Source organism: Drosophila sechellia, chromosome 3R (genome assembly GCF_004382195.2).
Source record: "Drosophila sechellia strain sech25 chromosome 3R, ASM438219v1, whole genome shotgun sequence".
In the NCBI taxonomy this organism is placed as follows: domain Eukaryota; kingdom Metazoa; phylum Arthropoda; class Insecta; order Diptera; family Drosophilidae; genus Drosophila; species Drosophila sechellia.
Genome location: NC_045952.1, coordinates 1,373,046 through 1,603,290, shown reverse-complemented (window position 1 = coordinate 1,603,290; position 230,245 = coordinate 1,373,046). Strand labels below are relative to the sequence as shown.

General features: G+C 40.8%; 1 protein-coding gene and 3 long non-coding RNA genes across 13 annotated transcripts; 2 read left to right on the top strand and 2 right to left on the bottom strand.

Annotated features, from left to right (window-relative positions):
- Positions 1-14,749: 14,749 nt before the first annotated feature.
- Positions 14,750-217,813, bottom strand: LOC116801761 (dipeptidyl peptidase 4). 6 transcript variants are annotated; one of them, XR_004362203.1, is made up of 16 exons: positions 217,294-217,806; positions 180,787-181,054; positions 150,716-150,989; positions 150,395-150,662; positions 123,165-123,459; positions 122,972-123,104; positions 122,727-122,915; positions 95,447-95,497; positions 37,067-37,191; positions 36,623-37,009; positions 19,579-19,764; positions 19,365-19,522; positions 19,073-19,278; positions 18,853-19,017; positions 15,266-15,471; positions 14,750-15,210 (listed from the first exon to the last, which is right to left on the bottom strand). XR_004362203.1 is itself a non-coding variant. In XM_032723106.1 (14 exons), the coding sequence occupies exons 2-14, from the start codon at positions 180,993-180,995 to the stop codon at positions 18,874-18,876; spliced, it is 2,625 nt and encodes an 874-aa protein (XP_032578997.1). In that variant the 5' UTR covers positions 180,996-181,054; positions 217,294-217,806; the 3' UTR covers positions 18,557-18,873. The 6 variants fall into 6 exon arrangements, 3 of the variants coding, with proteins under 3 accessions (XP_032578997.1, XP_032578999.1, XP_032578998.1); XR_004362204.1 differs by having other exon boundaries at positions 217,420-217,806; XR_004362205.1 differs by lacking the exon at positions 95,447-95,497 and having other exon boundaries at positions 217,294-217,805.
- On the top strand, positions 47,471-51,304 carry LOC116801762. 5 transcript variants are annotated; one of them, XR_004362210.1, is made up of 4 exons: positions 47,473-47,999; positions 48,067-48,154; positions 50,440-50,675; positions 50,763-51,304. It is a non-coding gene; the product is annotated as an uncharacterized LOC116801762 (long non-coding RNA). The 5 variants fall into 5 exon arrangements; XR_004362208.1 differs by having other exon boundaries at positions 47,471-48,154; positions 50,440-50,701; XR_004362207.1 differs by having other exon boundaries at positions 47,479-48,154.
- Positions 99,084-103,640, bottom strand: LOC116801764. The gene is made up of 2 exons (XR_004362213.1): positions 100,399-103,640; positions 99,084-100,331 (listed from the first exon to the last, which is right to left on the bottom strand). It is a non-coding gene; the product is annotated as an uncharacterized LOC116801764 (long non-coding RNA).
- On the top strand, positions 106,667-107,871 carry LOC116801763. The gene is made up of 3 exons (XR_004362212.1): positions 106,667-106,865; positions 106,923-107,733; positions 107,786-107,871. It is a non-coding gene; the product is annotated as an uncharacterized LOC116801763 (long non-coding RNA).
- Positions 217,814-230,245: the final 12,432 nt, after the last annotated feature.

Below are 230,245 nucleotides of genomic sequence, written 5' to 3'. Positions count from 1 at the left end.
TGGGATATCGCGTAAAACAGCTTCAATTATTTTGTGTCTGCTTAAGTTTATTAATGTAAACTTTTATCTTAATAAAGATCTGACAGGTGAATTAGAGCTATGTCGTCTATCTCCTTCAGTTAGAGTTTTACATTGTTTTTATTGCCATATTATTGCCAATGTAAAGTTAAGGTGGACAAAGTTGGTTCTTTCATTTATAGGTATCGATTCTAAGATATTCATTTCATTACACATATTGCCAAGACTTAGCATTCGCTGGGGCATTAAACAGATGTTCAACCATTGCTGAGATTCAGCTGAGTTTTCCTAAGTTCCATGGATCCGTTTCGTTGCTTCAATTTGTTATATTGCTTTCGGAGAACGCATTACAAACATTACCAAGAGGAGTAGTATTGCAAACTCACTGTATGACGATGTAGTATAGTTGTGAAGTTTTGGCAAGTTTTGATTGGTAATTGTACTGAAAATGTTATTCACGCATGTGGCTAAGTTTAGTCAAGTATTGTTGCCAATCTGAGAGTACTAGACACTTAACTGTCTTCTTTATGGTGGAATTCCTTTTGTAACCGATGTTCATCAAGGGAGCTGAAAGGACGCTTTGCCGTCAGATATGTAATACAATAAAAGCAGCTAAGACGGGATACTGGTCGCTTATATATTTCTGATGAACTTTTTGTGTCTATAACACATACGTGGTCGTGTTTGCCAGGATTCGTCTTCACTCTTTTTAGCATCGGCCAATTCATTCTGGCAAGATGTCGTCCTTTGATTGTATTATTAGTCCTTTAGCTTTCATTTGTTTGGCATCTGCTCCTGAAGGTATGGACCGCTGCATCCAGAAGTAGTGCTTTAGTCTAGATACCATTTTCAATATATATTGAGTTTATATTGTGTAATTGGTGAGCTAATAAATTTGTATTTTGTGATTTTGTAATTACGTGTAATGTGTTTTCTTTTCTCTCTTATTTATCTTTTGGCCCGCGAATGCTTTATCTTAAGCGAAGGCTTAATATAAATTGTTGCATACGCGGCTTTTATTTGTTGTGAAAACTGCTTGCAACATGCCTTTTTAGCTTACCAAAGAAGGCTAACCACAATGTAAATGCTCTTTAAGATGTTTTTACTAATATTAACCCAGTCTCTGTTAATACTTCATAGTTCTTTCTTTTGATAATACATATATCGAATTCGCATAAGTTAAGTATTGTGTTTAGCTATTGAGCTTTTTCAATAGCTGTTGCGAATAATAAAAAGCCGAAGAAAGTTTGTTTATTTAACGACACTGTTTATTTTGCGAATTATTTACGGCAGCTAGGGCCGACGAATGTCGAATGCACAAGTTTAGTCTTTTCCGAAACACGAAGAAGTGGCAATTGGCGGGACAGACAGCCGAAAAGAACAAGGAATGAGCGCCGTTCAGATAAATGCGTGCGAGAACAGCGGTTTGCACTATGGGCATCGCAACTGCTACCACTGACTAATTCGGCTTATAATATTAAAGAGTATGAGATTAGTCTACTGCACAGTTTTGGCGGCTGCATGACCCAACATACTGTATGTAGTAGTAGTATTAGTAATTGTATATAAGTATAGTAGTATAAGCCCCATTGCAATATTAGAATGTAAGAACTTATTATGAGAGTGGCGAATGTAAATTGTATAAGTTACCACAAGCAGTTCTCACGGAGTGAAACTGCTGAATTGCGTACTCCATGTGCAATTGCCCGGAGCCCGCACGGAGCACTCGCGGAGCGAGTGATCGGCCTGACGCAGAAGTGCTGACCTGGCCTTCTGCCAGCAGTTCTGCTGCGGACCAGAGGCCTGAAGTTGAACCGGGACCGAATTCTTAAGTTAGTTTTAAATCATACTCCGAGGCTTACGCCTTGTAATTATAAATACCCAAATATTGTGACCCTCGCCCTAACGGGAGAGTGGTAAATAAATATAACTAAAATAAACCAACGACTTATAATTGGCGCCCGAACGTAGAAATCGGACTCACGCGAGACGGAAATGCAGATCGTTTGAATTGTGGAAATATTTTTCTTACATTAAACCAATCGACTTGTTGGAAAAAATTAAACCTTTCCGTTCTTTTCTATACGTTTTTTTATCGTGAGATAATGATGGCGGCATTTAATTATCGCACATCTTGGAGATCAGTGGTCTATTTTTAAGCCCCAAAACATTGTTATTTTTGAACAGGAAAAACTGTCAACGCAACCTTTTGCATTTTACCTTTAATTGAATGTAATTTTTCAGTTTTCATGCGGCAGTTTGGCGGTAAGCCTTCCCTTTTTGCCTCCTCCTGTGTGTCCTCTTGGCCCTCTCGTAATTTGCCATGACTTATGCGACAAATCTGCTTTGGCGTCAAGCGTCAGCGATTTATGCTCCCCACTTTCCACGACCCCATCCCCCAACCAGCGAACTCCCTGCACTGTTCTACATAATCAAGCAAATCACATCATTTTTTATCAAGGTGCCTTCGCTGTCTAGAAACTTCGTTAATGCACCTGTCAGATATATCTTTCGATCTCTTCCTTACATACTCTGCATCGCATCGCTTTCCATGTGTTGGCTTCAACTATATATGTATATATATAGTTAGAGAAAATTGCATAATACCCTAGAATAGCATCAGCGTTTTTTTTTCTGCTTGGAATCTCTAAAAGCTTGTGAATGCGCCTGGGCGCCAAAGTTCTTTGGGTGAGTTGAGCTTCTGTATTTTTGATGAGTTTTCCACGGCATTAATATGCAAAATGCGCATTGTTGTTGTTGCCTCCTTTAATATACATAGTGATGAAGGTAATAAAGAGGGGGGTGTTGCACCCCCAGCAAATCTAAAGCCAGAAGCCGAAATCCATTCAATTTGACAATGACTTGGTAAAGTTTTCTCGTTTATTTGCTGGTCAACGGAGCATCAAATCTAGGCTATTGGTAAATCTAGTAATATGTTAATGAATTCCCTAGATATTTATTTATTTTTTTTTATTTAATTTATTTATTAAGGCATACGGGGAAATCTTGGAGCCCCTTTGTGTCCTTCTTATCTATTAATTCAGACCATTTGGGCTCGCCGGCTAACTATAGTTAGCTTTTTAAAATTTACAGTAATTTTACTACAATTACTAACAATCACATATAACAAATAGGATTTAAGATAAGCGTCAGCTTCTGCTGACCCTTGTCAAAGGAGATCGGGAAATGAGATCCCTCGGTTGCCTTCTGTTGAGCCTCCTTGGCGGGCGAGATCTGTTTAGAACGCTGGCCAGCCGATTTCTGTGGCGTTCCAGCCTGTCATGGTATCTGCTCGAGTGCTGGTTTATTTCGTCAAATACCGTTGAGTTTCAGGTTTCTGTGCAGGGTGGTGTTTCGAACAAACCACTCGCAGCCGGTGATAAGTCTTGCTACCTTATTTTGAATAGCCTGGATCCTTTTGATTTGTGCCCTAGATTTGGCACCCACACTTCCAGTTTGGTGCTAGGATCTGTTTGTAAATTGTCAGCTTGTTGGATAGCTTCGCCACCTTGGCTACCTTATTTTGAATAGCCTGGATCCTTTTGATTTGTGCCCTAGATTTGGCACCCACACTTCCAGTTTGGTGCTAGGATCTGTTTGTAAATTGTCAGCTTGTTGGATAGCTTCGCCACCTTGGCAAGCAAGTCGATTTCTGATGTCGGTCACATGCTTGGCAAATGTGAGTCTGCGATCCAGAAGCACTCCAAGGTACTTTGCTGTGTTCTGCTGTGGTACGGAGGCTTCCTCGATGTAGACGGGCGGTGGCGTTCTCCGCTTTAAAGTATAGCAGACGTTGTTGGATTTACTGCTATTGATGCCAATGTTCCAACGTCTTACCCATTCCGAGAACCGGTATGCAAAGTCCTGGATACCATCGGCTGCGTCGTGCTCGCATCGGGACCTGTAGGTGACGCACACGTCATCGGCAAATATGGCCAACATTGACTTCCCGTAAAGGCTTACATCCGGCTGCGGCATGTCGTGCACAACTTAAAATAGTTCTTTAGCTCATATCATATCAGCAGTTTTGCGATGCATTTCGACGCCTAAGGCGTTCCTCGGACGCCATCCGGTGGTATAGACTCTTCTGCGATTCCGATAGATTCCTCCAGGGAGAAGCTGCCTTGGAAATGACAACTCTTATCCAAGAGAACGGCAACAAAGACCAGAAAAATACTTTTATCGGGAAACCCCTAATTTATATATCTGGCCAATTATCGTAAGAGATATCATGGCTTAAGGATTTAAGCCACGATTTTTCTTTCTTGAGATAATATGCAAAAAATATAAAGTAGGGGTTCCCGATACAGGCATTTTGCCGTTTTTTGTTGCCTGTCTCTGGGATACGAGTAATCGTTTCCAGAGCAGCTACTGCCTGCAGGAATCTATCGAAATCTCAAAAGAGTCGATACCGCAAGAGGGCGAGCGAGGAACGCCATAGGCGTCGGAGTGCATTGCAAAATTGCTGATATGATATGAATTAAAGAACTATTTTAAGTTGTACTAAAGACAGAGTAAGATAAGCCAACTGTGAATCAAATGTATATTCAGAATGTGCTAGGAAATTAATTTAAATTTTGTTCCAGTGTGACTGTGACCTTGAAATTGTTCCTATGTTATATATTTTTATATCTTAAAGTTTTCATATTGGGACTTAACTTTGCCAAATTGGTCACAAAAAATCCGTTTCAAAATAGGAAAATAAAAATTGTTTTCCCATTTAAGAAAATTATTTGTTGGCAATTTTTTAGTAGTCTGTTTAAGTTGTATATTATTTTACCTATTTTTACCTTTTTTATAAGTAATAAATATTTTTTGAATTTATTAAATGGCAGTGGGTTTAACACATAAAACAAATGTTTTCATTTCGCAAAAGCTGACTATAAAGGATATTATTTATACTATTTAAATGCTCTAATTTGCTTTTATGAATTTATAATTACATGACTAATTCAAGGCCATGGAGCTCAAAGTTAATTGCTTCAACTGCCAAATTTAGCACATATAACAGCATATACATATATATAGGTATATGTTAAATATACAGACGTATTCCGCAACACAAAATCCATTAAAAAGTTTGCTTATTACTTCAACTTTACCACAGCCTGTGACTTGGAAATAAACTTTTTCAGCTGCATTCAAAAACCTTGAGCTGCTTTTAATGACATTTTTTTTGTTCTCGCTGACGTTTTGCGGCCTTTTTTGGGTTCCATTGTTGCTATTGTAATGAGCCTAAGGCGTCAATGGCTTTTTCCGTCGATGACGATGTCATGCACCATATGCATTACAGTCGCGGAAAACGATGATGATGATGATGGGTAGAAGCAAGCCACATGACATTAAATCCATTTTTTCACTTCGTGGCTTCCGATACGAGCTCAACGATTTTAGCCAGTTCCTCGAACTTTTTCGGCTCTGCGGCTTAGGATACTTTTTATGTGTTTATAATGACATAAAAAACGATGTCCTGTCCATCCACATATAACCCATATTTTTTACAACTGCTTGAAAGCAGTTAAAACATCTTAACTTCCACTTATTAAATAGTACAAAAAACAATCACCCGAAGTGAAACGAAAAAAAATGAAAAAATTAAAATCACCAAAATTAAAATTCCATAAATTGGACAGATCGAATCAAAAAAACCACCCGAAAGGAAAAAACACAAGTCCCAACTTTCACCAAGCGGAAAATTCTCAACCAAATAGAGAGGCAGAAGCGACATCGGCAGAGACGACAGCAGCAGTACTGGTGGCGAAAGAAAGCCGTCGGCAAAACACCTCGACAATAAAATTAATTTATTAACATGTGAGTAGGCTTTTTGTCCAAAAGTTCGCCAACAAATGAAAAATATTCAGCTTAAAACTTAATAAATAAAAAAAAAAAAATCCAAATATCCAAAAAAAATCCAAATAAAAAATAATAAATAAAAAATACACCAATTAAATGATATCCAGCAAGTTGTGAAGTTGAAATTTTAGCGACCAAAAAATTAATTTGATATTTAACTCTTGCTAAGAAATACAACAAATACTTATAATTAATATTCTACAAACTCTTGATTTAGTTCTATAACACCTGCAAAATTTTTTACATAAAGAACTGTCTCATGTATATGGATACTGGGAACATTTCCTCAGAAGAAGAAGTCCTAGAACTTTTACACAAATATGTTCCAGAAATAAATAGAATTGAAATATCGTCACCCTACTGCAACAGAAATGCAGGCGGAACAAATTGCGAATATGGAGGCTGCCATAGCCTGCGCACTTCAAAGGCAGGAAGAACTATTCGAAGCAAAACTAATCACAATTATGGGGGAGTTAAGTTTACTTAAAGATAAAAAACCGAAAATCCAGACATTCCAAGAAATCGAATTGAATCCAAACATTGAGTGTAGTGAGCCCCTTGATATGGTCAGATCGGTTCCAGAATTTGACGGTAAGCAGGAAAATTATGTTTCCTGGAGACAGGCCGCCACTGCAGCCTACAAAATATTTGCGCCTTACGAAGGTAGCAGCCGACATTATCAGGCCGTCGGAATCCTAAAAAATAAAGTAAGAGGCCCAGCGTCTGCTGTATTAGCCTCATTTAACACGGTATTTAATTTTCACGCCATAATAGCGCGCTTAGACTTCACGTATGCGGACAAAACTCCGGCACACGTAATAAAACAAGAATTAAGTTTGTCAAGGCAGGGAGAGTTACCCCTACTCAAATACTATGATGAGATAGAACGGAAGCTAACGCTTCTTACAAACAAAACAATAATGACACACGACGCAGCCGCAGCGGCCGTCCTTAATGAGCAGCACAGGGATGACGCTTTACACGCGTTCATATCTGGCTTAAAGAAATCATTAAAAATTGCCGTTTTTCCGGCACAACCGCGGGACTTGCCATCAGCATTGGCGTCAGCTCAAGAAGCTGAGTCAAGTAACGACAGAAGTATTTTCGCGGCCACGTTCGCCCGACATAACGAAGAAAGAGCCTATAGGCCAAACAACCAGAAACAAGCAGGTTGGAAAAGTTCGCAGTCATATGGAGAACCCAACAAAAATTCGGGGGCGATTAAAAAGAACCCTCATTTTGTTAGAACTCTAAAGGGAACAAACCATCAAAGCGGTTCCTTTAAGCAAGGGCCACACAACAGTGCAGGTAATGGCCAAAGCCAACCGGCGCTAGAGCCAATGGAAGTTTACCCTTCCTCCCGGTCCAAACAAACCACAACATGGCAAAGAGGGCGGTCGGCACGGTCTCAGCAAAAAATCAACTTCATGCCGGAGGAAAACACCGACGAAGAAGATTATGACTCCGTTGCCCAGGCAAGCGCCATAGAAATACAGGACGAGCTGGATGCAGAGGACTCCTGCAATTTTTTAGGTTAAAGTCCCTGCTCCCCTACATTACACGTACGGTGGCAGGAGGAGAAATAAAACTATTACTAGATACAGGCACCTCAAAAAATTATATTACTCAACTCCCGGGGCTGAAAGGCGTCGTGGCAGCGGAAAAACCCTTTACTGTAAAGTCAATTCATGGCTTTACAAAAATCGATAAAAAATGTATAGTTTCGGTGTTTAACGTAAAGACACCCTTTTTTATTCTGAACAATCTTAAGGACTTTGACGGTATTATTGGTCTCGACTTACTTAAACAAGTAAATGCGAAACTTGATTTTATTGGAAATGTTTTAAATACCAGTAACGGAACTGAAAAGATTCATTAAAATCGATGATGGAGAACGTCCTCGTGCTATTAAAAACTCGTTCGATAAAATGATAGTTAAAAATCACAAAGCCTTCGCTGACCCAGACGAGGCATTACCATTCAATATAAATACTATCGCCACAATTAAAACAGATGGGGAGCCGGTATACTCAAAATCATACCCGCATCCCATGGGTGTGACCGAATTCGTCACTGCAGAGGTTAAACAACTTCTAGCGGACGGCGTAATAAGGCCATCCGAATCTCCCTACAACAACCCGACCTGGGTTGTAGATAAAAAGGGAACAGATCAAAACGGGGTAAAAAAGAAACGACTAGTTATCGATTTTAGGAAACTAAACCAGAGAACAGTTGACGATAAATACCCTATCCCAACAATTTCGACAATACTGTCAAATATGGGAGAGTCAAAATTTTTTACGACACTTGATCTTAAGTCAGGCTTTCACCAGATAGAGCTGGCAGAAAAAGACAGAGAAAAGACGGCATTTTCAATAAACAACGGCAAGTACGAATTTTGTAGATTACCATTTGGGCTTAAAAATGCCCCAAGCATTTTCCAAAGGGCCATTGACGACGTCCTAAGAGATGGAATTTCAAAAATATGCTACGTGTACGTCGATGACGTCATAATATTCTCCAAAACAAAGGAAGACCACGTTAAGGACGTGGATTGGGTTTTAAGAAAACTCTTGGAGGCAGGCATGAGAGTATCCAAGGAGAAATCAAAGTTCTTCAAAAAGAGCGTTGAATACTTGGGGTTCATAGTGTCGCAAGGGGGTCTACGAACCTCACCTGAAAAGGTCAAAGCCATAAAAGAATTCCCTTTACCTAAAACGCTTTCCGAACTCAGATCATTTCTGGGACTAGCAAGTTACTATAGGTGCTTTATAAAAGACTTTGCGACAATCGCAAGGTCTTTAACGAATATCCTAAAGGGAGAAAATGGAAAAGCAAGCAAATATCAGTCAAGGAAAATCGTCATCGATATGACCAAAGATCAGAAAGAAACGTTCAACAGGTTGAGAGAAATCTTGGCATCGGAAGACGTTCTGCTTTCATACCCAGACTTTAAGAGACCATTTGATTTGACAACGGATGCGTCAGGTTTCGGTCTAGGAGCGGTACTATCTCAAGACGGCCGCCCGATCACAATGATATCACGCGCCATTAGAGATAGTGAAAAAAATTATGCGACCAACGAGCGAGAGCTCCTCGCCATAGTTTGGGCACTGAAAAACCTCCGAAACTACTTATACGGTGTAAAAGGGTTGCGGATCTTCACCGATCACCAACCACTTACCTTTGCCGTCTCGGATAAAAACCATAACGCGAAACTAAAACGCTGGAAGGGAATTATCGATGATCACGGCGCCAAATTGGTCTACAAACCAGGCAAAGAAACTCTTGTTGCAGACGCGCTGTCTCGCCAAAAGATAAACGTTCTAAATGACGAACAGTCAGATGTAGCCACAATACACAGTGAACAGTCGCTAACTTACACTATTGACACAACGGACAACCCGGTAAACTGTTTCAGAAATCAAATAATAATCGAAGAAGGAAACTCTTTTTCGGTAGACACATTCATCTTGTTTAAAAGCAAGGTGAGACACATAATAAGGATTTCTAAACGAGAAAATCTTCTTAATGCATTACAAGACGTGGTAAATGCTGAAGTAGTTAACGCAATGCATTGCTCCCTACCGATCTTGTCATTTATCCAGCACCGATTAGTTGAATTGTTCCCAAGCACCACTTTCAAGCATGCGAAAAGCTTTGTGCAGGACATAACGGATGCAACTGAGCAGAGAGAAATTTTTATAACAGAGCACAACAGACAACAGACAACAGCAGCACAAGAAAACGTAAAGCAAATCTTGAGGGACTATTTTTTTCCTAAGATGCTACGGTTAGCAACAGAAACCACTTTGAACTGCAAGACCTGGTCAATGGCTAAATACAATCGTCATCCATCCAAACAAGCGGTAGCAGAAACACCTATACCTATTGTGGGGGAAATCCTCCACATCGACATCTTTACAACAGATGGAACCCTTTTTCTTACGTGCATTGATAAATTTGCGAAATTTGCCACAGTGCAAACCATCGCATCGAGGGCTATTGTGGACGTAAAATCTCCCCTATTACACATAATAAATTTCTTTCCAAAAATAAGAACCATTTACTGCGATAGAAAGATCCTTAAATTCCGAGACCATTAAGACAATGTTGCTAAATCATTTTAATATCACCATTTCCAACGCCCCGCCTCTGCACAGCACCTCAAACGGTCAGGTAGAAAGGTTTCACAGTACCCTGGCAGAAATAGCCAGATGCTTAAAGCTGGAAACTGGCCTAAATGACACAACCGAATTGATTCTGTTGGCAACCAGCAAGTACAACAATTCAATTCACTCAGTAACTAATGAAAAACAGATAGAAATTATCCACTCGAAGTCTGCGGGATTCGAAGGAAAAATCAGCAGAAAAATTAAACAAGCACAGGAAAAGACCCTTGATCAAGTAAATAAAGATAGAACCTACAAGGACTATCAAGTTGGCGAGAAGGTGTTCTTAAAAACCAACAATGTATTGGAGTAAAGGCTAGAAAGAAAAAAAATTAATTTAGAGAAAATAAGAAAAAATGCAGAAGTTTCGCAGGAAAAAGTACAGAACTATAACAAGAAATATGTGGACGCTAAACGACTAGAATCAAATAAATACACATTAGGAGACTAATGGTCAAGAATTTTTATTCAACAGTTGGAGCGCCTAGGAAATTAATAACCAAATATAAAGGCCCCTATGAAATCGCCAAAGTACTAGATAATGATAGGTATTGTATCAAAGATGTGGAAGGTTTTCAGTTGACGCAAAAACCATACGATGGAATATGGTCCAGAAGACGCTATAAAATTAATCATGTAAAATCAACTCTGGCAGTGTGAGAGCTGTGCAGTGAACAATGATTCGCACACCAGGACTGATGAGTTGATGGATGAAATTCAACAACTAGTGTGTCTTTATCTAATGTTAAAATCGAAATATGAAATCGCCTTCCCTGAGCTGTCTCTATCATCGAATAACGTCAACATGACCCATGATAAATAGATACAGGAAAGTACTAGCCCAATACCAACTACAAGTCATCGAGCCAGCCACTTATTGGATCATGAGCCCGAAGTGCGTCACAAACGGCTTATCGGGTTCATAAACGGTTCAACACCAAGAAAAGGCAGATTAAGGCATTGGCGTCTTTTTCTGACCAATTTGTTGTTCTCCGTAGTAAGCGGTTTCTGCATATTGGCAAGTTTAAGATAAAAAAAGGCGGAGGCAGTGATTAATTTTGCCTCGGATAAAGTGTAAATTAGGGTGGACTTAATTACTTGCAATCCCTTGACTAAAAAAACCTGGATTTTAAAACTTTAAAGTTAATCATCTTTTAACGGTTACAGTGAGTGACTTATCTATAAGAAGAAGCGGCCTTCTGACTTGACGGTTGTTCATTTTCCTGAAGAAGATCCATTACGGACCTCTACTCCCAGCAAGGCGACACTGGCTTTGACATCACCTTTTGGATGAAAGTTGTCTTCTATTCGGATTACTTCTCCGTTTCCAACAAATAATTTTAACGATCAGCAGTTTGTACTTATGTAAGCAGACGATGTAAAATTATATCTCCAAGGTGAGGCCATTTCTTGCCATTTTGACTTATGACCTTTTGTCGTGTCAACCAAATACACACGACTTACACTCTAAGGGGATGCTATTTGGTCAGAATAAGACGGGCTGATGATTTTTGTGTTCTTCTGGACCCTAAACTAAAACCATATATTTTGACTTTGGTCAATAAGGGGAGGGGTGTGCTTGGTTTATTAAAAGGTGGTAAAAAAAATTCGATGATCCTTACACGACCAAAACCTTATTCATTTCGCTAGTCCGTCCGATTCTTAGGTATCGATCACCTGTATGGAGTCCACAATATGTAGTTATCTCGGACCGCATTGAATCGGTCTAAAAAAACGTCATACTGTTTGCCTTGCGGCGCTTAAATTGGGACGCAAACCTTATATTACCTCCTTATTCCACTAAACTACTTCTAATTAATTTACCTTTTCTAACCATAGAACGATGCTTGGAACAGTCTTTATTTTTATTGATATTTCCGCCTTGTTTAGCCGGCAAAACTTCTCTGTTCAAAGTAGATTCACTAGAAACTACATACCACTAATCTTAAATTATTGTAGATCCAACTATGAGGTTTATGACCCTTACCTAGTATATATATTATACTATACTTATAATATAATTTTTCCTATTATCTGTAATCTTGGCTCTCTGACGTTCTTTAAGCAAGCCATTATAACTAATAGTAACACATAATTAGATCTTATTAATTTTTATATTTATCATACTTTTTATAGCCGTCATTCGTAGAGTAAGAGGGTGTACTGTAACAGATCTCTCTGTACTTATTTAACGTGGCGTGTTCCAATCGAAGGATTACAACCACGGCGTTCATATATGCGCTTAAATGCGCATATTACGCTGTATGTTCAAATTAAGCGACTCCAGTTCGATTTGGTTACGCCCCTTAACGAATAGCAACAAGTCGTCTGCAAACGCGCTGAAGCCACAGAGTCTCTTCAGACGCTGGAGAAGAATCATATGGTTTCAAATAAATGAACCAAACTACGTTCCTTGCGGTCTTGGGTCGTCTGCGTCCCTGCACTTGGTCGCACACAGAATACACGAGCGAGCGCATTGCAGAGACCTGGTCATCCAACGGCGTGTCGGCGAATTCGTCCGGGAGTTCCAAAGCCAGTCTTCTCACCTCATCCACAAATGGGCGCCAGCGTGCAGCGGAGATGTTCCAGGATGGCACAGGAGCAAAGCTCTCAACTGTGTTTGCTGGGTCTCGCGTAACCACAACATTGATAGTCTTGTGATCATTAAGATCCCATTCATCCACTCTCCAGTCGTACGTAGACCACGTAGACGCTGCATCGTTGGCGAGCGCCACATCGATATCACTACCTGCGTAGAGAGTCTAGAATGTGATCGCGTCACACGGTATATTAAGCACTCCGGTTCAACATCCTTAAATACAGTCAGAATGCAGATCACCCCGTAAGTAGATAGCTGATCCCTCATCACGCTCAGGGAGTTTAATAAGCCACATGAAGGATACTGCGTTCGCGTCGGGACCAAGGACGCGTTCGCGTCGGGACAAGCGTGCGGCTGGCTAGTAGCAGCACCGCATCCAAGTACTGTTCGAGTCCGGTATTGAATTGGCAGTACATGGAGCAAAGGAAAATTGAGCCAAAACTTCCAGTAACGCTCACGCATACTCCAAACTCGGCGGCAAGCGGCTGTATCGGCATGCAGATGGATTCCGAAAAAACACACATCCCCGATGGGATGATGACCCTGCACTGGGAAACTTTATGGTTAAATCCAAGGCCACTTGGAATAGACCCGTCCGGTTTGCTCAAGGACACCTTTTCGTCAACCTCAAGCGTCAGGTTAGCTCTTGCGCCATCGATGTCTGACCACGGTTTCGTCTCCAGGTGCATTGCCTTCTTGAAATTGTTGGCGTACAATTCCTCTATTCCTTCGCGACGATCTTCTTTATCTCGCTCACCGATGGTGTGCGGTTGACGGCTTCACCGCTCTTCAACCCACGCACCTCGTGCGCACGGACACCGAGGGAAGGGGCGACCTTCTTCCGGACCTGCTCAGCAATCTGCTTCATAGATGTGTTCGGTAGTCGTACATCAATACCGCCGACCATATCTCAACGGGCTTCCTAACCCGGTGGGCGGCGGAAGTAGCGAAAGCGGGAGCGGGAGCCTCGAGATCCATACCTCCACGCACCACAGCGGTTTTGACTCCGAGCTGGATGCTCGAAATCCCGGCCAGAAGGAGGCGTGCCGCCAGCAACAAGGTCCCATGATGCGCATCTACTCGTGGCGGGGGCGGCGGCAGGGGCGGGATCAGCAGGCCTGTCTTCCAGGACCTCTGCCTCGTCTGGACTTCTTCGAGGCACTGCTGGGGCTCAAGGTACCCGCGCTGCTGTCGCTCTCCATCGGACTTACTCCGCTGGTGGCTCCTCCTTCCTGCGATCCAATCCACAAGCCACCGGTCTGGCAGCAATGAACCTTCCCAAAACACAGACCGTAGAACCTATAAGCTGTTTGCTGGTAACGCAGCTTTTCAAAAGCTGACCCAAAAGCTCTCCTTTCAACACGTGCTTTTCGGAATGTAAAATTTGCAATAATTAATTGCAATTAACTTTCAAACTACAGGCTTTTTACTTGCGAAAACACTAACACCACTGAAGCAGAGTACCTATCCCTAGTTTCCTTAGTTCCCTTTCCAAGCAAGGAAAATTTAGTTCTTCGCAGTCTGAACACGAGCGGATCGAAAACACGTAAAAGGGTATACTAGATTCGTGGAAAAGTATGTAACAGTCAGAAGGAAGCGCTTAAACTATATATATTCTTGATCAGAATCAATAGCCGAGTCGATCTGGCCCCGTTCGTCCGTATGAACGTCAATATCTCAGGAACTACAAAAGCTTAAAGGTTGAGATTCATCATACATATTGTATAAAATAGACGTAGCGCAATTTGACCCATGTTGCCACGGCCACTCCAACGGCCATAAACCGCCCAAAAATACAACGCGCACACGAATTCTGTAAACTCGAATAGAGGCAATCAATCCTGAGATCTCGATATTTATACGGACGGACAGACGGACAGCGTCCAACTATAAAAGCTAGAAGGTTAAGATTTAAGCATACAGATTCTAGAGACATAAACGCAACATATGTTGCCATACCCACTTTTACGCCTACAAACCACCCTAAGCTGCCACGACCAAATTTTTGAAAAATTGTTGAATACACATCCACTAGTTGAGTAACGGGTATCTGAAAGTCGGGGTTCTCGATTTAACTGACCTGGGTTTCCATTAGTTTCCAATACCATTATCGGAAGTATATTTTTATTATAGAAGAAATTCAAAAAACAAACTTAATATTTTTATCCAATTAAGTTAGTGATTGGACTTAAGAGTTGTGTGAAAATTTAGCATAATTTTTATACTTAAAATTAAAGTCATACATTAAAATTTAAGAAAGTAGCACACACGGCAAACCCATGTTCATTTATGGTATTCTGATTTTTGTAACCATTTCATGGACTTTATATATACATTAACAATAAATCTTTGAACAAAATAAACAAAGCAAAATATTTAATGCGAAAAGTTTTTAATATTTACACGTTATTCAAATAACATTTTTTATTCAGCTGGGACTATGCTGTTATCAACTTCTGGTTTTGTATCATCCGGATCCAAGCTTAAGCATTCTGCAAAATATTGCTCCATTGAAGAATACACATGTTCGAGTACACCACTTAAGTCATGGCCTTCATCTGCATAAGTCTAAAAAAACATATTGTCACTATATAATGTATGTCTTGCCAGTATTTTTTTTTACCTGATATCGAAATAGAATATTGGCGCTTGTCAAAGATTTCGCTAATTGCACTCCATGGACGAAGGGAGCTGTGGTATCTGCTAGGCCATGAATCAAAAAGTATGAATTGGACTTTATTAGACGGGCCCTTTGGGTAGCATCAGCCTCAACATAGCCTTTGAAATTTTCAGCAGGCAGGCCCAATATACGCTCAGTAAATGCTGAATCTATTAAGAGAGTTATTGATAATTTAGAAAAGTATTTTTAGAATTACAGATAAAATGTCCCTTAGATTATCATTGTAAGTACTAACTTGAATAGAGCCAGTCTGCAGTAGGAGACACTGCGATTCCACAAACCTTATATTACCTCCTTATTCCACTAAACTACTTCTAATTAATTTACCTTTTCTAACCATAGAACGATGCTTGGAACAGTCTTTATTTTTATTGATATTTCCGCCTTGTTTAGCCGGCAAAACTTCTCTGTTCAAAGTAGATTCACTAGAAACTACATACCACTAATCTTAAATTATTGTAGATCCAACTATGAGGTTTATGACCCTTACCTAGTATATATATTATACTATACTTATAATATAATTTTTCCTATTATCTGTAATCTTGGCTCTCTGACGTTCTTTAAGCAAGCCATTATAACTAATAGTAACACATAATTAGATCTTATTAATTTTTATATTTATCATACTTTTTATAGCCGTCATTCGTAGAGTAAGAGGGTGTACTGTAACAGATCTCTCTGTACTTATTTAACGTGGCGTGTTCCAATCGAAGGATTACAACCACGGCGTTCATATATGCGCTTAAATGCGCATATTACGCTGTATGTTCAAATTAAGCGACTCCAGTTCGATTTGGTTACGCCCCTTAACGAATAGCAACAAGTCGTCTGCAAACGCGCTGAAGCCACAGAGTCTCTTCAGACGCTGGAGAAGAATCATATGGTTTCAAATAAATGAACCAAACTACGTTCCTTGCGGTCTTGGGTCGTCTGCGTCCCTGCACTTGGTCGCACACAGAATACACGAGCGAGCGCATTGCAGAGACCTGGTCATCCAACGGCGTGTCGGCGAATTCGTCCGGGAGTTCCAAAGCCAGTCTTCTCACCTCATCCACAAATGGGCGCCAGCGTGCAGCGGAGATGTTCCAGGATGGCACAGGAGCAAAGCTCTCAACTGTGTTTGCTGGGTCTCGCGTAACCACAACATTGATAGTCTTGTGATCATTAAGATCCCATTCATCCACTCTCCAGTCGTACGTAGACCACGTAGACGCTGCATCGTTGGCGAGCGCCACATCGATATCACTACCTGCGTAGAGAGTCTAGAATGTGATCGCGTCACACGGTATATTAAGCACTCCGGTTCAACATCCTTAAATACAGTCAGAATGCAGATCACCCCGTAAGTAGATAGCTGATCCCTCATCACGCTCAGGGAGTTTAATAAGCCACATGAAGGATACTGCGTTCGCGTCGGGACCAAGGACGCGTTCGCGTCGGGACAAGCGTGCGGCTGGCTAGTAGCAGCACCGCATCCAAGTACTGTTCGAGTCCGGTATTGAATTGGCAGTACATGGAGCAAAGGAAAATTGAGCCAAAACTTCCAGTAACGCTCACGCATACTCCAAACTCGGCGGCAAGCGGCTGTATCGGCATGCAGATGGATTCCGTGCTGTCCACGAAGACGCCTGTCCGAAAAAACACACATCCCCGATGGGATGATGACCCTGCACTGGGAAACTTTATGGTTAAATCCAAGGCCACTTGGAATAGACCCGTCCGGTTTGCTCAAGGACACCTTTTCGTCAACCTCAAGCGTCAGGTTAGCTCTTGCGCCATCGATGTCTGACCACGGTTTCGTCTCCAGGTGCATTGCCTTCTTGAAATTGTTGGCGTACAATTCCTCTATTCCTTCGCGACGATCTTCTTTATCTCGCTCACCGATGGTGTGCGGTTGACGGCTTCACCGCTCTTCAACCCACGCACCTCGTGCGCACGGACACCGAGGGAAGGGGCGACCTTCTTCCGGACCTGCTCAGCAATCTGCTTCATAGATGTGTTCGGTAGTCGTACATCAATACCGCCGACCATATCTCAACGGGCTTCCTAACCCGGTGGGCGGCGGAAGTAGCGAAAGCGGGAGCGGGAGCCTCGAGATCCATACCTCCACGCACCACAGCGGTTTTGACTCCGAGCTGGATGCTCGAAATCCCGGCCAGAAGGAGGCGTGCCGCCAGCAACAAGGTCCCATGATGCGCATCTACTCGTGGCGGGGGCGGCGGCAGGGGCGGGATCAGCAGGCCTGTCTTCCAGGACCTCTGCCTCGTCTGGACTTCTTCGAGGCACTGCTGGGGCTCAAGGTACCCGCGCTGCTGTCGCTCTCCATCGGACTTACTCCGCTGGTGGCTCCTCCTTCCTGCGATCCAATCCACAAGCCACCGGTCTGGCAGCAATGAACCTTCCCAAAACACAGACCGTAGAACCTATAAGCTGTTTGCTGGTAACGCAGCTTTTCAAAAGCTGACCCAAAAGCTCTCCTTTCAACACGTGCTTTTCGGAATGTAAAATTTGCAATAATTAATTGCAATTAACTTTCAAACTACAGGCTTTTTACTTGCGAAAACACTAACACCACTGAAGCAGAGTACCTATCCCTAGTTTCCTTAGTTCCCTTTCCAAGCAAGGAAAATTTAGTTCTTCGCAGTCTGAACACGAGCGGATCGAAAACACGTAAAAGGGTATACTAGATTCGTGGAAAAGTATGTAACAGTCAGAAGGAAGCGCTTAAACTATATATATTCTTGATCAGAATCAATAGCCGAGTCGATCTGGCCCCGTTCGTCCGTATGAACGTCAATATCTCAGGAACTACAAAAGCTTAAAGGTTGAGATTCATCATACATATTGTATAAAATAGACGTAGCGCAATTTGACCCATGTTGCCACGGCCACTCCAACGGCCATAAACCGCCCAAAAATACAACGCGCACACGAATTCTGTAAACTCGAATAGAGGCAATCAATCCTGAGATCTCGATATTTATACGGACGGACAGACGGACAGCGTCCAACTATAAAAGCTAGAAGGTTAAGATTTAAGCATACAGATTCTAGAGACATAAACGCAACATATGTTGCCATACCCACTTTTACGCCTACAAACCACCCTAAGCTGCCACGACCAAATTTTTGAAAAATTGTTGAATACACATCCACTAGTTGAGTAACGGGTATCTGAAAGTCGGGGTTCTCGATTTAACTGACCTGGGTTTCCATTAGTTTCCAATACCATTATCGGAAGTATATTTTTATTATAGAAGAAATTCAAAAAACAAACTTAATATTTTTATCCAATTAAGTTAGTGATTGGACTTAAGAGTTGTGTGAAAATTTAGCATAATTTTTATACTTAAAATTAAAGTCATACATTAAAATTTAAGAAAGTAGCACACACGGCAAACCCATGTTCATTTATGGTATTCTGATTTTTGTAACCATTTCATGGACTTTATATATACATTAACAATAAATCTTTGAACAAAATAAACAAAGCAAAATATTTAATGCGAAAAGTTTTTAATATTTACACGTTATTCAAATAACATTTTTTATTCAGCTGGGACTATGCTGTTATCAACTTCTGGTTTTGTATCATCCGGATCCAAGCTTAAGCATTCTGCAAAATATTGCTCCATTGAAGAATACACATGTTCGAGTACACCACTTAAGTCATGGCCTTCATCTGCATAAGTCTAAAAAAACATATTGTCACTATATAATGTATGTCTTGCCAGTATTTTTTTTTACCTGATATCGAAATAGAATATTGGCGCTTGTCAAAGATTTCGCTAATTGCACTCCATGGACGAAGGGAGCTGTGGTATCTGCTAGGCCATGAATCAAAAAGTATGAATTGGACTTTATTAGACGGGCCCTTTGGGTAGCATCAGCCTCAACATAGCCTTTGAAATTTTCAGCAGGCAGGCCCAATATACGCTCAGTAAATGCTGAATCTATTAAGAGAGTTATTGATAATTTAGAAAAGTATTTTTAGAATTACAGATAAAATGTCCCTTAGATTATCATTGTAAGTACTAACTTGAATAGAGCCAGTCTGCAGTAGGAGACACTGCGATTCCACATTTAAATACGTCCTGTTGCGTACCGAGAGCCATTGAGGTTACATAACCTCCATAACCCCACCCCCACATACCTACTCTAGTTTCATCTAAAAAGCCTATTGTGTCCAGCAAATACCTAAAATAGTATAATTTATAAACAAATTGTAAGAGTAAAATTACAAAAGAACTCACCCTATAACAGAAATTTGATCTAAAACTTCTACTCCTCCTAAATGACGATATAGTGTTTTTTTACTTTGACCCTTGGACCCTCGTACATCTAGGCGGATATACACAACATCATTTCTTGATGACATGTATGTACCCCAGTCGATTTTAAACTTTTCAGAAACTGATTCTGAACCGGGGCGTCCATTGCTGAAATAAAATCAATCAAGCTTAGTTAATAGTTATTTAAATTTAACACAGTCTTATTCGAATACTTGTTACAATGTTATTTTTTTTTGAGCGCGCGTGACCCACAGCCACTCTTCGCGCCCAACCAACTAAAGGGCGCCGCCGTGTATCTTACGGCTTACTAAAAATGAGATAATATATATAAAAAGAGAGAATACTAAGTCGAGTTCAAAACATTTTTCAAATGTGTGGCCGTGACAGTTATGGGCGGTTTGTGGGCGTGACAGCATTGGTCAACAAACTTGCGCTGCGTATATGTCTCCAGAATATGCATGTGTAATCTCAACATTGTAGCTTTTAAAGTTCCTAAGATCTCGACTTTCATACGAACAGACGGACATGTCCATATCGACTCGTCTATTGCTCCTCATCAAGAGTATATAGTCGGAAACGGGTTCTTTTACCATTTACAAACTTTTCAAGGAATCTATTATATCCTCACTCTACGTTAACGGGTATAGTTATGAAATTATGAAATAAACAAGTCCCCACAATCGAACAATTAGATGAAAAACATTATAACGAAAACATTGGAGCCGAAAATGTAACAAATAGTAAAAGTAAATTTAAAAAGAAAATCATTATCCATAATAGCAAATACTAGAGCAGACCGATATAACCCAATAATCCGAATCATAATATTTACAATGAGTTTAATGATGACCCAAACTACAGCAGGATCAATCAAAATAAACCGTACCATAAACAATAAAGGATTCATTTTGTTTCACAATTCAACTCCCTTTTATTTTTATGCACTACTGTCTCACAATTAACGTAACACAAATTGAAGAAACATATATCACTCTTATTAAAGAAACTCTAAAGTGTACAAGAATAATAAACGGTATACGTATAACAAATCGCTAAAAACGAGGGCTGCTTAACCTTGTAGGCTAAACTAGCATATACATAACTTTTTGGCAGACTCAATGAAGACGACAGAAAAAATATTGAACAGATTTGATCCCTATCACAAAACACTGTTGTACCAAAGACACTAGATTAGCAAGATGCGTAACGGCCATACATTGGTTTGGCACTATGCAGCCACTTTTTTTTGTGAAGGCCAAATTTGCTCTCTTTCCGCTCGCTCGAGAGCGTAAGAAATCTAAAAATATAATTTGCTTGCTTGTGTGAGTAAAAACAAGAGACGAGAACGCGTATATGTGTGCGTGTTGTGCTAGAAGACGATTTTCGGGCCGAAATCTATTCTGATTATTCTGAATTATTTAAGTATCGCTCATTTTTTTTATTTATGAGACAGAATGCTGAGCTTAGCTTGCTTTTTTTGTCTATCAGTTATAATCACAGTCCACTTGCAATGCTTAAAAAGCAAAACGAGTATAAGTTTGCTTAACAGATCTGTTCTATGTGCATAACATTCATTATTTTTATAAAATCATAACACTACTTTCATTTGTGCACTTAATGCATTGCTCAACAATAAATTTTTTTATACCCATTTGTTTTTTATTATTTTTAAAAATATTTTCGAAAACTTTAATGTGTATTTTGCAAATATTAAAAAATAAATAGATGGTGCCTTTAATTTCCCGAAGTCCGAGGCACGAAGTGCGGACACAAGCACTCAACAATTACTGCCTTATTAATTTTTCTCGCGTCGCAAGCTGAATCCCCTAATGACAAGTATTCTTATATAAAGTCATTTTCGAAATTTATTTTGTGATCTACATAGATTCGGCTATTACTATTTCTAAGCTTTATTTAAATAATAATAACGTTAGGGCAATTCAAAACATCAATTTTTCGCATGGTGCCAGTTTATAAAAAATAATATAGATTTAAAGTCAACGAACTTCTAAGGTGAAGGGCATATTTTGTCAAATTTACAATGCATGAGCATACGTGTGCACACATTATAAATACCCACTCAAAGCCTATAGAAAAAGAACGTATAATTGGTCTTTTAACATTAACCATTGAGCATTTTACTGAATATACAGAAGACGTTAAAATGAGTCCACAAATTACACATTGCACTGTGGTCCAGAATTCGATTTTTTTGACATAAAGTCTAGAAATTGAGCTACAGACTTGAAACTTCGTACATTTTGTTGTTAAATCACAAATAGTTTGCGCACAAAATTTCCCAATGCATTGGGAGTATTTAATCCGAAACATCTAAAGCACGACAACCTTGGTAACGTTAACAACAATAATGTAATGAACCTAAAAACTTCTGCCTGATATAACACCGCAACTTACGAAATATTCCTACTGTCTCAAATTCCCACAAACACAATTTTGACTTAAGATATAGAAGGCAAATTTTATCTACACATTAAATTTGTTTTAAATACATAAACAATGAAAATTATCTAAGACCATTGCATAGCTACTGTAATCAAAAAATAAACAGCAAGTTGTACTTTCCAGAAACATCGTAAACCAATTCAATATATTAAACCTAATATATTTATAACGTGGAATATGACTCGAGAAAAACTTAATCGAATTTGTTATATGAGAGAATGCTATAGTTGCGTTACCCGACTATCAGATACCCTTTTCTCAGCTAGTTGAAATGCGATTTTTCTGGGATATCGATTGATTTCGGGAATAAGATGATAAGGATAAAAGGGTCCTGGCCAAAGTGTTTGTAGTATATCGATAAAAATCGGCAATTCTGGGCGGCTTGTGGGCATTAGAGTGGGAGTGGCAAAAAGTTTTTGGGCAAATCGATAGAAATTTAATAGACTAATGAAAATATATAAAAATATCAAAACGTTTTTCAAAAGCGCGGGAGTGACAGTTTTTGTCGGTTTGTGACTTTAAAAATATTCTTCTTTTACAAATCACAGTAAAGATTCAACGTTAAAATACGTTTTGATCGAGGTATTAAAGAAGTCTTTAGTTTACGTCCACAAAAATCATCAAGAGAGTTCATCGACTATTCGACACCCGTTATATCATATCCATAGAAATATTATACATATTATATATTATATAATATTATATTATGTATTATATTATTATATTATTATATTATATATATTATATATATTATACGAAATTATAGCATTGCACACTGAGCCATTTTCCCTTTTTTTTTTGCATAAAGTCAAACAATTTTGTAAATTATATTTTGAATTTAACTATGTATTATGAAAGAGCATACATTAGAGACACCAAAACGATATTTAAAAACATTTAAGTTGCAACACTGCATTTTTTGTGCGATATCAAATTTGTATGTTTGACCAGCTGTTTGTTCAAGAAAAATTGGCGCGAAGCTTTGGCTCAACTTTGTGATTCTGTTTAAAATACACCTCGTGTCCACATATTTTCAAATAAAATGGAATATAAATGGAATATAAAGTATGCTTAATATAGATATAACTTACTGATATAGAATTATGTGTTCCATGTTGTTGTCTTTGTTTACGTCATAGTTTAGGCAAAATCTAATCAAAGTGTTCGTCTATTGTGGAGAAATAAGAAATGATTTGTGCCAACTTGAGCCAAAAAATAATAACTGATGTGTTTACTCAAAACTGTTATTAAATTGATGTAAGTATCGCCTTTTAAGACAAGTTTGAGATTAGCCGATCGGTTCTGCTGGATGAATGGATCAAAGGAGATCGAAATGACAAAGCCTTAGTTGAATGGGTTGTTGGCGAATTTAAATTAAATGATATTACTATTGAGGAGAAAGCTAAAATCGCTAAGCAAATCAGAAGCTTTCACGTATATATAATGAAAAATATGGCTAAATGTAACCGTACAATTGAAGCATTTAAAAAAAAAAACATTCCAGTTGGTTTTCATCCACGATGATGGTTGTCGTGGACCAAAACAACACCCAAGTCGCTTCAATTTCTTACAGTGATGCAGTGATGCGGCTCAAAAGAAAAATAACAACGGATCTGGCAAATATTGAAGAAAATAATAAAAGTCTTCTTGTCCATGCAGCATCAATTTCAGCCAAAATTATCGCGTTAATAATTAAACGGACGTATTTTACCGATCCATGGATTCATAGGATCCTTTACTTTCAAGTCTAAATATAAACAAAAAATCGTCTCAAAATAAAAAAAATCGATTTGCCGAAAGAAGTCATCAATCTTTTAGATGCACCAACTGTAGAACATATTAATAATGAACATTTTTTGGGAAGCGATGATAGCGACTCTGATTCGGATCACGATGATCCATTTTCTATGCATTTGGATGTACACAATTTTGATTAATATAATAGTATAATTATATTAAGAAAAAGAAATAATCATGCCAAATCTACTCCTTAACTTTATATCCTAATATGGGCGGCGTGGGTGGTCGTGTTCCGATTTACTTGAAATTTCATGTACGTATTTTAAGTGTCAAATGCACAAATTCTAGAAAAATGCAGCTCTCTAGCTTTATTATTTGACTTTATGCCAATAAAAAGGAATCTGGCCCAGTGTGCATTGATGGGGTTTAGGCGTCTTAGTAGGCGTGGTTAAAATATTTTTGGCATATCGATATAAATATTTGCAAGTATAAAAAATATAATCCGATCCGAGTGAACTCCATATTGCGGAAACCAAATACAACTTTTACTGTAAGTAAAATAACCAGTATAAAAATCAAAAAATGAACTCGTTAAAAATACAAAAAGCAGTTTTATACATTTTAAATATATTGCCGAGACAGAGCATCCGAAATATTTTACCAGCCTTGAAGATGACTTTAGTAGTTTCAAGCTCGCATTTTTGAATTTGGTGACGAAACCTCAATGTAAACTTTGCAAAGGTCTCGCCATTCGTATGATAAAGGCTTTTAAATCGATGCCTCTCAAAAGTTGAATTTTGTTTCGGCGAGAAAAAAATATAAAAACTTCATATACTTTATCAGATGAATTTTCTGGTATTAGTGCCCCAGGCAATGAAAATGCTATAGTCTGCAGTTGTGGCCTCGCACAATGTAGTAACTTGCTTCTTTTCCGAGAGGACGAACCGATCTCTTCGGCTTTCAAATATATTTCAAATGCTCGTAGCCATTTCTCCCATTCAACGCGCAGAAGTCTACTGTGCCTCGCACCAGTCCCTGAGCATTGTCAGATAGTATTTATTAATTTTTTTTTAAACAAAAACGCCTCTTACTCGAAGTAATGGCAGTGACTTTAAGTCCGTTCATTTTTGTGTTTCAACACTGTCAACTTTTTTTTTCGCAAAAGTTATGTGTGCCAACACTGTCTGTGTTTAGAACTTTTTTTTTATAATACTCTCTCTACCACTCACCAATCGCTCTCATTAACTAACACCTTGCTGCCTTGTCGCTCGTCTACCTCCTCCCCATCCCTTTTACTCAAAATGAAGGAAGAAAAGAGAATAGAAAAAAAAAACGGCACAAGCACAGGGAACGAACGAGAGTGGGAAGAAGAAGAACACGCAAAACTTTCACTTATTTGCACAAAATTACTATACACACATTTATGTATGTACACTCACTTTTTCCTTTCATCAAATTACATACATATACACGTACATGTGATGCATATACTTTATTTTTTTTTTGAATGTGTACATGCATGTACATATTTTAACATGCCTTTTAGTTTTGTAATTAATTTTTTTTTTGTTTAAATTTACCCCGTCGCCACTGTAATAACTCTACAGTTTTGTATAATATGAGATATCTTTTATTGAATACTCAAACACGTGGTTTCTAATACAACTTTTGTTCATATGCTTCCTTTGCCAACTCTCAAAAGACTACTGCTCTCAGGCTACTGTTCGCTCTCAGATTCTATCTCAGAAAGTGAGCGTTCAAATATAGCTACACATTAAATCGTCGTCTCAATCGTAAAAATAGATTATAAACATTTTTTTCAGCTGAATTTTTGGTGACACCAAAAACGAGGTCGTCGAGTAATTAGAAAGCTTAATGTGGGGCGTTCGACACGCCCGGCTTACGTTCTGTAGCAAGACAGTCAGGGTACGGGGACAAAGCCGGGCGAGTGACCGGAGCGTCAGTGCAAGCAAGAGACAGGAGGTTGCGGTTAGCTCTGCGGTTCTGAGCTAGCCGTACGTACTTCGTAACGAGTAGACCAAAAAATCAGCTCGTTATAATATACTTTATTTGGTCCTAAACGCATCCGTCTACTCCTTTTAGTCTAGGAGAAATGGATAAGTGCGGATCTCCTTCGCATCAATAGGAAGTAAAACATAATATGTTATGATCATTAGACCCATTTTCTTTAAGTAATTATTTATTAAATGTACACCTTTAATTTCCTCGTTAACTGTTTCTTTAAGTAAAAGTGCGGGTCCCACGGCCGCACTTCCCTCCCAACCGACTGACCGAGGCGCCCGGACGACGAAGGCTCGATTCGCGTGAGATAGCACGATATAGGAAACAGTAAAGAACCAAGAAAGTATAGAGTCACAAATATGATCTATGTTTAGGCAATGAGCTTTTTCATTGACTTTGAGAAATGGTGTGGTAATTTAAAAACACGGTAAAGTTAATATTTCAGTTAATATTTCAGTTTTATTTCAATATATTTTGCCACACAGGGCTGTATAAACGAACGGCGGCAGTGCCCGTAGTGAACCGATTAAGAGTTAAAGTGCATCACAGTACCGGTGTGATCGACACTCAATTTGTAACTGAACTTTTGTTTCACAAAAAAAGATTAAAACAGCTGTGCTCGCTCTCTATTGAGAGAGAAAAACACAGAGCAATGTATAAGAGTGATAAATAAGAGTGATAAATAAAATAACTCAAATTTATGATGAGCTGCTGCTGGCAGCGGGCTGCATAACCAAACAATCTAATTACATATGTGTACAATATTTGTTTTGATAGATTTAAAAGTGGTTGAGAATCACATCTGGGAATTCAGACGACGACGAAATAACAGAGGTAGTGAAAAATGGCAGTTTTAAGCATATGAATTCTATGTCATGGAACACATCACAAAAGTCCTACCCTGGCGTACGGGTAGACCTAACCGCAATTAATACTCCACCTCACCGCCTGAAGGGACGATCATGCCTGTTTATTGTGTACATATATGGCAAAAGTTCAAAGTAAAAAGTAAAGTTGGCTATCAATTAGTTATCTTGAATTTTAAAAGACTACATGTTAATTTGATGAGGAAGAATTCCGGCGAACCAGAAGGAAAATAAAAGATAGCTTATTTAAACCGGTTTGAATATCGGAAACATGATTTAAGTATTCTGGGAATTCAGACGACATCTTAATAGAAACAGCGGTAATGAAAAATTGCAGCTTTAGGCATATAAATGCATGGATTATATGTTATTTTATTGACTGCGACTGCGGACTGCGCCAGTGATCAAATGGAAATTTCTGCCAGTGAGGTTTTGGGTTTTCTCGATTGGTGTTTTTCCAATTAGTCCAGGTTGAATAAAAGATATTTATTTGATTTTAATGGTTGGCTTTTATATTTAAATGGTCAATTTTCATTGTACGTAGACGGCTGTACTAGAACTGAATCTTATATTTCTAACTTATACTCGACGAGGTCCGTAGCTGTTGCCCAAAAATGCTGAGCTGGATCTTTGGCACATCCGCAACATGCCGTTTCTGTCGCAATCGTCGGGGCGTCGAACTAATGGTCAGGCAATCTGAGAATGTGCTGACCAGACTGGAGTGGTCGGGGGTGGCTACGATGTGTTTACAAAGTAGGGTCTTTGGGGATGGGGGTAGTAGCTATGGTAACTCGCGCGGCGATGTGCTTGCATCCGCTTTCCTTGTACTCATACGAATAAATTTAACAGTTCTTTGTGTCTCTTAGTTCGCTCAATATATGATACGATTACAATCTGTTACAATCTAGTAATATAGTGGCCAATTTCCACACCTCTCCTAAATGTTAAAATTTTTACTTAATTTCTCAATATAACAATTTACATAATTTCATAGGCTAAATCAGCTTAATTCTAATGGTTCAGTTTCGACAAATTTTTTGTTAACATATCATAACGTTAGTTGGTACATATTTTCAGCATCACCTTTTTGGATAGCTTCCCTAATGAAATGACCAATGGCAAACCTTCAGCTCGATAGCTTAATCTCTAATGTCTTATGTCACCGGAGTCCACGGGTGCCGCTGTTGGCCTCCAAGCCGTTTCGCAGCAGCATATTCTCGAAGTTATTTTAGACTTGACCTGCATAAGATCGACTCTGCTCTGGCACGCTATAAGAAGATCGTCTAAATAAATTAGTACAAGACACAAGTGCTTTATCTAAGGTGGCGTTCCACTCTCGTCCTGCCTGTTTTAGTCTGTATATCGCCTTATTCAGCTTCAGAACCTTTTCCTTGTACTCGATGAGTTTACTTTGAGTGACCACGCACGAAAAACGAAAAATATTTGAAGTTCTTCAAGTTACAAAATTGGTTTTATATTCGCGCATAAACTAGTCCACAATTGTGGCATGTTCTGTGAATTGTGACCCTCTATTCAATTTTAGTGTTAACCAGGCAAACAATTTTTCACTCAACAGCCGGTGGAGGTCCTTAAAAAGAGCGACTCGCTGCATAACGGGCATTCAAGTTCCACGCTGTGAAGCCATCGAACAAATCGTACCTTGGTGAGGCGCTAGGAAAAACTGTTAATGGGCAACTACCATAAAGAAGTTATCAGTGTAAGATGTGATCAGCAGCAGGCCATTGTGGACTGCCTACGTGAAGTCTATCCAGAAAAGTGCGTCAATTGTGATGGTAATCATACAGCTAGCTACAAGAGTTGTCTTGTCTACCAGCAGATAGTTTGTTCACGTAGATGTGCTACATCCCATTGTAGCCCTCCTCTGCGATCAAATAGTACGTCAGCTGCTCCAAGAGGCATTGGGCTTTCTTACGGGAGCGTTGCTGGTGGTTCTATCCAAACTCAGTAAGCAGGTTAGCACCAATGGACAAGTCGCCTGCAGCTGCAAGAATATACTCCACTAGGTAGAAGGAACCGAAAGCAGAACCAGCAAAGCCAACAAAGGAATCGCAACCAGTAGACGCACCAAACAATGCAGCATACAAACGCAAGGCCACAGCAACATCAAGGTGCCCAACTTCAGCAGCCAATTTTATCCCATCAACATCTAAATTTTTATGACGATCATTTTTATCGACTATGGGGCTCTCGAAACTCTACAACCAGTGGTAGAGTGCTGGCTGTCTGTATCTAGGCACTTGCCTTTGGAGGACCCACGCATTATCGGTTCATCCATCGTACGCCATCAGCAATCGACTTTCCCATCTTTTGAGGGATTCGATCCAAGCTTATCTCTATCGCGGAAAGATTGCAACTAAGTTCTGACCACATACCCTTGGTAATTGAATTAAGTACTGCAGCTTAAAAGATCTCCAGAAGGACGCATATTCTACCACTGAGCTCTTTGATCGAATTATGCACATCGCTGTCGAGTCCTCAACCTGTGGATAAGGTTCAATATACCCACCAGACCAACCTCATGCTCTTTTAAGAACTGAGGTCCTTTATCTCGGGAGGTTGAAAAGAGCCTTGCGTCGTAGGTTTTTGCAGATATATCCATGACTTTTGCTTACCAGCTGGAAGGCCGATTTCAGCCATTTAATCTTTCCAAGCGTGAGGACGTCGAAGCAACGCTGGTATTCCTAAATACTCCATGCCCTGATGTAGATTCCTCCTCTAGTAAAAATTTATTCGTGAATTAATGTAAAACATTATAATATATAATATACAAAAACAATTATTCAGAAAATTTTTCTCAGCGTAGACTCCCAGCTCGGTAATTTTTCCGCCGATGTAGGGTAAGGTCAGACAGAATTTATCAAGCATTTTTTATATATTTTTGATTTTCCATATGTTTACTTCTCCCAGTGTATTCTTGTCTCCTAACCTTGCTATTTTTGTGCGGGCGTGCTTAGCCTTACTTTGGGATCCTTTTTTATTAATACATAATTCTAGTAATTAAATTAAATTCAAATCCCAGGGTCTCAATTTATTTGCGTCTGCGGTCCCGATGCGCTTGCTTCTCTAGGCTTCGGTCACTCGATGGGAAGGTGTGCTCCACTAGACGGCCTGACTCGGTTCCTTTCTCTCTTTCTGCCCGCCTTCCCGTCAAGTAAGTCATCACCTTGCCCCGATATTCACTAACCTGTGACTGCCCCAGTCGAACTTTATGGTCGTGGTGGTGGCGCTGCTGTGCGATGGATTTTTGCAGATTAAATTTCTGCCTCAAAAACACACGCAAAACTTAGACCGCGTACCGTATTGTGGAGAGGAAAACTCACTCTAATAATATATTTCCGCACTAAAAAAATGTACACGACCGCAGGTTATAATTTTACAACAAAACAAACTTTTCTCGACTTGACTCCACGACGATTTGATTAGAAAAGAAATAGAACGGAAACTCAGGTCGGGGGCCATCAGCGGAAATCACAATTAGCTGAAAGTCACTTTATTTAAGATAACCAATTATCCCAAAATTTCCGGGTGCAGCTGATAAAGAGTTGCATGTTTAGTATATTCCCGATGCAAAATACTAAATTTAATATGACCCGCAAGCTTCCTAAAGTTTGCCTATTAGGATTTTCAGAGTAATCTAACATAACAGCTTCAGTCGCCACTACAGACTGCTGACAAGCAGAGCCGACAAATGGTTCCAACCAGCGAAGCGGAGTAACGCCAATCAGTATTCCCCTACCCGCCTGCACCCAACTCATTTGTCCGAAGCCGGGGTCAGTCTGCGTTCTCCTTTGGGAACAGCCAGGGAGAAGCCCCACGCACACCATCAGAACAGAGTGATGGCGTCTGATCGCCGAATTATCGTACATAACGCATGCTGGAAATGTGGAAAGCCTCGAGACCTTAGCCACGACTGCGACCACAACCAGGAAACGACCACAACCCCGCTATCGTTGAAATCTGTCGGAGGTCACACCATTATGAATAAAGAAAGGAACGATCGCCGCCAAATTCGACATTGGTGGACACATGCGTCGAACCACCATCGACACCGGGGCCGCCAGGAGACCACCTCCTCTGGCTCTTCTGGTCATGCCAGCCATGCTGGAGCCTCGGCGGGGACCGGTAGATAGTAACCGGCTGGACCCACGGACGCGGAATCAAACGAGCGGAATCACAGCCACGTCCCCGACTACGAAGGACACCCCGCCAGATAGATAGCACAAGGGCATCACACACACCGAACTCGGAATAACGACTAGGAATCCCCGAACACGACGCAGGACCGCAAGACTTGATCACCATCTTTTATTATTTTGTAGACAAGAACGTAGCCAATAAGGTGTCTCGGCGTACAGGCGGGGGACAACTGTTAAACCTGCCGGCATAAATGGGCTCACACCAGTACCGTAACGGGGCTCGTACCATAATAGTCAGACCTTAGTATCCAAATCGAAATTGACATAGAACTACTAGATAAGGTGTAAACCGCTACATCTGAGCCTCTTTTTCCATATTATGAAGAAGAGGTTCTAGCGCCAGAATCTTATGATGAACTGCTTAATTTAATATCGGTTCTTCTGGTACTTAAACTTCAAATACGTTTGTGGGGGTGTACTTGTATGATCGACTCCTCCTCAGGGGGTGGTGCTCTTTTGGTGATTGGTTAATTGGATCTGTGGGCGCATTGTGCTTCAGGGCTAATATTCCCTGTAGTTAAGCGCTACAGAAGGCGCTCATGGTCGGTAGGGATAGTCTTCAGATTTTGGTATTAGTATTTAGGGAAAAGTTAGCTTACGAACTGGCGCGTACCTTCTTTTTTTTTTCAATGTTTTGCTTATTTATTGAATGTTCCCTTTTACTTAAGAGACTAACAATAAGTTTTCTAATCTTATTCTAAACTAAAGCTAATCAAGCTAGTCAAGGGGAAACGGTCAGAATATTTCCAAAAGACAGTGACCCTTACAGAAAAATATTTAGCCATATGGATGACATTGGTATCCAGTTTCATTTTATAAAATGATTCGTGCTGTGTCGCCTAACAAATTTAACGCTGGGCTGGTTGGTCGTTCCGGTGCAGTCGGCTTTGGCTGCATACTCGAATAAGTTTTCTTGCAAGAGGATTTGGATGTGAGGCTAGTTTTTCATTGCATTTTACTTTCTTCTCTGCTCTTGTCTCAATGACAAGTTTTATTTATAAGTCTATGTGTATATTCTCGTTCCAGATACCACGGAGCTCCAGTAATGATTCTCAGAATCCTTCTCGATGCGTTGCCCCATAGCTCGGAGCCATAGGTCCATATGGGTTTTAAAACGGAGTTATATAAGAGGACTTTGTACTCCAAGCTTAGGGGAGAGTGAACGTTTTTAAGCCAGTGTAGATCCGTTGATTTTAGTCTGAGGTGCGTCGTCTTGGCCTCTATGTGTTTCCGCCGGGTGAGCAGTTTGTCCAGATGAATAACTAAGTATGTTACGTTATCGGCTTGTGGGATGCGCGTGTGGTTCATTATCAAAGGCGGGCAGCTTTGTTTGTATAGGGTAAATGTTACCTGTTTGCACTTTTCTTCATTTACTCGTATGCTCCAATCTGCAAGCCAATGTTCTACACAAGTTAGATGGCGTGCTAGTTGTATCGTAGTTTTTACTGGGCTTCTGGATCGACTTAGTATTGCAGTGTCATCAGCGAATTTGGATATCGTTAGCTGGTAGTTTGTTGGGATGTCCGCCTTGTATAGGGTGTATAGAATTGGGCCCAGAACACTTCCTTGAGGCACTCCGGCTTCTATAGTACAATCGCTTGAAGTGCTTGAACTGCATCTGACCGCGAAAACTCTTTTATATAGGTAAGACTTTAGAAGCTTATGTATGTTTTGAGGCAGCAGTTTGATTATTTTAATATAAGTCCATGCAGCTATACTCTATCGAATGCTTGTGCAACGTTTGAGAATTGAGCTGTGCAATATTCACGATGTTCAAACGCAGTGGAAATTTCTGTTGTGATTCGGTTAACCTGTTCAATGCCTCCATGTTTTGCCCGAAAAACCAAATTGGTGCGATGGGAGTGTGTTGTGTGTTTTGAGGTGGGGGCTGACGCGTAGCATCAGTGGTGCTAGGTCAGATGCAGTTAAAGGCGGGAGAGTAAATGAGTTAGTAGCTGGATTTGGTTGAAATACTTTTTTAAGATGATCAGCGAAGACTCTTGCTCTTTCCGTGTCACTGCGAGACCAGTTTCCGGTAGAGTTACGGAGAGGTACAACCGTTTCTGTTGGTGCCTGTAGGTTCCTGTGGTCCTTCCACAACGAGTTCTTTGTACCTGTGTGAGATTCCCGATATACCTTAGTTGTGCGCCCGCTTCTCCTTTCTTAAGCGCTTTGGTAAGTCTGCGAGAAGCTGCTTTTAATTTACTCTTTACGCCAGGTGATCTGTGCTCCTGCCGCTCCCTTCGATGTCGTCGTTTTTCAAGCACAAGCAGTTCAATATCTCTACTTATCTTGTTAAACTTTATACTGGATACTTGGTTGTTTTGTCGAGTTGACGCTTTTGCTGCTGCGACAAGTATTGATTCTATATCACCAGCAAACTGATCAATGTCTTGCTCGGTGTCCAGGGGGCTAGAAATGCCGGTATGGGAAAAACATATTTTTTGTACCTCGCCCAGTTGGTCCTATTGCTCGGAAGCCTACACGCTCGCTCGATGTGTTGTAGCAGGTACAAAAGATGAAGGAGCACCGGACAGTGATCAGATGAGACTTCTGGAAGTGCCTCAGCTGTGATCATTGATTGGGATATGCTTTTTGTGATGGCAAAGTCAATCAAATCTGGAAGCTTCATGAGATCTACTGGCCCGTATGTAGGCGCTCCCCGGGACACAGAGTTAAGATTGTCTTGCGGTTTGATGATTGCGTTGTACAGCTGTTTTCCTTTAGGGTTCGCTATCTGAGATCCCCAGTACATGTGCTTGGCATTCCAATCGCCAGCTGCAACAAGCCTTTCACCAAACGAGTCAAAAAGTGTTGTGAATTTTTCCTCAGAGATTGTGAAGCGAGGTGGGCAATAGACGGCATTGGAGGTTTATAGAGGTACTTTGTAAGCAGTCTTCTTGAAAATTACCAAGAAAGTGGTGCTTAATTTGCAATCGTCTTAGTATCCCAGTGCCTCCATAGGCCTTGCAATCCGGGTGATTCGTTAAGTTAAATGTATATCCTGGTATTTGGAAGTTGTACTTTTCGGTAAGGTGAGTCTCTGAAAGCAGCATAACGTCAATGTTTCTGTCGGATTAGAACTGAGCAAGTTCTAGCTTTTGCCGCGAAACGCCATTAGCGTTCCAGGTAGCTATTATTAAGGGAGTCATAATCCTGTTTTAGAAGAAACGAGCATTTGAATAAGGATGTTTTGGTAAGCTCTTGCATAGTTTCTTGCATGAAGGTCAAAAAGTCTTTCATGGTTTGCTGCATCGAAAGCATAATCGCTTCAACGCCAATAGGCTGCTGTTGCATGTTCTGTGTGTTTATTTGTTTATTTGTGTTTATTTGGTGAATTTTATGCTGGACGCTGGAGATGACTGCTGTCGGTACTTGGATCCCTGATTTTAGTACACTTGTAAAGGAATAATTTGGCATTGTTCGGTGGCTGGCAGACGAAGGGATGTTAGTTGTAGTCGGTTCCATTACTTTGTGAGCTGTTGGTGTTGTTGCATTGCACAGTTGTTGCATTGCACAGGTTGCCTGTGCTTGTTTGGCTCTTCTACGGTTATTCTTCGGTGCAGTAAATACTGTAGCTTTTATATAGGATGTACTTCATTTTTGTTGTTTTACTGACTCGATGGCTTCAATTCGACTTTAAAGAGTGGCTGCTGCACTTTGTTGAGAATGTTGATCACCGTTTTGGCATTAAAGTTCTTCTCCTTTAGTGCCGCGATAATTTCGGATGAGGTCACTGATGACTCTATTCCTTTCATGACAACCTGCAATCCCTTGGCACATTTTAGCTGCTAGGTATAGTAACTCTTCCCCGCTTCGTCCAGGTACTTGGTCCTTCATCATTGGCCAGACTCATCCTGAGTCTGCACTTTCGTTTCTTGTATATTGCCCTTAGTAAGAGGTATAACATGGAACTTGTTTTCTCCGATAATTGCAGCTAGTTTGTTAACCAGCGCACTTAAGGTTTTCTCACGAATATATTTTTGGTGGCGGTTTATCTTCTTCTGCCCCTGCTCCTGCACTTCGCCGTCATTCAATAGTGCAAACCTATTTAATCTTGAGTCATTGGAGGTGTTGGCGCGATTTATTTTCGGCTGATTACCATCCTGCTTGTGTTGTAGGCTTAGCTCTTGCTTTATTTGGATGTATCGATCCAGCCCTGTTTGACAAAGTTTTTTGATTTGTTTTGGCTCTTGTCCGCTTCCGCTTTCAAGAGTCGGTGTGAGTGCTCTTGCTTCCGTTGTTGTTAGTACAGCGTAATTGTACACCGCTGTCGGTATTGAGCATAGAGTTAATGTTGGTGCTATTGCAGTTGTTGTTGCAGTTGTAGTTGTTAAAGGTGCAGTTGCAGTAGATATCGTGATTGCTGTACTGGTAGCTAAAGAACTTGACACCGTTTGGAATGGGGAGAGCTTGAGAGATACGCTCTCAGTGCGTTCGGGTTTATTTCGTGCAGTCATAAGCATTGGTGAGCAAGACACGATCGTTTTCATTCTGCAGGTGCTGGGTCATTGACCGGGTGGATGATTTGGCACTCGCGGGCGTTAGACACGATGGTGAAGTATGCTTTGTTCCGGTGCAAGGAGAGGCGTCGCTAATCTTGCTCTTTTTGCCGCTGAGCGCGCAATTCGCGTTGGCTCATTTTTGAACGATCGATTTGTTCGTTGTCTATTTGTTTTGTAGTTTTACTTTATTATTCCACACAAGGAAAATTTTATAGTATAGCAGTTTAACATTGCCATTAGCGTCTCTTTCGCTTTCAATTTATTTATTTATTTATATTATGTTAAACCTATTTGCTTCACAAAATCAAGTGATTTTGTACGGAGCTTGATGAAAACACGTCTCAAGTTGACGAGAGCCAACTACCTGCGTACCTTGTTGTCCTCGCAAATTTGTCGGAACGCGGTTGCTGGTTGTTGATTTAAGCTAGGACGGAGCGCTGGTAATATGGCGGAGACATAGTACTCCGGTCACGCTAAAGGATTGTGGACGATAACGCGTTATAGAGACCGTAGAGTTACTTTGATCAGCTAGAGTGACTATCTATGGGTTATCCCCAGCTAATACTAATAAGTTGCTGTATTTAGTGTGGCCAGCAGTTAAGCGTTCAATTCCATATTATCCGATTGCGGGCATGAACTATATTTAAACTATGTTTGTCATTGAGTCTTTCTGATTGTTCTCAGTTGAATGTCGTAATTCTAGAGTCCTACAGTCCAGTATGGCCTGAATGGCGGAATAATAATGTGTTGTTTAACCGAAAAGCGTCGGACAACACAAACACAACAGAACCAAAATCGGTAATGTGATGTGATCCTGCTGCCTCTCAAAGTTTTATGAATATACAAGCGATCCGTAAAAAGATCGTGCTCATCAATATCTGTTCATCTAACGAAAATAATTTTTGCGAAATTTGGAATTCAACGCTTTTTCTGCATCGTATATATTTTAAAAGTTTCTAAGAAAACCAAGTTTACTTTTGGAAGGTTAGAACACTAAGTTTTTAGGACCAAAAAGTTAGGTAAAAAGTCTATATAACAAAAACCCTAGTACTTCTGTGGCACTTTGTTGACCGAATCATTTTTAAAAATCCATCAATTTCACCGATGGCACACCATATAATATCCAATAGCTGTGAATTTTAATGACTTCTAAGAGCTTTTAAAGCTATAGCTAAATGCATAGTTTACGTACACTTCAACAATAACTGGAAAAGCAGCATCCCGTAACTCCTCTCTCCAGCTGGGTGGAAGTAGTAATTGAACTTGAGCTCGACCTCCATGCGGTAATGGCACTTCGAAAGATCGCTGGGTTGGTAAAGCTAGCTTCTGTAGCCTTTCTGTATAAAATGGCCTTGTATCATACAAAATTTTAACTAAACTATGAGTGGTCTGCATATGTACTCCAGATACAGGTAGTCCTGGACCTTGGCATTCCAAAATGTAAAACTCAATTCCATAGTTAGTGGCAACACCTAATGATGGTGTTATAAAGGCTTCAAAATGTGTGCAGTTTGTATAATAGTATCGACTACTCCAAAGATCATCACCCAAATCACATGTTATGCACTGTGGTTCAACTCTGTTAATAAAAATAAATAAATATATATTTGAGCACATGATCCACAATTTTTTTTACTTTCTTATATCATCATGTATTGGATCTTGAACTGAATACAAGTGCCGCTGTCCAGGCTTTTTATCTTGCGTAGCCATAAAATATACCTTGTGGTTTATTGTATCCCAACACAAAATTTTGGTCACCTGAAACAGACGTTAAATAATTTTATTATTATCATAGCGGAATAGTCAAAGAGATTTCCGTTAAACTGACCAAAATTTAAAAATAATAAAATATATTTATTAAACAAGAGAGAACTCTAGAGGCGAGTTCCTCGGTTCTTAGATACCCGTTACACAGCTGACAACATTCTTTTTGGCATATCATTGGAAAATTGGCAGAAAATGATTAATACCTAAAATTATGAAGAATAAAACATTCAAAGTTCATGGAACTCTAAAAACGCTTTATTTATGGTTTTTCCGTGAAAATTGTATCAAAGGTTTTCATTAGTGTGCCTGTCGTTTGGCGTTTTAAAACCAGATATATACGTGCTGGGCAGCACAACAGAATTACTAAAATTCGTATATAATAAAGTTTAATAGGCGAAATTCATTCATCAACATCTCGCCCCCATCCTTCGTACATGGATTGTAAATGCTGCCAATATTCCAAGCGATTAATTGGCATTTGCCAAATGTCTATTTCTATGTCATAGATCTCCTTCTAGAACGATAGTTAATGGTCGACGGCTGGAGACAGGTATGTTGTCAGTGCCTGGGGTACAACATAACGGTCAAAAATTAACCTCTGTTCGCATGTGCTCACAGCTTAAAGTCGTCTTTCCTACGACACGACGAAGATGCAGTTTGTCTGAGCATACTCTGATTCTCATTTTCCTCCCCCATGTGGTGAATGTGGTGGTATTAAACTCCTTTTAAGTCCGTCGTTAGGCAAGGACTGTGCAACGGTGTGTTTATGGTGCTGCGACTGGAAAAGGTCAAGCATTTCATCTAAAACGCGTTTCGCACCCACAAAATTTGGAAGCATTTCCCTCGATGTGCCATAAAATCACGAAGACATCCTAGGAAAGTGTCTGTGCTGAAATCACATGTATACCTGATGTGACAAGGCAGACATACAGGCATTTGTTTCCCTTTGATTTACGGTGGTTGCACCTTCTTCTTTCCTTTCATGTAATAGGAGAAAATTTAAGAAGTTGGAAACGCCTTCGAGGCGACTTGTTGGCCAGTAATAAGTTGCGCTCCTCATTAAAGTAACCCTGTGCCTGTCGAAGACAAATAATTCGAGCGCTGTGAATTTCATAAAAGTTCAAAGCGTAAGACGTACTCTTGAATATGATTTTCAGAAAGGGAAGAACAGAACCTTGAGAATTTCAACTTAACATAAAACCTTTCCGGCCCGTCCACCAAAGGTCAAAATTGAGCATGCCAGATGCGAGCATGCCCCGTGACACGCAGTTGGCAGGATTTTCCTTGGTGTTGACATAATGCTTTGGTGAATCTTAAAATTCACCACTTTTGGCGACAGCTTGGAAAGCGGGTCAAAGAAGCGTGCCACGTCAGACAGCACCTGTTGCTTTGTGCTATTGTCATTTGATGTAGGGAAAATTCATTAGGATAAAGTGTCAACTTCTGGATACCAATGAATGCAAAGAATCTTTGATGACGAAGCATTACCCTTGCCTTGGCCGTCCTCATAGGCTTTGTCAATTTCCGTGAGTACGCCACCTACATAAAACTCCTCCTTGAATAAATTTGCAGCTGTAGGAAACTCGTGTTTATGGTCGTGAGCTAGCTGATCAAGTACCCTTACTGCTAAGAAAGGTGCGCCAGATGTTTATGCATGTGTATATCTTCCCTCCATATGATACGCTGATAGTCGCAATGATAGTCAGCCACTCGGATTTGTAAATACATTTTTAAGAATATCTACAGAAAACACAAACTTGTACATTCTGAAACGTATACAAATAGTAAACACAGAGCTTTAATTTGTGCCCTTAAATGAACCGTCAAAGACTACCCTAAGTTTTTGAGTTGGGCTTCCGGTCAATTTTTTCGGGCGATAGCTTTCGCATGTGGCCAAGATTCAAATATTCAAGATTCAAATATAACATACTGTGCATGTAGATCTACGCCCACTCTAACCCCGAACGGCCCAAACTGCCGCGCCCCCACTTTTGAAAAATGTTTTGATATTTGATATCGATTTGAAAAAAACTTTTTGCCACGCCAACTTTTAAGGCCATAAACCGCCCAAAACTGCCGATAAAGGACGAGTTGGCTCAAATGCTCTGCCCTGTGGGACTCCAGCTTCGATAGAGTTGGACAGGTACGATTAAAGAAATCTATCAGTGAACTCAGGCAAGTGTGTTTTAATTTTGGACATGAGGCACGGTTGAGCTAGACGCGGTCAAGTGCTTTAGATATATCGACGAATATCGAGCTGAAATATTCTCTATGATCGAAGGCTGTGCGAATTTATCATATTAATCTGTTAGCTAGCTTGAAAGTTTAATGTTTTTCTTTGGAGCCGAATTGATGGGCTGAGAGAACGCTGTGAGCTTCCACGCTTTATACCATGAGCGAAATAGAAATCAGTTTTCAAATAATTTAGACAGGCATGATAATAAACTTATTGGTCCCATTCCTGGGCTTCGGTATTATAATAGATTTTTTCCATTGGGAGTTGGGTGGTAGCTGGGACTTACGATTTCATGGGAAAGTTGGCAGATGACTTCAACAGCGCAGTACAGAATTTCCATTATCAATTTTGTAGCTATTAAGTCACTACCTGGTTGTGTTTTAGCTACCTGACTTTTGTGATATCGTACAGCCTTTGTTTGAGTTTCGTAGTAAATTTGCTGAAGAGCATAGACATTTGTAGCAGGGTTTGGCTGGAAGACGATGAGATGCAAGGCAAATGTTTCGGTTCTGTCTTTGTCGCTGCAGGACCAGCATCTTTTTTTTTTTTTTTTTTTGTACTTTGCTTTTTATTTATTGAATCTTCTTGTATAAGAACTAACAATAAGTTTAAAAATCTTAACTATAACAAGTATTTTTTGAACAGTTGTATTATTTTTCCATCTGTTCCATGATTAAGCGGCCCTAATAATTTATTCGCTGGGTTGGTAGGTCCTTTCGCCGGAGACGGGAACGGCTGCTGAGCTGGATTAGACCTCGCGCTAGGTGGTTGGGGTGCGTGTAAAGCTTGCTATGGTATTTTTCCTTAAGTTCCGTGATTGCGTTGGTAACTGATGGGATATTTTAGTCTCTTTGGATGTTTTCACTCCGAACGTACCACGGTGCCCCAGTGATGGTTCTCAGGATCTTTGATTGTGCTCGCTGTATGATGTCAATATTGCTGTTGCTGGCATTGCCCCATAACTGTGAGCCATAGGTCCAGATAGGTTTCAATATAGAATTGTAGAGCAAGACCTTGTGATCTAGGCTGAGCGGAGAACCAGAGTTGATGAGCCAGTGTAAGTTGTTGGCTTTGAGTTTAAGTTGGGTTTTTTTGGCTTCAATGTGCCTGCGCCATGTGAGTCTTCTGTCAAGGTGTACTCCTAGGTACGCTACCTCATCTGCTTTCGGGAGTGGTATGTTGTTCAACAAGAGCGGAGGACAGTCTTGTCTGTTTAGCGTAAACGTCACGTGCTTGCATTTTTGCTCGTTTACTTTTATTCGCCAGTCAGAGAGCCACTTCTCAATGTCGATGAGGTACAGTGCCAACTGTGCTGTAGCTTGGATAGGGGACCTTGATCGGCTAAGGATAGCTGTATCGTCGGCAAATGTGGATACTGTTAAGCGACTATTTGTAGGGATGTCGGCTGAATAGATGAGGTATAAGGTTGGCCCAAGAACGCTGCCTTGGGGGACTCCAGCCTCAATTGTATGATCAGTGGAAGTGGCAGTGTTGCACCGCACTGTAAACTTTCTGTCATAGAGGTAAGACTTTAGAAGTTTGTGTGTGCTTTCGGGTAGGGATGTTTTAATTTTAAACATTAGGCCGTCGAGCCAGACTCTGTCGAATGCTTGGGATACGTCTAAAAATACTGCTGTGCAGTATTCGCGATATTCAAATGTTCCATAGCTTTCGCGAAATCCAAATTGGTGGGCTGGGATTATATTGTGGTATATCAGATGTTGATTAAGTCGGATCAGCAGGCATTTTTCGAATAGTTTCGAAATACATGAGAGTAGACTTATTGGTCTGTAAGATGAAGCGACTGTGTGGTTCTTACCAGGTTTTGGAATCATTATGATAATCGACCTCTTCCATCGTTGTGGGAAGTAACCAAGTTTGGTGATGGCATTAAAGAGCTTGGTTATGTAGCGAACTGCAGAATGTGGCAGCTGGATGATCATTTCCGGTGTTATAAGGTCGCAGCCGGGGGATTTTTTCGGGCTGAGATTGTCTTTGATTATTTTAATTACTTCTTTAGGACGAAACACAATTGGGGTGTGTTCCTGGTGGCGGTTTACGGGATAGGTAGCGCGAATGTGCTAGTAGCCTGGTTTGGCGTGAACACATTTTGTAGGTGAGCGGCAAATGTGGTGGCTCTGTCTTCATCACTACGGGCCCAACCACCTGAGGAATTCCTTATCGGCAAAACGGTTTCAGTCGGTGGGCGAAGAGTTGAGTGGGCTCGCCACAGTGACTTTTGTTTTGTGCCTGTTGGTGTGAGTTGCTCTATGTATCGGCGCTGATCGTCGTCCTCTTCTTGTTTCAGAGCGTTGGCCAGTTTCCGTGTGGCTACTTTTAGCTTTTGTTTTGCAGTTGGGGATCTGGAAGATTGCCATTCTCTACGTAAGCGTCGTTTTACGTGGACGAGTTGCTCGATTTGTACGTTGGTCTTTTTTGAATTAATTGTATTATTTGTTATTTTGGGTGTTGCAGTAAGAGCTGCTGCAGTAAGGATGGATTGCAATGCACACGTGGAGCTCTCTATATCAGATTCAGTATTAAGTTTTGGGCTTAGCTCAATATGTGAACTTATATATTTTTTATACCTGAGCCAGTTTGTTTTGTGAGAAGTCAATCTGAATGGTGGTTTCACGTTTTCTGCGTACCGGCGGAGGTGAATTAGTACAGGCGAGTGATCAGATGACAGATCCGGCAGACATTCAGCTTTAACCAAACTGCGGGAAATATTTTTCGTAACTGCGAAGTCGATCAGGTCAGGCAGCTTATTGAGGTCTGATGGCCAGTATGTAGGACTCCCGGGGGAAACATGGTCAAGTTTATTAGTGGCTTTTATTATAGTCTTATAAAGCTGTTTTCCTTTTGGGTTCACAAGTCGCGATCCCCAGTGAGTATGTTTAGCGTTGTAGTCGCCTGCTGCAATGAAGTGTGGCCCTAGGGCTTGGAAGAAATCCAGGAATTGAGCTTCTAATACTGTGAAACGGGGGGCAGTATACGGCCGCTAGTGTAAGGAGAGTGTTGTCATCCAGCTGAATGTTGATAGATGTGGCCTGAAGATTATTTTCCGCAAATTCTTTGTAAAAGTGGTGCTTCATACGGTTCCTTATGAGTATGGCGGTGCCACCGTGTGCTTTTCCGTCGGGATGATTTGTACCGTAGAATTGATAGTCTCTTATTTGAAAATTGTATTTGCTTGTGAGATGAGTTTCCGAAAGAAGCATTACGTCGATATGCTTCTCATGTAGGAATTGAGCTAGCTCAAGTTTGCGCTGTGAAACGCCATTGGCGTTCCACGTAGCTATGCGTAAGGTAGCCATTATTTATTTGATTGTTGGGCTACAAGCATTTGTATCAAAAGGTTTTGATTACCCATCATGTCTTGAATGGTGGTCTTCATAAATGTCATAAATTCCATCATGCTCTGTTGTAAGGCTTGCATCATAGCTTCAGTTTTTGTTTCCTGCTGCGCAGCTGGGTTATAGTTTTGTTGTGTGTCTAATTTTGTGTGCACTTCATGTGGAGTTCGGGAATTTTGGGTTGGAGGCGTCATACCTGATTTTAAAACGTTTGCAAATGTTGTCTTGTTAGTGATGGATGTAGGTCAGGGAGCGAAACTTGCTGCTTTCGAGAAAATTACTTCAGGATTTGTCTCTGATGGTATCAGCGTAGCTGTTCCTTGGTGTGCCCGCGCCGTGTTCATTCTTTTGTGAAGACGGATTTTCATTTTTTTGTAGATTGGACAGCCTCTGTAGTTTGCTGTGTGATTGCCCCCACAGTTATTTCATTTTTTCTCGCATGCATTTTTTTTTGTTAGTTTGACACTGTTTGGAGTCGTGGAGATCTCCACAGACTACGCAACCGGGCGAAGTGTACAATACGACCTCGTGTGGCCAAACTCTTGGCAGTTTGTACATTGTACAGGAGCATTACGTTTGTGCGTCTCTTCTACCGTGATCCTACGGTGCAGAAGGAACTGGAGTTTGTAAATTGGGTGAACCTCGTTTTTTCTAGGAGGCTTGTTTTCTGGTTCAAGCTCAATCTTGAAGAGTGGTTGGGGCTGCCTGTTTCTGTTTTTGATATTGAACACGCTTTTGGCGTAAAATCCCTTTTCCTTTAGCGCCTCAGTTATCTCTTCGGGCGTAACATCAGACTCAATGCCCTTCAGGACTACTTGCAGGCCCTTGCTGCTTTTGAGCTGGTAAGTGTAGAAGCCTATTTTTTGTGCGGTAAAATAGTTTGTGACTTTTCTGTAGTTGTCCTCCGTTTTCGTCTGAAGTTTGATTTCATTGATAGTACCTCTTACGAGGGGAATTATATGAAAGCTATCTTTTCCAATAAGGCCAAGCAAAGTATTTACAAAACCGCTTGTGCTCTTCTCGCTGATGTATATTGGCGGAGGTTTTGTTTTCTTCGGTTCGATATCAACGGATCCCAGCGGCACGTCCTCAGCGGTATCTACCAGCAAGGCAAATCTGTTGGTATTTGCAGGGGCTACATTTTTGATCAAGGTAGAGTTGTCGCGTGTATTTTTCGGCTTGTTTTCCAAATCTGAATTTTTACGTTTACGTTTTCGTTTTGTTTTACTGGTAGTGCAGCAGTACCGTTTATTGCTTGCGGTTTTGCTTTCGCTGACTCAGTCAGAGCGTGAGAGGGTGCAGCCGATGACGAGGTAGAGCGGGCTGTCGGTCTATCTCCAGCTGTTGTTGTTGGAGGTAGCGGGGCTTCTGTCGGAGCTAAGAGAGCGGGAGAGCAGGAGCGCGCTCTTTCTTGATTTGTTGGTAGAAGAAAGTTTCTTTGGCTATGGGTTATTGACCGCTCGATGTCTTCGTTTGGGGTTATCGGTGAGACGTAGGAGAAGTACGCGTTGTTGCGTTGAATTGAGAGCCGGCGTTCGTCTTGCTCGCGCTGTCGCTGAGCGCGAGTGTCGTTCTGACTCATAGTTTTATAATTTAAGATAACAAATCACTATATATTTAAGCATCTTGAAGAATTTCGTGTCGGGGTGATGGTTTCAATCGGAGAGCTTAGATTTGGGTGAGGGATGATTTGTACTAGATGACGAGAGTTTTTCCATATATTTCAGTTGTCCATATTTGGCATCTTGTTTCAGAGCGGTTGGCTTCAGTAAGGCGTTCCTTTGATAATGGCGATATGCTGGTTTGCCTCTTTTTTAGAACCAGCAGTTGAATTTGCAGGTTGGTTTCCGCTCCTTAATTTCGATATCCTTCCGTTTTATTGTTGAAATCCTGGCTGCTGTTACGAGCAACTCTTCTATAGCGGAGGTAGAGCAGTCAAGGTCCGCTTCGATATTAAGCAGGGGACTAAGCTCAATGTGGGTGTGAGTTTCATTTCTGTATTTTATCCAGTTGGGGTTATGTGATTTCAATATGATCTGTAATTTGTGGACTTTGAAGATTGATTATTAACAGTGGCGTGGGGGTTGATGAGAGATCCGGTAGGGACTCGGCTGTAAACAGATCGAGTGGGATGTTTATTGTCACCGCGAAATCAATAGGATCTGGGATCGAGTCACGAGGCGTGTGTTTGGCGTGTGTTATAGAAATCCATGAATTGACCTTCAGAGATAGTGGAGCGAGGTGTGCAGTTACCGTTTCCTTACTGCAATATAGTGGAATTAGCTTGAAAGTAACTTATTGCAAACCTTTGGCGAAAGTTCTGTTTGACTAATTAATATGCCGGTTCTGCCATGGGCTTTGCCGTCCGGGTGATTTGTGCGGTAGAAGGCATAAACCCTTATGTGGTAGTTATATCCCGCTGTGTATCTCCATTTAGAAATATTTTAAGCTTATGCCGTGAAATGCCGCTGGCATTCCACGTGGATATACGTGGGTTAGACATTTATTATTTGGACTGTTGTTCTACAAGCAACCATAATATGTATGTATATGTATGGTGTATGTATGTGGTCAGGTTCGATTCCTTTTAGTACAACTTGCAGTCCCTTGCTGGTTCTTAGTTGATAGGTTCGAAAGTGTTCTTCGGATTTCGTTTGGACTTTGGTTTCGTGGATGTTTCCTTTAATAATCTTATTAAATGGGAAATGGAAATAAATATTTCAAATGGGTTTTTATTAATGAGTACTCAACGAAATAACTATCAATGATTAACTTCCGATTTCATAAAAAAAAACCAAAATTGTACAACATTAGATCTGGAATTAGAACTATTGAAGTAACTGCATTCTCCGCTAGAAAGGGTCATTATGACTATCCTAGATACCCCGTTGGTATAAAAAACGCACCCGTTACATTTAAGCAATGGTATATTTTCAACATCTTTACAAGAGTACTACTCTTAAGCTTGTATTCTAACGTCTTCGTAAATGAAGTCATAAATTGATGTTCTGCAATGTGAATTTATGAAACGGGAAACAAAATATACTAAGCAAATCAAAATAATATTCAAGATTTCAAAATTCTAAGCTCTTGAAAACAAATTAATCATAATTCGGGCTTTGTGGATTTAATTGTAAATATAATCAGTAAACCACAGTATGATCCAGATCGTTACAAAAATGTAGATAGATAATTTAATGAATATTGAAAAAGCCATATTGATAAAGCTGAACCATGACATTTTAAACACAACTAGTCAATCTCTGCAAACCTGATCTACTTAATAAAAAAATAAATGTAAAGTCCAGACTTTATACAAAATTTAGAATACCGGTTCTCCTTTCTAATATTTAATGCTCAGTGTTACAAAAGAAATTTAAACCGTTGAATGTTCCAGTTCGCACAGGATCGGAATCAGTTTTATAATTTCGTTCACACTAAACGCAAAATATTTTCTTACACTTCCTCGCCGATTTTGGCATTAGCCGATCTATTAGTCAAGTTCTTTTAAATAACGTATTATACGTTGCCTCATTTGGAAAAACCAAACTCTTAGGCTGACATTTCTGACTCTTATTCTAGAGTTGATTACGATGCATCGTCACCATCGCGATGCACAAAACAACCATTGACAGAAGCTCACCAAATTTTCGATAGGTATTTCACAGGGACTAAAAAATACCTAAGTATTTGAAATTTTATGAAACATGAAAACCCATTCAATAACATTCCCGATATTGCATTAAGATATGGCCCTTAGTAAAGTGAATAAATTCGTCACAAAAACAGTGATAAATGAACATGATATGAAGAGCTAGCATAAGCAGATGAAAAAGAAGAGTTAGAAGATGAATTACACAATTATGAAATAATAAAATATTAAATACAAAATACGATGATATAATAAGACTCGTAAAAGATAAAAGAAAGGAATTTGCTTAAATCATTTTTAGGTAATCATTATTCATTCTTGAATATATAAAATGTTAAGAAACCAGCTCATCTTTCACAAGAGTAGGAATATTTTATCCCAGAATATCAAAACATGAAGAGAAGGAGAACAAAAACGATAATCTATTTTCTTAAATGAAACGACTATTAATATATGCTGCGATTTTTAATGAATTAATTTTTATACCCCCGTTACTCGTAGAGTAAAAGGGTATATTAGATTCTTTGAAAAGGCAGAAGGAAGCGTTTCCGACCATATAAATCATATATAATCTTGATCAGGGTCAATAGCCGAGTCGTCTGTCTGTCTCGACCTCAAGTGCAAGTTTTTTGACCCATGTTGCCACGCCTACTTTAACGTCCACTAACCGCACAAAACTGCCACGCCCACACTCTTAAAAAATTTTTTAATATTTTTTTATATTTTTATAAGTCTTGTAAATTTTTATCGATTTGCGAATACGCTTTTAGCCACTCCCACTCTATGGCCATAAAACCGCCAAAACTGATACACCTACTCGACTATAGAACTCTCTTTTGTTTTTTAATTAATTAATGGATTACGTTAGAAGATGGCTTGTATCAGATTTATTTTAAATTAACAGACGTTTTAGTTTAAGCTTAATAAACGTTGGCGCGAATGACCGTTGAACAGAACGGGTCCCGTCGCCACCGATCGAAATCTTATTCTCCAGTGAACATATTAAATAATACCAACAACATTATTCGGAACATATCGATACGAAACATACATACATCGCTTGGGACTTATCGACATGTTTTAACAGAAGTAGTATTTGTCGTCTTTCACTTCGTGGTATACGAACAATTACCACATAACTCAGATATTCCTTGTAATTAACCACTAGACTTGGTAACAAGATGATAATGTGGCAGCAGTTTTTGCCTACAAATATTACAAGCCATATTTGGGTAGTACAAGAACATACCAGGCTGTAGGAATCATCATCATCAGCTAGAATAAACTGCGCATATGCGAAAAAAACTCCAATCGAGGTAACCTAGCAGCAAATGGTCACTATGCGTCATGGAGAACTCGCCTAATGACCTTTTATAATGAGATCGAGAAAAAGCTAACCCTCCCTTATTAGTAAGACATTGTTCGCTAACATATACTGCCTGCTTCAAACTGTTTTGTGTCCGGTTTAAAAATATCGGTCCGACATGTAGTCCTCTCAGCCGCGCCCAGTGACTTGCTATCCGCATTGGCTGTGACTCAACGGGCAACAAAAAATGTAAAAAATTAATGACTGCTGTCCCCAAAGTAAGCCAAGATTTAAACGTTGGATTTGATTTTATTAGAGATTTGACAGCTTGGGCAGTGTTTCGCGCAGCTGAGAACACAACATTTAAAGCAGTGTTTCTGGTTAATTATTTGCCGATATTTAAGGTATATTATTATTAATAAAAATTTTTTTAAATAATATTCTTGGTTTATTGTAATTTATTTAACAGGGAAATGGTTAAACTAGAGCGAGATCTCTGAGATCTCAAACTCTCCGAAAACTCTGTACAAATTCGTGGTGAAGTTAATAGTCCTCTATTGGTTACTCGGCTAAACTTCTCTTCAGATTCACCAGAAATTAGGAACACCTAATTTGAAATCAATTGTGATGACCCCCATGACCCATTAAGCTCGTTTTATTTTGACTGTTGAGCCAATAAGATTTTGTGTTAGCTATTTTCGAGAAATGAAGTGATTTCAAGGAATGTAGCAATTTCGAATGGGAGTGATAATGAGCGAGCCGCAGAAAGCTAAGCCAAAGGTGAGAGAGAGCGCGTGAGGGGAGAGCTTATATGTCTTCAAATTTGGCATGTTTACAAATTTTAGAATGGCTGTCGGGTGAGCGACCTATTGGTAGCGTGGCCTCCATAGAATCCTTAAGAGGTAGCAGACCCCGATTATTCTCTGCTCCCTTCGCGGTTTCTGCTACGATCCTTCGACACGATGATTGAGTTACGATCATTAAAATTCAACGAAATACCTAGCAGAATATTTTCTCAAGGAGGTGTGTTCACACTATACACTTGTCCGTACACTTATTGAGTTCAATTCGGGTGTTTGAATCTAACTGACTCGCTGCTGCGAGGTATTCGCCTTTTATTCATTCTTACATAGGTTCTTATCAACTAATTATATAATGCAGCGCTTGTAAGACGCCGCAGTCTGCGTTGGTAAATGCAGCTGAGTTTTATTCTTAAATCTATTTTTTAGGCCTATGACCGCGCTAATCACCTCCCGCGTGGTCATATCTCTTGACACTCCGACAATAGGCCGCTGCAATCGTACTTATCTGTAGTTGCCACTTATGCTGTCCCGTGACATGTTTATTGCAGCCCATAAATAGAACATTTTTATAGTTTGGCTACTTATGTCTAAACACATATTTAGACAAGGTGCATCTTGCTTAACGAATGCTCAAGGCGAGCGAGCGAGATGGCTAATCCAATCCACTTTTTTGTTAATGTCGTATGTGAATGTGAATTTTTAATTATTATTTTATTTCATCATATTGCTACGAAATTGGCCAAAACTACAAATATGTAAACTCGTTTCTTGGATCAGAATTGATTTCGGCCCGAAAATCGTCTTCTAGCGCAACACGTTTTTTTGTTTTTACTCACACAAGCAAGCAAATTCTGTTTTTAGATTTAAAACGCTCATCTTGTTATTCTAGTGTCTTTGGGGCAACCCTGGCACAAGCTTGACTTGAACGACGAACAGCAGCTCGTATATGAGACTGGCGCTAATCAGTAAATTTACGCGTTGAAAATAGTCTTCGAAAGCACGGCTGAAATTCAATAATATTTAAGGCAATAACAGCAGTGATGTCGGTCAAGTAGTTAGACGTTCGAGATCGCATTCAAATATTACTGGCGAGCCATCTGTCTCAAAACTCGAATTGCCTATTCCGGTAATACAAGCTGCCGATTTTGTCCTCTTATATTGAAGCTGATTTGCGAATCGGGATTTTATAAGGTGCAGTGGAGATCTAAAGTCGAGCAGAACAGGGCAAGGAACAAAGATTTCTGGACGGTTCTTCAGTAATACGGTGGCAGTGTCTAGGAGCACAAGATTTTTACCAAGACAAGACAAGACAAGATTTTTCAAATTAGATTAAGTTGAATTATTTTGTTATATTCCAATTTGATGTGTTTGAAAAGCGCGCAATTTTGGGCGGAAAGAAAAACGCACCAACTTTTTTTTTGTTTTTCCATTTAATTTCTCTTACTGCGTTTGCGTAAAGCTGACTATACGCAGAGTTCCTCGATTTTTTGAAAGTTTCGCTATGTATATATTCAGTTTATATTTAATTAAAGTCGTTTTGTTGCAATAGTAAAGTAGTAAAAAAAAATCAAAGGTCACATAAATATGTGACCTCATTACAATTGTAATGCCCTCCCCGTGGTTTTCCCTGGGTACCGATTATTACACATACATAGTATTACATACATAATTAAATATTAACATAAATATAAATATGTAGCTAATTCGATTTTTAATTATTATTTTATTTCATCCCATTGCTATGGAAAAACTCAAAATATGTAAATTCGTTTCTTGGATCAGAATTGATTTCGTCCCGAAAATAGTGTTCTTGCACAAGTACGCACACATAATCACGTTCTCGTCTATTGTTTTTACTCACACAAGCAAACAAATTCTATTTTTAGATTTAAAACGCTCTCAGCTTAAGCGAGCGGACAAAGGGCAATTTTGGACGTCACCGAAAAAGTGGCTGCAAAGTGCAAAACCAATGTATGGCTGTTACGCATCTTGTTATTCTAGTGTCATTGGTTCTACGGCATGATGTGAGCCAGAGGCAAAAGTTTCTCCAAGCTGTGATATTTCTTGTGGTGAAGGAGAGGTCCAGTTTCTCATGCGAAGGAAGGAGAGTGTTGTGATTAAGGTGCACAGACTGAGTGTTTTTGCTTCGTTAAGCCGATTAGCTGGGATAAGGTTATCTAGGATCTGACTATTATATCTTGAATTGCAGAGGGCACATATCGAAGGGCTGGGACTATTGGCAAGAAAAGCGGACCTACACAAATCAGTTCCAACATCACACGAGGAACGGACTCGTCAAACGATAAGGAATCTTCTAAACATTCATTTGAAAATGTAAACCTGTTTGCATCACCGATAACGTGTCTAGAATTTTGAGCAGCTATGGTAACAGCACCAAAAACATCAGCGATTTAAAATTCGGATTTATCGGGAATATGAGCGCAAAAAATTATTATTATTATATAGTAATATATATTAGTAATTCAGTCGTTATAAGACCCTGGAGTCTCTTTCAGTTCCAGTGCTTCTTTTATATTTTTTCTTATTTTTATTTGTGTTCTTAAAAATTATGAAAGTAACAATTTTTGTACATCTTAATTATATACAATATTTGATAGTCTTTTGAACTGTTCTGAAAAAAAAACTGAAAAAATACTGACCGAATGGCCGCGTTAGACATTTCTGGAATTCAAACATAGATTTAATTATTGTCAGACCTTCATGAAATAAAGAGCACATTGTTATTTTAAATTCTGTATCTCTTTATTGTACGAACTGCACATGCTCGCTTTTATCAATCATAGGTACACATACAAAGCCACGTACCACAAAGCTACAAAGACAGTGAAAATAAGCTGCAATGAGCATTTCATCTTCTCCCTATCCTACTCTCTGCTATGCAAGCAACGTGTCTTTTGCACACATATGTTTTTGAATGACATAACACTTGTGACAGATCTTATGTTCTGTTTTCTTTGGATATTTTCGTTTCCGATATACCAGAGTTCTCCTGATATTGTTCTCAGTTTGAGCAAATTGCTTGATATCAGTATTAGTACATATTAGTATATATTAGTACTCCTGGCCCGAATGGCTGTTGAAGAGAACGTGGTGCGTCGTCGCCGATTGAAATCTTATTCTCTTCTTATTAAATAATACCAACCGTATTGAAAATTGAGAACTTATCGATACGGCCTAATATTAGTAAAATATTTCGTATGGGACTTATCGACATGGTTTAACACAAGTAGTATTTGTTATCTTTCATTTGGTGGTATACGAACAAATACCATATACCAAATACCAATACCTTGTAATGTACCACTAGACTTGGAAGGTCCTTACCAGTTTTTGACGGCAAAGAAGATGATAATGGGGCTTGGGGCTTACGAAATCTACAAGTAATATATGGGCAGCTCAAGAACATACCAGGATGTGGGAATCATACGTAACAAAGTAATAGTAACAGTTATCGATTTTGATTTTGTCACTATGCGCCAGGGAGAACTTGCCCTAATGACCTTCTATAATGAGATGAGAAAAAGCTAACTATAATTTTTGTTAAGACTTTGTTGGCTTACATATACTACCGCTATTTTAGATAATAGATCCCGGGAGGATGCTTCGAACTACTTTGTGACCGGTTTAAAAATATCAATCCGACATGTTGTCGCATTGGCAGAGTTTTGCAAGGAACGAGTGTGGTTCATTGCAAGCTTTATTAAAAACTTGAAACTTAAATCTTACAATTCAGAAAACACACCACAAGTTTATAATCACAACAACTCGCAGGGTGCTTTCCAAAAAAACCAACACAATAATGTACAGGGCACTAGTAATCAAGTTGGGGTTCTCAATTTTCTAAATAATAAGCAAACAAGACAAACGAATCAATCAATCCTGCTTAAAACCTAGTCCTTGAACCAATAGACGTCGATGCTACATCACCCTCTAAATTCAGGAGCGAACAGACAACTCGTAGGCGTAAACGTTTGAGCCATACGACCCAGGGGAAGTCAAATGACCAAGAGTTTAGATAAAGGGAATACTCTGAAGCAGCGACAATCAAGGCAGATAAGACGTCCGATTCGGAATGTTATCGTTCATAACTCGTCAAATAGCGGAGCGGGAAAATTGTCTAATGTTAGAAATTAAAAATTATATAATACCTCTAAAAGAATGACCAAGAGTTTAGATAAAGGGAATACTCTGAAGCAGCGACAATCAAGGCAGATAAGACGTCCGATTCGGAATGTTATCGTTCATAACTCGTCAAATAGCGGAGCGGGAAAATTGTCTAATGTTAGAAATTAAAAATTATATAATACCTCTAAAAGAATTCAAACACCTCAAACCAGTGGAACCACCATTAGAAGTCACAATAATCCATGGTCCTACAAAAATAGAACTTCAGTATCTGATCCATTTATTCTATGTTAATTCATAACTGTGTTGTTGAGCTATAAGTGCTGAAAAAGTCAGTGCAAAAATCTGACAAATCTAAAAATCTAACACAGCTTAACCCTCTTAATAAAAAAGATCGGTCCGCATAAAAGAGAGCCCGTTTATATAAAAATTTACCCATATATTATGGGTTTTGCCGATTTTGTCAATACTGAGGTTAAACAATTTCTAAGAGGCTTAATAATAAGGCCTTCCAGTCGCCCTACAATAGCCAACTCGGGTCGCAGTTTGGTTTAGCTGATTTTCTTAGAGAACACACGACGTAATCATTTTCTCTGAGAGTCACGTTATTGATATAAACACGGTTCTAAAAACTCTGTGCGATGCATGAGAGCGCCTGTAAAAAAAGTAGAGTATTTGAAATTCATAGTGTCTCGAGTGGAAATAAAAACATGACCTGAAAAGGTGAAGGCTATAAAAGAATTTGAACCTTCATCCTTTTGGTCATTTCTGGGATTGGATAGCTTTTATGGATGTCTTATAAAGGGGCTTGCTAGCATCGCAAGACCTCTAACGAATATTATAAAAGGGGTGAACGGGTTGATGGTGCAATCAACTCCACGAATGTCAAGCTAAAACTGACCAATGAACAAGAAAAATTAAGAAATATCCTAAAGTTTAAGGATTTCGTGTTTCCATATCCAGATTTTGCTCAACTATTTCAGCACTGAGGTTTCTGGAAGCGGCCTATCACGTTAGGCGGCACCGAGCTGGCAACAAACAGTATGGGCACTTCAAAATCTCCGAAATTACGTATATGTCGGTTAAGCTTAAGTTAAGCATTGGATAAAAATCTGAATCCCAAGCTTTAAACATCTAAAGCGTTTATTGATTAACATAACGCACAAGTATTATACAAGCCTGGAACAAAAAACCAAGTAGCCAACGCCTTGTCGCAGCAAAACGTTAATGCGCTAAATAATGACGCACACTCTACTATTAACAGGTAGGAGTCGCTGACCTGCACTGTGGAATCAGCAGAAAAATTGGTTCAGAAATATAAAAAGTTATTGAGCAATTATCCTGTTTAAATCAAAATCAAGGTAATCAAGTCATTAAAAAAATTATTAAAAATAGATGTAAATGCAATCCACTGCCAGCTACCTATACTCGCCTTCATTCAGCTTGATCTAGGCGATGATTTCCCACAACTAACCATTAGCATAACAAATATTACCGAACAAAGGTTAGTCATAGCCACGAAACACAATAAAGCCCTTAAAGTAGGACAGGAAAATATAAAGCATGTCCCTCGTGACTACTTTTACCCCACAATGTGGTGTAAAATAGCGTCAAAAATATCTTTATGGGACGATTACCGTTACATGAAACATACAACGAACGTTATGTCGTACGAGACTTATGTATTCGAGACGAAACACACCATAGACGATCTGTTGGACACACTAAAGGTTTAGACAGGGGCAACTAATTTATTCAGTAAATGCACCAATTGAAATAAACAACAAAATGCAATTACAATTAAACGAACTGACCTCATCCAATAACTCTATTTTAAAATCTGACCAATTGTCCACAAACATTTATATAAAATAATTTGGAAAAAAAACCGTATTCTACTTCAGGAACTTGGAATCTTAATACTCGAATTCACTCTGTCCAAATGATAAGTCCATATGATTGAAAGAAAACATCTGTGAGGAGTCTTAAAACTCCCCACAAATCCGTGTGCAGGAGAGCTGGAAGACGGCAGGAATGCGAGACGGACTAGGGCTACCGTGCGTATATGTGAATAATGAATAATAGAACTAAGAAAGAAAATAATGAAGCACAAAAATAAAATAAAAAAGTCGTAAACGGAAACAATTCCAATTTAAATATTTGGGCGCGCGCGTCAACAACTACGGTCACACTGGACAAAGCAAGCTGTCCACGCTAATCCAGGAGGTGCCACGCAGGAGACGGGCAAACTAAGCCCAGTCGGGGCCTCAATAAAGCGGGCGACTGCCGGGTATGAGGCATTCCGCACCGACAGCGATCGGATGAGGTCACCTGCTCAGTTGCACACATATACTAGTCAGAAGGAAAGTCATCTTTTTGATCAGTGGATAAGGTTCTGGTAATATATCGACTCGGACCCCCGAGTCGTTTCTTTCTTCCTTTTGGTGTACCTTAAACGGGTTCCCAAGTGATCTCTCTTTTGCGTGTGACGGACCTTTAACGGTTTCTCACGTGAGCTCTCTCTCTTTTCGACTAATGTGTATCTGAAAAAAAAACAAGCCAACAGAATACGCGAACGAGTTCGGATTGAACACTTCAGGAATAAGTGAGAAACTAAGACGATTGTTAGCTGCGTTTGCGAATAGATCACACAGAGGCAGTGAAGCGGCGGATCGCAGAATTTGCAATAAGACTAAGTACATGTGCCCTGCAGCAAAAACAGCATAACAGGTACAGAACGACAGATCACCGAGATGGAAGGAGAAAAAGAAAGGAATGCCGACAAAAGAATGTGCATAGATTATCGGTTATTGCACGTCAAAACAGATACAGGTAGATCGTAAGTAGAAGTAGCAAGTAATGCCCGAAGTTAACATGTCCGAGGTTGCAAAATAATCCGAGCTGCATTAGTGGGTATAGGTGCCGGATAGCATCCATCCTAGCACAGTGCCTTGTGCTACCAGTCGTGTTTTTTTTTGCGCTCCGATTTTTAGTATGCAGACTGTGCACTGTGCACCTATTCTATCGCTCTCACTCTTTCGCTCTCCCACACAAAATCTAAAATTTCTGTGCGTGCAGACTGCTCTCTAGCGGTTCTTTTAACAGTTCACTTGAAAGTTTTGATCTTGTGTTTTTTGCAAAGTGGTCTGATTTAAGACAAACATGGAAACAATAAATGTTGTCTGCTTTTATAAAAATTGCTTCCAGTTTATAAAACCTGAGCAGACAAAAATGACTTGTTGGCTATGTGATAGAATGGTGCATACTAAGTGCGCTGGTTTTAAGTCTTAATTGCGGTTAGATCTATCCTCGCGTCAGAGGAGTTACTTTTTGAAGAGCCCCGTAACTCTGAATTCTTATGCGTAAAGCTGTCATTTTCCGACAGATTAGTTTACATTACTTGCTCGTATATTCCACCGTCGTCTGAATTCTCAGAATATCAGAATCATCTGTCCGCTATCCAATCCATCTTAAATAAACTGTTCTAGGTGATTTTAATATACGTGGCACAACGTGGTCCCCAGAAGAAAATTCGAATATTCTTCTACCTTTAGCACAACAAGAATTTATTGACGGCTTGCTCGACTTATCTTTGTCGCAAGTTATTTCTATTCGAAACTCTCTTGGTCGATTGTTGGATCTATGTCTTGTAACAAGTCCTGAAAGTGTGTTTCTGTCCAGGATAGCACCTCTTACTGAACTTGAAGATCCATATCATCCTACTTTCGAGGTGGCAATCGATTCAGAGAAATCAATAAAGCGAATTCACTGTTTTCCCATGCAAACTTTCGGAGGTTAAACAATTTTATTGCTGGCTTTAATTGGTACGATCTTTACTCCTGCAACATAATGGCGTATGCGATTTATATGTTTTATACCACAATTAAATAATTTTTTGACTCTTGTGTTCCGATGTACTATCCGTCAATCTCTAAACCTCCTTGGTTTAATAAAGAGTTGACACACCTAAGAAATGTAAAGTCCAGACTTTATAAATAATTTAAAAATACCGGTTCTCAGTCCATCCTTTCTAAATATGTAAGCGCTCGGTTAAACTTTACCGTGCTTAATGCTCAGTCCCACAGGAATTATTTAAACCGTTGTAAGTTTCAGTTCGCACAGGATCCGAAAAAGTTTTATAATTTCGTTAACACAAGCGAAAAACAACTTAGATACCGCATAAGAGTATGGCTGTTCGGAAAGAGGTAAAGTTGAATATGTTGTTTGAAAAAACTTGGCGAATAGATCGGCTATTGCCTGATCCGATGTAACCGTAGTGTTTTCAAAAAATAGCGAGGAAGGGTAAGCCTCATTTGCAGCACCTTTGTAGATTGTGGCGACCGGCATTGCCAACAACCAAGCATCGGGAGAGCAGCGACGGGACAGGCGCTAACGATCGCCCAGCGTCGGAGTGAGAGAAGGGATTATTCTGGTGCGAACTGCGAAACGGCGTGGGTGTGCGAATATCAATTATCCAAATAAACGAACTCAATACAAGCTATAAATCCCAACGTGTATTACTGTGATTAAGCGGGTCATTACATTGGCGACGAGTGGAAAAATCGGTAAATGATAATAATAATAACTAAAACCTTGGTAAATTTGATGAATTAGGGAAAAGGGCGCGAAATTACGGTAAACGACTGATATAGGCTGTGCGTGAGTGTGTGTGTGTGATTGAATGGGCCTACCGGCATATACATACATGAAAATCTTAAGAAAGAGGAGAGAAGGAATAAGCTGCGTGAGTGCAGATTTTAAGCACAAAGCAGAATCAGTGATTCTGTATGCACAATTGTTCGCTCACTCTCATCCAACACACATGCACTCCGACAGATAGGCTGAGTGAAGAGATTACTCTTCGCAAGCTTAAGAGAAGGTGAGTTAGGGAGACACTCTCTAGCAACCAGGAGATTAAGAAAAATAACTAATAAGGCCGAGTAAAGAGTAATACTCTTTACAAGATTGAAAGGTGAGAGAGAGAGAAATTTCTCTAGCAACCAAAGAGTTGCAAGGGCCGAGTACGCATTATAAGCTCAAAATAGAGGAGCTGAGTAGTGGTACAAGCCAAAGCATATTTAGAAAAAAAAAATAAAAGAAACAGAACACGAAAATATATAAATAAAAAAAAAAATTTTGTATAAAAAAATTTAATAAAAAAAAAGAGAAAAAAAAATAAAATATTACAAGCTTTTAAGAAAAGAGCTGGTTAATCGGTTTGAGTTGTAAACAGAAGGTTAAAGGTCGGGTGGAGCAGTATTCTCTCCACAAGCCAAAAGAATTAATAAAATTAAGAAGGAAAAACGTAAACAACTAAACCTCAAATGTAAATTGGCGGTATTATTGAACTGAGACTGGGTAATAATTACAAGCTCCTAAGAGGGCCGGGTATTAATTACAAGTGAATTCATAAACCTAATAATTTATTTTGTTTTAAAGCCCAAGTCTAGGTCCCGTATTTAAAATGACCGACAGTGTCATTAAACCGTTTCTGTGCGAGGTGATCGACAAGGCAATCCTCCGAAATGAATGGGAGAAGTGGTTGAGGGCGTTTACAATATACCTCGAGGCCGAGGGCATTGTTACCGAGAAGCAGAAGAGGAGTAAGCTACTGCTTTTGGGAGGAGTCCAGCTACAGTCAGTAGTATACTCCCTACCTGGTGCGCTGGTTGAGCCCAGCGACGCAAATAAAGAAGGCATTTACAAAATCCTCATCGACCATCTAAATAAACACTTCTCACCGAAGCAGAACTCAACGTTTGAGAGACATCTATTCAGAGGCCTGACACCGTTGGACACAGAAAGCTTTGGGGATTTCTTGCTGCGACTCCGTCAACAAATGCAACGATGTGCATTCGGATCCTCAAAAGCGGAGATTGAGGATATATGTCTTAAGGATAAAATTATAGATGTGTGGGCACCTCTAGACCTCAAGAAAAGATTCTTGGGGAAGGAAAATTCACTAGAGGAAGTGATCGAAGTATGTCAGGTTGAGGAGCAGATCAACAAGGAATCAAAAGAAATGACATCAAGACCAATTGCGGAACCCATCTGTAAAATTGCACATCGTGGTTTCAAGCAGAGTGGGGAATGCCCCAGATGTGGAAAATTCGGACACACACACAATGACCCATCATGTCCGGCAAAAAATGTGACTTGCAATAAATGCTCGAAGCCTGGACACTATGCCAGGAAGTGCCGAACTAACTTGAACAGCCGATTCCCTAAGTCCCAAAGGAATAACCTGAAAAGGCCTCGCACGTATATACGATCTGTCGAAGAGGAGGCCACCAGCTCCAAACTGAAAAAGGGCGAGGCACATTGCTTTCGAGTGTCAAGCGAGGATGAAGAGGAGTTCATACGATGCCGAGTGGGAGGCCGTGAAATTCCTTTAATCATTGACTCGGGGTGCAAGTTTAATCTTATCAGCCACGCGGACTGGTCTCTGCTAGTGTAGAGAAAAGCCACAGTCTTTAACGTAAGAACCCATACAGAAAAGCAATTCCGAGCCTATGCCTCTAATAAATTACTTCGAGTAATGTGTATTTTCGAGGCCCCAATTTCCGTCGAGCCGGGTGCCGAAGGGATTGCTTCATTTTACGTGATTGAAAATGGAGAACAATCTCTGTTGGGCCGAGACACAGCTATCGAGTTAAAAGTCCTCCGACTGGGAAGAAACATTAACCGGATTGAAGGAATAGAGCCTTTTCCGAAATGGAAAAAAATTGAAGTAAGGCTCTCTATCGATTATGACGTAAAACCCGTTCAACAACCTGTGAGACGAATCCCGGCAGTGCTCGAGGACAAAGTCATGGAAAAACTGGGGGAAGCCCTGAGTCGAGATATAATTGAACCAGTCAAGGGCCCGAGTGCTTGGATATCTCCCATCGTGCTTGCGTTTAAGGAGAATGGGGACATCCGCTTATGTGTCGACATGCGACTGGCAAACAAAGCTATCCTACGGAAAAACTATCCATTACCAACTTTCGATTGCTTTATGACCAGACTCAAAGAGGCGAAATTCTTCGCACGCCTAGACCTCAAGGACGCCTATCACCAAGTGGCCCTTGATGAATCGAGCTGGGAGATAACAACGTTCATAACCCCAAGGGGACTTTTCCGCTATAAGCGTTTGATGTTTGGAGTTAATTCTGCTCCCGAAATTTTTCAACGCCTTCTGGAGCAGATGTTATCTGCGGTACCTAACGCCATGAACTTCATCGATGACGTAATCATTTTTGGCGCAACTGACCTCGAAATCGACAGCGCCGTAAAAGAAGTATGCGAGATATTCCAGGAAAATAATGTCCTACTGAATAAAGAGAAATGCATCTGGAAGACAAGGAAACTAAAATTCCTCGGACATATTTTATCCGACAAGGGAATAGAAGTCGACCCAGAGAAAATTGACGTCATCCGATCTTTCAGAGACCCGAAGAACAAAGAGGAAACACGGAGTAACCTCGGTTTGGTAACCTACGTCGGGAAGTTCATTCCGGACCTTGCAAGTCACACAGATCCTCTAAGAAAACTGCTGAAAACTGAAAACAAATTCACCTGGGGCGAAGCCGAGAAAAATGCTTTCAACAACCTTAAGAATCTCCTATCCAAGGTACCCAAACTATCATATTTCGATCCAAGGCATCGGACTCGGGTGATTGCGGACGCTAGCCCGGTTGCCCTTGGGGCTGTGTTATTGCAATTCAAAGTCGACAACGAACCATTAATAATTACCTTTGCTAGCAAGGCCCTGTCGGAGGTGGAGAAACGCTACTTCCAAACAGAAAAGGAGAGCCTAGCACTGGTTTGGGCAGTGGAGAAATTTTATTACTTTCTGGCAGGCCTGCACTTCGAACTAGTAACCGATCACAAACCCTTGGAAGCCATTTTCAAACCAACATCCAAGCCCCCGGCCCGCATTGAAAGGTGGCTGCTGCGACTCCAGGCATATACGTTCACCGTTATCTATAAATCCGGAAGAGACAACATATCAGATGCGTTGTCTCGTCTCTGCCAACTACCTACGGTAGAACCAATCGATCTCAGGACGGAATACAGCATCCTACGCGTCGTACAGAGCTCCATCCCAAAATCTATGACAATCTCGGAAATAGCAGAATCTTCCAAGAGGTATGAAGAGATTATGGACGCAATCAGTTGCCTGGAGAACGACTCCTGGAAGCCTGATAGTTCAGTGAGCTTTTATCCATTTCGTAACGAGCTGTCAACGGTTGGCTCGCTCCTTTTGAGGGGAAACCGCGTAGTCGTGCCAAGATCTCTAAGAATGAAAATACTGGAGTTAGCCCACGAAGGTCATCCCGGCGAGACCACAATGAAACGCCGCCTGCGGTCCAAAGTATGGTGGCCACAAATAGACCGAGAGGCAGAAAAGTTTGTCAAAGCTTGCAGAGATTGTTGTCTGGTATCTCAAGACATCCGGCCACCCCCTGTGGATAGAAATCCTTTTCCCACTGGCCCGTTGATTTGGGTAGCGTCGGATTTGCTAGGTCCGTTACCTAACAATGAATATGTTCTAGTCTTTATTGACTATTTCTCACGACCCTGATAGAGGCAATGAAAGAAATCTTTTGTAGACTGGGATATCCTGAGTACCTACGAACTGATAATGGACGCCAGTATGTTACCGAGGAGTTTTCTAACTACTGCAAAGCGTGCGGCATTGAACAGGTTAGGACCCCACCGTATTGGCCGCAAGCAAACGGGGAAGTTGAGAACATGAACAGAGCCCTTGTGAAACGTCTAAAAATAGCATACGCAAATGGGAAAAACTACAAAGAGGAAATCCAAAAGTTTATTTTGATGTACAATGTAACCCCACATGGAACAACAGGGTCAGCGCCCACAAAGCTAATGTTCAGCAGAGTCATCCGTGACAAAATACCAGGCATTGGGGATACCTACGAGAAAACCTTAGACTCTGGGGAAGGAGATAAAGACATTATTAAAAAATATAAGAAAAAGCAGGCAGCCGACAAAAGAAGAGGGGCAAAGGAAGTCAATATAGAAGTGGGCGACAAGGTACTTTTGAAAAACGTAGTGTTCCCAAACAAACTTACATCAAACTTCGATAAGACGGAATTTACGGTGTTAGAACGACACAATAACATTGTGGTGATCGAAGGGGGTGGTAGAAAACTAACAAGAAATGCCTCACATCTTAAGAAAGTCCCGGCTAGCCAGACGTATCCAGCCTCCTGCCCAACGCCGCAATCAGATGCCAGCCTACCGGAATCAACACCAACTTCGGAGGTCGCAGTACTTCAGCCCACAGAAGGAGGCCTCGGGATCCAGCCACCCCTGCCGCCATTAAAGCTAAAACTCGTCAATAAAGGAGGGATGTGGCGACCGGCATTGCCAACAACCAAGCATCGGGAGAGCAGCGACGGGACAGGCGCTAACGATCGCCCAGCGTCGGAGGGAGAGAAGGGATTATTCTGGTGCGAACTGCGAAGCGGCGTGGGTGTGCGAATATCAATTATCCAAATAAACGAACTCAATACAAGCTATAAGTCCCAACGTGTATTACTGTGATTAAGCGGGTCATTACATAGATCAATCACATCACCGTATCAGCACCACTTACCTCTTGGAGCTAACTTCTTTCGTAATACAGGGTCACAAAAATAATATTCAAACAGATGTCATCTACACTGACTTTAGTAAAGCATTTGACTCTGTTAATCATTACCTTCTAGTAAGGAAACTTGATCTATTAGGTTTCCCTATCGATCATCTAAATTGGATTTCAAGCTATTTGAATGGCAGGACGCAAAATTCTTTCCTATTTTGTATTCTCCGAGTCACATCCGGTCTTCCACAAGGGAGCCATCTTGGTCCGCTTCTTTTTACCTTATTCATTAAGGACCTCCCCTTAGTAATAAAACATTCGCGTGTACTTATGTACGCAGACGATGTTAAATTATGCCTCCAGCACAAGGACACTTCTTGCCATTTGGACTTACAATCCGATCTAGACAGCTTGTGCCGTGGTGCCGTGATAACGTATTACACTGAAATGGCTCCAAGTGTAAAGTTATGACCTTTTGTCGTGTCAACCCAATAAGCACGACTTACACTCTAAGTGGGTGTCGTTTGTCAATAATGCCAGAGCTGTGATTGGTTTTATAAAAAGGTGGTATAAGGAATTTGATGATCCTTACATGACTAAAACCTTATTTATTTCCCTAGTTCGTCCGATTCTTGAGTATGGATCACCTGTTTGGAGTCCACAGTACGTAATCCACTCTGACCGCATTGAATCGGTCCCAAAATACTTACGTTTTGCCTTGCGGCGCCTAAATTGGGATGCAAACCGTATTACCTCCTTATTCCAACAGACTACTGTTCATTAATTTACCTTCCCTTGCTAACCGTAGAATGATGCTCGGAACAGTCTTTATTTGTAAGCTTATTCGTGGTGAAGGTGAGCGTTCCGACTTGGTTAATCGGCTTAAATTCTCTGTTCCAAGTAGATTCACAAGAAACTATATACACCTTATCTTAAATCATTGTAGATCTAACTATGAATTGCATAATGGAATTGTATAATGGACTCTTTCCTATTATCTGTAATCTTGACTCTCTGCCGCTCTTAAAGCATAATAATTAGATCCTACTAACACTAATATTTATTATTTATTCTATTCTCTTTTCTATATCGCGTCTATCTTCTCGCGAATCGATCCGTACGTTACACGGCAGCGGCCCTCGGTCGGTTCGGCGGGAGGTGTGACCGTGGAAGCCGTGCGAAAACAAAGAAATAAATCGGTTGCTTGAGGACACCGCGGCCCTTAAGGACATCCAGGATAGAACCTTTGGATGCATCATAGCCTCTACCCATACTTGTCTTCTCTGACAATGACCATATCGCCTTCGGAAAGGTTCCGGGTTGGAATTTGCCACTTGCTTCTCTTCTGAAACTCAATCAGGCACTCAGCTTTCCATCTTGATGCAAAAAGGTGGCTAAGGGCTTTGAGCCGCTTCCACCAGTTCAGGATAGAACTGGCTTTGCCGGTAATGTGAGGTTCGGCGGGGACGAGTAGACAGCGAGATAGCGCCTATCAGAAAGTGCACCGGAGTGAACGCGAGGATATCAGATGGATTCTCAGATATCGCTGAAATTGGCTCAAGAGTTGAGACATGCCTCTATGCAACACAGTAGAGTGGATAAATCTTTAGGGGTATATTTAAAATTACCCGTCGTCTTGTAGAAAGAAGTCTTGACCTCTACAGGTCTTCCATGGGGGGCCTGAAGGCTTGAAATGCCAGGATAGGCTTTGATGGCTAAAATACGAGGTAGCATGTGCTTTAATTGTAGCGAAAAAGGCTCCGATGAGGGCTTTTTCCGCTCCTAAAAAGGTATATCCGTTGTCGGAATAGAGATGGAGAGGACACCCTTCTCTGAATGCGAGCCTTGAGAAGGCTCCGAGAAATTTCTTCGTGATCAGGCCAGAGGTGGTCCCTAGATGCATAGCCTTCGTACGGACGCCCAAATAGGCACTCATAGCCTTTGGCAATTCGACCAAGTCGAGTCCTGTGTGCGTAAAAGGTTGCGAAAAGGTAGCTCTGGGCATAGGTAATCAACTTATAAGCTGAGCATGCACTTTGTTACAGTGAATGATACACACATTTCAGGTCGTGGTCACCCGTTCGATCATGTCTCGCAGCTTCGGAATCCATTATTTCGTCGGGATGAGACGAACAATAAGCTAATTTCCGCCATGAATGGAAATACGATGAGTAAACGTGACCAGAAGTACGGATAGTTTGGAGTGGTACGCCAAAAGGATAGTATGACGTTCATCATAAGATGATGCATTCACCTTATGCATTCAAACGAGCGCATGACCTCATTTCGCTATCAGAATCGAGAGACGGATTAGGGTTAAGTATAAAACCTCTTTTAGGCTCTCTCTGTAAGTCGGACACGCAAAGCTACCCTTCGGGTGGTGCAACACACCCCTTTGCCTTTTGCCCACGCTGCAGTCTGCTGCAGGATAGTGCTATTCTTTGCGCACCCGTGCGCACAGAGGCAAATTCTTTAAGCGTCGCTTCTAGATCGCTCTACAACTTGGGAACGCTTTCCGAGGCTTTTCCCTCTACTTTCAACAACAGCTCACCTTGTCCGCGATATTCTGCAGCTCCATACCGAGGAAAGGGACAAGGACGGGTGTACGCAAAAGAGGATATCAGACGGTGGCTGGAGGGCAAACTACACGGGAAGCAAAAGTATATTCTGATGACGGACGGCGCAACAGTGTGGCGCTTTAGCTCCAACCGAGGAAACTGCATCTCAATGAAGTTCCCGTCCAGTTTCGTAAAGAGAGGTGGTGTGACGCGTACCGCGCACATTAAATATAAATATAAATAAGAGATATGATGAAGTAAGAATAAAACAAGAGAGAATGCTATACTCGAGTTCCCCGACTATCAGATACCCGCTACTCAGCTAGTGTAAATGCGAACGCGAAATTTTATCAGTTTTCTGGTATATCGATAGATACTGGGTTGTGGGCGTGACGGGTTGTTGGCGTCGGTGTGGCAAAAAGTTGTTTTGCAAATCTATAGAAATTTACAAGACTAATAAAAATGTGAAATCATATTCACATTTTTCAAAATTTGACAAAAAGTTTTTTGGCAAATCGATAGAAATTTCAGCGACTAAAAAAATTATGAAAAAGTATCTAACAATTTTTCCAAAATTGTGCGCGGCAGTTTTAGGCGGTTTTTGGAAAATCGATAGAAATTTACAAGACTCATAAAAATGTAAAAAAATATCAACACATTTTTCAAAAGTGTGGGCGTGGCCGTTTTGTGGGCATTAGAGTGGGCGAGGGAACATGGGTCAAGAAACTGTACCTTCCCACAACATTCTTTTTTTATAGTCCCTGAGATCTCGATGTTTATACGAACAGACGGCTATTTATCCTGATCAATAATATCGAAAACGCTTTCTTCTGCCTCATACATACTTTTCAACTAATCTAGTATACATACAATTCACTAGGCCACGGTTAACCGCACCAAGCAGTCCCAGGAGGACTCGGAACCAGTTACGGCCGTAGTGTCGGACCAGACTGCGAAGGCCCTCCATTCGAACACGCGGAAAGCTTTACCAATGATTGAACAAGAGATCCGCGAGTGAGAACGCACAGTCAAAAAGCGAGCGGAAAGCAAAAAGCAGCCCGTCGGTGATAACCGCGCACCCGTTGATAAGTTATCGGTCAGTGAGAACGCGCAGGACGCAGTCAGGAATCGGTCAGTGAATGTCGATAAGGACATACAAGACCGATCTCTGAAAGTGATGATCAACGGGATAGAACAAAACAAGGACCTGGCGTTTTCAGAAGGGATTGTGGTGTCAGTGGTCAGTGGTGTCCTGTGACAGAAGCAGTCCTAAAAGACATGCGCAAATGTGGTTCTTGAAAGATCTCTGATTTCACCCAACGGACAACACACCTTGCGGACCGCCACAATAACATCCTAGATGTCGTTTGAGCCGGCACGGAGTCCGCTGTTTAGGAACAAGGAAGGCCGACAAGGAGCAACGCCGCGCAGCATACGGCGAGAACTACAATAGTCCGTTATCGAGAGGTCTAGCAATAAAACTTTCTAATCTGAAACCGTTTCTTCTCTTTGGGGCCATCCCACAAACCCTCTGAGCTAGCCGTTGCCGTTTGTATCGAGCAGAGCAAGATAACAGTTCGTTATAGAAGTAGATAATTTAAAAACCAATTGTACTTTTTAATTAAATTCCCGAAACTAATGGTAACTTGTAGAAAATAAGGATCTTTATAGTACAACATAAAAATAAATTGTAATATTTCGAGGGCTGTAGCCGTTAATTACGGAACGGAGAATCAAGAATTGCAATGAGACCACCTTCTGCAGGAGATCAAAGGCGCACAACAACTGCGCACAACATCAATTTTTGCCAGTGTATCAATTATGTTTTGCAAGTCGATTGTTAACAATCGTAAACGATGTTTTTTACGGGAATTCTTGATCAATAAAAATATTTTTAAAGTGATCGGAAAGCGATTTTATCTAATTTAACAATTTGGAATTGATAATAAATGGTTGCTTATTGTTTTCAATTACATCGTTTATTTTATTCTGTATTGTAATAAAATCATCGTGATCCGGAGTTCCAGCTAACCATTTCCAAACAGTGCCTAACTCAATTATTCCCCTTATTGATCTAGAAGATATCAGACAAAATTGTATTCTTGTTTTTATATACCGATTCTAGATCGAATATTTCTTTGAACAAAATTATTATTATGCTGTCTGTTATTATTATACCCACTTTTATAATTATTACTCTGACGATAGTAATTATTATTCGGACGATTTTGGTACCTTATAACACTATCTACCCACATTGGTTCTGGTGGGGGTTTTACCTTAGAATTGTTATTTGAATTCCAATTATTATTTGGTCCAAAGTTCCCGTTTGGCGGCCAATTATTATTCTGATTATTATTCAAATTATTATTCATTCTATGCGATGTATTATTATTCTGTCTGGAATCTACTGGATTAGCTTGTTTCCCTGATTTTTATTTTAATTCCTAAGTCCATAATACCTGTATGCTCGAAATTGCTAGACTCTAGTTCCTGACACTTTGCCAGAGAATTTGGCAAGTCTGCTGCTCCCATGAATTTATTACGTAGAATTGTTAAAACGATAAAATATTGTTCGCTTTGAATTTTATATAGACTCATGGCAGTTTCTGCCGCTTCTCTCCAGTCTACTTATTGGGTTATTTAATCTGTGAACTGTGGTAAGTTTACTTCTACTTCTAGGGTAGTTTCGCATTTTATAGTGGGGTCAATTGTTTGAATTTTATATTCCTCCAGTTCATTTCTGCGAGTGTTTAACTGCCCGCAAAACAGTTTGGTGCAGAACCTCCGGTTGCCATTCTTAAATTTAAATGTTCAAAACCATTTATAAAATTTTTAAGATTGTTTTCTTTAATTGATATTGTAACATTTAATTGTAATAGTTATAGTATTTTCTATATGTGATCTTGTATTATTAAACAATTTTTTTTTAAAGACTTAAGAAATTTTTCTGCTCACGATACTTTTCGTTGCACTCTTCCTTCCGTTTAGTGGTCCTGATTACTTTCTGTTGGGGTCTTCCTTCAGTTTAATTGTCCTGATTATTACCTGTTTGGGTCTCCCTTCAATTTTGGGATTGCCCACATTGCATTAATTAATTTCCAATTAAGTTTTTCCCCGATCACTGTCACAGTTGTTAGATGTCGTTGGATCAATGTGGATGTTTTAATTTTTCCTCTAAATGTGAGTTGTTGGCGGCGCGAGTTCCGTTTTATATTTAACTTATTATTGTTAATATTTTTTAAAACTTTTAAAGTGCACAGCCCCACGTTGGGCGCCAATTAAAATTGTTACTATTTAATTATTTAAAAAAATAATTTTTATTTTTTTATATTTAATTTTTATTTCGGAAATAGATTTTTTTACTTATACTATTACAAGACTTACAAGCTTTTAATTCGAAACTTTTTGAACTTTCAATTATGTATAGGATAAAAGCTTTATCATGAAATTATTACTCTGTACTGTGTATTTGAAATTTGCTGACTGACTAAGTGGGTGTCGTTTGTCAATAATGCCAGAGCTGTGATTGGTTTTATAAAAAGGTGGTCTAAGGAATTTGATGATCCTTACATGACTAAAACCTTATTTATTTCGCTAGTTCGTCCGATTCTTGAGTATGGATCACCTGTTTGGAGTCCACAGTACGTAATCCACTCTGACCGCATTGAATCGGTCCCAAAATACTTACGTTTTGCCTTGCGGCGCCTAAATTGGGATGCAAACCGTATTACCTCCTTATTCCAACAGACTACTGTTCATTAATTTACCTTCCCTTGCTAACCGTAGAATGATGCTCGGAACAGTCTTTATTTGTAAGCTTATTCGTGGTGAAGGTGAGCGTTCCGACTTGGTTAATCGGCTTAAATTCTCTGTTCCAAGTAGATTCACAAGAAACTATATACACCTTATCTTAAATCATTGTAGATCTAACTATAAATTGCATAATGGAATTGTATAATGGACTCTTTCCTATTATCTGTAATCTTGACTCTCTGCCGCTCTTAAAGCATAATAATTAGATCCTACTAACACTAATATTTATTATTTATTCTATTCTCTTTTCTATATCGCGTCTATCTTCTCGCGAATCGATCCGTACGTTACACGGCAGCGGCCCTCGGTCGGTTCGGCGGGAGGTGTGACCGTGGAAGCCGTGCGAAAACAAAGAAATAAATCGGTTGCTTGAGGACACCGCGGCCCTTAAGGACATCCAGGATAGAACCTTTGGATGCATCATAGCCTCTACCCATACTTGTCTTCTCTGACAATGACCATATCGCCTTCGGAAAGGTTCCGGGTTGGAATTTGCCACTTGCTTCTCTTCTGAAACTCAATCAGGCACTCAGCTTTCCATCTTGATGCAAAAAGGTGGCTAAGGGCTTTGAGCCGCTGCCACCAGTTCAGGATAGAACTGGCTTTGCCGGTAATGTGAGGTTCGGCGGGGACGAGTAGACAGCGAGATAGCGCCTATCAGAAAGTGCACCGGAGTGAACGCGAGGATATCAGATGGATTCTCAGATATCGCTGAAATTGGCTCAAGAGTTGAGACATGCCTCTATGCAACACAGTAGAGTGGATAAATCTTTAGGGGTATATTTAAAATTACCCGTCGTCTTGTAGAAAGAAGTCTTGACCTCTACAGGTCTTCCATGGGGGGCCTGAAGGCTTGAAATGCCAGGATAGGCTTTGATGGCTAAAATACGAGGTAGCATGTGCTTTAATTGTAGCGAAAAAGGCTCCGATGAGGGCTTTTTCCGCTCCTAAAAAGGTATATCCGTTGTCGGAATAGAGATGGAGAGGACACCCTTCTCTGAATGCGAGCCTTGAGAAGGCTCCGAGAAATTTCTTCGTGATCAGGCCAGAGGTGGTCCCTAGATGCATAGCCTTCGTACGGACGCCCAAATAGGCACTCATAGCCTTTGGCAATTCGACCAAGTCGAGTCCTGTGTGCGTAAAAGGTTGCGAAAAGGTAGCTCTGGGCATAGGTAATCAACTTATAAGCTGAGCCTGCACTTTGTTACAGTGAATGATACTCTAGTTCCTGACACTTTGCCAGAGAATTTGGCAAGTCTGCTGCTCCCATGAATTTATTACGTAGAATTGTTAAAACGATAAAATATTGTTCGCTTTGAATTTTATATAGACTCATGGCAGTTTCTGCCGCTTCTCTCCAGTCTACTTATTGGGTTATTTAATCTGTGAACTGTGGTAAGTTTACTTCTACTTCTAGGGTAGTTTCGCATTTTATAGTGGGGTCAATTGTTTGAATTTTATATTCCTCCAGTTCATTTCTGCGAGTGTTTAACTGCCCGCAAAACAGTTTGGTGCAGAACCTCCGGTTGCCATTCTTAAATTTAAATGTTCAAAACCATTTATAAAATTTTTAAGATTGTTTTCTTTAATTGATATTGTAACATTTAATTGTAATAGTTATAGTATTTTCTATATGTGATCTTGTATTATTAAACAATTTTTTTTTAAAGACTTAAGAAATTTTTCTGCTCACGATACTTTTCGTTGCACTCTTCCTTCCGTTTAGTGGTCCTGATTACTTTCTGTTGGGGTCTTCCTTCAGTTTAATTGTCCTGATTATTACCTGTTTGGGTCTCCCTTCAATTTTGGGATTGCCCACATTGCATTAATTAATTTCCAATTAAGTTTTTCCCCGATCACTGTCACAGTTGTTAGATGTCGTTGGATCAATGTGGATGTTTTAATTTTTCCTCTAAATGTGAGTTGTTGGCGGCGCGAGTTCCGTTTTATATTTAACTTATTATTGTTAATATTTTTTAAAACTTTTAAAGTGCACAGCCCCACGTTGGGCGCCAATTAAAATTGTTACTATTTAATTATTTAAAAAAATAATTTTTATTTTTTTATATTTAATTTTTATTTCGGAAATAGATTTTTTTACTTATACTATTACAAGACTTACAAGCTTTTAATTCGAAACTTTTTGAACTTTCAATTATGTATAGGATAAAAGCTTTATCATGAAATTATTACTCTGTACTGTGTATTTGAAATTTGCTGACTGACTAAGTGGGTGTCGTTTGTCAATAATGCCAGAGCTGTGATTGGTTTTATAAAAAGGTGGTCTAAGGAATTTGATGATCCTTACATGACTAAAACCTTATTTATTTCGCTAGTTCGTCCGATTCTTGAGTATGGATCACCTGTTTGGAGTCCACAGTACGTAATCCACTCTGACCGCATTGAATCGGTCCCAAAATACTTACGTTTTGCCTTGCGGCGCCTAAATTGGGATGCAAACCGTATTACCTCCTTATTCCAACAGACTACTGTTCATTAATTTACCTTCCCTTGCTAACCGTAGAATGATGCTCGGAACAGTCTTTATTTGTAAGCTTATTCGTGGTGAAGGTGAGCGTTCCGACTTGGTTAACCGGCTTAAATTCTCTGTTCCAAGTAGATTCACAAGAAACTATATACACCTTATCTTAAATCATTGTAGATCTAACTATGAATTGCATAATGGAATTGTATAATGGACTCTTTCCTATTATCTGTAATCTTGACTCTCTGCCGCTCTTAAAGCATAATAATTAGATCCTACTAACACTAATATTTATTATTTATTCTATTCTCTTTTCTATATCGCGTCTATCTTCTCGCGAATCGATCCGTACGTTACACGGCAGCGGCCCTCGGTCGGTTCGGCGGGAGGTGTGACCGTGGAAGCCGTGCGAAAACAAAGAAATAAATCGGTTGCTTGAGGACACCGCGGCCCTTAAGGACATCCAGGATAGAACCTTTGGATGCATCATAGCCTTTACCCATACTTGTCTTCTCTGACAATGACCATATCGCCTTCGGAAAGGTTCCGGGTTGGAATTTGCCACTTGCTTCTCTTCTGAAACTCAATCAGGCACTCAGCTTTCCATCTTGATGCAAAAAGGTGGCTAAGGGCTTTGAGCCGCTGCCACCAGTTCAGGATAGAACTGGCTTTGCCGGTAATGTGAGGTTCGGCGGGGACGAGTAGACAGCGAGATAGCGCCTATCAGAAAGTGCACCGGAGTGAACGCGAGGATATCAGATGGATTCTCAGATATCGCTGAAATTGGCTCAAGAGTTGAGACATGCCTCTATGCAACACAGTAGAGTGGATAAATCTTTAGGGGTATATTTAAAATTACCCGTCGTCTTGTAGAAAGAAGTCTTGACCTCTACAGGTCTTCCATGGGGGGCCTGAAGGCTTGAAATGCCAGGATAGGCTTTGATGGCTAAAATACGAGGTAGCATGTGCTTTAATTGTAGCGAAAAAGGGTCCGATGAGGGCTTTTTCCGCTCCTAAAAAGGTATATCCGTTGTCGGAATAGAGATGGAGAGGACACCCTTCTCTGAATGCGAGCCTTGAGAAGGCTCCGAGAAATTTCTTCGTGATCAGGCCAGAGGTGGTCCCTAGATGCATAGCCTTCGTACGGACGCCCAAATAGGCACTCATAGCCTTTGGCAATTCGACCAAGTCGAGTCCTGTGTGCGTAAAAGGTTGCGAAAAGGTAGCTCTGGGCATAGGTAATCAACTTATAAGCTGAGCCTGCACTTTGTTACAGTGAATGATACACACATTTCAGGTCGTGGTCACCCGTTCGATCATGTCTCGCAGCTTCGGAATCCATTATTTCGTCGGGATGAGACGAACAATAAGCTAATTTCCGCCATGAATGGAAATACGGTGAGTAAACGTGACCAGAAGTACGGATAGTTTGAAGTGGTACGCCAAAAGGATAGTATGACGTTCATCATAAGATGATGCATTCACCTTATGCATTCAAACGAGCGCATGACCTCATTTCGCTATCAGAATCGAGAGACGGATTAGGGTTAAGTATAAAACCTCTTTTAGGCTCGCTCTGTAAGTCGGACACGCAAAGCTACCCTTCGGGTGGTGCAACACACCCCTTTGCCTTTTGCCCACGCTGCAGTCTGCTGCAGGATAGTTCTATTCTTTGCGCACCCGTGCGCACAGAGGCAAATTCTTTAAGCGTCGCTTCTAGATCGCTCTACAACTTGGGAACGCTTTCCGAGGCTTTTCCCTCTACTTTCAACAACAGCTCACCTTGTCCGCGATATTCTGCAGCTCCATACCGAGGAAAGGGACAAGGACGGGTGTACGCAAAAGAGGATATCAGACGGTGGCTGGAGGGCAAACTACACGGGAAGCAAAAGTATATTCTGATGACGGACGGCGCAACAGTGTGGCGCTTTAGCTCCAACCGAGGAAACTGCATCTCAATGAAGTTCCCGTCCAGTTTCGTAAAGAGAGGTGGTGTGACGCGTACCGCGCACATTAAATATAAATATAAATAAGAGATATGATGAAGTAAGAATAAAACAAGAGAGAATGCTATACTCGAGTTCCCCGACTATCAGATACCCGCTACTCAGCTAGTGTAAATGCGAACGCGAAATTTTATCAGTTTTCTGGTATATCGATAGATACTGGGTTGTGGGCGTGACGGGTTGTTGGCGTCGGTGTGGCAAAAAGTTGTTTTGCAAATCTATAGAAATTTACAAGACTAATAAAAATGTGAAATCATATTCACATTTTTCAAAATTTGACAAAAAGTTTTTTGGCAAATCGATAGAAATTTCAGCGACTAAAAAAATTATGAAAAAGTATCTAACAATTTTTCCAAAATTGTGCGCGGCAGTTTTAGGCGGTTTTTGGAAAATCGATAGAAATTTACAAGACTCATAAAAATGTAAAAAAATATCAACACATTTTTCAAAAGTGTGGGCGTGGCCGTTTTGTGGGCATTAGAGTGGGCGAGGGAACATGGGTCAAGAAACTGTACCTTCCCACAACATTCTTTTTTTATAGTCCCTGAGATCTCGATGTTTATACGAACAGACGGCTATTTATCCTGATCAATAATATCGAAAACGCTTTCTTCTGCCTCATACATACTTTTCAACTAATCTAGTATACATACAATTCACTAGGCCACGGTTAACCGCACCAAGCAGTCCCAGGAGGACTCGGAACCAGTTACGGCCGTAGTGTCGGACCAGACTGCGAAGGCCCTCCATTCGAACACGCGGAAAGCTTTACCAATGATTGAACAAGAGATCCGCGAGTGAGAACGCACAGTCAAAAAGCGAGCGGAAAGCAAAAAGCAGCCCGTCGGTGATAACCGCGCACCCGTTGATAGGTTATCGGTCAGTGAGAACGCGCAGGACGCAGTCAGGAATCGGTCAGTGAATGTCGATAAGGACATACAAGAGCGATCTCTGAAAGTGATGATCAACGGGATAGAACAAAACAAGGACCTGGCGTTTTCAGAAGGGATTGTGGTGTCAGTGGTGTCCTGTGACAGAAGCAGTCCTAAAAGACATGCGCAAATGTGGTTCTTGAAAGATCTCTGATTTCACCCAACGGACAACACACCTTGCGGACCGCCACAATAACATCCTAGATGTCGTTTGAGCCGGCACGGAGTCCGCTGTTTAGGAACAAGGAAGGCCGACAAGGAGCAACGCCGCGCAGCATACGGCGAGAACTACAATAGTCCGTTATCGAGAGGTCTAGCAATAAAACTTTCTAATCTGAAACCGTTTCTTCTCTTTGGGGCCATCCCACAAACCCTCTGAGCTAGCCGTTGCCGTTTGTATCGAGCAGAGCAAGATAACAGTTCGTTATAGAAGTAGATAATTTAAAAACCAATTGTACCTTTTAATTAAATTCCCGAAACTAATGGTAACTTGTAGAAAATAAGGATCTTTATAGTACAACATAAAAATAAATTGTAATATTTCGAGGGCTGTAGCCGTTAATTACGGAACGGAGAATCAAGAATTGCAATGAGACCACCTTCTGCAGGAGATCAAAGGCGCACAACAACTGCGCACAACATCAATTTTTGCCAGTGTATCAATTATGTTTTGCAAGTCGATTGTTAACAATCGTAAACGATGTTTTTTACGGGAATTCTTGATCAATAAAAATATTTTTAAAGTGATCGGAAAGCGATTTTATCTAATTTAACAATTTGGAATTGATAATAAATGGTTGCTTATTGTTTTCAATTACATCGTTTATTTTATTCTGTATTGTAATAAAATCATCGTGATCCGGAGTTCCAGCTAACCATTTCCAAACAGTGCCTAACTCAATTATTCCCCTTATTGATCTAGAAGATATCAGACAAAATTGTATTCTTGTTTTTATATACCGATTCTAGATCGAATATTTCTTTGAACAAAATTATTATTATGCTGTCTGTTATTATTATACCCACTTTTATAATTATTACTCTGACGATAGTAATTATTATTCGGACGATTTTGGTACCTTATAACACTATCTACCCACATTGGTTCTGGTGGGGGTTTTACCTTAGAATTGTTATTTGAATTCCAATTATTATTTGGTCCAAAGTTCCCGTTTGGCGGCCAATTATTATTCTGATTATTATTCAAATTATTATTCATTCTATGCGATGTATTATTATTCTGTCTGGAATCTACTGGATTAGCTTGTTTCCCTGATTTTTATTTTAATTCCTAAGTCCATAATACCTGTATGCTCGAAATTTCTAGACTCTAGTTCCTGACACTTTGCCAGAGAATTTGGCAAGTCTGCTGCTCCCATGAATTTATTACGTAGAATTGTTAAAACGATAAAATATTGTTCGCTTTGAATTTTATACAGACTCATGGCAGTTTCTGCCGCTTCTCTCCAGTCTACTTATTGGGTTATTTAATCTGTGAACTGTGGAAAGTTTACTTCTACTTCTAGGGTAGTTTCGCATTTTATAGTGGGGTCAATTGTTTGAATTTTATATTCCTCCAGTTCATTTCTGCGAGTGTTTAACTGCCCGCAAAACAGTTTGGTGCAGAACCTCCGGTTGCCATTCTTAAATTTAAATGTTCAAAACCATTTATAAAATTTTTAAGATTGTTTTCTTTAATTGATATTGTAACATTTAATTGTAATAGTTATAGTATTTTCTATATGTGATCTTGTATTATTAAACAATTTTTTTTTAAAGACTTAAGAAATTTTTCTGCTCACGATACTTTTCGTTGCACTCTTCCTTCCGTTTAGTGGTCCTGATTACTTTCTGTTGGGGTCTTCCTTCAGTTTAATTGTCCTGATTATTACCTGTTTGGGTCTCCCTTCAATTTTGGGATTGCCCACATTGCATTAATTAATTTCCAATTAAGTTTTTCCCCGATCACTGTCACAGTTGTTAGATGTCGTTGGATCAATGTGGATGTTTTAATTTTTCCTCTAAATGTGAGTTGTTGGCGGCGCGAGTTCCGTTTTATATTTAACTTATTATTGTTAATATTTTTTAAAACTTTTAAAGTGCACAGCCCCACGTTGGGCGCCAATTAAAATTGTTACTATTTAATTATTTAAAAAAATAATTTTTATTTTTTTATATTTAATTTTTATTTCGGAAATAGATTTTTTTACTTATACTATTACAAGACTTACAAGCTTTTAATTCGAAACTTTTTGAACTTTCAATTATGTATAGGATAAAAGCTTTATCATGAAATTATTACTCTGTACTGTGTATTTGAAATTTGCTGACTGACTAAGTGGGTGTCGTTTGTCAATAATGCCAGAGCTGTGATTGGTTTTATAAAAAGGTGGTCTAAGGAATTTGATGATCCTTACATGACTAAAACCTTATTTATTTCGCTAGTTCGTCCGATTCTTGAGTATGGATCACCTGTTTGGAGTCCACAGTACGTAATCCACTCTGACCGCATTGAATCGGTCCCAAAATACTTACGTTTTGCCTTGCGGCGCCTAAATTGGGATGCAAACCGTATTACCTCCTTATTCCAACAGACTACTGTTCATTAATTTACCTTCCCTTGCTAACCGTAGAATGATGCTCGGAACAGTCTTTATTTGTAAGCTTATTCGTGGTGAAGGTGAGCGTTCCGACTTGGTTAATCGGCTTAAATTCTCTGTTCCAAGTAGATTCACAAGAAACTATATACACCTTATCTTAAATCATTGTAGATCTAACTATGAATTGCATAATGGAATTGTATAATGGACTCTTTCCTATTATCTGTAATCTTGACTCTCTGCCGCTCTTAAAGCATAATAATTAGATCCTACTAACACTAATATTTATTATTTATTCTATTCTCTTTTCTATATCGCGTCTATCTTCTCGCGAATCGATCCGTACGTTACACGGCAGCGGCCCTCGGTCGGTTCGGCGGGAGGTGTGACCGTGGAAGCCGTGCGAAAACAAAGAAATAAGTCGGTTGCTTGAGGACACCGCGGCCCTTAAGGACATCCAGGATAGAACCTTTGGATGCATCATAGCCTTTACCCATACTTGTCTTCTCTGACAATGTCCATATCGCCTTCGGAAAGGTTCCGGGTTGGAATTTGCCACTTGCTTCTCTTCTGAAACTCAATCAGGCACTCAGCTTTCCATCTTGATGCAAAAAGGTGGCTAAGGGCTTTGAGCCGCTGCCACCAGTTCAGGATAGAACTGGCTTTGCCGGTAATGTGAGGTTCGGCGGGGACGAGTAGACAGCGAGATAGCGCCTATCAGAAAGTGCACCGGAGTGAACGCGAGGATATCAGATGGATTCTTAGATATCGCTGAAATTGGCTCAAGAGTTGAGACATGCCTCTATGCAACACAGTAGAGTGGATAAATCTTTAGGGGTATATTTAAAATTACCCGTCGTCTTGTAGAAAGAAGTCTTGACCTCTACAGGTCTTCCATGGGGGGCCTGAAGGCTTGAAATGCCAGGATAGGCTTTGATGGCTAAAATACGAGGTAGCATGTGCTTTAATTGTAGCGAAAAAGGCTCCGATGAGGGCTTTTTCCGCTCCTAAAAAGGTATATCCGTTGTCGGAATAGAGATGGAGAGGACACCCTTCTCTGAATGCGAGCCTTGAGAAGGCTCCGAGAAATTTCTTCGTGATCAGGCCAGAGGTGGTCCCTAGATGCATAGCCTTCGTACGGACGCCCAAATAGGCACTCATAGCCTTTGGCAATTCGACCAAGTCGAGTCCTGTGTGCGTAAAAGGTTGCGAAAAGGTAGCTCTGGGCATAGGTAATCAACTTATAAGCTGAGCCTGCACTTTGTTACAGTGAATGATACACACATTTCAGGTCGTGGTCACCCGTTCGATCATGTCTCGCAGCTTCGGAATCCATTATTTCGTCGGGATGAGACGAACAATAAGCTAATTTCCGCCATGAATGGAAATACGGTGAGTAAACGTGACCAGAAGTACGGATAGTTTGGAGTGGTACGCCAAAAGGATAGTATGACGTTCATCATAAGATGATGCATTCACCTTATGCATTCAAACGAGCGCATGACCTCATTTCGCTATCAGAATCGAGAGACGGATTAGGGTTAAGTATAAAACCTCTACACACGGGAAGCAAAAGTATATTCTGATGACGGACGGCGCAACAGTGTGGCGCTTTAGCTCCAACCGAGGAAACTGCATCTCAATGAAGTTCCCGTCCAGTTTCGTAAAGAGAGGTGGTGTGACGCGTACCGCGCACATTAAATATAAATATAAATAAGAGATATGATGAAGTAAGAATAAAACAAGAGAGAATGCTATACTCGAGTTCCCCGACTATCAGATACCCGCTACTCAGCTAGTGTAAATGCGAACGCGAAATTTTATCAGTTTTCTGGTATATCGATAGATACTGGGTTGTGGGCGTGACGCGTTGTTGGCGTCGGTGTGGCAAAAAGTTGTTTTGCAAATCTATAGAAATTTACAAGACTAATAAAAATGTGAAATCATATTCACATTTTTCAAAATTTGACAAAAAGTTTTTTGGCAAATCGATAGAAATTTCAGCGACTAAAAAAATTATGAAAAAGTATCTAACAATTTTTCCAAAATTGTGCGCGGCAGTTTTAGGCGGTTTTTGGAAAATCGATAGAAATTTACAAGACTCATAAAAATGTAAAAAAATATCAACACATTTTTCAAAAGTGTGGGCGTGGCCGTTTTGTGGGCATTAGAGTGGGCGAGGGAACATGGGTCAAGAAACTGTACCTTCCCACAACATTCTTTTTTTATAGTCCCTGAGATCTCGATGTTTATACGAACAGACGGCTATTTATCCTGATCAATAATATCGAAAACGCTTTCTTCTGCCTCATACATACTTTTCAACTAATCTAGTATACATACAATTCACTAGGCCACGGTTAACCGCACCAAGCAGTCCCAGGAGGACTCGGAACCAGTTACGGCCGTAGTGTCGGACCAGACTGCGAAGGCCCTCCATTCGAACACGCGGAAAGCTTTACCAATGATTGAACAAGAGATCCGCGAGTGAGAACGCACAGTCAAAAAGCGAGCGGAAAGCAAAAAGCAGCCCGTCGGTGATAACCGCGCACCCGTTGATAAGTTATCGGTCAGTGAGAACGCGCAGGACGCAGTCAGGATTCGGTCAGTGAATGTCGATAAGGACATACAAGACCGATCTCTGAAAGTGATGATCAACGGGATAGAACAAAACAAGGACCTGGCGTTTTCAGAAGGGATTGTGGTGTCAGTGGTCAGTGGTGTCCTGTGACAGAAGCAGTCCTAAAAGACATGCGCAAATGTGGTTCTTGAAAGATCTCTGATTTCACCCAACGGACAACACACCTTGCGGACCGCCACAATAACATCCTAGATGTCGTTTGAGCCGGCACGGAGTCCGCTGTTTAGGAACAAGGAAGGCCGACAAGGAGCAACGCCGCGCAGCATACGGCGAGAACTACAATAGTCCGTTATCGAGAGGTCTAGCAATAAAACTTTCTAATCTGAAACCGTTTCTTCTCTTTGGGGCCATCCCACAAACCCTCTGAGCTAGCCGTTGCCGTTTGTATCGAGCAGAGCAAGATAACAGTTCGTTATGGAAGTAGATAATTTAAAAACCAATTGTACTTTTTAATTAAATTCCCGAAACTAATGGTAACTTGTAGAAAATAAGGATCTTTATAGTACAACATAAAAATAAATTGTAATATTTCGAGGGCTGTAGCCGTTAATTACGGAACGGAGAATCAAGAATTGCAATGAGACCACCTTCTGCAGGAGATCAAAGGCGCACAACAACTGCGCACAACATCAATTTTTGCCAGTGTATCAATTATGTTTTGCAAGTCGATTGTTAACAATCGTAAACGATGTTTTTTACGGGAATTCTTGATCAATAAAAATATTTTTAAAGTGATCGGAAAGCGATTTTATCTAATTTAACAATTTGGAATTGATAATAAATGGTTGCTTATTGTTTTCAATTACATCGTTTATTTTATTCTGTATTGTAATAAAATCATCGTGATCCGGAGTTCCAGCTAACCATTTCCAAACAGTGCCTAACTCAATTATTCCCCTTATTGATCTAGAAGATATCAGACAAAATTGTATTCTTGTTTTTATATACCGATTCTAGATCGAATATTTCTTTGAACAAAATTATTATTATGCTGTCTGTTATTATTATACCCACTTTTATAATTATTACTCTGACGATAGTAATTATTATTCGGACGATTTTGGTACCTTATAACACTATCTACCCACATTGGTTCTGGTGGGGGTTTTACCTTAGAATTGTTATTTGAATTCCAATTATTATTTGGTCCAAAGTTCCCGTTTGGCGGCCAATTATTATTCTGATTATTATTCAAATTATTATTCATTCTATGCGATGTATTATTATTCTGTCTGGAATCTACTGGATTAGCTTGTTTCCCTGATTTTTATTTTAATTCCTAAGTCCATAATACCTGTATGCTCGAAATTGCTAGACTCTAGTTCCTGACACTTTGCCAGAGAATTTGGCAAGTCTGCTGCTCCCATGAATTTATTACGTAGAATTGTTAAAACGATAAAATATTGTTCGCTTTGAATTTTATATAGACTCATGGCAGTTTCTGCCGCTTCTCTCCAGTCTACTTATTGGGTTATTTAATCTGTGAACTGTGGAAAGTTTACTTCTACTTCTAGGGTAGTTTCGCATTTTATAGTGGGGTCAATTGTTTGAATTTTATATTCCTCCAGTTCATTTCTGCGAGTGTTTAACTGCCCGCAAAACAGTTTGGTGCAGAACCTCCGGTTGCCATTCTTAAATTTAAATGTTCAAAACCATTTATAAAATTTTTAAGATTGTTTTCTTTAATTGATATTGTAACATTTAATTGTAATAGTTATAGTATTTTCTATATGTGATCTTGTATTATTAAACAATTTTTTTTTAAAGACTTAAGAAATTTTTCTGCTCACGATACTTTTCGTTGCACTCTTCCTTCCGTTTAGTGGTCCTGATTACTTTCTGTTGGGGTCTTCCTTCAGTTTAATTGTCCTGATTATTACCTGTTTGGGTCTCCCTTCAATTTTGGGATTGCCCACATTGCATTAATTAATTTCCAATTAAGTTTTTCCCCGATCACTGTCACAGTTGTTAGATGACGTTGGATCAATGTGGATGTTTTAATTTTTCCTCTAAATGTGAGTTGTTGGCGGCGCGAGTTCCGTTTTATATTTAACTTATTATTGTTAATATTTTTTAAAACTTTTAAAGTGCACAGCCCCACGTTGGGCGCCAATTAAAATTGTTACTATTTAATTATTTAAAAAAATAATTTTTATTTTTTTATATTTAATTTTTATTTCGGAAATAGATTTTTTTACTTATACTATTACAAGACTTACAAGCTTTTAATTCGAAACTTTTTGAACTTTCAATTATGTATAGGATAAAAGCTTTATCATGAAATTATTACTCTGTACTGTGTATTTGAAATTTGCTGACTGACTAAGTGGGTGTCGTTTGTCAATAATGCCAGAGCTGTGATTGGTTTTATAAAAAGGTGGTCTAAGGAATTTGATGATCCTTACATGACTAAAACCTTATTTATTTCGCTAGTTCGTCCGATTCTTGAGTATGGATCACCTGTTTGGAGTCCACAGTACGTAATCCACTCTGACCGCATTGAATCGGTCCCAAAATACTTACGTTTTGCCTTGCGGCGCCTAAATTGGGATGCAAACCGTATTACCTCCTTATTCCAACAGACTACTGTTCATTAATTTACCTTCCCTTGCTAACCGTAGAATGATGCTCGGAACAGTCTTTATTTGTAAGCTTATTCGTGGTGAAGGTGAGCGTTCCGACTTGGTTAATCGGCTTAAATTCTCTGTTCCAAGTAGATTCACAAGAAACTATATACACCTTATCTTAAATCATTGTAGATCTAACTATGAATTGCATAATGGAATTGTATAATGGACTCTTTCCTATTATCTGTAATCTTGACTCTCTGCCGCTCTTAAAGCATAATAATTAGATCCTACTAACACTAATATTTATTATTTATTCTATTCTCTTTTCTATATCGCGTCTATCTTCTCGCGAATCGATCCGTACGTTACACGGCAGCGGCCCTCGGTCGGTTCGGCGGGAGGTGTGACCGTGGAAGCCGTGCGAAAACAAAGAAATAAATCGGTTGCTTGAGGACACCGCGGCCCTTAAGGACATCCAGGATAGAACCTTTGGATGCATCATAGCCTTTACCCATACTTGTCTTCTCTGACAATGACCATATCGCCTTCGGAAAGGTTCCGGGTTGGAATTTGCCACTTGCTTCTCTTCTGAAACTCAATCAGGCACTCAGCTTTCCATCTTGATGCAAAAAGGTGGCTAAGGGCTTTGAGCCGCTGCCACCAGTTCAGGATAGAACTGGCTTTGCCGGTAATGTGAGGTTCGGCGGGGACGAGTAGACAGCGAGATAGCGCCTATCAGAAAGTGCACCGGAGTGAACGCGAGGATATCAGATGGATTCTCAGATATCGCTGAAATTGGCTCAAGAGTTGAGACATGCCTCTATGCAACACAGTAGAGTGGATAAATCTTTAGGGGTATATTTAAAATTACCCGTCGTCTTGTAGAAAGAAGTCTTGACCTCTACAGGTCTTCCATGGGGGGCCTGAAGGCTTGAAATGCCAGGATAGGCTTTGATGGCTAAAATACGAGGTAGCATGTGCTTTAATTGTAGCGAAAAAGGCTCCGATGAGGGCTTTTTCCGCTCCTAAAAAGGTATATCCGTTGTCGGAATAGAGATGGAGAGGACACCCTTCTCTGAATGCGAGCCTTGAGAAGGTTCCGAGAAATTTCTTCGTGATCAGGCCAGAGGTGGTCCCTAGATGCATAGCCTTCGTACGGACGCCCAAATAGGCACTCATAGCCTTTGGCAATTCGACCAAGTCGAGTCCTGTGTGCGTAATAGGTTGCGAAAAGTTAGCTCTGGGCATAGGTAATCAACTTATAAGCTGAGCCTGCACTTTGTTACAGTGAATGATACACACATTTCAGGTCGTGGTCACCCGTTCGATCATGTCTCGCAGCTTCGGAATCCATTATTTCGTCGGGATGAGACGAACAATAAGCTAATTTCCGCCATGAATGGAAATACGGTGAGTAAACGTGACCAGAAGTACGGATAGTTTGGAGTGGTACGCCAAAAGGATAGTATGACGTTCATCATAAGATGATGCATTCACCTTATGCATTCAAACGAGCGCATGACCTCATTTCGCTATCAGAATCGAGAGACGGATTAGGGTTAAGTATAAAACCTCTACACACGGGAAGCAAAAGTATATTCTGATGACGGACGGCGCAACAGTGTGGCGCTTTAGCTCCAACCGAGGAAACTGCATCTCAATGAAGTTCCCGTCCAGTTTCGTAAAGAGAGGTGGTGTGACGCGTACCGCGCACATTAAATATAAATATAAATAAGAGATATGATGAAGTAAGAATAAAACAAGAGAGAATGCTATACTCGAGTTCCCCGACTATCAGATACCCGCTACTCAGCTAGTGTAAATGCGAACGCGAAATTTTATCAGTTTTCTGGTATATCGATAGATACTGGGTTGTGGGCGTGACGCGTTGTTGGCGTCGGTGTGGCAAAAAGTTGTTTTGCAAATCTATAGAAATTTACAAGACTAATAAAAATGTGAAATCATATTCACATTTTTCAAAATTTGACAAAAAGTTTTTTGGCAAATCGATAGAAATTTCAGCGACTAAAAAAATTATGAAAAAGTATCTAACAATTTTTCCAAAATTGTGCGCGGCAGTTTTAGGCGGTTTTTGGAAAATCGATAGAAATTTACAAGACTCATAAAAATGTAAAAAAATATCAACACATTTTTCAAAAGTGTGGGCGTGGCCGTTTTGTGGGCATTAGAGTGGGCGAGGGAACATGGGTCAAGAAACTGTACCTTCCCACAACATTCTTTTTTTATAGTCCCTGAGATCTCGATGTTTATACGAACAGACGGCTATTTATCCTGATCAATAATATCGAAAACGCTTTCTTCTGCCTCATACATACTTTTCAACTAATCTAGTATACATACAATTCACTAGGCCACGGTTAACCGCACCAAGCAGTCCCAGGAGGACTCGGAACCAGTTACGGCCGTAGTGTCGGACCAGACTGCGAAGGCCCTCCATTCGAACACGCGGAAAGCTTTACCAATGATTGAACAAGAGATCCGCGAGTGAGAACGCACAGTCAAAAAGCGAGCGGAAAGCAAAAAGCAGCCCGTCGGTGATAACCGCGCACCCGTTGATAAGTTATCGGTCAGTGAGAACGCGCAGGACGCAGTCAGGATTCGGTCAGTGAATGTCGATAAGGACATACAAGACCGATCTCTGAAAGTGATGATCAACGGGATAGAACAAAACAAGGACCTGGCGTTTTCAGAAGGGATTGTGGTGTCAGTGGTCAGTGGTGTCCTGTGACAGAAGCAGTCCTAAAAGACATGCGCAAATGTGGTTCTTGAAAGATCTCTGATTTCACCCAACGGACAACACACCTTGCGGACCGCCACAATAACATCCTAGATGTCGTTTGAGCCGGCACGGAGTCCGCTGTTTAGGAACAAGGAAGGCCGACAAGGAGCAACGCCGCGCAGCATACGGCGAGAACTACAATAGTCCGTTATCGAGAGGTCTAGCAATAAAACTTTCTAATCTGAAACCGTTTCTTCTCTTTGGGGCCATCCCACAAACCCTCTGAGCTAGCCGTTGCCGTTTGTATCGAGCAGAGCAAGATAACAGTTCGTTATGGAAGTAGATAATTTAAAAACCAATTGTACTTTTTAATTAAATTCCCGAAACTAATGGTAACTTGTAGAAAATAAGGATCTTTATAGTACAACATAAAAATAAATTGTAATATTTCGAGGGCTGTAGCCGTTAATTACGGAACGGAGAATCAAGAATTGCAATGAGACCACCTTCTGCAGGAGATCAAAGGCGCACAACAACTGCGCACAACATCAATTTTTGCCAGTGTATCAATTATGTTTTGCAAGTCGATTGTTAACAATCGTAAACGATGTTTTTTACGGGAATTCTTGATCAATAAAAATATTTTTAAAGTGATCGGAAAGCGATTTTATCTAATTTAACAATTTGGAATTGATAATAAATGGTTGCTTATTGTTTTCAATTACATCGTTTATTTTATTCTGTATTGTAATAAAATCATCGTGATCCGGAGTTCCAGCTAACCATTTCCAAACAGTGCCTAACTCAATTATTCCCCTTATTGATCTAGAAGATATCAGACAAAATTGTATTCTTGTTTTTATATACCGATTCTAGATCGAATATTTCTTTGAACAAAATTATTATTATGCTGTCTGTTATTATTATACCCACTTTTATAATTATTACTCTGACGATAGTAATTATTATTCGGACGATTTTGGTACCTTATAACACTATCTACCCACATTGGTTCTGGTGGGGGTTTTACCTTAGAATTGTTATTTGAATTCCAATTATTATTTGGTCCAAAGTTCCCGTTTGGCGGCCAATTATTATTCTGATTATTATTCAAATTATTATTCATTCTATGCGATGTATTATTATTCTGTCTGGAATCTACTGGATTAGCTTGTTTCCCTGATTTTTATTTTAATTCCTAAGTCCATAATACCTGTATGCTCGAAATTGCTAGACTCTAGTTCCTGACACTTTGCCAGAGAATTTGGCAAGTCTGCTGCTCCCATGAATTTATTACGTAGAATTGTTAAAACGATAAAATATTGTTCGCTTTGAATTTTATATAGACTCATGGCAGTTTCTGCCGCTTCTCTCCAGTCTACTTATTGGGTTATTTAATCTGTGAACTGTGGTAAGTTTACTTCTACTTCTAGGGTAGTTTTGCATTTTATAGTGGGGTCAATTGTTTGAATTTTATATTCCTCCAGTTCATTTCTGCGAGTGTTTAACTGCCCGCAAAACAGTTTGGTGCAGAACCTCCGGTTGCCATTCTTAAATTTAAATGTTCAAAACCATTTATAAAATTTTTAAGATTGTTTTCTTTAATTGATATTGTAACATTTAATTGTAATAGTTATAGTATTTTCTATATGTGATCTTGTATTATTAAACAATTTTTTTTTAAAGACTTAAGAAATTTTTCTGCTCACGATACTTTTCGTTGCACTCTTCCTTCCGTTTAGTGGTCCTGATTACTTTCTGTTGGGGTCTTCCTTCAGTTTAATTGTCCTGATTATTACCTGTTTGGGTCTCCCTTCAATTTTGGGATTGCCCACATTGCATTAATTAATTTCCAATTAAGTTTTTCCCCGATCACTGTCACAGTTGTTAGATGTCGTTGGATCAATGTGGATGTTTTAATTTTTCCTCTAAATGTGAGTTGTTGGCGGCGCGAGTTCCGTTTTATATTTAACTTATTATTGTTAATATTTTTTAAAACTTTTAAAGTGCACAGCCCCACGTTGGGCGCCAATTAAAATTGTTACTATTTAATTATTTAAAAAAATAATTTTTATTTTTTTATATTTAATTTTTATTTCGGAAATAGATTTTTTTACTTATACTATTACAAGACTTACAAGCTTTTAATTCGAAACTTTTTGAACTTTCAATTATGTATAGGATAAAAGCTTTATCATGAAATTATTACTCTGTACTGTGTATTTGAAATTTGCTGACTGATTCAGTTTGATTGAGGCGCAATAAGTTGATCAACAAATAAGACGGCTTTAACGCAAGAGGAGTCAAGGCCTTAGACCACGGAGTGGAGAGACCGCAAAACTAACGTAACCACGCTGAACCTTAACTCGAGCCGGCCAATGGCACGGAGGCCGAACGGTAACGGTGCGGAGTAACTAATGGGACATTATTTGGATTTTTTACCCGAGCGGGCCGTGCGCAAAAGGGAAAATAACGATATCCCCGTGGCCTGTAAAAGGATGGCGTAAGCGCAGAACGAGGCAATCAGTCACAACACGCGAGGAGATATACGTACGCAAAGTTTGTCAAGGAGAGTACGGGCGCGAGTAGCGCGGTCAGAACGCGTCCGCACCGTCAGTCAGTCGGAATAGAATCCGAAGGCGAGGCAGTCAGCTAGAACGCGCGGAGAAAATAAAGGGCAGCGAGAACAGACAGTAAGAAGTTGATGGTCAGACGCGCATGAGAACACAAGCACCTGACGTGGTTGAAAGGGACAGTGAAGTCAGTGGTCAGCAAAGGTGGTCCTGAGAATAGCGTTAGCGTTTGAACCAGTAAGGGGTCCTTTGTCAAGGACAACGAGGGACAACGACGGAAAGACGACGAAGGAGCACCGTCGCGCAGCAGACTTTTTCTTCTTCTTGGTCGGCCAATCACACAAATCCGCTTAATAACAAGAATATAAAATACCGAAAACGGATATACCTTGATGTCGTCTCATGCACAAGCCTTTCACCATCACTTACTGCCGGAAAAGACTTGGCTAGCATGCCAATTATGCGGGGACGATCTCACCTTTAATTTTCTCTTGGACACTTGCAACCGATAACAAAGCATTTGTTTATCAATATTTGGCACACTTAACAGAACAGATTGCTTAAAAAGTTCGTCAAACAAGAAAAATTAGTTATAGTAAGTAGGATTTTTTGTTAAATAAATAAATAAATAATTAAAATAATCTTTCTCACCATATTTCCTATTTCTGTAAATTTCATTGACGTTTCGCATTTAAGCGGTAAACGAGAAGAATGATGGCTAGGATTATTTAGGCAGTCGAGGAGAGAGAGCAAAAGATCCAGATGTGTCCTGATGACAGTAGTAACATTCATTACCGAACATTTCATCATCAATAATGGCGTCAGGGTCTAAGTGGCCAGGCTGCGTCTTGTAACTAGTCCGCACCGTTACCATTCGACCTCCGTGTCTTGGCCGGCTCGAGTTAAGGTTCAGCGCGGTTACGTTAGTTTTGCGGTCTCCGCACTCCGTGGTCCACGGCCTTGACTCCTCTCGCGTTCCAGCCGTCTTATTTGTTGATCAACTTATTGCGCTTCAATCAATCTGAATCAGTCAGCAAATTTCAAACTCACAGCACAGAGTAATAATTTCAGTATAAAGCTTTTATCCTAAACGTAATTGAAATTTCAAAAAGTTTCTAATAAAAAGCTTCTGACCGAGGATGATTGGATCAGGATTAAGAATTAGAACATCAGTCTGTATCGGGACGAGATCGTGAACAGCTTCAAATCAAAGATAAGCTATTAATAAAGAGTCTTGTAATCGTATAAGTGAAAAAGTCTATTCTCGAATAAATATTAAATATTAAAAAATAAAAATTATTTTTTTAACAATTTTTATTGTCGCCCAGTGTGGGGCGGTGCACTTCAAATGACCTAAAAAAAATATTAACGATAATAAGTTAAATATAAAACGGAACTCTTGCCGCCAACAACTCACATTTTTAGTGGAAAAATTAAAACATCCACATTAGTCCAACGACATCTAACAACCGTGACAGTGATCGTGGAAAAACTTAATTGGAAATTAATTAATTATTGCATTAATTAATTCCAATTCAAGCCAATTAAAAATTTAATATTTAAAAAGGTGGACTGAATACTTAATTAATACTGAATACTTGAATTAATATTTCAGTTTTATTTAAATATATTTTGCCACACACGGCTGTAGGGTATACCGAACGGCGGCAGTGCCCGTACCGAACCGTTTAAAGGTTAAAGTGTATTACAGCGGTACCGGTGCGATCAACAGTTAATTTGTAACTGAGCTTTCTATGCAGAAGGAAAATTAGCAAGTTTACAGAAAAAAAAATATTTACAGCTGTGCTCGCTCTCTATTGAGAGAGAGAGGAACATAACATAAAGGGGAATGCAAAATCTATTGCTGCACAGAGCAATGTATAAGAGCGGTAAATAAATAACTCAAATTTGTGATGCTGGCTGCGGGCTGCATAACCAAACATCCTCCACCCGTTGAGGGGCACGGGCTGACAACCTAATCCTAGTACCTAGTACTTCAAGGTCGTCAGGGTGTTCTGAAAGAGGAACTAAAGGTCTTGAATTAATTATGGCCGCAATGTGGCAAATGAGCGTACGCAGGTCATCAGCGGGCAAAACGGCAGGGCCAACAGCTCGTTAAAAATTATGCTTTGCTGTTTTGACAGCCGCCTTCCAGAGGCCTCCAAAATGCGGCGATCGAGGAGGGATGAATCGCCATTCAATGCTATCAGTCAAACAGAATTCATGTACTGCAGTTTGATGTGATGTGTTCAGGAACAAATGCTTAAGATCCTTCAGCTCATTCCGAGCGCCGACAAAATTGGTGGTGTTGTCCGACCATATGCGTGCCGCCTTTCCACGAATCAGTATAAATCGAAGCAATGCATGAAGAAATGCAGAAGTGGAGAGATCCTGAACCAGCTCAAATTGAACAGTCTTTGTAGAAAAGCAGATAGAGATGCAGATATAGCACTTGATGGGTGCTTTATTTCGAACAGGATTTTTGTAATAGTATCATTAGTGTCATTAGTATTTCGTTTAAAGAGTATCCAGAAGTAGTTTTGGTAAATGGTACCAGAGACATATGATTTAAAGATAAGTACTCGTGAATAAAGGCTGAATACTTCTCTTTGAAATGGCGATGATGCCAAGTTTGTTTTGTCGATAGGAATCTCCCAACACTTCCGGGCTGCCCTTTGCAGGAAGTCGAACTGATTATTCTCCAGATGAGAGCTTAGAAAATATAGACTTGAAGTGGGCCTTGCAGTTGAGTTCTTTCTTTGAGCGCTTAGAGAGGAATTCAAGACGGTTTCTGTCTCCCAAAATTTGCGCACCAGTTCCTACAGACGGATGCCATCATTAGGCATTTGAGGCGCATTTGATTTAACGGTCAATGATGAACCCTTGTCAGGGTTGGAGCCACCACCAGTGACAATCCATCCAAAACGAGTTACTTGGAGAATGGGAAGTCTATCGGCCAATTTTATTTGGCCTACACACAGCAGATCAAAGAAAAGACTAGCCCCTACCAGCAAGTCAATTTTTTGGTGCCTGAAGAATTGGGGATCGGCCAAGCGAAGATTAGCTGATATTTTCCAGTCTTCAGAATTTACAGTTAGGTTGTGCTGCTTGTCCGTGATAGTATGAGCTACCAAAACTGCGATGTTGGCAACGAACTCTGAATTTTGAGATTTGAGATTAATATTTTCCATACATTCATCTGATCTAAATCTGGCTTCACCGATTCCAGAAACTGTAGCTGCAGACTTGTACTTGGGCAATTTCAAAGTGTGTGCCAGACGAGAGGTGATTATGTGTAGTTGCCAGCCGGAGTCAAGCATGACGCGACAAGGAACCCAAGACCCTGATTTATTTTGAATATTGATGACGGCAGTGGCCAACAACACAAAGTCTGCTCCGAGATTTTTAGCCACTAAGGAAGAAGATTTACCAGGTGATGATTCCTGTGCAACTACTTGCAATCCGTTGGAATAAGCATCAGAAGCTAGCTGAGGTTGAGCAGGCTGGAAGCAAGATAACGAAGGCCTTGAGCCCAAATGTAGTAATTTGTTGTGCTTTCTTCCACAAATACGACAGCGATCAGCAATACAATGTCGTAGATGATGTCCACCTTTAAGGCAGCTTTGGCATAAAGCCCACCTTTTTGCCTCCAGTAAGCGATCTTGAGGAGACAGTTTTCTGAATTGTGGGCAATCAAAAATTATGTGGTCTACAGCACTGCAGACAGGGCAGCAAGCGACTGGGGTAGTGGCGACAAATGAATTTCTATAGTTGTGGATGGCTTTCCTAGGTTTTACAACCTGTGGCATGATTCCAAGTACAACTTTGGTACGTTCGATGTTTTCAACCTTCTGGCATTTTGTCTCAAAGAACTTAACAAATTCATTGAATTTTGGAAACCTTTCAGTGGGAGCAGCATCCTCCCATAATACCATATCTGGGCTTCACGGTCGACCTTTTGGAGAAGACAGTGAATAAGAATACACTCGGATATTTCCACAGGGGTGCCCATGTTGTGAAGTGCAAATTAATTTGGACCGTTCACGCAGCTTTACAGAATATGAACCTTCTACCTTTGGTAGGTTCATGATCGCCGAAATGTGAGACTCGTGAGACTAAGCCGGTAATTGTTGTAGCGCTTATCCAACAAATCCCGGGACGGCCGGGTAAGTTGCATCAACCTCTAAAGCACCAACGGCATCCAAAGCGGGACTTCTTAGACTTGAGGTGTTGAAACTTCTCCATGTCAGCCAGTATTGGGTTTTTATCGATGACAGTGGAATACATCGACATAAAATCTGTGTATTCAGTATAATTTCCACTAAAGGTTGGTAGCTTCATGTCAGACACATTCGGTCGTCGAAATAGAGAACCAGAAGACCACTCAGTTCCTGGATCTTGACGCATAGTTGCGTCTACCGAGTTCCGTTTTAACAATATTCCGCATTTCAAGAACAATGTGTTTGAACTGGTCACGCCATTTGATTGAGGTCCAGTTCCTCCTGGGAATTATGAGCCAAGTTGAACGAAGCCTCTGTTTGGCTTATTAAATCCAGCTTTAAATGCAGACTATCATGATTAAAGTTCGCTGGTTAATCCTGCAACGATTTTTTAGCGTCGACAAATATCCATATTTCCTTCGTTGCGAATTAAAAATGTTATTCTGTCAGCTGGCAAGCTGACTGTGTCGTTGTTTGACATTTTAATTTGTTTTAATATTTCACGCGCTGAATTTTAATCCGGTCAGTGTAAAACGCATGCACAATGGAACAGAAGAAACCGAAAATGAAACGAGAGCACGCGAAACGGGTGCAACTGCCGCTATGCGAAAATGCTTGCGATTAACAAAAAGTAGCTAGGGCGAAAAGTGCACCAAAATTAGTGAAACGGTTTTTGAGTTCACGATAAAGAAAAGTTAAATATCACGTCAGGGTAAGCAAATGTTTAGGCAATTAAAAATGGTGTGGCAATTTATGGACACGGTAAAGTTAATGTTTTAGTTAATATTTCAGTTTTAGTTCAATATATTTTGCCACACAGCTCTATATAAACGAACGGCAACAGTACCCGACCCGTACCGAACCGATTAAGAGTTAAAGTGCATCACAGTACCGGTGTGATCGACACTTAATTTGTAACTGAACGTTTGTTTCACAAAATAAAGATAAAAACAGCTGTGCTTGCTCTCTATTGAGAGAGAATAACACATAGCAATATATAAGAGTGATAAATAAAATAACTCCAATTTATGATGAGCTGCAGCTGGCAGCGGGCTGCATAACCAAACAAGCAGTTTAATTCTTACCAAAGTTCACAGATGAAATAACCCAATATTTAGGAGGAGCGGTAGAAACTGCCATGAGTCTATATAAAATTTATAACGAACAATATTTTATCGCTTTTACAATTCTAATTAATAAATTCATGGGAGCAGCAGAATTGCCAAATTCTCTGGCAAAGTGTCAGGAACTAGAATCTAACCATTTCGAGCATATAGGTATTATGGACTTAGGAATTAAAATAAAAATCAGGGAAACAACCTAATCCAGTAGATTCCAGACAGAATAATAATACATCGCATAGAATAAATGATAATTTGAATAATAATCAGAATAATACCTTATTCATTAACGACCTCCCCTTAATAATAAAACATTCGCGTGTACTTATGTACGCAGACGATGTTAAATTATGCCTCCAGTACAAGGACACTTCTTGCCATTTGGACTTACAATCCGATCTAGACAGCTTTCAAATATGGTGCCGTGATAACATATTAAACTTAAATGGCTCCAAGTGTAAAGTTATGACCTTTTGTCGTGCCAACCCAATAATCACGACTTACGCTCTAAGTGGGTGCTCTCTGGACAGAATAACACAAGTTGATGATCTTGGTGTTCTTCTGGACCCAAAACTAAAATTTTCTGACCATATTTCGTCTATTGTCAATAAGGCCAGGGGTGTGCTTGGTTTTATAAAAAGGTGGTCTAAGGAATTTGATGACCCTTACTTGACTAAAACCTTATTTATTTCGTTAGTCCGTCCGATTCTCGAGTACGGATCACCTGTTTGGAGTCCACAATACGCAGTCCACTCGGACCGCATTGAATCGGTCCAAAAAAACTTCTTACTTTTTTCCTTGCGGCGCCTAAATTGGGATGCAAACCATATATTACCTCCTTATTCCAGTAGACTACTTTTAATTAGTTTACCATCCCTAGCTAACCGTAGAACTATGCTTGGAACAGTCTTTATTTGTAAGCTTATTCGTGGGGATGTTGAGAGTCCCGACTTGATTAGTCGGCTTAACTTCTCGGTTCCAAGTAGATTCACTGGAAACTAATCTTAAATCATTGTAGATCTAACTATGAGTTGCATGACCCTTACTGATTTTTATGTTCTGACTTTAATAGACTTTATCCTATTATCTGTAATCTTGACTCTTTGACGCTTTTAAAGCAATCGATTTTAACTTTTCTATTACATAATTAGATCCTACTAACACTAATATTTAATATATTTATTTTACATTATATTCATTTCCTCGTTCCTGTTCTCTTTTTTATATCGTGTCTATATCTTCTCGCGATTCGAGCCGTACGATACACGGCAGCGCGCCTCGGTCGGTTGGGCAGGAGGTGTGGACGTGGGACCCGTGAGCAAAAAAAAAAAACAAAATAATAATAATAATAATTGGCCGCCAAACGGGAACTTTGGACCAAATAATAATTGGAATTCAAATTACAATTCTAAGGTACAACCCCATTAGGACCAATGCAGGTAGATAGTTCCATAAGGTATGAAAATCGTCCGAATAATAACTACCATCGTCAGAGTAATAGTTATATGGTAAGCGAGGGTATAATAATAACAGACATAATTATAATAATACAAAAACTATTTGTGTTTAATTCGGGAATATAATGATCTTACATAAAAAGAATATATTATAAAAAAATAAGCTGATGAACAATAAGTATTTGAAACCGAAACGGTAATGGGTGAAGTCAGCTTATATGACCTGGGATCAAATAATCTTGAGCACGCCGACGTGGAATTATCGGTCAACAAAAAACTAATAGTTATGGATCCATAAATCCTGAACACGCCGTCGTTGAGTTTTCCGACAAAGAAAATATTCATAATCTAAAAATCAGTTTCAGCAACAACTGATATTAACAATGGGGAGGTATAGATGAGTCATTGAGAGTTTTTGATAAGACACAACATATAATCGAATATGACACCCCAGAAAATTTAGTAGGAATATTAAGAGAATATCTGCCACCAAACATAACGGTAGGAATTCATTGCACATTAGAAGATCTTTATCATATTCAATTACCTTTAAAAAATAATTATACTAACAAATAACTTTTACTAAGATATTACTATGTTAATGAAGATAACGCTAATATAACAGAGGAAACACATAGTCGAGCTCATAGAAGAATAGACGAAAATTACAAACAAGCGCCTTTCCAACTAAAGAAGCAGAAAATTTACACCTCCATATTTATTACTCGTAAAATCTTATTTTCTTAACATCCATTCAAGCGTATTCAAAATTACTTCAACTATTTCTCCACGCCAAAGTAGTTATGACTGATAATGAACCAAGCTTGACCTCTGCTCAATTTGAATCCTTTGCACAAAGATGTGGTTTAACTCTACATTTCGCAGACCCCAGACTCAGTACCTCGAACGGACAAGTTGAAAGGGCACATTCAACATTAACAGAATTAGCTCGTTGCATAAAAACATTTCAAAAATTCTAAGGAACACTCAAGACTAAATGTTAGAAACACATAATGAAGGTCGTAAGGGAAAGGATTATCATGTAGGGCAAGTGGTTTACGAAAAGAAACATGGAGAAAGAAATAAACTAAAAAAAGATATAAGAAACAGGTTGTTAAAGGAAAACTTACCTAACAAAATAATAATTAATCGTAGAAACAGAATTATTGACAAAGACAATATTAGGTTTTAAGAACTATTATATTTCTTTTAAAATTACAGAAAATTCATTTCTTATTACTTTTAACACCATACGTAGTGATAGCCACTTCAGAAATAATTGATTACTCCAATCACGAATTTTTCCTGTTCAAAGACAAAAAGGATGTTCTTACCTATTCTACGTAACTAATTTCAGTTTTAATAATGAAATAATCGATCAAAAATCAGGATATATAAAAAAGAATACAAATAACAGATCACAATGGCAAATAACTTACCTTTGTCATTAAGGTAATTAATCGAATTAATATTGTCACATCTGAAATCATCTAGATCAATAAGGGGAATAAATGAGTTAGGCACTGTTTGGAAATGGTTAGCTGGAACTCCAGATCACGATAATTTCATAACAATACAGAATAAAATAAACGACTTAATTGAAAACAATAATCAAAAATGTATTCCAATTTTATTCCATTGTTTAATGAGGTAAAATCGCTTTCCGATCACTATGAAAATATTTTTATTGATCAAGAATCGCCGTTAAGAAGACATCGTTTACGATTGTTAACAATCGACTTGCAAAACATAATTTATACTATTACACTGGCAAAAATTGATGTATTTAACATTAAAATTTTAAATAATGAAGACATTAAGGAAATATTAAATCACTAACAAAAGCCTATAATTATTGCAGATATAATGGATATTTAAAATTGTACTGCATAAACAACCAGTAATTATTTATATCAAATATTATTAACCACTACTAACTGATTCTGGACTACTAACCAGAATCTGGAAATATCAGATTATATAAAATCAAACAATTCAGAACTTACTCTTGACAACATTAATATTTTAAACTCAAATATTGAAATATACAATTGAAAAATATCAATTTCATTTATATTATTAATTTTAATCATTTTAATTTTGATTACTGCACTAATAATAAAATGCAGATCTATTATATTATACCTGTAGTTTGGTAATTCCTAAGAACCTTTCTCCACCCTGTGATGTTAAGATACAATATTATGATGTACGGATTCTTCACTTACTAAATAATAATGAAACAAAAATTATATTTGTAACCAAACAAAAACAGCCAGAACTAGAAAAACAAAATACTGAAAAAGAATTTTTAAGAGAATTAAGAGAGGGTTTAACCGAAATTCATAATGAAGCGGGGCGCGTCATTTTAGAAGGTGGAGAGTTAACCAACTCTGCCCCAGTTGATAACCAAATTTCAAACTCCAATCTCAGCAGCATTTCGTTTGTCCTTGTTTTTGTCGCCAACACTTAGCCACCCGATAAATAATCAACCTTAAGGTAAACACAACTTCCACTTGGAGACCAAGCCATGATAAACTTATTGCGCTTCAATTAAACTGCATCAGTCAGCAAATTCCAATTTCACAATGCACAGAAATAGTTTCAGTAAAAAGCTTTTATCCTAAACGTAATTGAAAGTACAAAAAGTTTCGAATGAAAAGCTTCTGGCCGAGGTAGATTGGATCAGGATAAAGAATTAGAAGATCAGTCTAAATCGGGACTAGATCGTGAACAGCTTCAAATCAAAGATAAGCAATAAAAAGAGTGTCCTTGCAATAATATAATTGAAAAAGTTTATCACCAAAAAAGAATTTAAATTATAATAAAACAAAAATTATTTTTTTAAAGAATTAAACATTAACAATTTTAATTTACGTGCGTTTGTGTTACTTACAATAAATGAACAATAACAATAAATGAGATAGTGTGTATGTGTCCATGCGTTAACACGATTTTCGAAATTACACATGTAGAACTTGGACAAGTTCATTGCAATATGATTAAATAAAATAAGTATTATAAATTGATGCCGTGACTTTTGTAGTTTTAAAGAAGTTTTTAAATATTCGGTGGCACAATGTGGTCCCCATGACATGACATTATTAACGGCTAACGACATATCGTTGTCGCAAGTTTATTATATTCGGAACTCTTTCGTCGATTTTTGGATCTTTGTGTTCTAACAAGTCCTGAAAGTGTGTTTCTGTCCAGAGTAGGGACGCTTACTCAACCTGAAGATCCATATCGTCCTACATTCGAGGTGACAATCGAAATAGGTCCCATAGTAAAAGTAAAGTCAGAAAAGTCAACCAAACAAATTCATTGCTTTCGCAAGGCATACTTTCCGAGGCTAAATAATTATACAGCTAGCTGTCTTTAATTGGTCCGATCCTTACTGCTGCAATGTAATGGCGGATGCCATATATATTTTCTATTGCAATTAAATTTTTTAACTCTGTTCCGATTTACTATCCGCCAATCTCTAGCAAACCTAATTGCTTTAATAAAGAAGGAAAGTCAATATTTTATAAAAAATTTAAAAATACCGGTTCTCACTCTTTCCTTTCTGATAGTTAATGATCAGTTGTATAAGAGCTATACAAACCGTTGTAACATTAACCGGAAACAGTTTTATAATTTCGTTCACACTAAACGCAAAATAATTTCTTACACTTCCTCGCTTTTCTTTGAAAATGCCACTGATTGGGCATTAGCCGATCTATTAGTCGAGTTCTTTCAAATAACGTATGCCTCATTCCGAACAGTCAAACTCTTTGGCGGTATTAAATTCGAATCTAATATTTTGTCCCACTCTAAACAAAAACTCACTGCTTTACGATCTCTAGCGTGTTAAGCTTGTCTATTCGCCAGGTTTCGTCGAAATCCCTGGCTCTGTGCTCAGATTCTGTGCGGAAGCCTTGTGCAAGGCTCTTCACACTTCTCCCATATATGGAAGGAGCTCTTTGTGAGGCTTTTTGAAAATGTTATCACTCCTCATTTCAAGCACCTTTATAGGTCAACTTCCTCCGTAATACAGGGCTTCAAAAATAATCTGCAAACAGATGTCATCAACACTGACTTTAGTAAAGCATTTGACTCTGTTAATCATTCTCTTCTAGTAAGAAAACTTAATTTATGAGGTTTTCCTGTTGATCTTCTAAATTGGATTTTAAGTTATTTAGATGGCAGGGCGCAACGGGGCCTCTTTAAAAGTTATCTTTCTTGTTCTCTCCTAGGAACATCCGGTGTCCCAGAAGGGAGCCACCTTGGTCCGTTTTCCCTTAGTAATAAAACATTGGCGATTACTTATGTACGCGGACAGACGGGCATGGCTAGATCGACTCGGCTATTGATCCTGACCAAGAATATATGATCGCACACGCTTCCTTCTGCCTGTTACATACTTCTCAACGAATGTAGTATACCCTTTTACTCTACGAGTGACGGTTATGAAAACTAAGATACAAGACAAAAAATTAATGGCTCTACCATTTTAGTCATAATGACCTTAAGTCATAAACCGTGAACATTAGATCTGGATACTGGAGACATCAAGACATCACACCCGAGGAGTAGGTGAATACGACTTCATTTATAGAATTGTTCAACTTTAAGGGGAAACAAAATTTTAAAAGCTCTCGCTTAAATAGTTTTCTAAATATTTCCCATCAAAGATTTTTCTTCAAGGAGCGCTAACCTGGTGACGCGCATTGTACTTTTCCGCGAATTTAGTATACCCTTTCACTTTACGGGTAACGGGTATAAAAATACGACATTTACTTATGGTAATTCGTCTTAATATATATACTAAATAATCAAAACATATAAAAAGTAAATTATTATAACTACTATAATTTAAAGAATTAATTTTCCAAAAAAAAATTTTAACATTTAAGAAAAAAATATTTCATTAAAATATAACAGTAAACAATCAATTCATTTCCTGAGGCACGATGTCCGCACGTAAGCACCCCAACAGTCATTGCCTTCTCAGCTGACGCAGCTGATTTGCGAAAAAAAAAAATGGGAAGAAGAACGCTGTTATCCATGCAGGAAAAATCCGAAATCATCGCAAAACTTTAGACAATTTTATTAAAAACAAGTAAACTTATGGAAAAAACTATAATGGTGGCAATAACATTGTTTGCAAAGCGGGAGATCGCAGGTCCATACCCCGAAAACCTTGCAATTCCTACGATACCTCCGATAATTCGATAAAAAAAAATGGTGAAAACCCGTGTAAATCGTTAATTCAAAGGGTTATTAAAAAAACTAAAGCCCGAGCTGCACAGATGAGGTGCCTCAAAGTTTAACGGTATTCAAAGTTACCATCTTTAAAACTAAAAGAAAATTGATTTGCTGGAGACCCTCTAGAGCCAGTACGAAAAAATTGTGTGCAACAACGTATGGGGTTACACATCTTGTTATTCTAGTGTTTTTGGTTCTATCGAACCCTGAAGTAGCGATTGGTCATGAACGCTTTATTAACATTATTCAGCCTTCGACCAATTTCCCAGTTCCCGAGACGGCAAGTACACCAGAAGTCTCCATACGATTAAAGACTCTTTCAAAATCCGTCACTAGGATAAGGTCCTGATTTTAGGTCGAAAGGTTGAATGCACGGAAACGCTGCTACGGTAAAATGTTTTTTTTTTTGGAATTCATATATAAATTATTAAATTTGCTCCGGGTCTGTAGATATTTCATATGTGACTGAAATAGATTGTAGATTCAGGTAATGATATTTACATACAGAATTTAAGAATATATGTGAACATTAAAACCTTCGCAGAATTTATATCTTGGACGTTTTTTAACAAACCAATTAATAAAGAAAAAATTTGTTTAATTTTTCAGAAGTGGCTGGCTTGTGGTCGTTCGAGTGTGCGCGTTATTTTTGGCAAAACGAAAAAAATTTTTCAAGATTTATAAAAATATGGGTGTGTCAGTTTTTGTCGGCTTGCGTGCTTAAAGTATACTTTATATGGTCGGAAATGCTACCTTCTGCCTGTTACATACTTTTCAACGAATCCAAATCCAGAAAATTTCGTATTGTTTTTGGACATCAGAAGTGGTGGCTTAAAAAATTTGGTATACTGTTAAAAATTGGCAAGACAAATTGACACCGACCGGACGATGATCACCTGAGAGTTGTCTTTAATCCGCTATACCGCATCAAGAGAAAAAGTCAGATCTTGTGTGGGTAGGATACAGTGATGGATTTTACTCGCAGTCGTTCCTCCAGGTTCCTCTGATCACTCTAATCGGAATAACCACAGAGCGGAGGTTGGCTTTACAAACCGATACTTTTGTGACCGCTTTCTATGAAAATAATCCTCGATATAAATTCAAAACCGGTGCCTTACATTTGAATTGCTCAACTACTGACCGTTACAAATCCGTTCCGCGACACAAATTAAAACGTTGAATATCAAAGCATTTGTTCCGTTGTAAAAGCCACATTGAATAAGCAAAATACAAAGAAAAGACTTAGTAGGGTAAATCCAATCGCTGTCCGTAAGTCGGGTCCAGTAAATGAGAAACTTTGAATCATTCCAGGTTTTTGTTTGTAGAAAAGTACCGTCACTTGATATCATCACATGAGAGGGTGGCACACTTGAGTCGAAATGGAAACCAAGATTTTAGAACTCAGAGGCACTGTTCCATTGCGCTTCCACCAATTAGCAAGCCAAAGCCTTTGCGATAAGCATCGGTATGCTTGTATCTATTGAGCATTTGTATTAACGGATGGCACCAAAAACCTTTAGATATCGCAGTATCACAACTCTAAACTTGTGATTTGTGTACACTTTGTAGTTCATTTGGTTAAAAATATCCGAGCTTTCACTTATCGCTAAACGTTTCGAAATCTCTTTAGAACTTAAATGTAGTTCCAATTCAGAGTCTATAAAGGTTCGGACAATCCAAAAGTTTCCATTGTCAAAGTTTAAAAAAAAGCCATTGAGCTACAAGAAAGGAAGACTGGAGGTTTCACATGACAAAATGGATGCTGGTAAGGATGCTTTTGCTGGGATCGGCGTCTCAGTCCACCAAGGATCGTCTTCAGATAAATGTATTATTATGGAGACAGTTGAGCGGGGGTATCATAAGGTTATATTTGGTAAATGGTTGATCGGTTCCTGAGGAACTCTACGATAATTCACAGGCGGCGGCCTAATCACATATACAATTATAGCTAAAATGATGCGAACGGGACCGGTTACACGCAGACGGCACCGTCGCGGCATAACGAGTACTCGTAGGCGACATAATCACAGATAACATTTGGAAATTATTTATTTTTTTAATATATATCTCCTTGCTTAGCCCTATCTGTTCCTATCGCACTCAAAAATGCTCGCCGTCCTCGCCGTCGCCAGTATCTTGCTTTCTCTTCCTTGTCCTGACCACGTGAAATACGGTTTCACGATCTTGGGTTTTATGTTTCTCGGTCCTTCAACTTTTTCGCCACGCGTCATTTATGCCCATGTCCCGTTTAGAGTACCCGGCACTTTGCGTCTCGAAAAATTCCGCATGTTCGGTTTTGGCATTTTTTCCCTGAGAGCTGATCGTGGTTTGCGTATTGGTTCAATCGGAAGACTTAGTTATTCTCTTATTTGATAATTTTGGATGGCCACTTAAATTTATTTTTTTCTTACTTAAATTAAGTCTACTGTGGTATTTTCAAAGACACTAGAATATTCTAATGTCTTTGATACTATGGTAACGGTGACGGATGGTGTGAAAATGACAGAGTGAGATCTTTGCGAGTAACGAGCTACATTGCTCTCTTTTAGTTATTAATGTGAACGTAATGAATTCGGACGAGGAAATTTTTTGCAACACGCGCAACTAAAAAAAAATTTCAAAACAAAATAAAAGGTTTGCTTTTAAAACAAACGGTAATTAAAGCACATAATACAACAAGGCGATCGTACACACTGAGCAAGTTGAAGCGATAAAACAGCTTACAAGCTGCTCTCTCTCTCTTTGCTCTCGCTTTATCGCTTCGCTCTCACTCTGACATCTCTCGAGCGATTGCTCTTAAAAATGCATGCAGTGGTTTATCGCTCGTTCTTGCCCAATATTATAGCTTCGCTTCTCGCGCGCACTGTGCCGTCACCCTAACAAAATATTTCCTGGGGGCCTTCTAAAACAATGAAAAATAAAATATGTACCAAAAAAGTGATTGTTCACGTGTTGATGGACCTACATAAAATTATACGCGAGCTTCTGGTTACTGTTGAAACTCAATGGTGATTTCTTACAAATTCTTTGCAATTATTTGTATATTAACAAGTCATGAATTTGAATAGATTAATTTTAAAACATTATAATCATAACGTTTTTTAAGTCGAACTGAGCTACTAGACACAACATTGACTTGAAATACCTGTAGAAGTCAGAGGTACTGTATTTTCGTAATGTCGTTACAGAGACTTTCATCCTCAGTAAGAGTTTATCGTAATTTGTACTAGTGTCGTGTTTGGCGTTACACCTTTGAAATGTCATTTGAGAGAGTAGCAGTGTGTCCGTGTGCCTCGCCGGCTACCTGATATCCCTGCACTACTTCAAAAATTGACCCAGATAAGATATGCAGAAAGCTATGAAATTTGTCTAGATATGGAAGAAGTGCATAACGATGTATAGATTAATAAACACTTTGTTAAAATTGTTGTAGTTGGATTAGGCTCCATCGTTAATTGCTAAGTATTGATTTTTCCAGATGACGATTTCGGTTTTTTTAAACGGCAACTATAAAAGCAAGAAGGTTGACATTAAGCGTACAGATTCTCTAGACAAAGACGCAGCGCAAGTTTGTTTGACCATGTTGCCACGACCGTACAATACTGCTAAGCCCACGCTTTGAAACAATTTTTAAATTTTTTCCATTTTATTCTCCCATATCTATCGATACCCAGAAAAATTATGAAATTTCGAGTTCGTATTCACAGTGTGAATTTCACACTAGCTGAGTAACGGGTATATGATATACGAGGAATTTGACTATAGCTCGTGTTTATAATAGTAAAGTTAAAGAGTATTATAACGCACTAATTTTGTTGGTCTGCTCGCTACGAGATATGTGCAGCTAGCTCCGATTTTGCACGTACGTTCCATCAAATGTATATCAACCGTGATCACCCGGCTACCAGTAACAACTTCCAGTAGTTCTTGTTTTCTTGATCTTTATTTGTTAGGTTTTACACTTTAATTCTAATTTCAGATGTCAGATTAACCTCCGCCGAGGAAATGATTCCATACCCAGGTACTCTGGGGATCTGGGGCCTACAAAGATGTCAGCGTTCCCAGATTAAGGTGAACAGGTGCTGGGCTCTCAAGTCGAAGGCACCATTTTTGTCGAGACTAAGTTGAAAATTTATTGAAAACAAGAGAGTTTCCCGCCTGTCAGATACCCGTTAATCAGATGGTGTGAATGCAAACGCGAAATTTCATAATTGTTCTGGGATATCTATAGATATTAAGGATAAAATTAGAACAAATTTACATTTAATTGTTCAGAAGTGTGGGCATACCGGTTCGGCGGCTTTAGGGAGTTAGAATGGACGTGGAAATTTTTTTTTTAAATCGATAGAAATTTAAGCGACTTAAAAAATTATAAAAAATATACAACAATTTTTCCAAAATTGGTTTTGGGCGGTTTTAGGGCGTTTGAGTGTGAGTGGCAAAAAGTTTTTGGCAAATCGATAGAAATTTACGAGACTAATAAAAATGTGAAAAAATATCAACACATTTTTTTAAAGTGTGGGAGGTGCACTTTTGTGCGTTTGTGGTCGTCTCTAGAATCTGTATGCTGAATCTCTAGCTTTTATAGTTCCTGAGATCTCGATGTTCATACGGATAGACGGACATGGCTAGATCTACTATTGATTCTAATCAAGAATATATATACTTTATATAGTAGGAAACGCTTTCTTCTGCCTGTTACATACTTTTCAACGAATCTAGTATACCCTTTTAATCTACGCGTAACGGGAATAAAAATCGAAAAAATCTTCGTGTAATTAAATTACTTAATTACTCAAACCAGCTTGGTTTGATTGGCTGCATACAACAACACATCGCTTGGTCATGAGTCGAATCGCTATTGAATAATTTGGCAAGAACTGTGCTTTGTCTGATTCAATCGAATGTGTTGTAGTAGGGGTTATCAAAGCCATAATCTAAAAGGGGGTGCTACTTTCGCAAATTTGCCCAAACCTTTTTTTCCTAAACCATTTAAACTGGATAAATAGATTTTGGCATCTACACATCAAATCGTATGTTAAATTCAGTACCGCACGGGATAGTCGATTAAATTTTGATTGTGTTTTATGCTGACTGTGGTGATAGAATTGCATCTTCCTCCGATTTGATGCGGGTACATTATTATTTATGTGTTTAAAAAAAGCTAACAGAAACATTTGATAATTATACTCTTTCATTTTTTTTTTTTTTCAGATTTTTGAATGTCTTCAAATTTTAATATAACAGAGCCAACAACGGCACAATCGGGAAAAGAAAATACAGACTGTTGAAGTACGACAACTGAACTCCTGTAACATGATTGCTTTTCAATGTACATTTATTGCTCAAGATCTTCATATATTAATATATTATAGAATAGATAGAATAGAACAATTCGGTGTTTTGCTAGATCGAGCAACGGAACGCTAGTAGTAGGTGCGAGAGTACAAAAAAGAGAGCGCGAAAGGGGAGAGCTTAGATTTAGATTTTCACAAGTCGCAAGCTGAATACCTTAGTGACAAATACATCTATTATAGTCACTTTTTAAATTTATTGTGTGATATTATGTACATAAATTTGGGTATTACTATATAAGCTATATTTAAATAATAATAACTTTAAGGCAATGGAAATCAAGAATTTTTTTATTGGTGCCAATTGATCAAAAATAATATAGATTTAAAGTCTAAGTACTTGTGAAGTGAATGGCACATATTTTAAAATTTACAAAACATGAGCATACGTGTGCAAATTAAAATTGTTACTATTTAATTATTTAAAAAAAAATTTTTTTATTTTTTATTTTTTAATATTTATTCGGTGATAGCCTTTTCACTTTTACTATTACAAGAATCTTTATTAATAGCTAGCTGTTCACGATCTAGTCCCGATTTAGACTGATCTTCTAATTCTTTATCCTGATCCAATCTACCTCGGCCAGAAGCTTTTCATTCGAAACTTTTTGTACTTTCAATTACGTTTAGGATAAAAGCTTTTTACTGAAACTATTTCTGTGCATTGTGAAATTGGAATTTGCTGACTGATGCAGTTTAATTGAAGCGCAATAAGTTTATCATGGCTTGGTCTCCAAGTGGAAGTTGTGTTTACCTTAAGGTTGATTATTTATCGGGTGGCTAAGTGTTGGCGACAAAAACAAGGGCAAAGGCAGGCTAAGTGTTGGCGACGAAAACAAGGACAAAGGAAATGCTGCCGAGATTGGAATTTGAAATTTGTTGTAGAGTGTGGGGTAGAGTGCTATATTTATAACTTGCATATATGGTTATACTGGGAGATATTACAAGTTATAGGAGCTGTAGGTCAACTAGACTAGCTATTTTCCCATTTGAGCATTTATATTCATTGCTCAATGCACTTTAGGCGAGAGTTCGAAGACGTTCGGAGTTTAAAGTTAATAATAAACGAAAATAATGTATTATTATTATAAAACTCAGCGGGGTGAGATTGGATCTTCTTTTCAAGGCAAATAGTAACACGTAAAATTTTAAAATATTTAGACCCATTTTCTTTAAGTAATTTTTGGTTGAACTGTGTCTCCAAAGTTGGCGTGTAAACAAATATCAGTTTGAGAATTGATGGCGGTACGTACAGGCCCATAACATTAAATGGCAGTACACTCACTTAAGGAATTGAAATCCTGACACTAAATGTCCTAACACCAATGTCTGTATTTTTAATACATACATACCTCCATCTCCATTTGTTTTAGGTAACGAAGTTCTTACTAACAAGCGTATTGTATATGTTGGCGATTTCAATGCTTGCAGTCCAATGTGGGAGTATTGGAGTTACTCTAGAGGGCATTAAATTGAAGAAGTCATAAACAAATCAGTCTTAACTATCCTCAATTACGGCCCGGCTACCCATCATTCCACTCACATCACTTTCACGTCTATGGATCTTACATTAGACACAGAATCACTATTCCCTTTTGAAAAAATGGTTTTTGGCCACAAAAATGTATCATTCAATTCAACCCCGACAAAAAAATATAAATTTACCTGTGTCGTGCAACAGATAGAATGCTCCATCCTTAATCGTTTAAAAACTTAACCCCACAAATCTCACACATACAATGCGCGCCACCTGTAGAGGCGACTGAAGCAGTGGGTGAGAAAAATGTCGATGAATAATCGATAGGGCGGTCAGCTGTGACACACTAAAGTGAGGTATTACTAGATGTAGCAAGAAGTAGCTAGAATATACCAGACTGGATGCAACCCTTATTAGCTGCACCCGATAAGTTTGGTATAATTCGGTTATCGGAGAAAAAGAGTTGTTCAGCTGATCGTGGTTTCCGCCGATGGCCTACGCCTCGACTAATGTTTCCGGTTTGCCTTCTTTTCGATCTGAACAGTCAACGAGACAAGTTGCGGAAGTGCGTTGAAAAATTTTAATTTGCGGGCATACGGGAGTTTTTTTTGTCGCGCGAAATATCGAAAATACGGCGTTCCTTCGCCTATAGTGGTGGGCGAAATAAGTCCGGCGTGTGTTTCCCGGCGATATTAGGCCGAAGAGATCGGCGTTTGTCACGGCCATCTCACCGCCGTTTTGCCGCCAAATCCTAGCTTCGACTGGGTCAAATTGCAGGTTAGTGAATTTCGAAATATTGGTGAACTGTAGTTTGATGCGGGAATATAATCACAGCCGAAATCGAAGGCCGGAGGGTTTTCGCTGGACATCTTATACGTTCGCATCACTGCCCGGGTCCCACGATTTTACGGAGCCGCCACCGGCGGGCAGAAGGAGAGACGGCAACGGCGCCAGGCCGAGAAGTGGAGCGCCTTTCCAGCAAGCCGGAGCGAAGGACCAGCTGCAGCAGCAGGAAAGCGACCGCCCTAAGCCGGGACCACCAGGAGGGATATATTAACTAATCAAAATGCAGCCTAAGTAGACATTAAAGTGAGGTTAGAGTGAATGGAAAATTTTGTTTGCTTGATTGGCAGTCCAGAATGCCCGAAACTAAATTAAATCAAAGTTAAATCGATCAAAATTTCTAATTATACGCAAAAAAAATGCTGAAAGTCAGACCTAACCTTACTAGAGAGTATTAATCCAACCGGATCGCCATCCTGAACATAGAGTGGCAGAAATTAAAATTTTTTTTCTATGTAGTTTAAGTTTAACGTTAAGCTATAAGAATATGTACTCGAGTAGGAAACTCGGCCATGCGGTTTAATGATTTTTCTTGGATTTAAATTGAATTCTTATTAGTGATTAAAATTTTTATATAGTAAGTGATCTAACCTAAGCTAATTAAATTTTTTTTTTTTTTTAGAAGAGTTCCTGTCGCGGATCGAATATTGTTATCGATAGGCTAGATAGTATTTTTGAGAAGTCCGAATGTGGAAGGATTTGTAAGCCCATATGTGCCTGGGCACATTATTTTTCGCCATTGTAAAAAGAGCCGGGAAAATTTAGCTTTCATTGTCGTGTAAGAGTTGGAGGACACACTGCGGTGAGCTAATAAGTTAAGTTAGTTGTAATTGTGAAACATTGAATTCTTCCAGAATAAAACGTGTTCTACTACCACGGATTAGTCTGCCCTTTCTTTCGGGAACCAATGTGTGGGGTAGCCGTTTAAGGCAACTCCAAGCGACGCACGACGACAATCTTTTATTCGCAGTCCTAGGGCGACTGCAGGGGCAACTTGCGCTGGAATGACGGTTTAGACGGCCAGCTAGAGAGTTGCCGGAGCTGTAGTGACGGTTTAGACGGCCAGCCAGGATTTGTGTGAGCGCAGCCAGCGCTACGTACCGGCAGAGAAGTCGCAGCCAGCGACAGTGGCGTCGCAGTCAGCGACATAGAGGGACGCAGCCAGCGTCGAACGCCGGTACGAACGAGTCGCAGCCAGCGACAAGGTGACGCAAGAAGCGTCATTTGTGGAGACCGCAGCCAGTGGTCAGAAGGCGCAAGGAGCGGCAAGCATCCGTGGCCGCAGCCAGCGGCACGAGGCGTCAGAGACGCCATTTTGGACGTGCAGAGGCGACACCATTTTGGAGCTGGGGAAGATGCAGCATTCCCCCAGGAGGAGTGCCCGGCTGAACGGAGGGGAAGCCACCCCTATAACAACAGTGAGTCAGCAGCCAGCCAGTAATGGAGCAGGAACTCGGACGCGGGTGAACATCACGGCGGCGTCGATTCCTTGCCCGGCCACTACGGTGAGTACTACAGTAGCTTCCCAACCTAGAAGTACTGCTGTCACAGCTGCGAGTTCAGTACCGGAGGTGAACCATCCCCTCGTGTTGGAACTCATGGAGAGGATCGCAGCGTTGGAGAGGGAGCTGGTGAAGGCTAGATCCCTGGAAAGTGTGAGCACCGCAAATTGCGCGCCGATCGCAGTTGGCCCAAGCGCAGTTGGCGCCAACAGTGGAGCGTCGGGGCGGCCGCCATTTTGGAGCGGCCAGCCAATACCCACATACAACGGTGACGGTGCGAGCGGTGCGGCCTGCACGCTGCCGCCATCTTCGAGTGGACCGCCATTGTTAACGACTAGCAACTATTTTGTGGAGCCACTGTGTGCGAGGCAGTGAAGGCGCTATTGATTCACCCAGGGAATGTCAGCGCCGTGATGGAGCAGCTGCGCTTTAGGTTCGGCCGACCGGAGCAGCTTATACGCAGCCAGCTCAACAACGTGCGAGAGGTGCAGCCAATTTCGGAGCACAATTTGGCGAAGATCATTCCCTTCGCAACCCGAGTGAGTAACCTCGCGGCCTTCTTGCAGTCAGCGAAGGCGGAGCAACACCTGGGGAACCCAACCCTCATGGAGGAGCTTGTGGCTAAGCTGCCAACGAGCAAGCGAGTGGACTGGGCCAGGCATGCTGCAACGATTGCGCCCTTTCCCACTGTAGTCCACTTCAGCGCGTGGCTACAGGAGTACGCAAACGTGGTGTGCACGGTTTTGGACGTCGAGGGAAAGGAGCCGAGGCGTCGACTTCTACATGCAAGCGTCGACCATAATGAATGCGATCAACAGGATGATCGGCATGGAGGTTGTCCCATCTGTGGAGGACAGCATGGAATATTGAACTGCAGAAAATTTATTGGAGCTTCGCCACAGGAAAGGTGGAACAATGTGAAGAGACATCGGCTCTGCTTCAATTGCCTGCGAAACGGACACACGGCTAGATCCTGCTATACGCAAGGTGAGTGCCAGATAAATGGATGCCGAAGGGAGCATCACCGTCTTCTACATGGTCACCGTCTTCTACATGGTGCGGACGAGTAGCGAAGGCCGCTGCAGCGAGGTGGCTTCAGACGCCACGAAGGGAACCAGCAGCCAGCAGTTTCCAGACGCAGCCCGGCCAGGAGGCCTTCGCTATGAGATGGTCACAGGGACCAGGAGAGGAACCGGCAGCCAGCCGTTCCCAGCCACAGCCTGGAGAGAGGAGCTCCGCGTGAAGCGGGAGCGCCCATGCAGAGGAATTTGAGCTGCGTTGACGCCGAAGGAGGCCATCTACTGTTCCGTATACTGCCGGTTACGCTGTACGGAGCGGGGCGAAAGGTGGATACGTATGTGCTCCTAGATAACGGATCCTCCGTCACGATGATCGATGACGAACTACGAAGGGATCTTGGAGTGCAAGGAGAGCGTCGGCAGCTAAACATCCAATGGTTTGGAGGTAAGGCAACCAGAGAGCCTACCAACGTGGTGAGTCTGAAGATAAGTGGAGTTGGAAAGCCCACTCGCCATGTATTGAGAAACGTTTATGCCGTTTCGAGTTTGAGTTTGCCGATGCAGACATTGAGCCGACGAGATGTCCAGGGCGTACACAGGGATGCGCGTCTGCCGATGAAGCCTTACAGCAACGCGGTGCCGAAGCTGCTCATCGGCCTGGATCACGGACATCTGGGGTTGCCACTTAGGACGAGGCGGTTCGCTCGAGAGGGACCGTATGCGGCCGCAACCGAGCTGGGCTGGGTTGTGTTTGGGCCTGTAAGTGGGCAACCGACCACGCCGTCACCGAGGTCCTGCCTGCTTGCCATGTCAGTGGATGACGCGATGGAGAAGATGGTGGAGGACTATTTCGACATGGAGAACTTTGGAGTGAAGACCGCGCCGCCGGTCGCAGCCAGCGACGAGGTTCGGGCCCCAAGGATACTCGAAGACACCACGGTGAAAGTGGGGCGTCGCTACCAGACGGGATTACTCTGGAAGGACGACCACGTTGTGCTGCCACCGAGCGCAACAAGCCGTTGGCGCAGGAATGCGATCGTATTATAAAGGATTACGTGTCTAAAGGATACGCGAGGAGCGATCGCCTATGGTATTTGACACATTTTGGTGTCGAAAACCCAAACAAGCCCGGCAAGGTACGGCTTGTGTTTGATGCTGCAGCCAGAGTTGGAGGAACCTCGCTAAACTCGGAGCTGGACAAAGGGCCTCAGCACTATAAGCCTTTGCCAGCTGTGCTCTTTCATTTCAGAGAGGGAGCCGTCGGAGTCTGCGGTGACATCAAGGAGATGTTCCACCAAGTGCTGATCCGACCCGAGGATAGATGTTCCCAACGATTCCTCTGGAGAGATGGCGACGACGAGAGAGATCCGGATGTCTATGAGATGAACGTAATGACGTTTGGAGCAGCCTGCTCGCCGAGCGCTGCGCATTACGTGAAGACTATGAATGCCCTGAAGTATCGGAATTCGGATCCGAGAGCGGTCAAGGCCATCACCGACTACCATTATGTCGATGACTCCGTGGATACTTTCGCTACAGAGAGCGAGGCTATCAGCGTATCTACCCGAGTGAAGGAGATACACAAGGATGCTGGATTCGAACTATGCAAGTTTTCATCCAGCTCACCCACCGTGGAGACGGCTTTAGGACCTGGTCGAGTCAAGAGCGTCGGATGGGGTGTGGCTGAAGAGAAGATCCTCGGAATGCGTTGGCAAGTAGCAACAGATGACTTCAGATTCAACGTGGAGTATCATCGAGTGCCAAGCAGCGTCCTGAGTGGAGATCGAGTCCCTACGAAGAGGGAATATTTGAGCCTGGTGATGTCAACGTTTGATCCCCTGGGATTCCTGTGTTGCCTCATGGTTACAGCGAAGCTGCTGCTGCGAGAGATTTGGAGGCAGAAGATCCAGTGGGATGAACCACTACCGGAGGAGTTAAGAAAAGCCTTTGCGATTTGGCGCAAAGAGATGGACGCCATTATTTTGGGCGTGGAGCAGTCCGGGCCGTAGAGTTGCACGTCTTCGATGACGATCCCACGGCTGGAGCTACAGGCAGCAGTTCTTGGAACCAGGCTGATGAACACTGTCATCACGGATCACTGTGTGGTCATCACGGATCTGGTGTTATGGACGGACTCTAAGACGGTGCTGAGATGGATCGGCAGCACCCACCGCCGGTATAAGCAGTTTGTTGGCAACCGAGTGGCGGAGATTTTGGAGTCGTCGAAGGTTTCCCAATGGAGATGGGTGCCTATAGCCGACAATGCGGCTGATGATGCGACGCGGTCGCAGAAAGGAGTCGACCTTAGCCAGGAATCAAGGTGGCTAAGAGGACCTGCATTTTTGAGGCAGCCAGCAGCCAGCTTGCCGGGGCCTGAGGAAGAAACTGAGCGTGTTCCAGATGCCCCTGATGAAGAAGAGATGCCCAGTGAGTTTGCATTAGTTGCGGCAGACGATTTTGTTATTCCGGTTCAGAGATTCTCGAGCTTCAGTCGCCTGGGTCCTACGGTTTGCGCGCTGGTGCCGCAAACAGCGAAACGAGCTCGAGAAATACGGCCTTACTGCAGCAGAATGTAAGGCCGCGGAGAACCTGTTGGTCAGACAGGCACAATTGGAGTCGTTTCCCGACGAGATGAGGTCGGCGGAAACTGGACAGGACGTCGGTAGATCGAGCGACATTCGAGGGTTGGTGCCCTACCTAGACGAGGACGGGATTCTGCGAGCTTACGGCAGAATTGATGCCGCACTGTGCATGGCGTACAGTGCGAGGAGGCCCGTATTACTGTCACACAGACATAGTCTGACAGAGCTGATTGTGAGAGACTTCCACGCCAGGATGAAGCATCAAAATGTGGATGCTACGATTGCGGAGATCCGGACAAAGTTCTGGGTCACAAAGATGAGGCGTGTGATGCGGAGAGTCATCTCATCGTGCAACGAGTGCAAGTTGCAGCGAGCGCGGCCGATGCCGCCGATAATGGGACCCCATCCGGAAGACAGACTGGATGCGAGTGGATGGCCATTCAAATACACAGGACTGGACTACTTTGGGCCACTGCTGGTGACTGTGTCCCGTCACAAGGAGAAGCGTTGGGTCGCCTTGTTTACGTGTTTGACGACAAGGGGGATTCACCTGGATCTGGCGCATGACCTGTCGACGGATTCCTGCATAATTGCGATCAGGAACTTCGTCTGCCGTATATAGACTGCGCAGCGATAACGGCAAGAACTTCGTGGGAGCTGACAGGGAAGCCAGGCGCTTTGGTGACGTGTTCGAGATGGAGAACCTTCAGGGTGAGTTGTCAAGCAGAAGCATTGAATGGGTTTTTAATTGTCCAGCGAACCCGTCTGAGGGCGGAGTTTGGGAGCGCATGGTGCAGTGCGTCAAGAGAGTACTGCGTCATACCCTGAAGGAAGTTGCGCCGAGGGACCATGTATTGGAGAGTTTCCTGATTGAAGCGGAGAATATTGTAAACTCGCGTCCGCTCACCCACTTGCCTGTGGATGCGGACCAGGAAGCGCCGTTGACGCCAAACGATCTACTCAAGGGAGTAGCCAATCTGCCGGATACGCCTGGATTGGATGCGGAGCTGCCCAAGGAGGGTTCTACGAGGAAGCAGTGGAGGATTGCTCGCATGCTACGAGACCGTTCCTGGGGGAGGTGGGTCATGGAGTACCTGCCTACGCTTGTGCGCCGCGAGAAGTGGTGCCGCCGATCGGAGCCCATCCACCAGGGTAATATGGTCTTCGTCTGCGATCCTGCCTTGGCCCGACGAGAGTGGCGCAAGGGCATCGTGGAGGAGGTCTACAGCGGAGCTGATGGAGTCGTCAGACGCGCTAAGGTGCGCGTGAACGACAACGGCCTATCTAGGACAATGATGCGACCCGTCTCTAAACTTGCAGTTTTGGATTTGAGTGAAGCGGTTCTTCACGGGGTCGGGGATGTCGCGGATCGAATATTGTTATCGATAGGCTAGATAGTATTTTTGAGAAGTCCGAATGTGGAAGGATTTGTAAGCCCATATGTGCCTGGGCACATTGTTTTTCGCCATTGTAAAAAGAGCCGGGAAAATTTAGCTTTCATTGTCGTGTAAGAGTTGGAGGACACACTGCGGTGAGCTAATAAGTTAAGTTAGTTGTAATTGTGAAACATTGAATTCTTCCAGAATAAAACGTGTTCTATTACCACGGATTAGTCTGCCCTTTCTTTCGGGAACCAATGTGTGGGGTAGCCGTTTAAGGCAACTCCAAGTGACGCACGACGACAGTTTCTTTTCGGAAAGTGCTCATTTAAATTTTCAAGTAGGGATTTATAAAAGTTTGATCGCAGTCGTGTAATCCAAAATTATGCCTCCTTATAGTGTTTGTGGAAAAAAAGCCACCTTTTCGTTTCAGCTCATCTGCGCCGGGAGATCGATCTTTCGCCGAGGAGTGAAAAGTTGAGTGAGTCTCATTGATAAAACTTTATTTTTATTGGAAATATTCGGGTAGTAAACCGAATAAATTTTGCTAGAGGTGATCTTATATTGTATACACACTGCAAATAAAAAAGTAATAATAATGGAGTGGCTAAATCTAACCGAATTTACTCGCGGCTCTCTCAAATAGAATTAATTTTTCTTCTCGTTAAAGATTCGGTATAAAGAAAACTCAAAGAAAAATAAATAAAATTAATAATTCACAGAACGAGATTATAGAGAGAACGAAAATTATTGAAGATTTAGACGAAAGCTTTGTTCCTTCCTAAAAATATATTTAGCCACTAGTATCTTTAACTTTTAATTGTAATGGTCTCGAATATAGAAATAAAACTACATTTTCTGATCTCGCAACTAAGAGAAAAACCTTGCTTTAGATTCCTTTGAGTTACACTAGTCTGAATTTTTTTAATATTTACTTGGTTCTTTAGTATGTACTTATTTTTAGATATAAATATTGTTATTAATTATTAAGTACTGATTAATATTGAAAATATGAATTTCTAAAAAACTAAATACTGACTCGGCTAATAATTCTCCTGACGTAGGGCACTGAAGGGGCCACTAGAGCTATGCTCTTAAGGAAAGTGGTCTAAGGTAGGGTAGGGCAATGCGCGAACACGATTCCACCTGTGCTTCGCAGGCGAAAAATTCTCAAACTTTCCTCCCATTCTAGAACTGTCCGCTTCCGAAAGAATTAATTTGCTTCCTCCGATTATGTATTCTAGCTCCTTCATTTTGTTGTTGTTGCAAGCACGCTCAATTTCTTGATCTTATTAATTGTTGTCTGTAACGAAAAGAGATCTGTACAAGCAAGACCACCACACCCATTGCCATGAGCTAGAGCCGGCCTCTAAAGCGTGCGCCCGCAAGTATAGGTACTCCAGTCTACCGTCAGTTTATTTCGTTACACGTTACAGTTTAGTTAAGTATAATAATAAATAAGATAAAGTGGCGCCCAACGTGTGGGGCCTTAGTGAGTTTTTTTTTAAATTCATTAAGACTCGCGAATTAATATCTTCAATCCTTTCTTTACATTTTCCGTCTCACTTCCAAAAATTTTTGTGTTTAGAATTGGTTGTGGAGTACACGTCAAGTCAATACTAATATTGCTGACTGGCCATAACTAAGACTGATCCCAAAAATTTTCCTAAGTGTAGCAAAAGGAAATGTGGATTTTTCTGAGGAAAACAGAGTAACAGTAACTTCGGTTAGGTTTCTGTCCCGGTTTTATCTACTTCCTTGAGCTAACTAAACGCTATTCTAAAAAAAAAAGATCATTAACGTAACATGACGGAAAATCTTTGCGTTACTCAAGAGAAATGCAAGATCCTCATATAGTTGACGATTTTCCTTTTTTTTTACTATTCGTCTTAAATAAGATAGAGTTTCCTCTAGGTTGGAATATTCGTGCCAAGGAAGATGCACGATCCAAGACTTCACTGATACACCTACTGGTGGTGTTGAAATTTAGTCTAACAAATGGGATATCTTATTTTAACGAAACTCCGTCTACGCCTTCGTGAGAATTTTGAGCCAAAATAATAGACAGTAGAACATCAAGCCAAGAGTTCAGTTTTATTATCTTTTCGCACCTTATCGTTGATATTTTTACGTATAAGTTTATTCTATTTTTGCTCGTCATTTTTGAACCTGTAATTTTTCGCAAGTATGATGGGGTTAGACCGATCACCAACTAGGAAATCTCCTAGTGTCTCAAACCCTGTTTGTAAATTATGTGCAGCCGAGATCAGCACACCAGATTTGTACGTGACAACCTGTCACCATGAATTCCACAGGGAATGCATTGGCATTGCATTGGCATTGGCATAAAAAAAAAAGTGAGATCTGTCCGAGGTGCTTCCAGTCGGTCTCAGCCTAGTGTGTCTATGTGTACCCTAGTCTGAGTGTAGCGGGGGGGTTTTGTAGAGGCGACTGAAGCAGTGGGTGAGAAAAATGTCGATGAATAATCGATAGGGCGGTCAGCTGTGACACACTAAAGTGAGGTATTACTAGATGTAGCAAGAAGTAGCTAGAATATACCAGACTGGATGCAACCCTTATTAGCTGCACCCGATAAGTTTGGTATAATTCGGTTATCGGAGAAAAAGAGTTGTTCAGCTGATCGTGGTTTCCGCCGATGGCCTACGCCTCGACTAATGTTTCCGGTTTGCCTTCTTTTCGATCTGAACAGTCAACGAGACAAGTTGCGGAAGTGCGTTGAAAAATTTTAATTTGCGGGCATACGGGAGTTTTTTTTGTCGCGCGAAATATCGAAAATACGGCGTTCCTTCGCCTATAGTGGTGGGCGAAATAAGTCCGGCGTGTGTTTCCCGGCGATATTAGGCCGAAGAGATCGGCGTTTGTCACGGCCATCTCACCGCCGTTTTGCCGCCAAATCCTAGCTTCGACTGGGTCAAATTGCAGGTTAGTGAATTTCGAAATATTGGTGAACTGTAGTTTGATGCGGGAATATAATCACAGCCGAAATCGAAGGCCGGAGGGTTTTCGCTGGACATCTTATACGTTCGCATCACTGCCCGGGTCCCACGATTTTACGGAGCCGCCACCGGCGGGCAGAAGGAGAGACGGCAACGGCGCCAGGCCGAGAAGTGGAGCGCCTTTCCAGCAAGCCGGAGCGAAGGACCAGCCGCAGCAGCAGGAAAGCGACCGCCCTAAGCCGGGACCACCAGGAGGGATATATTAACTAATCAAAATGCAGCCTAAGTAGACATTAAAGTGAGGTTATAGTGAATGGAAAATTTTGTTTGCTTGATTGGCAGTCCAGAATGCCCGAAACTAAATTAAATCAAAGTTAAATCGATCAAAATTTCTAATTATACGCAAAAAAAATGCTGAAAGTCAGACCTAACCTTACTAGAGAGTATTAATCCAACCGGATCGCCATCCTGAACATAGAGTGGCAGAAATTAAAATTTTTTTTCTATGTAGTTTAAGTTTAACGTTAAGCTATAAGAATATGTACTCGAGTAGGAAACTCGGCCATGCGGTTTAATGATTTTTCTTGGATTTAAATTGAATTCTTATTAGTGATTAAAATTTTTATATAGTAAGTGATCTAACCTAAGCTAATTAAATTTTCTTTTTTTTTAGAAGAGTTCCTTTTCGGAAAGTTCTCATTTAAATTTTCAAGTAGGGATTTATAAAAGTTTGATCGCAGTCGTGTAATCCAAAATTATGCCTCCTTATAGTGTTTGTGGAAAAAAAAAGCCACCTTTTCGTTTCAGCTCATCTGCGCCGGGAGATCGATCTTTCGCCGAGGAGTGAAAAGTTGAGTGAGTCTCATTGATAAAACTTTATTTTTATTGAAAATATTCGGTAGTAAACCGAATAAATTTTGCTAGAGATCATCTTATATTGTATACACACTGCAAATAAAAAAGTAATAATAATGGAGTGGCGAGAGCAGCCATTTGAAATATAAAGAGAAAAAAAAGACAGAAAAAAAAAGAATCTAACCGAAATTACTCTCGGCTCTCTCAAATAGAATTAATTTTTCTTCTCGTTAAAGATTCGGTATAAAGAAAACTCAAAGAAAAATAAATAAAATTAATAATTCACAGAACAAGATTATAGAGAGAACGAAAATTATTGAAGATTTAGACGAAAGCTTTGTTCTTTCCTAAAAATATATTTAGCCACTAGTATCTTTAACTTTTAATTGTAATGGTCTCGAATATAGAATTAAAACTACATTTTCTGATCTCGCAACTAAGAGAAAAACCTTGCTTTAGATTCCTTTGAGTTACACTAGTCTGTATTTTTTTTATATTTACTTGGTTATTAATTATTAAATTATAATTATTATTAATTATTAAGTACTGATTGATATTGAAAATATGAATTTCTAAAAAACTAAATACTGACTCGGCTAATAATTCTCCTGACCTAGGGCACTGAAGGGGCCACTAGAGCTATGCTCTTAAGGAAAGTGGTCTAAGGTAGGGTAGGGCAATGCGCGAACACGATTCCACCTGTGCTTCGCAGGCGAAAAATTCTCAAACTTTTCTCCCATTCTAGAACTGTCCGCTTCCGAAAGAATTAATTTGCTTCCTCCGATTATGTATTCTAGCTCCTTCATTTTGTTGTTGTTGCAAGCACGCTCAATTTCTTGATCTTATTAATTGTTGTCTGTAACGACAAGAGATCTGTACAAGCAAGACCACCACACCCATTGCCATGAGCTAAAGCCGGCCTCTAAAGCGTGCGCCCGCAAGTATAAGTACTCCAGTCAACCGTCAGTTTAATTCGTTACACGTTACACACCAGGTTAGCGCATTTTTAGCAAAAATTGTTGATGTGAGCTATTTAGAAAACTGTTTAAGCGAGAGCTTTCCAAAAAGAACAAAAGGAAAACAATCCATAAATGGGTAAGTCAAAACTGGGTCATCAGGATAGAGCCACTTACAATAACTTAAGTTTTTTTCGATTCATTTCGAACAAAATTTTTTTTATAATTTTTTTCATAAGTTTACTTGTTTTTATTAAAATTGTCTATAGTTTTGCGATGATTTCGTATTTTTCCTGCATGGATAACAGCGTTCCTCTTCCCATTTTTTTTTTCGCAAAATTAAAGAAAACTTCAATTTAAGAACATGAAACATTTTGTTGTTATTAAAATACTAAAATATTATGTATGTTAATTGGCAACAACTATATACTGAAATTTGGTCACACTGATCTGAATAAGTTCTTTTTGTTTTTCTGGAAACTTCCTTCTTCTTGTGTTAACTTCCAAACGACTCACAACGGTGTCACGCTTATGTCAAATAAAACAGTTATTAAACTTTAACGAAATCGCCTCCCGTTTTACTCCACTATTTCAAATAGGTTATGGGCCCAGGAGTAGTAAAGACTTTAATAATTGTGTGTGATCAAGAGGAAAATAATTATTGTATTTAATTAGCTTGAACATTTTTTATAAACATGAGCGGACAAGGGCTGTGTGCGGTCGACAAATTGGACGGCGAAAATTACGCAGTATGGTCGGTGCAAATGAAGAGTGTATTGGTGCACTCGGGTATGTGGTCGTTGGTGTGCGAAAGACGCGTGAAGCAGGGGGGTGATACAGCTGAGCAAGGAGCCCAATTCGACGAACTAGACGAAAAAGCACTAGCAACAATATTGCTGTGCGTGAAGGCAGAATTTAATTTGATTAAAAGCTGCGCTAGTTCTAAAGAAGCTTGGGACAAGCTTGCAGCTGTGTACAAGCCTCGTGGACCCGCCAGGAAAATTACCTTGTTCAGGAAATTACTCCGGTTGAGTTTGTCGGAAAGTGCGTGCGTACAAAATTACATAAATGATTTTGTGGATATCGTCGAAATACTGAAAGAAATTGATATGGACATTTCTGAAGATAATCTTACTATTTTGATATTCGAAAATTTCGTGGTAGCGATCGAAACGCGCGAACAGTTACCGACTCTCTCTGATTTAAAAGTAAAAATTATAGAGGAGGGAGAGAGACAAAGAGTCAGTTCGGACGAAACGGAACTTTGTGTGCAGCAAGCGTTTGTGTCGCGTCCCAGTGGAAAGGGAGACAAGAAAAATAGATCGGCGCAAAAGAACAGTGATGCAAAGAAGAATTAAAAATGCTTTCGATGTGGTCGCGAGGGTCACCTTATTGCGCAGTGCAAAGTGAAAGACAAAAATGATGAAATAGAAACATCTGCAAAAGAGAAGTCGTTTACTATGCTTGCAAGTGTAAATAAAAATGACCTTTTAACGAAATCGATGTGGTGCTTGGACAGTGGAGCAACTGCTCATATGTGAGCATAAAGAGAAAATATTACTTGCAGGAGAAAACTATATATATTCGGATGGCGTCGGTACGGTGGCCGTTAAAACAAAGAATGGTTCCGTTTATATGAAAAATGTGCTTTACGTAAAAAGCTTGCAAAGTAATTTCATATCGGTAGCGAAAGCCGTTGAAAAAGGGTATAAAGTAATTTTTCACAAGCAAAGTGCGTATATAAAGGACGGTCGAAATTAAGAAGTGTTACAGGCAAGAAAAGCTGGAAATCTTTTTGTTGTTGATACTTCGAACAATCGGTGCATGTACTTGTGTGCAAATGATGAATTGTGGAAGTGGCATTATCGTTATGGTCATTTGAACATGGCGAGCCTAAAAAAGATGGCAACTGACAATATGGTCAATGGCTTAAAGTCAATCAAAAATGTTGTGGACATAGACCGAATTGCATGTGAAACCTGTGCTAAAGGTAAAGTCTGTGTGAAACCATTCCCAAAAATGGCAGAAAATCGTGCGGACAAAGTGCTAGGGCTAGTGCATTCGGACATTTGCGGGCCAATGAACAAAGTATCTGCCGGTGGAGCAAGATATTTCGTAACATTTATTGATGACTATTCGCGTTATATGTTCGTATATTTTTTGAAGACCCGTGATGAAATGCTTCCCACGTTTAAAAACTTTGTCGCGTTTGAAGAAAAACAGACCGGTGAAAAACTTAAAGCAATTCGCAGCGATAACGGTCGCGCATATATAAGCCACGAGTTTCAGAAGTTCCTATCTGAAAACGGTATCAAGCGGCAATTGACAGTACCGTACACTCCACAGCAAAACGGGGTTGCTGAGCGCGCTAACCGGACGCTTGTGGAAATGGCAAGGAGCATGATTATACATTCAGGAGTGAATGAGTCCCTGTGGGGAGAGGCAGTTAGGACTGCAGCATATCTACGCAACAGATCGGAGACAAGGTCGTTGAAGAGTCAAACAACATTCCAACTGTGGACAGGTAAAAAGCCTTCGATATTGCATTTAAAAGTCTTTGGATGCAAAGCGATTGCCTTGAATAAGAAACATGCAGGAAAGTTCAAGCCAAAAGGCATTAAATGCATAATGATAGGGTATTCAACGAAGGCCTACAGATTAATGCGCATTGGATCGAACCAGGTAATCAAAAGTAGAGACGTCGTTTTTCTAGAGGAAACTATAGGGTATCCAAAGAATGGAAACAGCGAGAACGAGACTGCACTTATTGACGAAATTGGAGTTGATTGTTCGCAGATTTTGGCAGTGGACAACAACAAAGAAGATGCTGAGGTGCTCGAGGAAGAGAAAATTGACAGCGAGATTAACGAAGCCGATAGTTCTGATGTTTACGAGAGTGCGAAGAGCGATGACACCGAAGAACGGGAAATTCATGGTCCTGATCGTCCTAAGAAGATAAAAACTGGAAAGCCCGGGCGTCCAAATCAAATCAAAACTGCATTTTGTTCCCTGTGCCAGCGAGCCGTGTGTGTACACACGCAATGAGAAGGACAATGTTAATATAATTGCAGTATATGACACATCGGATCGTAAGTCCTACAGTGGATATGTCTTCATAAACGCAGCTGGTCCAATATCCTGGGAGTCCAAGAAGCAAAGTCTGGTGGCATTATCCAGCACGGAGGCCGAAAATGTTGCATTGTCCATTGCAGCAAGAGAAGCAGTATTTATAAAAAAATTTCTGAAGGAAATGGGGTTTTTGATAGATCACTCAATTTTAATTCTTTGCGATAATCAGAGTGCTTTATGTTTAGCTAAGAATCCAGTATTACATAATAGAAGTAAGCATATCGACATAAAGTACCATTATGTTAGGGAACTTTATTCCAAAAAGGAAATTGATGTAAAATATATATGTACAAACGACATGATACCAGATATTTTAACAAAAAACATACAGAAAAACCAGCACTTAAAATGTATTACTGAAATGAATTATTTCTGAATATGTTGTTGAGAAGGAGTATTGAAATACTAAAATATTAAGTATGTTAATTGGCAACAACTATATACACACACTGATCTGAATAAGTTCTTTTTGTTTTTCTGGAAACTTCCTTCTTCTTGTGTTAACTTCCAAACGACTCACAACGGTGTCACGCTTATGTCAAATAAAACAGTTATTAAACTTTAACTAAAATAAATAAAATAGGCCAAACTGTCTTCACTGCGGGGACGAACTATCAGCCAAACATATATTAGATAGAGGCTGACACCATCATAACCCTAGAACAAATATAAAAGTTTTAAGTTTAGTTAACCTAACATCAAATTCAAACCTACAATTATCTTTCTTAAACAAATTTAATTTTATACACCAAATATAACATTACTATAATTGGTCGAGTCGATGGCCACAGTAGCTAGTTACTCTTTTATTTTAGTTAGTTATTATATTTTCAACTTGTTTATAAATAGTTAGTAACGGGTCTCACAGCCGCCTTTGTTATTTTTGTTATTTGTAAATATGCCAACTTTGGAGACACATTTCAATTTTACTGCACATCATCGCAGCAATATCATCGTTATCTATGCAGATCAGCTGCGTGAGCATCTCTTCCCTTTTGCGCTCTCTCTCTTTTGTACTCTCGCACCTACACCTTTGGCTTAGCGTTCTGCTGTTCGCACTGCAATTAAGACGCTCTTTATTCATTCGTTTATACATATCGCATCGATGCAGGATCTCGTTCGCTGAAATCATATTCGTTCGAAATCGCTAAATAAAACTCGTATTTTCATTGCGCAAAAAAAACTTATAAATAAGCTTATTAGCTCAACAGTAATAAATAATAAATAAAAAGTAAAAAATATGTGGATCACAGACTTATTTAAATAAGAAAATAGATTTTTATTGATTTTAAAATAGTTTTATAGACTTTTTGTAATTGTTCAATGTTTTTGAAAACGTAAGCTGTCTAGAAGACAAACAGTATTGGTCCACGTACCGTACAACTATTATATTTAAACATTTCAAGAGTTACTTACTTCATATCGCCCATGAGAAATAACAGAAATTCTTCGCTGTGATATCATTACATGTTTAATATGTGTAAATTGGTAGTTTTCTGACTCCTGAATATTCGCCAAAAATAAGAAACTGCTACCGTCTGAAGAAAATACTGGGTGGGGAAAGATATCCAACCATTCATCTTCTGGTGCACGTTCAGAGTGAACCTTAATATAATTTAAACTTTAATTTGTTATTTTGTTTTTAAGATAATAGAACTTACTTCCAAGCATTTCCAGTCTTCTACTTTAGAACACAATGAAATAACACTGTAATTTTGAGATCTTCCCATATACACTACCGATACTTGACAATTGCTATCAGATATCCAACCTGCTGATGTGAGGTAATAGTCTCTAGTATATAAATCAAGAAATATGAAATGTATATTAACTCTTAGATATTGGATGTCTTACTGTCCATAAATAGTGGCAGGAGGTTTAATATTAAATTTTTGAATGTCGCTCAGATTAGTTATGTCAACAGCCCACAACTCCACTTCGGGATTAGTGGTTCCTGGAGTTGGAAATCTAACCATTTTTGTTTCGGGAAAAATACTTCCAGAAAACATCCCACTTCCAGAGAATAAAGCTCCAGACGATAACCACGGGTATGTCATCATTCCAACATTGGTGTCATTAAATAGTGCGTACATAAAATGTGTTCCATCAGACGAAGTCCAAATCGCCTCTGGAGCTTCAAAAATTTCTTCTAAAACGAAAAACAAATTTTTTTTAGGTGTTAGTTATCGTTAAAAATCGTAAATTTGGTATAAATTAGATATTAATATTAAAAAAATTGCGTAGCTATATTTTTTTATTTATTACATTTTTTGATGTTTATTATACCATAACAGATAATTTAAACATTCTATCGTTTAATGGCTTATGTGAAAGAAGCTGTTACAAAGACCGGCTTATGTTTTCCATTTGGAGATTGATGTCACTCCAACACCGCTAGTCCTCAAGCGTTTATTTCTGGATATAATTAATTTTACTAGATTTTGAATGTCCAATATTTCAGTATTTTATTCATTAACTGTTTGAATATTTTGGTAACCTTTTTTACTTATTTTAGGTTTTAGAAAGGTTATTATAATGTTATAAGGTGTTTTTTTTACATTTCCTATAAAGGAAAAATATTGAAAATATAGCTAGTACAAAAATGAGGATTGCAAGTTCCCTGACTATCAGATACTCGTAGAGTATGCGAAATCTACCATAATTATTTTTCTGGGATATCAATATATATTTGTCGCGGAACGGATAAGTTGGCTATCGATAAGTAGTTCAGTTATTTGTCAACGGTTAAGGGCACTCGGTCACATTAAATACTAAATGTATGCATTTTTATAGTTATTGTAATTGGTCACATCGATTTACTTAGAATTAAGCTACTTTGCGCGCCAGATCAGTTCGTCTGACGATACCAATAGTGAGGAAAGAGAAACTGCGGTACGTAAGATTCAGAATAGATATAATTTGAAATTTGTAATGCCTTTAAAACTGTATAATTTCCCTATAGAATAAAACGATCTTCATTTGTGTAAGCCAATGAGCGTTTAAGGCATTTCCTGGGTATTGTCGGCCTCTCGACATTTCTTTTATTCGCACTCTTTATTCGCACCCTGTGATTTGCAACATGCCGGCGCTGAGGCGAAGCCCCAGATTAGATCAGTCCAAAGAGCCCACGACGAGTGTGGCTAGTGATATACAGCAGCCTCAAAGTTCCAAGGAAAGTGGATTACTCGGTCAGAATCCGAGTGGTACTCCGCAGCCTGCCATATCAGGGCAGACTACAAATTCCACAACTCTAGAGGTGGCGAACCTACTGGAAAGAATCCCAACCTTAGAAAGGGAACTATCCAAGGCCAAGGCAAATGAAGGGCAAGTAGAGACCGCAAGAAATCCCGTTGAAATCGGGTTGAGCAGTAACGGTAACGGTAACGGTGCGGCGAATACACAGCTAAGTATGAGTGAAACGTCGTCAGCTATGAGTTGCAACGGGAACAATTTGTGACGCCATCTTTGAATGAACCGTTGCTCGCACAATTGAGTGCAAAGTTGCTCGCACAGTTGAGTGCAAATTTGCAGCCACAATTGAGTGGAACTAGTGGGCAACAAGTCACACGGAATAGTAACTGTACAACAGTGAGCCTATCTCCGCCTTGCTACGTTACGGCCACGGTGCAGCCAGAACTAGGGTATGTTGATGCACTACGGAAGCCACAACGCAACTTAGTGGTTACTGCGCCTGGGTCCTACGGGATAGCACCGGCAAGTATACCAAATGTATGGACGCCACGCAGATTACCGGATCTTCCAGAGTTCGAAGGCCAGCCCGAGGAATGGCCAATATTCCAGTGCGCGTTTACGGAGACGACGGAGGCATATCAATGTACAGCCTTGGAGAACAATCAAAGGCTAGTGAAGGCTTTGAAGGGTGAGGCACGAGCGGCAGTAAAGGCGCTGCTCATCCACCCCAACAATGTGCAAGAAGTTATGGAGCAGCTTCGATTTCGATATGGACGCCCGGAGCAACTGATTCGAAGTCAACTGGAGAGCGTGCGAGATGTGCTGCCAATATCAGAACCGAACATAGCCAGAATTGTGCCGTTTGCCACAAAGGTGAGCAACCTCGCTGCGTTTTTGAAGTCAACAAAGAACGGCATTCAGCATTTAGGAAATCCTACCCTAATGGAGGAGCTGATAGCTAAGTTGCCTATAAGCAAGAGGTTGGACTGGGCGAAGCATGCAGCTACGATAGAGCCATATCCAACAGTGGTGCATTTTAGCGAATGGCTACACGAGCTCGCTAGATTGATATGCATTGTCACGGATGCTGCAAGTAAAGATCCGAAGCGAAGGCTATTGCACGCAAGCACAAGTCGTCTGGATGGAAAGGATACTAACTCTCACAAATGTTGTCCAATATGTGAGGGGCAGCATGGGATCAAGGACTGCGAGGAATTTCATCATTCACTTCCGACAGCGAGAATCGAGTTAGCAAGGAAGCATAGGATCTGCTTCGCGTGCTTGGAGAGTGGACACATGGCCCGGTTCGGCAAGAAGGGCACCAAATGCAGTGTCAACGGGTGCCAAAGAAGGCATCACTACCTGCTCCACGATAGAATCGGGAATTCCAGACTACCCCAGTCGAACGGCGGCCGCTTGAAGGAGCATACGAGCACTCGAGATCAGGAGCTGCAAAGGGACACCAGCCATCGCCGACGTAATCCCTTTACGTCAACGACTGCAACGCTAAAAGCAGGACAAGCCGAGGATGGCCAGGAATCGCCACACCGAAACCTTAGCTGCGTTGACCCGGATGGAGATCACCCGCTATTCTGGATTTTGCCCGTGACGTTGTATGGGAGGAATAAGCAAGTGGACACATACGCGCTGCTCGATGAGGGATCGTCCGTAACGCTTATTGACGACGACATTATCCAGAGCCTGAACCTAAAGGGAGAGAGTCGACAGCTCAACGTGCAGTGGTTTGGTGGCAAATCCGCCAGAGAGCACACTACGGTAGTTAGCCTGCAGATAAGTGGAGCAGGAGGACCATTTGCAGCCGCCACCAAACTTGGATGGGTTGTGTACGGACCGGTAAAAGGGAGTGCAAGTCCACCGGTATCGAGATCATGCCTTTTAGCCGTGTCACACGATAATCTTCTAGAGAAGATGGTCAGCGATTACTTCGAAACTGAGAATTTTGGAGTAAAGCCCGCACCGCCGGTCGCAGCTGGTGACGATGTGCGAGCCTTAAGCATTTTGGAGGACACGACGAAACGTGTAGGCCGACGATACCAGACTGGTCTGCTATGGAAAGACGACGAGGTGAGACTGCCAGACAGCTACAACATGGCACTCAAGAGACTCGTCAGCATTGAACGGAAAATGAAGCGCGACGAGGTCTTCGCGCGGGCATACAAGGGAATTATGGATGATTACATCAAGAAGGGATATGCACGACGACTAGAGCCGCAGGGGATAACCCACACCAACGGCAAGGTATGGTACCTTCCGCATTTCGGGGTCGAGAACCCAAACAAGCCGGGAAAAATCCGTCTAGTCTTCGATGCCGCAGCCAAAGTGAACGATATATCACTGAACTCGGCGCTGATGAAAGGCCCTCAGCGCTACAAATCCCTACCAGCAGTGCTCTTCCACTTCCGGGAAGGAGCAGTTGGAGTATGTGCAGACATTAAGGAGATGTTTCACCAAGTGCTGATACAGCCACAGGATAGATGTGCCCAGCGATTCTTGTGGAGAAATGGAGAGGATCGTCGGAACCTGGACACCTACGAGATGCAGGTCATGACATTCGGAGCAGCTTGCTCTCCTTGTGCAGCGGACTATGTGAAGCTCGTCAACGCTTCGCAATATAGTAGTACGGATCCGCGAGCGGTTCTGGCGATAAAGGAGTACCACTATGTGGACGACTATGTGGACAGTTTCATGAGCAAGGACGATGCTGTCGCCGTTTCGTCACGGGTGAGAGAAATACACGCAAACGCAGGATTTGATTTGTGTCGGTTTTCCTCCAGTTCGGCAGATGTGGTCAAAGCTCTGAACCCACAAGGATCCAACACGAATGTTAAATGGAGCGAATCTGAGGAGAAAGTATTGGGAATGTACTGGCAGCCGGCTACGGATAACTTCAAGTTCAGCATCAAATACCATCGGGTACCCAGCAGTGTGATGGACGAGAAACGTGTCCCTACAAAGAGGGAGTTTCTAAGCCTTGTTATGTCCACATTCGATCCGATCGGGTTCTTGAGCTGCTACATGATAACCGCTAAACTGTTGATGCGAGAGATTTGGCGGAGGAGAGTCAAGTGGGATGAGCCACTCCCAGACGAATTGGCCGCAGCATTTGAGTGCTGGCGGCAAGAAATGAAATACATTGAAGAATTCCGATGTCCACGCTACTACTTCCGCGCTGGATGTGTACGGACACTGCAGCTGCACGTCTTCGTGGACTCCAGCCAATCTGCGTTCGCCGCGGCGGCTTATTGGCGGGCCACATACGCAAACGACGATGTGCAGGCACATTTTGTGTGTTCCAAAACGAAATGTGCTCCCATGAGGACGATGTCGATCCCACGACTGGAACTTCAAGCAGCTGTATTAGGAACTAGACTGATGGACACCGTTAAACAGGAACACGGTGTAGCGATCAGCAGCTGCACACTATGGACCGACTCTAAGACCGTGCTGTACTGGATCACCAGCACTCACCGGAGATATAAGCAATTAGTTGGAAATCGGCTGGCAGAAATCTTAGAATCCACAGAGGTTTCCCAATGGAGATGGCTACCATCTGCCGAAAACGTGGCAGACGACGCAACCAGGTCGCAACGCCGCGTGGACTTCAGCCAAGGTTCGCGGTGGTTAAGCGGACCACCATTCCTAACGGCACCTGAAGAAAGATGGCCCAAATTTTCTGTAACCGATGGACGCGCTCCACAGGCCGCTGAGGAAGAAGAGATGTCAGGTGAGTTTGTATTGGCCATGGTAAACGCGCCCCTTCTATCTTGGCAGAGGTTCTCGAGATTCAACCGACTGGTAAGAACGACAGCATGGATCCTAAGATTTATTCGACGCTGTCGCGGACAACGCTACGAGTGAGAAGAGCACGGGCTTACCTCTGTCGAACTTGCTGACGCGGAGCACGCATTGGTCCGGCTGGCGCAGAGAGAAGCGTTCGGCGAGGAAGCTCAAACAGGAACGGTCAGCAAGAGCAGCCAATTATCAGGACTTTCGCCGTATTTGGATAGAGAGGGTATCATGCGTGCCAATGGAAGCATTGACGCAGTGGCATGCGTACCATATGGGGCTCGCCGTCCGATCATACTGTCCCATAAAAGTGCACTGGCGGAAATGATCGTTCGTCACAACCATGAGAGGATGTGCCACCAAAACGTGGAGGCCACCATCGGCGAGATTCGCCAAAAGTTTTGGATAACTAACGTGAGGAGGCTTCTACGGAAGGTGGTGGCTAACTGTAACGTATGCAAGTTGCGGAAGGCACGACCGACACAACCGAAAATGGGCCCATTGCCAGAGGATCGGCTTGAGGCAAATGGATGGCCATTTAAGTTCACTGGCCTGGACTATTTCGGACCATTGCTTGTGTCGATTGGGCGCCGAACAGAGAAGAGGTGGGTGGCGCTATTCACCTGCTTAACTACGAGAGCCGTCCACTTGGAGATGGCTCATGATTTGTTAACAGATTCATGCATCATCGCTATGAGAAACTTCATGTGCCGCCGTGGACCTGTGGTTAGGATAAGGAGCGATAATGGCAAGAACTTCGTGGGAGCCGATAAAGAGGCCAGACGATTCACCGATGTATTTGACCCAGTGAAGATACAGGGCGAGTTGTCATCTAAAGGAATCGAATGGATCTTCAACTGCCCATCAAACCCAGCTGAGGGAGGTGTCTGGGAAAGGATGGTCCAGTGCGTGAAGACGGTTTTGGCGCATACGATGAAGGAACTTGCACCCAAGGAGCACGTGCTGGAGAACTTGCTGATCGAGGCGGAGAACATAGTGAATTCCCGCCCGCTCACGCACTTGCCGATCACAACAAGGAAGCAGTGGCGTATCGCTCGGATGATGAGAGATCGGTTCTGGAAACGATGGGTGCACGAGTACTTGCCCACACTTGTTCGCAGAGAGAAATGGTGCCAGCGTGTTGAGCCCATGCGTCGAGGAGACCTGGTATACATCTGCGATCCGGCCATACCACGCAGGGAGTGGAAAAGAGGCGTCGTTGAAGAGGTGTTCACCGGGAAAGATGGAGTGCCACGGCGGGCTTCGGTGAGGACTAGCGACCGAGCCAAATTAGTGCTGCGTCCCGCTTCGAAGTTAGCCGTTCTGGATGTGGTGAATGCTGCTGCTTCACGGGGGAGGGGATGTCGCGGAACGGATAAGTTGGCTATCGATAAGTAGTTCAGTTATTTGTCAACGGTTAAGGGCACTCGGTCACATTAAATACTAAATGTATGCATTTTTATAGTTATTGTAATTGGTCACATCGATTTACTTAGAATTAAGCTACTTTGCGCGCCAGATCAGTTCGTCTGACGATACCAATAATGAGGGAAGAGAAACTGCGGTACGTAAGATTCAGAATAGATATAAGTTGAAATTTGTAATGCCTTTAAAACTGTATAATTTCCCTATAGAATAAAACGATCTTCATTTGTGTAAGCCAATGAGCGTTTAAGGCATTTCCTGGATTTTGTCGGCGGCTCGACAATATTGAAGAATAAAATTAAAAAACATTTAAAAATTGTTCCAAAGTGTGGGCGTGAACAGTTTGGCGGCTTTAGGGCGTTAGAGTGGGCGTGAAAAAAAGTTTTTTGACAAATTGATAGAAATGCACAGAACTAATAACATTATAAATTTTTTTTTTTTTTAAGGCTAATATAAATCTGAAAAAATGTCAACCTACAATGTTTTTTTTTTTTAATAATTTATTTATTAAGGCATACGGGGAAATCTTGGAGCCCCCTTTTGTTCTTCTTTTCTATTAATTCAGCCCATTTGGGCGCGCCGGCTAACTATAGTTAGCTTTTTCAAGTTTACAGTAATTTTACTACAATTACATAACAATCACATATAACAAATAGGATTTAAGATAAGCATCAGCTTCTGCTGACCCTTCTCAAAGGAGATTGGGAAATGAGATCCCTCGGTTGCCTTCTGTTGAGCCTCCTTGGTCTGTTTAGAGCGCAAGCCAGCCGATTTCTGTGGCGCTCCAACCTGTCATGGTATCTACTCGAGTGCTGGTTTATCTCGTCAAATACCGTTGAGTTTCAGGTCTCTGTGCAGGGCGGTGTTTCGCACAAACCATTCGCAGCCGGGGATGAGTCTTGCGACCTTATTTTGGATAGCCTGGATCCTTTTGATTTGGCTGTCGCATGCCAAGCCCCAGATTTGGCACCCATACTTCCAGTTTGGTGCTAAGATCTGTTTGTAAATTGTCAGCTTGTTGGATAGCGACAATTTACTGCGCGAACAAAGTAGCCAGTAGTGCTTCGTCACCTTAGCACGTAGGGGCGTTCTGATGTCGGTCACATGCTTGGAAAATGTGAGTCTGCGATCCAGAAGCACTCCAAGGTACTTTGCTGCGTTCGGCTGTGGTACGGAGGCTTCCTCGATGTAGACGGGCGGTGGCGTTCTCCGCTCTAAAGTAAAGCAGACGTTGTTGGATTTAGTGCTATTGATGCCAATGTTCCAACGTCTTGCCCATTCCGAGAACCGGTATGCAAAGTCCTGGATACCATCGGCTGCGTCGTGCTCGCATCGGGACCTGTAGGTCCGTCATCGGCAAATGTGGCCAGCATAGATTTCCTGCGGCATGTCGTAGCTATACAGGCAGTAGAGCAGGACCGAGGACACTACCTTGTGGAACACCAGCTACCACGTTGTGCTTGGTGGAAATTGCTGAATGAAAGCGCACAGCGAACCTCCTCCTTCCAGGTACGATTTTAGCAAGGATAACAGCGTTCATCTTTCCTTTTTTTGTAAAATTAAAGCAAACTTTTCAATTTAACAGCATAAAAAATGTTGTTGCCCTACCTCTCAAATTATGAAAAATATTCAAAACTGCATTGGGCGGCGCTATCCGGGTGACCCAATTTTGACTTACCCATTTATGGACTGTTCTTCTTTTTTATTAAAATAAAATTCTATAAACAACATGCTGAATCTCATATTAACTTTTCATTTATAGAATTAAATCGCTTAAACAGTTTTCTAAATATCGCACATCAAAATTTTTGCTCAAGGGGCGCTATCCTGGTGACGCGCAGTGTATAGTCGGAATCGCTTCCTTCCGCTTTTTACATACTATTCACCGAATCTAGCTTACCCTTTTACTCCACGAGTAACTGGTGTAATGACCGGTAAATATTATGTTTGAATATTATTTAATATTGAAAGGTCTCTTAACTTTCATAACTATGTCAAGAGGAAGAGCATGAGAGAGGGGGAGTTGCTTGCGAGATGCCAGGGAGTGCGGACGTGTGATCGCTGCGTGAACGATGAAGGCAGATGTATACAGAAGACATATAACTATTGTAACACATTAATAAAAGAAAAGAATAAACATGAAGTTCAACCTGACAATTCAGAAGTGGGATACAAATCCATTTCTAAGTGGAAAATGTGAATTAAAGAAAACGAGTTAAATAGTAAACGATTGGATTAGAGACGTACAACAAAACGGCACGTAATAGCAAAACGGTTGTACAAGAGCAAAGAGAGATTCGGAAAAACGGCACGATATAGCAAACGCCGAATAAGAAAAAAAAAAGGGAAAAGAGGTATACAGCCACAAAAAGCAAAAGAGAAACCAAGGAAGATCGACAAACGGCGAGGAATAGAAAAAGGCAAAGAATCGCAAACGGTTGATCGAAAGGAAAAAAGCAAGAAACAACGAGAACGGTTAAAAAAAAATGTTATACATACGAAGCCACAAAGGGTACAGGTATAAAAGGAAAATAGAGAGAGCAACGTAGACGGACTGAGCGACAAACTTTGCGGGAGAGCGAATCAGAACGGCAACGAGTGCAGACGTGCAGAAGTAAAGGCTCTCGAAAATGCGTGTAAAGTTAAGGGATTTAAAGATTGGGGATTTGGACGTGATCTTGAGGGCTCATGATCTCCAAGTCAAAGGAAACAAAACGGCAAAGATCAATGAGTTTTTTTTTTTTTTAGTTTTTTTTTTTAGCCAGTGTAAGTTGTTGGCTTTGAGTTTAAGTTGGGTTTTTTTGGCTTCAATGTGCCTGCGCCATGTGAGTCTTCTGTCAAGGTGTACTCCTAGGTACGCTACCTCATCTGCTTTCGGGAGTGGTATGTTGTTCAACAAGAGCGGAGGACAGTCTTGTCTGTTTAGCGTAAACGTCACGTGCTTGCATTTTTGCTCGTTTACTTTTATTCGCCAGTCAGAGAGCCACTTCTCAATGTCGATGAGGTACAGTGCCAACTGTGCTGTAGCTTGGATAGGGGACCTTGATCGGCTAAGGATAGCTGTATCGTCGGCAAATGTGGATACTGTTAAGCGACTATTTGTAGGGATGTCGGCTGAATAGATGAGGTATAAGGTTGGCCCAAGAACGCTGCCTTGGGGGACTCTAGCCTCAATTGTATGATCAGTGGAAGTGGCAGTGTTGCACCGCACTGTAAACTTTCTGTCATAGAGGTAAGACTTTAGAAGTTTGTGTGTGCTTTCGGGTAGGGATGTTTTAATTTTAAACATTAGGCCGTCGAGCCAGACTCTGTCGAATGCTTGGGATACGTCTAAAAATACTGCTGTGCAGTATTCGCGATATTCAAATGCAGTTCTTATTTCCGTTGTAATACGATTCACCTGTTCAATGGTTCCATGGCTTTCGCGAAATCCAAATTGGTGGGCTGGGATTATATTGTGGTATATCAGATGTTGATTAAGTCGGATCAGCAGGCATTTTTCGAATAGTTTCGAAATACATGAGAGTAGACTTATTGGTCTGTAAGATGAAGCGACTGTGTGGTTCTTACCAGGTTTTGGAATCATTATGATAATCGACCTCTTCCATCGTTGTGGGAAGTAACCAAGTTTGGTGATGGCATTAAAGAGCTTGGTTATGTAGCGAACTGCAGAATGTGGCAGCTGGATGATCATTTCCGGTGTTATAAGGTCGCAGCCGGGGGATTTTTTCGGGCTGAGATTGTCTTTGATTATTTTAGTTACTTCTTTAGGACGAAACACAGTAAGGATGGATTGCAATGCACACGTGCAGCTCTCTATATCAGATTCAGTATTAAGTTTTGGGCTTAGCTCAATATGTGAACTTATATATTTTTTATACCTGAGCCAGTTTGTTTTGTGAGAAGTCAATCTGAATGGTGGTTTCACGTTTTCTGCGTACCGGCGGAGGTGAATTAGTACAGGCGAGTGATCAGATGACAGATCCGGCAGACATTCAGCTTTAACCAAACTGCGGGAAATATTTTTCGTAACTGCGAAGTCGATCAGGTCAGGCAGCTTATTGAGGTCTGATGGCCAGTATGTAGGACTCCCGGGGGAAACATGGTCAAGTTTATTAGTGGCTTTTATTATAGTCTTATAAAGCTGTTTTCCTTTTGGGTTCACAAGTCGCGATCCCCAGTGAGTATGTTTAGCGTTGTAGTCGCCTGCTGCAATGAAGTGTGGCCCTAGTGCTTGGAAGAAATCCAGGAATTGCGCTTCTAATACTGTGAAACGGGGGGGGGGGGGGCAGTATACGGCCGCTAGTGTAAGGAGAGTGTTGTCATCCAGCTGAATGTTGATAGAAGTGGCCTGAAGATTATTTTCCGCAAATTCTTTGTAAAAGTGGTGCTTCATACGGTTCCTTATGAGTATGGCGGTGCCACCGTGTGCTTTTCCGTCGGGATGATTTGTACCGTAGAATTGGTAGTCTCTTATTTGAAAATTGTATTTGCTTGTGAGATGAGTTTCCGAAAGAAGCATTACGTCGATATGCTTCTCATGTAGGAATTGAGCTAGCTCAAGTTTGCGCTGTGAAACGCCATTGGCGTTCCACGTAGCTATGCGTAAGGTAGCCATTATTTATTTGATTGTTGGGCTACAAGCATTTGTATCAAAAGGTTTTGATTACCCATCATGTCTTGAATGGTGGTCTTCATAAATGTCATAAATTCCATCATGCTCTGTTGTAAGGCTTGCATCATAGCTTCAGTTTTTGTTTCCTGCTGCGCAGCTGGGTTATAGTTTTGTTGTGTGTCTAATTTTGTGTGCACTTCATGTGGAGTTCGGGAATTTTGGGTTGGAGGCGTCATACCTGATTTTAAAACGTTTGCAAATGTTGTCTTGTTAGTGTTGGATGTAGGCCAGGGAGCGAAACTTGCTGCTTTCGAGAAAATTACTTCAGGATTTGTCTCTGATGGTATCAGCGTAGCTGTTCCTTGGTGTGCCCGCGCCGTGTTCATTCTTTTGTGAAGACGGATTTTCATTTTTTTGTAGATTGGACAGCCTCTGTAGTTTGCTGTGTGATTGCCCCCACAGTTATTTCATTTTTTCTCGCATGCATTTTTTTTTGTTAGTTTGACACTGTTTGGAGTCGTGGAGATCTCCACAGACTACGCAACCGGGCGAAGTGTACAATACGACCTCGTGTGGCCAAACTCTTGGCAGTTTGTACATTGTACAGGAGCATTACGTTTGTGCGTCTCTTCTACCGTGATCCTACGGTGCAGAAGGAACTGGAGTTTGTAAATTGGGTGAACCTCGTTTTTTCTAGGAGGCTTGTTTTCTGGTTCAAGCTCAATCTTGAAGAGTGGTTGGGGCTGCCTGTTTCTGTTTTTGATATTGAACACGCTTTTGGCGTAAAATCCCTTTTCCTTTAGCGCCTCAGTTATCTCTTCGGGCGTAACATCAGACTCAATGCCCTTCAGGACTACTTGCAGGCCCTTGCTGCTTTTGAGCTGGTAAGTGTAGAAGCCTATTTTTTGTGCGGTAAAATAGTTTGTGACTTTTCTGTAGTTGTCCTCCGTTTTCGTCTGAAGTTTGATTTCATTGATTGTACCTCTTACGAGGGGAATTATATGAAATCTATCTTTTCCAATAAGGCCAAGCAAAGTATTTACAAAACCGCTTGTGCTCTTCTCGCTGATGTATATTGGCGGAGGTTTTGTTTTCTTCGGTTCGATATCAACGGATCCCAGCGGCACGTCCTCAGCGGTATCTACCAGCAAGGCAAATCTGTTGGTATTTGCAGGGGCTACATTTTTGATCAAGGTAGAGTTGTCGCGTGTATTTTTCGGCTTGTTTTCCAAATCTGAATTTTCCGGGCTGAGCTTTCGCTTTATTGTAATGTAGCGATCCATTCCAGTCTGACAGGTCGACCCAGCTTTTTTGTTTACGTTTTCGTTTTGTTTTGCTGGTAGTGCAGCAGTACCGTTTATTGCTTGCGGTTTTGCTTTCGCTGACTCAGTCAGAGCGTGAGCGGGTGCAGCCGATGACGAGGTAGAGCGGGCTGTCGGTCTATCTCCAGCTGTTGTTGTTGGAGGTAGCGGGGCTTCTGTCGGAGCTAAGAGAGCGGGAGAGCAGGAGCGCGCTCTTTCTTGATTTGTTGGTAGAAGAAGGTTTCTTTGGCTATGGGTTATTGACCGCTCGATGTCTGCGTTTGGGGTTATCGGTGAGACGTAGGAGAAGTACGCGTTGTTGCGTTGAATTGAGAGCCGGCGTTCGTCTTGCTCGCGCTGTCGCTGAGCGCGAGTGTCGTTCTGACTCATAGTTTCACAATTTAAGATAACAAATCACTATATATTTAAGCGATCCTGCATCGCATAGAGCGTCTCTTTCGCTTTCGATTTTTTTTTTTTTTTTTTTTTTTTATTTATTTAGTTCACTTTACTTGGCGTTCGCTTCACTCAAAACAACCGACCTTGTGCGGAGCTCGATAAAAAACGTCTTCACACTTCGGCGGTCACGATACTTCTTGAGTTGATGACGAAACTGGAAAGTGATGAAATTGAGACAGACGACAACGATATAATGGAACAAAACGCAAGTACAAGTATGCAAGCCCAAATCAACGAACTTAAGGAGATGGTGGCAAACTTGGCAACGATGGTCCAAACGGCATGCTTGCAGCAACAAAGTCAAGCACAAGGGACTGTGGAACAAGAAACGACACGCTTACGTCAGACGCTGGATGGATCGAGACACACACATGCGCCAAACGGGATGCAACCGGAAAATGTGCTCTCATCGCCACAGCTAGAAGCTCAAGGTCAAGGTTTTACAAGCATCAAAGAAATGATAGGAATTCTGCCGGATTTTGATCCAATCAAGGGATCTATCACATCGGAGCAATTCATCGCAAAGGTAGAGCAACTACAAAGCGTATACATGTGGACAAGTGACGCTGTGCTGTTTGCAGTGCAGCATAAGATGCGTGGAGTAGCAAAAACATGGCTGGATGCACAGCAGGTATATCGATCATGGGATCAATTCAAATCGGCATTCGCTCTTGATTTTCCATGTTTAGTGAGTACGGCCGATGTGCACAGAGAATTGATGCGTCGCAAGCGACGCAATAGCGAGTCATTAATTGAATACTTTTATGCGATGGTAGCTATTGGACGGCGTGCGAGTGTCGATGAACCATCAATAAATTCGTATATCATCAACGGGCTTAATTCAAAAGAACTCACGAAATCATTATTAGCGATGAACATACGCACTTGTTCAGAGCTGCTAAAGTCGTTGGAAAATTTGAGATTTTCACAAGAGATACATCAACAACAATACAACGCGTCAACGATCAATGAAAAGCAATACAACGATGCTGATGGCAAGATGAAAGCAGTTAAATGTTATAATTGCAATAATTTCGGGCACCTTGCAGCAAAATGTACAGAGCCACAGCGAAAGGAAAGATGTCCCAAATGCTCTAAGATTGGGCATAATGAAAAGGATTGCAAGGTGAAAACATCGTCAACGGTGGCTCAAGTGAATGAGTCGCATCACAAGGAGTATCCGCCAATAATGAAAACAGTTCTCATTGGAGGCCAACAGTTTGAAGCATTCATCGACACGGGCAGTGAGAACACCCTAATGAAAGAAGCAGCAGTGCGAGATGGAGCAATACGGCAGCCGAGAGTCAAACGGCTGCAAGGCTTTGGAGGATCTGTGGTCGAATCGAAGGAGTGCATTCTTTCAGAGTTTGCATATGGCAAACTGAGACTCTTCACACAAGTTCAGGTGGTACCAAACGAAGTCCTACCATATGATGTCCTCGTGGGCAGAGATATCATCTGCCACGATCAGGAAATGCTGGTTGCCGAAGATTCAGGATCAACGTTGACAGCAGCGGAGCAGGTCGGGTTTAATGTTAACACGGACATTGACCCCGACCACCAGGAACAGGTGAGCGATCTATTAAAGAGCTATAAAGAGTGTTTTGCCGAAGATTTGTCAAATATTGGCAGGTGCAAAACGACGAAGATGGATATAGAGGTATCCACTACGAAAGCCATCTTGGGGCGGCGATATCAAGTGCCGTTTGCCCAAAGGGAGATGATGACTACGATAATAGGTGACTTACTGAAGTACGGGATAATTGAAAGGAGCAAGTCAACGCATGCAGCATCAGCAATATTGGTGCCAAAGGCAAATGGAGAACGGAGGCTATGCGTGGACTATCGGGCTCTAAACGCAGTCACTATAAAGAAGCGATATCCGATGCCGATTGTAGAGGAGCAATTGGCAAAGCTATCCGGAAATGTATACTTCACGACGCTGGATATGACATCCGGTTATTACCAGGTTCCGATGGACGAGAAAAGCAAAAATTTGACGGCATTTATGGCACCAAATGGACTGTACGAATTTAATGCCCTTTGGTCTGGTGAACGCACCGATGGTCTTCCAAGAAGTCATTACTGAGATCATACGAGAGCTGAAACACCAACGGAATATTATCAATTATGTGGACGAAGTCATAATTGCATCCAAGACGGTCGAAGAAGGACTCATTATATTAAAGGAATTCCTGGATGCTGTTAAGTTGGCGGCGGGCTTAACGCTGCGCCCATCCAAATGCGCTTTTATGAAAACGCAGGTGACCTTTTTGGGTCATGTGATCACGGGCAACGGGATTCAGCCAGGCAATGAGAAGACTGACTGCATCAATGAATATCAAAGGCCATGTAACGAAACAGAAGTACGCAGATTCCTGGGAGTTACAGGATTCTTCAGAAAATTTGTCCAGGAGTACAGTATGATTGCGTATCCATTGAGCAAATTATTGAAAAAGGATGTGGACTTTATATGGGGGGAAGATCAGGAACAGGCATTTCAACGACTAAAGGATGCTTTAACATCGAAGCCGGTGTTGACTTTATACGACCCTACAAAATATCATGAAATACACACTGATGCTAGTAAGCTGGGAATAGCAGGAATTATGTTTCAAAGAGAAGAAGACGGAACGAAGCCTGTATTTTATTACAGTCGGCTATGCAGCGACGCAGAAAGCAGATACTCAAGCTATGCTCTAGAAATATTGGCAATTACGGAGACACTGGTTAGATTCCGGATATATTTACTAGGATCTCCATTTCTGGTGGTGACAGATTGCAACGCGGTGGCGACGCTGAAGGAATCAACAGAGCTACAACCACCAATAGCAAGATGGTGGCTCAAACTACAAGAGTTTAATTTCACATGCAAACATCGACCAGGAGCGGACATGCCACACGTGGATGGCATGAGCAGACAACCAGTGCTGCCACACGGAGAAACTTCGCACACAGTAGCAGACAATGTATTAGCGATTGTGCCTACCGACGAAGATTGGGTGTATGCAATGCAAAGGCAAGACCCAATACTGACGCAGATATTTGAAGTATTTAGGACTAAGGAGAAGAGTTCACTATGGAGCCAAGTAAAAGCAGACTACGTTGTTGAAGCGAGCAGACTTCTACGCAAAACGGCCAACGGCAACGAATTAGTTGTACCCCAAGCAATCCGCTGGCGTATAACAAAAGCAAACCACGATGACATAGGACATTACGGCACGGATAAGACAATTCAACGGATTCAACGGAACTTTTGGTTCCCACGCATGAGGAGATATGTGAAGTTGTACATATCTTCCTGCCCAGAGTGCTGCATTAACAAAGTAAAAGGAGGCAAACCTGAAGGGTCACTGCACGTATACGACACGTTACCTATACCATTCCGTACAATAAATATGGATCACATAGGCCCATTCCCAAAGAGCAAAAGTGGAAATCTTCACATTTTGGTTATTGTATGCGCATTCACCAAATACACTTCAGCAGTTGTTTGCAGTATTTGGTCAGCCGAGTCGCATAATTTCTGATTGCGGAACAGCCTTTACGTCGAAGGAATTTGAAAATTTTACAAAAGAGCAGGGTATTCAACATATCAAAACGGCAGTCAGAACACCCAGAGCTAACGGGCAAGCTGAAAGAATGAATAAAACTTTATTAAATGCTCTAAAGACCAGCACAGAAAAGACTAAAGAATGGGACCAGCAGTTATTCAAGATACAGTGGGGCATTAATTCACACATAAATGCCACCACTAAATTTTCTCCAAACGATTTAGTCTTCAACTTTAACCCAAGAGACGTGACGAACAACCGTCTAATACAGGCACTATCAGACGATTCCATTTCAGAATCGGATATTGAAATGAAAAGACAGCAAGCAGCAGCAAATATTACAAACGAGCAGAAGAAATGGAAAATTGGGTTCGACGCAAATCACGCACAACCAACAAAATTAACAAACGAAGTTAACGATTTAGTCGTCATTACCTTCGTACCATCGGCTACAGGAGAGTCACATAAATTGGATGCTGCTTATAAAGGACCTTATATAGTAACAAAGGTCCTCAACAACGATCGGTATATGGTGGAAGATCTGCCAGACCACACTGTTACTCAGCGACGCTACTGTAACGTGATGTCAAGCGACCATATGAGGCCAATGTGTGCCTGAATTCCAAACCTGGATATAGATGAGCCGATATATGAATATAACGACGACGCAGGAATGTCAGGAGAGGCCGGATGTCAAGAGGAAGAGCATGAGAGAGGGGGAGTTGCTTGCGAGATGCCAGGGAGTGCGGACGTGTGATCGCTGCGTGAACGATGAAGGCAGATGTATACAGAAGACATATAACTATTGTAACACATTAATAAAAGAAAAGAATAAACATGAAGTTCAACCTGACAACTATGTTATTTTTAATAAAAATTTCTTCATTGTTACAAGTTTGATTTTTGATTAAGTTTCTCTCGAGTCATATTCCAAGTTATAAGTACAAGTTGGTGTTTTGTGTTGGATTATACTAATACTTGATAATATTTTTTGATTCTGTATTTAAAATATAATAATTTGCCTTTTATATTTTCATTAATATTTGTCCATTGTATTCGTGGTAAGGAGTGATAAGAAAAGTAGTACGACTACTACAGTCGAAAATCCTGCGCAAAATCACCGGTGCTCAATTTTTTAAATTCATTGGAATTACCATAACGGCATAATTTACGTTTAAAAGTCGGTTCGGTGATTATTTTGTTGAGAAACATTAATCTGCTGCGTCTTTTCACCGGTTCGCGACTAGCGGTTAAGAGATAACAATCAATTTTTATTGAAACAACCATCTTGAAAGGCAAATATCTAGGCGAGAATGTATACATTCCAAGAATTCATATGATTCCCAAATGTATGCCATTTGCTCTAAAACGACTTCAGTTTCCGGTACGCCTTGAGTTCGCTTTTTCAATAAAGAGGTAGCAAGTTAATTTGGAACTTCAATTTTTCACACGGACAACTTTACATCTCGTGTTCCCATGTCAGAAACCCTCTTCATTATTTGTATTCGGGCCAAATGGACAGAGGAAAAATGTTGGATATCATTCTGTTTTGCATTAAAATACACTAAAATTACTTTTTCCATTTCCGCTTATTTAAAAAAAATCTAGAGAGACATCTGTGTAAAGACGAATTTTTTTTAGGGACAACGTCCGCCGAGTCAGCTAGTTAGGAATATTTCGTTAGTAGCGGTGATATACCAGGCAGAAGTTTTTATGTCCATTAATTTTTTGTAGTTTACGTTACCATGGTTTTGATGCTTTAGAAGTTTGGAATTAAATTATTAGGCTTATGATCACTTAATATTTCAAAGGGGAGTCCATATAAATATGGACTGAAGTATTTGGTTGCCCAACGAATTGCTTATAATTCTTTTTCTATTTTACTGTAATTTTGTTCGTGATCTTTTAAAGTTCTGAGTGCAAAACTAATTGGTTTATAATATGGTGATAGCACGGCCCCCTGGCAAATCAGTAGTAACTTGAAATGTTTTTGTAAAGTCAAAGAAAATGAAAATGGGGTCACTGATGACAGGGGTTTTAGTTTTGAAAAAGATTTATTGCATTTATTGCGAAAGAACTTGTGGTAATATCCGCAAAATTTCATTTCTTAAGGGGTTTTTGAAATGGGAAATATTTCGATAGCTTTTAATTTCCCTTTATTGGGTCGAATACCATCTGGAATTGTGTGATTTTTTAAAAAATCGCACTTGTTAATTGGAACTTGGAATTTGCCTTTTTAAGTTTTTGAAAAACTTGCTTTAGTGAGTCTTTGTGTTCAGTGAGAGATGTTGAATAGATATTAAAATCATCTAAATATACCAGACAGTCTTTGTAATAAGGTCCTTTAGGACGAAGTTTCATGCAACGTTGCAAACCGTGTTTAATCGAAAATGCAGTTTTTTGTATGGACATGTTGGCTTGGTGAAAGTCTTTTGCTAAATTAATTGTTGTAAAGTATTGGAACTTCCCTAACTTGCTTAAAATTTCATATACGTTCGGGATTGAGAATTTATCGTTTATAATTATTTTATTTAAGTTTCGGGAGTCTAGGACCGACCTGAATTTTAGTTTACCAGAAGAGTCAATTTTTTTGGGAACAATCCATAGTTGACTGCACAAGAGGAGTCCCTTTTACTTATAATGCCTTGTTGTAGCATTTTCTCAATTTGTTTTACTACTGCTTTATAAGCGTCTTTTGTATACTGGGTTTTCATGGCCTGTTTTTCTTTCGTGACGTATGAGCTTGTAAAAGATAGGTTTTCTTTATCAGAATACTGGATATCTTTAAATTCTTTTATTAATTGTGTCAGTCCAGTCGGTATATTTGGTCTGAGTTAATGTCATAGTAGAATGCTTAGTCTTTTTCAGCAGTTAATTGGTTTTCCTGTATAATTTCTTCCAAATTTTCTGATGAACTTACATCAAATGTCTCAAAACCTTTGTGAAGGAATATTCTTTCACTGATAACTGTTGGTTTTCTAATATAATCAATACAACCGATATTTTCCATTATACTTTTCTTTCTAATAGAATATCATAAAATGGCATTAAGCATGCTCTCAATGTACTGGAGGGTTCCCAGGCTGGTGGCTGAAATTGGAAAATTTTCGGCTTGGTGAACTTGCTGATTTGTATACATCTCGTGTTTGAGTCCACTGTAACGAAGAGCGGCGCTTGAAATAATAAGATTCGGCCCAAAGCTGTTCTAGTAGTATTGAGGCCGCCCTCGGCCGATCCCAATTCAGCGAGCATTCCATTGACTTGGATCACGGATATCCTTGCTGCGATGTAACGTAGACAGACAACACCGGTACAAATAATTACGCAGCAAACCGCTTCTGAGATTAAAATTATGCGACGCGATTTGTCCATATCCATTTCCTCCCCGAACTCCTTAATAAACTATAGGCTGCGTTCAATTGAAGATAGGGCAGGCTCATAATCTCTCTGGTGGCGGAGATATTTAGAGATGTTGAGCTTGCGACCCCTGGAGCTCTAATCTGGGCCACGTCGTGGTTAATAACCGTGACTGTGGCTGGCCGGTCATTGACAATGATAATTCCCTCATCCACATGGTTAAGCGGGTCTAGGTCACTCGGCTGTGATTCGCAATGCGCCAACGCGTCTGCGTGCAATTCTCTAGGGTATAAGCTTTCTCTTGAAAGTTGACAGAAGAAGCTCCTGGCGTCGGGGTGCAGTTCTTAATTGTACGTACCCCTCTGCTTTATTGTCGCTTATTCTTAGCATGACTCCTTTGCGGGAAACCGGGAAAATTGTTAAATTCTTACAGGCAAATTTAATTCTAGGAAATTTAATGATAATATGTATCATGTTAGCGGACTATAATACTTTCACGGACATAAGATCCCCTATAGGGGTATCTGTGGGCTCTATCTGCCAAACCGAATTTAAGTCTGCATTAAATTTTGTAATTCCATCATCAACATCCTATTCATCCTATCCTATACACCAATCATGATCTTTAGTTTACAATTATTATAATTAAGCAAGGTCATAATCCTTTAAGTAATCTCTCAATCGTATTTTAAATTATAAGCAAGTACTCGAGACATAAATATCTTCCCCATGAATTCAACTCAAAAAGCATTATTATACTTAGCTAATTTTTCGTATGCCCCGTTTAATCACAAAGCTTTTAACTGGTTTTTACTGAAACTTAATATATGTTCTAATAAGAATTGTATTTATCCAATTAATTTTGTATTGGCTAATTATAGGGTCGCGTCTCGGCTAAGCAAAGATAGGTGTTTACACCGCTGGTCCGAATCTTTTTTAGCTGCCGATCCTAGCAACATTTGGGGATTTGCTGCGATTGACAGCTGATCAGCTGTGGATTCCTGTTGATCATTTGCGAGTGGTTGTAGGGCGTTTCCCCTGAGGCAGCCTACCACCAGCTGCTTTGGAGATTCCTCTTATAGCTTAATGCCTTTAAACTGTGGATCTAGCGCGGAAGGGGGATCATCGGCTCGACGAAAACATCTCTAGCTACGCTCAGCTGTTGATCAGTTCTTTTAGACCCTTAGACAGAGCACTTAGTGTGCATCATTGTATTACATAGCCAACAAGTCATTTTAGGCTGCTCAGGTTTTATAAAATGGTGAAAACGAATTTATGTAGACAGCCCATTGACTGTAAGATTTGCAAAATGATTTAACTTTTAAGAGCCTGTCATACTTCGGACAATTATTTGTTAGTCGTGAACTTGAAGATTGATTTGTTCGGACCGAATGGTTTTTGTCCAAAGGGAATAGATTGTTTATGAAGAGTCTGATTGTTCACTTTTTCTATTGTTGATGGAGGAATTTTTATTTAATTTATATAACTATTTGAGCGTTGAACAGTATTGAGGGTTTACATTGCTTGTTAATTATTTTTGTTGTTTTCTAAGCCTATCTTTTTAATAATAATAGTTGACTAATCTTTTAATTTTTCACAAAATTGGCCAAAATAAGGTATTTAATATAACAAGGTCACAAAGGCTCTTGAGAGGATACCGGTTGAACCACTTAAATTATTAAAACTAAAGTTAATCGGTAACCTAAGCTTCTTATCGTTTGTTGGAGTCTTGGGAGAATTTTTATTGTAAGATCGGCTTAAGTTTTTCATATGGAGAATGATTACTTCACTGCATATTCTAATTTAGGATCAATAGCAGTGTCGATGTGCCTATGTCCGTCTTTTCATCCGTCCGTAAGTACGTCCAGATCTCGGAAAATATGAGCTAGAAAGTTGAGATTAGACATGCAGACTCTTGTGCCGTCTAGCTGCGGGAGTTGGTATCAGAACACGCCCACCGACAATCTACCGCGCTTAAACCGCTAAAAACGGCCACGCCTACATTTTTTAAAATGCTTTGAATTTTTTTCGTTTTAGTTATGGTCTTGCCAGTTACTAATTAAAATTAAAAAATTGATGATATAATAAAATGCAGGACACACTATCACGAAACCATCAAAACTGTTAACCCCACGCATTTTTGGATTGTTTTTTATGTTATATAAAATTTAAAATTTCTTTGTACTAGACAAACAAATTTTGAAATTTCAATACTTGAAAAGTAGACTCTAGATCTAGACACAAAGACGCAGCGCAGGTTGCCACGCCCAATTTAACGCCCACAAGCCGCAAAAATCTGCGACGCCCACACCTTTAAACCATTTGTCGAAATTTTTTTCATATTAGTCGTTTTTTTATTAGTCTTTTAAATTTCTATCGATTTGCAAAAAAAAATTTACCATGCCCACTCGAACGCCTTAAAACTGCCAAGCCCACATTTTTGAATCATTTTTCGAAATTTTTCATATTTTTATTAGTCTTGTTAATTTCTATCGATTTTCCAAAAAACTTTTTGCTACTCCAACTCCACGCTAACGCCTTTTGTTCCCCAATATCTATCGATATCCCCGAAAAATAAGGAAATTTTGAGTTCAAAGTCACACTAGCTGAGTCACGTGTATCTGATAGTCGGGGAACTCGACTACAGCATTCTCTCTTGTTTGTTCTGGGATCCCTTTTTGTCGTGCAAGGAGTAGAGTAATGAAGCTCTCCACATCCGGCACAAACTAAACGCTTCAACCATGTTCAACCATATTATTATTAAATAATTGTAGGCTATCGTTATCTTGATTTTTGTGTTTAACTTATTTCCTTAATGGAATTGCGTTACCGGAATAGGCTATTATAGTCGGTAAACATTTCAATGCGATCTTGAAAAACTAGCTACTCGACCGACTTCACTGCAGTTAATGCCGGTAAAATATTGAAAGTCTACCCTGCTTAGAAATTGACATTTGCATCTGGAACATACCCAAAAATCTTCAGCTCGCGGACCCAGATAGACCTACTGATTGGCGCTAGTATATTCTACGAACTGCTGTGTATCGGTCAAGAAAAGCTTTTGTCGCGGACTACATTGCCAGAAGCCAGTACTGAAAGTTCGTCGAAAATCCTCTTATAGGTAATCTCCACACACGTGCCTCGCGTTCAACCTCTGTTGTCCTTCTTCGAGTTTTGGTTAGCTGGAGAGATCTTCGTTGGAGTCAGTAAAACCCAATCACCCAATCAGCGTTCCGAAGTAAATGAGCTGCGTTCTCTGCCCCTTAGGAATACTGTTAAAAGTCACGTTTTCAACGGGGGGAGGTATGTCGTGCCTCGCAGACGCCAGCAGCACGTGAGCTCTCTCTTGTACTCTCTCGCCTGCACTTTTGTCGCTGAGTTCTGCTGTTCGCTCTGCAATTAATTCAATTCTACCTATCGTAAAACGTATTTTATTTGCGCAAAAATACTTTATTGCGAACAAGACAATCTGTTTTCCTTTGAAGCATTCGTTAAGTTCTATGAGTTCCTATCACATTTTATCTGCACATTGTCACATGTATCTGTTCACATGTAGATTCCGAGCTTTCCTAGTACTTTTCGATTATCAGTAAACGTTAACTTGTTTACATCGTTAGTATAAGCATCGTATGATAAATTCAAAATTTTGTTCTCAATGCAACCACGCGCATCCCCTTCTCCGAAGTCCAACTTAAATAAAGTCCAAATAAATATTGAAGAAACAGATCAGAACAGAGCCGGATCACCAACATCGCGTTTGATTTTCGCGCCTTAGCAGAACTCTCCCAATTCTAATCAATTCCTCGAATTTTTCTCTTTCATTTTGAAATCGATGACGTCATTACTTCCAGCCAAATCGAGCATCCCTTAGAAGATCCAGCATTCTGCAAGCCGGCGTCAATCGATGTCATTGTTGGTTTGGATCAACTCTGGTCTGTTTACACTGGAGCAAACGGTTTGGTAACGACTTTTCTATTGCTTTCAATACAATCTTTGATCGGGTTATTGCAGCCTCGTACCCTGCTTGTGATGCTCACCCAGTTTCTGCGGTTATTCATCACGTGGATCTTGACACTATGGTTCAGTCATTTATCGAGATGGACAATATCCAGCCTAGCCAGGTTTTTATTAGACGCCAGTGATCCCACCGAGCAACATTTTGCGGACACATAACCGCGCTCAGAGGACGGTGTACCCCTTTCAGAATGGGACGCCGCCGACGACGTTCCAATAGGTCGGGATATCGTCGACAGGATGCGATTCGATTGAAGAACTTTTGCTGTTAAAGAATGAGCTAACTGCTATTTAAGTTACGAAAATGGAGATCAAAAGAAAAAGAAGAAGTCAAAATCCTTGGAATTCAATGGAACCCAGGATCTGTTTCTCAAGAAGCGAGTCTTACTATCAAATATTTCTCGCACCTACAACCCGGGTGGGCTAGCCTCACCGTCAACAGTCTTACTTAATCTCATATTTTATGAAAGATGGACAACAGTAGTACAATGGGATAACCCAATTGCGGAAACCTTGAGCACGCACAACAAAACACATTCATTTTTAAACAATAGCTAATTAAAAAGATTTTTAGCTCAATAATGGCTGAAAAATGTTTGAAATGTTGGCGAGAAAATAAATAAATGTAAGCAATCTGGATACGAAAATTAGATTTAAACTCAAATACATATGTGATCGTAACCGGTTGTTCAAAACTGTGGGCAGTTTTGTGGTGGTTTTAGGGCATTAGAGTGGGCGTGACAACATGGGTCAACATAAATTTGCGCTTCGTCTTTGTCTCTAGAATCTGTATTCTGAATCTCAACATTTCTAGCTTTAATAGTTCCTGAGATATCGACGTTTACACGGACAGACGGACATGGCTAGATCTTGATCCTGATCAAGAACATATGTATATGATTTATATGGTCGGAAACGCTTTCTTCTGCCGTTACATACATTTCAACGAATCTAGTAAACCCTTTTAACGGGTTTAACGAGTCAGTTATTTGGGCGGAGCACAGCGAAAGGAGTTTTCCCGAGTTTTGAGCTTGAAACGATTTACGGAGCACTTATCATAGTTAATAAAATTGATTTTGAAAATAACTGAGATGATGTCCCAGTCGACATTTTTGTGGTTTTCTTAATATAGCGAACTATGTATTAACGCGTTAGTTAGATACCGCTTCAGCAGTTACCCTCTACAGTGCTACCCCGAAGCCCCCTCGACAAATACTGAGTTACCACCTCGGCATTCACCCTTGGCGGCATTCGCCAAAAACCCCTCTACACCTATACAACCGCATCCGTTCCAATTTCACGCCCGGCTAAGTCAATATATAATCGTAAGCAAAACTGTAGCAAATAGATGTTACAAAAAAACCAAGAAACAATTAAGCTGTCACTGATAATTTGACCTGATTTTTTCCGAAAATGTGCTTTTAAAAAATTGTTTTAATGACGTTGTCAGTTCCATTAGTGATATGTGGAACTTTCAAAATAAAATTTAAACTTTGAATAGTTTCAAAAAATTATTGAAATTTGTTGGGTGTGTTGTATAGTCTTTACCTGCGACTTTTCGCAGAAATTAAATTTTTTGGTAGCAACCACTCAATAAGCAATGCGACCCTTCTAGATGTGTGTCGCACACAATGTCTAGGTCTTGAAAAACTGAATGCAATATTCAAATTCAATTGTGGGCATTCACGAAATGAATGAAAGTTACTTATGGGAGAAAGAGCGCATGTTTCGTGTGAACTTATTGCAGAAATGGAAAATCTGCAAAAGAAAGCTGGATAAGTTTGCAGCAAAATACCCGGCATGGACAAAGGGCAATCTTACCTTGAATTTACTTAGAATTTCAAGCAAATTTGAACTAATTACTGACAAGCTTCCCTGTAGAATACAGAATAAAAACTTACAAATGCGATAGGCTTCACCACGCCAGAAAGCACAGTCGAATTTCCAATTTTACAGAGGTCCGAAAGGGAGCAATTTGTAGTTATAGGTGATTTTAATTTACCTGGCTACCTCCGTGGACCACAAAAGAAAACTCAAATATTATTTCCACTATAGCACTGACTTTATAGGCGGCTGGCTCTCATTCCAAACAGACATACTCTTACGCAGTAGCCAAGTCGAATTTAACATTTTGTCCCACTCCAAACGAAAGCTCACTGCCTTACGATCTTCAGCGTGTTGAGCCTGTCTATTTGCCAGGTTTCAAAGGAATCCCTGGATGTGTGCTCAGATTCTGTGCGGAAGCCTTGTGCAAGCCCCTACTGAAACTGTTTACCTTATCTCTGGAATCTTCAGAGTTCCCTCATATATGGAAGGAGTGCTTTGTGATTCCTCTCAATAAAAAGGTAGCAAATTGAATGCAAAGAATTACAGAAGAATCTCAAAATTTCCGGCTTTCCCTAAGCCTTTTGAAAATGTTATCACTCTTCATTTGCAGCAACTTTTTAGGTCAATTATATCACCATGTCAGCACGGTCATATTCACTAACCTTAGTCATATTCGGTGTCCCACAAGGCTAGCTTTGTTCGCTACTTTTTTGTTGTTTTTCTCACTTAGCAATTTTGTATTATTTATATGGGATACGTGGAATTCCAGCAACACCTTTATGACCTTGGCAGCTATTAAATCAGCCTACTTGGCGCTCCGGGTAACTACAGTCAAGGGAATTTGATGTTCCTTATACAACTAAAACCTTATTTTGCTATTCCGTCTGATTCTGCAGTATGGATCACAGCTTGAAGTCCGAAATTCGGAGTTTCTTAGAAACGTATTGAATCGGTACCAAAAATAGTACCGACTTGGGTATTCCACTTAGCTTTTCTTTTCAAAGTAGTTAAAATTGAAGTTACGTTCTCCTAACTTAAAATCACTGTAGACCGAGCTATAAGAGTAATATTATACACATTATATCCATTCTGACACTCTGCTGATCTTAAAGTTATATATATACAAATCTTTTTAGAACGAAATTAGATCTTAATATTATTTATATATGGTAAGGGTATATATATATGGTAAGGGTGTTTCGTAAATATTTAACTAAGCAAAATCAATTCATCTACAAGTCGAATAATATTTAAACAATTTCACAAATTCTTTCATATTGGCTGATTGGTTACTCGCAAAACTCACAGAAGTATTTATTGGCACATACATTATTATGGTTTTATAAATATCAAAGTTTTTGAGCTATCGTAATTTATGAACTTGTAAATTATAATCAACATCGAAACAGCCTGAAACAAATAAAACATTAGTCGAGAGCACCGCAAGGGGGTTTTTAGGGCTGAAGCTATGATATTTACGAATCACCCCTGTATAATATGATTTCGAGATATCAGTTGAATAATATAATATACCTTGGTAAAGCCAATCAGGAACACCATTATATATGTGGTTTTCATGTCCAGAAGAGGTTATTCTTATATCTTCCTCCACTAATGGCGATTGTCGAATAAAAATATCATTTTTCACTACAAATATTATTGCAGTCGTATTGCCAAGCCAAGATGCATACTGAAGACGAGTTCTTTGTACCTTCAATGTGTCTTTTAATTTTACTGGCGTGTGATGATCATTGTTTACATCATAAATTGTATAAAATGCCGTAAATGACTTCTGAAAATTCTGCAAAAAGAGTTTGTTTATTATTAAAGAGTACTGTTTAGAAGAACACTTACTTTTTTTACATTATGCGTGAATAAAACATATTTTAGATCGTTGGAGCATAAATATCTTCGAACATTTAGTTGACGAAGAGTGTGATTAGTTACCAATACTTTTACTAAGTTTGTGGTTGTATCCAAGACTGCTAGACTTCCATCATCTGATTGAAAAACATACTTCTGAGTTGTTACCCAAGAAGAAGGTAACCTTCTAGGTGTTAAATCTCCTTGCAAGTATTCGTCTAATATCATTCTGCGACCCGACCAATAGAGAAGTTCGTCAACATATCTATGAAAGTAATGACAGAGTACATAATTTGTTATATAATTTCACAATTCAAAAATGTTTAAGTTTAAAAAATTTCTAAGTGTGTTTTGTGGAAAAGTGTGTGTTTATATAAACGTAAGGGAGGTAGAGATGCACACATAGAGTGGTGGGACTCGCTCGTTAAGTCAGACAAATTGCTACAAAGAAAATACAATTCGACTATAACTGAGTGTCAAATGGCCAGTACAAATGTCTAGTCCTAGCTGGGAACATTAAGCCTATCCAGTGGATCGCCGGATTAGACCAGAAGCTCTAGTCCAGCATAAAAGATCTCAGTTCGCTGGGAACAAGGAGACTAATCTGGATCATCGCAGAGCATAAGCTAGATCACTAGAAACCAGGGTCATCAGTACAGTTCTATTGTATCTCTGACCCTATTGATGCTCTCTTTTTAAATGAAAGGACATGCTGGAAAGACCGAATCCTAGGCGGAGACACCTATCAACATTTCTTGTTATACCACGAATTCCTGTAATAAATTATGTTTAAGCCTATTATCCGCAGCGTCGGGATCACATATTATATTTTGAAAATTTCACGTGCAATTTCACATACGAACAGTGAATCGAACTGGAAAAATTACCCAAATATCAGTGTTTTAAAATTCAGATAATTGCAATCTTATTGTATTTATTCGCTCAACAAGTTAAAAGAACAAGAATGAAGCAATGCATTTTTAGATGCATGACAAAAAAAAAAAATGAAAGCACCACGTATACGAGTATATATGAATACTTTTTGATATATCTTCAAACAGATGTCATCTACACTGACTTTAGTAAAGCATTTGACTCCGTTTAATCATTCTCTTCTAGTAAGGAAACTTAATTTATTAGGTTTTCCTGTTGATTTTCAAAATTTGATTTTATGGTATCTGGATGGCAGGACGCAACGGGTCCTCTTTAAAAGTTCTCTTTATTGTACTCTCCTACTCATCCCCTTAGTAATAAAACATTGGACCCTACTTATGTACGCAGACGATGTTAAATTATGCATCATTTTGTCGTGTCGACCCAATGCACACGACTGGCACTCTAATGTGTTGCTCTTTCGTCAGAATAACACGGGTTGATGATCTTGGTGTTCTTCTGGACCCTAAACTAATATTTTCAGACCATATTTGAACTGTTGGCAATAAGGCCAGGGAGTGCTTCTCTTTATTAAAAGGTGGTCAAAAGAATTTCATGATCTTGAGTATTCATCACCCGTTTATATTTTTTTTTTTTCACCCGAATTTTTTTCTGAATATAATAGACTTTATCCTATTATATGTGATCTTGACTTTCTCAATTCTAACTTTTTTAATACATTAATACATTACATTAATCAATTTGATGAATCATATCGCCATATGAAAAACTTAAAGCGATCTTTCAAAAAGCTCCACTCTTCAAGATACTCATAGTAATGATACAAAAAATCTTGAGATATCGATAAGCAAACATATAAAGCTTTGTAGATCTTTGAGGTTTGCTAGGACATAAGAATAATTTTTATAGTCAGTTCTTGAATAGCTCTGGTATAATCAACATCAAAAGGCTAATAAAAAAATATGATTAATACTATATTTTTTTTTATAAAATGAACTACCTAAATATTTCATTGGAACAGTCGGTAGGATACCGAAAAGACAGTCCTAGTAAATCCTTAGTCCTTTAACAACGAAATCAAAATTTTTCCTGCACGATCCAGTTATACCTTAATTTTTTGAGCCATCGGATTACAATAGGATTTCACAAGGAGTGGTTAACTTTGTGAGAAGCTCTCATCATCGAATTAAAAACACAACACCCTGGCTACCCCCTCAAGTAAGTAAGAGTTTTAAAGAAGTCAGCGGACAAAAACGTATGCAGACATCTGTCTATCTGCAACAAAAGTTAGATTATAACGCATAACATAGCTGACCAAGACATCGGGAACGATGAACAGTTTCACGATTATCAAGTGCGAGATGTAAGTTAACTAGACTATAATGACGTGTGATGAACCCTTGGCGATGCCACTCAATGAAATGTATAGGACTGGCGCGTTACGTGTATTTATAACAGTAACAAAAATGTCATTGAATGATATCTTTTTTGCCAAAGGAGCCAAGGACTTATCAACAGCACCTGCTCTAGCACAGGAGGTTGAGTCAAGTCACGTTATCAATTCGCTCCGAACCACTCAAAAAACTTTCAGGACAAAGTTCCGAAGCTGGAAAAAATTCTAATAGGGATAGAAGCACTAATATGTAAGGCAATAACCCATATTTCAGCAAACGCCAGTTTGTGCCCAGTTTTGACAGACAAACAGGTCAAATACCAGTCCACGCACAGACTCAGCTGTTTGATACTGACGTATCTATGACAACCATTCGATCAAACCAACTTAGGAAAGCTCCAATTCTGAACCAGGTTAACTTACCCCAACTTCAAAATGTTTGGCCAACTCAACAGCAACAACAACATAGCCCAAGGCCTATTCAGGCACAAATTGACTATGAACGTATAACAAAAAGACCAAACAGTGGCACTGTCAGGTTTACAGGACCGAATCATCAAAGAGTGAACCATTTAGAGAAGTCAGATGAAAATACGTATGAACAAGGGGCAACAGCAGCTGTTGAGGATATTGACCAAGAACTTACAAATTATGACAATGTGCATTATTTAGCCACAGTCACTAATTAAAAGCCTATCGGCATAATATTTATACAATGCCGCCAGAATTTGCAGAGGAGAAAAAATTGACAGAGCACAAGAAATACAATTAAGAACAATTAATAAGTCAAGATGTGTCACAACTTTCACTGTCTTTGGAAAGCAAAAAAAAAAAACATCTCGGAAATAAACCTCACGCTACAAAGAACAAAAAATTGAAGCAGACAAGTGTCTCAATAAAAGGGAGGGGAGTACATAAAGATAACTTACGTTAGGATTATTATTTTCTTTGTTTAAGTCCGTCAACTATATTTTAGTAGTGTCAATTTACCAAAAGTTTATTTACCCAAATACAAATTAAATTTAGACAACTACTCCAAACTTTCAGTGCAATATAAAGAACCGCCAACTCCTTAGGTACAGCCTAAAAGTGAATCTTGAACGACCGTCTCTAATGATTTCAAAAACCTTAAATTCACGCAACAGGAACCTTGCGACCCAAAAATTAAGCAGCAATATAAATTATAATTATAAAGAACGGCTTACAGAACAATAACTCAGAATAAAAAACAAGAATCCGTTAGTCATATTAATGGCCTTCTTCATTCTACATTCATTCGTTTTCACCATTTTATAAAACCTGAGCAGCCTAAAATGACTTGTTGGCTATGTAATACAATGATGCACACTAAGTGCGCTGTCTAAGGGTCTAAAAGAACTGATCAACAGCTTAGCGTAGCTAGAGAAACTATGGAACCGTCGAGAAGAAAGACATACCCACGTTTTGAATTTGTGTCTTGCAAAATCTTACTTATAAAGTAACAATGACTAGTAGTCATCAATAATTTCCTGAGCCCTGACTGCGTCCTTCCGTAATAATACCCTACAGAGAAATGTATTTCAGATTGTCTGTGATCTGTCTCAATTTTCATTACGCGGTAGACCCCATAAAATCAAATATTTATTGCTCTAAGAACATATTATCAAGAAAGTCAAGCGGCTATTCACCTGCACCCAAAACCAAATATATCGCTTCTTTTCTGACTTCACCATTGCAGTCTGTGCAGTCAACAGTCCGTAAAAGCTCCTTAATTCGAGAACCAATCAAGTCGATTCTAAGAGTAGTCACCTCTGTAGATGGTGACACGTTGGATTCGATAAGTGTCCAGAAGAGGATTGCAAGGAGCCTAGATTATCTGCGCTCAATGCTAAAGGTAGTAGCGGGAACGCCGGATGCCGGCAAAAGGGAACAAACCAGGTTCACGGAATGACAGTTCACTCAGGCAAACAATAGGCAGATTCAAATTACTACGAAAATTCAGAGTCGAATCAACCAATTAACCAGTTAATCAAATTTAACAAACACAATTCCAACGGAAAGTATCGTGAGCAGAAAATAATATTAAATCTTTAAAAGAAATTATTAAAATAAAAACAAGGTATAGTTTTTTTTCAGGGGTGGTTATATTTTATTGAATCTTCTCTGGGTATATAGAGACTAACAATAAGTTTACAAATCTTAATCTACTCACTTAATTATAAATATATACTAAATGGCCCTAGGTCTTGGCACCTGGGAAGGTGAATCGTTACGTTGTAGGCGCGTGTGATTATTAACTTCTATAATTGATTTGGCCAATTGATTAGGATGCGTTGCAAGTCGCTTTAGTCGCTTTAGTCGCTGGACAATTTCAGTTTTTACAACTGGAATCCGTAGGTCCTGGGGGATGTTCGCGTTCCGGATGTACCAAGTCGCACCAGTTATTGCTTTCAGGGTTTTTGATTGTGCTTGTTGTATTATTTCAATGTTGCTGTTGCATGCATTGGCCCATAGTTGGCATATGTCCAAATTGGTTTTAGAACTTTGTTGTATACCAGCACCTTGTGGTCCAAACTTAGTGGAGAGCGTGAGTTGATAAGCCAGTGAAACCTACTGGCTTTTAGCTTCAAATGCGTTTTCTTGGCTTCAATGTGCTTACGCCAAGTTAATCTTCTGTCTAAATGAACTCCGAGGTAAATTATTGAATCACTTCGTGGAATTCGGACGGTTCTTAGAATTAATGGGGGACAGCTACGCCCTTTAAGCGTAAATGTGACATGTTTGCATTTCTGCTAGTTGATTGCAATACGCCAGGTAGCCAGCCAATTCTCCACAAAAGTTAGGTGACCAGCCAGGTGCGCTGCAGCAAAAGTTGATAGTGTTGTTCGATCACTTGTAGGGATGTCAGCTGTGTTTAGAAGATACAGTGTCGGACCCGAATAGGCATCTCTGCTTCCATAGGCATACCTAGGCAAAGATTTGCCTTCCACAATGACTGCCGTGTGTTTGTCGGCGATGTTCTTCATCCTTCTCATTCTTAAGAGCTTTCGTAAGGGCGCGTGTTGCCGTCTTCAGCCGTTGCTTTGTGGCTGGTGATCTGTGGATCTCGTCGGAGACGTCGTTTTTCTAGCACTAAGTTCTTGATTTGCATGTCCCATATCTAAAGTGTTGCTTAGAAGTAATTTAAGGTGTTGCAGCACAAGCAGCTTTTGTTATTATCGACTCAAATGTTTTTACAGAACTCAATATCTGAATTTGTGTCTAGCATAGGATTGAGTTCTAAGTGTGTGCTGACATATTTTTTTTTATACTTTAATCAGTTTGTGTTTGATTTTGTAAGATGACGTTAAATTTCTGGCTGCCGAAAAATGTTGAAGAGTATGGGTGAGTGGTCAGATGAGAGATCTTCAAGTGATACAGCGTTAAGAAGCACTGAAGGAATTTTTCTTACGATCGCAAAATCAATCAGATCTGGTATTTTTCGGGGGTCAGTAGGCCAGTATGTGGGTTTCCCAGGTGATAGACAGTTCAACCTATTTATCGGATTGATAATTGCAGTATATAGCTGTTTACCTTTGGGATTTTCTAAACGGAATCCCCAGTGTATATGTTTGGGGTTGTAGTCGCCCGCAGCAAAAAATGGATCCCCAAGGGTGCAAAAGAATTCCAAAAATGTATTCTCATTAATTGAGAAACGGGGGGCCAGAGTTATATTACCCCCACTAGAATGGACCACCACCACAGATGTAGCTTGTATGTAGTTTTTCTCAAAACGATAAAGGAAGTTATGTTTTATGCGACTACTGATCAAGATGCCGGTTCCTCCATGTGCTCCATCGGGGTGATTAGTGGCGTAAAACACGTAGCCTTTTATTTGAAATTTGTACTTGCAACATAAAATCAACTTCTTTATCTTTCAAGAACCTAGCGCGATCAAGTTTGTGGCGGGAGACGCCAATCGCATTCCTTTAACATATACGAAGGGAGGACATTTTTTTTTATTTTGAATGTTGAGATGCAAGTACTTGTACTAAGGCACGAGATACTAAGATCCTGCATTGTTGTTCTCATGAACGACAAAAATTCCGTCATCGTCGCTTGTAATGATAACATCAGTTTTTCGATGGCACTAGTGGGTAGTTGCAGGTCTGGCACGGCTCGAGGTTGCGGCGCTTTTGAGAACTCTGTAGTGGACGCAGGACCTTTCGTTCCCGAATTTAGGGCACCAGGAAATGAAATACCCGGTATGGTGCTTACTGGAGGAAGGGATGACATTTTGACGTTGGAGAAGAAAATCTCAGGAAACGATTGGGAGGGTACCATAAATTTTTGGGTATTATTAGTACTAGATAAAGTATTATTAAACATTACAACATCAATGAAACCAATAAATTAAAAAAAAAAAAATCTGGAAAATTTAATAAATCGTTTTGAAAATTTAAATTTAACAAACGCAACCGTAGGTTCAGCATCAACCTTTTCTGCGGGCGTGATTAGTTAACCGATTAATAAATGTACATGGGTGAGGTGACCAGAAAAATTGAAGGTATAGAAGGGAAGTTAAACGCTAGCAGAAATGTAGTCGAGGATTATAAAATCCATTGACCCAACTATAAAATGCAAAAATTCCCTAGAGGTATTTAAATCTTTACCAATGTTCACAGGTAAAATAATCCCATATGTACGCTGGAGAGAAGCGGCAGAAACTGCCATGAGTCTATATAAAATTCAAAGCGAACAATATTTCATCGCTTTAACAATTCTACGTAATAAATTCATGGGAGCAGCAGACTTGCCAAATGCTCTGGCAAAGTGTCAGGAACTAGAGTCTAACAATTTCGAGCATAAAGGTATTATAGACTTAGGAATTAAAATAAAAATCAGGGAAACAACCTAATCCAGTAGATTCCAGACAGAATAATAATACATCGCATAGAATGAATAATAATTTGAATAATAATCAGAATAATAATTGGCCGCCAAACGGGAACTTTGGACCAAATAATAATTGGAATTCAAATAACAATTCTAAGGTACAACCCCCACCAGAACCAATGCAGGTAGATAGTTCCATAAGGTATGAAAATCATCCGAATAATAACTACTATCGTCAGAGTAATAATTATAAAAGGGGGTATAATAAAAACAGACAGAATTATAATAATTTTTCGCAAAGAAATAATTTCAATCTAGACACCGAGCACAAAAACTGAACCTCAAACCCTATTAAAAAGGGAAGCAACTGGGACCGCAAGTCAACCACCCGAGAAAGGAATGAGAATAAATAACATTGATGAAGATCTTTTTTTTGATCAGAACCCTACATGGGGAATGCCTCATATAACCAGAACATACAGAAAAAAACTAAAAATATTCAAAAAGGGAATTCATGAAAATAAAAACGAATTACCAACTATAACTTAACTTACAGTTCATGGATACTCAATTATAGAAAATTTCCATATATTAACAATATTTGAAACAAAACATCTATTTTATGAAATAGAAGGTTTCTAATCCGACTTGTTAATTGGATACAATCTATTAAGGAATATTAATATTGGAGCTAAAATAGGTGCAGGAATATATTCCCATTATAATAGGAAAAAAGAAAAACTCGAATATTATGACAACGAGGAAAAAAACTATTTGTGTTTAATTGGGGAATAAAATGATCTTCCATAAAAAGAATATATTATAAAAAAATATATTATATATATTATAAAAAAATACGAACAATAAGTATTTGAAACCGAAACTGTAATGGGTGAAGGAAGTTTATATAGCCTGGGATCAAAGAATCCTGAGCACGCCGACGTGGAATTATCGGTCAACAAAAAAATAATAGTTTGGGATCCATAAATCCTGAACACGCCGTCGTTGAGTTTTCCGTCAAAGAAAAAATGCATAATAAGATTATGAATAAAAATTAAAAGGTGCATTCTAAAATAAATATGCAACTTCCTTTTCGAACCGTCATTCGAGGAGAAATAAATACTAACAATGATAGGGCACTTTATAGCAAACAATATCCATATGCTGTCAGTCTACGATTTCGTTAATAATGAAATCGATAGAATGCTAAAAGAACAAATTATAAGACCAAATAGAAGCCTTATAATTCACCAGTCTTAGTAGTAACCAAAAATTGATATTGAACAAACTGCTTTTTCTATTAACAACGGCAAATTTGAGTTCTTACGTATGCCATTTGGGTTAACAAACGCACCTAGAATATTTCAAAGAGCAATTGGTGATATATTAAGAGAACAAGTCGGAAAAACTTGCCATGTTTATATGGATGATGTAATAATCTTTTCAAATACAACTGAACAACATTATACCGATCTAATTGAAATAATAAATATTTTACAACACGCAAATATGAAAATCTATCTTGAAAAATAGAAATTCTTTAAATTAGAAAGAGCTTATCTTGGTTATATTGTTTCTCACAATGTAATTAAAACAGATCATGAATAAAATTCCACAATTATGAAGTATCCGATTCTACAAAACATTAGAGCGCTTTGAAGTTTCTTGGGCCTCTCTGGATATTACCAAAAATTTTTCCGAAATTATGTTACAACTATTATTGTTATATAAAATGTAGTATTATTTTCTGCAATTAATTTTAAAACGTCAATTTGCTCTACCATTTTTTTTTAGTTACATTAATTGGTTAATACAATAGAGTTAAATCAAATTCTGGACTTAAGGAATTTTCGCTTAAAATAATATTTCCTATCTTAACTTTACTAATGCATTCATTATTAACTTCTCTTTTTTCTCTGGATGATCATTTTATTCTCATCTTCAAAATATGTTTTTTGATTTGAATAGTCTAACTGATTTTAATGGTGTTGATGGTTTTTTGTTTATTGGTTTTTTCGTTATTTTTGTTGGCAATCCAAGTTGATGTTTTGATGAAAAGTATTTTTGCTTGTTAATTCTCCCTAATTTGTCGTAATGGAGTAATTTCGGATGAAAAAGCCCAAGACGTGAAAGTTGCATGCCCATTTCTATGTCTTCTATGTATTCAATAAATTGCATAAAATCATAAAAGAGTGAGTCAATACTATTACGGTTATTTTCGTTAGTTAGTAAGCTGTTGACGTCCTTCATTTCATATGCGCTCCATATAATTTTCCGCAAAAAAATTAAAAATTTGCCAAAAAGAAATTTAAAAGATGAACCTATTATGTCAAATAGACCGCTTACTGCCTGTTTTGCTGGTGAATAGTTAAACCATATAATTCTTTCAGTAGTTTATTGTATAAGTATTTCATTCTGTGCGAGTCTGTGATTTTGTTACCAAAAGAATAAGTGATGACATTGATTTCCGTTAAATTGATTCGTAGACAGTGCTGTTCATATACTACCGCTATATGAATTCGATTGCTTAAGAAGAATAAGTATAAAAGGTCGGAATCTGTGCTGGCTTTTGACTGAACTATTTAGTTGACGGCGGCCCGTGGTGAATAATAAAAACAACCTCATTATCCACAAGCTTTCTTTGGAAGTTTAACGGTATTAGTTACCTTTTAATTCTTAAATTGTGTTTTGTAGTACAATTTTACCCTATTTTGATTAGTAATTTTGTTCGTTTTCCCCTATTTCTTATATATTTTATTTGGTTTAAATGGGTATTGAAGTGCTTTAAAAGTTTTAATATAAAATTCCTGTCGATCTTTCGTTACTAGCGTTACTCTTACTTACGTAGAGTAAAAGGGTATACTAGATTCGTTAAAAAGTATGTAACTGGCAGAAGGAAACGTTTCCAACCAAATAAGGTATATATATTCTTGATCAGGATCCGAGTCCATATGACCATGTCCGTCTGTCCGTATTGCGGTAAAATGGATACTCAAAAGGCCCACTTTACCATGTAGTAGCATAGTTTACGATAGATATAAGAATTATATTGTCATCTCGGTCCCACTTATAAGCTAGCATTAAGCAATAAGAATGTATATCTAGCTCACTCACATATTCACACGAAGCATATGAAAACAAGAACGCCACAGAAGCGGTACTCGGTGGCGGGCATTTCAACAGAAAGGTCGTAATAAAAGAAGTTTAATCAGATAATCACGACTGTAAAACCGTTTACAGTATGAACCTCGAGATCTCAGCATACAGATTCTAGAGACAGACGCAGTTGTACACACATGTTGACACGCCCACTCTAAGGCCCTAAAAGCGCAAAAAACTTTCACGCCCTTACTTTTGATAAATGTGTTTATATTTTTTCTTTTACATTTATATTGGTCTTGTAAATTTCTATCGATTTGCCAAATCTTTGTGCCACTCCTTTTCTTACACCCTAAAACCTCCCATAGCTGCTCTTGAAGAATTGTTAAATGTGAAGGCCCTAAGAAGGATTTCTGGAGCTCCTTGGTAAATGAGAACCAGGGACATCGAACGCGATCACAGCTCGGAGACAAGCTCGAAAACATTTCTGAAAAATACATGGAACTGCTCAATACACGCAGAAGGTAAGGATCGGGTCTTGACATAGAAGGACTTAATATATATCAATAATAATTTTTCTGGTATATCGATAGATATTGTGGAATTAAATGAGAAAAATGATTAAAATTGTTCAAGAGTATTTGGTGTCTTTAGGGTGTGAACTCCCTACAAATATGGGTGCAGGGTAGCGGCCTAGCAACAGCGAAGACGGCTGGAATGCAAGAAGAGTCAAGGCCGGTTAGGTCGAACGGTAATTAATGGACCTTGGACCCCGGAAAAGCGGAGAGACCGTGAACTAAAGGTACAGCGCTGGACCTTGGAGTCAAGGTGGCCAAGGGCACGGAGGTCGAACGGTAACGGTGCGGATTTTGGACAAACACAAAAAGGACGCACAGTGAACTAACGGAAAATTAGTTGGATATTGTACCCGAGCGGTCCGTGCGCCAAAGAGGAAATAACGGGATCCCCGCGGCTTATAAAGGAGGCCGCAAGTGCAGCTCGGGGCAGCCAGTCACAACAAGCGAGGAGACATACGTACGCGAGAATAGTCGAGGAACGGAGTTTGAAGGCGTAGGCTAGAACGGCCGAAGGAGACAGTGAGTTAGAACGCGCGAAGAAGTCAATGATCGAGGTGGAGATCGATCCTTGAAATGGAGGAACAAGGACCTGGCGTGTTTGAAAGGGACAGTGGAGCCAGTGGTCGGCAAAGGTGGCCCCAGGCCGACCGTTGCCTTAACCCGTGGAGGATACACCCTGCTCCCATAACATCCGAATACCATTCGATCCGGCAGGTGGTCCGATGTCAAGGACACACAGGTCAAAGAAGGCAAGGCGTCACAGGAGCAACGCCGCACAGCAGACGGCGATCACCGGAGGAGTCAGCTGTAAAATACTACAATAAAGCGACTTTAAACTGAAACTCTGTCTTCCTTCTTGGTCGGGCAATCACACAAATCATAATTTTGGTGGGACGAACACACAAACTCTCTGAGCTAGCCGTTGCAACTAGTAGCGAGCAGAACTAGGAAACAGTTCCATCCAAGGGTGTTAGGGTGCGCGTAGCAAAAAGTTTTTTGGCAAATCGATAAAAATGTACACGACTAATAAAATTATGAAAAAATATCACAAAAATTTAAAAAATGTGGGCGTGGGAGTTCTTTGCGGTTTGGTTGGCGTTTGAGCGGGCGTGGGAACATACGCCAACAAACTTGCGCTGCGTCTGCGTCCCTCTAGAATCTGTATGCTGAATCTCAACCCTCTAGCTTTTATAGTTCCTGAGATCTCGACGTTCATGCGTACAGATGGACATGGCTAGATCGACTCGGCTATTGATCCTGATCAAGAATATATACAGATTCCATTTTACAAAATTTATACAGTCGGACTTCTGACGTTCTGACTCTTATATACTTTTCAACTAACCTAGTATACCCTTTTACTCAACGAGCAACGGGTATAAAAACCAAAAATTGGTACAAAACGCAGTGTTCAAAATGCGCCAAGAAGACACCAGAGACCGAGGAAGCACTATAACAACGGGCGAAGACCGGACCCTATACGGAGTGGTTTCGGATATGCAAAAAAAAAGACCGGAACCGGCCGATCAATTTCTATTTGAAGTATGTGAGAATCGGACCGAAGGCCGAGGAGTGCTGCCCGAGACCGGGGAACGCCACGCCGCCCGAGCCTCGGAGGGGCAACCATGTTTCGCAAAGGCGGAAGAAAGGCAACACAGTACTGAAAGCGGAATTAAAATTTATTTCACGATGGACACCACAAAAATTTTGTAGTTTCCGGCTATATCCGGCGCTAAGCGTCTTATTTTTGGGGAAAAAAAAAATAGTTCCTAAGTACCTGTTTCGTATTTTCTTGCGTTGCAAGAAATGAAATGACTTTCGGAGGGACTACCACAAGGCCATATATAGCGGTTTGGCGAGATGTGGTGTGCCTTATTTTGGCCACATTAGTGTGCTCGACACACTTTTGGTTAGTTTCAAATGTTTTCATTTCTGTTTACGTCATGGTTGTTTCTAAATTTATTCCTCCTTTCTTTCTTTATTATTCTCTCGTATATATCTATACCTATTAATTATTGTCCGCATTCTGCGTTTTGTGACTTCATTATTCTCTCTTCAATCTTTATTTATACTTATTTATTAATGTGCGTCTCAAAACACTGAATACTAAAATCATTCAGCGGTCGTTTTGCAACCTGAAATATTTCTTCTAAGCCTATACAACACTGCAGCCGCCACGTCAGTAGGTAAAGTCTGTCAGGCTGGGGGCCCGTGTGCAACTAGCCCAGTCGCTAACGGAGAGTCCGGGTAAGTGGCGTCCACCCGGTCTAGTTAGCCTTACCCGTTTACTGCGGATCTCTGCCCGGGTGGACCGTTTATTTCTATGCAACTTGTGGGTACTATGAACAATAGTCAAATAACTTTAAAATACCGCAGGCCTTGACTGCGGGAAATGTCGCAAGACAATTCGAAGACCGTCTCCTTAACGGAGAGCGGCCTACTTCGGTGGTAACACCAAAAAAATGCTCCTAAACGGAGTGTGCCAACGGCACAAGCACGCCCAGTTGCGAGAGCGAAGAGTCGGGCAGCCACACCAAGTCACTCGAATCTGGTTCAAGCCGGACGGGCTAAAAACCCATGGGATGACACTAACCGTAAGGGGAACGAAGTAGTATCTTCGTTACCTTCAGCAGGGCAAGTCACCCTCATCTCTGGCCAAGACACCGCAGCCGCTAGACCAAAAGCCAAACTCTGCTTCGAAGCGGGCAAACTTCACTCTGACGCCTAAGAGGCAGAAGGTGGAAAAGAGCAGGCCTCTGACCGCTCCCTTCGATGGTCGAAGTACCTTATGGGCTGCAAAGGCAACTGAGGTACGCAAGCCATCATATGCGGCCGTAACTGGGACCATTAAAGTTGCGGTCGTATCAGATATCCCAAGGTTACCCCAAGGTAACCAATAGTGAGGACCTCTCCCAGCTCGAGGACGCACTACTAGAGAAGATAGTCCTCTCTGGTTAGGATTCTCCAATTAAGGTTGGAGAAATCCACTTCAGGGTGGGTCACCTGATAGTGGATTGCGGCAACGCAAGCACTGCAATTAGCAGTCCCCAGCCTCAGTTAGTGGAGCGGTGTCTCCCTGGAGTTAAAGATGGGCGACGACTTGCCATCGTGACACAACATCACTATTTTTTGCCCCAGGACAGGAGACAAGACAACAAAGTGGATCATGGAATTGATCAAAAAACAGAATGACTTGGACACTGAGAACTGGCGTCTCATATCAAGGAAGAATGAGGGTGGCGCTCCTCAGCCTTGGCATTGATGACAACTCATGTGACAAGATTATTTCTAGCGACCACAATCTGAGCTTCAGGTTTGGAGACATCTCAGTTTGTGGTCTAAAGAAGGCCAAGGAGATCAAAGTTGGCACAAGACGAGTCGAGACTCCTCGAAATCTACCAGTCCGTTTTATCATAGGGCTAAATCTAGAATGTAGCGAGCGTAGGCGCAATCCCAGGAATACGAACTGGGAAGGGTGCAATGCCTGCTTACTGCGAAATCCAGCTACTAGGGTAACCGGAAAACTCCGTAGCACTTTAGAACTGGAGGCCGCCGTAGAAAATATTAACTCGTGCCTTACTAACGCGTTTAGAGAAAACTGCTCCCTTGGCTGAGCCAAGACGGAAAAAGATGCTCCATGGTGGAAAGACCAATTGGAGAAGTTTCGAAGAGCGACCAGGCGTCTCTTTAACAAAGCAAAAAGAGAAGGGATTCCTACCGGAATAAACTGACCATGTATGTATAACCATGAGATTAGGAAAGCTTAACGAAGGAACTATAGAACCTTCTGTGAGGCAATAGTAAACACATGTAAAAGCGCAAGACTTCACAGAGCAATCTCCAAAGGAGTGCTGGAATCAAACCACGCACTACGTATGGAGGATAACTCCTATACTATAGGAAGTAAGGAGAAACTTGAGCTACTACTGGCAACTCACTTTCCGGGAAGAACGCTTGAAACGGATGGGAATACCCCGGTAACGGCATAAAGTAGACCGTGTGCTACTGATTGGGCCAAAGCAAAAACAATAGTAACAACGGAGAGATAATGATGGGCAATTGGTACATTCCAGCCCTACAAATCTCCTGGTCCAGATGGCATTCAGCCAATCCTGCTACAACGAGCGCTAAATCAGCTCGCAGTGCCGATCAGGAAAATACTGATCAGCAGCCTAGCTTTAGGACACATACCTACTGCCTGGAGTACAGCAAAAGTGGTCTTCATTCCAAAGCTGGAAAGAAAGACATCACTGATCCGAAGTCGTTCAGACCCATCAGCTTGACATCGTTTTTGCTGAAAACGTTAGAAAAGCTAGTGGATGTCAGCATAAGAAGAACTCTGCTTGTAGAGCTTTCGCTCCAACGGATGCAGCATGCCTACAGGGCGGGCAGATCAACTGATACTGCCCTATATCACCTGAAAAGCCTTATTGAGGATTCACTTACTCATAAGGAAGTGGCGTTATGTGCCTTCTTAGACATACAGGGTGCATTCGACAATACCTCTCATGAGGATGTCAACGCATCCCTGGCAAGAGGAGGACTAGATGCAACAACCAGCAGATGGATCAAATCACTACTGGCATCTAGGCGAGCCATGGCCACTATAGGAAGACAGTCGTCTACAGTATCTACCACAAGGGGTTGCCCCCAAGGGGGTGTCCTCTCACTTCTCCTGTGAAACTTTCTGGTAGACGAGTTGCTGAACAGACTTACCCGCAGAGATATACTTTGCCAAGGGTATGCTGACAATATTGTCATTATAGCCAGTGGTAACTATGAGGAAACACTCTGCGATATCATTCAACTGGGCCTCAATATGTTCAGCGAATGGTGCAAGGAAGTAGGCCTGAGCCTAAATCCAACAAAACTGTTATTGTTCCTTTCACAAATAGGTACAAGCTACAGAGAATGAAGGCAATAACCCTGTCAGAATGTCGCATAGAGGCCAGCCAAGAAGTTAAGTATCTTGGGATAACCCTTGACTCCAAACATAGCTTCAAAACTCATGTCTATAACACAATTGATAAGTGCACCAGAGCACTTTTCACGTCTAGGAAAATTGCTGGAAAGTCGTTGGGAACCTCACCACGCATAATAAGATGGCTGTACCTCATGGTAGTCAGACCCATACTAACCTATGGGGCAATAGCCTGGGGTGATTACTAAGGTGAAACTCCATAAGCTGCAAAGAATGGCCTGCATATGCATGCTATGCGTACCTGTCCCACTGCAGCCCTAGAAGTACTAATGGAGGTAACGCCGCTTCATATCGTCATTGAAATGAAACGGAAAGCCACCCTAATAAGAATTGAGGGAGCAGGAAAGGACTGCAACCTCACAAGGATGCTGAAAGCTTAAAAGGGAATATCCCTTTGCTAATGCAACAAAGGGATGAGATGCCAGATGAGAGCAAAAAGTTGGACAACCCTGGGCAAAAGTACACCCTATGAAACCAAAAACAATAAAGTCGTATACAGACGGATCCCTCACCGACGAGGTAAGTGGGCTGGGGGTTGTAGGCCCCAGGTTAAAATACTACGAATCAATGGGCAGATACACCAGCATTTTTCAAGCTGAAGTCTGTGCTATTGAACGCTGTGCGGAGTTTAATCTGCAAAGGAACTATCGTGGCAAGGACATTGCTATACTGTCTGATAGTCAAGCAGCCATAAAGGCGCTCAGCAAAGCTAAGATAACATCTAAGCTAGTAAATGATACAAACTAGGAGCTGTCAACAAACTCACAATAAGGTGGGTCCCGGGACACAACAACATCCCGGGAAATGAGCCAGCGGACAACCTAGCCAGGAAAGGGACAGAGAACCCTCTAATTGGGCCGAACCATTCTGTGGTGTTGGTCACCACAGAGTACTGGGCTTACTTAAGTCAATAGAGGAAGAAAAACGTCTGTCCTTCTGGGAGCACCCACCAGGCAGTCTAAGAATCTTCTCCGTGAATATAACCATAAAAGATTCAAGACCTTAATGACACACGGGAAAAACACCGTGCGCATTTTAACTGACCTTCTTACGGGGCACTGCCGACTTCGCAGTCATTTGCATAATATTGGCATTGCAGACAGTGAACTCTGTCGCTTCTGCACATATTATATGTGACTGCATGGCGCTTTCCATCAGGAGGAACAGACTCCTGGGAATGTATGTAGTCCCACGGGAAACAATTGAAGCCCTGAACCCCAATAAAATTCTGGCATTTATACAGTCCATTATACTTCACGGAGATCTTTGAGTCATGAAGGAGTAGTACAATAGATCAGAATGGGTCGCAGTACACATAGAAACCCACTTAATAATAATAATACAACACTGCGCGTTAGCTTACTACTCTTTTCATATATACCAAACAGATTTTTATAGCCGTTACTAGTATAAGGGTATACTAGATTCGTTGAAAAGTACATATGTAACATGCAGAATGAAGCAATTCCGAACATATTTAGTATATATATTCTTGATCTGGATCAATAGCCGAGTTGATTGGCCATGTGCGTCTGTCCGACCGTCCGTCTGTCGGTCTGTCCGTATGAACCTCTCGATCTCAGGAACTCATAAAGCATGTGAGTTGATATTAGAAATGCAGATCACGACCACGATCACTCTAAGCCTCACAAGCCGTCAACCGTCAACAAAACAACGCTACATCCACACCTTTAGGAAAGGTTTTAATATTTTTTCATCTATGTATATTGGTCATTTCGATCAATTTCCATAAAAACATTCTGCCATGTCCGCAATCAAACAAAATGTGTTGACCTTTATTAGTTGTCTTTCTACTCTACAAACCGTCCATAACTTAAAGAACCTCATTCACCGACTATCTCTCTTCGAGTGCGGACGTCTGTGTCTTTCCAATTGTGTGCGCTTTGCTTAACGCGTAATTACCATCGCCCAGCTTATTATCGTTACATTGATCTTCTTCATCTTATCTTCTTTTCAACGCAAACAGAAAAACATTTTCAATATCAATAATTTTGTAAACCATGGCCCGGGCCACTCAATTAGGGGGATAGTCTCAGCGGTAGACCCAAAGCTAAGAAAAAAATACCCTTTCAGAAATTACATGTTGATTGCCAGACCTCCCTGAAACACAGTCCAAGAATCAGAGATATTTAGTTGTCTCATAAAAAAAACTCTCCGAAAACCATATCCGACTATAACTGCTTTGCCGTCAATAGAGCCGTTAAGTATATCAGCAAAGACATCATATCCATCTCCAGCGATAGTAACCTTCTCCTGCTGGTCAACTCCAGGGAAGTAAGTGACAAATTTATCAAAGTGACCTCTTTACCCGGATTATGCGATATCGAGTGCAAGGTCCACAACACTCTTAAATTTGTTAAAGGCACCATTTACGCACCCAATCTTATTAACATTCCAGAAAACGAAATTGTTGAGGAACTAAAATCTCAAAATGTACATAGCGTATTCAAGTTCACCAAAATGATCGACGGCACCCCCAAACCATTTGGAAAATTTCTCGTAACGTTTGACCGTTTCACTCTTCTCAGTAAACTAACGGTTTCCTGGCATACATTTCAGGTTTCAGAATATATACCCAACCCGATGAGATGTAATTCTTGTCAATTATTGGACCACACATCATAGCACTGAAAGAACCCACCCGCCTGTGTATCGTGCAATCTCACACCCACCTTCCCGTGCCATTTACTCGCATTTTCTGTGCAAACTGCACCGGCGAACATCCAGCTTCCATACTCGAATGCCCACAATATCAAACACAAAAACAACTTCTTCACATCAAAACAAGCAAAAAATGCAGATTCTGTGAAGCTGGCACGATCCTAAAACAACAACCAACACAACAACTAACTCCACGCTTACCTACTCGACCGTCGCAAACCAAAGCCCAGCATCCGATATTCTTGTCAAAAAATCCCGAAACCCAGACACGATTACAAACACCGACTTGCCCACCAGCTCGACAAAAGTACCATCTCCGCTCTCACCAACGTATCCCACTTTTCGGACCAACTCTTTGAGTCTCGAAGAGAATCTTACTTCCTCCCCAAGCACCTCTGCCAAAACTGATTTCTCTTACTTAAGCCCAACAAGTAAACTGAAAACATGTATGGAGCGATCTCGCTCCCTTAGGTCAGAAGCAAATGCTCTAATAGGACAAGCCAACAACGACGACAACAATACATTAATGACCTCAAGATCCAACTCAAACGAATCAATTGCTTCACACACCTCAAACCCACAAACAAAAATCAACACAACAGACTCAGATGACACTATGGATGATCCCGACTCCTAGTCCTGATCCTCTCACCCTTACTTTCATATGCACAAGCCCATACACAAACATCACAAATTAATATTAGTCAAATAAAACTTAATCATGACCATTACTATATTACAATTGAACATCCCCGGTTTATTAAATAATTACAGCGAACTGACACTACTTATAAAAGACCACGCACCCGATATTGTATTTTTTCAGGAAACCAACCTTCCATGTAATTTTATTTTATTTGCCCCAAAGAATATAGTGGTTATTTCCACAATATGCCAAACAAGGCATTGGTGTTCTTTTTAAAAGGAATGTCCCACATACATACCGTAACATTAACTCCAGCATACTCTGCTCCGCAATTCAGCTTAAATTTGAACAAGTTATTAATATTGTTAATGCGTACATCCCACCAAGTTAAATCTTTTCATCCTCTGACATATCAGAAATTCTACAAAATCTTAATGGATCCACAATACTCCTGGGTGACCTGAACTCATGGAGTCCTTTATGCGGTTCGCCGCGCACAAACACAAGGGGTAAAAATATTGAAAGCGTAATTCTTGAAAACAGCCTAATTGTTCTTAACAACGGTTCCCCGACTCACCTTTCAACTCGCAACACTTTCACTCACATCGATATCTCACTGATATCTCCACAGATAGCCCATATGTGCAGCTGGTCTATATCAGATAATCTCCATGGATGTGACCAATTTCCCATAACCATCCACCATGCCTTAATACAAGACAGACCTAGCAAACTGGAAACGCTTTAATGAAAGTTGCGAAAAAGCAGCAGCATATTGGACTGACGGTTGCCTATATCAGCAAGTTGCACAAATGACGAAAGTCATACGAGCAGCTGCAAACTGCAGCATTCCCCAAACGAAAGGAGTGATCCACAAAGCCAAAGTGCCATGGTGGAACGCTAACCTTTAACAGCTTAGGGACCAAAAGCAATGGTTGTTCTCGTCCTACAAATCCAATATGAATGACACAAACCTTATCAGATACAAAAAAGCAAACGCCCTTTTCAAAAAAACCGTACCATCGGCCAAACGTAACTTTCTTGAAAAATGTACTTCCAAAATCTCCACAGTATCCTCCACAAAAAAAGTATGGTCCGATATAAAACGCCTAGCCGGCATCCCTTCCACACCGTACAAATATATCAAATCCAACTCAGGTACTCTAACTGGATCATTAAATATCGCCGAAGAGCTTGCCTTATCTTGGTCAGAATACTCTTATGACCAAACTTTTTCAACAGAATATATACCAGAAAAAAATCGGTATCTTTCAGAGTCCCATCTCATCGACTCACTTTCCCCATCGGCTACATGCTTAGATTCCAAATTCACATTGCTTGAAATGGAAAATTCAGCAGCAAAAGCAAAAGGAAAAAGCCCTGGGGCCGACTGAGTATCATACCCTATTCTCAAAAACCTATCTCCCCACCTAAAAACAAAACTTTTGGATATCTTTAATCAAATACTGAACACTGGAAAATATCCACATACATGGAGATCGGTATCGGACCATTATCCCTATCTCAAAACCAAACAAACCTCCTTCCGATATTAACAGCTACCATCCAATTTCTCTGTTATACTGTCTAGGAAAAACACTAGACAAAATAATAGCACAAAGACTTATCTGGTTTATTAAACGCCACAACCTAATTTCCCATAATTAAGTTGCTTTCAAAAGAAATCATAGCACGATGGACGCGTTATTGCGTACCCAACACTTCGCGTCGAACGCTCTTTCGCCCAAAAAGCACGTCTCTATCTTAACGACGGATTTTAAAAGAGCCTTCGATCGCGTGGGGATTCACGCCGTACTTTGCAGACTCGAGCGCTGGGGCATTGGTCCAAAGCTTTATAACCTAATTAAAGCCTTCATGACCAATCGGTCCATTTTACACAATGGAATCCCGCAGGGTTCGCCACTTTCGGTGGTTTTATTTATGATAGCTATCGAAGATATAAATGACATTGTAACTCGGCATAAAGATATATACAAAAATAAAAAATATTAACACAGTCAGAGAACAATTTTTAGAAATATTGCAAGAAATTAACTTGTGGGGAGCAACATCTGGGGCCTCCCTTGATATTGAAAAATGCCAACTATTACATATTTGTCGGAAACAACTTGCAACCTTTCCGACATTGACTTCAACAGCCGCACAATAAAAGATGTAAACTTTTTAAAAATCTTGGTTATAACCTTCGAATCCAAACTACTTTTTCAACAGCACTGTCAGACTCTAAGAAAACAACTGGAAACTAGATTTAACATTATTAAATTTCTATCATCTAAATATTCTAACATACATATTAAGACTTTCATATATATTACGCATAAACCTTCAAATCTACAATGCTGCCAAAAAGGATACATGCCGCTTAGAATACCAAAAACGTTTTATTAGCGCAGAAGAAGATCTTGGTGAGAAAAACTGGATTTACACCGATGGGTCTAAAGTCACCGGCGTAACCACGTTTGCGGTTGTTGACTGCAACCGTAAAATAATTGCAGGAGGTAGGCTCCCGTAATAAAACTCCTTATTCACAGCCGAAGCTTTCGCCATTCTCAAAGCATGCCAAATCACCTTACTCTGGGTTCCCAGTCATCAAGGAATCTATGGGAATGAACTCGCTGACAAAGCTGCCCAAGAGATGAGACTTACACCATCAATCCTTTTCACTCCGTTTAACTCCAAGGATTTCCAAAGTGGAATCAAGCTATACCTCAAAGAAAAGAAACTCTCAGAATGGGCACTCTTCATACACAGGAACCAGTTTATTAACCCGAATTGCATCATGTTCAAGCCACCAACGAACGTACATAAACGGGAATGCGCGACATTCATCCGCCTACGCATCGGGCACACCCAATCCACACAACAACACTTGCTGAAGAGAACGGCGCTACCAACAACCCAACTATGCGGAGAAGAGCTCACCGTTGACCATAGTCTACTCATAGCCACTCAATTAGATCTCAATTATTTGGTACACATTGTGATGAGTCTTAAAACTCCCCACAAATCTCGTGTAGGGGAGTGGCCCAGCAACAGCCGCGATGGAAGCGGCCAGGGCAAAGCGGAGAGACCGTGAATTAACGGTACCCCGTTAGGTCTTGAACTCGAGCGGACCAAAGGCACAGGGGTCGAACGGTAACGGTGCGGATGTCGGACAGGCACAAAGATGATCCTGAGTCGTATCTTACCCTCCCTTTCTAAATTATGGGAGAGACTTATTGCCAATCGGATAAACGACATTATAAGACACGGCAATATCTTGCCGGATCATCAATTTGGATTTCGAAAGGGACACGGAACTATTGAACAGGTCCACAGACTGGTGAAACACATTTTACAGGCTTTTGACGACGCGAGTACTCCAACGCTGTATGCAACAAGCCTTCGATAAAGTATGACATGTTGGATTTTTATGCAAGATAAAGACCCTTCTACCTGCGCCCTACTTCTGCATTTTAAAGTCATATCTGGAAGAACGACAGTTTAAAATCACGGTGAGAAATAGCTACTACTCTATATACCCAATGAGAGCTGGAGTCCCACAGGGCAGTGTTCTCGGACCGCTACTATATTCCTTGTACACTGCTGATATCCCTTGCCCGAGTTTCGAACACATGGCAGCACCGAACAGGACTCTTATTGCAACCTATGCAGATGACATCGCAGTTGTATATAACTCTAGGGACAGCAGAGAGGTAGCTAACGGACTACAAGAATAAATTAATGCTCTGGCAGCCTGGTGTAAACGGTGGAACCTAAAAATTAACCCACTGAAAACAACAAATCCATGCTTCACATTAAAAACTCTTATCCCGAACACCCCTCAAATTCGGCTAGAAGGAGTTACCCTGAATCAGCCCCTGCCAGCATCATATCTAGGTATCACCCTGGATAAACGACTCACCTTTGGGCCGCATCTCAAAAAGACAGTAAAGAAATGTGGTCTGATCTGTGACAGCAGACAACAGCTGAGATGGCTCATGAATAGAAGAAGCACTCTTTCGATGAGGTGCAAAAGAGCTGTGTATGCGCACTGTATCGTACCGATTTGGTTATACGGGATCCAGATTTAGGGAATTGTAGCCAAATCGAATTATAATCATATCCAGGTGATGCCAAATCGCGCATTACGACAAATAATCAACTGTCCCTGGTATGTACGTAACTCTACACTCCATAAAGACCTCAATATTCACACAGTTGAGACACAAATTGGGAGACATACAAGTCGATATAGTGACAGATTACTGAGCCATAGCAGTCTTCTTGCAAGACGTCTCATCCCCGCTCGACCTCTGAGACGACTTAAACGGCAAGGCTTCGCCAAGACAATTGGGCAGCAGTAAAAACTCTTTATTTATGTTCCTACTTCACTTATTTTATTTTTATAGTGTTTGGTAATTCATAAGAATATTTCTCCACCCTGTGATGTTAAGATACAATATTACATCAGTACGGATTCTTCACTTAATAAATATTAATAAAAATATTAATAAAACAAAGAAGACGCACCGTGAACTAACGCTACCGCTCTGAACCTTGGACTCGAGTTGACCAAGGTTATAGAGGTCGACCGGTAACGGTGCGTACACAAAGAGTACGCACCGTGAACTAACGGTACAACTGTTGGACATTGTACCCGAGCGGGCCATGCGCAAAAGGGGAAATAACGGGATCCCCGCGGCCTCTAAAGGGACTGCGCAAGTGCAGCTCGTGGCAGTCAGTCTCAACACGCGAGGAGTACGTACGCGAGGATAGTCGAGGAGAGTACCGGCGCGAGTCGCGCGGTCAGCGCGCAGTCGGAACGGGGTCTGAAGGCGGAGGAGTAGGAGACAGTTAATGAGACAGAGAGATCGCGTGCGGAAGGAGGCCGAGCGTCGGAGTGTTAAGAGAAGGATCTCGGATTTGTGAACGCGCGGTCAAGCGAGAAGAAAAGGAGCAGTGCAAGCATCGGGCGACAAGAAGCTTGAAGGACTCAGAAGGACGAATCACCACAAGCAAGTGGAGATCCTGGGAGTGGAGGAGAAGGATCTGACGTCGATCATTGGAGTCAGTGGCTAGCAAAGGTGGTCCCAGGACAAGCGTTGACTCGCCCTGCACCATAGCATCCTAAATCCGTTCCGGCCGGCAGAAGGAACTTCAGAAGGAAAGGCAAGAACGCGACGTGTCCATAAGGGTCAGTGGTGTCAGTGGTCGGTATAGGTGGTCTCAGGACGAGCGTTGCCTCGCCCCAGGACGATACACCCTACCCCATAACATCCTAGTCCCGGCCGGGCCGACTCGTCGTCCACGTCAAGGAGCAACCAGTACCACGGAGGCAAAGCGTCGCAAGAGAAGCGCCGCAGGAGTAGTGAGATCTCTAAAGATATAATATAAGAAACAGCAGAATAAACGGCTATATTAAGAACCCATTGCTTTTCCTTGGTCGGGCAATCACACAAATCATAAATTTGGTGGGACGAACGCACAAACTCTCTGAGCTAGTCGCTGCAACCAGTAGCGAGCGAAATAAAAAAAATCAGTTCGTTACAACATAGTCTTTCAAATTTTTTTTTATAACCAATCCTGTGAAAATCTCTCAAAAATTTACAAATTTGTCCAAAAAGCTCAGTTTATTATATAAAGTAATTAACCCATAAGTCTCGAGTCGAAGGCACCGTAGCTAGTACTAATTAAATTTAATTAGGTTTGGTATTGTATACTAGATTTAATTTTGTTTAATAAATAAAAAAAAATAAAGAACCTGAAATAGGATATTTTTGAGCCTTGAGTGATTGAGCTTGACTTTCGTGGTATGTGCTTTAAAAGCTGACTAGACAATTACGAAACGAAGGTGTGGGAACCGGTGCGAGAGGAAGATGAGCGCAACTCACGCTCTCCCGATTAATCTAACATAAGCAAAGAGACGAGCGATCGGGCTGGAGAGAGAGAGGCAGTCGATCAATGGAGTTAAATGCGAACACACGTATTAGAATAACCATTGTAAACTAATAATAAATAATAAAACCAACTGTGAAATAAAGTGTATTGAAACGAAGACTAAACTACTGAATTATTACAGAAGGTTTATTGGTTTCCGGATGTGGCCTTCCCAAACCAAACGTCCACATTGATTACGAAACCATTTAACTTAATTTTTTTTTTTTTTTTTTTTTACTTTGCTTTTTATTTATTGAATCTTCTTGTATAAGAACTAACAATAAGTTTAAAAATCTTAACTATAACAAGTATTTTTTGAACAGTTGTATTATTTTTCCAACTGTTCTATGATTAAACGGCCCTAAAAATTTATTCGCTGGGTTGGTAGGGCCTTTCGCCGGAGACGGGAACGGCTGCTGAGCTGGATTAGACCTCGCGCTAGGTGGTTGGGGTGCGTGTAAAGTTTGCTATGGTATTTTTCCTTAAGTTCCGTGATTGCGTTGGTAACTGATGGGATATTTAAGTCTCTTTGGATGTTTTCACTCCGAACGTACCACGGTGCCCCAGTGATGGTTCTCAGGATCTTTGATTGTGCTCGCTGTATGATGTCAATATTGCTGTTGCTGGCATTGCCCCATAACTGTGAGCCATAGGTCCAGATAGGAATTGTAGAGCAAGACCTTGTGATCTAGGCTGAGCGGAGAACCAGAGTTGATGAGCCAGTGTAAGTTGTTGGCTTTGAGTTTAAGTTGGGTTTTTTTTGGCTTCAATGTGCCTGCGCCATGTGAGTCTTCTGTCAAGGTGTACTCCTAGGTACGCTACCTCATCTGCTTTCGGGAGTGGTATGTTGTTCAACAAGAGCGTAGGACAGTCTTGTCTGTTTAGCGTAAACGTCACGTGCTTGCATTTTTGCTCGTTTACTTTTATTCGCCAGTCAGAGAGCCACTTCTCAATGTCGATGAGGTACAGTGCCAACTGTGCTGTAGCTTGGATAGGGGACCTTGATCGGCTAAGGATAGCTGTATCGTCGGCAAATGTGGATACTGTTAAGCGTCGGCTGTATAGATGAGGTATAAGGTTGGCCCAAGAACGCTGCCTTGGGGGACTCCAGCCTCAATTGTATGATCAGTGGAAGTGGCAGTGTTGCACCGCACTGCAAACTTTCTGTCATAGAGGTAAGACTTTAGAAGTTTGTGTGTGCTTTCGGGTAGGGATGTTTTAATTTTAAACACTAGGCCGTCGGACCAGACTCTGTCGAATGCTTGGGATACGTCTAAAAATACTGCTGTGCAGTATTCGCGATATTCAAATGCAGTTCTTATTTCCGTTGTAATACGATTCACCTGTTCAATGGTTCCATGGCTTTCGCGAAATCCAAATTGGTTGGGGATATATTGTGGTATATCAGATGTTGATTAAGTCGGATCAGCAGGCATTTTTCGAATAGTTTCGAAATACATGAGAGTAGACTTATTGGTCTGTAAGATGAAGCTACTGTGTGGTTCTTACCAGGTTTTGGAATCATTATGATAATCGACCTCTTCCATCGTTGTGGGAAGTAACCAAGTTTGGTGATGGCATTAAAGAGCTTGGTTATGTAGCGAACTGCAGAATGTGGCAGCTGGATGATCATTTCCGGTGTTATAAGGTCGCAGCCGGGGGATTTTTTCGGGCTGAGATTGGCTTTGATTATTTTAGTTACTTCTTTAGGACGAAACACAATTGGGGTGTGTTGCTGGTGGCGGTTTACGGGATAGGACGGTAGCGCGAATGTGCTAGTAGCCTGGTTTGACGTGAACACATTTTGTAGGTGAGCGGCAAATGTGGTGGCTCTGTCTTCATCACTACGGGCCCAACCACCTTATCGGCAAAACGGTTTCAGTCGGTGGGCGAAGAGTTGAGTGGGATCGCCACAGTGACTTTTGTTTTGTGACTGTTGGTGTGAGTTGCTCTATGTATCGGGGCTGATCGTCGTCCTCTTCTTGTTTCAGAGCGTTGGCCAGTTTCCGTGTGGCTACTTTTAGCTTTTGTTTTGCAGTTGGGGATCTGGAAGATTGCCATTCTCTACGTAAGCGTCGTTTTACGTGGACGAGTTGCTCGATTTGTACGTTGGTCTTTTTTGAATTAATTGTATTATTGGTTATTTTGGGTGTTGCAGTAAGAGCTGCTGCAGTAAGGATGGATTGCAATGCACATGTGCAGCTCTCTATATCAGATTCAGTATTAAGTTTTGGGCTTAGCTCAATATGTGAACTTATATATTTTTTATACCTGAGCCAGTTTGTTTTGTGAGAAGTCAATCTGAATGGTGGTTTCACGTTTTCTGCGTACCGGCGGAGGTGAATTAGTACAGGCGAGTGATCAGATGACAGATCCGGCAGACATTCAGCTTTAACCAAACTGCGGGAAATATTTTTCGTAACTGCGAAGTCGATCAGGTCAGGCAGCTTATTGAGGTCTGATGGCCAGTATGTAGGACTCCCGGGGGAAACATGGTCAAGTTTATTAGTGGCTTTTATTATAGTCTTATAAAGCTGTTTTCCTTTTGGGTTCACAAGTCGCGATCCCCAGTGAGTATGTTTAGCGTTGTAGTCGCCTGCTGCAATGAAGTGTGGCCCTAGGGCTTGGAAGAAATCCAGGAATTGAGCTTCTAATACTGTGAAACGGGGGGGGGGGGGGGGGGGGGGCAGTATACGGCCGCTAGTGTAAGGAGAGTGTTGTCATCCAGCTGAATGTTGATAGATGTGGCCTGAAGATTATTTTCCGCAAATTCTTTGTAAAAGTGGTGCTTCATACGGTTCCTTATGAGTATGGCGGTGCCACCGTGTGCTTTTCCGTCGGGATGATTTGTACCGTAGAAATGGTAGTCTCTTATTTGAAAATTGTATTTGCTTGTGAGATGAGTTTCCGAAAGAAGCATTACGTCGATATGCTTCTCATGTAGGAATTGAGCTAGCTCAAGTTTGCGCTGTGAAACGCCATTGGCGTTCCACGTAGCTATGCGTAAGGTAGCCATTATTTATTTGATTGTTGGGCTACAAGCATTTGTATCAAAAGGTTTTGATTACCCATCATGTCTTGAATGGTGGTCTTCATAAATGTCATAAATTCCATCATGCTCTGTTGTAAGGCTTGCATCATAGCTTCAGTTTTTGTTTCCTGCTGCGCAGCTGGGTTATAGTTTTGTTGTGTGTCTAATTTTGTGTGCACTTCATGTGGAGTTCGGGAATTTTGGGTTGGAGGCGTCATACCTGATTTTAAAACGTTTGCAAATGTTGTCTTGTTGGTGTTGGATGTAGGCCAGGGAGCGAAACTTGCTGCTTTCGAGAAAATTACTTCAGGATTTGTCTCTGATGGTATCAGCGTAGCTGTTCCTTGGTGTGCCCGCGCCGTGTTCATTCTTTTGTGAAGACGGATTTTCAGCTCTTTGTAGATTGGACAGCCTCTGTAGTTTGCTGTGTGATTGCCCCCACAGTTATTTTATTTTTTCTCGCATGCATTTTTTTTGTTAGTTTGACACTGTTTGGAGTCGTGGAGATCTCCACAGACTACGCAACCGGGCGAAGTGTACAATACGACCTCGTGTGGCCAAACTCTTGGCAGTTTGTACATTGTACAGGAGCATTACGTTTGTGCGGCTCTTCTACCGTGATCCTACGGTGCAGGAGGAGCTGGAGTTTGTAAATTGGGTGAACCTCGTTTTTTCTAGGAGGCTTGTTTTCTGGTTCAAGCTCAATCTTGAAGAGTGGTTGGGGCTGCCTGTTTCTGTTTTTGATGTTGAACACGCTATTGGCGTAAAATCCCTTTTTCTTTAGCGCCTCAGTTATCACTTCGGGCGTAACATCAGACTCAATGCCCTTCAGGACTACTTGCAGGCCCTTGCTGCTTTTAAGCTGATAAGTGTAGAAGCCTATTTTTTGTGCGGTAAAATAGTTTGTGACTTTTCTGTAGTTGTCCTCCGTTTTCGTCTGAAGTTTGATTTCATTGATAGTACCTCTTACGAGGGGAATTATATGAAAGCTATCTTTTCCAATAAGGCCAATCAAAGTATTTACAAAACCGCTTTTGCTCTTCTCGCGGATGTATATTGGCGGAGGTTTGTTTTCTTCGGTTCGATATCAACGGATCCCAGCGGCACGTCCTCAGCGGTATCTACCAGCAAGGCAAATCTGTTGGTATTTGCAGGGGCTACATTTTTGATCAAGGTAGAGTTGTCGCGTGTATTTTTCGGCTTGTTTTCCAAATCTGAATTTTCCGGGCTGAGCTTTCGCTTTATTGTAATGTAGCGATCCATTCCAGTCTGCCAGGTCGACCCAGCTTTTTTGTTTACGTTTTCGTTTTGTTTTGCTGGTAGTGCAGCAGTACCGTTTATTGCTTGCGGTTTTGCTTTCGCTGACTCAGTCAGAGCGTGAGCGGGTGCAGCCGATGACGAGGTAGAGCGGGCTGTCGGTCTATCTCCAGCTGTTGTTGTTGGAGGTAGCGGGGCTTCTGTCGGAGCTAAGAGAGCGGGAGAGCAGGAGCGCGCTCTTTCTTGATTTGTTGGTAGAAGAAGGTTTCTTTGGCTATGGGTTATTGACCGCTCGATGTCTGCGTTTGGGGTTATCGGTGAGACGTAGGAGAAGTACGCGTTGTTGCGTTGAATTGAGAGCCGGCGTTCGTCTTGCTCGCGCTGTCGCTGAGCGCGAGTGTCGTTCTGACTCATAGTTTCACAATTTAAGATAACAAATCACTATATATTTAAGCGATCCTGCATCGCATAGAGCGTCTCTTTCGCTTTCGATTTTTTTTTTTTTTTTTTTTTTTTTTTTTATTTAGTTCACTTTACTTGGCGTTCGCTTCACTCAAAACAATCGACCTTGTGCGGAGCTCGATAAAATACGTCTTCACACTTCGGCGGTCACGATGTTAATTTAACTTTAACTGAATGAATAAGTTTACTTTCTATGACGATTGGGTATACTTAAATTAACAAATAAGTTGATAATAAATACTTACCCTAATAAATATATTGCAGTTACGATTCCAGCTACAACAAAGCTTATTACAAGCAATGATAAGATTATACTTCGCCAATTGTGACCTTCATCAAAATCGAAATCATTATCTTTTTGTTTTGGGTCTTGCACCTGCAGAGTTTCATCCGGTGGTAGTCTCCAGGAACCGCCTCCTCCACCACTACGATCTGACGTCATATTAGTGTGCATTTCCAACTGGGCAATCAAATCCTATATTTATGATTTATTTATGCATGCTTAATGCATATCTGAAAAAAAAATCAGAAATTGAAAGAGCTTAAGAAATAAAGAAATAAAATTTGAATACTAATTAAGATACATTTATTAAATATAACGTGATAAAATGTTTGTTCTTGTTAAGCAAAGGTCAAAAAAATAACAGAGAACTTTATAGTCGAGTTTCCCGACTATCAGATACCCGTTACTCAGCTAGTCCAAGCGGGTCCAAGATTTTCCAGAAATATCGGTAGAAATTGGGAAACAACCAAGGGGGCGAAGTCAAGCCCCTCGCTATAAATTTCCTAAGAAGAACACACCTGGGACATAAGTGTCTCACCACGACTGTGCAAGGGAATGGACCTCTGCAAGAAGACTGTGGATCATCGTAGAAGGAGACTTATTTAACTTGCATGCGGTTGCGATGCTATAAACCGTGAAACATCTAACCCCGGTTGCACCTCATCATTATATTATCGATATTTGAAAATATTTGTAAAAAATGAAGATAATTCCAAAAAGAAATAAGCATAATTATAGCGTAATGAAATAATGGTCTAGCAATTCATCATTAATGCATCGTCACCGAAACAACAAGATGTGTAAAGTTCGATAGAACTTCAAGTTTTCCTAACGCCTGACTGGATGAAATTATGTTATAACAAGATACGTAATGGCACTTTGCAGCCTTTTTTTTGTCCAAAATTGCCCTCGATTCGCTCGCTTACGCTGAGAGCGTAAGAAATCTAAAAATAGAATTATCTGGCTTGTGTGAATAAAAACAATAGACGAGAACGTGTATAAATTAGGTTTTGTCCTATTGTCAAGAGATCCTTCCGATGGGTGGCTCCGGCAGATAGGGTACACGTAGATAGCTGATCCCCTGGTCCTGACGTTAGTCAGGCGGAATGTCTTCTTACGCAGATTATGGTGGAGAGCGTGACTTTGCCCTCTTTGCTGGACACTGGCCTTTGGGCTCAGCGTGGATAAATTATATCAAATACAATTGGTTTTACGGCAGAAGCCGGAGTAGCTTGTTCTTTATTTATAAAGTGCTCGCTTAGAACTGAATACAAATGAATGGAAAAATATGAATCTACCCCAGCTTCAATGCATCACGCCATAATCCCATGGTCGGCAAGCCGACTCAGCATTTATGCAGCGCATTTCGATACCCCGGATGATGGGTATCCAATTGGCCGTTCTTAGCGCAGAGCCCTGAACTCAGTTGGGGCGCGTCAGCATTTTTTATCTGAAGCTACTAAGTTGCTAGGGTAATTTTAACGTAAGCTTATGCTCTGTCAGTTGTTAACTGCTCCCCCTTCAGATTATGACCGTCCTCGGTTATATTGAGTTTATCGATGGTTTGTTGTATCTCGATGGAGGAGCGTCAACCTTGTCCTTGAACCCTTGGATAAAGCGCAGATTGTCGTAGTTCATTCGGTGTAGCAAGGGCATGCTCAATACCGGGTCATGGCCGACGATGTTCAGTAGTGGTGATCTTGCTACGCCACGCTGCTTATCTAATGTTTTTTGAAAATTTATGAACTCCGATCCGTTGACGGTAGCTGACTATTCGAAGGTTATTAGGTGCGTTCCTTTGACGAGAACCTCTGGGCCGCACGTCCGTGCTGACGCGGGCTGTCGCTTCATTAATGACAACGATGTCGTCATCTATAGGCATTACTGTTCCCAGTTGGCTGGGTTGAGTGTAGCAGTGGGCCGAGATTCTCGCATGGAGAGAGCAGGCGCAGGTTTCGCGTCGCGAGCGCTCACAGAAGGTTTTGTGCGTTGTTTCCGTGCACTCTGTGACCGAAAAGGTGTCTTCTTCACATTCCGCCAAAATGTTATCGTCGAGCCGTAGGATTATTTGATTATGTGATACCGGGTATATGAGGACTTTTTTACATCTGACCTTATCTCTAGGGTAGGCTATTAGTATTTGGATAATACTATCGGACTAGAGAACTCTAATTTTAACTGCTTTTAATAAACTAACTATTGGAGTGTCTTGTTCAATTAGTGATTTCAGATCAGCATGACTAAGGATAGTGGGATTTATTATATCAACGTTAGCCAATGTTATGGTTAGAATTAAATTTTGTATCTCTGTCGTCAGCATTCTATTTCTCGCTAGTAGTGCTTCGTACGGGTGCGGGGTGTCAACCAAATTGTTATTTCGGGCCTTAATAATTTTATTAATGGTGTCGGTCAGTTTGTTTATCTGTTTGTTTATCAGTTTATTGTCATCTTGACTTTTAGTAAATCTGAGGCATCAGGAGTTCCTGCAACTACCTTAAGAGCTGTACCTAAGAAGTCTAAACTCCTCGCAATTCGGTGGTGTATTTTTAGAACGGACAACAAGTTTCTCAAATGATCTGTATCAACGTCTAGTAATTTGCGCATATGCGACTGCGGAAAAGACTCGGACAATTTTTCTGTCTCTACCATACTAATAAGTTCTGAGAGGTTGCTCGAGTGCCTCAAGCAGTCACGTTGTTCAAACACCAGTTTGAACAACGGGAATGTATTTGGCGTGAGAAAAGTCGGTAATCCGCGCATTTGCCACTGCGCACTGTGATGCGCGCTGTGAAGGCGAACCTGCAATCCAAACGTAAAATGAGTCCACGGCGTTTTTACTTAAATCTAGCTTACTATTAAAGGGTATGGTATAAGCAAATTAAAAGTGGGTGAATTTATTTGAGGTTGTCCTTTTGGACCACCCTCCCCTTAATAAGAACCGACGTTCCCAGGTCTGCCTGCACTTTTTGTTCTGTGCACAATGGAGTTAGCTTGTTTCCTAACCTTCTCCTACCTCAAAAACACGGTTTCGCCTAGCTGGGTTAATTCTTTCGATATTAATTTGATAGGCCTTTATCAACCCGTCTTTAATGCCTAGGCAGCGAACATCGGAACCCGTGTGGAGGATCTCGACCGGTTTCCCTGAGTGACAGAATGTATTGTCTTATTATATTCTATCGTTGCCCTCAAGATTAGCTCTACCGTATCGCTGATTTTTTTTGTCTAGCTTAAGACATCTTGCGATTTCTGTCAAGGTGCTGTGGAATCGTTCCACTTGACCGTTTGACAAGCTATGTAGCGGGGCCGCGTTCACAATGTCAACGTGGTAATTGTTTTTAAGTAACGAGGTGATCGTTTTCGAATTGAAGGCGGCCTCATTGTCGCAATATATTGTTCTGATTTTGGGGAACAAGTTTACGAGTTGAAGCAAGGGCCCTGTGACGTCTATTATTGTTCTGTACAGCACTGGTTGCACTATTGCAAGCTTCAAGAATTTGTCAACGCATGTTAAGAATTGCTTCTTATCGGTTGAGAAGATATCAATGTGCACCTTTTCGCCGGTGTAGCTTTGTGTGGGTGTTTCCCCAAGCTCCTGTTTTTTTGGGTGTCGTCATATTTAGCTTTGGATTTGGCGTTGCAATTTGCAACCACCTCCTTTGCTAGGCTGCTTATTTTGGGGAAATAGTAATCGCGGAGGACCTGCTGGGTATTCTCCTGAGCCGCCCTGTGTGCACGATTGTGTTCTGTCGTGACAATTTCCAACTGCTCGTTTCTATTGGTAACGTCTATTACAATATTTTTACAATATCGAAACTGCGTAGCCGGGAAATGAGCAATAATGTCATGTTGATAACTTGCCAGGGTGGGTAGGTCGCAGTGTATTGCATTTACGACCTCGGGGTTCACGACTTCCTTCAGCATTTCCAAAATGGTGCTTTTGTCGGCGAAATCAATTAAGTGACGAGTTTTGCTACGAAACAACACCAAGCTTCGCTTTAGTTGGAAGCGTGCTTCTTCTATAACAATTTGGTTTCTGAAGCAGTTTACTGATTGGTCTGTCGCTTCGACCGTGTAGGTCAGTGACAGTTCGCTGTGAATAGTCTCAGCGTCCGACTGAGGCTCATCTTGTAAGGCTTTAATGTTCTGCCTGGAAAGAGCGTCGGTCACACGGTTGTCTTTACGCAGTTTGTAGTGGATTTTTGCGTTATGATCATTAATATACGCTTTCCATATTTTTATTTTCGGATTTGGATTTCAATCGGACACCGCGAATATCGACGGTTGATGGTCCGTATAAATATTAATATCGCGAGTGCCGTACAGGTAGTGTTGTAACTTGCCTAAAGCCCACACTATGGCCAATAACTCCCTTTCATTCGTGGCGTAGTGTGACTCGCTCTCCTAGAGGGTCCTAGAGATCATGTGATGGGTCTTTTGTCTAGGAGAAAACCGCACCGATACCGTTCGCGGAAACATCCGTTGTCAGGTCGAATGGCTTCCTGAAATCAGGGTATCTGAGAATTACATCCTCGGATGCCAAGACATTTCTCAGCCTCTCGAATGCATCTCTCTGCAAGTCACCGAACTCAATAGGAGTCTTCTTAGACATGTGCTTGCTGACAGAGCCATTTTCTCCTTTCATCAAGCTTGTCAAAGGCCTCGCGATCGCCGCGAAGTCTTTAACGAAACATCGGTAATAACTGGCTAGACCCAAAAATGATTTGTAGGCTCTGGGAATTCCTTTTTTTGCACCTCCATTGGTGACAATAAATCCCAGATATTCAACGCTTTGCGGTCCCAACTCGCTGTGTTGAAGGCGTTCCTGAAGACGTCACACTAGAGACCATAAGGTAGTACTCCATACTACCCCTTTCATCTGGTGCCCTCGATTTCCGGGGCCGCTCCTTTAACCACTCTATTGTGGTGGACCGTGCTTTCCTGAAGCCAAACTGGGACCGTTAGAGGTCTCCCGCGTCTGAGATATTCCTATCTATCTGGGCGCATACCAGTTTCTCCAGGAGCTCGACAATATTCCATCGATGAAGCATATCGGCCGAAACGATGAAAGGTCCTCGGGTGGCTTTCCTTCGCAAAAGAGTTTAGCTGGAGGTAGAGAGCTTGGAGAAGCGACCTGTCGGGAATGCCGTCGGGCCCGGCGGCATTACCGTCCATCAGTAGCTTTACCAACTCCAGGGTCGCTGCTGACCGTGGCGTCAGCTTCGACGTGGTCCTCTGCGGCTGGGTCGGTGGTACGTAACCATCCATCAATGGAAACAGATGCCCTTGGTGTCCGCTTTGTAGTTCTCCCTGGGTTGTGCTGCTGACTGGGCTTGTGTCGAGAATGGGGATTCCAGATCACAAATGATGACCAAATGGTCAGCTGTGAGCTCATTGACTGATTTAATTAATAAAAAGAAGATTGCGATAAAGAAGTGAAATTAAATTCACATAATCGCGGACCTGGTTCGTTGGTGCGGAAGGCGCGGCAATATTTTTATCGCCTGAGTATTAGTGGAATCAGTATCGTTTTCAAGGCCAAGGACTTTAGCAGATCGGAATGGTGGAATTGATTTTTCAAGGGCAGAATTTTTCTCTGCAATTTGTCTTTGTAATTTTTAGATTGATACCGCTTATTTCTTTGTTTCTTTTTGGTCCGTTTAATTTTTGGCTGCTGGCCGTGAACACGCACATATGTCCGAAAGAAATGTATGTTTATTTTTATTTGATTTTTGTGGGGCCAAAATTGTCTTTCCACTCTAGAATTATTTCATCTAAGTTAAGTAATTATTTTAAGGGAAAGCTGCAAATTGCACTGTTGTTTCAATAAGGCTGCTGTAAGAAATTTTATTTGTGCTAATATATTCTTTTAATAATATTTTGAAAACCTAACTTGTTTGCCTCTGACTAGGATGTATTCCATGTGAGCCGCGGTTAGCGACCAAAAGGGGCCATTCAGGATGACAACTGTTTGTGATTTTTGGTAAAGAATAGCCAAGGTAGGGCATTACACGATCCTCCACCACACCTGAGGATCGAGCGGAAGCTTTTAGGGTAAAAGAATCATTATGTCCGTTGTCTGTGACGTGGATGGCGATTTGCCGCCCTTCCAGGACAAGACCACAAACTCACATAACCGACAAGGAGCAGCTGGACCTTCGCGCGTGCGTCCTGGAATATCTCAAAACACCACCCTAGCCTTACATCAATAATTATAATCATTCTTATCTATCTTATACACTGCCAGTGTAGTCCTCGCTGAGTCTTCACTTCGTGTGCTTGAATGGCGAACCGCTAGTGAAGGTGAGGTCAACCACAGAGCTCAGTCCGGCACGCCTGGACGTGTTCCCTTGGTTCAATAGAGCCAGGTCCATTTTCGCGAATGCCTCGAGCACCATTCTGTCTCTCGCGTTGCTGGTTAAACTGCTCTCTGGCCATGCGTTGAAGTCGCCAGCAATAAGGACCTGGGTTCGGGCTCTAGCTTCCGATGCCAGTCCGTCTAATGCTCGACTAAATTCGTTTTCGATTAGGCTAGGTATACGCTGTACACCCACTATCTGCCCACCTTTGCCCTAACAAACACGTTGTCCGATATAACATTGGTTAATTGGGTTGGGTTAGGCTGCTGCACCTCCAGATCGCTGGTTTCCTGGTGCGTTCAAAAGCCCAGTCTGCCGCCGTCCGGCAGGGCTCTCTAAGTAACACAAGATCCACTCTGCGTTCTCCCACCGTCTTGGGCTGCCGTGATTCAGATTGATCTATAGGCACTTCCAGGTGCCTGCTTGGTGGTTGGTCGTTTGGCTTGCTCTGCTTGCGCACAGAAAACACTAAGCCTTGTTGTGGGCCCCCATCTGAAGCAGAACTGGCTTCTGTCAAAGGCGCTTTTACAAGGGGGCGGTTTGTGGCCTTCCTCCAGAAATTTGAAGCATCTTTGCTGGGGCTCCAGTTCCTTGATCAGATATTGCGACCATCCCACTCTCAGCTTGCCATGCTTGATCAGCGGGCCCGCCAGATTGGCTGGAACTACTATTACAGCAGTCTTCCCTCCATACTGCGTTTGTCGGAGGCTCTTGATGCCACCACTACTGCTGGGATATCCTCCGGAACTCCAGGGCCCTCTTCAGCTCATCCTCAGTAGTTAGCTCGTCTAGGTCGTGAATTAAAAATACTTTTTATTGTGTTACAGTACGAAGGCTGGCGCGCCGAGCACCGCTCCCATGTCCACCTTGAGCTTCTGCGTCAAGTCTTGGGCAGAGGCACGTAGCTCGAGGAGCAGTTCGGCTTTGGCCGTCCTCTTGACCCTTTCCCTTTGGCTTATGGCTTTTTTCCCGCTGGAGTGGCGTGGGGCGGAGTCCTGAGTAGGCGCTGGGGTCCCGCTGCTTTCTGGTGGTCTGATCGCTGAACCTTCTGCGCGGACAGCGCCGTTTGATCTTTTTTTGTTTGTAGCTGCAGGGGCACTTAGGAATGGTCTGTTAGTCGCTTCTTGCGGTGCTTCCGACATGCGAATTTCCCGCCTACGGCAGACCTGCGCGCTGCTTCAGTTGGAGCTTCTTCAATCTGGCGAATGAATTTTTCATTGCCAGATTAATGCTCCTCACCCCGTTGTGGTTGACCTTCGTCAGAAGCTCGTCCAGAATTGCTCCCATCTCCTCGATTTCTAGCTGGGGGGTCTTTACCCGCTTTGCTGGTTGGGCTCTGATAGCTCGCTTCTAATGGCCTCTTGGGGATGCCATCGTTTGGGTTCTGGGGTGGGGTCCTTAGGACCTTTGACATTTGACATCATATATAAACATTTTTTATTATTCCAATTGACTGAGTCTCTAGGCCAGAAATTTAGAAGGGCAGTTACCCTTCCAACATAATCATCCTATTTCAACATAGGAGCATAGGCCACCAGACCAGTGACTGCAGCGAGGGACCCTCCCCTGTAACACTCCCAACATTATTTTATTGACGACATGCTCGACTTATAGTTGTCTTAAGATAATTATATTTTAAACTCTCTTGGTCGATTTTTGGATTTATGTCTTGTAACAAGTTTTGAAAATGTGTTTCTGTCGAGAGAACCAAAAAAAATCAAAATCATACAATCGACATATGTGCCGAAATAAAAGAGAAATTTGAGAAGTCAACTAAGCGAATTCATTGTTTTCGCAAGGCAAACATTTTGAGGCTAAATAATTTTATAGCTGGCTTTAATTGGACCGATAATGCCAAAAATATTTTCTATACCTCAATTAAATATTTTTTTAACTCTTGAGTTTCGATGTATCCGTCAATCTCTAACAAACCTACTCGGTTACAATAGCTATTTAAACCGTTGTAAGTTGCAGTTCGCAAAGGATACGAAAAAGTTGTATAATTTCGTTAACACTAAGCGCAAAACAACTTTTAACCTTCCTCGCTATTTTTTTAAAATACTACTGATCGGGCAATTGCCGATCTATTAGCCAATTTTTTTCAAACACCATATTCTACGTAGTATCGAAGTACGCAGTATCAAAGTCGAATCTAATATTCCGTCCTGACGAAATCCCGGCGTGTGATCTTTTAAATATGATTTAAATTTATCTGAATGGCAGAACCCAACGACCTGTTTTTAGAAGTTAATTTTCTTGTATTCTCCAAGTCACATCCGGTGCCCCACAAGGAAGCCACCTTGTTCCGATTCATTCTACCTGATTTATTAAAAGCCTTCCCTTACTAATAAAACATTCCCTTGTAATTATGTACGCAGGCCTTGTTTTTAAAATGGCGGTCAAAGGAATTTGATGATCCTTATATGACAAAAACCTTATTCATTTCGGTAGTCCATCCGAGTATTAATTGGAGTCCACCATTCGTGGTTCACTCGGACCGCATAAAACTTCTTACTGTTTGCCTAGCGGCGCCAAAATTGGGATGCAAGCCTTATATTACCTCCTTATTCAAGTAGACTACTTTAAATTAATTTATCTTCCCTAGCTTATCGGTAAATGATGCAAAGAACAGTATTTATTTGTAAGCTTATTCGTGTCCGCTAATAGGTTCCAAGTAGATTCACTAGAAACTACATATCCCTAATCTTAAGTCATTGTAGATCTAACTATTAGTAGATTTACTAAAAACAGCATACCGCTTTTTTGTCGGTGGTTAATTTTGTAAAGCTCCATCAGCATATCTGTCAAATCTACTCCACCCACACCTTTGTTATATGAAGCAACAAAAGCTGGCCTTTTTCTTTTGGGCTCCAACATTTACATATTCCGACAGGCTGTGTAGAAGTACTCTACTCTCCCCGACATCAAAAGTTTTGACATCTTCAAAATACTCTCTGGAGCTACAAACGGCCTTTTTCTCCACTGTAGCGTCTGAGAAACAATTTTCTCAAACCCATTTTCAACAACAACGCAAAAGTCAGGCTCAAATCCTTCAATCACAGTATTTTTACTTTCTCCCCCTTCAAGAATTCCTTTTAAATTCTTTCTAAATCCAGTACCGTAGAAACGTCTTTCGGCCTCATTTCTAAAGGCAAACAAAATTATTACCACGAATTACCAAGGTTGCTGACAAGCAACTTTGCAACTTTTAAAATTATTTAAATAATAATTGTTCACTATTAACTAAGTTTTACCATATCACTGTTTAGTTAATTATTTACTTAATAATTATTTGCTTATACAATAGGTATAAACTATAATAAAATTAAACTATAATAAAATTAAATGCTTTGAAAACATACAAATACAAGCAACGTTGGGCCCGAAAGGGCTAATAACACTTTGTTCGCTGAATTAGATGCCGCAGCAAGCTCATAAGTTAGCCGGAAAAAGTATTAGGATTTCTTCAAAAATTGGGATTAAGGTTTCATAGTGGCACAACAAGCATCAGGATAGATGAATTCATTTACAGGATATGGACTTCTGTGAGACCATTTGTACCTTCCGTTGCAGGAAAAGCAAGTGATTGGTATTGGAAGTTCCATCGAAACAATCCGAATTTCGATTGAAACACATTTTATGGCGAATTAAGGAAGAGATTCGAAGGTATAGAGAAAGATTTTGATATTTGGGAGGGAATCCGAAAACGCAAACAAGGAGAAAATTAAACATTTGATGATTACCGGGAAACCATTGAGCGGTTGATTGATAGACTGCAAAATGGAGTATTGCTTAAATCATGAGTTGCTGCATCTTAAAGTCCTAAACAGAGCATAACCGTGAAACGAAGTGCGCCGGTATCAACAGTCTTATAACAATCTCAGGCGTTTAAGCCAAACCCCATTAGTGGCAGAGTTATCTACCGAAGAAGAGGAGACAGGTTTAGTAAAATTAGATGAGGAGGAAAATCAAATACCACAACTGGAAGGATTTGTGACAAACACGGCCACAGATTTGATGACTGTATGTCTATAAGAATTATATTTTGTTACGGTTGCGGACTTATTCAAGCCGAATTCTCCAAACTGTAATCCGGGAAATCGACAATAGGATGTTTCTCTAAACAACAAGGAGATACATCCCTAGATTAAGAAGTTGCTAAGTCCAATCGTCAATCTTTCAAACTTCAGGAAATATAACCTTTAGGATATTCATTATTCTTATATAGCCTACACATCAGAAGGAATTAAAAAATTCCGAGCGTCTGGTCCAGGATTTCTTAGTCATAAGTCGGAGGCTCTACAACTGCAGAGACGGCAAGCTAAACTGAACCTAATCCGAATCCATGAAGAGATTGCGAATAGATACAACCTACGCCCTCGGCAGATAGAATTTAAAAACGGAGATTTTATTTTGTTGATTCTTCACAAAAAATAATGCTATAAAGAAATTCAGTAGTAAATTGACACCCATATTTATTCAGCTATAGTTTTAAAGAAACGTACTACCATGAATTAAAGGATGATAGAGGAAAGAAATTAGGAGTATTCCATTTGGAAGATGAACAAGGTAGAAAACGAGAACTTTCTTCAGATAAGGCTTCCTTGAAATAGTCTCGTCACCGTTACCTGTGGTGTAGTGAACAGCTAAGGCTTTACACTGCCAAAAACTCTGGAACCCACCAAGCACTAAATTAGAGCATCTTTTATGTAACAAAAAGTGAGATAAATGTCTTAGACCAATCAGGACAGAATATGATCGTACCATTGTACAGTTAGGCAAAGGAAAGCTCATAGCATTGGCCCCCTGCATGCAGCTTCAAAGAGTTTAATTCATTCTCAGATAAAAACTCTTGGCAAACGCTCGAATATTTTGACGCTGCCAGTGGAGGCCGTGCGCTTGCACCGTTACCAGTCGAGCTCTGCGCCGTTGGCCAACTCGATTCCAAGGTCCACCGCGGTACCATTAGTTCACGGTGCGTCTTCTTTGTGCATGTCCGACGTTCGCCCCTTACCTTTCTACACCTGTGCCCTTGGCCCCCTCGCGGTACCGTTAGTTTATTGTCTCTCCGCTTTACCGGAGTCCTAGGTCCACAAATCACCGTTTGACCTAGACCCTGTCGTTTGTCATCTCGACGTGACATCACGATCCTTCGCATAATCTTCTCCGAACTCCTCTCGTTGACCTGGGCCTCCTTGACCTCGGCCCGGCAGTCTCAGCCTAGTAGACCCTGTCGTTCGGCGTCTCGACCCCGGCATCTTGATTCTTGCGCCCTTCTCCAGATTCCATCTGCTGCTGTCGTCTGCTCCTCTCCACCAGCTCGGTATTTGAAATTCACGCCTTCCGCTCAAATGTTCACCATCTCTCTTGCCTGGCAACTCCGCCGAACTCCGTAGCCAGTATTTTTTATGACCTTATCGATCACACTATCGATCGACCGCCATTATCGCGGCGCCCAACCTACTTCTTTCATTACACGTTGCGAGCGAGCCTTCCTCACTCAACGTTTTTTTGCTACCATTTAGCACTCGAACTCGAAGTTCTCTCTCCTGGTTGCGTTGTGTTCTAGGATGCATCACCAGTTAGATGTGAACTTTTTGATTGTGAACGGCTCGTAAAAACCTCAAACCTTCAGCTGCCTTTGACAGGTTGTGCTCTTCGGACCATAATGTGTCCCCCACCTTGGGTTTCCACGCAAGATAAATGTAACACTACAATTGGTGCTGCCATCCTCTGGCTCGAAAAAGCCGGGCTAGCAATAGCGGCCCACAAGACCGATGCAGTCCTACTAAGCAGCAGGAAAAAGGTGGAGAATATGCTTGTCTCCGTCAATGGCACACAGGTGACCTCCCAAGAGTCCCTAAAGTACCTTTGTATCCTACCGACTGCGCCAGTAAAATTAGTTGTAATATTTTTTTATTTGAGTCGAATAAATGTCCCTTAAGTTGACCAAGGAAAACGCCGAGAAGAATTATTTAACGAAGGTTTGTATTGAAATTCTTTATCCGGTATTCTTTATCAGCTTAATACTAAAAATCAAATTTAAATTGGAGTGAGGAGAAGCCACAGTATTTTAAAAATATTTGAATTTCGGGAGAGACTCGCTCTTGGATTCTTAAGATTAGGAAAAAATTCAAAGAGAGCTGTCAAATCTGCTTAGGTCATGCTTTAGGATGTTTACAAGAACGGCTAAGTGCCGCTGCCAAAGAATTCTTTATTAGAAACGGATTCTGCGCAGCTGGGATACACTATGGAAATCACTTAAGTGCATTACTGTTTATAGTTCTTTGATCGAATCGTACGGTCTGGACCACCCAAATACGTCCCTATAAATTTTTTTTTTTTTGTAATTATTTATGTTAATATGTTAAATGTTTATGACATTTTCAATATTTACTAAATTTTTTTAGTGTTTCCTATTTTACATATAGGTATATATATCTTGTATGTATGTATAGATCTTGTTAGATCGTTTGCTCTACTTCCATATTTCTTTTTAAGACACTTATTGTGTATATGCATTTAATACCATTAAAATAATAATTGAATTGAAGATTTAATATTTGTATTTAAAATTCCAGTGTAGGTGGTAGTGTGCGAGTTAACATTCCCCCCTCTCTACGGCCACAGGGAGACAACACCGACCCAGCAACGAAAAGCTGAGATCCGAGCCGAGATTCAACGAAGATCGCCAATACGAACTCGAACGAAGACATTTGGGAAAAACATACATATACATATTTGTAATAAGTGGTGAGGGGTGAAATAAGAAATTAAATAAAATGTTATTGAAACAAACAAAATCAAGTACAAATTGCTTCACAGGCGACCGTATATGTGTACATCAATCGCTGATAAGGCACCGGGATCGCTTGTGCGGGACAATTTACAACAATTATACCAACAAGTTGCTGTGTGTGATGACCGTATATGTGTACATCAATCGCCGACAAGGCACCGGGATCATCAATACACCCTAACTCATAAAATAATACCAACTAAAAATGTTAAATTAATAAAAAACAAAAAATTTCTGACATATCAAACTGCTGTGTGTGGTGACCGTTTGTGTGTGTCGGAGAGCACGTGTGCGTATTTGGGAGAGTATTAGAATGCTTTTTGGTTATTTCATAAGAATAGTAATTTTATCACTATGGTAACATTGCATCAGCCTATATTTGCATTGCGAATGGTTGTTGTAGTTCTATAGTTCTGAGAACAAACGTTTGGCGCGGCGATAGACTGGCGTCGCTGAGTGTTGGTTGTTGTGCACGAAAAAAAAGAAATGGTAAAGGGCTAGATCAGTCGAATATTAGACTTCGTTGTGACCAGAAATCCCTGTCCAAAAAGTGATTGTATACATCAGTCGCTTCTAAGACAACAGGATCTTCCGCACACCGTTTATAAAAATAAATGTGAGGTGCGTGATTAACGACCGAATATGTGTATGTCGCATTACGAATGTATTTTGACCACTGTACGTGTCTGTCACATTATTAACATGGTTAGACCACTGCGCTAGCAAGACGCAGCTGCGCAATGAGTTTGGTATATTGTGAGGTCATTCTTAGAATTCCTTAGAATTCTTAGAATAGAAACAACTACAAGCGCACACTTTTAAAAAACAGAACCTTGATGACGACGCATCTACAACAGACCCGGAGCGTAAAAAGTCTAAGTATCTCTCTCAAGTGGAATGCAATTATTGTGGAAAGACTGGACATAAATATGCTGAGTGTCGTGCTCGGCAGAGGTCACAAAATCAAGGAAGAAGTCACAACGGAAGTTCAACGCAAGGAACAAAAGACCGATTAACAGTCAAATGTTTCAAATGCGACGAGCTTGGGCACTTCGCATCCGCTTGTCCAACAGGACGATCACGAGGAAACGACCAAGTAACCGAGAAACGTGTTGACATCTGTACTGTAGCTCCACCATCAGGAATAGTAAGAAGTTCAACCGGTGAGTCCGTTCCATACTTTTTTGATTCTATATTGAAAGAGGGATTAGCGGATGTGTTCATGGAAGGATGAATTAGTGGTGCTGTGCTTATGAGTGGCAAATTCTAGCTATGTAAAGATTTGTAATTTTAATTTTATAAATAAAAAAAGATTCAATATAAGAAATAAGATTCAATGTAGGCGACCATGTCTTGCTCAAGAGTGAAGAGCGGCATCAAACAAAGCTAAGCTAAAGGTTTGGGGGCCATATAAAATTGCGAAAAAGCTTGATGGTGACCGATATGTGTTGAGATCTTTGACAAGCAAGAGAACGTATAGTAGGCCCACGAATAGTTATGGTCGATGCCTGTTGAGGTAGACGCAGACCAATGCGAGAGATCGCCGACTGAGGCACACGTAGAGATCAATGTGAGAGATCGCCGACTGAGGCACTCGTAGAGACCATAGACTCTGAGTTAAATATTCACAAGGCTACAGCTATGAGGGTCCGGAGGGACCATGACGCATGAGGATGCGTGAGATCGTTGCAAGGAGTGCAGCAAGAGCCTGACAGTGTGACAAATTAGAGACAAATGAGAGAGAATGGTAAGGTAAAGAATGAAAAAAGAAAGAAGTGTGGCAAGAGATACGATTACTGTTTGATCAAAAGAAATTAAGTCATAAAATGTAAATTGCAAAAAAAAAAAAAAAGCTTGAGCAAGGCAAGGGACGCCGATATGTTATTTGATAGAACTGTTTCGGATATTGATGAAATAATGAAGTGAAGTTGAGGAATATAAGGAAAGCAACGAGAGGCCGATACTGACGCAAGTTGTATTGGGTACGGAGCGATCCTGTTACATAAAATTGATTAGATTTAACACCGAAGGTGCATGGTGGGCGTTTTTACAGGCATTTGATTTCGTATAGAGTATAGAAAAGGCGAGCGAATGGCGCATGTGGATTTTCTCTCTCGAAATCCAGTGCTTGAACAACAGAAAGGTATGAATAAGATTTCAGAGTTACGAATCAATTTGACCGAGGTATCTGATGACTGGTTGCTTTCAGAAGAACAGCGATATACTGAGATACAAGATATAATTGTAAAGTTAAAGAATAATGAGTTACGTTATTACTGGACAAAGTCTATTGTTATTATCGGTTCGAAACTACATGTAAAGCCACTAGCGGGAAAAGTGCAGGCTGAGCTGCATCCTATTCCTAAAATAGAAGCCGAGTCTAGTCAGAGATCATGGCAGGATGCGTTGGCTGAAGTCCAGCTAGCAAGGAATGGCACAATTAATCGTGTGACTAAGTTTAGCCCTTTGGAATTATTGATTGGTAAAGAATCTCGACCTTTTGGCTTGTTGCCGCTAAACGAAGATAACGATGATGAGGTAGACAAAGAAAATTTGAGAAAGGAGGCTAAAAAGAACATGAAAGCTCAAGCAGAATACGATAAAGATGAGTTATGTAAAGACAGGGGCAGCACAATAGGAGTTGTGTCTGTTGCCCAATAGAGAAACTGAAGACCGCACCATAGCAGAAGAGACTTGTTATGGCGGGGGTCGTTTGTGTAAAAGGAACTACACAAAATATAAGTTCAGTTTGTGTAAAAGGAACTACACAAAATATAAGTTCAGTTTGTGTAAAAGGAACTACACAAAATATAAGTTCAGTATCTGTAAAAAGAACTACACAAAATATAAGTTAATTATGTGTAAAAGGAACTACACTAAAGATAAGTTTATTATGTGTAAAAGGAACTACACAAAATATAAGTTCAGTATGTGTAAAAGGAACTACACTAAAGATAAGTTTATTATGTGTAAAAGGAACTACACAAAAGATAAGTTAATTACTTGTAAAAGGAACTACAAAATTTGTTTGATTTAAAAGATTAAGAGAAAAATGTGTTAAAGGAATTACACGAATGGTATGATTTATTAAATTTAAATTATGTTACGAAAATTTAAATTTGAATCTAATTTGAATCAGAAATAGATTAAATGGAAATAATTCTATGAAATATCCAGAGAGTCTTTGAATCCTGAAGTATTATCACTTATGTGGTAGATTTAAGACAACACACGAGGTCATTCTTAGAATTTGACTACTACGTAGAATATAACTGGCGCCAAAGTACCGTTACGAGTGAGGCGTAGGCGTTGTCCCGCTGTCGCCAAGTGTAGTCCAGCTAGCGTGTGTAAAGGATAGATCAATGCATAGAAAATACGATCAGTTGCATACAGACGATCGCGCACGCCTGTTGGAATTCGCTTCACTCGAAAAGTTTATTTGCCAATATGGAAGATCAGGCGCAAGAAAATGCCAACGCAACATGTACTTCACGCCGATAAGGCACGGGGATCGTTTTTTTGTTTGTGTTGCGCCGCTTGTAAGAATCCTTGCGACGTCTACGCATCAGTGTACATTGGCTGCCGCCAAGAGCTTGATGCCGTGCTCGCTTGTACACTGTTAAATTCTTTTGAATTCGGTTGAATTCTTTTTTCACACCACGCACTGCGAGAAAAAAACCACTTTAAAAAATCAAAAAAAAAAACAAAAACAAAACAATCAATTAAAAAAAAATGGCCACCACGTCAGTAGGTATCACAAGGGGATCAACGCGCCACCAACGGTGGTACGCGCCGTAATTGTGACACACTACGGGAAGTGGAACTACACTTTCCACGCGTGGGCGTCTGGAAACAGGCTCATAGTTAGGTCTCTGCTAAGAGTGCTGGCTAATAGTAGTTGGAAGTGGTATCTTCGTTATCTTCAGCAGGGCTAGTCACCTGCGGAAGCTTTGTCTCTGGCCAAGAAACCGCAGCCGCTAGAGCAAAGGCCCAACTTTGCTTCGAAGCGGACAAACTCCACCCTGACGTCTCCGACGGAAACGCTTAAGAGGCAGAAGGTGGAGAAGAGCAGTCCTCTGACTGCTCCCTTCGATGGTCGAAGTACCTTATGGGCTGCAAAGGCAACTGAGGTACGCAAGCCATCATATGCGGCCGTAACTGGGACCATTAAAGTTGCGGTCGTATCAGATATCCCAAGGTTACCCCAAGGTAACCAATAGTGAGGACCTCTCCCAGTTCGAGGACGCACTACTAGAGAAGATAGTCCTCTGGTTGGGATTCTCCAATTAAGTTTGGAGGAATCCACTTCAGGGTGGGTCACCTGATAGTGGATTGCGGCAACGCAAGCACTGCAATTAGCAGTCCCCAGCCTCAGTTAGTGGAGCGGTGTCTCCCTGGAGTTAAAGATGGGCGACGACTTGCCATCGTGACACAACATCACTATTTTTTGCCCCAGGACAGGAGACAAGACAACAAAGTGGATCATGGAATTGATCAAAAAACAGAATGACTTGGACACTGAGAACTGGCGTCTCATATCAAGGAAGAATGAGGGTGGCGCTCCTCAGCCTTGGCATTGATGACAACTCATGTGACAAGATTATTTCTAGCGACCACAATCTGAGCTTCAGGTTTGGAGACATCCCAGTTTGTGGTCTAAAGAAGGCCAAGGCGATCAAAGCTGGCACAAGACGAGTCGAGACTCCTCGAAATCTACCAGTGTCCGCGGAGAAGGAGAAGCCCAATAAACTCTCCGAATCCAGCGAGGATCTGGCGGAGGATGAGGATCTCGATGCGACCGTAATCGAGATGGGGGATCAGACCCCGATATCCTCTCAGGAGCTAAGCATGGAACTAGACCTGTTGAGTGAGGAAAAAGCTGTACCGGCGGATGGTGATCTGGGCATCTCCAGACCAGTTTTTTTGTTTTTTTTTTTTTTTTTTATTAATTTATTTATTAAGGCATACGGGGAAGTCTTGCAGCCCCTTTGTGTCCTTCTTATCTTTTAATTCAGCCCATTTCGGCTCGCCGGCTAACTATAGTTAGCTTTTTCAAATTTACAGTAGTTTCTTACAATTACATAACAATCACATATAACAAATAGGATTTAAGATAAGCGTCGGCTTCTGCGGACCCTTGTCAAAGGAGATCGGGTAATGAGATCCCTCGGTCGCCTTCTATTGAGCCTCCTTGGTGGGCGAGATCTGTTTAGAGCGCTGGCCAGTCGATTTCTGTGGCGCTCCAGCCTGTCATGGTATCTGCTCGAGTGCTTGTTTATTTCGTCAAATACCATTGCTAGTTTCAGGTCTCTGTGCAAAGTGGTGTTTCGAACAAACCACTCGCATCCGGTGATGAGTCTTGCTACCTTATTTTGAATAGCCTGGATTCTTTTGATTTGGCTATCGCATGCCAAGCCCCAGATCTGGCACCCATACTTCCAGTTTGGTGCTAAGATCTGTTTGTAAATTGTCAGCTTGTTGGATAGCGACAATTTACTGCGCGAACAAAGTAGCCAGTAGTGCTTCGCCACCTTAGCACGTAGGCGAGTTCTGATGTCGGTCACATGCTTGGCAAATGTGAGTCTTCGATCCAGAAGCACTCCAAGGTACTTTGCTGAGTTCGGCTGTGGTACGGGGGCTTCCTCGATGTAGACGGGCGGTGGCGTTCTCCGCTTTAAAGTAAAGCAGACGTTGTTGGATTTAGTGCTATTGATGCCAATGTTCCAACGTTTTGCCCATTCCGAGAACCGGTATGCAAAGTCCTGGATACCATCGGCTGCGTCGTGCTCGCATCGGGACCTGTAGGTGACGCACACGTCATCGGCAAATGTGGCCAGCATAGATTTCCTGCGGCATGTCGTAGCTATACAGGCAGTAGAGCAGGGGGCCGAGGACACTACCTTGTGGAACACCAGCTGCCACGTTGTGCTCGGTGGAAATTGCTGAAGGTACGATTTTAGCAACCCAAAATATGGAGCAGGCAGCGTCTGCTTGATTTTCAGTTGAAGTCCAATGTGCCAAACTCGATCAAACGCTTCTCGAATGTCCAAGAAGAGGCTGTTACAATATTCCTTACTGTCGTAGGCAGTCAGAATTTGCTCGACGACTCGATGGAGCTGCTCGACAGTACAGTGGCCAGCACGGAAACCGAACTAGTGCTCAGGGGTAATCCCCTGGGCTTCCATAATCCTTACAATCCGGACAGCAATCAGTCTCTCAAACACCTTCGAAATTGAAGGGAGGAGACTGATCGGCCGGTAGGAGGCGGGCTCCCTTTCCGGCTTGCCAGGTTTGTGGATCATGGAGATTATCCCGAGCTTCCACTGATAAGGGAAGTGTTGCAACCTCACAATAGCGTTGAAAAACAACGTTATGTAGAGGATCGCTTGTCTGGGCAGGGCCTTCAATGTGGCGTTGCAGATGACGTCATGTCCTGGTGCTTTGTTGTTACTCTGGCGCACAATGACTTCGGATACCTCGCAGGGTTCAAACGGCGTGATTGGTATATCCATTTGAAGCGCTTGGTTCAGCTGGTCCTGAGATTCTTCAACCTGTTGCAGGCTGGCAAGCTTGAATGGTTGAAATCGCTCGGCGATGTGCGCAGCGAATACCTCCGCTTGTCCCAAGTCGGTCCGACACCATGTCCCGTTGCTATCGACTAGAGGCGCCATCCTCGTGCAACGCCTTTTGATTGCGCGCGTGGCCTTCCACAGAGAATGCGTCGCTTCGCTTTCGACTCCAGTATTGGCAAGCCTTTCGTCGAACCATGCGGCTTTGTGCATCACCAACGAGCATCGGAGCCTACTCAGCGCTCGATTCCATTCCGTTTTGTCCAACGGGTGCCGAGACCTCATCCACCTAGTGCGTAAGCGCCTCTTCTCAGCTATAAGCATCAGGATCTCCCTGGGTATTGGGATTCGATCTGCCGCGGGCTGCCGAGATATTCTGCGAGTTGCCAATCTAGCTGCTGCCTTGATATTGTTGGTGAGCAGTTCGATAGCATCATCAACGTCCTCCCAGACCAGTAACGCCGATTATGGAGCCGATCCTCTAATGGTCGGGAGTACAGGGATAGCTCAGGTGAACATCCATCGCGCCTCGGTTGTGCTGGCAAGGATGTTCACCAAACAACATCTTGGGCTAGCCCTGGTACAGGAACCCTGGTATAACCAGGGAATAAAAGGACTGTACGTGAAGAACGCCAAGGTAATTTGGGATCAACGGGCCTCTAGCCCTAGAGCCTGTATCCTGGCATGTAGAAGTATTAATTATTATCGTGGTAGAAGATGTGATAGCAGCTAAGAAGACTGTGGTGGCATCGGTATAATTTGCCGGTGACGAGGCGTGCCCACCGCCCCAAATCACTGCACTGGAAGAATACTGCAAGAGGACACACTCACCCATCATCATCGGATGTGATGCAAATGCACATCACGTGATATGGGGCAGCAGCGACGTGAATCAAAGAGGTGAGTCACTCTTAGAATTTATCTTGAATAACAATCTAGAAATCCTAAATGTCGGCAATGTTCCGACATTTGTTACCAGGGTAAGATTTGAGGTTCTGAACATTACACTTTCCAGCAGATCAGTGGCTTCGCATATAAGCGACTGGCACGCATCTCCTGAGGAGTAATGTCAGATCACAGAATTATTCGTTTTAACATAGGGCTAAATCTAGAATGTAGCGAGCGTAGGCGCAATCCCAGGAATACGAACTGGGAAGGGTTCAATGCCTCCTTACTGTGGAATCCAGCTTCCGCGTGCTACTAATTGGGCCACATCAAAATCAATAGTAACAACGGAGATAATGATGGGCAATTGGTACATTCCAGCCCTACAAATCTCCTGGTCCAGATGGCATACAGCCAATCCTGCTACAACGAGCACTAAATCAGCTCACAGTGCCGATCAGGAAAATACTGATCAGCAGTCTAGCTTTAGGACACATACCTACGGCCTGGAGTATGGCAAAAGTGGTCTTCATTCCAAAAGCTGGAAAGAAAGACATCACTGATCCGAAGTCGTTCAGACCCATCAGCTTGACATCGTTTTTGATAAAAACGTTGGAAAAGCTAGTGGATGTCAGCATTAGAAGCACTCTGCTTGTGGAGCATCCGCTCCAACGGACGCAGCATACCTACAGGGCGTGCAGATCAACTGATACTGCCCTATATCATCTGAAAAGCCTTATTGAGGATTCACATACTTATAAGGAAGTGGCGTTATGTGCCTTCTTAGACATACAGGGTGCATTCGACAATACCTCCCATGAGGCTGTCAACGCATGCCTGGCAAGAAGAGGACTAGATGCAACAACATCTAGGGGAGGCATGGCCACTATAGGAGGACAGTCGTCCGCAGTATCTACCACAAGGGGTTGCCCCCAAGGGGTGTCCTCTCGCCACGAGTTGCTGGACAGACTGACCGGCAGAGGTACACTTTGCTAAGGCTATGCTGACGATATTGTCATTATAGCCAGAAGTAAATATGAGGAAACACTCTACGATATTATTCAACTGGGCCTCAATATGTCCAGCGAATGGTGCAAGGAAGTAGGCCTGAGCCTAAATCCAACAAAACTGTTATTGTTCCTTTCACAAATAGGTACAAGCTACAGAGAATGAAGGCAATAACCCTGTAAGAATGTCGCATAGAGGCCAGCAAGGAAGTTACGTATCTTGGGATAACCATCGACTCCAAACTTAGCTTCAAAACTCATGTCTATAACACAATTGATAAGTGCACCAGAGCACTTTTCACGTGTAGAAAAATTAGCTGGAAAGTCGTGGGGAACCTCACCACGCATAATAAGATGGCTGTACCTCATGGTAGTCAGACCCATACTAACCTATGGGGTAATAGCCTGGGGTGATAGAGCACGCCTCAGCTCCACTAAGGTGAAACTTCATAAGCTGCAAGGAATGGCCTGCATATGCATGACAGGAGCAATGCGTACCTTGCCCACTGCAGCCCTATAAGTGCTAATGGAAGTAACGCCGCCTCATATCGTCATTGAAATAAAACGAAAAGCCACCCTAATAAGAATTGAGGGAACAGGAAATGACTGCAACCTCACAAGAAAGGATGCTGAAAGACTAAAAAGGGATATCCCTTTGTTGATGCAACCAAGGGATGAGATGCCAGCTGAGCACAGGTTCGCTGAGAACTGCAGCACTCATCTCAGTAATAAAAACAGTTGGACAACCCTGGGGAAACTACACCCTATGAAACCACAAACAATAAAGTCGTATACAGACGGATCACTCACCGACGAGGGTAGTGGGCTGGGGGTTGTAGGAAACAGGTTGAAATACCACGAATCAATGGGCAGATACACCAGCATTTTTCAAGCTGAAGTCTGTGGTATTGGACGCTGTGCGGAGTTTAATCTGCAAAAGAACTATCGTGTCAGGGACATTGCTATACTGTCTGATAGTCAAGCAGCCATAAAGACGCTCAGCAAAGCTAAGATAACATCTAAGCTAGTAAATGAAGTGAGGACAGCCCTAGACAAACTAGGAGCTGTCAGCAAACTCACAATAAGGTGGGTCCCGGGACACCACACCATCCAGGGAAATGAGCTAGCGGACAACCTAGCCAGGAAAGGGGCAGATAACCCACTAATTAGGCCCGAACCCCTCTGTGGTGTTGGTCACCACAGAGTGCGGGCTTACTGAAGTCACTAGAGGGAGAAAAATGTCTGTCGTTTTGGAAACACCTAGCAGGACTTGGGCAGTCAAGATTCTCCTCCGTGAATACAACCATAAAAGGTTCAAGACCTTAATGACACACGGGAAAAACACGGTGCGCATTTTGAATAGCCTTCTTACGGGGCATTGCCGACTTCACAGCCATTTGCACAAATTTGGCATTACAGACAATGAACTCTGTCGCTTCTGCTGCATGGAGGAGCAGAACTCTGCACATATTATATGTGTTATCAAGAGGAACGGAATCCCAGTCCCGTCGGTGGCGAGGGGTGAGCATGCAGGCTCCCAGTCGCCGTTGACTAGCGACTGCAGCGATGCTGTAGAGGTGGAGAACTTGGCTCCTACAGCATCTACGACCGCGACAAGTCAGAAGTCGATGGACCACATCGCCGTGCCATCGCAAAAGACGGGAAGGAAGTCCCCAGCTGGTTCCCCTCATCGGTCTTCGGACCTAACCACGGCTCTCCAGAACGAGGACCTGAGGGGCATTCTCACCAGGATGAATGGCAAGATAAACATCCTGCTATCCGCTTTCGAGACCCAACGGCACGTGACACGAGAGACAAAGGGCATAGCGTCCGAACTCTCAGCCCTTAACAACAGGGCGATAGAGCTCTACGAAGGTACGTCTAGCGAGCACCGCTTGAAGAGCAGTGCTACCCACACGGAAGTACAAAAGCCTTCGAAAAAGGTTTCTAAAAAGGCGCAGGTACCCAAGGTGCAAGTGCCAAACGCCAAGGCGCCCAAGCCGAGCAACCCTACGTTGGGTGGCAACGGTGAAGAAAAGGCGCCATCCAGAACTAACGAGTCCAAGCCAGGCAGCTACGCATCTGTCGCCAAGAATGCTAGCACGGGTGCAGAGTGGACCAAGGTGAAACCTAAGCGCCTGCGTAAAAAACCGGAGGCTCTCATTGTAAAAAAGACAGGAGAGGCTTCGTACGCAGAGATGCTTCGGAAGCTAAGATCGGACCCGAGCCTTAGCGAACTGGGCAGCCACGTACGTAAAATCCGGAGAACGCAGAAAGGTGAGCTGTTGCTTGAGGTAGAGGGGAAATCTTCGGAAAGCGTTCCCAAGTTTAAGAGCGACCTGGAAGCGGCGCTCAATGACTTGGCCTCTGTGCGCACGGGAGCGCAAAAAATAGCTCTATCTTGCAGCGGATTGGACGAGGCTACGACAGCAGATGAGCTCCACAGCTGCATGGTCGCCCAATTCCAGGGTCTGCAGATAAACCCTGAAGATATCAGGGGCCTTCGCAGAATGCGGGATGGCACGCAGATAGCCTCAGTTCTGCTAAACGCGAATGTGGCGATACCAGTCCTTAAACAGGGAACCTTAATCGTTGGATGGTCAAGATGTCGTTTCACCCAGGACGTCCGACCCACGAGATGCTACAGGTGTCTGGGCTATGGTCACCGATCAGCTACCTGTAAGGACACCGACAGGGCAGACTGCTGCCTTAGATGCGGTGAGCGTGGGCACAAGGCAAAGGGGTGCGTTGCAGCACCAAAATGCCTGATCTGCAGCAGCGAGGTGGACAGAAACCACCCGACGGGTAGCTTTGCGTGCCCGAATTACAAAGCGACCCTAAAAGAAGCCAAGAGCCACCTCAATCACGGCCATATTAGCGTAGTACAGCTCAATGTCAATCATTGCGCAGCTGCTCAGAGCCTCCTGGCCCAGACTGCGGCTGAGCGCAATGTAGACATCATGCTCCTAAGCGAACCCTACGTCTCTGGTAGTGGACAATCATCCATGATCCTTGACGAGACAGGTAAAGCACCTATCAACTGCTGCAGCTCTCTCCACGTCCAGGAACTGGCTGCTTTACCTATGCGGGGTATCGCTTATGCGAAGATAAAACACGTGCACATGTACAGCTGTTACGCTCCGCCGAGCGACATTCCCGATCAGTTCGAGGAGTTCCTGGAGGCGCTCGTGGACCATGCTAGAGGGCGAAGCCCGAAGGTCGTTGCCGGCGACTTTAATGCCTGGGCAGTGGAATGGGGCAGCAGGACATCCAACGCCAGAGGCCGAGCTGTGATTGACACCATGGGAATGCTGGACCTTATACTGCTGAACGACGGACGGAAGCCGACGTTCAACAACGATAGGGGTACGTCCTTTATTGACGTTACCTTTGTCAGCAGAGGGACATCAACAACTGGATGGTCCATGACGTCATGACGCTGAGCGACCACGCCCTGATCTCTTTCAGTCTCTCCCCGGAGGGCATGCCCAGGAGACGGCAGAGCAGAACAGCCGGGGACGCAGAGAGTATGGCGGCAGGCCTTATGTTTATGCTCGAAGGAATCTGTGACGCAACCATGCCTAGGAAAAATAAGGCACAGCGCAAACCACCCGTTTACTGGTGGAGTGCCTCCCTAAGCCAACTAAGGTCTGATTGCCTCAGGGCTAGGAGAACGGCGCAACGAGCCAGAAGCAGTACCCACCACGCGGAACTCTTAGAGGCTTTCAGAAGGAAACGCCTTGAGTTCAAGCACGGGATCGCGGCTGCCAAAGCGCGGTCGTTTAAGGAGCTGCAGGATGGCGTAGACAGCGATACCTGGGGCCTCGCCTACAAACTCGTTACCAACAAGCTAAGGAGGAGAGCGGCAACCCCATCCGACCCGGGGGTCCTGGCTAACATAGTAGGGGAGCTATTCCCAAAGCAAACCACTCTATGGAGGCCAACAGAGGCAGCCCCTGCCCCAGATTTCCAGTGCGTCACTGTACTTGAAGTCGTCGAGGCAGCCAAGCGCATCAAACCGAACAAAGCCCCTGGACTAGACGGTATTCCTGGAGCTGTTATAAAAGCAGTGGCGCTGGGTAGACCTGAAATCTTCAGGGCCACCTTCCAGCAATGCCTTCTGGACGGAATCTTCCCAACAAGGTGCAAAAGCCAGAAGCTAGTCCTGTTGCCGAAAGGCAAGGGACCAGCACATGCTGCAAACAGCTACCGCCCTCTATGCCTACTGGATATAGTAGGAAAACTATTCGAACGTATCCTGTATACTAGAATAGAGGCAATCACCGAGAGCACCAACGGCCTGGGAAGCCATCAATATGGCTTCCGGAAAGGAAAGAGCACACTGGACGCTCTTTCGGCCGTTAGTAACATCGCCAAGACCGCTCTATCTGGTGATAGATGGTTAGGGGGCAGGAAGGAATACTGCGCAATAGTCACTCTGGAACGTAAAGAACGCTTTCAACACCGCCAGATGGCCCGAAATTCTCGCAGCCATGAACCGCATGCGGATCCCGGAGTACCTGAGGATAGTCGTTGGCAGCTACTTTAGGGACCGGGTCCTATGGTTCGATACGGAAGATGTCCCAAAAAGATACCGAGTTTCGGCAGGTGTTCACCAAGGATCGGTACTTGGACCAATCCTGTGGAACATCATGTACGATGGGATCTTGGGCATCTTGGGATCTGGGGGTAATGATAGATCGCAGACTATCGTTCAAGGACCACGCGAGCTACGCCAGCAAGAAGGCAGCAGTCACAGCCTCTTCGTTGGCTAGGCTTATGCCCAACGTCGGAGGCCCAAGACACCCGGCCAGGAAACTGCTGGTGTCAGTAGCAAAGGCTTCTCTGCTATACGCTGCACCAATCTGGAGCAATGCCACTAGCAGGGGCTCATACCTGAAAGGAGCTCATTCGGTGCTACGGTCAATGGCCCTCAGGCTCATTAGAGGTTTCAGGACCATATCCGAGGTCGCGGCGCTAGCCCTGGCAGGCCTGCCGCCAATTGATCTGGAGATCAAGGCTCTCAGCCTAATGCGAAGTGGCGCTTCCAAGCAAGAGGCACACGAGTGGCTAACAGGTGAATGGCAGAGCAGATGGCAAACTTCGCGACGGGGGAGGTGGACTCATCAGCTCATCCCTGAGTTGACGGTTTGGGCAGAGTGCCAGCACAAAAGCTTGAACTACCACCTAACCCAGTTTCTTACGGACAAATGGCTCGATGCATGTTCTGCGTCGAAGAATTCTACCCCAGAGTTCCCGGCTCGTCGTAAAAATCAACTAAAGGGTGGAAGGAGGAGCCCCCATGGACTACACTGAAGGCAGGGAGTGCGACCTGGCCTCACATCCTGCTCACCGAAGTCATACCTTGACTGGCAGTCCCGGTGAGCGAGTAAGGACTGAAGAGCACGCGGAGGTTTTTGTTTTAGTACGTAGGCATAATTCCAATAGGGCTTATGAATCGTGCATACCACCTACGGACAGTAGGTGGTATCTTTAGAAGATTTTAATTTTCCTACCGTAAGTCGAATAATCTCTAAGGCTCTTTTAATCAAAGCCATTCTCGCTCCAACGTGGAGTTATGCCATCCAGGTGTGGGGAACTGCCGCCAAATACCAGCTTAATAGGCTCCGTGTGGTCCAGTCGAGAGCTGCACGTCACGCATCTGGGCTCCCCTGGTACGTGACGAACATAGTCATCGAAAGAGATCTGAAAGTTACCCTTCTTGGGGATCAGATTAATTTCCACAGCAGCCGTTATGCCGACAGGCTTATGGCCCACCCGAACCAACTAGCAACTATCCTAGCTGATCCCATCTCCCTCCGAAGACTGAAGAGGGTACACCCCAGCGATCTCCTTACCCGGAAGATAACATAACATATTACATTTTCTTTTGTATTTTATAATTAAGATACCACTTGGTCTCATTTATCTTTATCACACATTAGGTTAAGTTCAGAGGAATTACTGAACGATTCCTTTTGAAACCTTAATAAATAGAATAGATAAACACAAAAAAAAAAAAAAAAAAAAAAGTCGAATAATAAAAAAAAAAAAAAAGAGGAACAGACTCCTGAGCATGTATGTAGTCCCACGGAAAACAATTGCACCCCTGAAGCCCAATAAAATTGTTGCATTTATAAAGTCCATTGGACTTCAGGGGGATCTTTGAGTCATGAAGGGGTAGTACCAAAGACACTAGAATAACAAGATGCGTAACGCCATACGAAATTTTTGGCACACGATTTTTTCGCCATGGCTCTAGAGGTGGCTCCAGGCTCTCTCGAATTTTTGTTAGAGAGCGGAGAGCGCTACATCGAACAGCTCTTTTCTACGCATACAGTGATAGCTGTCTGTATGTGTGTACACGTATGCTGATGCATTCCAAATTTGACAAAATATGTCCTTCACCTTAGAAGTTCTTAGACTTTAAATCTATATTATTTTTTATCAATTGGCACCATGTAAAAAATTCTTGCATTGCCCTAACGTTATTATTATTCAAATATAGCTTAGAAATGGTAATAACCGAATCTATGTACATAATATACCAAAATAAATTTCACAAATGACTTTATATTAGAATATTTGTCATTAGAGTATTCAGCTCGCGACGTGAGAAAAATTAATAAGGCAATGATTGTTGAGTGCTTGTGTCCGCACTTTGTGCCTCAAGATATGACTTTTGCAACAAACTGTTTTTATATTTTTATTCATTTTATAAATTTTTATTACTTAAATTTTTAATACTTCGGAAAACTAAAGGCACCATCTGAGTTTTTTTTAATATTTTTAAAATACACATAAAATTTCTTGAAATATTTTTAAGAACAATAAAAAACAAATGTATATAAAAAAATTTATTGTTGAGCATTAAAAGCACAAATAAAAGTAGTGCTTTCTCTTTATGGTTTTATATATTATATGTATATATTACACATAATTAATTATCAACATATATATAAATATGTAAACGGTAGCTAATTCGAGCGGCGATCTTAACAAACGAATTTAAAAAACTTTAAAATTATAATAGTCAGGGCGTGAATTATTAATGTTAGTTTTTTTCATCATATTGCCAAAACTACAAATGTGTAAATTCGTATCTTCGATCAGAACTGACTTCCGCCCGAAAATCGTCTTCTAGCACAAGTACGCACACAAATACACATTCTCGTCTATTGTTTTTACTCACACATTCCAGGAAATTTTTTTTTTATAGATTTCTGACGCTCTCAGCGTAAGCGAGCGGAAAGAGAGAAAATTTGGCCGTCACCAAAAAAGTGGCTGCATAGTGCCAAACGAATGTATGGCCGTTACGAATCTTGTTATTTTATTGTCTTTGGTAGTACAATAGATCCGACTGGGTCGCAGTGCACCTACAAACCCACTTAATAATAATAATATATAAAAAATAAATAAATAAAAAAATTTGAGAAAACGCCTATTGTTGTCACATGTTCACTAACCTCTAAAAAAATACACTCTATTAAATACTTATTTAATTCATGTATTTTAGTTAAAGTCGAAAACATAAAAAAAAAACTACAAAGGTGGAAGGAAGCACAGCACCATTACAAGAACCTCATACAATTAATACTAAGCACCGGGAAACAAGGAAAAGAAGAAACTGCGTAACGGACACACACATACAGGTTTGCTTTTATTTTGGAAAGAATTCTCACATATAATACACATTCAAACATAAACTCAAACCTGAATCTACAACAACTAGTAACCCTTGTACATCAACTACCAACCGACGATGGCCACCTGACAATCTTGATAGATTTACAGAGTAAATCAGCTCCTTTTGTTAGCCTCATCAGTGGACCAATAGTGACTACAACAGTCGCTACACCTTGACAACAGAACTATAATAATGGGAACAACGCTCGTCATGTACTACGATATCATAACACCAACAATAACAATAATAGCCGCTTTATACAGAGAAAACAAGATTTTAACAACAATATTAACAGACGCTTCACACGTCAACATAATTCCCATAACGATAGTATGGTCATCAAGATAGAGAAACTCTGTGCAGGAACCCCTTCCACAATAACGACCAGCCAGATCAGACCAGATCAGATCAGAGTCGCCAAAACAGGAACAACCATAATTCAAGCGCTCCCCTATGTAATATCAACGATGATGCAAATTTTATACTAGAAGCCTCGGGAAGCCAGTCAGTTGGCTACATAAGCAAGAAGACTAACGGATCTTCCTTTCAATTTGTTTTCTTATCACCAAAATCCATGGTGTCAAACCCTCTCAAATTCTTAATAGATACTGGATCTACTTACCCTTCATAAATCCTCCACTTATTAATAAAGAGCACGTCAAAAAACTAACCTCGGTTATCAATATCCATACTGTTCTTAGTATATTTAAAATTAAATTAAATAAATTTCAAACAATTCAAAAAAATTACCAATTTTAAGTTCTTATTATTTCCAAACTCCCACTTCAATGTTTTCCTAGGCATGGATATCCTATCTATCCTAAATGAAAAAATAAACTTTGCCGAATCCATACTAGAAACACCAGAAACCGCAATCCCAAACCTCACAAGGGCAAACCCTGTAGACACATTACAAAACCTGCCACAAAATACCAAAATGCTACTTCCGCTCCCAGTAAACTTTATGCAGGGAGATTTTATATATGAAACCACCAATTTGAATAATCAAATATAACAGGCGGTTTATAAACCGCAAACGCAGGATCCGCTTATTTCGAAGTCTGCATTAACTCAGACCAGATCCAAATACTTTACCTCGAGGAACTGTTACAGGCAGAAGAGTTCTCTCCACGAACCCACCAATACATAAACTGCATGTCCGCGGCAACATATACAGAACGACCGGCGACCAACAATTAAACATTCAGACGAAACACCTCAACAGCGAGGAAAATCAATATATAATCAAACTATGCAAGTCATTCAAAAGACATTTCCACAACGAAAACGACCAACTAACGTTCTCTTCAAAAATGCTCCAACAAAACATCATAAAAAACAACCATTCCCCCTGTAGTGCGCCCGTCTTGGTCGTACCTAAGAAAAGTGACATCATAGGCGAAAAAAGTGACGCTTGGTTAACGATTTTCGGAAATTAAATGAGAAGACTGTCTCTGATAGATACCCTATCCCGAACATTGCAGATAGACTAGACAGCATAGGAAAGACCATGTAATTCACAACAATTGACTTAGCAAGTGGCTTTCACCAAATTCAAATGAACCCACGAGACGCGTGCAACACGGCATTCATCGTCGGAAATGGGCATTACGAGTTCACGAGAATGCTCTTCGGTCTCAAGAACGCCCCTGCCACGTTCCAACGCGTTATGGACAATGTTTTATGTGACTTAGTCGGCAACGTCTGTTTCCTCTATCTCGACGATATAATAGTATTCTCACCCTCACTCCAAAAACATATAGCAGATATTAAATCTGTTTTCACAAAACTCCAAAACGCAAAACTAAAAATCCAACCAACCAAGTGTAGCTTTTTAGGGACGGAAATCGACTTCCTGGGACATATCGTAACCCAGGAAAGAGTCAAACCAAGCCACTTAAGATTCAAGCCATCAAGGACTTCCCCTGCCCAAAGACAACCAGAGAAATTAAATCATTTTTAGTACTATGGGTATTACAGGAAATTCATAAAGGACTTTGCGAAAATAACTAAACCCATAACGAGACAGTTAAAAAGCAAGAAAATCTGTAATAATAAACGATGAATTTAAACAAGCATTCGAAACGTCGAAAGATCTTCTTTGTAATGGTCCCATACTCATATACCCACAGACGCAAGTAATTATGCGATAGGCTCTGTGCTGTCACAAGGCCGCCCAGATACTAAAAATCGTAGTTGCTGACGAACTCAGCAGAATTGAGCCAAACTTGAACATAAACGAAGACCCACAAATCATACCAATCGCTTCGCAACCACTAAATCACTTCAATTGTCAAATAAAAATTCCGTACCGGATAAAACAACCTTAAGACAGGTAGAAACACCATTTATCCATAAAGTAAGACACATAATCACAGAACCCGTACATACTTTCGACTCCGTTACAAATACCCTTCAAACAATCCAATCCAACAATTATAAAAAATTGAGATACATGCTAAACCCTAAAATATGATAGACACCCTCATAGACCATTGATGCAAACCCCAACCGCCACAGAGGGACCATTGGCAGTCGTACATACATATAGACATATATTTCATTGACATTTAAGCACACAATTATCGATAAACTCAACAACGTAGCGCTAGCCTACCTCCTTAGCAATAGCAATTCAATAAAATTCGCCGATGCCCTATTACAATTCATAAGTCACTATTGACCAGGAATTTTCGGGCAGTCTATTCAACGATCTCTTAACTCAATTCCAAATAACAGCTCATACAACTTCATTTCAACAATCAACGGGCAACGCTACTGTCGACAGAGTGCACTCTACCTTAACCAAACTATACAGGATAATCTTGAACAAAAGAAAGGAAGCACGCCTAGAACGCGATCATGTCCAAATATTCGCAGAAGCAGTAGCAACATATAACAATGCAATACAATGCAATACTTCCTATACCCCTTTTGAGCTCTTCCACGGAAGAACTCACACATTCAAGAAAACAATAATATTCGACAATCACCACGATTACCTTAAGAAATTAAAGAATTTAGAAAAGACATATACCCAAAAGTTCAGGAACATTTAAGCGCGACCGCAGAAAGAAGATTGGCTAAATTAAACAAGGACAAAGAGACACCTGTATAAGTCGAGCCTAATGATACAATATTTAGAAAAGAAAACCGTGGAAACAAGATAACACCGAGATTTACACTACACAAAGTAGATTAAAGGTCAAAAGTTACACAAAGAGATAATTATAAAAACAGTTAAGAAAACAGTGACAGATACATAAGATAGACAAGCACTATTTAATAAATATATTATTATCAAACTAAGTAACATAAAAGCCCACATTAACAAGAAATAATACGTATTCATTATAAAATAGGATAAGCTTCAATATAGACACTTTCTGATTATGTAAACGAAGTAGACGATAGCCATTAACCAGTAAACCAAAGACACTAGAATAACAAGATGCGTAACGGCCCTACATTGGTTTGGCACTACGCAGCCACTTTTTTGGTGACGGCCAAAATTGCTCTTTCCGATCGCTTACGCTGAGAGCGTAAGAAATCTAAAAATAGAATTTGCTTGCTTGTGTGAGTAAAAACAAGAGACGAGAATGAGTATACGAGAAAAAAATTGAAACTGAAAAACAACTGAATCTAATGTGCATTTTAAATAATAAAAATTGTACATTTACATACATCATATTAAGTCATATAATAAATATACTAAATAAATAAAGCAAATACAAAGGAAATTATTATAACTACTGTAATTTAAAGCATAAATTTTCCATAAAGAAGACATTACATTGAGAAATAAAAATTTTATAAAAATAACACATAGAAGTAAATAAAAATTTATAAAATAAATAAAATATTAAAATTGTTTATTGCAAAAGACATATCTTGAGGCACGAAGTGCGGACACAAGCACTCAACAATCATTGCCTTATTAATTTTTCACACGTCGCAAGCTGAATACTCTAATGACAAATATTCTAATATAATGTCATTTTTGAAATTTTTTTCGTGATACTATGATTCGCCTATTACTATTTCTAAGCTTTATTTAAATAATAATGACGTTAAGGCAATAAAAAATAACAAGAATTTTTCGCATGGTGCCAATTGATCAAAAATAATATAGATTTAAAGTGAACTTCTAAGGTGGAGGGGATATTTTGTCAAATTTACAATGCATGAGCATAAGTGTGCCACATACAGTTGTCTGCTATCACTTTAGCGCTCTCCGCTCTCGAGCAAAAATTCGAGAGTGCCTGGAGCGACCTCTAGAGCCACGGAAAAAAAAACGTGTGCCAAAAAATCGTATGGCGTTACGCATCTTGTTGTTCTAGTGTCTTTGAGTAAACTATACTTTAACATGACCTTTTCTCTGGCCACAGGGAAACAACATCGACCCAGCAACGAAAAACTGAGAGCCGAGCCGAAATTCACCGAAGATCGCCAATACGACTCTGACGAAGACATATGGGAGAAACATACATATACATAATTGTAATAAAGAAGGCATTCTCATTTCATACCCCAAACTGCTCAGTTGCTTTTTTGAAAGCTTTCCTCCCTCGGCCAGAGGATTGTAATTTGCGCGGTTCCTTTCTGTGCGTTTCTTTTTGATGGTACATTTTTTATATGGTCGAGCGTTAAGCTTGACCGATGTATTCCAAAGTATTGTTTCATTGGTTAGTGATTTAAGCAACGTTGCCTCTCTATTTTTAAGGCGTTGAACCACTTCTTGTGAACCTGTTCGCTTCCATCCAAGGTCCTTTCAGTACCCATTCTACGGTCGCCATGTTTTATGATATTTGGGTTGTAATAATAATTCAACGTTTTGAATGCTTTTGTAGATAAGATTAAATGAATTTTGTCACTTAAATTGCTTAAAACAAAGCCTTAAATCAAAGGGCTGCGCCGCTGCTGAGTACAGCAGCATAACCATATATATAACCATCATAACCATATTACTTATGGTTATGAATATGCTATGGAAGGCACGTTGTGTGTGCATATGCTTATGCCATTTATGTATTCATGTATGTGGCTGTATCTGGGCAGCGTTAGAATGTTGACCATTCAGAAATCGAGATTCATATAACACTTGTATCGAAGACCAGCGTATACCGCATACACTACAGTTGCTTGTACTTAAATGGTCAAAGTGCAATAAAAAAGTAATTGCGAACATCGGAATTAAATCGATTTTCTGAATGCAAACACCAATTTTTTCCCTTTTCTGGCTTCAAAACAAGCAATTGCAAATATAATAGGTTTGTTTGATTGTGAAAAAAAAATAAGTCAGCTTTTTGACCAGAAAGAAATAAAATATTAAAATAGCAAGACGATGTTGTGATGTAGCAAAACAGTTGCGAAAGCCTGAGCACCTAGTAACGACATCAAGATTTTTCCCAAATCGAAATCGAAACAAGAGAGAATGCTATAGTCGAGTTCCCTGACTATCAGCTCAGCCTACTGTGAATTCGAACGCGAAATTTCATCATTTATCTGGGATATCGATAAATATTGGGGAATAAAATGAGAAAATATGTATTTACAAATTGTTCCAAAGTGTGGGCGTGACCGGCTCGTCGGCTTTAGGGCGTTAGAGTGGGCGTGGTTAAAAGTTTTTTGGCAAATCGATAGAAATTTACAAGGCTAATAAAATTATGAAAAAATTTCGAAAAATTGTTTAAAATGTGGGCGTGGCGGTTTTGTACGGTTTTAGGATGTTAGAGTGGATGTGGCAAAATTTTTTTTGCAAATCGATAGAAATTTACAATACCTTTAAAAATGTGTAAAAATTAACACATTATTCAAAAGAGTGGGAGTGGCAGTTTTGTGCACAAAAACTTGTTACTCGAAATTTCGCGTTCGCATTCACACTAGCTGATAGTCGTCTTGAAAATATCTATCGATTTATCAAAAACTTCTTGCCACGCCTACTCTTACAATCACAAACCAGCCAAAACTGCCACGCTTACACTTTTAAACAATGTTTTATTTTTTTCTTTAAACATTTTCTTTTTCTCTTGAAAAATTTATGTTTTAAATTACAAAAGTTATAGTAACAATGCCAGATCTCAACTTTATTTTATTTATAAATTGTAATAAAAATGAACTTAGTTTTAGTGCTGTAAAAAATATTGCTTACAGTCCCCTGTTGACGTTTGTCGCCAGTGCCGTACTACATATTATTAATTATAAACATAAATATATACATATATGTGAGCTATTGCTAATTAATTAAAAACATCGTTACGCTTCTTGTTATTCTAATGCCTTTGGTCGAAACTTAGTGCTAAGTAGCCAATTTTCAGGGTCACTGCTAGGTTTGTGGTATTAAAAGTAAAAAGTGAACTCAGGCCTGTTTCAGATGGTTTGTTGTCAATAATTTTTGATTACTTTTTGAGAAGCAAGTTGCGGTAGTATTTCGTCTTCCTGGATGCCGCATAGGTCGTTTGAACACACTACGCCTTGGGTGGAGTTTCTTTTGTGCCCGGATCCTTTAGTTTTAATAAGTTTTATGGGAAGACACCTCTTCGCATGTGAAATTTATGACTTCGTGATGAAAAACGAATGGTTAGATAGCTCAAGCCCGGCGGTCAATTCATTGCTGAGGTCTCAGCTTGGCTGTGGCCTAAGGTGGTCTACTTTTGTAACGGCTTCTGATTCTGCACGGATTTTTTTCTGTAGATTTGATTCATATTTGTTTTTGAGAAGAAGGGTTGCGAAGCAATAAGAATATTTCAGAACACAACCTTTAGCTATTTTTAAAATTAAATTATATTGACCAAACGATATTATAATATTTGATCCATACGATTTTGCACAGATGAGTCAATATAAACTTTTACTTTCATAAACATCATACAACTTGATCCTTTGAATTCATATATCAATGTATAACAACTTGTGACCAACTATAATTTTGTTACTAAGGAAAACAAATAATAAACAAAGGAAAACGCCTTTTAAATATACATTGCCACGCTAATAAGTGGTTTTGTAATATGTACATAGGTCTAAACGCTGGCGTGGCGTAATTTGAAATAAAAAACTTGAACTGCGTGCTTACTGGACTTGTTATCCTGATCAAAAATGGTGATACCTTAAATCGAATTTTTTTGGAAATTTATATACTGAAATCGATAGAATTTTTAACTTACCCATAATTTTTAAAATACGTTTTATAATAGGACCTTGTGCATTTTAAAACACTAATATTAATTAAGTTATCACATATATCTTACAAAGTTTAGTTAAATATAGTTTGTTAACATTTGACAACCTACATTTTTCACATTTATCCCAATATTTTCTTAGACATATCCGACGAGGTCCTTTTACATATTAAGTAACAGTTTCAAATTTATTCCAAAAACTATGAAATAGTTAATTTTTATTTTTCATTATTATATGTCATTATAAAATTAATTACATATTATTATATTATTTATACACAGTCAAATTAAGAATAGAAGTGTTCGCATAAAACTATCCAATGGGCATTTAAGATTTTAGGTTTGAAGCAAAGTTCTCTTTTATCAGAATACAAAGAACACATCATTTCAATAGTTTTATTATATAAAACAGTAAACTCTTTAATTATGAAAGACTTTTGCTTTTATTTTAAGATGTTGGTTTATAATATCCCTATTAACAGGGTGACATTTGTTTTTATGTGTAAATAAAAAAATACATACATACATATTCGTAATTTACTGTATTCGTAATAACGACTCTTTGTTTCGTAAGGTTCCATTTCAAAGCAAATCATATCACAATCTTAATTTTTGGAAATTATTTCAATTTTAATTATTCCGATTTTCACTTCTGTCCCTAGACAAACCTTTTTTTGATTTACTTTAAAAGAATAATGTCACTTATCTAAATCCGTCAAAAGGAAAATTTTTATTTTTCATATATTATTTTTATAGCGCTATCAGATTGTAATTAAATTAAAATTATTTTTTATTTATAAAATTTATTTGTATACTTTGTACAGAAACATTCAAATTTTGTATCAACATTTTTTTATGTATTGTACGGATGATTTTGGTTTGCGGATATTAATTGACATTAATTAATTTATTGTAGTGAGTAATAGCAACGCTTCTATTAATAATTTAAGACTCAGCGAAATAAATCCGAATCTATTTTCCAATCGAACATTTTTAGATAATAGTCTCGGAAAAAACAGCACAGCAATAAACAAATGAATGAAATCAAACACATTATAAAAACAAAACACGAAGGATTAATTAATGGGAAACCATACGACAGAGAAGTGGAAAACGAATTAAAATTATAAAACGCAGTATTTTCAGAAAATCTAATCATATAAAGCTGTTAGATATATATGAATTTAAAAATCGCGAAACAAAATTTGTGGGACATAAAAATACAGCCGAAAGCATAGCGAAAAAAATAACAATTTTTAAAGAGGAGATCAAAACTATAGCAACCTTAGTCATTACCTTAATAAAACTATTAATATAATTATTTACAGTCACAAAATAGTTAAAACAGCAAATATATATATATATATTATTTATAGGTGTATACAATATTGTTATGCACATTAATAATGGCGAAGACTGTGCAATTTGGAATATAGAAATATATACACCAAATAATGGAACGAAACTTATGAAAACTTCTGCAATACCTAAAAACTTGCGGAAATATGAAAAAAATTAAATTTACAAGAAATGCCAGTAGATCAAGCTATTAAAAGTTCTTACGACGGTGTAGTGTTTGTAATTTTTGGAAAGAAAAAGGCAATTTATTGGCAATTCATTTTTTATACGGTATTGGCAAAGACACTAGAAATTTCGCGTTCGCATTCGCACTATCTAAGTAACGGGTCGGGGAACTCCACTATAGCATTCTCTCTTGCTTTAAAATAAATTTTACGTTTTCTTTTATATGTCTAAAATGTTTTTCCTTATTTGATGCCAACTTTGGAGACACAATTTAGCGGCACCTCAGCTGTGCCATTATCTTCCTTTATCAAAGCTCCCCTCTCTCGCGAGCTCTTTCTCTTGTACTCTCTCACCTACTCGTTTGCCTTAGCGTTCTGCCGATCGCTCTGCAATTAAGTCGTTCAGGGCCATTCGCTTTCATATTATTGTACCACATCGATACAATTCTCGTTTGCTAAACTCAATAAAACATCGTTTAAAATCGCAAAATAGGCCTCGTCTCTTAATGTCTTAAAAACAGCTAAGAAAAAGCGCATTAGCTCAACATTTGGTGACCCCGACGTGATTTATGCATAAACAAGTACACAGCCAAATAACGGAAGTTGCCGCTTATTCTTCTGTTCTCATCTTCCCGCTTAAACCAAATTTCGAGTCACTGTTTCTGCCGTTTCGGTGTTGTTGCTGTTGCCATGGCTGCTGAAAATTCTGGAAACGTTACCGCTGATTCAAACAGCGTGACATTTTTAAAGCCCAAGGCGGCAGCAATTTAAAATCGACTGAAACGATTAGCGTATTCTTAATGAAGTTCTAATTTTAAAGCGCTAATTTTGTTCAATGAGTTCGTTCTTCGGGAGAGTTTGGAGTTAATCTGTGAACAAACATTTAGAAAATTTGTCAACGAGCTCGAAGAAGTTGATTGAGACGAAATTGAAAGTGCCTTGTCTGAGAAGCTTGATGACTTTATCGTGACACTTAAATTAAATTTAATTTAATTTAATAAATCCTCTATTCGGGTGGATTTCTTAAAGCGTGTCTCGCAAATGAACTCCCACACAACTTTTGATGACGGCATTGTTTCACTCAGGAATAGGGCACCGTCACTGACCCCTCTTAACCACCCAAAATTCTCTGGAGGCTATGCTAACTTGGTCAGCATGGGTCCACCCAGCACTGAGCTGCCGCAAACCCAAATGATTCAGGACGGCCAGGGAAAACGGTGGATCGGAACAAATATCGCAGAGCGAGAGAGCGGAGAGCTCTACAGCAAACAGCTCTTTTCTACGCATACAGTAACAGCCTACAACTGTATGTTTGCACACGTATGCTAATGCATTGTAAATTTGACAAAGTATGCACTTCACTTTACAAGTTCTTAGAATTTAAATCTATATAAATTTTTATCAATTGCCACCAAGTAAAAAATTCCTGTTTTGCATTGCCTTAACGTTAGTATTATTTAAATATAGCTTAAAAACAGTAATAGCCCTATGTACATAATATCACAAAATAAATTTCAACAATGACTTTATATTAGAATATTTGTCATTAGAGTATTCAGCAATTTCAACAGAGTCAGCAGAGTATTCAGCAATTTCAACAATGACTTTATATTAGAATATTTGTCATTAGAGTATTCAGCTTGCGACGTGCGAAAAACTAGAGTAGACATTATGTAGTTGACATCGATTCTTAGGTGCTTATGACCGCTCGTCGTGCCTCAAGAAATCTATTTTGCAGGTTGCAAATTTTTATTTATTTATTTTTTTTCTTTTTTTTGGTAAATTAATGTTTAAAATTACATATGCAATAATAACAATACCAGATCGAAACTTTTTTTATTTATAAGTTGAAAAAATGAGGAACTGCTTGAAATTTTGCAAAGAAATCGGCCAAAACTCAAAACATGTAAATTCGTTTCATGGATCAAAATTGATTTCGGCCCGAAAATCGACTTCTAGCACAACTACGCACACATATGTATACACGTTCTCGTCTATTATTTTTACTCACACATTCCAGGAAATTTTTTTTTTATAGATTTCTGACGCTCTCAGCGTAAGCGAGCGGAAAGAGAGAAAATTTGGCCGTCACCAAAAAAGTGGCTGCATAGTGCCAAACGAATGTATGGCCGTTACGAATCTTGTTATTTTATTGTCTTTGGTAGTACAATAGATCCGACTGGGTCGCAGTGCACCTACAAACCCACTTAATAATAATAATATATAAAAAATAAATAAATAAAAAAATTTGAGAAAACGCCTATTGTTGTCACATGTTCACTAACCTCTAAAAATGTACACTCTATTAAATACTTATTTAATTCATGTATTTTAGTTAAAGTCGAAAACATAAAAAAAAAATTTTTAACAACAATATTAACATAATTCCCATAACGATAGTATGGTCATCAAGATAGAGAAACTCTGTGCAGGAACCCCTTCCACAATAACGACCAGCCAGATCAGACCAGATCAGATCAGAGTCACCAAAACAGGAACAACCATAATTCAAGCGCTCCCCTATGTAACATCAACGATGATGCAAATTTTATACTAGATTGATTGTGAGATTTAATTTTTTATTTACAACTAACCCCCACAATGGATCGGTAAAATGAAGTTCGAATTTTTTCGGTGTTCGGCTTGAGGAATTGGTAAGTATGTAACATATAACTTGAACACTTAGCCTGCACTTCTCCGTTCTTATTTTTCCCTTGATCAGCAGAAGCTTTCCGTCATTTCTAGAATCTGTATGCTGAAGCACAACCTTCTAGTTTTTATAGTTGCTGGGATCTCCACGTTCATATGGACAGACGGATATGGCTAGATTGACTCGGCTATTGATCATGATCAAGAATATATATACTTTATATAGTCGGAAGCTTCCTTCTGCCGGTTACATACTTTCAACGAATCTAGTATACCCTTTTACTCTACGAGTAACGGTTATAAAAGGGTCTGTTGAATTTTTGTGATAAGCTTTTGGAAATAGGGTCGTGATAATAGGAATATGGTCGCTATCATGGAGGTCGTTTTGTGTTTCCCACATGGCGTAAAGTACTAAGATTAAAGAAATGATTATTAAAATAAATTATTATTAATTTTAACCCAAAAGGTAGTCGCGTGAAGCGATATGAGCAATTTCTCGTAGAACTCTCTTCAAGTTTAATTTGGTGAACAAGTGACATTAAATCATTTTTCGGGCAACTTCGAATCTTGCTGGAACTGAATATTATTGGAACATTAAGTGGATATTCTAAATTGTTTGGCCGAAGTAATAACCGAAATTGGCCAAAACCGCAAATATATTGACGGTCACCAAAAAAGTGGCTGCATAGTGCCAAACCAATGTACGACCGTTACGCAACTTGTTATTCTAGTGTCTTTGGTATTGGTGTGTTAAGTAACGTAAATTTTTTACATAAATCGACATTCAGTCAAAGATCATTTCCATCATTGAAACAAACACCAAAGATTGTATTGTTGTAAAATATACCTCTTCTAAAAATGTTTAATATCCAAAAAACTAATAAGATAGATCAATATCCCGGCCTAGTATCGAATTCAAAACAAGAGAGAGTGCTATAGTCAGGTTCCCTGCCTACCAGTATCCGTATGAATACGAACGCGAAATTTCATCATTTTTTTGGGATATCGATAGATATTGGGGAATAAAATAAGAAAAAATTTAAAAATTGTTCCAAATTGTGGGCGTGACCGGTTTGGCGGCTTTAGTGCGTTAGAGTGGGCAAGGCAAAAAGTTTTTGGCAAATCGATAGAAAATTACAAGGCTTGGCAGTTTTGGCAACATGGGTCAACAAACTCGTTTTGCCTCTAGAATCTGTATGCTGAATCTCAACCTCTTAACTCTCATACGGACAGACGGACATTTCCAGATCGATTCGGCTATTGATCCTGATCAAGAATATATATACCTTATGTGGCCGGAAACGCATTCTTCTCTTTAGTTCACCATTTAGTTTACGAGTAACGGGTATAACTACAAAATTGGTTACAGGAGAATATTACTATTGATAAAACTACTTATATTGAAAAATCCATTAAACAGCTACTAAAAGCTTAGCATTAATTATACAGATGCCGAAGATAAATAAATAAACATTGAAAAAGATTTTCATGAAATAAGTCGTGATGCCAGAGATAAACTACAGCAATGTTCAACACAATTTATTTTCAATACTACTACAATTTCACGATGAGAAAAACAACAACAAAAAATATAAGTAATTTATTAAGAAGATAACACATAAGAAAAAAAACACTATTAGTTCGAACGCTGCGTAGAAAATGGTAATATAATAGGTACGCTAGGTGTTTTATTCATTCCTCCCAAACCACCAGGCAGTTTACAGTGTCGAGAAGCACGTACAAATCATAAAATTGTTTTATGAAAATGGGTCTTCAGTTCGAGCAATTTTCCGCGCACTTCGCTGATCGTCCTGCCGAGTCGAATATCTGTCGATTGGGGGACAAATTCGAGTCAACCGGTTCAGTAAACAATAAGTCGGCTCCTGTGCGTCAACGTAACGGGAGATCTGCCGAGAATATCACCGCTGACCGCGAATGTTTGTTGCGGATTTTGGGCCGGAGGCGTGAATAATCCGTATTTTTTAGAAAATGTTTATGGTGTGGCCTTCACCGATGATAACCATTTTCTTTTGGCCTGAATTCGAGAATATGGATCTGGGCAACCTGTGGTTTCAACAGGTCGGTGCTACGTGCCACACAGCACACGCTGCGATGGATGTTTTGCACTGAGATCGTACGATTGACCTCCGCTGGACTTTTTCTTATCGGGTTTTCTTAGGTCGCAGGTCAAGCATAGACATTTTGGCAATGTTCTGGAGAAGTGGAGTATCTTTATTTGAGGTCAGGAAAGTTCTTTGTGTCTCATTTCGAAGAACTTTAGGAGTAACTCAAATAAATACGATATTAACATTTTGTTTAGATGACATAATTTTTTCCCTCGAATTATATCGACATTTCAACGTTTTTACCGACGAAGGCAGAAATAAACAATTATCAAAGAATTAAACAGTCATGTGTTAACATAAAGGTTTGACCAATACAAATTAATGAAACAAAATATGTAGCCAGAAACCATCAAGTTTTGACCAAAAATAATCTTTTTATCAAAGTCCACTTTAGTTGCCGCTGTCACCGTCATTATTATAAGGAAAATTAATTTGTAAAATCAGTTAATGGTAACGATAATGAACTTCTAAAGTCCTCGCCGTTTGCTGTGCCTTCCTTTGTTAGCCCTCTTCATCCTTGACAGCTGACCGCGTGCCGGCTCGAATGGTACGATGTTATGGTGGCGGAGGTGTATCGTCTGTTAGGTCAAGCCAACGATCTTCCCAGAACCACGCCTCGCCACCTGCCTCGAATGAGTCCTAGGATTTTACGGTGGCGGTGTATCGTCCGTGAGGTTGAATCAGAGCTCTTCCCAGAACCACCGTTGCTAACGAAAGACGCCCCAGTCCTTTTTCACCGCGCCAGGTCATCGTATTCTGCTTTGGCCGGCTCGAGGTCGGCGTTGGCCGTAGGTCTTATTCTAGTGTCTTTGGCATTACAGTACCGGTTACCGTTTGACCTGGCTGCTCTTGACTCCTTCTTACTCCACCCTTCTATTCTCTTTTCTAAGCTTGCAATCTGATAACTTATCATTTTTAAAAAGTAATTGTTCCGTAAATGTAACCTTCTTGGCTTATATTATAATTTTCTTTTCTGCTTCTCTGTTTCTATTAGGGTCTTAGATCTGCTTCTTATCAACTTCTCATCTAACTTTTCAACAGAATTTATTAATTTTAAGGAACTGCCTATGGACAGTAGTCATGTACCATCGGTGTTGTATTGACAAAATAGGTGAAAATAATCAAATGTCGCAATCACATTTGTTATTCGAAATGTATATTCGATAACTTCTCTCTACTCTTAATAAATGCATATGTAACTAATAAGTGCATATACATAGTCAGTACTCATATCTGTCATGATATGGACCGTACTTCAGTACAAAATATGCAAATATTGTGCTGACTACTGTTTTGCAAATTTCGGTACGAGGTAATGGTACAATAGTATTAATATGAGAACAAGCCGTATTAAAAGCTATGTTACATGTTTCTTTTAAGATCATAGTTTAGTTCTTTTGCATTTTTCACATAATTAGTAATAATTTAACTCCGGTACAAAAGAAAAATTCCGCTTATTCTTCGAGTCGCTGTTTGGCTGGTTTATTGTTGCTGCGATTTTCATGTCTGCCGAAAATAGGGAAACGGTATCGCTTATGCAAACAGAGTGACATTATTTGGAAAACTGAAGGGCAACTATTCAATTCAATATTTTCAGTGTTTTAAGCAAGCCGATTTAAAGAAGCAAAAATAGTGACTCTTTATATAAACTGCCTAAGAGTGGTCATCAATTAAGATTGTGCATCCTCGGCAATTGTCGTGCCTGCAAATCTAAGCACCACGCTCTGCTTCCCTTTGAAAACTTAACATTGTCCTCGTCATTCAAAAGATCTCTGCTTACCGAAATGGTGTTTTCAAGTTAATTTAATTAGTTAAAAGTTAATTTAATCATGCCACAGATCCAAAGGTGTGGTACTCCTAGCCGTGCTAGTAAAACCGTGCAGGAACCATTGTTTCTTGCCTTGCTGTACTCGCCTCTGGCTCCCAGATGCACTTGAAAAGACCCCGATTAAATATTTTCAGAGTTTTAAGAACCTTAATCCAGCAAACCGATTTCAAGATCAAAAATAAAGATAAAGACTTTGTATAAATTTCCAAAGAGTGGTCATTAATTAAGAAAGTGCACCTCCGGCAATTGTTAAGCCTACATATCTAAGCGCCACACACGAAAGATCTCAGCTTACCGAAACGATGTCCTCGGTTTCATTTAATCTTTTCACAGAACCCTCTGCATTTCCGGGCCCGTCTTCAGCTCTTATTGCGCACGATTTAGGCAAAGATTTGGTACTCCTATCCACTACCACCGTGCTAGTAAAAAACCGTTCAGGAACCATGTTTCTAGCTGTGCTGTACTTGACTCGGGACCCAGCTGCTCTTGATAAAGAAAACAAAATCGTCTACTTGTGTAACCGGAATAGATGACTATACTTCTGGGACTGATGGTCTGTCAGTTTACCTAACAATGCGATCTCCAACCTCGAATACTTGACTTCCATCAGTGCTGTTATTGCTTTCAATACAACCACGCATCAGCCAAGCTTTAACGTTAACGTTTTTAACTTGATCAAATCCCAAAAGCCTAATCTCGCGGATCCAGATTTCTATCGCCCTCAGCGCGTAGATTTATTGATTAGCGGCAGTCTATTTTACTATTTCCTGTGCGTCGGTCAAGTTAGGCTTTTGCCGGGATTGCCTCTAAATCAAAAGACTCATTTAGGATGGGTAATGAGATAACCTTACTGGATCGTCTTGAGGTGCTGCCTCCGCAGTTTTGCAAGCCTTAGGGTTGCCCCAAACATTATCTCTGCTGCTAAGGAAGAGTACTTTGGGGACATACGCAAGCAGTTCCGGCAAAAGAATCTAGTTCCTGTCGTAATTTTTTACCTCGGCATGCGTCATAAAAGAGGACGACACCACTATTAAGCTTCAGCATCAACTTCTTCAGGGTACTCTTGCTGATGGCTGGTCCAGTAATTCAGCCAAAACTAGTCCAGATTCTTCTTCGTTTTCGCTCGCATCCAGTTGCAATCGCAGGTCGATGCATCAGTTGTCTATGGCCAACGAAGAAATGTTTACATGACATTCGGACATGAAACCCCTACTCCTCCGGACTGGGTAATAGGAGTACGACTCAGTAAAGTCGACTAAGTCGTAAAGTTCGACTCAGTAAAGAATCGACCCACTCAAGAGTCTGCGACGCAGCACTTATGAATTAACACTTATACATGCATGTAGTATTTAAGACACTATGTATTTTCTATTTACTTCTCTCAGCGTAGGTCTAATTGTGACCCGAGCTAGAATATAAAATCACATCAATTTTTGTGACCGAACAAACCTCACTTCTTTTTACTTCAATCGGAACTTGGAACTTCGGGCGTTTACAGAAATCCTTCAACTCCAACCACGACTTAAGGAACTCCATATTCCTTAATCATAACTCGCGCAATAAGGCTGCTGTAAAAAGCTACGTGTATGCTAGCTCAAGGAGTTTGTGTGCTCGTGTCACCAAATTTATGATTTGTGTGATTGCCCGACCAAGGAGAAGACAGAGTTTCAGTTTAGAATGGCTCGATTGGCGTTTCATTCCTCCTCGATCACCTCTTTCATTCTGACCTTCGATGATCTTCTTCTTTGCCAAAGATCTGCGGTTTTTTTTTGGACTTTAGTATAAATTTCAGAAATCCCTGCCGATCTTCATGCCTTAACTCCAGACCATTTTAGAATGGTGGCACGCCATGGTTTTTTATCGAGCCAGATGTGACAAGCTTAAACTTCCATCGCTTCCATAGCTGCCAGCGCATCGCCTTCCTGCAGAAGATTTTCTGGTCCCTTTGGCAGGAAGAGCATTTAACCTTACGCAGCAGCGATCGAAGGGGCGCACACCCAATCTTGGGTTAGTTGTGGATGACATGGTCCTCGTAAAGGATGAAAACTTACTGGGTAAAGTGGCCTTTGGCGATATCCGTTGACCTGCTGCCTGAAAGAAATGGAGCCACCCGACTTGTTGTACTGAGCACAGCAACAGGATTGACGACGGGAGCAATGAATAATGAAACGCTTCCAAAGGGAGGAGTATGTCGGGTCTCGCAGCCGCCAGCAGCCCTTAAATTTATGTCCACGGTTATCAGCTGAGGATTTAAGCTCTCCCATCTCGCGAGCTCTTTCTTTCACTCTCGCTTCTTCACCTTTGTGTTTGCTTTCTCCCGTCCTCTCTGCAATTAAGGAAGCACTCGCTTACGTAACATATGCATTTCCGCAACCTATCCGAAAAAGGTAATCAACCTTAAGAAATAACTAGAGGATGACGAATATATTATATAATATGTGCAGAGCTGTCCCCCTCCTGCTTGACTATCAGACATTATAGCAATGTCCTTGCCACGATAGTTCCTTTGCAGATTAAACTCCGCACAGCGTTCAATAGCACAGACTTCAGCTTGAAAAATGCTGGTGTATCTGCCCATTGATTCGTAGTATTTTAACCTGGGGCCTACAACCCCCAGCCCACTTACCTCGTCGGTGAGGGATCCGTCTGTATACGACTTTATTGTTTTTGGTTTCATTGGGTGTACTTTCCCCAGGGTTGTCCAACTTTTTGTGCTCAGCTGGCATCTCATCCCTTGGTTGCATCAACAAAGGGATATCCCTTTTTAGTCTTTCAGCATCCTTTCTTGTGAGGTTGCAGTCATTTCCTGTTCCCTCAATTCTTATTAGGGTGGCTTTTCGTTTTATTTCAATGACGATATGAGGCGGCGTTACTTCCATTAGCACTTATAGGGCTGCAGTGGGCAAGGTACGCATTGCTCCTGTCATGCATATGCAGGCCATTCCTTGCAGCTTATGAAGTTTCACCTTAGTGGAGCTGAGGCGTGCTCTATCACCCCAGGCTATTACCCCATAGGTTAGTATGGGTCTGACTACCATCTTATTATGCGTGGTGAGGTTCCCCACGACTTTCCAGCTAATTTTTCTACACGTGAAAAGTGCTCTGGTGCACTTATCAATTGTGTTATAGACATGAGTTTTGAAGCTAATTCGTTGTTACTATTGATTTAGCTTTGGCCCAATCAGTAGCACGCGGTCTACTTTGTGCCGTTACTGGGGTATTCCCATCCATTTGATGCGTGCTTCCCGGAAAGTGAGTTACCAGTAGTAGCTCAAGTTTCTCCTTACTTCCTATAGTATAAGAGTTATCCTCCGTTCGTAGTGTCAGATTTGATTCTGGAACTCCTTTGGAGATTGCTCTGTGAAGTCTAGCGCCTTCACATGTGTTTACTATTGCCTGACAGAAGGTTCTATAATTCCTTCGTTTGGCTTTCCTCATGGCCAGTTTATTCCGGTAGGCATCCAAGGTCCCTTCTCTTTTTGCTTTGATAAAGAGACGCCTGGTCGCTTTCCGCAACTTCTTCAAAATTGCGGCCAAGGGAACAGTTTTCTCTGAACGCGTTTGTAAGACGCGAGTTAATGTGTTTTACTGTGACCACCAGTTCGAGAGTGGTATGGAGTTTCCCGGTTACCCCAGTAACTGGATCTCGCAGTAAGGAGGCATTGAACCCTTCCCAGTTCGTATTCCTGGGATTGCGCTTACGCTCGCTACATTCTAGATTTAGCCCTATGGCCTGCGCATATTATGGCCTGCGGATCTCAGCTGCCTTTGCAGCCCTTGAGGTATTTGGGCCATCGAAAGGAGCAGTCGGTGGCCTGCTCTTCTTCACTTTCGGCCTCTTAGGCATATTCGTCGGAGGCGTCAGGGTGAAGTTTGCCCGCTTCGAAGCAGAGTTGGGCCTTTGCTCTAGCGGCTGCGGTGTCTTGGCCAGAGACAAAGCTTCCACAGGTGACTTTCCCTGCTGAAGGTAACGAAGATACCACTTCGTTGATATTTTTAGGTCTATTGTTCATAGTTCCCACGAGTTGCAGAGAAATAAACGGTCCAGCCGAGCAGATATCCGATGTACCCGTGTAAGGCTAATTAGACCGGGCGGACGCCACTTGCCCGGACTCCTCGTTAGCGACTGGGCTAGTTGTTTCCCGGGCCCCCAGCCTGGCAGACTCTCGGCACGGGTCGAATGACACCTTAGTCCGGCCCAGAGATGTGGAAATTTTAGAGTTTCCACCTCCACCTCCCAACTACTATTAGCCAGCACTCTTAGCAGAGACCTAACTAAGAGCCTGTTTCCAGCCGCCCTCGCGTGGAGAGTGTAGTTGCACTTCCAGTAATGTGTCACCATTACGGCGCGTACCACCAGGTTGTTGTTCCCCTTGTGATACCTACTGGCATGGCATCCACAAGCTACCTTACAATGTATTGAATATAAAATGGTTTACGATATTTCTGGAAGGTACAAGTTGGTGTTTTTTGTTTAATTAGACTTGTTAGTTCTTAGGACCCCGCTCTCCACTAAGCCTAGAAAACAAATCACGGCTGTACAAAGCAGTCCCAAAACCAGTATGGACCTACGCGGTGCAACTGTGGGGAACATCTGGAAACTCTAACAATAATAAATAAAGTCAAACGCAGAGCGATACACGTCCATGATAATGTCCTAGCACTAGGCCTACTAGATAACACCAGCAAACGAAGACGACTAAAAAGATTTCATGTACTGGACTTGCTATATGGATTTACAAATAGATAAAAATATTTAAATTTGTATATATATATATCCAGTGATCTCAATTCATCCGGTGATATAATTA

Excerpts from the sequence above, each read along its gene's own strand:
- LOC116801761 (XM_032723106.1), bottom strand. The coding sequence starts at position 180,995 with ATGCACACTAATATGACGTCAGATCGTAGTGGTGGAGGAGGCGGTTCC. Across the intron at positions 150,663-150,715 it reads TCACGCATAATGTAAAAAAA|AATTTTCAGAAGTCATTTAC; the intron begins GTAAGTGTTCTT and ends CTCTTTTTGCAG. Across the intron at positions 19,018-19,072 it reads ATATTCTATTTCGATATCAG|ACTTATGCAGATGAAGGCCA; the intron begins GTAAAAAAAAAT and ends ATGTTTTTTTAG.